This window comes from Acinonyx jubatus, chromosome A1 (assembly GCF_027475565.1).
Source record: "Acinonyx jubatus isolate Ajub_Pintada_27869175 chromosome A1, VMU_Ajub_asm_v1.0, whole genome shotgun sequence".
NCBI classification, from domain to species: Eukaryota; Metazoa; Chordata; class Mammalia; order Carnivora; family Felidae; genus Acinonyx; species Acinonyx jubatus.
In genome coordinates this window covers 222,475,302-222,740,368 of record NC_069380.1, presented here as the reverse complement: position 1 = coordinate 222,740,368, position 265,067 = coordinate 222,475,302, and the positions used below count along the sequence as shown (strand labels likewise).

General features: G+C 46.8%; 1 protein-coding gene across 6 annotated transcripts; it reads right to left on the bottom strand.

The window, feature by feature from the left end:
• Positions 1-25,336: 25,336 nt before the first annotated feature.
• MYO10 (myosin X) lies at positions 25,337-250,724 on the bottom strand. Of its 6 annotated transcripts, XM_053201948.1 has the most exons (40): positions 250,208-250,724; positions 201,821-201,919; positions 155,040-155,198; positions 136,875-137,062; positions 124,394-124,528; positions 121,661-121,799; positions 120,726-120,810; positions 120,029-120,132; positions 112,698-112,827; positions 111,207-111,325; positions 109,955-110,101; positions 109,675-109,775; positions 109,499-109,565; positions 108,689-108,781; positions 108,191-108,259; positions 107,901-107,983; positions 105,001-105,109; positions 102,124-102,204; positions 66,447-66,571; positions 66,239-66,353; positions 59,301-59,407; positions 58,222-58,455; positions 57,820-57,865; positions 56,048-56,914; positions 55,075-55,198; positions 49,759-50,002; positions 46,320-46,415; positions 43,215-43,308; positions 41,853-41,908; positions 40,024-40,166; positions 39,595-39,789; positions 38,529-38,686; positions 35,977-36,100; positions 35,205-35,502; positions 34,128-34,335; positions 33,133-33,269; positions 31,782-31,902; positions 30,953-31,405; positions 28,448-28,639; positions 25,337-26,815 (listed from the first exon to the last, which is right to left on the bottom strand). In XM_053201948.1, exons 1-40 carry the CDS (start codon positions 250,226-250,228, stop codon positions 26,714-26,716), a joined length of 6,168 nt encoding a protein of 2,055 aa, XP_053057923.1. In that variant the 5' UTR covers positions 250,229-250,724; the 3' UTR covers positions 25,337-26,713. The 6 variants fall into 6 exon arrangements, with proteins under 6 accessions (XP_053057923.1, XP_053057930.1, XP_053057926.1 ...); XM_053201955.1 differs by lacking the exon at positions 155,040-155,198; XM_053201951.1 differs by lacking the exon at positions 201,821-201,919.
• Positions 250,725-265,067: the final 14,343 nt, after the last annotated feature.

Below are 265,067 nucleotides of genomic sequence, written 5' to 3'. Positions count from 1 at the left end.
ACATGCTGGACTGAGAAAGGAAAAAAAAAAAAAGCAAAACACAAAAGCAAAAAAAAAAAAAACCCATTTGGGTCAATGACGGAGCGTCAGGCCGCAGCGACGGGGGAGGGGAGCGACTTAAGCAAAGTCCGCTGCCTCAAAAATGCACGTTGGTCTGTGGGAGGTGCAGGTGAGAAGCCAGAACCCAGGCGGAGAAGGGACCCCTTGCGCGTGTCACCTAAGGTTTGGCAAGCCTTGACTACGGTTACTTCTGAGTCACTCTGGTGTCCGTGTCTCAACAGCCATCAGAACCTGGGTAAGGCGGCTGTGAGGGGGTGACAGGCAACCCTGAGACCACCCACACCGGGCCTGGCCCTGGTATTAAAGGGTTGAGTTGGGGGGGAGGGGGGAGGCAAGCAATGTCATTGTTATGCTCGCTTTTCGCCGGTTGCATTTTTTTTTTAATGTTCCATTCTTCAATGCTCCTGTTCTCACTTTTCTCTAGAGTAAAAATTCCCCTTCCCTCTCCCGGGGCATTCTACCGGCAGGGAATTAGGGCTGCTTCTATCTTCTTGGGGTTCATACTGGCCACCATCCCGCTTTCACAAGATGCATGGGGCTCATTCCCAGAGCAATTAAAGCCTGTTGTTTCAAGGGAGCCTCTGGGGAATGCTCGATAATGCTCACCTGGGCCGTCATTATGTTTCTATCTCCATGGATACGTATGTGAAAATTCATTGATCTGTACATTACGGGTGTGTGTGCTTGGCCGTTTAGATGACATACCTCAAGAGGGTATATTCTTAGAGTTCGTGCAAGGGTTTCTTGAACCCCTACTATGTGCCCAAACGCTTTGCTAAGCTCGGTGGCCACGGGAAGCTCACGGGCCAAGGAGGGGCTAATTACAATGTGATAACCGCTGTGGTGGGAAATAATTGCTGGGTGCTGAGAGTCTTCATTTAAATCAAGCTACCCCAAATTAGGGAAAGAGCGGCAGAGTCAGGTTTTAGGAGCTCTTTGTAATAATGGCATCTGCCTGAGTTGTGAGGAGGAGGGAAACAAGGTGGTGGGCGGGGGGGGAATAATTTCTGTTGGGAGATCAACACGAGAAGGTGTGCCGTTACAGATAGGGGTGCACACTTCCTTGTGTGCACCTGCAGGGTGCACTGAGGCCTTGATGATCCGCCGGGGGTAGAAAGGTTGGGGTTTTCCAGAAGGCGGTGCAGGATCTCTGGCGCGTCTGACTTGCATTTGAAGAGAAGCTGACAACCGGATAGAAAGTGGCCAGGGAGGCAATGAAAAAGCACCGTGGAAACAATTCGGGTGTTTTTTCCGCGGAAGAAAGACTGCCTTTTCCCACGTGTTGGTTCGCTCACTTGGCCCTCTGCTGCAGAAGCTTCTGAAAGAGAAATGATGCTTTATTGTGTAATCTGGCCTTTGTTTAGGGCGGGGCACAGCCCCCTGGGGTATGATATTCTAGTTTTCACTAGACTCTACAGCTGGAGGGGAACGTGCAGGGCAGAGCAGAAGAGGAGCCAGGTCATCCCCATTGTCCAGACCAGTGGGGAGGTGCTCCCAGAAACACGAATGTGACTCTTCACATGCCTTCTTCTCCCCCTGAATTCTAACTATTGCTGCGAGGATCTGTGGAAGTAGTAAAAAATGTGGACACGGCACATCAAAGCTAAATGTCGGTTTCTCTATGCGGTTTGCAACACTTACTATATTTAAGACATATCGGGATGCTTGCGCTTCTCAGTCAGTGATTAAGTGTCTGATCTCGGCTCAGGTCACGATCCCTGGGTTCATGAGTTCCAGCTCCGTGTCGGGCTCCTTGCTGACAGTGCTAAGCCTGCTTCGGATTCTCCCTCTGTCCCTCTCTCTCTCTCTCTCTGCCCCTCCCCTGCTCACATTCTCTCTGTTCCTCTCAAAATTAAAAAAATAAAATAAGAGAGAGTATCTCTTATATCTTCTTATGCGTATCGCAGGCTATATGAAATCTTTTTTTCTCTCGCTTAAGATTGCTACACAAAAATGCTGCACAAAACTGTTTGCGAAAAAACCTGGCCTGATTGCCCTAATCTGCCTTTTTCACCTCTGACCTCTAATAATTGCTGACAATGTCACAGGAGGAGACACAGACACGTAAATAGGTGCTACTTGGGGGGTTTTTCTTTGTCTAATTGTCTTTGTGATGTTTCAGCAATTTATTCATTACTAGGATTGCATAAAAATAATACTTATGATTACACCAAGCCTTGTCCCCTAGTTTCAAGAACCTGTCATGTTTAAAACTCATTTGGGTAACCTCACTGTTCAGGATTCTCTTATGAATTTTGCATCTCTGTATATTGGGAACAGAATGATGACCACCAATGAGCAAGACAATTTGAAAATATGTATCCGAGGAAAATGAGTAAATTGGGAATGTATGGAGGGATGGTGGGGCGGGGCGTAGAAAGAGAGAAAATAGTTGAGGCCACTGAATCTAAGAGATTAGAAAATCACTTTTAGAAAATAACACAACCCCAGCAAAGAAAGCCAAAATACACATAGGAACTCTTAAAAGAGTCTGCTCACTTTTGTCTTCCAAAAGTAGCTGGAAAGCTTGTAATAGGAGAGAAAAATAAGGAATAATTAATTCTCACTTCAGGATCGACGTAGCATCAAGCTAAGCCTAAGAATGAGCTAGCAGTGCCCCAGTATTGCTTTTTTTTTTTTCCTTAAAATGTTTTCTGGTAGAATCCTACAGTGAGCCCGTGACCAGTCACATACAAGGAGCCGTGCATACATGTTGTATTGTTTATTCGTCCAGCAAAGAGATGCTTTTGTGTTGATAATGTTACTGAAGCAATTTTGCCTTCCTATTCTCACCATATCTAGTCCTTATTCCTAGTTTTCCCTAATTTCCTTGTCACTGAGCCAGGAGAAGTAAGCCCAGATAAATAGGAACCATATTCCAAAATGCAAACACATAGGAAATGGAAAGGAAAACTGTACCCAGTTTCCAAGGCACAGCTGATAGAAGGAATTGGTTATTTCTGCTTTGGGGTTGACTGTTGTGCTTATAAGAATTGGAATATCCAAACTAGAATAGTCTACACTTGACAAGTGTCTGTCAGGGACGTGCTTACCGGAGATGAACAACCTTACATCAAGATGGTGGCCGTCTATATACCAGCTGGGGCACCCAGTTTAGGTATCCCTCCCTGGTGCTACACAAAAGAGGTTTTCAAGACTTCAGAATGGTTAAAGAGAACTGAGGTCACACTACCGTAAGAGTGTATCCCGGAAAGGTACAATCTGTCTATGCAGGTGCACGTGCACGGGCAACAAGAATCACTCCAAGACATTAGTTTCCAAGCCCTTCCCACTGGGCTAGCAGTCACACCCAAATCAGCAGACGAGCCACTGCCCTGGCCCTATGCCGGAGACACCATCGAGGGGCCGTGACTGTCGGTTGACCCACAGACTGGACCTGGGCAACTGCAGGCTCCCCACCCCCTCCCCTGTCCTTGGGATGTATGTTTTATACATCGTCCCCACAGCGCAAGCCATTTCAAGGGTACAGTCTTGAGGGAGTCAGGTGTTGTTGCTTATCTGGACAGTATATGTGACTGAACCCAGTTAAGGCCTGTTTACAGACTTAAGATTCTGGCCAGTGGGTGTGGAGATCTTGCCCAAGACAAGCCCGGTCTGTAAGGTCCCTGCCTGTTTAACCCGCCACCCAGCCCTCTGCAGTGGTCTGCCTCCTCCTCCAGTCTCTCCCTGCCCTCCGTGGGTGTGTACAGAGGTGGGGTGTTCAGATTTCACCTGGGGAGCTCCCAAGGTTGTGAACCACCACCCCGGTCTACAACCTCTTGTGGGGTTTTTTTTCCCCTTAAGGTCCTGGATCTATCTCACTGCAATTCTACATCATTGATCCCGTCTTTCTTCTTTTAGTGATCACGAAACGTTCATTCAAGGCTGGTTGTGGGCTTCTAGTGAGAGAAACGAGGCTGCTTATGTCCATCCCGTCGCTTAGGTCACGGGCAAGGGAACCTGCAGAAGGTAGCCAGGTGAAACACAAATCCAGGAGGCAGAAGGGAGGCCATCCTGGCCCCGGGAGGAAACCCTGAGCAGTCCTGAGCTAGAGGACCAAGGGGGATGGGCCGGTGGTTGCTCAAAAGGGCCTCCTCCCATGTAGTGATAAGGAGTTTGAGCTTTGGGGTCATCGGGGGGCTTTCAGCAGGACAGTTGAAGGGCTTGGTTTGTGTTTTAGAAAGGTGTCTCTGGACAGTGGATGAAACAGAGCCTGGCAAAACCGCCGGAAGAAACTTCTTCCTTGTCACTAAGGTGGGAACACGTTCGGCCGTGTCAGGAGGGTGCTGGATACTGAGGTCTGTAGCTCCGAGGGCAGCAGGCTCCTGGCCAAGGGGTGGACCCAGGCAGAGGGGGTGGAAACTCATCTCCATGCGTTCAGAGGCACCGGCCACAGCGGATGGACTGCGTATGGGATAGAAAATATATTGAGGCTTTTGGGTACGCAGATCAGATGGAGGAGAGTTTTGAGTACTATTCTACAAGCTAAGTCCCTAGTCCCGCGAGCAATGGAGAGTTCCCGAAGTTTGTGGATGGATCTCTTTCTGTTGTTTTTACCAAGAACGTCGTAGACTCAAAACACCAGTCCCCTGGGGTCCCAGACACTCCAGCTTGACCTCCATTATCAAAGCAAAACTGTGATGTGTTCGTCTTCAAACCCAGGTCTGTAAATCAGGCCTCCAGCCTCCAGGGGTAGTCTCTAAGCCAGAATTAGATCCGTGGAAAGTAATGAAAATAGCTGTGAGAGTCACAGCCCACGGACATCCCTTCAAAATGTAACAGCTTGTTACCTGTTACTAATTTTAGCTCACTAGAAATTAGGCACAAAACCTGGTGACCCTTTAGGCTGTGATAGTGGCCCAGGGCGTGTTGAGAACACGCACGCAAGGCGTGTCGCCTGTATCCCTCAGGCCGTGTACGGCTGGGCACAGCTGGGTGTTTACAGCCAGGCGTGTTCATGGGGACCCCGAAGCTTTACAAGACTCAAGCGTCTTCTGAACCATCAAAGGAGTTTTAGGATTTAACACAGTTCAGAGTTGAGTATGTTTGCAGCTAATTCACTGAAACCGGATGGTTTCTCTGTACCCCATTTGCATTCTCCTGCACTTTCCCCCTGCCCTAAGCCAGAACTACCCCCAAAACCGGAGGCAGAGTCCGGGCTACCTGGACAAGAGTCTGGCTGGGACTGAAGGCCATTCTCCTTTCTCTAGGGAGAAGATACATGTGAACCCAGGGGTGGCCTCTGCTTCTAGGGCTGGCTTTCTGCAGCCCCCCACTTCCCCTGGTGTCGGGCAGCAGGATTTCTTACAGAAACTCTGCCAACAGCTAGCATCCAGCATACCTGTAGACAGTTTAAGACAGTTTATTCTCCTGTGGATGAAGTTGCTCTCGCTCTTGCCCTATCAGGAAGGGAGGTGGACAGAGTTGGAGCGGAGAGTCTCCTTCTGCAAGAATGTCCACCCCAGTGGGTTCCAGAGAGGACCCTGGCCACACACCTTGTAAATGAAGCCTGTTCCGCAGGACAAGGGGCCATCACACAGACATGCCCACCACCCCCAGCCCGAGAAGCAGCATTTACAACTGCCTTTTCAAGTACAGTAACCCACAGTCCCAAAGACAGGAAACGCTGGAGTAAGTTTTATTCTGGTCTCCCCTTTATTCTCTCCACCTGGAGTAACCATGTGTTAAGCCAGCCCAAAACAGTGCTACTTTATGTGTGCTGTCTGGCATGGTTATTTTTAATTTTTTTTTCAAGTTTTATTTGAGAGAGGGAGAGAGGGAGAGAATCTCAAGCAGGCTCTGTGCTGTCAGTGCAGAGCCTGATGTGGGGCTTGAGATCATGACCTGAGCCCAAATCAAGAGTCAGATGTTCAACCAACTGAGCCACCCAGGAGCCCCTCTGGCATGGTTATTAATGCCACTTTGCTTTCTTTCTCAGAAGTGTCTTGATTTGGTCGATAAATTATATGGACTCCCCATCTACCTCCAGGCTTTCGACAATCGCTGAGAGCCCTTCTTCTTTTTTTTTTTTTTTAAGTATATGAAATTTATTGTCACATTGGTTTCCATACAACACCCAGTGCTCATCCCAGCACGTGCCCTCCTCAATACCCATCACCCACCCTCCCCTCCCTCCCACCCTCCATCAGCCCTCAGTTTGTTCTCAGTTTTTAAGAGTCTCTTATCCTTTGAGCCCTTCTTCTTAAAGGCTCTCATGCCCATATCCCTCGTTCTCCAGTGTCAGGGCCTCCATGCCTGCTCAAGCTGCATCACCTGCTGCCAGTGTGCCCCCCTCCTCTTCCAAATCCAGATCTTCTCAGGCTGTGTTCCTCATTCTTGGAACTAATGAGGGTTTTCAGTGAAAGCCAAAGAATGTGGAATGGGGGGAAGAATTGAACTGGAGCTATCCATGAGTGTAAGATCATGATGTGATGTTCTAGCCATGCCCATAGAAAGAGCCTAGAATCAATGGCACCCCATGGCAGTGAGCTCACTTAGAGACCAGGTGTTGCTTTCTATTTCCTGCTAGAAAAGAACAGCGGCTCCTTAGAGAATTGGCTGATATTGGGTCTACGTTAGGAACATCTTGTGTGCCAGGAAGCAAGATATGTTCAAAGATTATTTAAAAATCTATGTCACAGGGACACAGAAGCCAGCTTTGAAAGGGAACCCACTTACCAAATCTGGGAAACTTTGAGGATCAAAATAATCATCTTGGTAAATGATGATATTGAGTTAAAAAAAATCTTGTGGCTCCATAATGATACTCAAAAGGGGTAGGAGGGAGGCTCTGCTTTAGAAAAGATTCTAAGTTAATAAGTATAGACTGTAGATTTAGAAAAGTACCATTTTGTTAACTCTCAACGTAATGAGTGATTCAGGCAATGATCATCAATGACCCACTGGGAAAAAGACTAAGGAAGATGTGTTTACATTTTTTTAAGTGTTTTGTTTTTTATGTTTGAGAGAGAGACAGAGCTCAAGCAGGGGAGGGGCACAGAGATGAAGACAGAATCTGAAGCAGGCTCCAAGCTCTGAGCCGTCAGCACAGAGCCTGACATGGGGCCCGAACTCACGAGCAGTGAGATCATGACCTGAGCAAGAGTCGGACACCCAACCCACTGAGCCACCCAGGCGCCCCGAGGAAGACATGTTTACATGGTCTCGCAGGTTACTTACTAATCACACAGTGTGTCTTTGCATTGGGGATACCTCCACCTTATCTGCACCTCATCACGCTGGGCATCTCCAGAAGTGGGACAATGTGACCTTGTGAGTCCCCTGACCTGATGTTACAGGAGGGACTCAACAAACCTTGCTGGAAGCATTTGACCTGAACCAAATCCTAACAGAGCAACGTCCTACGTTCTACAGGTCAATTGACCTGGATCTTCAGGTGTTTGATATCGACAGAGGAACAGTTTGAGGAGAAGAGATGTTAACAGCCAAATCAATGTGTGAGACTTGATTGGATTCTGGGTCCAAAAAAATGCCATCGAAGACATTTGGAGGGAAAATAAGGAAGATTTGAGTCCAGATTCTATGCTAGATGATTTTATGGAATTAATGTTGCTTTTCTTAGGTGTGATGATGGTGTTCTGGTGATGTAAGAGAAAGTCCTCCTTCTGAGTGGTACAACACACAGTATTTGGGGGTGAAATGCCGTGACGGCATTTCAGCATTAGGGAAGTATAGATAGAGAAACAGAGAGATGGGGGAAATGGGTGTGGTGAGATGTTGGTGAATCTATGTGAGGGGTATCCGGCTGTTCATTGTACTGTTCTTTCAACTTTCCTGTGGGTTTGAAATCTGTCAAAAGAAAAAAGAATGCTTTCTAGAAGACTGTGAGAAAATAGGAAATAAAGTTCTCATAGTTTTCATTTTTTTTTTTAAACAGACAGTCCCCTTCTCTTTCCTCTTCCTCAAGACTGTGACCTTCAGTGGTTTCTTCTTTGCACAAACTTTTGCTTGACTTAATATCATTGTGACAACCCCGAGCAAGGGAATCCAATGATGGCAGATGCATTGTAGCTACAGGAAATGAGATGTTTCTGTCTTCTCCAGAGAACTGAAGCTTTTCTTTAATTCACTCTTCTATTGAGCAAGAGCCTATGTACTAGGTACTTAATCTGTGTACTGTGTACATTGTTCTATGTACCCGATCCTTATACTTTGTACGAGATCCTATGAGAGGCACCATGAGTGATACAAAGATGAACATCAATATGGTTTCTGCCTTCAAAGGGCTTAAAATCTAATGCACAAAAATTGGCTCAGTGGACAGGTTTTGAATGGCTGTTATGAGCTAAACAGAAGACCAGGACTAGGGATCTAATTTCATCTATCTATCTATCTATCTATTTTTAATTTAGTCCAAGGTAGTTAACATATAGTGTAGTATTGATTTCAGAAGAAGAATTTAGTGGTTCATCACCTACATATAACACCCAGCACTCATCCCAACAAGTGCCCTCCTTAATACCCATCACCCATTTGGCCCATTCCCCCACCCCAAGCCCCCGGAAACCCTCAGTTGTCCTCTGTATTCTCTTATGGCTTGTCCCCCTTTCTGTTTTTACCTTATTTTTCCTTTAGGGATCTAATTACTGTTGTTACTATTAAAATCTGTTAGTATATATTATTATACACAGTCCCTGCCATCAAGGAGCCTCTTGTCTTTGAGAAACACAGACACATACATCAATTTCAAGACAATAAGACTAGCGAAAAGATCTTTATCATTGTCTAAACGCTATGACCAAGCATCCAGGGACAGCTTACGAACGAAGAGTACATCTGAGTTAAGGCTTGAGGAGTAGGTTGGAATGTTTTCAAAACAAGTTGGTAGGCATTCCAAGTAAATTGAATAAAATATGTAAAAGCGTGAAGGTATGAAATGACATGTTTGGGGATCCACAGGTGCTAAATATAGCTAGAATTTGGGGTTTTTAGAGAGGAGTCAGAGATACGGAGCTGGGAATAGAACTTGAACTTGTTGATAAAGAGCTTTCATGTTACATTGAGGGGTTTGAGCTGTATTCGTTAGACCGTGGGAGACTTTGGTGGTGTAAGTGTCACGATCAGATTCTTAGGTGACCCTGGTGGTGGAGTAGCTTGTGGATTGGCAGGAGATAAAGCAGAGAGACTGGTTAGGAGACTTTAAAATAGTCCAGGTGAGAGATGCTGAGAGTCGAAAGCAAGACAGGGGACAGGGAGGCAGAGAAAGGGTAGCAGCAGGAGGCATGTTATATACGGCACCAGTGGGGCTTTGGTGACTGAATGGATGTTGGAAAAAGAGGGAGAGAGGATTGTCAAAGATAACCCTGTGTTGGGATTCTCCAGAGAAACAGAACCAATGGAGTGTGTGTGTGTGGGTGTGCGTGTGGGTGTGTGTGTGTCGTAGAGCTGGGGAGGAGGGATTTAAGGAATTGGCACCTGCAGTTGTGTGCACAGGCAAGTCTGAAACCTGCTGGGTAGACTTGGAGACTGGAGATTCAGGCAGGAGTTAATGTTGTAGTCTTGAGTCTGAAGGCAATCTGGAGACAGAATTCCTTCCTACTCAAAGGATTTCAGTCTTTTCTGTTAAAGCCTTCAACTGATTGGATGAGGCCCACCCATACTATGGAGGGTATTGTGCTTTTCTCAGTCTACCAAGTTAAATGTTAATCACATCTAGGGGCACCTGGGTGACTCAGCTGGTTAAGCATCCAACTCTGGATTTCATCTCAGGTCCCAATCTCCAGTTGGTGAGTTTGAGCCCCACGTCAGGCACTGTGCTGGCAGCACGGAGCCTGCTTGGGATTCTCTCCCTCTCTCTCTGCCCCTCCCCTGCTCACTCTCTCTTAAAATAAATAAATAAACGTTAAAAAACAAAATAAATGTTAATCACATCTAAAAAATAACTTCACAGTGACATCTGGTGTTTGACCAAAAGGAAAAAAAAATGGGCACCATCACCTAGCCAAGTTGACACATAAAATTAAGTGTTGTCACACCTCATTGTGCCACTGCTAAAATATGACGTAGAGGAGAAAAGTTGAGAACAAACTTAGAAAAAAAAAAAACCCATCAATTTAGAAGGTGTTAAATTTCAGTTGGTCATGTCTAGTGGTCAATTAGAATATAGGAGACAGATCTTCCCTTCCTTTTTTTTTTTAAATAGATTTTATTTTTAGGTAATCTCTATACCCAATGTGGGGCTTGAATTTACAATCCTGAGATTAAGAGTCACATGCTGTACGGACTGAGACAGCCAGGTGCCCCGTTAGACAGAGCTCTCTAATGGGCCAAATTTAGAGATCTTAGTGGAAGCCATGGGACAAGGTGAGGCTGTTCCACAAAAGACTGTTCATTCGTTCAGCAACAAATGCCTCCTCTATGCCTCTGTGAGCCAGACGGCAGACCACGGTGTACTCAAGGTAATGTTCCTCTCCTCCTAGAGCGTAAATGTTAGAAGACTTGGCAGACCGTGAGCAAATATGCATACGGACATAAATCCTAGGCTGTGATGTATCATATATTCTGGTATCGTATACTGCTGTATACCAAACCGTCCCCAAAACCGGCGGCCTGAAACAACTTTTATTTGCTCACGATTCCGTGCACTGGCGTTGGGGAGAGATCAGCTGGAAGGGCGTGGCTCAGATCCACATGGTGATGCGGGGTTCACGTCTGCCTCCAGCCCAGTTAGCAGGTGCTGGATGGCAGGAGGCTGGGGCTGTCAGCAGATGTGTCTGAGTCATCCCCCGTGTGGCCTCTCCAGCAGGCTGGCTTGAGGCTTCCTCACCTGGCAGCTGGCGGTCGGTGAAGGCATCCCCCAAGGTGCCAGCATGTCGCAAGCTTCTGGTTGGGTCACATTTTCTAACGTCCCAGGGGCCAAGGCAAGTCACATGGCTAAGCCCCGAGTCCGTGTGAGAGGCGACAGCACAAGAGCACGGGGACCATGAACATGACGTAACACAGGTTAAGTGCTGTGCAGAAAAACAGGACAGACTGAAAAGGGGAAGTGCTTTGGAAGAGACGGGGGAGGGGGCGGGTGAGAGAAGTGACTTTTGAGCAGACTTACATGAGGGAAGACAGCCAGTCACATGGAGTTCTAGAGGCAAGAGCGAGTGAGGATCGTGAAGTGAGAACGAGTTTGTGCTCCAGGAACAAGAAGCTAAAATGAGAAGAGCAGTGTGACCGGGGACGAGGGGTGGCAGAGGGAGGGAAGATCAGTGAGTGAGGAGAGGAAGGCAGTGGGGCCTCACGAAGGGCACAGCAGACCATGCACAGTTTAGAGTTTGTTCTAAAAGACGGTAGAAAATTAATGAAGGGTGTTGTGCAAAACATGACTTCGTTCAATTTTCATCTCTTTTTAACAGTGTTTTATGTTTATTTTTGAGAGAGAGAGAGAGCGTGAGCAGGGGAGGGGGCAGAGAGAGAGGGAGATACAGAATCCGAAGCAGGCTCCAGGCTCCGAGCTGTCAGCACAGGGCCCGACATGGGCCTTGAACCCACAAACTGCGAGATCATGACCTGAGCCGAAGTCAGATGCTTAAGCGACTAAGCCACCCAGCCACCCCTCATCTTTCTTTTTAAAGTTTATTTATTTTGAGGGGCACCCTGGGTGGCTCAGTCGATTAGGCGTCTGACTTCGGCTCAGGTCATGATCTCACGGTTCATGGGTTCGAGCCCCACGTTGGGCCCTGTGCTGACAGCTCAGAGCCTGGAGCCTGCCTCAGATTCTGTGTAACTCCCTCTCTCTCTGTTCTTCCCCCACTCGTGCTCTGTCTCTCTCTGTATCTCAAAAATAAGTAAAAATATTAAAAAATTAAAAAAAAAAATAAAGTTTATTTATTTTGAGAAAGAGTATATGACCACATGCAAGCAGGTAAGGGACAGACAGAGAGTGAGTGAGAGAGAGAGAGAGAGAGAGAGAGAGAGAGAGAGAGAATCCCAAGGAGGCTCCACACTCAGCACTAAGCCCAAGGTGGGGCCCGATCTCAGGAACTGTGTGAGATCATGACCTGAGCTAAAATCAAGAGTGGGGCACTTGACCGACTGAGCCACCCAAGAGCCCCTCAATTTTCAGCTTGAAAAGATTGTCCTGGTCATTGATGAGGAGACAAGCAGGAAGCAAGATCAGTTAGCGATTACTGGACTAGTCAGAGAGATTGGTAGCAGTGGATATGGTGAGAAATGATTGGGTTTGGAACTCATCTGGGACACACAGCCAACAGGAATTGCTGATGCATCCAAAGTAAGATGTTAAGGACAGAGAGGAATTACAAATGACATCTAACACCTGTAGACATAGGGAAGATGGGGGAGAGGAAATTCTCTCTTGGGAGAGGAATTCTTTCTTGGACATACTATACTTCATATGCCTAATATGGGTCCAAGTGCAGACAAACAGGAAACTGGATATAAAAACTGTGAGCTCAGGGAAGAGAAAGTCAACATCTAAATGGCACAAAAGCCCCAGGAATCCATGGGATAAATTGGAAGATGTGGTAGAAGGTACAGTGTTTTCTGCTTCTTCAGTTTTCATAATTAAGTAAGAAGTTGGGGGATGGGAGGAATAGTGACATGAAGTTTAAAAAGAGAGGGATTTTGAGATAGTGGCCTTGGGACCCAGGAAACCATGGGAGTCCCTTCACTAGGGAAGGGTGGGAGGGTGGATGTGATGGGCGGCCTCTGAGAATCATGGTCATAAGCTCAAGGTGAGAGTGTGCTTGGGTGTTTCTCCAGCAACATTCAGCCGCTCACATACAGACTTAGAGAATTGGGTTTACCGTGGATGGGTTTTTTTTTTTTTTTAGGCTAAGTGGAGAAGAGGAAGGAATAAGAAAGGAGTTGAGGGTGAACACAATTGAATGATTATAGTGATGGACCAGAGATTCTAATCTGGGGCAGGAGGGAAGTGAAAGCGTTGAAGAAAATGGTGGCTTCATGGCTGGGAGGTCCTGATGAGGTAACATGGTTAAAAAGTATACCTAGCAGGGAGTATGCTAAAAAGCAGTGGAAAGGAGTCAGTGGAAGCTAGAATTTAGAGGGGGAGGAGGTCATGAGGTCGAAGGATCAAGAAGTCAGGGCACCGGGTGGATTGTTCATGTGAAAGAAGTCTGCAGAATCATGCTGCAGAGAAAGTCAGTGAGCCAGATACTTGGATGAGGAGGGAGTGTAGATGGTATGGTCTAATAGCATTGCTCTAAAGATCCTGAGGATTACATCGCGGAAATGAGAGAAATGGTCTGGAAGTACCAAGGGGACAGTTATGGCGTAATAGGCCCGGCGGTACAGGGCTGGGAACGAGAGTCCTCACCCAAGAGGGCTGCAGGGAACATGCCAAGTCTGAGTTAGAGCTAAAAGGTGGAACATTGGAGCACCTGGGTGGCTCAGTCGGTTGAGCAGCCGACTTCGGCTCAGGTCCTGATCTCACCGTTCATGAGTTCGAGCCCCGCGTCGGGCTCTGTGCCGACAGCTCAGAGCCTGGAGCCTGCTTCAGAGTCTGTCTCTCAGTCCCTCCCCCCACTCACACACTCTCTCTCTCTAAAATAAATAAACATTAAAAATATTTTAAAAAATAAAAGGCGGAACATGAAAGAGAGGAGGTGATTATGGGCAGTTTGCAGGTGACAGATCATGAGCTGCTGAGAACACAGGGTGCAGCATCGGGAGAGAGGGAGGCACCTGTCGCATGTGGCGAAAGGGAGGATAAGCTGTTCAGGCTCGCTCCAGGCAGAAGCAAAATCAGAGTCAGCAAAGCTCATGCGGACTTAGCAATTGTTACTCACATGAAGCCAAGTTTTGCTTCTTCGGCCATGTCCTGAACTACTGAAATTGCCAAATAAGCACTCTATGAATAATTTTCATCATAGGTAATGTTTACTAAGCTTTAATTACGTAGCTCTCTTTGAAGAAATCAATCTCATCCTATATATCTTGGGTATCTTCAAAGTTTTACGTTCTGACTTAAGTTTATTTGAAATTAATGGAAAAAACCAGGAATCTAAGGAAGAATGAATGTGAAATCATATATAACACGCAATGAGATGAAGCTGTTCTGACCTGGGAACAACACCACACTTGGCACAGTAGCTGCACTTGGGCCTACGACTTGGGCGACTTGGCCATAATCCACTGGATTTGTTTGGTTTTTGTAGGTTCCACATTTGTGCATTAAAAGGCAACAGGATGGGGGCCTCACCCTGAATCTTCTAGTTCTCTGGTGATGACAGTAATTCCTGCCATTCCCCCTGGGATACCATAGCACTTTTGAGTCACCATCTTTTCCATGGAGGGGAGTCGTTTCAGAGCATTCTCCTTGACGTCTGCACTGTGGTGGTAGTCTTACCCTAAGGCAAGGAACCAATGTGAGGCGAGGTTGTGCAACGACCAAGCATGTCTAGTTCCGTTATATGTTTGGGGTCTGGGAAAATGACCTCCAGATGGGGCCACGGACCCGCTGTAGCCATTGTAACTTGGATCTGGGGCTGGGATCCACTTATTACCTAGCCCCAATATTCCTGACTCTAACAGAGGCCTGTGAGGATGAGTAGAGACTCTAGGTGTTAATGTCTACCAATCCCCTGTCAAAGAGTCGTCAAAACGCTTGGGTATTCCTCAGCATTGTTACCCAAGTAGATCCCTTTGGTGAAGGACCGGGAGATCAGACTTGTGTGGTATGGCAGGGGGCTGGGGAGACAGTCTTGCCTTCAACCAATGGGCTTGGGTCCAAAAACTGGCTCAGGCTGGGAAACCAGGCAAGGACTTGAGACTTTTTATTGGGGTGGTGTCCCCTCAGCTTCCTGGTCATCCATCCTTGACTTTTTTTTTTTAATGCTTATTCATTTTGAAAGAGTGTGAGTGCATGTTTGAGCAGGGGTGGGCAACGAGAGAGGGAGAGAGAGAACCCTGCATGGAGCCCAGGGCTGGGCTCAATCACACAACCACATGATCATGACACGAGCAGAAATCAAGAGTCTGACGCTTAACCAGCTGAGCCACCCAGGTGCCCCATCTTTGACTTCTTTTAATCGTACAGATTGAGCAGTCTCTTGTTGGCTACCCATCTGTTTTGCCCTTAGGGATGCAGTAACTAATAGGGTTTGGAGTTAGTTCCCTTGGATGTTCCTTTCTGGCTGGGAGAAGAGTTTTTCATATTTGAGGGAAAGAGTCCTCACGAATATCTCTTGGCCAGAGGGACAGACCGTGGCAAGTGACAGCCGGTTGCCCACCGAAGCTTGTTAATGCAATCAGCACGTACACATTCTCCCCTTACGTGATGCAGAGTGTAACCAACTGGAAAGGTAGCTGCCCAGCCTGGAACTACATTTCCCAGCATCCCTTGCATAGAAGTAATGCCAGGTGATGTCACTTCTAGACTGAGGAGGTTAGAGGGCATATGTTCTTATCCAGTCCGTTGCTCTCTTTTTGCCGACTTTGTTTGTGGCTAGGGTAACCTCGGAAGATAAATGTTGAAGAAGGCAGAAGCCCTGTCAGCTGGGCCCCTGAATAGCTATAGGAGCAGAGCCAATACCCTCTTACCATTACACCCTTCTTGGTCAGTTATGCAAGCAAGAAATGGTCCTTAACAGCAGTGGGCACTTGAAATGTAGGTGTTCGCCAAAGCAGCTGGGGTTACCTAATACTTACTATGCTCTCTATACATTCTTTATCAAATCTACCTAGAAGAAAATCGTTTCTGTAAGGGTGGATTTTTACCAGACTTGAAGGCGTGTCTCTGATGGCCTGGCTAGAGCATAGGTTATGTGACATATGTAAACATCACCGGAGAGGCCCAGGGACGTTTTTCAGAGCTGGGCAGTTACTCACAAGTGAAAATGAAGTATAACCGGGGTGCCTGGGTGGCTCAGTCCGTTGAGCATCTGACTCTTGATTTTAGCTCAGATCATGATCTCAGGGTCGTAGGATCGAGCCCCGCACCGGGCTCTGCTCTGAGCACAGAGCCTGTCTTAAGATTTTCTCTCTCTCTCTCCCTCTGCCCCTCTCTCCCACTTGCACTCTCTCCTCCCCTCTCTAAAATTAAAAGAAAAAAATGAATTATAATAAAGGACAATGTTAATACAATCAACAAGCACACATTTTCTCTGTCCTAAGCTCCTTGATATAAGCAGTCACGTGGGTCCTTGTAGGCTGTACATCTTACGCACCTCCAGTTCTCTGGCCGTGCTTATCCGGGGCTCTCTGGATGCTCTTGCCATCGATTTAGAGGAAACACTCCCCTGGAGGCCGTGGGTATCGGTTTCCTATTGCTGCTGTAATAAGTTACCACCGACTCAGTAGTTTAAAGCAGTAGTTTATTTTCTCACAGTTCTGGAGGTCAGAAATCTGAAATGAGACCCACAGGGCCAAGACCACGGAGTCACCAGGGCTGGCTCCTCCCGAGGGTTCCAAGCAAGAATCCTTTGCATGCCTAAAAGTTGCCTGCGTGGCTCCACTGTGACCCCTTCTCTGCATCGCTACAGCCTGTGGCTGCTGTCACCACGTCTCCCACTACTGAGCCTGATCTCCTGCCTCCCTCTTACAAGGACACGTGATTGCACTGGCCCCATGAGGATAATCTCAAAACCCTCAGTGTGATCACATTTGCAAAGTGTCTTCTGCTATAGAAGGTAACCCTCACAGGTCCCGGGGATTAGGATGTGGACACCTTCCAGCCTGCCAGTGTGGCATGTGGCTTCCATGTGGCTTTGAAAGGCACCAGCTGACAAAGAAATGGGAGGGGACTGGCTCCCCACCTAGTGCAATTCAGCCAATGGGAAACAGGAGACAGGACCAACTCAGGAAATGTCTTTTCTTCCTTCTCCAGGACAGCTGCTCTGAGGCAGGAGTTTCCTATACAACCTGTGCAGAGACATCCCACATGGCCCCGGTCTTGCTGAGCAACTGTCGGGTCTCCTGGTGGCCCGCGGAGAAGCAGGTGCGAGCACGGCAGGGCAGTGCTTTGCATGGCTTCCCATCCTTCTCTGCCTCGCTCCCTTACCCTTGCTGCCCCGGCTGCACTTTCCAAAGCACTAGCACTTGACCTCTGTTCTCCGGGGGGGGGGGGGAGTCTCAGCCAGGGAGGCCCCCACATTGAAAGTTACCATTTCCTCTTTCGTTTAAGAACCAATTCCTGAGCATCTAGCGTGTTCAGACCTGGTCTGGTTAAGAGTGACGATAAGAAGTACAAGAAGATTTCTGCTCTTCTAGAGATGACCTTCTAATTGCAGAAGACTTACCATAAGCAATTAAGTAAGAAAATGCTATTTCGTGGCAAGTGCTCCTTACGGCACGGTGATACAGTAAAGGCTCTTCTATATTTGGTGGTGAGGAAAAGCCTTTCTGGAGAGGTGACATGTAAGCTGAGGCCTGAACCACAAAGAGTCACAGGTGCAGAATCAGGGGAAGGAGAAGTGGGCTGAATGGGCATGTGACATCACATGGGGACCCAGTCTTGCCTTCAACCAATTTGCAACCGATGTGCTTCTCACACGGATGGTTCTAGGTGGCACGGTCTGGTTGAACAGCAGCACAACTTTACTTTTAAAAAATTCATGATTCTACCGAGCAACGGAAGGCCAGACGGTTTAAAATGCAAAATAAACACTTGAAGCGGGAGCTTTCTGCTCGCCCGTAAATGGGACTTTCTCTTTGTCGTGAAGGGATGTGTTTTATTTTAGAAGTAAGATTTCCTCCTGCTGTGTTTTCAGCTCAACCTCATTTCAGAGGAAGGACTGTGAAACCAGAAGTTCTGAGTCTCTAGCTCCCTCACGTGTATCAGACAGAAATTGGGTTATAAGTCCATTTCCTTCTGTCTCCAGCGTGGTTTTGTTTTTATGATTAGCTGGTATTTGTGTCACAGTGCTTTCTGCTTTGCCTCATTTCAAATGCTTTTGCAAGATCAATTTACATCGTAACTCTGAGCATGGCCTAAAGGAGATGTGGGCTTCGTAACCAGAGGACACAACATCTCTTCAGATTTTCTCTTCGATAGTAAATGTGTTTAATAACACTGTAAAATGTATTATGAAAAAAAGAAAAGTTATAAATGGTTGCTGCTGCCGTATAGAAATGCAGTTGGGTTTTAAAGGAATTTCGATGTTTTATCTAGTGACCTTGCTACATTCATCAACTCTAATAGAAAATCCAGCACGATCGGTTGATAAACTAGGTGCTTCATCACGTTAGCTGTAAATAGTGACACTTTTAAATCTCACCCATTCCTCATACGTTTATTCCTCTTTTTGGCTTACTGGCATGGCCAGAACTTCCTCAGCGGGGTGGGGGAGGGGGGCGGCACTTATCTGTCCCCCCTGCGTCAGCTGAGCGGCCTTGCAGGCCGGGGGCTGGAGTCATCTGCAGGCCCAGCATTTGCATGTCTGGCGGTTGCTGTTGGGAAGATGTGCCCCTTTGGCTCCAAAAGCACATGCCCCGTGTCCCAAGAGCCTAGCAGATGCTGTAGTGCCCCCGCCCCCGCCCCCTCCCTGTTTGACCTTAGCTTTGGGTGTCATGTGGGAGCCCTCCTGTCACACTCTGTCGGGAGAGGAGAATTAGACCCCACCTTTTCATGGGAGGATCGTCAAAGAATTTGTGGATATGTCTAAAGACAGCACGGTGGGTTCTCCGGCCCAAATTATTTACATTTCTCCCTCACACGTTTCTGGGCACGTGATGCCAATCCCATGCCTGGGGCTCAGCTCCACTGGGAATCATTCTCCATGGGTTCTTGGATACACCCTGAGTCGTCATCCTTTTTTTTCCATCAGTGCCACAGACTTCTATGCCTCCCCGTTTCCCCTGTGGGAATGACGGTCTCCATGGCAGTTATGGCTGCCCCACGACTGTCCATGGGGGACAGAAAACTTGCCTCTGTAGCACACAGCTCTTCCAGTCCGTGTTAACCAGCTGCATTTGAGAAACTACACCCAACGAGCCTCGTTCACCCTGGAACTTGATTGACGTGACAAAATCTTGGGCTTGAGGCCCGAACCCTGGATGCCTTAATAAGCAAGGCTTTGATGGGTCTGGAGAGGGAGGGAGTGTATTTTGCATAGAGCTAGTGGCTGGAACAATCTGCAGACGCACCCGCGTGTTGAGGTTGAGAAGACAGACCAGTTGGGGGACAGTCCCTGTGGGGCTTGTCTGTCTCTCTGTGGCCTCCTTACATAGGCGTGTTTAGCACAGAATCTTCAGGTTGGTGAGATTTCTTTCATGTCTGCCTTGTCCTCCTCAGGTGTAGGTCGCCCTGGCCTCACAAGCTATACGGTATCTGTTCTACCACATTCTATCAGAAGTGGAGTGACTATGGCTGGCCAATATTCACGGGGATTAGAGTTCACCTTTTTTATGGGAGGGTTTATCAGGAAGTTGCAATTTTTTTTAATTTTTCTAATGTTTATTTTGAGACAGAAAGAGTGTGAGTGAGGGAGGGGCCGAGAGACGGAGAGAGGGAACCCCAAGCAGGCTCCGCACGGTCAGCCTGACGTGGGGCTGCATCTCATGAATCCATGACCTGAGCCAAAACCAAGAGTTAGATGCTCCACCGACTGAATCATGCAGGCGCCCCAAGAAGTTGCAAGGTGTATTATTTTGTTGTTGTTGTTGTTGTTTTAAGGTTATTTATTTTGAGAGGAGGGTGGGTGGAGAGAGAGGGAGAGAATCCCAAACAGGCTCCACACTGTCAGTGCAGAGCCCAGCGTGGGGCTTTATCCCACAAACCGGGAGATCGTGACCTGAACTGAAACCAAGAGCTGGACACTCATCTAAATGAGCCACCCAGGCGCCCCAAGAAGTTGCAACATTTTTTAAAACTACCACACACGCTAAATTGCAAGGGAGGCTGGGGAATGGATTCTGTAGCTTAGCGTTGACCGCAAGCTACGATTTAAGGAATTCTATTATAAAAGGTCAAAGAAGAAAAAGGACAAATGGTCAAAGGGCAGATCCCCAGGGGATGGTTCGCAGTCTCCGCCCCACAGCTTTGCAAGAGATTAAAATCAAAGCCAGGTTGTCACAGCCGAAGAGATTACGAGCAGGGCAGAAGGTCATTTCAGGCAAGAGAAGAATCTGTGTGGACGGATACCTGGAAAAAGGACTGAGGGGGTCACGTGTGTCTGTCTACATCAGGGGCAGCTGGTGATAGCACAGTGGTAAACGAGGGGCGTGTCCACATAAAGAAAAAAAGAAAGGATTTGGATTTTCGGGTAGCTTTGTGAGAGAAGCAAGCTTTCAGACAAATTTGGATATGAATGCTCTGTCCCCTGTAGTTTTGTCATTTTTCTGCCAAGTGTGCTTAGATTATAAAAGTGGCCGTAATTCTTCAATCTCGAGTGACTTTGCAGCAACTTCCATCGTGATACGGAGGGGCGGCCTGGGTGGCTCAGTTGGTTGGGAGTCCAACTTCGGCTCAGGTCATGATCTCGCAGTTCGCGAATTCGAGCCCCGCATCGGGCTCTGTGCTGACAGCTCAGAGCCTGGAGCCTGCTTCGGATTCTGTGTCTCCCTCTCTCTCTGCCCCTCCCCTGCTCATGCTCTGTCTCTATCTCAAAAATAAGTAAAACATTAAAAAAAAAAAAAAAAAAAAAGATACGGAGTCTGGTTCCCCACCTCTTGGCTCTGGTCTGGCATTGGGTCTGGCTTTGGCCAGTAGAATGTCGCAGACGTAACAGTGTGCCAGTTTTGAACGTAAGCCCCAAGAGGGTCTGCCTATACCTACTCGCTTTCACAAGACCTTGCCAAATGCCGAGAATCAGCCAAGGCCAGCTGACCGCGACCGAGACAGAGATCACATGGAACAGAGCTCAGCCCTCCCACTGAGGCCCCAGACACATGAGAACGCCGAGGCAGCATCCACAGAGTTGACCCGGATGCAACCGAACTAAGTCATGAATGAGCCCAGCTCCAACTGATGACCTATAGAATCGCGACCTGAATAAATTGTTTCAGCCACTGAATGCTGGAACGACTTGTTGCACAGCAAAGCTGTTAGAGCAAGTTAAAGAACCTGCTTTCTGGATCTCAGGATCCTCAGGGTAAACACGGGTTTGCTAGCACCTCCACAATGGCTACTGGGGGGCTACGATGGGAGGGAGGATGGTATGCGAAGCTTGAAACAGGATGTTCTGAGCAAATGGTACGCTAATGTCATGGATCACATCAGAGAAAGATGGTCCAGGGAAAGACACAATGAGAGTAAAAGGAGGCATTACTTAGAAATCCCCATTCTCATTTCTGTCACCCGGATTTTCCTCGGTCATGTGTTCTACTGGCTTGTGCTCACGTATCACAAATCTGCATTTTTCGGCTCCGCTGTCTTTGAAAACTCCCACCCTCACACTCTCACTTGCTGGGCCCCTTCGACACATTAGCAGGTGGTCCGATTAGAGTCAACTTGTTTCATCTATTTACACCTTTTACCCCCCAACTTGTCTCCAAGCAATTAAGACAATTTTTCTATTTCCTTTGCAAACCCCACTGAGATTGTGTGTGTGTGTGTGTGTTTTAACCCAAATAAGAATTTAGTAAATATTTAGTAAATTAAAGTCAACTAAATTATGTTGTGGTTGGTGTTGATCATTGGGGTTACCTTATTTCTAATTAGGAGGCCTGTTACATTTGCTCAATGTCAAGTCACTAAGTAAACTTACAGAGAACAGTTCCCCCAAGAGATCAGAGTTACCAGAATCCCTCATTTTTCTTTCTGGCATGTCTTGAGGGATTGATGAGAATTCTAATGCGGCAACTAGTTCCCACCAGCAATGTCTGGATGCCTAGGGGGAGTCAACCCTGTTTATGTCTCAAGCCACTCATCAACTGTAATCCTGTTCTTACTTGAAAGGGAAAAGAAGTCTCTGGGAAAACTAAAGATAGGAACAAATGATACACTTTGAAAACCTCTTTAATTTTCCCACAGAAACTTTGCCCCACACAAAGTGCTTAAAGCTTTCTAAGTATCTTTTTACTTGCTTTAGAGGTTTTCTTATGAAGAAGATGCAACTTTCTTATTGAAAAATTGTTGACTGATGTATCCTTTCTGTGGTGTGCAGGACCAAGCTTTCGGAGCCAACCACACATCCCATCCAGCTCCACATTGTGATGTCACCTTGGAGCCTGAAACGAGCCATGGTGGGAATGACAGACGCCATGAAAACCGGCCAACACTACAAAGTGGGACTGTTTTCCTCAGGGAGAGCCGGTGGCTAAACATTTGCCAGCACATCCCTGCCTAAGCTCCAGGTACCTGGGAATTACAGCTTTCCTCTTCTTCTTGAGCACAGACACAAAGCTTCACCAGGAAAACATCAGGCACCTTTCTCCCTGCTGGGCAGACTCCTCTTCAGTGGGGGAGCCCATAGAATGGGGACAAAATGAAATCATGACCGAGATCTGTGCTGAGTAGGGAAGAGAGTGGCGTGAGACAAGGCGAGAGGAAGGTGGGACGGAGAACACAGCCCTGGAGTAGAGATTCGTATGTTGGTGAGACAAACTTAGGAGAGCTTTTAGGAGAGGGATGCCTTTGGGTACTTTATAAGGATCCCTCCAGATGTCTGGTCTGTCAACAGCATATATAGGGGGGAAGGTTACTTAGAAATCCCCATTCTGCACCTGAGGTGGTAGAACACAGAGGCCAGTGAAGATGCTGTCTGGAGCTAGGATAAGGCAGTTAGAGCATGGCTCCTGACCTTTGCCCTAACAGCCGCCCCACACCATCTCCTCCCCCACACCTGCGCTTGGGCTGCTTCCAGGGCCTTCCGCCATCCTGCAAGGCCAGCTTAAGACCCAGCACTCCCTCACCTGCAGTCTTCCCTGGCCATCCCGGTCACGTCTCTACCTGCTCTGGACAGGCATGACGCTGGGTTTCTTGGGCCATGTGAAGGGAGGACAGTGCCGCTCTCCTGGAGAGGCTTTCGTCCGTATGCTGATGGCTCGAGTAGAAATGAGAGATGATGCTGAGCCAGTCTATGCTGATGAGGACGTGCAGGGAGAGAAGGGAAGCAGAGGGCTCGTTCAAAATAGCGGACAAGAAATGCTTGAAGCAAGAACCTCAAAACTGGGGGCTCTAGTCCTTGTATAAAACGTGGAAGCAAAATCCTAATTATAACGGACCATTGTGATCCCGTTCTGTGGTTCTGCAAAATGTTACTATTGGGGAAACCAGGCGAAGGGTATCTGGGTCTCCCTGTATGTGTTAATGCAGCTTCGTCTGCATCCGTACCGCTTCTAATAACACATTAAAACAAAGGAAGCCGCTGACGTGTAAAGGCCTATGTGTAGAGACCTGTGTTCTGGCTTTGGTGCTGCTGCAGTGCCTAAGTTGAGGCACTCTGCCTTCCTTTGCCCAGTTGCTTCATTTACAGCTGGGGAAGAGGCAGCCTTCTGCGATGCGGGAAGACACAGAGCGAGTCCCGAGTGGGGAGCAGGGCAGAAGGCCCTTCTGCCAATTTCCCTGTGGGCTGGAAATGAAAACACCACCACCCATGGAGTCTAGCTCATCTTCCTTCTCATCTCGAGGCCACAGGCGCTCAGCATCACCTGCCTTCAGGGGACTTCCCTGTCCCTGTGGAGTGGGAAGCCGCTCTGGACGCGAGCAGAGGTGAGATTCAGAGGTAAGAGAAAGGGACATCCGGGGGACTGGTGCCACTCATGCCCCACGTCTGGCCAGGGCAACCAGGTGAGATCCCGGGGTGAGCGCTGGTTCTTTGGGTAGATCAGTGGCCAGACAGGCTGCCTCTGTTTCTGCTCCACAGTGAGCAAGGCTGCAAGCAGGCCGAAGGGTCAGATTTCACCATCCGGCACATTATGGGGCTACGAGACCATTTGATATAAACACACATTTCAAGGCCTTAGACTTCTGGATTTCACTGAATCTTTACTTTCTCTGCCTTCTTGGAGTCCTGCCGCATGTCTAAAAGAGCAGTTGAGAGGTCTACACGTCCACTTAAAGATAACTAAGTTATGAGACGTGCAGCTTAGTGATGCCAAAAGCATGAAAACCAAACCAACAATCAACAGAACTAAAAGGCAACCAACAGAATGGGAGAAGATATTTGCCAATTATATATCGGATACAAGGTTAGTATCTGAGATCTACAAAGAACTTCTCAAACTCAACACCCATAAAACAAGTAATCCAGTGAGAAATGGGCAAAAGATGTGAACACTTTTCGAAAGACATCCAGATGGCTAACAGACACACGAAGAGATGCTCAACATCACTCATCATCAAGGAGATACAAATCAAAACCACAATGAGAAACCACCTCACACCTGTCAGAATGACTAAAATTAAAAACTCAGGAAACAGCAGATATTGGCAAGGATGCAGAGAGAGGGAACCCTTTTGCGCTGTTGGTGGAAACTCAAAGTGGTACAGCCACTCTGAGGTTTCTTAAAAAATTAGAAATAGAGCTGCCCTATGACCCAGCAATTGCCCATGTGTAGGTATTTATCCAAAGGATACAAAAACGCTGATCCAAAGGGGCACATGCACCCCAATGTTTATAGCGGCACTATCGACAAATTACGGAAAGAGCCTTAATGTCCATCGATTGACGAACGGATAAGGAAGTGGTGTGTGTGTGTGTGTGTGTGTGTGTGTATGTATGTATATATACACACACACACACACAATGGAATATTAATTAAAAGGAAATCTTGCTATTTGCAACAACACGGATAGAACTAGAGTGTATTATGCTAAGCAAAATAAGTCAGAAAAATAGGATTCATTCATGAAATTTAAGAAACAGATGAACATGGGGAAGGGAAGGAAAAATAAGATTAAAAACAGGGAGGCAAACCGTAAGAGATTCTTTTTAAAAAAATTTTTTTTTTTAACGTTTATTTTTGAGACAGAGGCAGAGCATGAGCGGGGGAGGGTCAGAGAGAGAGAGAGACACAGAATCGGAAGCAGGCTCCAGGCTCCGAGCCATCAGCCCACAGCCCGACGCGGGGCTCGAACTCACGGACCGCGAGATCATGACCTGAGCCGAAGTTGGACGCTTAACCGACTGCGCCACCCAGGTGCCCCAAGAGATTCTTAAAATGAGAGAACTGAGGGTTGCTGGAGGGGAGGTAGGTCGGGGATGGGCTAAATGGGTGATGGGCATTAAGGAGGGTGCTTGTTGGGATGAGCACTGGGTGATCTATGTAGGTGATAAATCGCTAAATTCTCCTAAAACCATTATTATACTATATGTTAACTAGCTTGGGTTTAAATGAAGAAAAAAAAGCAAACCCAAACCCCATAATGTCTTTCGAGTCACCCTGATAAAGAAAACACACTGCGTGATAGCTAATATCTTTTATTGTCAGACTTTCTTTGAGCCAACAGACCATGATTTCGCATAGCTGTCCTGGAGGGATAAGGCAATTTTTTTTTCTTTCTTTGTGGGTAGACTTAGTTGGCCTAAGTCTTTACAACTTTTCTATATAAAAATAAAAGTCCGAGACCAGATTATTTTTTTTTTCTGGCCATAAACACTGATTTATTTACAGGCACCTGGTCAGACTATAATTATAAACTTGGGAGAAGACGTATTATATTAAAGCCTTAGCATTTATACTGTCAGGGTCCTTTACAAGACTCGCTCATGCATTACACCCTTCGGGAACGCGGCATCTTGCCACCATATCCATCGTGGTATTTTTGGTGATCTACCCGGAGCGATCCAGACTAACCTTCAAAGAAAACTTTTTCTTAACTTAAATTTTTTTAGGAACTAAAGACTCAAAAAATGACTTCATATCGTTCTAAAAACAGCACTGGAGCCAGCTGTTGAAGAGTGGTTTATAAATACAATTATTTGTATAGGCTGCATATCTGTTTATAATACAGCAGATGCAGAGTGCAGACTTTTGCTACATGTAAAACAGAACAGAGTCAAAAATGTGGTTTTCAAAATACAGCAAAGACAGGAAAACCCAGGATTCTGGTGTGTTAATAAAACCACCTCATAAAGTAACGACTGAAGACTAGAACTCTGAACTATTAAAATATACAGACTGTTTACACCATTGCACATCCTTTTTCCCTTTGCTTTTAATGCTCATGAGACAGTGATTAAAGTGATGAGTTTATGAACACATGGGCGCACAGGCAGGCACACAGACTTAAAAGATGAAACAAAAAAAAGTTAATACATGTCCATGAGGAAGGCTGCCAGCAGCACTCCAACTAAAATATCCTGTCCCCTTGTGCTCCCTCTGTCCCCCCTCCCGACCCCCTCACCTTCCCTCCAAGTAGGGAAATCAGGCTGGGAGGTTAGTGCAGAATTGATAGATGAACACCCCCCACCAAGCTTTGTAAGTCTCCCCCCAAACAGGGGCTGGGGGGGCATTTCCCTTCAGTAGCACAGTTAAGGTCAATTAGTGTTGGTTCCACACGTTAAGGCACTTCTGGCTGCTTTGGTGGCAGCGTGGGGGCTTTTTTCCTCTCTGTCTTAAGGCATGTGTCATCTAAGAGTAGTAAAGCTTTCGAAACTGGGCGGACTGTTAAGGTTGACAGCTTAATACAGGATCGCGGACGTCGACGGGGCGAAAGGACCCTGGGAGACGCCTCCCTCCGACGAGGGGCTTCCAGAAGCGGGGGCAGCTCTGCCCTAGCCGGCCGAGGCCAGAGGGTGGCCCATGCGGACGCTGAAGACACGCGGACTCCCTCCCGCCTTCACCTGGAGCTGCCCTGGCTGCTCACGGAGCGCGACGCGCTGTAGCGTTTCTTCACGATCATGCTGATGTAGGCTTTCATGAGCTTGGCCACATCGACCACCTGCCCAGGGGAAGCAGAAGGGGCACACGGTCAGAGTCTCGGCCGGGATGATGGGCCCCCGCCCCCGTCCCCCAGGTTTGGAGGAGGCTGAGAGCTCAGCTGCTTTAACCTGTTCCTGGGCAGTGAGAAGGGAAGTCGTGGCTTCTCCGAATACGGTGTGCACCACCTGGTGGTTCTTGCACACAAAAATGACAATTCTGCGTGGTGTACAATTGTCAGATTTCACACGTTAGGGGAAAAAAAACAAACCCGCCTGAGGACACTAAAGTCTGTGGGTATCGTTCGGGCTGGGATCACTACCCCCACTTAAAATGATGGTAAATGAGGGGCCCCTGGGTGGCTCGGGTGGTTAAGCGTCCGACTTTTGGTTTCGACTCAGGCCATGATCTCGTGGTTCATGAGTTCGAGCCTCACATCAGGCTCTGCACTGACAGTGTAGAGCCTGCTTGGGAGTGTCTCTCTCTCTCTCTCTCTCTCTCTCTCCTCTCTGTCTGCCCCTCCCCTGCTCATCCTTGCTCTTTCTCAAAATAAATGTTAAAAAAAAAAAAAAGGCTGGTAAAGGCCTGAGCCCACAATCCCAGCTGGTGAACACTGTATCGTAGTCAACCCGTCATGCTGCGGCTGCAGAACAGAAAGAGGCTCGATGGGCCTGCGGACAAGTCACAGGTGCCGGCGGCAACCTCGTATTGGCTCCTTCCCGTGATGCAGTCACCGCCACCCCCTGGGGCCCGACCCTTCTCAGGCTGGCCTGCCTCCCTCTTCAGGCATCCTGACCTCCTTCCATTTCCCTCCTTCCCCCTCCCTTTTAATCCCGCCCAATCCCACCCACGGCAGTTGATAAAACCACGGTCATTGCATCAGGCACAATCAGACGCCCACAGTGGCTCCCTCTCCTTTCCTGGCGTCGACCAAACCTGGCAGCCGGGCGCCTTGGACCCTCCAGTCGGGGGCCCCGCCTCTTCCGTCTCACTGCAGGCCTCCCGTTGGCCTAGTCTGCCTCCTGCACCGCAGCCCTGGCGTCACTGCTACCTCCCGGCGCCCTGGGCGCCCTCCTGGCCTCCGGTCCGTCACTCCGCACCAGCGGCCAAACCAGAAGCCAGTCACTCATGTCTGTTTCCCACCTTTGCTCGCTAGGAGCCCCCTAAGCAGAGCCCTTCATAAAGGCTTCTGGATTTATCATGATGCTGATGACTGCATCTTAAGCTTCAGAGCAGATGGCACGCACATTTAAAGGCTCTTTCTTGCGATCCTGTGAGCCAGAATTAGCTCCGGCCAGGGTGGTCGTGCCCCTCACTCCCTCCAGCTGGCATTCACTGCCGTTATCATCAGCTGATTGGCACGAGGCTCTATTGCCCAACTATATATATTCTGGACATCTACATCATTCCCTTCCCCTTTCCTCTAGGGGTAAGACCCCACCGATAAAACGAAACCAAATTTCTCTGCTGCAAACATAGAAGAAACTGGAGATTCGATTTTGGCCCCCGAGGAACCTGAAGCTGGGGAGGGACCGCCACGCTGTAATTTCATATATCTTACAGCAAAACAAAATTACCCAAAGGCCCCAGGAAATGGGGTGTCATTTTTCTGTGTTGTCAAGGCCACAAACGATTTCCTTGGTTCGCCTCTTACCTCACTGGTTTCGAAGAGCAGTTCCCTCTCGTCAACCACGATCTTGTACGTGTTTGCCAGAGGCGCCCCAAACGAAAGGATGTGCTCGTACTGGAAGGCCTCTAAAGGTCTCCCCTCCCCACGCTTGTAGACAGAAACAGCGTCCGCGCTGACGCCCAACCAGAGGTCCTGGGGGAAGCCGCCTTCCTTGCACTGCAGGCAAGAGTCAGATCACAAAGCTATTAGGAGCAGGAGAGAGGGAGCCAAGCCCCGTATGCAGAACACCAGATGCACCCAAGGCGTGTTCACGCCTGGGAGAACCGAATGAGGAGATACGGCATCTCCTTGGCTGTCTTGGTTGATTTCGGACCGGTTGACCCATCCTGTGCATCGGGAAAACTTAATCGGTGAATGCCAACATCGCGCTTCGACTCCACCAATGGAGACCATCACTCTCCGCCTCACCGGATTAGCTCTCGGAGGTGGCCCGAGCTCGCCAGCAAACCCACCAGCTTGAGCCCATCTCCTGTATCTAGGTCTTCCTCTGACCCTTTTTCGGATAATTATTCTTCAAATACAAAATCGAAGATCAGGGGAAAAATTCTCCAAAACACTCTGTGCCTAGCAGTCCTGGCTCCTTTTGAAAAATAGGGTTCTTGACGAGAGGCAGCAGTGACCTCCTGTGAGCACAGCGGTAACAGGAATATCACTGGCTTCGTAACAGGCTTCCCTGCATGGATTGGTGTTGGAAAACAAGAGCCCTGATGTAGGGATGAGAACACAGGGCTGATGGGAACCAATACAAATGGGAGGGATGGGGGGGGAGGAGTGCTGGGTGGCTCAGACAGTTAAGCATATGACTTCGGCTCAGGTCATGCTCTCATGGTTCATGAGTTCGAGCCCCGTATCAGGCTCTGTGCTGACAGCTCGGAGCCTGGAGCCTGCTTCGGATTCTGTGTCTCCCTCTCTCCAGCCCTCCCCTGCTCATGCTGTCTCTCTCCCTCTCTCTCTCTCAAAAATAAAAAATTAAACGAAAAACAAATGGGAGGGATATACATTAGTGACACCAAGAAGAGGTGTTGTACAAATCATCTGATTTACACCTAAAAACAAACCTAACTGAACCAACCAAACCAAAGATAGAATCCAGTGAAAAGCCATGAAGATATCTTGGAAAAGATAATCAATATTTACATCTTTATAAAGCCTCATTTAAAAGTCATCAGATACCAAACATGCAGAAAGAAAAATGAAAGCTCATTTAGGCCAGGAGGCTGGTAAAGCTACCTGTTAAGGGACAGGGAGTAAATATTTTGGGTTTTGTGGGCCACGTGGTCTCTGTCATAGCTATTGAATACCACCATTTTGGTGTGAAAACAGCCAGAGAAGACAGAGAAAGGAAGGAATATTACTGTGTTCCAATAAAACATTATAAAAGGTGGCGGAAAGGATTTGGCCCATGGACTGCCAAGTCTTGATCTAGACCACTAGTAAGATTTCCTTTCAATAAATGGTCTTTAAAAAAAAAAAAAAAAAAAAAAAGAGGTATGAGTCAGTATGGGTTAATGCTAATAGCAAAATTCCAATTGTGACACAAATTCTTCCCTGCCAACAGATAGTCATGGGGGAAAAAAAACAAACGTAAAATCCTAGTTGACCCATGTTGTTCAACATGGGGTTCAACTGTGCGGGTCCGTCAATATGCGGATTTTTTTTTTTAACGGTATGTATTTTCTCTTATGATTTGCTCAGTAACATTTTTCTCTAGCTGCGTTGTAAGAATACAGTATGTAATACATATAACATGCAAAATATGTGTTAACTGTTCATGTTCTTGGTAAAGTTTTCGGTCAACAGCAGGACCATTAGCAGGTATGCTTTTAGGGAGTCAAAAATTATACGCGGATTTTCAACTGCCTGGGGGTCGGCGCCCCAACCCCAATGTCGTTCAAGGGCCGACTGTATCCAAAATTTATAATTCTATGTACACAATTCTAAAAAAAATTTAAAAAAATTTTTAAATACAGATTTTTACCAGCACTTTTTGATTGGATCTATCTAGAGCTTCCCTCATAAAGAAGAGAGGGGCTCCTGGGTGGCTCAGTTGGTTAAGCGTCTGACTCTTGATTTCGGCTCAGGTCACGATCTCATGGTTTGGGAGAGCGAGCCCAGCACTGGACTCTGCGCTGGCAGCACGGAGCCCGCCTGGGATTCTCTCTCCCTCTCTGCACCTCCCCCCCACGCACCAGTGCTCTCTCTCAAAACAAATAAAATAAATAGAAGTTACTTAAGAAGCGGTGACATCTTAATTTTCCATTCGTTCCTAATGTTGTGAAAGCATTTGCTACCAGACCGGTTGGTGGATGCGAGGGTGTGTTAATGGTAAAGCATGGTGGGGGGGCCTCTAACACAAGGGGGCCAGAGAACAAAGGCTCCATCTTGCCCCATCCCCAGCCAAAGTAGTCAGCCAAGGCCACACCGAAAGGCGCTCTTAGGCCAGTTGATCCCAGAAGCAACAGCCCTCACCTCCACATCAAAGAGCGTCGACCCATAGCCTGGCCACTCCTTGATCAAGGCCATGTACTTGGCCATGGCCTGCTCCTGGCCCATTCCCTGCAATTTCTTCCATTTGTCAATGATGCTGGCCCGAGCCGAGGAGACTTCCTCCTTGATCCACATGTCCAGCAACTGCTCTTCCTCGACCTTCTGTCGGACGACAGACCCCGTCCGGAAGCTCCGCCTCAGCGTCCCCTCCAGGAAGCTCGTCCGCCTCTTCTCCAGCCGCTCACACGGGGTGAAGCTTTTGGTCGACTGGCTGATGCGGGCCTTCAGCCTCTGCACGGAGTAGACGTCCTCGAGGGGCGGCACGGAGGCATGCAGGGAGTAATCCCCCTGCAGGTACTGGAGCCGCAGGGCAGCGAGAACCTGGAGGTTCTCTTCGGGGGCCGGGTAGTGGCCACGGATAACAGCTTCGTGTGCCTGAAAGGAGGCGGCGGGCAGCGGCAGCATTAGGGGCGCGTGAGCCTAAATCCGCCAGCTTTCCCCTCCCGTGTCACCTCCCCTGCAAACTATACCCTCACCCCCTTTGGCTGCTTTACATTTCTCCCTAGCCCAGACAGCATCGAACCCATATTTTACCCTTTAATGTCTCTCCCCCGCCAGCTAAAACAGTTCTTGGCACAGGAGTTCAAATACAACACGCAGTAGTTTCGTTCTAGAAAGGCGTCACAGAGCAGCTGTCCCTGTGCATGCTGGGAAACATACCGCTATGCCCAACCGCTAACCTAGCAGCGGAGTGAACAGGTTTTAGCCCTGTTCCCCAGCAGAGGAATCCATTTCTGCAGGTTCCTTCTACCTGTTCAAACATAAACGCGAATTCCACACTGTCTTCTGGCACGTTGTCTGTGTCCAAGAAGCAGTAGAGTTTGAAGTAGAATTTCCAGGGCCGGTCCCCCACCTCCGATGTGGCAGCCAGCCTACAGACAGAAGAGACGTTCAGAAAGCACTAGGAGCTGACTTGAGATGGCTCGTTCCAAGGACACAGACATTCTGTCCATGCTCAGGTAACACGGTGGGGATGGGGACGGAGGCAGAGAAAACAGAACAAGGGCGAGGCTGATTACCAGAGTCCCTTACGTTATTTAGCCAGAGGTGAAAAATGACACTTTCGTTCTCGTCTCACTTCAAGACCATAAACTTCAGTTAAACTGTGCTAACAAGTATTTTCTGAGTCACCCAGTCAAATCAGTACTGGCTAAGCCTTATGCTGAGTCCATAGAAAGAAAAGAAACAAAGGCTATATATATATCTTCATTCCCTTTACTAATCCTCGAGTAAACTACAGTATTTATAAAAATCAACATGAATAGCACGTGTTTAAACTGAACAGGAATTCTGGGGCGCCTGGGTGGTTCAGTCGGTTAAGCGTCCCACTCTTGATTTTGGCTCAGGGCATGATCTCACGGTTCACGGGATCGAGCCCCATGTCGGGCTCTGTGCTGACAGCACAGAGCCTGCTTCAGATTCTGTGTCTCTCTCTCTCTCTTTCTCTCTCTCTCTCTGCCCCTACCCCACTCAGACTCTGTCTCTCCTAAAAAAAACACACATTAAAAAAAATTGAACAGGAATATCTTTTGTGTTACTTAGGAGATAGGGAAGTCATAGATGAAATATTATACACCCAAGAGGTATAAAATGCATTTTGAACAATTTATGAGTTTGCTTGTGTCTGTTAGCCCAGTTTCAAAGCTAATGACAAGTGAAAAGCATAGACTCAAGAAATTCCAAGATAATGAGTATAGCAGGGACCTGAGAGAAAGAATGGGGTAAAGGAACAATCTTATTTGACACAGGCTTTATCTAGGAATCAAGAAAAACAGGAACACCAGGGTGGCTCAGTTAAACATCCGACTCTTGATTTCGGTTCAGGTCGTGATCTCTCAGTTTGTGGAACTGAGCTCCGTGCTCAGTGTCGAGCTCTGTGCTGACAGTGCGGAGCCTGCTTGGAATTCTCGCTCTCAAAATAAACATTTACAAAAAGAAAAACAGGCAGCAGAAAGGTACGGAAAATGAAACATGCTTTAGCACAAGTAAAAGAAAAGGCACTCAAATGCACACTGAAGGTGAAAATGGAATAGAAATTCAAATCCTCAACTCTCAATTTCCTTGACTTAACTCTGCTAGCACTTGAGGGAGAAGGCACTTACTTTTCAAACTTTGCTAACACGTCAGCTACGATGGTTCGGCTTTCAATGGCTTTATCCACATTTCCGTTGTACTCAAACAAGGCGAACATGTTCCTGCTGTCCTCCATGGCGAGGCCTCTGATCAGCTTCTCCACCACCTGCAAAATATACCCCGAGGGCTCCGGCTGCCAGCACGCGGTTCTAGAATGTGCCTTCCCCTGAACCCCAAGGGAGCTGCCGGCAAGCGAGGGTCCAAGCAGCCCCCTACAACTGTCCTGTGTGGTCACCCAGAATTTCAAAGGTGCCGTTTTTCCATTACTCTCTAGAAACCAGATTTGTCTTATCCTTGTAAAAAAAAGAACACGGGCTATGTATTTCACCCACTGGCAGAGATGGATGGCGGGCGGATTTCTTGCAGACCCATCCTGGTAGGAAAGTGCATGAAAACCGAAGCCCTTTCATCTGATGCATCCATCGCCTGCCAAGAAACAAGGGTTTCCACCGTGTTTCTTCCTTCCACGCCAGAAGCTTCTCTGGGTTTTACTGCCCTACTTCTTTTAGCCAACTGGTTTTACAATACTAAATTTTAAAAAAGAAAGAAAAAAAGAAAGAAAAGAAAATACGCTCTCATCTGACCCATCACGGTAGATTTCTGTTTGGCAAACGGACACCTGATGGCAGAGATGCTCCAAAAAATCCCACGTCAGGGCGGGCACACCCGAGTCAGGGAGGAAATCTCTCCTCGACCCTCAACTGCTTGGCACGTCAGCAGGACTGCGGCTCAGGTATTCTGGCACCAGCTTAATTTTTGCATTCCTACTCATCTTTGATGCGTATTTTTGTCTCGTCGTACGTGAGCTTCGTCGTCGGTTACGGTTACATACACCCCGCTTACTGAGCCGCTGTACCATGCCGGTCACGACCGCACGCTGGCCCACCTAACTGCACAACTTCCCTGACGTCTGCATGGGGGTGGTCAGGGATCGGAGTCCGCCGCGGGCGGGCTTCTCCCTCACCTCCCCGGCCGTGGTGTGGGAGTTGATGGTGATCTTGCAGGAGCCTCCGCCGTGGCAGTGCACCGTGGACGTCATCTCCTGCCTGTGGATCAGTGCTTCTATCTCATCTCGGGAAGGCACAAACTCTCTGCATTTGGTTTTCTTGAGAGATTCATAAATGAAGAGGGAGTATTTTTCCATCTCGGTTCCTGGAAACTGCTCCCGTATCCTAGGAGACAAACACTTCGCTGTTAATGTGCTAGACCGCGGCTGGCCGCCGTCTGGGCGCTGGGCTGCTTCAGCAGGCGGCACGTCAGCGGAGCCAGTGGCCCCCCCAGTGACGCGTGCGGCGGATGCCGGTCACTTCCCAGCTGGGGCCTCTACTGTCCTGTGTAGGTTCTGTTTAAAAGCAAAACAAAAAAACAAAAACAAAAAACAAAAAACAACCAAAAACAAATCCCAAAGCTTTTGCTGCCAGCTCACCTCCGTGATGCTGGTGACGGTCACGTCTCAGACCATTGTATGAAAACTGTTCTTACGTAGTTTGCATCAGAGTCTGCACGGGAATGTTTCTGTTTGATCTGGACCAAAAAATAGCTAAGGTTTCCCCCCCTCCATGTATACAGGCAGCGGTAATTAAATGTATCTGACGTCTGGGGTGCCTGGCGGGGCTCAGGGGGCTGAGCATCCGGCTTTGGCTTGGGGCGTGATCCCACGGTTCATGAGTTCGAGCCCCACATCAGGCTCTCTGCTGTCAGTGTGGAGCCTGCCTCAGATCCTCTGTCTCCCCTCTGTCTCCGCCCCGCCCCTGTTCATGCTCTCTCAAAAATAAATATTAAAAAAAAAAAATTAAACGTATTCAGCCTCTTCCACATGGGGACACTACACTGAAAGTGACCGCGTCTCCCTGAGACAGCCTTGTGTGGCTTGAGCTGGAGAGGAGGCCTGCACAGTGTCAGCCTGCTCAAGGGGACGCACGCGTCTGGCCTAGAGGTCCCTGACCACGCCAGGTGCCTTCTGTTTCGGGCTCTCCGCATCTGAGCTCCGCCCCGCCCCTGCGGTGTGCAACTCCCCCCCCCACCGCCATGCACCCCCCACCTTCTCAGATGGAACCGCAGGTACTTGAGGATGCCCCGGCTCGGCAAGAAGGTGCAGCTTAAGCACGTCAGGATCTGCCAGCTGCACAGGTTGCCCACGCTGCCTGGATGGGGCACCTTGTTGGTCTGTTTGATGAGCTGGCAGTACAGCTCGTCTCGCAGAGGTCGGAGGTCATGCCCAGTCTGCAGGATGCCCTGGATGATGGGAATGGGGTCGGACATGGACTCCAGTTGCTGGAGGGAATTGAAGATCTTGATGGCTTCGTCCTGAAGGGTGGTGTAGCCTTTGTCTTTGAGCACTAGGAGGAGGACACACACACACAAGTCACACGGAGGGTTTGGCCAAGGTCCAATCTGCGCATCGCACAGGGGGAAGGAACGGGGACAGACGTCGGCTTCACGACCCAGGGCTCGCCACGTTCCCTGAACATCTGAATCAGGCGAACACAGAGGTGAGAGCGTTATGCTCTTTTGTTACGCAATTCACCTATTTCACTCTACAAGACGCTGGCTTCAAAGTTGGTCTGTTGCCACACGTTCTCTATTTTTAGGATCTGGGACTAGACTTTTGATTCCCTGGCAAATTAAGGCAACCCTGAGTTCAGAGGCAGGGCTGGCATTTCCTGACTCCCTTGAAAATCGTTCTCTTAGTTCCGCAGTCCCCTTCTCACCACAAGCGACAGAGGCTGGCTGGACAGAGAGGCAGGGTCGGTGACCGGGGAGAACAGTTACGGTACCGAGAACAGCGGGGCACGGGCGGGGTGGGGACTCACGGTTCAGGTTGATGTCTCCGTAGGGCAGGGGCAGGAGCGGCGAGTGCAGGGGGTGGTGTGTGTGGCGGAGGATGGGGTTCCGTTTGTAGATCTGCTCCACCACGTCCGAGTTCAGGCAATTCTCCTGGAAAGCAGAGGACCCGGTAAAGCCAGCCGGCCGGCTCACGCGGGACACGTGTACGTAAATGAACACAAGCATCTGTGTTCTCCCACACGTGAACCTCTCCCAGAGTCTAAAGCGTCCGTGGGCCTCGGGACGTGGTGAGGGTCTAGCATTAATAATTCAAGCGCGAAGAGCCCAGCAATCTGTGTCTGAAGGCAAATCACAAATACACGCTTTTCGCACAGCCCAGTCCATGTGTATATATTTTCCCACGTTATTAAAAAAACCCAAAAATTTCCACTGGAGATGACATATGCGCTTCAAAAACACTGAAGTTCTCTTGCTATTTAGCCACCAATCATGTAGCCAAGCCATGTATTTTTATCCATAATTCTTTTAAAAAGAACTGGGTGGCTCCGCTGGGTAAGCGTCTGACTTCAGCTCAGGTCATGATCTCACCGTTCGTGAGGTCGAGCCCCGCGTCGGGCTCTGTGCTGACAGCTCGGGGCCTGGAGCCCGCTTCGGATTCTGTGTCTCCCTCTCTCTCTGCCCCTCCCCTGCTCACACTCTGTCTCTCTCTCAAAAATAAATAAACATTAAAAAAATTTTTTAAAAATACACTGTTTTCGTTCTTTAAATGATCTTCTGTATTTCTCTACACATAAAAGTTACACGTTAGGATGTTATTACTGAGACCGTTCAACATGCCTGCCGTCTCTTTCTTGAAATTTAAGAGATCTCATAGCAATTCATCATGCACTTATGCTCCTAAAATGTTAATGGGGGATTCAAAAAAGGCAAAGTTCCTTTTAGAACATTAAATAAACAGAAAAGTTGGAGAGGCAGTGAATCATTCTAGTGTGGTAATTTCCACTATGAAACTTTTTTGGTTAACACCCAGTTAGTTAAGAGCCAGAAAAAAAGAAAAAAAAAACAAACTATTTCAAAAATTTTGTATGGACTTAATTAGGGCAACCTAATTTAAAAAAAAAAAAACAACATTGCTTCATATTTGGAAAATTCAATTACTCTTTTAATGACAGATGTCAAATTCGAGAAGATAAGAATACAGCTGACATAGCTTTGAAGAGAAAGTTGAGCTGATGTGTTTTTTTCACTCCTTTCTCAAAAGGAAGCTTTAAAAACAGTTTTTTAAATGTGAAAAAGGAAGTTACTAGTATTCAGCACCCTGGGTTCCATGGAAAGCTTTACAGAGACCTGGAGAATAATTAGCTTGGTGGAATTGAGCTCCAAATACCCAGAAAATGCACCACTTTGGAATCAAGAGGCAGATTTGTGTTCGGTGGGAAATTGTGCACTACTGCATTATTAGACCCTCTTCCGCCTCTTCAAAGGCAGAGCTTGCCTCCTGGATCTGCTTAATTTTCCTTGATGTAGATCAGTAAATACCTATCTTGCTATCATTCTCAAATCTTTTCTGTCACTGCTCCAGCTCTTCCCTTTGTATTGGGAATCTATCCGAATGGGTAACTTGGAGGAACAGCAGTAAAAATAATCCCCTTGACCCGGTTCTACACTGGGGACTGACCAGCTACATGAACAGCGCAATCAGACTATTCTGTGTCTGTTTCCATTCCTGAAAAATGAGTGGAGTACCCTTTATGAATAATGCTGCCATTTCATTATTCACTCAATGTATACTCAACTGAGCAATTAATCTTTATAAAAAGGAAATGAAAATTTAACCAGGTTAGGGGCACCTGGGTGGCTCAGTCAGTTAAGCATCGGACTCTTGGTTTCGGCTCAGGTCACGATCTCATGGTCGTGAGATGGGAGACCCGAGTCAGGCTGACTCCAAGCTGGGCACGGAGGCTGCTTGAGATCTCTCTCTCCCCCTCTGCCCCTACCTTGCTCATGCACTCTCTTTCGCAAACAAACAAACAAACAAACAAACAAAAAGAAGGTCAGTGTAGGTCCAGAGATTGGGATGCTTCCTGTTGAGTTTGGGGGTGCCTACTAAAGGTTCCAAGTTTTCTAGACCAATCCTGGCTATTTGTGTACCCACCTGTGTGGTCCACTAACTGTATCGTAAGGATAGGATTGTCGTGTTACTCCTAGAAGGTCCCCAACCCAGGGCTGAAGGGCAACTTGTGGCACACGTCACCTCCACGCAGATCACAGCACGTCCCCGTCACGGGGAGTTCTGCACCCCAGACCACAGACCATCATTCCTCTGTCTACACAATACAAGCCCACATTTGCCTCAGCGGCAACACGACACCTCTCTGGAGACAAAGTATTTTTAGCGTAAGCTTTCGGCTCAGCTCTCGAATTCAGATTTCTAAAAGCAGTGACGTTCCAACAGAAAACCAACCAAAAGTTAGTTTTTGATTACAGAATAAAAATGGAGCTTGACCCACGTCTTGACGTTCCAAGGGTGAGAACCGGTGAGCTACCTCCCGTGAGCCACTCTGTCTTGAATCCTTACCTTGATGTCTTGAATCAGCTGCTGGGTGGGAGTGTCGATCGGGGCCTTGGCGTCTGTCACATTTTGAATGGCGCTGGACCACCTGGTGGCCTCGTTGAGCAGCTTGGTGTAGAGCCGGTAGCAGTGCTTGCGGCCGTACACGGTGACATTCCAGTAGCCTGTGACAGAGCACACACACAACGGGCGTCAGCCTCCGCAGGGATGGTCTGGCACCGGAGTCCCAGAAAGCCAGAAACTCAGCCCTGTTGTCAGAGCCGGGGTCCTCTCCACCTGAGCCCCTTTAATTAGCTAATTCAACAAATCCTCTCCCAATTCCTACACGCGCCTTGTCCTGTGCTAAGCACCCACATGCCCAAACGAGGAGCGTACAGCTGCCGAGAGGAAGACACATAAAGTAAGAAACCCCGGCGTAAAGACATAAAAGGGTCGCGTTTGCTCTGGAAAAAAAACAGGCACAAACTGGAAGTTCCTTTCCCGGCTCTGGACAAGAGTGAAAACGCTTTCCCCCCTTCCTGCTGTTCCTTCTCCCCTCCTGTTTCTTCACCTTTCCTTAGGCTCTCCCTTGAGAAGAAAACACTTCTGCTAAGCAAACAGTCTGTGTGTCCAGAAACAAGCTGTCGCAGGGGACAGAGGAGCTATGTTTGCAAAAGCGCAAAATCACAACTAGCAACAAAACCCAAACAATGTAGAAATATCTTCGTAATAGTGACAAGGGGAAAAAAAACAAAACTAAGCTAACATCAGTGCTCTCTATTCTACTAGGTGAAGCTCAGGGACAGTCAGGATTGATCTTTCTTAGGCTGCGTTAGGGCTCTCACAGCACAAAGATGAAAACGCGGCATACAGAAATAAAGCTCCATACAGGAGAATCCCTGTTTATATGTGACTGTCTTCAGAAGAACATTTCTGCAACTCAGTTAAGCGGGACCTCTTCACCGCGGTTTCAATACTAAGCGTGCATGCAGCTAACCAAACTCCTCCCTCTGGTCCGAGCAAACCCAGGCCTCCTCGGGCTCCGGGTGCGAGCTTTCGGGCCCGGCTCGTCACAGGCACACGGCACCGTTACCTGTGTCTTTGAAGATCTTCTCGTCCGGAGGCACCACCGAGCACAGGCTATTGAGGACCAACGTGCCCAATTTCAGAGCATTCTTCTCTGAGCTCTTGTAGTAATCCAAGGAATTGTGGGTAAGCACAAACCACCGTTTTTTTAGTTTTAACGAAGACATCTTTGGACTGTTCTTTACTTCTTTGTGCAGCCACCCTGGAAAGGAAGATCGGAGTGTAAATTAAAAACTAGGAAGACAAACACCAAACATCAGGTAATAATTTGCAGGATGCTTCCTAATGGGTCATATTTCTATATATTTGCTAGAAAGGGCCACGACCCTTTCTTGTGTTTTTGTTGTGTGTCTGCTTGTTGGTCTGTTAAGCAAGTTCAAGAGTCAAAATTACTCAGGAAAGCTGCTCAAAGGGGCAAGGCCGTGGTGGCAGTCACCTCTCACAATGAATTCCTGGCCCTCCACTCTTGTGTCCCCCTTGGACCTCTGCAGCAGCGTTATCCAATGATGCATCTCCTCCGGTGTATCAGCGTTGCAATGCAGCACCCGGTTGGCCGTGATGATCACAAACGAATTGGGTCTGGGCGACAGGGCAAGAAGGAAGCCAAGACTTAGCGCTCTACTGTCCGCATCACCTGCTCGAACCAAGACCAGCCGCCTCTTTCCTGGCTTATGGTCAGCGGGACGAAAAGCACGGTGCTATTTGTGGTTTGTGCTAAGGCAAATCTTGCTCATTTCTGCAGGATTTATTTTATGCATCATTAACCTTTAAACTTGGAGCAACACATTCAGGAGGCCCTGGAAGGGGAAAGATTCCTTCATGCAAAACTTTCCAAATGAAACTTGGTTCCGGGAAGGCTAAAATAAGGTGACGGTGGGGGAATTTTTTTTTTTTTTTTTCTGATGCCTCTCCAAAGTAAATTTCTCTCTGCCTCTGGGTACTGCCTTGGATAACATTTCTGTGGGTTGGTAATGAAACGTCAGACACCAGTAATAAAAGCAGATCAGTAAATAGGTGTAAATGGAACATCTTATACACTTGATTATGCTTGCTACAAAAAAGCCACCTGGGTCCATGTTTTCAAAGCAATCTAACAAAGGCTTATTTCCCAGTCAGGGATAACATAATAATGGAAATTTACTTTCTCCTTCACCTCTTTTTGTCTGGCAATGCCCTGAGTCTCTCCTAGGCCCTAGCTCATACTCATGCCTATATTGAACCACTTAAGCTGGTGGCTGTGAATTTCTTGCAGGCTTTCAAATGCTCGCGGCAATTAAGCGCTGCAAAAGTTCAAGAAAAAGCAAGATTAATGGGACTGTAGTAGACAGGGAAAGACAGGTGCTCTTTAAAAGACACTTCTCTTGTTGGGAAGGAGGTGGGCACTTGAGGAAGAGAGAAGGATGTGAGTAGGAATGGAAAGTTCTAAGCATGGACCCTCACATGGCCCAGCCTGCTGGAGCGAAAGGGTTTAGGAGACAGATGTAGATAGGGTAGGAACTTGGCCGTCAGAATAAAATCTGGGCTGAATATGGACAAAACACACGTGTTAAAGGTTCTGAAGACTCTAGATAATTCTACCTAGTAGGCACTATTTTTGTTGTCAGTTGGAATACATTTCTATCCACTTTCTAAAGCTACCTTACTGAAGGCAGGAGCCAATTTTGATTCTTAATGCAGAATTCAAAGAGCAGCAAAGAAACACAGAGAAGACAAAGGTCAACGGTACAGACTCCTGAGGGCATCCATGAAGATGGTTTGCCTTCAAAAAAACAAAACCAACACATGCTATTTTAAGGGCACAAATAAGGTTGAGATGTCAAGGGAAGAATGTGGTTTAATTTATTAACACTCCACATATACGTTACAACAAGATCCTTTTTAAATTCCTTATTAAGTTTAGGACGGGGAACAGCACCCTTCCCTATGGTGGAATACTATTTTCCTAAATAGGTATTTTCTTCCTCTTTGAATCCTGGGTTTACCCCTGTACCCAAATGAAGAATATTCCTCTTGTGTGTATGTTTTTAACTGACTGTCTAAATTAGGTTTCCACGGTCTCTCCCAGCAGCCCAAAGATACCCAGAGAGGATGACTTCTGGGTGATATACAACTGGGCACAAAGAAAGAAGACTGGAATTGACCAGGTGACAACATGCAGCCTAAAATCATTTCACAGCTCAGAAAAGAAGGGACCTAGAAGCAGAGAGAGCTGTGGGAGCACGCAGGTTACTAATCACTTTCGCCAAGAGTCACATCTGAACTTACCTCTCGGGGCTGTCAGAGGCACACACAGAGTCTATCATCCCCACATCCAAAGTGCCCTGGAAAGGAGCAAAAACAGAGGGAAGAGAGCCACTGAAATACAGCACACATCATCATAATATCCTTAGATCACGAAGCTCTAAATAGGCAAACAAACAAAAAAGCTCCTTCCTTTTGTGTTAAATGCAAAATAATCGTTATCTAAGAAAGGTCCCACCTTCAGTTGGTGAGTACAGCCTCTAGACAGGGGAGACAGTTCACTTATGAAAAAAAATATATATATAAGTTAATCTCCCCGTCTTGTTTTTAAAATACGTTCAGGGAAAAGTGTTTACAAACTTCTTTCAATAGTACAAATTTTTCTGATTTACACTATGATCTATTGTTAAATTTTACACGTACTCTAACAAACTTTTTTTATTTTCTTAAATGTTTATTTCTGACAGAGAGAGAGAGGCAGAGACAGAGACAGAGCATAAGTGGGGGAGGGGCAGAGAGAGAGGGAGACAGAATCCGAAGCAGGCTCCAGGCTCCGAGCTGTCAGCACAGAGCCTGACAGGACTTGAACTCACAGACTAAGAGATCATGACCTGAGCTGAAGTTGGATGCTCAACCGACTGAGCCAGCCAGGTGCCCCAGAAACTTTTTTTAAATAGAACTTTCTTTCCCCCTTTAAAAAAATGTTTATTTTGAGCACTGGGTGTTGTATGGAAACCAATTTGACAATAAATTTCATATATTGAGAAAAAAATGTTTATTTGGGTGGGGGGAGGGGGGAGAAAGAGAGAGTTCGTGCATGTGTGAACAGGGGAGGGGCAGAGAGAGAGGAAGAGAGAGAATCCCAAGCAAGCTCCATGCTGTCAGCACAGAGCCTGATGTGGGGCTCCCTCTCGTGAACCGTAAGATCATGAGCTGGGCCAAATTCAAGAGCGGGTCCCTCAACTGAGGAAGCCACCCAGATGCCCCTTACTCCGCTGAGAAACTCTGATGTTAAGTAGTTCTTATGAGAAAATAAAACTTGATTTGTAAAATATGATTTTATGGTTCTGTGTATGTATCTAGGATAGAACGAAGACTGAAAACACATAATTTAAAATTCATGAAGTCCTTTGAAGGAAAGTGTAATAAATATGCTTCCATGTCAGAAGACTTGGGATTTGTTGTCGTTCTTTTAATGGCTTAAAGTGGGAGAACTGGAATCTATTACTACTGATAATCTTCTTTAACTTATTCTATTTTTCTGCATGACTTCTAAACAAAATATTACTGGTTTTCTCTTTAATTATTACACTTCATACCGCCTAGAAACTCCCAAGCCCCCTGCCTCCCTCGGACGTTTCCCGCCACTCCAAAATGCTCACGCACCACGGCGTTTTGTGGGTTCGCCTGCTCATCGTGCATCTCCCGGATCTCCTGGTCCGTGGACGCGTGGACCTGACTCAGCACGCTGAACCACTGGCTGTGGGAAGGAGAGAGTGACCATCAAGGAGGGGCCAGCTGTCGCATCTGCAACACAGTGAATGATGCCCTTCCCCACGATCTCTGTGAAAATGACATGTCCTCTGAGCACCTTTGCTTCTCGTCTGCCTACTCCTCAGGGGTTAAATGTGGGTTTCATGCTACCAACGGGCAAGGGGGGAAGAAACAGCCAAACTGCCTTTGGGTATCACCTGTGGCAACGTGAGATCAATGAGAGACCCTCTCCTCCTCCAGCTCCCCCAGACCTTTAGACATTTAATGACGATGACAATGAAATCCTCAGTTCTACCCAAAACATTTATAATCAAGGATCTTTACTGAAGATATTATTTCTAACCTAGGGAATATTCAAGGACCTTTTCATTTGTTGAAAGTAAATTCCAAGGTTAAGAAGGCCACTGGTGTCTATTTTCCATTCTCACTCCCAGGATGGGGTTTTCCAACCACCTGATGGGATTTTCTACCAAAGTATGAACAAAACCATAGGAGAGCAGGAAACAGAACACAACTGTTTGAAGTAGAAAGTGATTTTGACTGGAGAATTCTTCCATCTCTTCAAATGAGTTTTCTCACTTTCAGACTCATTAGAATCAGACAATAAAGGAAAACATGTCAACCTCAGAAAAGTCAAGCTGAACAGAAGTCATGATGTAACTACAAACACAATACGTGCTTGAGGAAAATGACCGTGAATATTCATTCATCTATCTGTCCATCCATCCACCCATCCATCCATCTAACATTTATGAAGCAACTATAAAATGTGAGAGGTACCAAATGTGAGATGCTAGGACATCCTTCTCCTGCAGGGCCTCATTAAGACATATATACACACTCCTACTAAGTAAAGCAGAGGACCAAGTGCTTGGTATACAATGGGATATTTAAGCAAAAAAAAAAAAAAAAAAAAATTACACCTATATAGAAAGTTAAGTCACATAAGGTACTTATAGCAAAGCACTAAAACCTATCCCCTGTTAATTTTGAAGGAGAAAAATGTGGCCAAGAGTTTCTTTTTAATTTTTTTTTTAAAAAATGTGGCCAAGAGTTTCTTTTTTTTTAAATATTTTTTTAATGTTTATTTATTTTTGAGAGAGAGTGCACAAGCAGGGAAGGGGCAGAGAGAGAGGGAGACACAGAACCGGACGCAGGCTCCAGGCTCTGAGCTGTCAGCACAGAAGCCGACGCAGGGCCCAAACCCATGGATTGCGAGATCATGACAAAGTCGAACGCTTAACCGATGGAGCCACTCAGGTGCCCCAGTGACCAAGAGTTGCAAAACAGCATATACAGACTCTTAGGAAACAACCAAGGGAAATATTTAATATGAATTTGCTTCATCAGTTCTGGTGAACTCAAAGGCAAGACTTAAGACTTCACTTATTGCTTTATGAAGCTCAACAATTTCCCAGATCAGACGCTGAAAAACACATACATTCCAGATGTAGGCCACATGGGATCACACACACACACACACACACACACACACACACACACACACACACAAAATAAAATTTGCTATGCTTTCGATCTGTTCAGGTGATACTCTTAAATTTACAAATTTCTCCTCATGAATCAAGTTTATTTAACTCAATCCGAAAAGGAATTTTTAAAAAACACATTCTGCTGGTCAGGGGAACAAGTCCTCAGTTAACAGATCCCCAGTGTTAAATTTCGCAGGCTCGTTACGGCACAAAGCAGAGAGGATGGCTGCCAAACGTGGGGCCTGTAATTCAGCCGAGAACTGTGGGCCTTCCTGGGACTCCAAACAACCACAAGTGGTCTCTAGGAGTCCCAGATGGAACGAGGGGCTGTAATTCCAGGTTTGCTTGGTTTTTCCAGTTTGTGTCATAATTTATGGATCCAAGCAGGGTTTTTAGTGTGTTCCCATGGGAAGAATTATTTTCTTTGCCCTTGCTGTGGCTACCATGGCATTGTGTCAACTCAAACATTCAAAGGGCAAGGGGTAGCGAAAGGCAAGGAGAATTCATTAGAAGATCCTAATGATTTCTGAGGTGAAAAGTAAAGAACATAGGCGGAGGGTCCTCTCTGGCATTGCTCAGAGGAGCCAACAGATCCCTTCAACGTAACCTTGTGGCTCACAAAACACAAGTGGACAAACAGACGTCTGACCGTATCTCATCCACCGTAAGACCCTGTGATGCATCGCGCTGGGAGCACACAGCCCTTCTCCTTGACTTTTTCCACGTCTCTCCAGCACTAGGATGGAAACCTGAGGTCCAGAAAAGTTAGACCGCTTGACCCAGCCAACGGACGCCACACTGTCCTTGGAACTCAAACATTCAAGCTCCTTAAGAAACATAATGCCTCTGTTCAGTAGAATGAACTTCTGTTACTTCACAGATTATTCTGCCCTTTCTCTTACCTGAGTCTCCTACTCGGCAAAATGTGTTTAAGGGTAACGATGTGTAATAAGACACGTGAAACATGTCACCACATTGCCTGAAATATAGTAATTCTAAGTGTTGACTATCTCTTCTACCCTATTGAATTTTTCAACGTGAAGACCTTCAACACTCTCTCAATGCCACAGTGCTATCAATTATTTAAACACCCAGTGGTGAGTGCGCCTGCCTTCTCACTCCTTAGGCAAACACAAGCTGTTCCCTTTCGAAGCTCAGAAGCTTCCAAAGGGTGGGCTTTCGCCTCTGTGTAGGTGCATGGTTGACACACGCTGCCGGGGACAATAAAAGCCTGAGCCAAGATACCAAGGGCTCTAGTGGCATTTGAAGCTGGAAATCCTCGACTGTGTGTGGTAACTTGGACACCTTAGCCCAGTGAAAGATACCCCAGGGGACAAGAACGTCAATCTCATGACGTGGTTCTTCAACCGTCCTAACAGACAAGCCCCACTCGAAAATCCACTAAAAATCTTTTCAGAGCCGGCAGGGTAAACACTGAACTGTGTGGCGCCCAGGCCTGTAGGGGAGTAAAGATGTAGTTCACATGCGGTCAACAGCAGTGTCTCACCTGGCATCTTCGGGGGATTCCGCAATCAGGTGGAAGGTCCTATCGGCCATGATGATGTCAATCCCGTTCTCTTTGCTGGTGTTATCTATGATCTCTCTGAAAAGTAACACAAGCATCAGATGCAAATCAGGGCTACGGGATCCTTAAGAGGAAGCGAGCAAAGCAATTTCACCAAACAGATGGCTAAGTTAGAAACTGTAACCGAAAAATCAAACGCCTACTTCAGCCCGACCTTGTGGCCTCCGGGGGGGGCCAGGGCTCCTCTCTGCTCCTGAGAGGAAGGCTGAGGCCGGGGCCAGGGCTAGGCGCCTGCTGGACACTTCCAGGGAAGAGTGTCTCTCCTCACTCTGGCCTGCCCAAGACACGTCCCTGCCGAGACCCTAGAAAGCTTGGGGCAGGAGTCCCCTTCTTGGCCCGCACCTTCCCTTGGCCCCTCTCACTGCTCTACAAGGGAAGGACCCCCGACAAGGGGACTAGTCTTGAGCTCCTTCCTAATTCCTCATGGCTTCCTGCTGCGGTTTAAGGCCTTGGCCAACACGTGTGACCTGGTAAGGGCACATTATTTCCATTGGGGGCTCAGAAGATTTGGGTGTTTCTGGATCTCCGTGCCATCCCGATCTCATCCCAACATGCCCTGCACAGCATTAGAGGTTTAAAATCGAGGGAGCAGGTTAACAAGATCAGGATGAAATACAAGCAGGTGTTGAGATGGGACCAGAGATGGTAAAATATTTGATGAAGAAGGGTCTTGGGGATAAAGCCAGCTTGCTTTGCCAACCCAAGTAGTACCACTCTTCACAGTAAAACACGGATTCCACATCTACAAAACTCAACAGGCTTGCTAGTTAGAAAAAATAAAAACCTTACAGCTGGAATCACACAAGATAAAATATTTTTAAAAGTCAAGAGAGTGAGAATTCCTGCCCTTGCTGAGCAGGAGGCGAGAGGTGATAAGTGGGCAGCCACCAGCCAAGCGTCTGGTTAGAGGGGCCTCTCGAGTAGGGCTCCAGGGAAGTGTCCAGACCGTGTCATACTGGACCAGCCGCTTTGCCTCTTGGGAACTCAGCAATCTTGTATGTAAAATGAGAGGGGACACGGATCTAGTCGTAAGGCTGTGCGTCTGAACCACAGTGGCCTATCCGAATCCTGGGAAACTTTTCAGAAAACCCAGGTAGGTGCTCTCTGGCGGGGGCAGGGGGAGGGCAGGGACCCACACTCGTAAAAAGCTTCCCTGGAGATGAGTGAGTGATGATATTGTCAGGGTCACAGTACACATCATCCGGAAACTCCGTAGGATAAATGTGGTGGCATCATCAGTGACAGCGAGTGAGTGAAGAAAAAGATGGAGGGGAATGTTGTATAAACTGCCAAAGACTTGAGAGATGGGTCAATTAGTTAAAAATTACAGACCTTATTTGAATTCTGATTTGAAGAAATAAACCAGCCCGAACCAAGGAGAGCACTATCGCCTCTATTTACAAGACAACTGGATAAATTTGAACAATGACTGGAGTTTGGATGATTAAAGAGTTATTTTTTAACTGTTATAGTGTGATTATGTATTGAGAGTCTTAACCTTTAAGTGTCTACTCAACTATTTAGAGACAAAATTATATGATGTATGCTTTACAGAACAGTTAGTAAGGGAAGGAGTGCAGGGTGGGGTTATGGGTGAAACACTTCGCCTTGGGGCGGGGGTGGGTCTCTGCTGAAAGCTGGGGAATGACCACAGGCACTTCGTTATATTCTCCCACTTACTCCTGCATAGGATTGAAATCTTCTTTAATAAAATGAAACATTTTAATTAATCTCAACAAAAAATCTTAATGTGGCGAAACCCTAAGAATTTAATGTCCTTCCTCTACAGAATAGGACAGAAATGACCGCATGATAGCTAACATCTCCTTAACTCTGGAATTCTCACAAAGCACCTGGAAATGGGGCTTTATCAAGCAGCACAGAGTCAGGTGCATGAGGAATATACATCAATTTCCACCATTGAAATTCTCTCTCTGCCCTCCTCCTCTGAGCTTCCTGGCGTTTGTGGGTGAGCCTTCTGTGGGGTGAATCAGGAGGAAGAACAAATACACAGAGCTGAGAGGCAGAGGCACAGAGCTGTGTCGTGCTATGGAAATTTCTTGTAGGGTTTAGACTCCCGATCCTACACACTCACTCTTGTTCTGGAGCCTGGGCTCCTAACAAACCCCGAGGGGCAGCCTGGAAAGTAATATTCTGCTGTCTGCACTTCATTGTTTGCCCTTAAAATTAAATGCACAAAACGACTTCCCTGTTTAACCTCCCATTTCTCAATAAAAAAAGTTCAAGAGTTGCCAGTGCTGGTTGGAAACAAAATGCTAATTTCAGGTCTCGTGATTTCAGGAGTTAATCTCATCTCTCGAAGCTTATTTTACTTATTTTCTAAATATGTATCAAGCTACCCAGTTGCCGCTAAGTCCAGCTTCCTGAATTTTTAACTAAATAATAGTCCACTAGTCCAGTGATTTGGTTCTATACAAGGGGGCAGGGGCAGAAAAAGGGGGTTTGTTGGATTCAAAGCCTAGCTCTGTTCCTGTCATTGCTGGGAATGAAGATGGCTGGTATATCCCACGTAAGTAAAAGACAAAAAAATTCATTCCAAAAAACACCTCTATGAGTGAAAGGTAATCAAAGAGAGAAGGGGAGGGGAGGGGAGGGGAGGGGAGGGGAGGGGAGGGGAGGGGAGGAAGGAAGGGAGGGAGGGAGGGAGGGAGGGAAAAGGTATAATCTCCCGGCTATAAAATAAGTCCTGGGGATGTCACATACGGCTTGGTGACTAGTTGATAATACTGTGTTGCATATATGAAAGTTGTTGAGTAGATCTTAAAAGTACCCAACAGCAGAAAACAAAATTTGTAACTATGGATGGTGACGGTGATGGATGGTTTAGTCTCACCGTGGTAACTGTTTTGCAATAGACACAAACGTGGAGTCACTATGGTGTTCGTCTGAAACTAACATAGGTCAGTGATACCTCTAAAAATAAAGCACAAAACCCAAACACTCCAGATTGGCAGTCTGTCTCCAACTTAGCAATCTGCTTACATAAAAGGACTAGAAGTGGTCTGTGGACCAATAAAAAGATTCTTAACCAGTTGTTCAAGATTCCCAGGCTTCCTGCATACGACCAATCACATTTCCAACAGCCAGCTGCAGGCCCGGCTGGCATCTCATAAACGATGTAAGTAAGTAAGTAAGTAAAAGACAAAAAAATTCATTCCAAATGAATGAAAGCGAACTGTTCACGAAGTCACTTCCCCGGTTTCCTAACAATCCGGTCCACTGAAGTGGACTCAACCCCTGCTCCAGCCCGCGACCGGTGGCTTTGGAGGAAGCGACACCCACGGTCCAGCAGCCCCAGAGCGCCACCCACCGGGGCCACCTGCACAGTCCATCGACATACTTTGCCGTGCGGACTTCCAAGGTGCCCTTGAGCTTCTCCTCACTGTCGTTTTCAAAGTACATCAGCTTGGACTGGCGGAGGACAAACCAGCGCTTCTTCCAATTTCTCCTGGACAGTGTCGAGGAGCCGCCGCCTTTTTTGTGGAGCCAGCCTTGCTTGAGGGCCTCCTGCTTAGAGCGGAACCACAGGAAGGTTTCGTCCTTGAGCACGCACCAGCGACGTTTCCAGGAGTTCATTAAGCCACCTGTGGCCCCCAGATTGGGTGGGGAGGGGTGCAAGAAAAGTCGATCACATTGGATGACAAGTTCAGCAGGTTTCGAGGTTCTGCCTCCCCTTCACCTCACCCAACCGACCCACCCCCGGACGCCCCTCAACGAAGCCTCAGTGCCGCTGGCTTGCATTCAGGAGGCGGAGGGGGAGATGTTACACTAGCTTGGTTGGACCACACGGGAACGCTGTCCCTTCCTTATGTCCGGAGCACTTCCTACTCAGCTGGGAAATCCTGGTGAGGGGCTATCAGAAACGCAAATGACGAGTTGACACTCTAACCCCCAGCACGAGTCAAGGGCCATGGTGCGAGAACCATTTCTGTATGTATGGATCATGCGGATCTCAAATGCCCCAGAAGGGAGAAATTAACTTAAAATGATGTCAAAGAAGGGCGCCCGGGTGGCTCAGTCGGTTGAGCATCCCACTTCGGCTCAGGCCATGATCTCGCCGTTAGGGAGTTGGAGCCCCACGTCGGGCTCTGTGCCGACAGCTCAGATTGCTCAAATTCAATTGCTCAGATTACTCAGCTTGCTTCAAATTCTGTTGCCCTCTCTGCCCTTCCCCCGACTCGTGCTCTGTCTCTCTCTCAAAATAAATAAACATTAACAAAATTTTTAATTTTTAAAATGGTGTCATTTTTAAATGGTGTCAAAAGTTTACACATTCCTTATTTGGTCAATGTGGGGATCCAGACTGAAAACTTACACAGGAAAATAAAATAGGGCTTTTTCGGGTAAACATATTCTTTTCAAAGAAAAGCATCATCTGAAAACGGTTTATATGTAAAACGTAGAAGATTTAGAACATGAAACAGTTGTGACTAGGCCTTAAAAATGAGAATTCAGGGGCGCCTGGGTGGCTCAGTCGGTTAAGAGTCAGGCGAAGCTGACTCTTCAGGTCAGGTCATGATCTCACGGTTCATGAGATCAGCCCTGTGTCAGGCCCTGTACTGACAGCTCGGAGCCTGAAGCCTGCTTTGGATTCTGCGTCTCTGTCTCTCTTTGCCCCTCCCCCACTCACACTCCATCTCTCTCACTTACTGAAAAACAAACCTTAAAAATTTTTTTTAAAAGGAAAAAAGCAAAAACATGAGAACTTTGCTGTAACTTATTTACTAGAAATATTTTTGGTTAAGAGAAGGCAGACAGAATAAATTTATCTTTCACAAGATAAAAAGTATTTCTAAAGGGCGTCTGGGCTGGCTCAGTCGGTGAGGCATGCGACTCCTGATCTGAGTTCGAGCCCCCACACTGGCTGTAGCGATCACTTAAAAGTAAAATCTTAAAAAAAAGTTCGAATCTTTTTTCTAGCAGAATAATTTTATCTTAGTATTCCAGATTTCCCGGGTTGCCTGAGCAGCTCAGTCGGCGGGGCGGCTGACTCTTGGTTTAGGCTCAGGTCACAATCTTCTGGTTTGTGGGTTGGAGTCAGGCTTTGTGGGGAGCCTGCTTGGGATTCCCTCTCTCCGCCCCTCCCTTCTCATGCTATCAAAATAGACCTCAGTATTCTAGATTTCCCAAGGACACTCAAAGATGACATCTTAACCACCATTAATCAAAAATCTCTTAACAAATCCACCACCTAATCTACTTCATTTAATGTATTATAAAGTGACAGGTTTTTTATTTTTATTTTTTTGACCAGCCAGTAATAAAAATAAGGCACCCGTAAACATGGATACTGAAAGAATAAAGAAAATGCTTTCTTTTACAAATCGCATATAACTTGAAAACAGACCTTCTCAGATTAATTTCTTCAACGATTTGCTTCAATGACTACAGACCTAAACCTCACCCTGGAACAAATGAAGCCAGGACGACACTGGTCCGTGTTTGGTGTGCAAAGGGACCTGTTTTTGTCGCACACACCGATGCCTTCTTAAACCTAAAGCATTTCGTGCTCACCTAGCTGTGAAGTCTGTGACCACACCCTGCTCCAGAGCGGTTTCCTTCACAGACTACGAACTCGCAAAGGGCTACCGGACTTAGACTTTTGCTTTCTGATTTGTGGCTTTAATCTGGGTTTCTCAAAACAAGCCCGGAGGAAACCGTAGGACAAAGTTCTTCTATTATCTTATTGTCTGTGAGCCATAAAGGCGAATAACACTATATGATGACAGACAGGGCTATGACTTACTGTGATAAGCGTGGAGTAACGTACAGAACTGCTGGTGAATCATTTTGTCGTAGGCCAGAAACCAAGATTACATTGTATGTTAACCACACTAAAGTTAAACAAATGTTCTTAAATGATAAAGCTGGTTCAGTCATTATTATTTCCTCTGCTGCTCCTATGTTCTGAACGGGCCCCACTCCAACTCTGGGTGCTCTCTCCATACTTCATCATGGAGAGAATATGATCAATGCTATTCATCTCCTAACTGCAAACGCCTTTAGCAGACTATCGGGCTGGTGAAAACTCACTGATGCTCATGAAATATAACCTGACGGTCAGATTTTCTTCATAATTGGTTTCTCTGAAACTTTTGGTCGCAAATTTGTAAGTGCCTTATTAAAGATTAAATGATGATGTATCAAAGATTAAAAGGTGATGCATTTAGGGGCGCCTGGGTGGCTCAGTCGGTGGAGCGTCCGACTTCGGCTCAGGTCATGGTCTCACAGTTCTTGAGTTTGAGCCTCGCATTGGGCTCTGTGCTGACAGCTCAGAGCCTGGAGCCTGCTTCAGATTCTGTGTCTCCCTCTCTCTCTGCCCCTCCCTTACTAGTTTTCTGTCTCTGTCTCTCTCTCTCTCAAAAATAAATAAAAACATTAAAAAAAAATTTTTTTAAAGATGATTCATTTATATAATTTGTTTTATTAAGAGGACTTTGCCAAAAATTTATTTGCTTACCTTCTTGAGCTTTTAATGCTTTAATCTTTTTTAAAAAATGTTTATTTTTGAGAAATAGAGAGAGAGAGAGAGAGAGACAAAATGAACACAAGTGAAGGGCAGAGAGACAGAGACAACAGAATCTGAAGCAAGTCCTAGGCCCTGAGCTGTCAGCACAGAGCCTGATGTGGGACTCAAACCCATGAACCGTTGAGATCATGACCTGAGCTGAAGTTGGATGCTCAACCGACTGAGCCACCCAGGCACCCCTCATTGTTTAATCTTACAATTTTGATGCTTTGAATATAGCTTTACTTTTCCCTAATCTCATTTGCTTTAATCAGACAATCATGCAATAAGCCAATGTCATATATTCTAAGTAAGAGTGACTTATAGGGAATTTTAAAAGCTCATTTAGGGAACTAGATTAATTAGGGGCAGGGGAAATATATTAATAATAAAAAGCTTATATTTATTCTGAGAAATGCATGACAAAATCTTTTTTTTTTCCTTATACGAGAAAATCTCAGAAAGCTGATTCGATACTTATTAGATTAGGTTCTGATTTGCAATTAATTTTTTTCTTTCATCGATTATTCCAATGAACACTTGATTGCTTGGTTAGGATTTTTCAATCTTTTTCATTCAGCACAACCATAAAAATTTCCACTAACCAGTGACTCCAGGCAATAGGAAGATGGTCCCTAAACTAAACCTGGTGGGGTTTCCATGAGCGCCTTGGGGATCTGGGGCTGAGCACAGCAGAAATTTGAAAAGCGAATGACTGATGTTAGTAACTAGACTGATGTTGAAGACGGGGATGGAAGTAGCAAAAAAAAAAAAAAAAAAGAGAAATCAAATTAAAAGAAAAACGTCAGTGAAGAAAAGAAAAAATACAGAGGAGGACAAATGATATGAAAAAAGAAATATGTCAGCTGAAGAGGAGAGAAGCAAAGAACAGAAGGAACAGGGAAAGGGAAAACAGAAGAAAAAACTTTTGCATGGAGGAGAAAAGAAGGAAAGGCAAAGCAAATGAAGAAAGACAGCTGCAGAAAGAAAGTGAAGAGTCAGAGAAGACGCACTCGCTGACCACGAAACGGGGAAGGGAAAGAAAAGGCAGGGCGGAGTGAAGGGTGCCATCAGGCAGACAGTGGTTCTTATCCCTCCCTGCCTCCTCCCCAAGATCCAGACCCCTTCCCGCGTCCAGTCGAGGGGCATGTGGGAAACCAGGCAGTCCCTTCCTTCAGTGAGCCAAGTGAAACTCCTACCAAAACATGGTGATGACGGTGACTTCTCACACTCCCTGTCACCGATTGAGAAGTCAGAGTTGACAACAGGAATAAGGTAGGACTAGAAGGTTCTAATTAAGTTCTTTTCCAAAAGCAGAATGCTTCCAAGTCCTTAAGTATTTTATTTTTTTAAGTTTCTGTATTAATTTTCAGAGAGAGAGAGAGAGAGGATTCCAAGCAGGCTTTGCTCTGTCAGCACACAGCCTGATGCGGGGCTTGAACTCTAGGACCAAGAGATCGTGACCTGAGCCTAAATCAAGAGTCCCACACTTAACCCACTGCACCACCCAGGCGCCCCCGAAGTCCTTAAGTATGAAGGGTCAGCTCAGCGCATTCAAAATTTAATACTCAACACATACAACCAAAATCCTCATCATGAAGGATGGGGCAGACAGCAGGTGTCATAAGCAGTCAAGGCAAGGTGCACCATTCTCTCAAATCTTTACTGTTCCCCCATGGATATGCAGGAAACCCTTCTGGGTTCTTGGACACTGGTGTGGGAGGGAAAAGTGTAGTGTATCATTACAATGGGCTATACCAACTCCTGCAGAAGCACGTGTGTGTGTGTGGACACGCGTGTGTAAGAGAGAAAAATTGGGGGCAGGGGAGGGGAGATGTAGGAAGAAAGGAAAAGGGGACAAAAATGAGATGGGGAGGCAAGAGAGAGGAGCGAGGGATGGAATATGGTGGCAGGGGCTGCACCCTCTGTCCTAACACGGTGCACCAACTGTGGAGCGTCAAAGCAGCTCTCCATGGCATGATCACGTCACCCATGTCATGGCACCAGGGCACCCTTCACTCACCTAAGAGGACCTAACATCAGGTAAGGGGTAGGGGGAACGGAGACTGACGTTCCTGGTGCCCCTCGATCAGCCCAAGCGATAAGGCTCCACCCCCAACCCTGACACCCTGGTGACACAGGTCATACCTTTCATGTACAGAAAGCTGTGGAAGTAAGGCAGGGTGACACAGCTATACACAGAGTCCCGCCGGTAAGAAAGCTCATCGTCTGTATCAAACCGAGAATCAAAGTCCTCTTCGCTATCTTCAAACTGGACAAGGAGAAGAGAGAGAGAGCCAGTGGTGAGCAAAACAGAAAAAGCAACAAAAATGCCCAGCCATGGATTGACATTGAACAAAACAGAAACTGACAAAGAGGCAACACGTGGATTCATACCATTACACCACCGGTGGTCATCAAAAGAATCTCCAAATACTGACTTTTAAGGTCGAATGGCCCACCCAATGGATACATAAAATGCGAGACAGACTTGAACCCAAAGGCTGTTCTAAAAACACTGCTGTTCAAGGGTATAATTTTAATCAAACCATCCAAGAGTTAATTCCCTTTAAATTACTATGATAAAAATATCTTCAAGTCTTAGAAAATCAAGGGGGTATTTAATGCGCAGTCAATGGGAGAAAATTAGAGTAAACTATAAATAAACCCACAAGTTGGAAAGAGCACACATAAGCACTAAACGGTCCTCCCTTACAACCCGCACAGGGTAGAACATCCCGCGGGGTGGACCGTGAAGCTACCGTAAGGGCCGCTTTTCCAGGATGCCCTTGGCAGTTCTAGCTCTAATTCCGAGCGGGTCGTATTTCCCAACCTGCCGGGAAGCTAGGACAGACCCGGCTCAAGTTTCCACAGACAATGCCAGTTCCCTTAGGCTCGGGGCAAAACGCAAAATTGCAATTCCGGGCTCTGTTCAACCTACAACAGGCACCTCAAAGTTCCATTTGCTGATGCCACTGCTTTCGGCAAGAGAAGGGGGTTTGGGGAGCATCTTCAAGAGCCTGCCTTGGAAATCTTGGCTCGTCCTTCCAGGAGAGGGGGCACCCAGGGTGTGGACTGCAGACGCCCCCCCCCTTCCCCCCCAACCGTGGTCCGCACTCACCGAGGACTGCGCCCCTTCCGAGCTAAAGCGGTAGGCCCCGGAGCTGTTGTAGGTGCCCACGGAGCACCGGTAGTCCGGGGACCACTGGCTGCCGTACGAGTTGGAGAAGGTCACGCTGCTGCCCGAGGTGATGGCGCCGTCCTCGTAGTCGTCCTGATCGTAGTCGTAGTCGCCGTCCGGGGAGGGGAGGCCCCCGCCGTTCTGGGGCAAGCAGTAGGTGGGCTCCCCTCCGGACGAGCCGCGCTCCGACGGGGCGAGGAGCACCGTGCTGTCCGCGCTGGGGCTCGTGGGCACCACCGTGTCGTTCATGTAGGGGTCCTCCTCCGAGGACTCGTCGCTGGTGCGGATGCCGCTGGTCCGCTGGTCCGAGTGGCCGCGCTCGCTGGGGTTGGGCGAATCCTTGAAGGCGTCGTCGTCCGCCTCGAAGCCCTCGTCCACCTCCTCCTCCGGGTAGGGCTGGCTGAAGTTGAAGCTGGGCTTCTCTGCGCACGCGCTCTCCGCGGGCGCCGCCGGCTCGCCCGAGAACTCGCTGCCCACCGACAGGGAGCGCTCGATGTTGCGGACGCACTCGTCGATCTCGTCGAAGTTGAGCGACTCCAGGAACTCCTGCGCCGCCCGGCACGCCTCGTCCTCCAGCCTCTTGAGCTCCTGGTCCCGCAGCTGTTGCAGCTTCTGCAGGGAGGCCTCGGTCAAGGACAGCTCCTGCCGCTCCTTCATGCGCTGCAGATCCTCGATCTCCTTCTCCAGCCGGAGGATCTCCTCCACCTGCTTGTTCTCCTTCTGCTTCTCCAGGTCACGGCGCAGCTCGGCCTCCCTCTGACTCTTCTGCAAGGCTTCCAGTTCTTGCTGCTTCCTCGCGGCTTCCTCCTGGGCCGAAGAAGAGGGAAGAGGTCAGCCAGGGTCACTGCGAGGAGGGCAAGCATCGTTCCTCCTTTGCAGTCAAGAAGCGTGAGGAGACGTGGGTGTTAGGGGAAGACTGTGTGTGTGCCGCCCCCTCCAAGCTGAAGCCCTGAAACCTCATCTTCAGTACCTCAGAATGTGTATTTGGAGACAGGGCTTTTATTTCTAAAGTTTATTTTGAGAGAGAGAGAGAGAGAGAGAGTGAGAGAGCGCGTGAGGGCACGCACAGGGGAGGGACAAAGAGAGAGGGAGAGGGAATCCCAGGCAGGCTCCGTGCTCTCGCCCGGAGCCCCACGCAGGACTCGATCTCACCAACAGCAAGATCATGACCTGAGCAGAAATCAAGAGTCAGTCGCTTAACTCACTGAGGCCCCCGGCCACCCCCCGAGAAAGGGCTTTTAGAGAACTGATGGAGTTAGAACAAGGCCATGACGTGGTGACTGTCACCCAACGACTGGTGTCCTTATAGGAAGAGGAGACTGGGACACACCAAGACAGCAGGGATGCACGCACACGAACGTTTAAGACCTCAGGAGGACACAGGGAGAAGGTGGCCGTGTGCAAGCCAAGGAGAGAGGCCTCAGAAGAAACCCAGTCTGCTGATAACTTCCTCTTGGGTGTCTAGCCTTCACGATCGTGAGATAACCATTTCTGTTGTCGAATCCATGTAGGCTGTGGTATTTTGTTATGGCAGGACTAGCAAACTAATACAGTCTTTATACTCGGTTGTAATGGGTTGCATCATAAAGATCTCCTTTAAAATTCTTCTTGTAGCTTTATACTTTATTTTAGCTTCAAACCCTTGATTCAGCGTGTTTGACGCGGGAAGGAAACGGGTAGACGAGAGGCCGCGTGGTCGTGGCACTCTTTACCTGTTGGGCGCGGAGCTCAGCTTCTCTTCGAGCCCTCTCTCTTTCTCTAAAAACAGTAAAAAAAAAAAAAAAAGTGAAAATAAACCAAAGCAGAGAAAACATCCTAGAAGCACTTTTCAGAGAGAGCCAACTTTTAAAAAAAAATGCTTTGCTCAAGACAACTTAAAAAGAATGAAGGATGGGACCCTTATCCTTTGGTAAATTAATCACTCTGTGCATGAGTAAGAACGCACAGAAGTCAGCTGTCAATGCTACCAAGGAATTTTATCCCCAAGCCGCCAAGAGGTAATGTTTCAAATAGATGGTTCTGCAGCATCCATTGGGAATTCTTGCTGCAAGAATAGATATTGACTTTAAAACTCAAAAGGCGCCCTCCTCATCCGAGCAAGAAAGCCACCATACCTCTCCTCTTCCTCCCGTTTCCTCTGTTCCTCTTCCTCCCGTTTCCTCTTTTCTTCCTCCTCCCGTTTTTCCGCCAGCAGCTGTCTGTAAACTCTCCGAGCGATCTGACCTCGGAGTTGCTTCTGCAAAACTATGGCTGCTTTTTTCAGGTGCAAAAATCTCTTCCTCAGAAGGAACGCTCTGTAATTCTTCTGTATGGTCACCACGCAATAAAGGACCTTTCTGTATTGCTTCCTGAAAATGAACAGAGCAGCACAACAGAATTGTTGAGGTAACGAGGCTCCGAGCTCTCCAGAGGAGTTTACGTTAATGCTACAAGACAAAAGAACAGGGCCTATTTGGAAAGTCTCATTATAGAGACGGGAGTGAACAGGAGGCCCCTTTGGACAAAACAGAAGAAAAACAAAAGAATAATAACAAACAAAGCTAAAGTAAGAACCCTATCATTGTCTTGGCTAAATAAACCCATAACCCCTAATGCTGACTCTGAATGGTCTTGGCAGAAGTTGGGTTGTAAACAGGACCAAAAGAGATTTGATATGGTCTCCTGTTCCCGTGATGGGGGCAGGGGGAGTGGGTGGTGAAATGCCACAGCAGGATGGTTTTGTCCTTCAGAAAATGTCACGGCATGGGGTTTCATGTGGCGCTCAGGTCCGCAGAGATGGACAGAACCCAAGTGCACCAGACCAGAAGCTGCCTCACTGGGCAAACACTGGAGAGCGGGCCTCTGTGGACGTGATGAGATAATAGCAAAGTCCAAACAACCAGGCTGCCCGCAGCTTCCATACACGATACAGAGGAACTGGGTAAACGATTTAAATATCTCAGCACTGTCCTCTCCTGCCGTGGCTCTAATGGAGATACCAGAAGGCCCCTTTCCTACTTTCTGTCCAGGTCAAGCCAACTGGGCATCTGGCATCGCTAGTTACGAGCACTGACCCGAGACTCTCCATAGCCTGGTCCTAACCTCCATCCAGGTCTACTGTAAATGAAAGCAAATGACAGGGGCTGCCCCGCCCAGGGACACACAGTATGGAAGCCCTCCTCTTGGCGCTTGATGGCCTCTCCCCTCCCCTTACCGTGCTAAGTAGCCCAAGATGTGGGCCCGGATCACCATGGCTGCCCTCGTAACTTCCTCCTCCCGCTGCTTCTCCAGTTTCTGCTCCAGGGATTCTCGGAGGAAGACCTGCCCGAGGGAAAGTGACACATCAGAAGCAAAGAACATGGCTGGTAAAAGGAGATTCTTTCTGGGTCAGAGATCTCTAGGGGAGGTAAGGCTTTCTTCTCTCTCCAGAAGTTTGCTCCAAACACACAGCCGTGCATTCTAGAACTCAAACTCCAGTGCTTCTCAAACTCCCTTTGGGGAAGGGCTGCTTTGTTTTGTCAACTTTCCCTCTGTCATGTACTAAGACATTTGTAAAATAGAGTAAAAATATGTTATTAGAAAGAAAAAGCAAAAATATGGAAAAGTCCCATTTTGGGGGGTTATTATTAGATTCAATAGTCATAACGGACTATGAAGTTGCCATTAAAGTTTATAATCACTTATCTCACCATGGGACAAATAGTTCATGAACCAGCACCAGTCCTACACGAAGTGTAAGTCACAAGAAATCTAGAGAGACACCCTGTGTTAAAAAAAGGAAAGAGGGGCGCCTGGGTGGTTCAGTTGGCTAAGCATCCAACTTTGGCTCAGGTCCTGATCTCATGGTTCGTGGACTCGAGCCCTGCATTGGGCTCTATGCTGGCAGCACGGAGCCTGCTTGGGATTCTCTCTCCCCATCTCTCTGCCCCCCCCTCCGCTCGCACTAGCTGTCTCAAAAGAAAGAAACTTAACAAATAAATAAAGAGCTTTATTTAAAAAAATTGAAGACTGAGTTTGAAATTAGAATGGCACCATTTCCACCCCGTCTCAGTTTGGCCATCACAAGAATACCAGAATTGAGACTACAAAGATCGTAGCTATTGGCTGGCCTGTATCTGGGAACAGACACCTGAATCCCACACTCATGACATAAGGGAAGTGTATCTAATTACTGGCATTGTATCAGAATTCCCACGATTTGAAAAGATGTGAAAATATTAAGACCCTCCCTCAATCAAGGTAGCTTTTAATTGTGTAATTTCAGAATTACTGCATGCATAAGAAATTCTGAATCATTCCCTAGAAAAACTAGGTGCCACGTTTTTATGCTCCTCTATTAACAGCGTGGAAACATTTTGGTGGCAGTGGGCAGGGGGCTAAATGACACTCTCTCTCATGATGTTTTGATTTATGCTCCGGTGAGTCATTCTAGCCTATGATGATGCATTATGTTTTCTTAATAGCACATTTCCCCAGACTCTCTGTTCTGTCTCTTCTGACATGTGGGCAAAAAAGCAAATAAAGATTCCTACCACCACGTGACTCACAGAAGCTTTACTTACTCCCACTCTGGATTCCCGAGCACTTGGCAAAACTCTACCACAAACAATTCTCCTAGAAAAGTGTTTCACGGAACCCTCTTCCTATAATTGCAATGATACGCTCGGTTGATGCATGAAGAGACTACATCTTTGGCAAAAGAAAAAAAAAAAGGACAGAAGCTACAAGTATAAGGCTTATTTTTTTTAACATTTTTATTTTTGAGAAACAGAGCATGAGTTGGGGAGGGGCAGAGAGAGAGAGAGAGAGAGAGAGAGAGAGAATCTGAAGCAGGCTTCAGGCTCTGAGCTGTCAGCACCAAGCCCAACTCAGGGCTCGAACTCATGAACTGTGAGATCATGATCTGTGTCGAAGGCAGACACTTAACTAACTGAGCCACCCAGGCACCCCAGCTTATTTTAATAAGAAAAAGTTTTCAGAAATAGGAATCTGTTTATCAAAACCATGGATTAGAAGTAGTTTTCATCAAGACTGGACTTTAAATATTTTAACTTCTTTGAGACTATTTTTTCAATATGAAAGATCTTCCTCTAATGCTGTTGCTTTGATGAGCATTTAAAAGTAAGAAAGTTGGGGCGCCTGGCTCGTTCAGTCGGTTGAGCGTCCGGCTTCGGCTCAGGTCATGATCTCACGGTCTGTGAGTTCGAGCCCCGTGTCAGGCTGTGCTGACAGCTCAGGGCCTGGAGCCTGTTTCGGATTCTGTGTCTCCTCTCTCTGACCCTCCCCTGCTGGTGCTCTGTCTCTCTCTCTCTCTCTCTCTCTCAAAAATAAACAAACATTAAAAAAAATTTTTTTTTTAAAGTAAGAAAGTCAAATCTTGGGGAAGCATGGTAGTGGGGAAGCTATGATGAAACAAGTGTCAGTTCTAATGAGCAATATGTTTGTTCCATGAACAAATAGAAAGTTTTATGAAGGAAAGAGTGTGCCACACCTTAACGGAAGTCTACGGAATGCCTCGGCTTGAATTACAACCAGAGAAATACCTGCTTTCGTGTTAAGTTTCGCGCCCATCACAAAGAGCTCTCTGCTCTGCCTACTAAATTTACTTCCACATCTTTTTCTAAACTTTCTTTCACTAACCTCAAGGACAAACAAATAGAGCAAATTTCTTCTAGAGACGCAACTCAGCTTCATTAAGAACGTCCACCCCCGGGCGCCTGGGTGGCTCAATTGGTTAAGCGCCCTACTCAGGTCGCGATCTCACAGTTCGTGGGGTCAAGCCCTACGTCGGGCTCTGGGCCGACAGTGTAGCGCCTGCTTGAGATTCTCTCTCTGCTGCTCTCCCGCTCATGCTCACTTTCTCTCTCTCAAAATACATAAAGAAAAAAAAAATTAAAAAGAACACCCAGTCTGAATTTCTGCAACGACACACAGAAAGTCACATCACTTTTCCCGGCGCAGTGGTGACCTGCTGTCACGTCCCCGCCTTCCTGGGATGCGGCCGAGAGGGAGTCGGCACGACCCGGCTGCTGTGAACAGACGTGCTGTCCTCGCCAGGCCCTGTCAAGCGGCTTAGGAAAGGACAGTGCCCACTCCAGGGACTGCTCAGCTGAACTCGACTCATACACGAACAAGCTCCTGTGGCTTTTTTTTCTCATCCTTATCCTCATAGCTCGGGAGCCTAAGGATGATTCTAGTAAGATGTCTATAAAAATAACCTCTTGCGGGCTCTATTACCAAAGAATAAAGGGGAAAAGGTCTGGCAATGTAGTCCAAGTGGTCAGAGAACTGAAACGTGTCAGAATCACAAGGCAGCGAAATCCAAACCAGGTCACCCTCCCCTCAGCCTCTCGGTGGGGACACACCTGGGAATCCCCCGCACGGGCTGTTCACCGGGGGGTTCAGGCGGGACTCTCACCTTTAGTACGAACACTTCCCCAGCCGATATGAATCCTTGCCTTCCAAGAACTAAATGTGTTTTATGTAAGCCAACTAATTCAGACCTGGTGCCACATTTACTTTGCTGACTACAATACTGTCCCCCCCCCTTTCCCTCTGTCACGTACGGTGGAAATTTCTTTACCAGAAGACCCAGATGGTCATTAGTTTCAAGGCTTTCAATACAAAGACCTGGCAGCAACAACAACCAAAACACATACTGGTGTATAATTAAGTCAAGCACTGGTCGAGGTCAAAGCTATTTAGTGGACACAATCGCAACGCTCTAATGTTTACATTTACTTCCCAGTGTTTCTGTGAACGGTCACGCTTCCGTCCTACTTCTACTTCCAATGTGTCGCCAATTAAAATGTAACTTCCCTTTAAAGATCTCCTCCTCTGCAATGCTTCCCTGAGCACTTCAGTCCACGGGGAGCCCTCTCCTGAAGAAGCTGTGTCTTTATTCCTAGAGGCGATGATACCATATGGCTTATCGTTTGGACATGCATGTCTTCTCTCCCAGCAACGCAGTAACCTGGAGGGCAATGCCCCTGTCATTGTGTCTGTGCGTCCCCTGGGCTATGCCTGGCCCCAAGCCTTGCTTGGGCCTGATTTTCATAATGTAATTGTAGGTGACGCTGGACTGGTCCTTGAGAGCTCCAAGAGGTATTATGTGAGACATCACGACCTCTGCTGTTACTCCACTGTATAAGGCAGCAGCACAGGGGGAATACATCAGTTGATCGAGAATGCAGGATGTTTGTGATTGAAAAATGTCAGAGCAGATTCATATTGTGTTGCCAAGAATTCCACTTGAACCGTCTTATCTAGAAAGTTTCCCCCCGGGTGGCTAAATGGGGAATTTCCTCGTTCCATCCCTCACAGATTTTTAGCACTTGACAGATCACTGACTGAGCTCCTAGTAAGGGCACTGTGAAGAAAAACACACAATTAAGTCTACATTCTCTACTGGGGATTGTAGAGAAGGCAACAGGCGATGCCAAGATGGCACGAGAGCACGTCAAGGGTCACGGTGGGACTGAGGTAGAGAGGAGGGAGCTTGACTTGGTCTGGGGGGGTGTTTTTCATGCGGGGTTCAATGGAGAACGTCAAAGTCCATATCTAAGCTGAGACTGGAAGGATGGGTTAGCTAAATGGGTGGGATGGAGCGGGGAAGGAGTAAAATTCCAGGTAGAGAGACCTAGAAACCTGTGAGGACACATCCTAAGGTGACCCCCAGTGAGTTACACCCCTGTTTAATCCTGCAAATGTGGGTGAAACCTCCTGAGACTTCCTTCTAGCAAACAGAATATGGAAAAGGTGATGGGATGTCACTTCTGTGAATGTGTTAACTATGTAAGACTACCTCGGACGAGACTACAGCGAGATTCCCCTGCTGGCCTTGAAGAAATCAGCTGCCATGTTGCCAGAGGGCGCTGGAGGGATCACATGGTAACTGTTGGGGGCTTCTAGGAGGCGAGAGCAGCCCTAGGGGGCAGCCAGCAAGAACAGGGACCTTAGTCCTACAACCGCAAGTAACTAGACTGTGGCCCCACGTGAGCTGGGAAGAGGACCCGAGCTCCAGAAGGGAATGCAGCCCGGGAGACCCCGACCGGGGACCTAGCTGAGCCACACCTGGGCGTGGGACCCATGACACTGTGAGATAATAGACGTGTGTTGTTCAAGTGACGGGGTTAGTGGTAGTTTGTTCCACGGCAACAGATAATTAGCAGAATACCTCTGCCTGCCATCTCTGACCAGTTAGGTGTTTGGATCTTAAATCCCTGGCAAGGATGACGTTCCTCGAGAGTAGAAGAGTTAGGTCCATCCTACACTTTCCCTTGCTGAGGGTCCCCAGATGAAGCCTCCGTACTCGTCGTTGAGGTTATGGACTGAATGCCTGTGCCCTCTCCATCCCCCAACACGATGGGATTTGGAGGGAGGACGTCTAGGAAGTAAGTAGGTTTGGATGAGGTCAGGAGGGTGGGGCCCCATGATGGGATTGGTGCCCCAGTAAGAAGAGGGTGAGAAGCCAGAGCTCTCTCCATGTTAGGACACAGGAAGAGGGCCCTCACCAGAACCTGAATTCACTGGCACCCTGCTCTCAGACGTCCAGCCTCCAAAGTTGTGGTAAATAAATGTCTGTTCTTTAAGTCAGTGGTATTTTGTTACAACAGCCCAAATGGACCAGGACAATCAATCATTCTCCTTCCCCCACTCCCACCCTTTTTTTTTTAATGTTTATTTATTTTTGAGAGAGAGACAGCACAAATGGGGGAGGGGCAGAGAGAGAGAAGGGAACAGAGACTCTGAAGCGGGCTCTGTGCTGAGAGCAGAGAGCCCGACGCGGGGCTCAAACTCACAAACTGCGAGATCATGCCTGGAGCCCAAGCTCCACCTGAGCCACCCAGGTGCCCTCCCTTTTCTTAAATAAAGATTTTTTGGCTAAAAAGAATGTCACAGGGGGCACCTGGGTGGCTCAGTCAGTTTGGTGTCTGACTCTTGATTTTGGCTTGGTTAATGATCTTGTGGCTTGAGCCCTGCACAGGGCTCTGCGCTGTCCCACAGGGAGCCTGACTGAGATTCTCACCCTCCCTCTCTCTGCCCCTCCCTCGCTTGCGATCTCAAAAATAAACGGAACATTAAGAGGCGCCTGGGTGGCTCAGGGGGTTAAGCGTCCAACTCCAGTTCAGGTCAGGATCTCGCCGTTTGTGGGTTCGAGCCCTGCATCAGGCTCTGTGCTGACAGCTGGAGCCTGGAGCCTGCTTTGGGTTCTGCGTCTCCCTGTCTCTGTGTCCCACCCCTGCTCATGCTCTGTCTCTCCCTCTCCCAAAAATAAACATTAAAAAAAAATTAATGAACATAAAAAAAAAAAAAAACCCCAAAACAAACAACGTACAGGAGTAGAAACTTTAACATACTTTTCTGGTGCTACACAGCCTCTCGGGTCAGGTCGATCAGACAGGAGGACCACATCTTACCTTTGACGACATGCATATAGTCAAAGGTCGAACCCCCCAACAGCCTGCCTTTCTGCGTCCCGAGTCACATCTCTGTCTTCCCCGTGTGATGGGGCCCACGAGCAGAGTGAGGAAACAGGAGCAGAAGGGCAAATGAGGTTTCTGGCAGTTCCCGGATACAGGGAGAACAGGTGACACCGCTGATTTTGCGGCTAATTTTTGCCATCGGGGCCGAACTGCCTGCCGTTCGGCTCCTGTCTGGAATAAGGGGTCAAGGCCCCACGTCAGCCACACCAGCACGTTCAGAAAATGGACTTGTCTTGGTTTTCTGGACCGGATTTGTGTCAGCCCGATGGGATTTCAGACTGCCGGCTGGCCTCCCGCACGACGGCTCCTGGGGTGTCAGGACAGCATTCAGCAGCGGAATTATCAACAGTTACCAGGGTCTGGGGTCTCCGTTCCTGGAAGTCAGAGCCCAGCATCTCACGGCACTGAACCGCTCATCGGCCAAAACTGGCCGACTGACTGCCTGAATGAAAACACACGCCTACACACTCAGGAGCCGATGTTCCAGAAAACGGAGTTCCTAGAAAGCCAAGGACTTCAGATAAAAGATTAACCATCCGGGGGACAAGAGGATGGAAGTATGGCAGCGTATCTCCCCCGAGTCAAAACGTACTTGGTTATTAGCAGGGGCACAGAACAGGTGCTCAGGAGTTTGGGGGGCATGATCGTGCTTTCTCTGCGACCTCACCTTGGTCTTCCCCAGCTGCCACTCGCTGTTGGACGAATCGTAGAGCTGCAGCAGGGCCGTGCACTTCCCCCGGATGTCCTCGGGCACGGCCACGTTCCTCATCAGCACTTTATACCTGCAACAGAAACACGCCCGGCGTCACCTTCCTACGACGGCTCTCTTCCCGGCCCCTCGGAAAAGAAAGAGCATCTATTCGGCCCTGCCTTGCCTTTTGTAAAAATCCTGGAAGGGCCTTCGGACCGCATACCCGGCTTTCCGGATCCTCACCGTCTCCAGCATCCCCGAGTATCGCAGCTGGTTTAGCACAACCGCCTGGTCAAACTGGTCTGGCATCTGAAACATGCGAGACGGGGACGCGTTAACGAGGCCACCCCATCACCGTTTTGCACACGCAGATCCAGACACACACACACGGAACCGGCACAAAAATACAGACTAGAAACTGAACCCCACCCCCAGGTACCCATCACCTGGCTTCAAGGGCCACCACCTTGTCAATCCTGCCCGCTCCCTCCACGAGCCCTCACTCCCCGCCCTTGAATTCTCTGAAGTCCTAGACTTCACATCCTGTCATCGATAAATACGGTCAATACCATTTCTTAATATAACCACGACACCATTGTATCTTAACAGAGACCGATAACTTCCTGGTATTAATATCCACGTGCAAATCTCCGTCTTAACTATCATAAAACATACCACGTTTCATTTTCATACTGCTTTTCAAAGAACCTGAAGTGTCATCCAGATGTGACTTTATTTACGTTTTGAACTTCATTTTCAAGGCACTGAAAGGGATTTTTTTCGCCAGAGAATACAGTGACCCAGTGAGGGGCTGAGGGAGGGGTGGGCAAGGTTGGGGGTGGGGAGTGGGGAGAAAGAGAGGGCACCAGTGGACCAAAGAGACAAAAATGAAAAAGAATTGTAATTTTCTCGGTACCTAGTCAAATACTCCATTTATTCAGGGTTCTACACGATGCTCACTCGGTAAATTAATCCCAGAAAATGCAAACCAAACACAAAAATCAGACCAAGACTTAATGTTCTGAAATGTATTCTCCCTATCCACTCAAGTTACCAAACAAACTGGCAGTGAAGACAGGACAATAGTCTTTCAGAGTAAAGCCCGAAAGTAGGCCATTTCCCACTTGCGGCCTTTTGCGCAGTGATTTGGTTTTCAATCTAAACAGCCGTCCCCTTTCATTAATTTGTATTTTGTGATCCTACACAACTGTGAACAAAGTGACTGAAAACCAGGGCCAGAGAATGTAAGTATATTGTTACAAAGTGCAGAAAGAAGAAAAAAAAAGAGAAAGGAAAGTGACTTAAGTTTGCGATCCCCATAAAGGCAGTCATTAACACAAATTGAGGCTTCAAGCCATGTTATCCTGTACACTTCCCAAACTAGCTAAGAATATATGTGAAGAATGTTCTGGAAATCTCCCCTACGGCTTTTGATGGAACAGCCTGCCATCATCTCCGGCAGGCTGACTTCTCTTATATTTAATTTAGTTTCTTCTACAAACAATGTGGTCAACTTGTCTTTACTCAGCAGTATTCTGGCCGAGTACAGCCAATAAGTTAGGGCAAACATCCAAAAAGTTGTGGCTCACTAGTTTTTCGTCTTCGTTATTTAAACATTCTTAGAAAAGAAAAACATAAAAGTACAAAAACAAAATTAAATTACCCTTGGTTACTCTTACACCTATCGTTATGTTAAAAAAAAAAAACAAGAACGGAGAGAGGCAACAGTTCTGGAAGTATTTGGTTAAAATGCTTCTGTTATATATATTTGGGAATATAATCTGAACAGTTGCAATGCACGAAGATTGGCATAGAGCTAAAATTAAAAAGCACGGAATAATGCATCAGACTTAGTCAACTTTGTTAAATTCATAGTCAAAGACACCTACTAATTTAATATTTAATCACGCGACGCTCAAAGACTTTTCTCGATCCCTCTCTCAAGCTCTCCCCACTCCTGACCCATACTGTTTCTCCTCGCCTCCTGTCTTCCCATCCCCATTTAACAAAGTCCACACGATTCCTTAGCTCGGCACCAGTTCCTAGAACATCCTAAAAAAATATCACAAAAGTGACACCCCATCCAGAAAGTTCGGCCACACTCACCATCTTCAGCCTCTCCGAGGAACATTCCACCTTCAGCTTGGCTCTCGGGCCAAAATTCATATGGAAACCGACTGCCACACTGACCTTTCCGCCACAGCTAAAGACACTGAACAATAATGAACACCATTCCTGTGCTTTAAAAAGTGCTCGGTCGCCATGACAACCCCTTCCATTCTGGGGCTAATTAGTGTGGTGTGGTTGTAGGATTTCATACAGCCCAGGGAGGGAGGGAGCCACCAGGAGCGGCCACTCTTTCCAGGCTCCCAGCGCGATTGTGTTTCTGCCCCTTTCCTCGTAATTTAACCAGGGAAGGGGGGACCCACAGGCAGATTGTCGCCACGGGCAACCCACACAGCAATCTCGAGGAGGGGGTAAGCCTGCATTTCCACTGGTTCTCTTTTTAGTTTCAGCGTCCTTCCCCGGGGAATTTAATGCTCAAAGATGACACAGCTGGGGGCTGGACAAATCACAACTTAAAGGCATGTTCCTTTCAAAACTTCACCAGTGCACATTGGTCTTTGCTGGTAACTAATTTCCCAGAACCAGAGTCCTTGCTCACAGAGACTGCCTGCCTGCAAAGTACGAAACGGGGAAGTTTGGATGGCAACCCATAACATGGGCTTTGGAAGGAACAGCTATAAAGCAGGAAACCAGCTGGTCTTTAAACACCTGTTATGTGCATGGTTCCATGAATCACGCTCGAGGAAGATTAAAAAAAAAAAAAAAGTGGGGCTAGATGATTTATTTTTCCCTTTAATCAACATCCCCCACCACAGTGGTGCATTTGTTACGGCTGATGAATCCGCACTGACACCTCATCACCAGCTAGGGTCCCCAGTTTACATCACAGGGCTTAGTCTTGTGCATTCAAATGCACAAGTGCATTCTAATGCACCCACCATTAGAGGATGATGCAGAATAATAGTTTCTCTGCCCTGTAAGTCCTCTGTGCTTCACCTACTCATCTCTACCCCTCCCAAACCCCGGGCATACACTAATCTTCTCACTGTCTCCGTAACTGTTGTTAAACATTTAATTTTATTATTTTTTTCTTATTGTTTTTTAAATATAACTTACGTCAAGTCGGCTAACATACAACGTATACAGTGTGCTCTTGGTTTCGGGGGTAGATTCCCATGATTCATCACTTACATACAACACCCAGTGCTCATCCCAACAAATGCCCTCCACAATGCCCATCCCCCCTTCTCCTCTCTCTCCCGCTTCCCCCCCATGGACCGTCAGTTTGTTCTCTGTAGTTAAGAGTCTCTTATGGTTGGCCCCCCCTCTCTGTTCGAAAACTATCATTTGATTTTTAAAAAAGCAGTTCTAGGGGGTGCCTGGCTTGCTCTGTTGGTTGAGTGTCTGAGTTTGGCTCAGGTCATGATCTCACAGTTCGTGAGTTCAAGCCCCACACGGGGCTCACTGCTGTCAGCAGAGCCTGCTTCAGATCCTCTGTCTCCCTCTCTCTCTGCCCCTCACCAACGCTCTCTTTCAAAAATAAATGAATATTAAAAAAAAAAAAAAGAAGTAGTTTTAGGTTCATAGCAATTGAGAGGAAGTTACAGAGACTTCCCTTAGGCCCCTGTCCACACACACATAGCCTCACAGGGCCTGGATTCTGCTTCCCAGGACCCTTAAACTTGGAAGGGTGCTATGTATGCCAATCCTCAACTCCTCATAAAATAGAAAACTTAATATGAAACCATATCAAAAATTGAAATTAAGTTCCTTGGGAACACAGAAGAAAGAAAAGCATGAGGGGCTACAGGTGGCACATAATTGGAACCCAGGTCTGACCCGGAGTTTGGGCTCGGACAGCTTCTATTCACCACTGCAGGGGAAGGGGCGGTCCTCACACGAGGCAGAACCAGAGCTAAGAGGCAGAAAGAGAAGCCGGCATGGCCAGTAGACAGGCTGGGACAGAGGGGGGCGAAGTGGAGCCGGGCTGCGGTGCTTCCTGCGTCCAACGTCGATGGCAATGGTTTTTAAGATAAGGGGCCAGTGGAGGCTTAGAGCACGGGATGAATGCAGTCAGACCCAGGTGTAGAAGGATCCCTTCGCGGGCAGCGGCAAAACCGGAAACAAGACCAGACGGATTGCCAAGTATGTTTGGTGCACATCACGAAATATCATGCAGCCATTAGATACAAGACCCAATGACAGATGCACCAGTGGACTCTCTGTCCTTTTTGCAAGGTTGAGAAGCAATGCAGAGAAGTATGTATACGATGACCTCACCACCACAACAAAAAACAACCCAAAACCAAAAAAACCAAAACCCCTATTTATTAGGTGCCCATGATTACGCAGGCACACCTCACTTTATCCTGTTTCACAGGTACTGTGTTGTGTGTGTGTTTTTTTTTAAACAAATTGAAGGCTTGTGGCAAAGCTGTATCAAATCTGTCGGCACCCTTTTTCCAATAGTATTTGCTCACTTTGGCTCTGTGGCCCGTTTTGGGAATTCTTGCGATATTTCAAACTTTTTCGTTGTGATGATTATGACTTGCTCCGAGCTCAGATGATGCTTTGCATTTTTTTCTTTTTTAGCAATAAGGCATTTTTAAATTAAGATAAACACACCCCCCCCATTTGTCTATTTTCCTTTTCTTTATTGCACACTCAATAGATTACAGTATAGTATAAACCTAACTTTTCTATGCACTGGGACACCAAAAAATCCATTTGGTTCGGTTTTTGTGACGTTCACTTGACTGCGGTGGTCTGGAACCAAAACTGCAGTATCTCTGAGGTATTCCTGCCTAAGTCTAGATACCACACGTGCAGAGGAGCACAGGAAGACACATGCTAGCTCGTTACCTAGTAGGGGGCTTATGGGTGCTGGGGAGAAAGACTGCTAAGAAAAGAGAGAATGAAAAAGTTGGGCTGCGCTGAAAGAAGGAAATAGCCACATATATACAATATGACTATTTTTCTACGTGGCTATAGGTTTTTGAAGATATTTAATGAATAGTATATATATTTTTTTACAAGGTAAAAACCCAGATATCGAGTAGAATCTAGAAGTCCTGCATGGAATAGAGCAAAGAAGGGAAAGAGAAACAGGGAGACCCAAGTGCGAAGCTACTGGAAGGATACTTTAAAGTAGAAACAACCTAAATGTCCATCAACAAATGAATGGATAAGGGTGCTTGGCTGGCTCAGTTGGTATAGCATGCGACTCTTGATCTTGGGGTTGTGAATTTGAGCCCCACGTAGGGTGTAGCTTACTTTAAAAAATATTAAAACAAACCCCAAGTGAATGGATAAACACAATATAGTACATCTATTCACACAATGGCATATTATTTGGCCATAAAAAGGAATGAAGCCCCAATACGGGCTATGTGAAACATCAGAACTTTATACTAAGTGGAAGAAGCCAGTCACAAAAGACCATGTGCACATTATTGGATTCCATTCATGTGACATGTCCAGAAAGGTAACTCTGCAGAGACAGAATAGGGGGTGTTTAGGGCTGGTGGAAACGGTGGGGGTGGGGGGGGCAGGGGGAGCAGGGGGGGCGAGGGAGGGGATAGACAATAGTAGGAGGTTTCCTTGTGAGGTGATGGAAAAGTTCTAACACGGCGGTGATGGTTGCACTTACCCACGAATATACAAAAAAAACCGAGACAGGATCGAATGTATTTAGTTTCAGGTGGTTCAATTATTAGAAAAAAAAAAAAAAAAATCAGAAAAATTTTTGGCCCCTACAATCTTAAAAAATAAGATTTCAGAATTCCTAGACAAAACAAATGACTGATAGCAGAGCATGCTAAGTAAGACCTCCCCTAAATCCAATTACAAGGAAGCCTGACCTTCTGCAGCTTCAGATCGAAATAAAGGGCAAGCGAGGTGCTGATAAACAGGGACCCAGGGCAGGGGAGACGCTTCACAACTGGAGCCAGAAATAAATGCATTTGTAAGTTAATGCATCTAATTACCCTGAACATTACCTCGCCCTTCATAATTCTGTAAATATTGCATAAAGATCCTAAGAAGTATGAAAGCAGACTTGGAAATAGCTGCCTGTCTGTAGTTCAAGGACACTCAGTCTATGCTTACTGCAGAAAATACAGTGAGTTCATGATCGGTGCATCCTCAAAGGCCTAGTGTTTCTCTGCATTTGAGAGATCTCTCAGAAACCAGCAGAGGAGCCCTGAGAAGTCAGGCAGAGTGGGAACCCGGCCTGCCACCCACGGGCCCATGGGGTTTGGCGGGGGCCGGCTGGTACTTCAGGGAGAAGATACTTCTCTACTGGGGGGTCGGGGTGGTTAGAAGGGTAGAGGATTCTATTTTGTAGATGAGGAAACTACAGTGAGCAAGTCTCCATGACCTGGTCAAGCTCGTTTTAATACTTCCTTAAATCAAAGAGTTAGAAAATTAAGTCTCAAAGAGCTTAGCATTCCCAAAAACTAGTATATGAATCAAAATTGTACACAACAGGGACACCTGCCTGGTTTGGTCCATAGAGCTTACGATGCCTTTAAAAAAAAAAAAAAGTTTATTTATTATTGAGAGAGAGATAGAAGATGAGCATGGGAAGGGTAGAGAAAGAGGGAGACAGAATCGGAAGCAGGCTCCAGGCTCTGAGCTGTCAGCATGGAGCCCGAAGCAGGGCTTGAACCCACAAACTGTGAGATCATGACCTGAGCTGAAGCCAGACGCTTAACCGACTGAGCCACCCAGGCGCCCCGAGCTTGCGACTCTCGATCTCGGGGCTGGGAGTTCAAGCCCCACAATGGATACAGAGATTGCTTAAAAAGAAGATCTTAAAAACAACAACAAAAACCGTGTACACATCATTTTCCTACCGAAGTGTTATAAAATCGGGGGCATATTTTCATAGGGTACAATTCTCAAAGGAATAAGCTGCAAACTTCTTCAGGGAAAAGATGGGGATGGAGTCTAAGCAGAAAATGGGCCCTACATCCCAGGAGCATCCCATCTTCTGGGAATACAGAGACATCTGAGGATGTCAGCATTAGGAGAGGCCTCAGGGACCAACCTGCAGGTGCTGACTTGGTCTAAATACAGATGATGCAATCATCACAACTTCAAGGGGAACGTAGATCAGAAACTGGTTCACCACGCTGTGAGTTCAGCCACATATATCGACATGGCTAGTGAGGAGAGAAAATTTCGGAAAATGAAATAGCAAACTGTGAGCACATCCATCTTTGGTCACTGTGGTCCCATTAACACAGGTGGTGAGAGGCTGATGACATCCTTATGAGCCTCAGATGACGAACAGACCGTGCAGTGTTCTCTGACCCACTCACGGTTACACCTACACTTGCATTTCTTCTTCCCTGGGTACCTGCCATGGCCGGATGTTCCAGAAGAGTCGGTACACAACAGTGCACAGACACACTCGGAATGCACTGAGCTACACCCCATGGAACAGGCCCACCTGGGATAACGTACTTCATAATGATGACTTTTGCTTTAATAACAAATACCAAATACGACTAGGTAACTCGTGTGGATGCCTCTGAACACTGGCTACAATTTATTTCTAGAATGAGCCCTTCCCTCCCTATTTTGGAAACACTTAAATTACTCAAGGTATTAATAACTAACCACTTGACAGGGTCATAATGTCTTGAAGATTAGGTAAAAGCGGACATTATTTCTTAATCCGTCAAATGTATTTATTAAGGACCTTCCAGGGGCGTCTGGGTGGCTAAGTCGGTGAAGCATCGGACTTTGGCTCAGGTCATGATCTCACAGTTAGGGAGTCCAAGCCCTGTGATGACAGCCTGGAGCCTGGAGCCTGTTTCACATTCTCACTCTCTCTCTGCTCCTCTCCCCCACTCTCTCTCAAAAATAAACAAACATTAAAAAAACAAACAACTTTCCATAGACTGAGGGCAAGCATACAGGTAACATCATGCAATGCACCTGTCTCTCCCTGGACTCAACCAACACAGGCCTTGCTTTGGCTCCAATCTGCTTAGAATGCAACATGGCGGAGAGCCCTAGGCCCACCGATCTAGGTCCTCGGAGCACAGAAAAATCAGACAAGATCTAAGCGTCATACCAACAAGTGCCTTACTGCTCTTAGCAGCTTAATAGAAAAAAAATTTTTAGCTTTCTATCTTATCGGAGTTAATCTCCCACCCCTTCTGGTAGACTGTTTCTCCAAGTGAGTAGTATAATATTCTAAAATTAAAGAGTTCTACTTTTTCTCATATTTTTTTAATGGATCCTGACCTTGTCTTTGTTCACAAGTTTGAGCCCTGCATCCGGCTCTCTGCAGTCAACTCAGAGCCTGGAGCCTGCTTCAGATTCTGTGTCTCCCTCTCTCTCTGCCCCTCCCCTACTCAAGCTCAGTTTCTCTCTCTCTCTCTCTCTCAAAAATAAATAAAAACATTAAAAAAGATTTTTTTTTAATTAAAACAAACAAACAAATCCTGCCTCCAATAACCCTTCTTCAACTTTAGAAAATCAGAGATTGCAGAAAAGCTTGCTAGGTCGATTATGTTACACTAATAACACATCATTCCCACCCCTATAATGACTGAGAAAGTCTTACAATAGGGCTCCTGTCCACCTTACTCATTAACCAAAAAATAAATAAATAAAAATAATTTAAAAAGATGCCACGCCTCTCAATCTTTATTCGCTGTGTTAGCTACATCAGATTCCCAAAAGCAGTTAATAAATATTGAACAGAAGTTTATCGTGCTTTGAAGAGTTTTCAAAAGCATGGTTACTAAAGCAGCCTATATAATCTTCCTGACCTTGAACAGGCAATAAACAAAAGCCAATTAAACCAGCAACAAAACTTCTTTGTACGTAATTACCTCTGTCATTTCACCCTGGGCTGTGACACATTTTACACAGTTGTTGCCACTTGCTAATTTTCACATTTTGAGCCAAGAGGCAGAAACCAAATTCTCCCAGGAAAAGAGGCAGCCCCCCTCCCAGGTGAGGAACAGGAAGCAACTCGGTCACGTGACTGGCTAAGGCTGCGAGTCAGTCCTGGAGGTCAGAGTATAAAGCATGGAAAGTTCTCCCTCACCAAGCACAGCCTTCACATTACTGAAGCGCAGTCACCATCCTGAGCAGGAAAAGCCAAACTACGACAGCGGGAAGCTGCTGTGTTCACCTCAGATCCATGCAAACGCCAACTACTCAACAGAAGAGGAGCTAGAACAAGTAACACACACACACACACACACACACACACACAATCCTCCTAAGCCATAGCTTTAGCCAATACATACCAAACTGAGACAAACCTTCCATTTCACATTCAAGGGCCCACAATACGGCTCCAGTCTTCCATCCAGTCAGCTGGAGCCAGCCCCACCACCAGAATGTTCTGTTGTCTCCCACTGTTGAGTTTCATGGAGCTTTGAGGGGTCTCTCAAACACAGCCCCCTCAATAAAGAAATCTGTTCCTAATGCATCTGCCAACATCTGTCACCTCCCTTTCCTTGGTGGCACATGTGCAACTTGCCTTAGGATGTGACCTTGACCATGCACTTTTCCGCGTCATGCATTTCTGCACGTCCATTAGACATATCTGTGTGAAGTCCCCATTAGGTGATGCATTCTTTCAAGGGAAGAGCTGAATTTTATGAATTCATAACTAAATTGGACAGGACATAAGATATGTATACACTTATACTACTGTATTGCATAAGTTAAATTATGGGGGTGCCCGGGTGGCTCAAACAGTTAAGTGTCTGACTTCGGCTCAGGTCATGATCTTGTGGTTCCTGAGTTCAAGCCTCATATCGGACTCTCTGCTGTCAGTGCAGAGACTGGACCCTGTTTCGGATCCTCTGTCTCCCAGTCTCTCTGCCCGCACTCGCACTGTCTCTCTCTCTAACATAAACATACACACATACATACATAAAACTGTGGTTCTGTTTATAGCAGTTTCCAATGTACTTATTCAGCAAGGACATAGAAATATTATCAAAAGACAGTACATAAAAGGAAAAATGGACAGTTGGATTTCCTTAAAATTAACTTCTCTCTGAAAGACACTTGTTAAGATAATGGGAAGACAAGCAACACAGTGGGAAAATATTTTTGAAATACTTATTTGAAAGAATAATGTATCCAGCATATAGAAGGACACTTAGCAGTGAACAATATGAAAAAAAAAACAGTCCAAGTTAAAAATTAGGGAAAGACCTGGACACATCATCGAAGGAGACATAGACATGGCTAATAGGCATATGGAAAGATACTCAACAGCAGTTGTTTCGGGAAATTGCAAATTAAAATAACGAGATAGCACCACACACCTGTTAGAACGATTAAATCCAGAAAGCCGACCCAACGATGGTGAAGATGTGGAACAACAAGAATGCTAATTCGTAGCTGGTTGGATGCAAAATCATACAGCCAATTCGGAAGACAGTTTCTCACAAAGTTAAACACAGTCTTAAATGATCCGGCAATCATTCTCTCAAGGATTCAGCCAACGAACTGAACACACGAAAAGCTGCAAGTGACTGTTTGTAACAGCTTTATTCATAACGGTCAAAAAAAACCTAGAAGCAATCGAGATGTCCTTCAGTCGGTGAAGGGACAAATAAACTGTCCATTTATCCATACAATGGACATTATTCAGAGATTTACAAAAGGGAGCTATCAAGTTCCCCCCACGACACAGAGGAGCCTTAAATAGTCCGTGCTAGATGAAAGCAATCTGAAATGAGCATACGTATGTATGATTTGATTCCAATTATATGGCATTCTGAATAAGGCAAAGCTATACAGAGACAGTATAAACTCCAGGGGTCACCAGGGGCTCGGCAGGGAGGGATGAATAAAGCACAGGTGAAATTTTGGGTGGGTGAAACTATTCTGTATGATACTGTAATGGTAGATACACGACGTGATACACTTGCCCACATCCAGAGAATTGTAAGCACAGGAGTGAAGCTTGGAGGACCCCAGGAAATAATGCGTCCTGTCACAAAAGAATCTAGATGTATTATAAATCCATGACCCAAGCTCACTGAAGGACTGGGGGCGGGGCAGGCTTAAGTAAATGTGGAAACGGGCTCTGTAAGACTAGGGGCAAAGGGAGCTACACAGGTGAGCGTAGGTGGCTCAGCAGGTTGAGCTTCGACTTTGGCTCAGGTCGTGATCTCGCTGTTTGTGAGTTCGAGCCCCATGTCGGGCTCTGTGCTGCCAGCTCTGAGTCTGGAGCCTGCTTCGGATTCTGTGTCTCCCTCTCTCTGCCCCTCCCCTGATCGTACTCTGTCTCTCAAACAACACACAAACAAACAAAAAAGAAGCTACACATAAGCACCATAAGTAGTATAGCTGATGGAGTTTCTACCCTCGGAATACAGGTCACAATTCTCATACTCTACAATTAAATGGAGGGCAGATGGTTGGAGTCAGGTTTTTCACTGTTTGCAAGAGAGAATGTTTGCAAGCAAACCTTAATAAAACTAATTCCATCCAACTAGATTTATGAAAACAGCAGAAAAACTCCATTCTTTTTTTTAAGCTTTTAAGTTTATTTATTTTGAGAGAGAGGGAGAGTACAAGCAGGGGAGGGCCCGAGGGAGGGAGGGAGAGAGAGAATCCCAAGCAGGCTCCTCATGGACAGCATGGGGCCCAATGCGGGGCTGGAACTCACGAACCGTGAGATCATGACTTGAGCTGAAACCAAGAGTCAGACGCTTAACTGTCTGAGCCACCCAGGCACCCAGAAAAATCCGATCTGATATTGGCTTACTTGGCACTCTAAAAGCTGCCAGCCACGAGGTCCCAGCCGTCCTCAAAACGTGCTTCTATAGCACATGCCCAAAACACAGTTCGACATCCAGTTATGTTTTTTAACTACTTATGTGACATAACCAGAACGTGTTTCTATAGGAAATGGTTCAGTTCCAAAATATGAAGTAACTTTCCAATATAGTTTGAGGACAGACGTAAAATAAATTGGGAGATAAAGGCAGGTTCATTTTCTCCATTAAGTTGTTGTTAAATACCAGAATAGGGCATCAAGGTTTTTTTTTCTAGTTTATTTTCTAAAGAGAGAGACAGAGAGACAGAGAAAGCATGCGTGCACATATGTTCAGTTGGGGAGAGGCAGAGAGAGAGAATCCCAGGCAGGCTCCACGCTGTCAGCATAGAGCCTGACATGGAGCTCGAATCCATGAACTATGAGATTATAACCTGAGCCAAAATCAAGAGCCCAGCCCTTAACCAACTGAGCCACCCAGGCACCCCCAAAGTTTGTTTTTTTAAATCAGAAATATGGAGAAGGCATACAATGAAAATCCTGTGTCTGTGTGTCTGCGTATGTTCTATGCACGCATAAACATACAACTGTGTGTGCATTATATCCACACCTATGAGCACTTACGGGTAAACACCCACTTTGTTTAAAAAAAAAGAAGAAGAAGAAGAAAGGCATTTTGGTTTTCTCCCCTTCAGGAAGAAATCCCTGTTAGGACACACAGGTGTCCAACATTCTTTCCACAGTTATACAGCAACATCACCACCAGAAAGCATTTCATCAGCTCCCTAAGTGAGGACATTTAGGTGGTTTCTGATCTTTGCTGCGTTCTCTTCAGCTTTCACTGAATGAAAGGAAATAAGAAAGGGGAACAGCAGAGTCCCCACACGAGCGAGTCTCCTGGAAGTGTGGACGTCCATCCTGGCCCTCCAGAGTCCCTCTGTCTCATGGCGAACACACGCCTGTACTTCTGACGGCCGATGGCTAGGCGCTCGGAGACCTGGAAGGTGACCGCTCCCACGTGGAGCTTTAGAACCCCCCCCCCCTCCACCTCTAAGGAAACATGGTTACAGAGACAACATCACACTGCGGGACGCCCTCAGCTCCCATCTACATAAAGTGTCACTGTTGGTTTGACACTCTCATCAGTCAGAAGGTAATCACTGACCAGAAGACTCTGGTGACTTAATTCTGTCCATTTTCTACTACGTTCTAGTGTGTCAGACCATGGAAATTTGGGAGTTTATCTATCACACTATGTAATAGGGTCATTTTCATAGTATTTCTAGTCCAAAGGACGGAGAGAAGTCTTCAGGGATGGGTTGTGATAAAAGGCTGTGTCTTAAACCAATTTAGTAACAAAAATAGCACCTACTACTCACTGAACGGGGCCCTGGTTCCAACCATGAATTAAGTGTCCTACAGGCAACTCTCTCAGTCCAACAGCCCTATGAATTACACCAGCCCATGACATCAAATTAAATGTGCGATACAAGGCAAAGAGAGACAACTCTTCAGGAAATGGGACCAGCTAACATCTGCACGGCACTTTGCAACTTCCAAAGTCCTTCACATACACGGTAGCACGTGCTGTTCTCTGCCACCCGGTGAGGCAGGCAGTGCAGCTGCCAGTATTTTCATTGAACAGGTCCAAAGAATGGGGGACAGAGACACATCAACAGCAGTTACCGGGACAGGCACCACTTCTGATATCGGAATCTCTGCAGGTTCTGCGATCGAGTCCCCAGAGGGCAGGGCTCCTCCCCTCGTCAACAAGTCCGCGTCCAAAGGGACGCTGTGCCGGCAGCTGCTATGATCCCCTGCCAGTGGCCGATCAAGTTGACGTGTTCCTGTTCTGGTCTATATTGATGAATCCTTAACGGTGGTGGTGGTAACGATAGTGAGAATCCTACGTGTAGCAACAATGAAGGCTCATGTACCAGGAACTTATCATGTGCCAGACATTACACTAACTTTATAACGTTAGCTTGTTTTTTGTTTTTTGTTTTTTTTTAAGATTTAATTTTGCTTATTTATTGTTTTGAGAGAGAGGGCACAAGTGAGTGAGTGACCGAGAGAGAGGGAGAGAGAGAGAAGCGGGGCTTGAACTCACAAACCGCGAGATCATGACGTGAAATGAAGTCAGATGCTTAACCGACCGGGCCACCCAGGCACCCTTTAAGATTCTATTTAAAAATTTTTTAAGTAATCTCTCTACACCCAACGTGGGATTCGAACTCACAACCCGAAGATCAAGAGTTGCATGCTGTACCGACCGAGCCTGCCAGGCACCCGCTTTTAATTTTAGCAACTGTATTAAGGGACACACCTAAGGCACAGAGAGGGCAACTTACAAAGAGTCACAAAGCTCTTGTGAGACAGAACCAGTCTCGGGGGGGCCCAAGCCAGCACTACAAAGAGCTAGGCTGCACCGTCGGCCCTGCGAGGGCCAAGTTCAGGAGGCGGGGTGGGGAGTTCCGGTGGTTCTTCTAAAGTTTTTATTATTGAACAACAGCCTTTGTTTCCTGGCACGTTTTTCCTGAATATTCTTGAATGAAATTCATCACAATAGCTATATCTTGGTAGCAGACTTCATACCAAAACAGAAATGAACTTCTGAGGATTAAAAGTCCAAGGAGACAATACACTTAGTTAGGGCAGGGGTTGGCAAACCGCGTCCTGCGGGCCACATCCGGCTTGCCACCTGTTTTTGTAAATACGGTTTTCTTGGAACACAGCCATGCATTGTCCGGGACTACTTTCACGTGACAATAGCAGAGCCTAAAATATTCACTGTCTTGCCAGTTGCAGCAAGAGCACGCGGTCGACCACCGAGAGAATGAAAAAGCCCGGCAAATAAAGCACTCCCACGGTGCAAACCAAACTGCGGTCTGCACACAATTACATATCCAATTTCCCAAAAATCAGCATGAAAAACATTGGAGAAGCCCTCATTAATAATTTTGAAATGCATCCCACGTTGGAATAACATTTTGGCTGTGCTGGGCTAAAACAGATTATTGAAACTCATTTCACAAAAACCAACTTCTTTTAACATGACTCGCATTTTATTTCTACTGGACAGTGTGGCTGTAATAAATCAGGCTGAGCCTCTGACTCTATGAGGGCTTGGAGCAAAAGAGCAAGGCTTAACATTGTAGTTCTATTTGTACTGATACGTGGAGCATATTTTTATATAAATGAACCGTCAGACTATTTTAATGCAAGGCTTATACAGAGACCGAAATAAAATATATTACTTTGCACACAGTATTCGTGACTCAAAGGTGAAAAACACGCAAATACTGTGAAAGACACCCCATGAGTATTTCACACAAGGCTCATGATTCTAAAGAAATCAGACGTGAGGAATATCCATTAATTTCAAATAAAGTGCGAGCTGCCAACAGAATTCTCAGACAACAACAAAAAATGCACAGAGTTCTTTTTTTCCTAATATATTTAGTGTCTAAAGTCACTCCAGAAGATTCCTAGGCCCTTCAGTTGGTTTTATTTTTGACAAGCCATTGGACCCAGCATCTCCAGCACCTATGGTAACAATAAAAAAAGGGCACCACTGGGGGAATGTGTAATAAAGCTAGATGGGAACAGGCCAGAAGGAGGGCACTCCGATCTACTTTCTCCCTCAAACCTGGCCAGTAAATGCTTTAGAAAGGCTACAGCTCACGGCCAGTCCCCCTGGGTCCAGAACAAGCACTTTGCCTCTCGTTGTGTCTGTAGGACGTTTGCTCATTTGAATCGTAGCTACCATTGTGCCCACATCACATGCCTGCTTCCCAATCCCACAAATAGCCTGAAAGCCACTGGTATTTAACGTCTGGGCCAACGCTTCCTTGCGTTACAAGAATGCAAACCTGCCCCTGTCCACAGCTTCTTTCTTCCATTCTTATTCCTTTCCGGTTTCCTGCTTTTAACAACAGCGTGCACCTGCTGCTCTGACTTCTGTTCCTCTCCAGGGCCCTGGTGGAGAATACAGCACACTGTGGGGTTTCCTTCCCTCCTTTCCTGCACACGCCAGATGCAGACGCCGTCAACTCTGCCTCCCTCTGGGCCATGACTTCCCAGGAAAACCTGCAGGAAGTTCTCAGCCTTCAGGCCTGCACACCAGATCCCTCTTGGGGGACAAGGCACCTGGAGCTTCCCTGTGGCCACCCTCTGCCAGTCATGTGGGGAAGAGAGAAAGCAGCGTGTTTCTGCAAAAAGGGAACCCCTGTGATTGTTAAAAGGAGAGCTGGTATTTAATTATTATGGAAGAGAAAAGCTATGGCCTTCTCCTTGATTTAAAAGTGAAACAGCAAACAATGGTATTTAATATTTAAATGTGGGCTGCTCTGCACAGATTTTTCGTTACCTCAATCAAATCTCACACAACCCTTTTTTAATTTTTAAAAAAATGTTTATTTATTCTTGAGACAGAGTCAAGAGTGTGAACAGGGGAGGGGCAGAGAGAGAGGGAGACACAGAATCGGAAACAGGCTCCAGGCTCTGAGCTGTCAGCACAGAGCTCGACGCAGGGCTCGAACCCACGAACCGTGAGATCGTGACGTGAGCCGAAGTCGGCCGCTCAACTGACTGAGCCACCCAGGCGCCCCTCACACAACCCTATTAAGGCAAGGGGGGGTGCCAGGAATAGGATTTCCTTATGTACATGAAGGAAGTGAATCCATACAATTTGAGTGTCTTGTCCGAGGGGGTGTGGCTGGTAAGCATCAGGACCTGGAATGAGATTCTCTACTCTTTTTTCCTTTCGGAAAAACCAGAAGGGCATCACTCCGAGTGTGGCTGGTGACAGGTAGCAGTTCATGATGAGCGGGACCCCGAGAGTCAGCCCTCAGGAACTTACAGCAAGAGGGCACGGACACACCATTAAATTACCAGTCCACAACAAATTGGCAATCATAAAAAAAGAACTGCTCTTTTGCCACAGTGGGAAAAGTGCTGTTCTAGAACATTCCAGTGACAATGTTGGGTAATGTGTTCTAGAATATACCAGTGACAATGTTGGGTAGCGTGTTCTAAAATGTGACAGTGACAATGTTGGGTAGTGTGTTCTAGAATATTCCAGGGACAATGCTGGGTAATGCTTATGAGAAATTTCCTGATAACCAAGCATACACAAATCTGTTAGTACAACATCAATTTTGCACTAAGTACTAGATTCATTTCCCTTTCTCTTGTTTAGTATCAAATCAGGGTCAATAAATAAGGTGAGTGTATTTATCGAACTTCTTCCTCAAAACCGTTACAAGTGTAAAATGTTCAGAAAATCTGATCTCACATCCCTGCTAAAAGCTCTCTGCACTGTACACAAGAAACATCCCAAGTATTTTTGTATTTCCCTCTTTCCATCTTCATCCTCTCCACTCCTCACTTGTGGTTTTATTCTCTGATGGGGCCCATGAGCCCTCCCCTGCTAACGGAACTCCCTCTGTATTCAGGGCAGCCATCCTGGGAATGGGAGGTCATTCCATGCCCACCAGACAAACCCGTCCACTCTGCCAGATACGCACTCTCCCAAGCTTCTTGTGGGGTGTGGCTCAGCCACAGGCCCTGTCTGGTCCTCAAACCAAGTAGAGAAACCAGCACCAAGGAGATGGGAGGCAAACCCACGGAGGGGCTCCTGGGAGGATTTTTCCTTCCTAAGCCGATTCCTTTCACAGGTTAATATTTACTCTAAGAGAACAAAGTCTCTGTTTTCTTTATTCAGAGATGGATGGATCCCAAGGGGGCACACAGGGACTCAAAACATAGCTTTGTTAAAAGAACTGAATGAAGATATTCTGTGAAGATGGGATGGGTGCCCCTATGGCAGCCATTTTGCAACCTTGAAGAAGTACCAAGAGAATGGAAGACACATTGACGCGAAGCCCCAACACTGGACCCTCCAAACAAATGCTTATTAAGTGTGATACTTGTACGTATATATTGAGTCGGCTGAGTTGCTGTGTCTTGTTGCTTAAGAGTCAAGGTTTTTCCAAAGGGAGACTGAGGGGTGGCGAGTGTGTGTGACAAGCCTGTATGATCACTGGTTAGATGGAAGAGATCCTGTGAAGGAAGGAAGGATTACCCCTGGGAAGGAAGGGGCACCAGTGGGGAATGGGCTTAGGCTCCAGAAAGATCAAGATCCCTGGTAGAAATGCAAGGTTGCCGTATAGCTTAAAACGCTATTGTGGTGAACACGGTAAACTTCAAAAACATCCAGAAGGCACATCAGCAGCAGGGCAGAGGTCAGCACCGACAACACGAACTGGTACGCGATACCAAAGCCAGATGGCCATCACAGAGCTGTGGTGGAGTTCAAATCTAGGTCAGAGAAGTCAGAATCAAAGACAGAACACATGGACTGAGCGCCTGTGGCCAGAGTGAGAACCACGAGTTGGTGGCCTCATGGGAAGCAGCCAAATAGACAAGAGGCCTGGGACAGGGCAGTTCTAGGAACACAGCACTCAGAACGTCGTGAGAACCTCACGGAGGGAGGGAGAAATGGGGCACTGTGGAGGAGGGCGGCGAGTTGGCTAATGACAGATGTTCTCAGTCCTCTGCTGGATTAAAAGGTGAGGTCATGCGCTGGAGTGGGAAGGTTGACATCATGGTCACGAGCGTGGGAGGGCTTGGAGGGCAGGGAGGTCTCCTCCTCCAGGGCGGACACAAACATGTCTTAGAACCAACCAGAGCACATTTCTTGGTATCATCCAGCAACATGGCAGAATCAGAGAGGAGAATGTGGGTTAGTGAGCCAAGGGACCAAAGCAAAGCCACAAGTTCATAACCAAACCGCTCTCCTCCCTATGTGGGCCACTGTTTCGATCTCTGGGCTCATGCAGTGATCATTCAAAGCAGGCTACTTATGATCTGAGCACTTTTAAAATACGTATGCTGTGTTCCAATCAAAAAAAATGTAAGGCCCACCAGTGAATCCAACTGAGGCAAAAAAGGACTCCAGAATGAATCCATGGGGGAGACAAACAGAAACTAAGGGGCTGAGGTCCGGGCCACGCAAAGAAAATACATTCCCTCAAACAGAGTAAAAGCAATAGAAGGATGAGAGGGTGGGCTGGAGGGGCCAATTTAAATTCTGAATTGGTCATATATATTTAAAATTAGAGGTTTGGGAGTTCAAGATATACCTGGATGTATAAATTGATCCTGAGAATCAACTAATGTGTGTTGAAGGAGATGCAGAAAGAAAACAGAGAAATGGGGGGGGGGGGCTGGGGGTGGAGAGGGAGACTACAGGTTTGTTCTAAACCGACCACAGACCCCAGTAAAGACACCAGAAGGTCCAACCCTCAGCATAACTCCCATCTGGAAATCCTCATAAAGCAGCCTCCCTCTTGGGTATAATCTGTTGCCATTTAATCTAATGAATGTAATTAAACCCTTTATCTTGCTAAACTAAAACTCAATCTCACACAATTCATCACTGTTCTATTTCAACTTCTCCGTCCACCATATTGAATAGGTCATAGGCCCCTTTATTCACGCTCGCTCTGAAAAATCATGGCGAGAAATACAAATTAGGAGGGCAGCTGTCTCTCTTTGTAGATGTTGGCAAGGAGGCGCCGATCAGTCACTAAAATACTAGAATAGCCGTGGAACGTACTGAGTCACTCACACAATCACCAAGGTTCTGCCACTGCTATAAGGATGCCGAGTTCGAAAACAAAAAGCAGGGGATGGGGAAGAAAACAAGGGGAACAGGTGCCAGTCGCCCTACATCCTTCTGTGTCCATAGCCTGGAAAATCTGTCAAACTGGCATCTGTAAGGCTTGGCCAGAGCTATTATTTTTATAATGCTATTTCAATAGGTACTAAGATACACCACAATGGAAGCACGAATTAGTGCACAGATAATTATCAGGACAATATACTGTGTGGTTTCTTGCTTTAAGGTAATTGGACTTCAGAGACAAAAAAAACAAAAAAAACAAACCCACAACTTCTGAGCCACTGGAAGATGAAGATCATTTGCCATACTTAAGTTTAAAAGAAATTTTTATTTTTTAAGTTCGGACACAAGAGGAGAAAACTGGTTCTGAGAGACCACTGCTACAAAACCAAATTAGGAATGAAGAGTTTGAACAGTTATAAGAAGTACGGAAATGGGGCGCCTGGGTGGCTCATGGCTCAGTCAGTTGGGCATCCGACTTCGGCTCAGGTCACGATCTCGCGGTCCATATGAGTTCGAGCCCCGCATCGGGCTCTCTGCTGACAGCTCAGAGACTGGAGCCTGCTTCAAGTTCTGTGTCTGTCTGTCTGTCTCTCTCTCTCTCCCTCTCTGCCCCTCCCCACTCACTCTCTGTCTCTCAAAAATGAATGTTAAAAAAATTTTTTAAAAAAAGTATGGAAATAAAAATGGCAACTCAGAAAAATATGAGCACCAAACTGGAGATGTCAATTATTAGAAAGAGCAGGATTTCATCAGATTCATGTTAGCTGAGAGCCGGAAGCGGTGTGAGAATCACCCCATCCCATCACCTCATTTACCCAGGAAGAAGCAGAGACGAAGCAACCGCTCTACATTTGCTTAAAACAATACAGCTGAGGAAGGAGTTACTCTTCGGTAATGGATGTAGCGGACTTATAAACATCCATGAACCCTGGCTGGGGTATCAGAAAAAAATGTAACAATTTTACTTGAAAACAGTTCAGCGCAGCCTGTCCTGAGAGAAACGGTCACGGATTTGCAAGCCCTTCGTAAATTCTACTTATGTTCTAGAAGGAAAATGAAGGCTTCGTGACAAGGGGGTGCTGGTGAGCACAGCTTCCTAGGAGTCCTTTCTCTTGCTTATTCATGTATTAAAGTGGCTGTTTGCAAGTCATAATGGGAAATTAGCCAGCCTTAAACACAGCCAATATCTGTTAAGTATAAATTAGGAGCACCACAAAATATTCCACTGAGCAGTTGAGAGTTGCTAGGAAACAAGAGGTCAGGCAATGCTCAAAGGCCAGGTTATTCCCATCCCTGGGGCCCCGACAGAGTCCCAAACACTGCAGCAGCCAGACGGAGGGCCAGGCTTCTGAACTGTTTGGCTCAAGATGCTTAAATTTGATGCTCCTCCCCCACGGTCCCCCAAATGGGGAAAGAGCCTAATGTGTGATGGGCTGCACTAGCTCGTCCGTAGCCTGGCACTTTGCTTTAAGGCACTGATGCCTGAGAATCCATATGAAAGAGGGTTTTAAGTTGAACACTAGTCCACTAAGCAAAATGGTAAATAAATAAAAGGGATATATACAGAGAACAAACACGTTCCTAAATCCGAGGCCACAGGAAAACATGTATGACAATAAAATGCTCTTTTCTCTTCACCTCTCTCAGAAGAACACATCCATCCACTTCCTTTAGCGACCCCATTTACTTGAACAGCATTCCCCAGTTCTGGATTTAAAGAATAGTTTTCAGTGTTCTTTTCCCACAAATGTATCTTTTTCTACATTTGCTTTTAAACGAATGTACCTCCTTTATAAATTCTATCTGAGGGTGCGGTGCCAACTTCAGTAAGTGGTGAAGAGACACGACGGACAGACAGGTCAGGGAGCCTGGGTGGCTCAGGCGGTTAAGTGTCCAACTCTTGATTTCAGCTCAGGTCATGATCTCACAGTTCGTGAGATTGAGCCCCGCGTCAGGCTCTGTGCTGACAGTGTGGAGCCTGCTTGGGGTTCTCTCTCCCCCTCCTCTCTCTGCCCCTCCCCCTGATCATGCTTTCTCTCTCTCTTTCAAAATAAATAAATAAACAATAAAAATAAATACAAAGGACAGGTCATGAGAGGAAATGAACATCTCTATTTGCTGGGACAGCCACACAATTACCATTGGTGGTCTCTCCCAAGAGAGGTTCGTTACCTCTTTCCATGACAAACAGAATAATTATTATGTACTAGCCAGGAGAGACCATCCGTGGCCATTGTGTGTCATTGTGAGCTGGGAGTTTTACAGATATGATCAGTCAATCCTTGTAACCACCATCCTAAAAGGGGTAGACTTCTGTCCTTACTCCATCAAGAAGAACACAGACAACCTAAAAGATAGACCAGGGACATGTGGTGGGACAGCATTTCCTAGAAAACCTCGCTCAGTCTACCACAATATGTGGCCTCCTGATACATCCTCATAATTTTTTTTAAGTTTATTTATTTATTTTGAGAGAGGGAGAGAGGAAGAGAGAATGAATATGTGCAAGGGAGGGGCAGAGAGAGGGGGAGACAGAGGACCCGGAGCCACTTCGTACTGACAGAAGAGAACCCAATGTGGGGCTCAAACTCACAAACTGAGACCATAACCCAAGCCAAAGTCAGAAGCTTAACCAACTAAGCCACCCAGGTGCCCCACACCTTCATAAATTATTTTAATCCAAAAACGTTTCAGTAACCCGTTTTATCATCCGGTCACCGATTTATTGTCTAAAGGACACACTGCCTTATTCACTAGCAAGCAGCAACAAAATCAACTTGTTCTCTGAGAGTGATGAAAGTCTTATGACATTAGCCCCAGAATACGTAGAGAAACAGTTCCAGGTTAGTAGACTGCTACAGTCACTGGGCTGGGCAGGACAGGTGTTGAATTAGAGTTTAAGTTCTGTGATTTAGGCAAGAAAACTGCTGGGATTACAACCACGATGATGATCTATCATACTCTGGGGAGCACTCAACAAATGCTCCGGGGTCAGTCTCTGCATTTCCCCACGTCGGTGTTTCAGCATCTGAGGCCAGTCTGTGATTATGAGCAGAAACAGAAAGGATTCAGACATGATCCGTTCATGGCTTTGCTCCTTCCTCCATTTTGGCACCCGGTCCTCAACATAGTTAATATTCAACTGAAGAGCGTCCATTCCTTTGTGCCCATACACCAGGGCCCCCCTTGGCGGTTTTTACAGCTCCCACCGCACCTGCCAGAGGCGTGTTAGGCACGGTAACTAAAATGACCAGAACGGAGAACAGAAAAGCCTGGGCATCCAGGTCGGTTGCTAAAGGTGCTTCCCATAGTTCCAAACCACCTTCTCAATCATTTAAAAACGTCAACATGTTGTAACAAGGAGCGTGGATGTGCTGGGAGCAGGCAAGGTGAGTAATGGAGAACAAGCAGCTATTGTATTGTAGCTAATTTTTTCTAATCGAGCATGAGAAGGGAAAGGCTTTAACTCTGTGGACACTGGCCAAGCCCCAAGTGTGTGTAAACCAGGAAATGCCTCCAGCACAGCTCCAGAGAGCAGGAGCTCCCAAAATCTGCCGATGCAGCAGGGCTCCAGACAATGACCGGTCTAAGAGATGGTCACTTACAAGGAGCTTTGTGGTGTTTTGTATCTTTTTCACCTTTGTCGCCTGGCCCTGAGTGCCAGCAGGTGTGTTCGAATCCTGGGAATCCAAATCCAAATCCAAATGACGCCATTATCAGGTCAAAACTGCCCTTGCACCTCGGCGAAGGACCTCCTTTCCCTAATTTGCATGGGACCTGGGAGTAACAGCCCCCAGGACCTGCAAGTGAGGTCTGATATAAATCGAACTGTCAGAGTTTCAATGGAATTGATTGATGCAGTGACATCAGTGAATCAAATATATAGGGCCAATGTGTCAGAGTCAATACTAAAACAAACAAACCCCCCCAAAATAGAGAGAAGATAGAGAAGGAAATGAAAAGAAGCCAGGCTGATTTTCTTTCTGCAATTTCTCAAGCCACAATTAACATATTAAAGACGCCTTACATTTGGCCCTCATAATCTGTGGCATTTGACTCCACAAATTTGCTTTAGTGTTCTACTTATGTACTGTAATATCCCTAATGAAACTGTCCCAGTGGAAAAAATATCCAGGTACCCAAGAGTTCATCCCCGAACCCTTGTGCTTTCCCTGCGGGCTCAAAGGCAGAAATCTCATCCAACCTTATGATGCATATTCCTACTTCATTTTCTCGTGTCTCTGAAGGGACTTTTAAAAAAGCTTTACTTGACAGTTTCTGAACCATTCGTTTGGTAGCGAAATTTTCACCGTTGTAAACGTGGAGGGGATTGAGGCGGGAACGCAATATTTTTCACAAGGACACTGGTCTTGCATTTCATAAAGGCAAGCGGAGTATAGCCCAGCGTAACTCCAAAGCTAAACAGTATTCCTTTTTCAGTGCAACATTGACAAATGGGGCATCTGGCACACTTTAATGAGCCGTTTTAGCCTTTCAGGGCGGCTGAAACTAGGCCACCCATTCATCTGAGAAAGTGGGTAGCACAGAGCAATTACGTAATCCTGCCAGGCGCATCGATATTAAGGGCACCCCACCCCACCCCCACTTCACGCGTCCTAGTAGATTACGTACTAGGAAACAATACATGTTAGCAAATGACTCCATCAATACCTCTGGAAAAATGTTAAGCGATATGAAATTTTCTATTTTCACCACACAGCCAACAGCAAAACACGAGGTTCAAAGCCCTGACAACTGGTGCAAGTTCAATTGTACACAGATGCCATTTTTTTAACCGCGAGCAAAGGAAAAACAGGATAAAAACCAAGAAATAATCTGCATGGACACCATAACCCAGTGGCCGCCAACCAGGGCGATTTTGCCTCCTGGGGGGAGATTTGGGGATGCCTGGGGGCAACAGGGCTGTCGCTGGCATCTACTGGGTAGAAGAAAGCAGGGTTGCTGCCATATATTCTACACTGCCCAGGACAGGGCCCCACGGCAAAGGATCGCCCCGTCCGACGTGTCAACGGCACCGCGGTGGAGATCTCCTACTATAACCTGAGAAATCAGAAACACCCGATTAAACAAGGAGGGGGAAGGTAAAGAAGGGGAAATTTAATTATGAACGCATTCTAACCTGAAGTGTGCTGCAGGCGACAGGGCAGCCCAGAACTAGCCAACTTTAGGAAACTAGAAAAGAAGTCAGTTACAAAATGAGGCTAAGGGGCCAAAGCCTGAGGAGGAGGGCCCCGGGCTGGGAAAACACGGTGCTGAGGGACTCACCTAGCTGCGGGCCGGAGGAGAGAAGGGAGCATTTCTGCAGGAGCGGGCAGGTGAGGAGGAGGGCAGAGGGTGAGGCCAGGCCTACAGCTCGGGAACCAGTCAAGAGAAAGGGGGAGGGGAGAGGCCCAGTCAGACAGGTGCCAGGAAGGCGGGGTGGCTGGCGAGGTCACAGGCCTGGGGGCCTGGGGGGCGTGCGGGGAGGGGATTGGGAGGGCGGGGCAGCAAGAACCCAACCTGGAGGCTTCCGGCACCAGGGAGGCCGGGGCAGTTTAGAGAGCAGAGCGTTAGAAATAAGTAAACGGGCATGGCCTCTCTTTGCAAACAGCGGTGAGCGCTGCCCAGGGGAGCATTCCCCATACACTCCCACCTCCCCGCCCGCTTCAGTATAGATTTCTACATTAAATGTTTCAGACTGTTTAGAGACATTGGGTATAAAGAGAGTGTGACCAAGGAGAAGGAACCCTGAGCAAGGGAACGTTTGACAGCACAAGAGGGAAAAATGGATGGAAGGCTGTCCCAGAAGAGGCAAGGAAACGCTATCCAGAACACAGGATGAGACTGGTCTTGGGGAAGGCTGCCACAGTGGGAACTCCCCGGGTGCGTATAATGGTCGTCCCTGCCCCTACCACCTCCGGACGTGTTGTGAAAAAGCAACACGAAACCAAGACACTCATTCAGTCTACACACTGCCAAAATTATCTCCCTATTTTATTTCTTTGATCACACTATTGAAGTCGCAGGCCATTTTCCATTGGCGTATCACCTTTTGCGAATTTCGCATTCATGTGTTTCACTCACTTTTCTATCAGAACATTGGATTTCCTTACCGATTTCTAAGGGCTCTTTTTTAAGGCTATAAATCCCCTGTGAGACACGTTGCAAAATATTTTTCCTGTTTGTTGTTGGCTGGCCTTAAGTGAAGAACAATTTGGCCCTGGGTATGTATACGTCAAAGTCACGACAGTGCAGGCCATGATTTAGCAAATACGCTGACAAATTTTACCTTTAAAAAACAATCTTGAGCGTGCACCAGTATTCATACACATGAATAATGCAGAAACACTGTTGACGACGAGGAAATAATCCAGTAATAGAATCTATTTGAAAGCACAGCCCCTGACAATTCTTTAGTCATGGGGGAAAAAAAGGCACGGGAATGTTTTAAGATACAGTAAGCTAATAAAAAGTCAATTACAAAATGAAGAGTAGACTATAATTTACATAAAGGTTAAACCATTTAAATTTGTATTTCGCACGTTTTCCAAATAGTCTAGAATCAAGCAGTAGTGCCTTCATACCGAGGAGGGTTGAAGGCAAACCCCTGTGGTGGTGTTTGTATTATTGTTACTATTTACTGTAGTATTTCTGTGTATCAGGGAAAGAGCCAGCCTTGAGGAAGGACAAGAACACCCCAGGGTCAAAGGGCAACACAGCAAAATGCTGAACAAAGTATGGAGGTGCAGAGGGCCTCCTCTAAGGCTGTGAGAAGATGCAGGGAGGCTGACTCTGAGCCCGAGCACCAGGCCACAATTCATCCCCCTGTTCTACCCTCTGGTCTGGGCTCAAACCTGGGCCCTTTGCTCCGGAGTCATCGAGGGGAACCGACTGTTCCTAAAGTTGCTGGGCGGCAGTGGGGAGTTTTAGAACAAAGTCTCTAACAGCAATCACTCACACTCACGCTCACACACACACACACACACACACACACACGAAGGGGGCTGGTGAAAATGCCAATGCAAGGCCATTTAAGTTAGACGACCAAAAAACCCCACAAACAAACCCACCGCCCCACAGTCTGCATAAAAGGGACAGGAGGGTCTGGGATTTGCTCAAATGCTGGAGTGGGGCTGCTATTCTGATTGGTCACTATTTCCAGAAGTTCAGGAAGAAGAGCCAAAGTAAAGATGCACAGTGGGAGGGCTGAGGGCTATAACCATCTGATACGGTGGGCAGGAGGGGGGCGGGGAAAAAATGTTTACTCCATCGTGGCAGCTGTCACTTCCCAGGTAGGAAGCTCTCAGTGTAGATGGGCTGGTGTCTGTAATCAGTCTTCCCAAAAAGTATTCTTTAACAAGGTGGGGCACTCATCAGGGACAGCGAGTGAGCGAAACAGTGCTCAGCAGAGTGACGTGTATGGTGTCACTCTAGTCCTGGGGCCAAGCAATGGGATTCTGAAGCTGGGGATCTACATACTTAACCAGCACGGAAATATGGGTAAGGAAAGTCAGTACGAGCGAGGCAGAGATAAGTGGTAATTTCCCACTGGTGACTAACACTCTTCCGAGGGCATTTCATTTTACGTCAGATTAATTACTTGTAAGACTGTTAAACCAGATGGTAAAACACATTCTAACATTAGGTTTTCACCTAGCGCTGGAAATTTATTTCCATGAGAGTAGATTTAGCTAAGCAGCAGTCAGCCACATTATTATTCCTTTCTTTTAAATGTAGCTCGATTTAATATGAAAGACCACCTTCACATTTAAAACTTACTCCCTTAAAGGGCACTTTTAGCAAATGAATGGAAATCCACAGAACACATTCAAGTGTCCGTGGAGGCAGAGATTAGCATTTCAGACGCTCTTTATTATGTTCTTTCTTTGGGGACACCTACTTGGGGACTAAGAGAATCTCGGCCAAAAGTGCCTGATCTGGTTTCTCTGGGCAGATTGCAAACTTCTGGCATGGGTCTGCTTGTGTGAAATCAGCACATGATAGTCAACGGATGACCAAAGGACTCCCATAACTTCTCCATTTCCACATTTGTGTACAAACCAATTTATAACACAATTTAAAAACCAAAAATTCCGCTTGGGCAGATTTCCTTAAAAGGTTCACACCAAGTACAAGGAGAAGCTGCAAGCCTGTAACGTGTAAACTTTTAAACGCCTCGAGATAGCAAATTCAAACAAAAGAAACCACCGCGAGCAATCTCCCCTCCCAACCTCACATTAAAAAATGGTTTTTCCTGTAAAAGGTGAATTGCCTCTCAAAAGCATATCCCATTATCCACGCCTTACGCGACCATGTCCTTCATTCTTACAAAGCATTAGCAGTTCAAACTTGGAAATGCCATCAAGATCAGTACTTACCCACCTGTTGAGAAATTAAACAGGTCTGGTGCTCAGGGAGACGGAAAACCCGTCTCTCCCCGGTTTAAAGAATGTCTCCACAGAATTTCCCGCTACCATCATCGTTCCAAGGCACGTGAAACTTTGAAGCGGCTCAAATAAGAGAAGAGCTCCTACCTTGGGTTCCTTGTGCCCGTTCAGCTTTTGTCCCCTGTAAATGGCGGCATCTTTAGCAGTCCGGACTACAGGCATCTGAGGCAACGGACACAAAAACGGGCTTTCTTTGGCTCGCTGGTGTTCCCAGGCTTTTATGTGGTGTCTTGGGCTCTGCCTGCTTAATTCATTCCTGATTCTACTGAAAGGAAGTCCAGGCTGGCGGGGATTTGCAATTGCTGACGATACTTTTAACTGCAGGAGCTAACTAACCCGCCCCCCCCCGCCCCCCCACTGCACCAAGAAATGTGTAAAGACATGTGAAGGCCCCCGAGATCTTAAAAGATGGCCCAGGACTAAAAAAGCAAAAATAAAAATCAAAAGCCACGGGACAAAATCACGCAATTTAGTTGTGACCTTGCAAGGTCCGCCCAGAGAACAACTCTCTTCACTTGAGCGGGGCTTCATTTATGGCTATTTATCCTCGCCTTTGCAGAGCGGGACTGAATAGTTGCCATGACAACATGGTAAACAGGATTCAAGTGACCGCGGAGGGGTTTAATGGGATTGTTTTGTTTGGGGGAGAAGAATGGTGGCTTGAATGCTTCCTTCACCAAAATTTCCTGAAAAGGTAAAGCTGTCTTTTTAGAAGTCGTCCGTATGTGACGTTCTCAAAAGTTAAAAGACGCTGGCAGTGGGCACTCCAGTGACGGGAGAGCAGACAACATGAGTGGCAGTCAGAAAGACAGGAAGAATTATGGAAGGCCATTCAGGGCTAAGTGGGCATTTTCCAGTAAGTACGTGGAAGAAACGGAACCACCCCTACAGGCTGCAAACCTAACTGAACGGAGAGAGGAATCAAAGGGGCTGACAATCCAGGTGGTTCTAAAATGTCCTTAGCTCCCTGGGGCTCCAGATGCTTTTGCGCTCCCTGCTTTCTCGGGTAGTTTTTTTGTTTGTTTGTTTCTTCTGCAGAAAACCGTGTCACTCACATTTTATCCTGTGCAAGAGAAACCACATTCTCTGGGCCTCAAGTTTTGTCCCACTGGAAACAATCCCGTTCTTATAAAATATTACTTGAGAAAGATGTTCGTTGTACTGTGAGTAGATTGGGAACATTTGGCATTTTGACACTGGATGACAGTGTGCGTATGTCAAAGCTCAGAGAGCCTTACAACACAGCTAACCTTAAGCTGGGCTTTAGAGCTTTGGGCTTTAGAATACTGGTTCATGAATCATCATAAACGTGCCGCACTCGTGTACCATGTTAATAAGAGGGGAAATTGTGTGTGTGTGTGTGTGTGTGTGTGTGTTGAGGGGCATGGAGAATGACATGGAAACCCCATGCTATATGCTCAAGTTTTCTGTAAATGAAAGTCACCTTTAGGGGCACCTGGCTGGCTCAGTTAGTAGAACATCTCACTCTTGATCTCAAGGTCATGAGTTCAAGCCCCATATTGGGTATAGAGATTACTTAAAAAGAAAAAATAAAGTCAATTTTAAAACACCCGAAATAAGGGGCACCTGGGTGGCTGAGTCGGCTAAGCGTCTGACTTCAACCCAGGTCATGGTCTCACGGTTCGTGAGTTCAAGCCCCACGTCGGGCTCTGTGCTGACGGCTCAGAGCCTGGACCCTGCTTCGGATTCTGTGTCTCCCTCTCCCTCTGCCCCTCCCCACTCGTGCTTTCTCTCTCTCTCTCCAAAATAAAAACATTTTAAAACGTTTTAAAAACAACTGAAAGAAACGTTCATCCCATAACAACATCAAGGACTTAAAAGGAAAAGGTCTGGCAACAGCTTTAGGAAGCTTTCCCCGTGGTCCAGCATAAATTGGGGTTTGCATTCACGAGGATGGAGTGAGCTGTAAAACGCTGAGCATGGTCTCTAGCCCCAACCTATAGCGCGGGTGTGCAATCTTTCTCATGGTCCAATGCAGCTGTTTCGTGTCCCCCTTGGCTCATTTAATACCTACAGTTGCTTCCCTACACGGGCACTGTCCCCAGACACGCCTCAGGGAGGAGGAAGCAAACCCAAGGCCAGGGGACCATTCAGTGACAAGAGTGTGGGACAGAAGAGAGGGAGACAGAAGATTCCAAGCAGGCTCTGCACAGCAGTGAGCCCAACGCGGGACTCAAACTCACGAACCGTGAGATCATGACCTGAGCCAAAGTCAGATGCCCAATTAACCGAGCCACCCAGGCGCCCCTAATTTTTTTTCTTAAGTGGCAAGTTAGGTCTAGATCTTTGGCAAAGTTAAGCCCTCGTGTACCACGAGTGGGTGTACAATGTACTTGGATTAGCAATTCGATTCTGTGCTCACTTACTGAGCACATCCTGTGACCGCAACACTGAGCTATGCAGCAGGACGCAAAGACGGGCAAGGCAGGTCCTATGAAGCTGTATTTGGTTAAGATCCTCTGTACGCATGGAACACTTTATTCAGAAAAATAAGATTAGGGTAGAGAGATCAAAGACGAAAAAAAAGTTGCTTCCGTAAACTTCAGTAAGGCTGATGAGACAGAAGATGAACAAAATGAGATACAGGAGATACAGGAAGAACAGGACAAAAATTCAAGGTAGGAAATATGCCACATTATCATCAGCATTTTTAAAGAAATGTTTGGTCTTTAAAAAAAAAGGGGGGGGGAGGGCTGGCTCAGTGGGTAGAGCGGGTAACTCTTGATCTCAGGGCCAGGAATTTAAGCCCACATTGGGTGTAGAGCTTACTTAAAAACCCAAAAACCGGAAAAACAAAAACAAAAACAAAAAAAACCCATAAGAAAGCAAACGGCAGGCAGCATCTGGATGACACAAATATAACCGCCCAGGACTACAGGTGCTGAATTCATTAATTCATTCATCGAATCATTATGCCTCTGGAAGCAGAGGGTTAGGTTCTCGTAACGCCTGCACACTGTTCTCACTTCCTGTGCGGTCCCAGCCTGTCTCCGGTGTCGTCCAACTGGGGAATCTAGTCTGGTATCAATGGGGGCACCATGAAAGAGAGGGACACAGGTCATCGGGATTCATTGAAGTGCAAAGCACGGCGTCCTCTCCAGTCTTTGAAAGACGATTGTGTGAGAAGGCTGATAGGTCCATGTGTCTCAGGGTACACAGACAGTGCTTCCAGACAAGCCACCACGGTCAGGCTAACCCTGTGTCTCCCGCTCTGTACTCCCACCGGATATTCCAATGTCCAGCAAATATGACTGCAGTCCTCCCTCACAGACCCCATGGTTTCCCTTCCCTGGGGCCTGGTCTCCAGCCTTCCCTTGGCATGGACGTCCCTCTCCTCACTCCTCCCCTCTTCCCTTAGGAAAACCTCCCTCCAAGCAGCCAGCTTGGCTAGAAGCCTTCCTCCACCAGCCACCGGCCTTGGGGAGATTCAGGTGACCCAAGTCCTGCCTTTTTGGAGGAGACTCTGACAGAATCTTTAAGGACGCCGCTACGTTGGGTTAAAAGCTTGAAGAGGATGCTGCAGGAATCGAAGGCTTCCCCACCTTGGAAGGCGAGGGCTCCTCAGCTCACAACTGCAGAAGGAACGGTGAGGACGGCCGGCCAGCCACGTTCCTGACAAGTGACAGCCCACAGCGTCTGCAGGAAGTGGCCTCGCTTTCCTCCCATGGGAGCCTGGGAACTGCAGACAGCCAGTGCTCACACCCCCGAAGGTTTTCCTGATATTTATCAGTCCGTTCCCTTCTTTAATTCTGTCCTGCACCTCCTCAGGGTTTTTCTGAGGAATGTTAATGACAGACTTTTCTGACTAGAACTTATTTGCTAAAATACCAGGCGGGGAGAAAGGGGAGAGATCACAGGCCTTGGGACACCCTTGGGGAGAAATTCTGATGAAGCAAGGCAAGTTTCCTTTGTTACGGAAATCTGCTGTTGGTTTGGACCCTTTGAGCCAGAAACTACCACTGCCTCACAAGCCACAATAGACAAAAGCTAACAGGCTACATTGCCAACTAAAAACTGTCTCATGGAGAACTCTGCCCCTTGGAAACGCCACAATTCTAAGTCAAGGAGAAGATTACATCCTTCGGTGCTATGTGTAAGCCAGAGAACTGACTGCTCACTACCCCCTATGGGGAGGGGGGCTTACTTTGTAATTTTATTTTAAATTTTACTTCCAGTATAGTTAACACACAGCGTTCTGTCGGTTTCAATTCAACACTTCCATACTACACCCAGTGTTCACAACCATGAGCGCGCTCCTTAATCCCCATCATCTATTTCACCCATCCCCCACCCACCTCCCCTCTGGTAACCAACAGTTGGTTCTCTACAGGCAAGAGCTTCTTGGCTCGCCTGTCTTCTTCTCTTTGCTCCTTGGTTTCTTAAATCCCACATAGGAGTGAAATCACACGGTGTTTGTCTTTCTCAGGCGTATTTGGCTTAGCCTCAGACTCCAGCTCCATCCATGTCGTTAGCCAATGGCAGGATTTCATTCTTTGTTTACGGCTGAGTAATACTCCATCGTCTAAGAGGTAGGCTTTTTCAACTTCACCTTGTGACTCAGCCCCAGGATTCCTCAACGCGAGTGAAATGTCTTTTATACAACGTCTAAGATCAGCTTCATGTTGCGCATGACAAAAAGTCCACAATTATTACAGCTGAACTGACATAATGTCCTAGCATTTCAGTCCAATTCTCCCCATTTGCACTTGGCCTTCAAAGCAAAACACAAAAGTGCCAAGTAACAAAAACCCTGTAATATTTCCAGCAAAGGATTTCCCAATGCTTTAGGCCCAAGGACCCACTCAGAGCTTCATGCATTTGCCAAGGAGGGGAGGCAGCTTGCCCTGCAAGCTTGGGGCCCACTGGGCGTGTACTCACATTCACAAGGCCACCATGGTAACCTTGGATATGCTCCCAAAAGCACAAGGCCACATTTCTTTAGGTCACAGACTTGAAGGCCACTGCCTTTATCCCTCTGGTCATAGAGTTGTCAAAAATGAACCCTCTAGAATCTGCCCAAACCTATGACCCATGTTCCTTCATGAAGCACAAAATACTTCCATATACGTAAGTTCGAATACATCCTCTGAAGGTTCCCCCTAAGGAGCAAATGACCAGAAAAGGGTATGAAGTAAGAGACATGGTCTCATCCCTTCATGCCAGAAATATACACTCCTCTTCTATGGGGCAAAGGCTGGCAAGATTTTCCCCGTGAGATTTCTAGAAGCACTGATCTTAGGACAAAAGAAAGCTCACAATAAACTCCAAATGAGGGTTGTTTACATACATTTCATATAACATCATCAACAGGAGCACTCAGATATTTTCAGTGGAACCAAATGAATGCTAAGCAAGCCATAATTAACGATTTCCAGATTCTAATTAGCATCTTCGCACTTAAAATCACACCTACGTCTTGGGCCTCAGACCAGAAGGTTCACGTGTCTGTGCCTTCACTTTCTGGGTGCATCTGAAATGGTACCGAGATGTTTTTCCAAAGTCTCCTACGGTCCAACTCTTGGTGAGTATTAATTAGTTTCTGCCACAGAACAGGTGATGGGAAGACTGTGAGAAGTACTTATGAAACATGAGGTTGGATTGGCTCATTTCTTTAAATGCAAAAACCAAAGCAATTAGGGACAGTCACATCCCAGCAAGAAAAAAATAAACATCAGTCAAAGGTAATCTCTTCAATATTCTGCCTGCTGAAGACTGTTCAAGCAGGCCTAATTTCAAAAGCTATTACAATTTCAAGGAAAAACTCCATGTCACCCAAGAAAGAAAACAAATACATGTGGGACTATGTTTTTCAAATTCAAATTTCTCTCCTTATAACAGTGCTGACATATGGCAGGTCCCCATTTTACTGAATCTAAGACACCGACACCTACAAACCTGCATGATTATGTTACACATACCCCTGAGAAAGGAACAGCGCTCCCAATTAAACTATTGCTCGCCAGAAGTTGTAAAATGCACCTCCAGTACCCAAGTCCTTAAATTGGGAACAAACAGCCTCTTTGAACGATGAAATACGGTATTATTATCCCTGTTGTGTAAAGAGGAAAAGTAAGAGAGGTTACACAGCTCCTGGGAGTACGTATAGACCCAAATCACAGAGTCCATATATATCGTAAAAACTGCCTATTGAGGTTATAAAGTGAGATATAGGGGCACCTGGGTGACTCAGGCAGTTAAGCGTCCGACTTCTGCTCAGGTCACGATCTCGTGGTCTGTGAGTTTGAGCCCTGCGTCAGGCTCTGTGCTGACAGCTCAGAGCCTGGAACCTGCTTCCGATTCTGTGTCTCCCCCTCTCTCTGCCCTTCCCATGCTCATGCTCTGTCTCTCAATTATAAATAAACGTTAAAAAAAAAAAATTAAAGAGAAGTAGAAAACAGCTGGCGTGGCATCTTGCTAGGTTTTAACTAGTAATTTCCTACGTTATGGCCAAAAACTACATATTGTTTATGCTGCCATTTTCTGTGATAATCTAAAACATTTTAATATAAATTCGAGACATGGAAAGGTGAGCTGTTTTTTTAAACCACCAGATCAGAGGCACAGATCTTCCATGTAAGACCAGTCTCCGTCGGCTGCTTTATGCCACACAAATACCAAATTCTCACCATCATGGGCTCATAGTGAGATAGCAAACTTAACAGGTTACTCGTCCTTACAAGCAGCATCCATTTTTACCTTCCTAGAAGACAGAGAGTTCAGTATCGTGGTTCTTATGAACATCTTTTTTTAATTTTTTTAATGTTTATTTATTTTTGAGACAGAGAGAGACAGAGCATGAATGGGGGAGGGTCGGAGAGAGAGGGAGACACAGAATCGGAAGCAGGCTCCAGGCTCTGAGCTGTCAGCCCAGAGCCCGACGCGGGGCTCAAACTCACGGACCGTGAGATCATGACCTGAGCCGAAGTCTGACGCTCAACCGACTGAGCCACCCAGGCGCCCCATGAACATCTTTAAACTATAAATGAGGAACCACTAATAGTAAGTCAAGGGCAACTGGGAAACAAGGTAAACAATAAGATCTAGTATCAGCAAAATTACTAGAATATAACCTAAGTCTCAAGAGAAACAGTTTTAGGTCAGATTCCTTCTCTTACGCCTTATGAGAACAGCATTTAGTTTTTTAACAAGAGGGGCTGCTGACATTACTGTCCTGTGGAGGGTTTTCCTCTCTTCGGGGAGATTACGAAGAGCTGATGTTTCCCAAAGCAAGACAATTTCTATTTTTCAACATTTGACGGCTAGTTTCCCATTTAGTCTTGGATTCAGCAATGACATACATTGATTACTAAATTTTCTTCGTTCAGACAGCTTCCTGTAACACTCATATTGTTTCTGATCAGGCTATGGCATTAAAACACTAAATTCACAGAGTCTACCCATGAAAACACACGATGACGCTCTATCAGGAATTATCAAATTAGGCATGACTACCTGGTCAGAGACCTTAAAAAAGTCAGCACCACTGCTTAGAATACAGACCCTTCATCATGCTTAACAAGAAAGCAAAATGAAAAACTAAACCAACCACAAAACATACACCAACCATCTCTTCCATAAGAGACAGCTGCCCAAGATTTTCAAACCAAATCCTTAAAAAAAAAAAAAAAAAAATTGTGAAGGTTTCACAAGGTTTCCTTTTAAACTAGATTTCTCTAAAGCTTAATGGCATCATTCAGAAGCAGAGAAGTAGGCCCAGGAGACAAAGGGAATTTTTCTATTTAATGTTAGGTTATAATAATGTCATATATGCTCCCAACCCTCTATGATGAAAGGGCTTTACAGACAGTGCCCGGGAGGCGGTGTCCTTAAAGACACAGCCTCAGTCTAGCGCTGCTGTAAATCTTACCTTCTGCGTGTTTGGCTTGATACAGCGAACAAAGAAAGGATTAGAGCAGCTTAGCGTTGCCATTAAGGAATGCAGGGAGTCCTATTAGAAAGAAAAAAGTATATGTTGATTTAGTCTCTTATTATGTCATTCTTTAGATTTCTCAGCATCTCAGGCACTCCTCAGAAACAGGAAGAAACAATAGAAATCACAGGAATAATTTTTTTTATGATTAATGGAATATTAAGTTTTAATACTGTCATTCTCATATAAGATAAAGCCAAGATGTTACAATCTATAGTCACTGAAATTACTTCACAATATACAAAACTCATTTGTCACTTCATTGGAAGAGTATCATTGGGGGGGAAAAAAAACCAATATTCTGTTAACCACCAGAAAGCAACTCTGGGCTATTTCGATGTTTGGTACAGAAAATCTGGGCTGAATGCAGTGTCCCACTGCAGGTTTTTTCCTCCTAATTCATTATTTCCATTAAGATGACAGTCTGTACCAATAATTCACACTTTCTCACTCTTACCCTGAAGTCACCAGGCAGATCAAGCTTCCATAATACCGCTTTATTATTATTTTTTAAATTTTTTGTTGCTATTGTGATGAATTTTTAACATTTCCCAATGCAGACAGAGCACGTAATGAACACTCATCACCAGCTTCTGCTCATGGCTAATCTCGTTTCATCCAATCCCCATCTGAGGACACCCTACGCCCAGCCCTTGTAGAAAACGGCGTTTTTAGTTCATCCCTCAAGATTTCAGTATGTGTTATCAAAGGCCAAACATTTCCAAACCTGTATGTAACCACCACAGCATCATCCGAAAAAGCTTGAACAAGAATTCCTTAATTCCAATCTTAAAAGAAGCAGGTGTCTCAGATTTCATACAAAAATCCTCAAGTGTCTCAAATTTCATAATTTTTAACTGGTCTGTTCCTTGAAATCAGAATGCAAATGAGGTTCCTGTGCTGTACTTAGGGTCTTTCAGTCTTTTAATCCACTGGGTTTCCCTCCATTTCTTTTTTCTTCTTACAATTTTGTGGAAAAAACTGGGTCGTCTACAGCACTACATTGGTTAGTTACTTCTCGGGTTCGAAAGCTTTAGGATTTCTCACAGGTGACCAAATGGCCTGGCATGTGTGGCCCTTCATATATATATATATATATATATTCATATATATTCTGGTGCCAATTTAACTCCCTATGAGACATTCTGTCTGCTGGCCTCACCGAATCAGTCTTCCGGGAACAAGACCCAACGTTCCTGCCTCAGGACTCCTCCTGCTCAGTCTCTCTACCTGGAAGGCCTGACTGCTCTCTGCCATTTCCTTGATTCCTAGTGCAATTTAATCCCCAAATACCCACAAAGCCTTCCAAGGCAACTCCAGACAACACTGCTCTAGAAAAAGGTAATATAACAACTCCACTGGGGGATTAGAAACCTAGGTTTTAGAGTCAGACAGGTACAGTTCAAATCCTAGCTTTAGTCCTCAGAGGGCCTGAATGGTCTCCATTTCTCCAAACCTCAGTTTCCTCATCTATAAAATGGGGACAATAGTATGTACTTAAAGATGGGAGAAATGAACTCAGATCATATACGTGAAGTGATTAGTGACTGGCACATAATACATACACAATAAATGGTAACTATTTTTTTTTTAATTTATTTGAGACAGATACCGTGTGAGTGGGGGAGGGGCAGAGGAAGGGGCGGGGGAGGGAATCCCAAGCAGGCCCCGTTGTCAGCACAGAGCCCAACATGGGGCTCAAACTCACAAACCGTGAGATCATGACCTTGAGCCGAAACCAAGAGTTAGATGTTTAACTGACTGAGCCTCCCAGGTGCCCCCACATGGCAACTGTTTTTATTATATCCTACCTAGGTCAAGCCTGCCCATCATATGTCATGATCCAGCTTTGTTAGCAAGGTTGGTGCGTATCTGGCTCATTGCCAACTACGTTGTACAACAGGCCTCACACAGAACCCCACCGGATGCATCCAACTCCAAATAACTAAGTGAAAGACTCTTTGAAGGCAGATTTAATAAATGTCTATTGACTCATATGCCTCTCTTTCTCTTCCTGTTAGGATTTGTTACTTGGGGGTAAAACAGAACAATTAAGGTCAGAAAATGGTCAGGGGCGCCTGGGTGGCTCAGTCGGTTCAGCGTCCAACTTTGGCTCAGGTCACGACCTCGTGGTTCGTGGGTTTGAGTCCCGCGCGTCAGATTCTGTGCTGACAGCTCAGAGCCTGGAGCCTGTTTCAGATTCTGTGTCTCCTGTCTCTCTGCCCCTCCCCCACTTGTGCTCCAGTTTCTCTCTCTCAAAAATAGACATTAAATTTTTTTTTTTTTTTCAAAAACGGTCTTCACATGCTCTACCTCTAAACTTTCTAAAATGGCTACATATTTACAATGCAAGTAGGAATGGTCCCTATTTCCCTGAATTCTGGGTATCTGGACAAGGTAACTGACATGGATCTTATTTAAATGCGTGCTTGCTCAGTCGTTATTCCCAGTTATGATACTGTAAACGTACCCGGGAAAAATACAAAAACCAAACATGGGAAGAAATACACTCTATATTCATACGAGCCTCTAAATACACATCAAGGTGACCCCAAACGGCCAGTCCTTCGACTTAGAATAGGCAGCTATTTAACAAGACAAAAAAAAAAAAAAAAACCCAACAACAAAAAAACCAAAAACCTACATGTTTTCATCTCAGAAAAAGTAGATTTTATTTCGAAAGCCCTCTCTGGTGACATAAAAGAAAACATTAAAAATAAACGCTTTCCTGGACCTCACGTACGCCAATCCCTGTTTCCAATTCCTAAAATCACAGCACCCATAAATTCGTGAAAGACAGCAGGACAGACTAACCTTGAACTGTGAGCTCACTGTGGGCCGTCGATGTTTGCTTCCACATTTCAAGGTATCCTGGTTATTGCGGCTTGAAACGTGTTCAAACAGGTCATAGATGAAGTCGAATCTGTGTGAGCAGAGAGGAGCAGGGCCATGAGGGGCACGCACCCGGTTATCAGGGGCTGGATTACTATAATTACAACACACTTTCCCGATGAAAGTAACACATCGAGTCCAGGAAGAGCTAAGACAACTTCCAAAGATTTCAAAACAACCACTGCCCGAGGGCTTTAGGCATTGGGGGGAAAAATGGTGGCCGCCTTCTGAGCCCCAGTCTTGCAGAAGACAAACGGATTGGGATGAAAGTGACCCGGGGTGGCATGCCAGCAAGGAGCCCTGTGTTTCCAGAGTGCCACCTATGCTTCTGCACCCCGCTGTCTTTGCCCGTAGGAGGGAGATGTTTTCGCACATCTCACTGTATTTCGAAGATCCAACCAGTTCACAGAGGGAAAAGTGAGATCTGCAGTGAAACACAGTAGGGTTTCCATCCAGCCTCCACCCCTTCCAAGCTACAGGACCAGGGCAGATGTTTGACTTAGCCTCATTTTTCTCCTCTGCAAAAGGAGGGTAAGTTAAGAATTTGTCCCACTGTGCTGGCGGTGGGGTGGGGAATGAAATGAGAAAATGTATACAAAAGGCTGAGCACGGTGCCCGGCACAGCGTCAACACTCATGTTAGTTTGTTGCTGTTAACGCTGAAAAGCTCTATAAAATTGCCCCTACTAATAAAAAGTAAAAGGCTTCCAATAATTTTTTTTTTTGTTTACTTACTTTTGAGAGACAGAGAGACAGAGTGTGAAGAGGGGAGGGGCAGAGAGAGGGAGACACAGAATCTGAAACAGGCTCCAGACTCAGAGCTGTCAGCACAGAGCCCGACGCGGGGCTCGAACTCACGGACCGCGAGATTGTGATCGGAGCCGCAGTCGGATGCTTGACCAACTGAGCCACCCGGGTGCCCCTCCGATAACTTTTTATCTTTCTTGCATGGAAGACGCTACAGCTCTGGGCAGAGGAGTGGGGATGAGTGGCTTCACTGAGACCAGGAAAGGCAGGGACGATGTCTGAGGATCCACACCTCCTGAGGTGGCACCATCAAAGGCAGCCCTGTCACCTCTCACTTTGCCCCATCCCTTTTTCGTTTTTGTTCCAGGGTGCTATTACGTGCTCTTTGAAGTTCTCTAAGTGTGTTTTGAGCGCTTCGGAGGAAAGCTCTGTTTCCATGAAAGTGTCACAGATGTCAAAGGTCAAAGAGCACAGACCAAGCAACAGCCCAAGCCCCTCATTTTTGCAGAGACAAACCTGGACTAAGAAAGAAACTCTTTTACTCCAGTCACAAACCCACTTTACGTTTTGACCAAGGCGACCAGCCAAATGTCACCTTGCTGACCTCCACACCTGTGATCTTTTCACAGCAAAATGCTTTTATTTAACATGAAGGTCATTTTTAAATGTATCAATTAAAATCTAATAACTAAGAAATTGCTTTGACAGCGGATAGAAAAGTACCATTGCTATGGTATTTTGAAAATACCACCATTTTTATTATTGTGTGTGTGTGTATGTATGTGTGTATGTGTGTGTGTATATATATATATATATATATATATATATATATATATATATATATGTATTTTTTTTTTAAAGTAAACTCTATCCCCAATGTGGGGCTTAAACTCACAGCCCCAAGATCAAGAGTCACATGCTCTACTGATGAGCCAGCCAGGCATCCCTGAACATCTCCATTTTTAAAGAGCTGAAAACTCATCTAAAAATAAGAACAGCTGGGGAGCCTGGGTGGCTCAGTTGGTTGAGCGTCCGACTTCGGCTCAGGTCATGATCTCATGGTCTGTGAGTTTGAGCCCCGTGTCGGGCTGTGCTGACAGCTCAGAGCCTGCTTCAGATTCTGTGTCTCCCTCTCTCTCTGCCCCTCCCCTGCTTGTGCTCTGTCTCTCTCTCTCTCTCAAAATAAATAAACATTAAATTACAAAAAATTACAAAAAAAAAATAAAAGCAAAAATGGCTGCCAATGTTGTAAACAGGGAATCTTCACACAGGAGAGTTCAAACAAATCGAAATGCCTTCCATTTCTAAACTCCTATCTGATCCTGTGGGTGGGCTTCCTTCACCTCAATTCAGTCTATGTGACAGTGTAGCCACATGGGGTTGACATTCCTAAAAGTATTACAGATTTTTAAGTAATTGTGCTACTTTCCTAACCTAGATAATAAAAATGTTTCTGTCACAGATTCCCTCTGGATCTGAAACAAGTATCGAAAGCTTTCCCTAACCCTTTCTCTCTCACACAGCCTCCTACAAGCAGCTAAGCTAACCAACTACCGATTTAAGGGGGTGAATTTACGATTCGTGCACGAATCAATGCATGTGGAGGTCTGTAATTTTAGCTGGATGGATGTTTTTTCCTGACCTCCCTTCAGCTAGAGACACACGGGTCCTACGGACCAGACGATGAAAGCAATTGAACACGGAGCTCTCGGCCTGTTGAGGAGAAAGGTCATCCTGGGCAAGGCCTTCTGTTCTTGACCCAAGCAGAGCAAATCAAAACTAGCTGTGCATTCGTGGGCAAGGCCCTGAACCGCCCCCCAAACTACTGCCCTCATCTGCTTAACAGGACTGACAGTATCTACGCCATAGATACGCTCTTCTTATAGTACCTCATTAAATGGCGGTCAATGCGACTCATATTATTTTCTGTATCGAGGTCATTTTATTAATGAAATATTGCCCATGAAAGAACACAGTAAACCAAGCTGCTTCCATACCGATTTTTTTCTATGTTTGTAAATCTGCACAAGGGATACTTTGCTTGCTAATGACACATGGGGTTGGAGACCGACATACCGGCTTTCTCGGAGCAAGTTGAGAAGATCATCTCTGAAGGTATCTCTGTTCTTCTCCAAGATGCCCCGGACGTCATACTGCACCTGGGTTAAAAAAAAGAAAAAAAAGAAAAAGAAAAAGAAAAACCGTACAGTCGGTCAAAAGAATGATTTCAGGCCATAGGCATCCCCTTTAAACGCCGGACTCATGAAGGAAGTCATTTCAACATATTTATGTTGGCTTCTGAAATCAGCTATTTCTCTACGTACCAGACGGGCAAATACCCACAAGGATCTCAAGTAAGAAGTTACCTCTCCAGCGTAGTGCTTCACTCCAAAATTGTTCAGTGCGACTCTAGGCTTCACGTAAAAGTGGTTATTCTAATAAAAAAAAAAAAAAAAAAAATACAAGCGCCTAATTTCACTTACTGATTTGCACAGACCTCCAGAGAGAACTGACTACCAGAGATAGTGAAAACAATCGCAAAGCCCACCACAGAGCAGAGGTTGAGGACAGAGCATGTGACGCAATTTTATCGAAACCATGGAGCTCTTACCTGGCCTCACAGCAGTGATGTTAAATTCTAAACTCATAAACTGAATGTGGGCATATTCTGACAAGGAGCCCCAAATCTATCCCTTTAACGGATTTCAGTTTGGTTCCAGCAACTGGAGAAGAGCTTTGGTTTGAGAAGAAAATTACGTGTGGGGAGCAGAGGAGAGCCAACCACACTGAAATAGCTTGTGTGTAATCTTGACCCACAGATCTCCTACTCAGACATAATTAAGAATTGGCAGGTTTTGACATACAGCGTGTTGATTGTGTAACTTCTCCAATAAGGTGCTGTCTGTGGCTTGAGGAAAATGGCTTTCTTCATTGATAAGAGCCAGGAGACCGAGTTTCTGGAAGACAGAAGAAAGGTAAATTGAATTCAAAGCTGAACGTCTACCTCAAAATATTTCCTCTCTACTCTCTCAAGTAAGTGGTTAAAGGAAAAGTCATAGAAATTTCTTGGACTAAAAAAATTCAGGGGGTGCCTGGGCGGCTCAGGCGGTTAAGAGTCAGACTTCAGTTCAGGCCATGATCTCGAATAGGGCTCAGCCCCGACAGTGGGGAGCCTACTTGGGATTCTCTCTCTCCATCTTTCTGCCTCTCCCCCGCTTGTGTGTGTGCGCACACACAAGCACTCTTTCGCTCGCTCTCTCTCTCAAAATAAAGGTAAAAAAAAATACAGAATGATACTATAAAGACATCCAAAGAATTTAATTTCCACACACACATGGAAAAATGGAACCCACCATAATTTTGTGAACAAAACTTTTACACTGTCCAGTCTACTGGTGCTGGCGAAGCTTTTGATGCTGACTTAAAATCCAAGGGAAGCCAATTCACACACTGTTGATTCTAAAATACGTTGTTCAATGAGACAATAAGTTTGAAGCAGCCAACTATTAAAATTCAACCTTGCACATTTACATGTATGTTTCCAAATGGTCCATTGTGTTCTAAACATTCACATCTTTGATGTGCATGTTCGCACAAGCTATTCTGTTCCCATAAATATGAATCAGCCCAGCTGGACACCCTTGGGACTGGTAACAAGCCTTCAACAATGTTACCTTCTCAATCAGGTCCAGGCATTCTCCATTGTCTATCCAGTCAATATCTTCCCACACCAATCCTTCCCTGTGGAAAGATTTCAAAGGGCTAAGTTACAATAAAATAGAGTTTTAAAACTAATTTATGGCTTTTTATTTTTTTTTTTACCTTTAAATGGAATTCTACGAGCTCTTACCTGCTATATTCTAGTTGTTCCAGAGAAAAAATATGCTTGTTGAAATATTCCTGAAGTTTCTCATTTGCATAGTTTATATTGAACTGCTCAAAGTGATTAACCTAAGGGGGGGAACCATTCAACACGTATCTTTAGTGCCCTTCCCATTACACACAAAGGTGAAGAAAGGGCAAAGAAGAAACAAAAGTCTGCAGAGAAAAATACCAGTATTCACGTGAAGAGAGTTCAGTCAATAAGTGGATAGAAAAAAATTCGTGCATCCCACCCATGAGAAGCATACCTCGAAGTTTTCAAATCCAAAGATGTCAAGGATGCCAACAGATTTAAAGTCATCTTTGCCTTTGATCCTACTGTTAATCTTCTTAATCACCCACTCGAAGCAGCGCGCATAAAGTGCCATGGCCAAGGAGTCTCTGCTGTCTTCTGCCTGCAGGACAGGGGGACACGGTCACCGCCTCCCACTGACCACGGAAGCCCAGGCAGGTGAGTCCATCCCAGGCCCCTCGGGGGACACGCACACACACACTGAACAGGAAGAACACCCGCGCACCCGACACCCAGAAAGACGCGGCTGTCTCAAGAAAGAGTAAACTGGAGCTCACTCACTCGCTCTACACGCAGGAGTCACCAAGACTTCTTTCATTCGTATTATTTGTTTAAATCTAATTTATTGTCGAACTGGCTCCCATACAATACCCAGTGCTCATCCCAACAAATGCCCTCCTCGATGCCCATCACTAAGACTTCTTTGAAATATCAGGCTTTCAAACTCAAGTTTTTATGTTAATTGTAGGAAAGAATCTGAACCAATATGGGTAGCTACAAGTTTTTTCATGTTTAAAACATGGGGCACCTGGGTGGCTCAGTCGTTTGAGCGTCCGACTTGATTTCAGCTCAGGTCATGATCTCGCAGTTCGTGGGCTCGAACTCTGCGTGGGGCTCTGTGCTGACAGCGAGGAGCCTGCTGGGGGTTCTCTCTCCCCCTCTCTCTGCCCCTCCCCAACTCGCTCTCCCTCTCTCTTAAGATAAATAAACTTAAAAAATAAATCGATATTAGACGGGCTGGCACATGTAACTGTGGCTTCAGACAGTAACAGAAGCAGAAATACATAATACTACGTAATAACAACAAATAATCATGGTTAGTGTTTATTTAGTGCTTACGTATCTAGCACATTTATTACTATCCTTACAAGAATCCTACGGCTTAGGTATGACAATTACCCTTGCCTTACAGAGGAGCAAACAGACACAATGAATGCATTCTCCAAGGACAGAAAATAATATGTCAGGACTCGGACTCAGGAACCCTCCATCATGCCTGGTCGGTCCTCTGGAACACCCTGCTACGCTACCTCTAAGAAAACGAACAACTCTGGTCTATTCCCTTCGGCGTGGGTATCTTCTTTCTTTCGATCATGAACCAAACCCCTTTGAATGGTTTGCTGTAGTGCCTCATTTGAATCAAAGCCACGGATCTGAAAACCCGGGGGTATCTGTTAAGACGAGTTTTGGTGGCGAAGCGCGTGTACCTGTTGAACGGTGAGGGGCGTAAGGATCTCCTCCCCCCTGAGGAACATGGACCTCTGCGTCAGAGCATCCGTGAGCTGTGCTGAGTCCAACCCCAGTAACTCTGCAGACCTGCCCAAGGCTGGAAATGAAGGCAAACAAGGCAAAAGTGACTGACCCAAGAAGGAGCGGGCCACGGGACCCCAAAGGGAGCCCCACGCAGAGACATGGGTTCAGAGCCAACTCCACACTGCGACACGTGAGGCCAGAGAACATTCCTAAATCCCGCGGGTAGAATCTAGAGAACGCACATTTCGTCGCTCGGTTAATCACTCCCTTGATGAGTCTTAGGCTAGTGGCCTGACGCCCGGACCAAGTGTGGTCCTGAGACCCCGGGTCCAAGACCCCGCCATAAAGGTTTGCAAGGTCCTAACTCTTTTCAGTGATCCGAAGAGGTCGCTTGCTGTTTCTTTTAACTCTCATTCCATCACCGCAATACAGAGGAGTTTTCAGTGGCTACATGACATGAGGGAGCTCACCAAAGTGACTGCAGCAGGTAAGAGAACCCAGCTGTCCTCCCCGACCACTGATATTTTCAAAATGTGCAAAAAATGTAAGCCAATGCCGCTCTTCTCGTGGATTTTCTTCTGTTTGGGAAGATAGTCTTTTGAATAAAAACACACTATTTATTTCAATACGCAAGGGGCTTCTGATGGTGATTGCAAAATTAATTTTCAAAAACATCTCAGTTTTTATTTCTAATGCAATAACATGAACAGACATGACCCACATAAAGGAAAAAGCCCTGGGGAGTCCTCTATGGTTTGAAGATGATTGAGACGCTCTGCGACCAAACGCGTGAGACCTGCTGACCTACAGCTCTGGCCTCATCTAAGGCCACTTCAAACTTTAACTCATCTGCCCCCCTCCCCCAGCCCTTGTGCCCTCACACGTGGCTTCCATCAGGAAAGTCTCAAGAGTAAACACATCAACTACTTCTGGAAAGTGACTACTGACGTTGCGATGTGCATATTCGCTCGTTTAATCTTGACAACACGGCCGCACTTTATAGACCAGATGTCAGTGGTGTTGAGGGGACACGTTATAACCCAAGGAACCAGCTTATGGCAGAGCTGGACCCTGAGCCAAGCGGTCACGCTTGAAAACAGGGTTCACCATTACACTGCGTCACCACTCAAGAACTACGAAAAACTACAGCGACACTACGCCCCTGACCCGTAACATTTATCCTGGTTGCTCCCATTTCTTTACCGGGTCCATTTTCCTCTTTTCTTGGTAAGAATGAGAACGCAGCCACCATGCCACCCAGCAATCCCTTCTTAGATGCTTGGACCCTTTCTCGGCGGATCATTCGCATCAAATACAAAGTTCTCTCTGCCGGGCTCAGAAAGCCCTTTCTGCAAAAGGGCGGATAGTAAATACTTTAGGTCCAAGTTCCCTAGGAGGAAAAAGCCAAGGAAGGGAGGAAGGGAGGAAGGCAGGGGTCATCTTACCCGTTTTGAAGGACACCTGGGCCCCACCAGCCGTGATAAATTCTATGTTCCCAAGATGTAATACACCAGCAAGCAACCTCAAAATTTCCCGAACTTCTTCCTTGCTGAACTGCATGACTTCCATTGCCGTCTGAAAGACAGTAACTGTGTTCAACTTTTTTGCGGGTGTTTTCCCCACACTAAAGAAAAGGAAAACCTCCCCGCTCAATAGAAGTGTCAGGTATCGTTCTACAGGCAAGAAACCAGGAAACAGACTCACGGGCCCTCAATTTCAAGGGATGAAGACCTTGCAGAGCCACACAGAAAATAACGTGATGTTAGGGAAGAACTGCAGGGGCACCTGGGGTGGCTCAGTGGGTTGAGCGCGCGGCTCTTGATTTCGGCTCAGGACACGATCTCATAGTGCGAGCCCCGTGGCCCCGTGTCGGGCTCTGCGACGGCCACGCAGAGCCTGCCTGGGACTCTCCCTCTCTTCTCTCTCTCTCTGCCCCTCCCCTGCTCACACTTTCTAGCTAAATATTTAAACGTTAAACAAACATTGAAATTAAAAAAAAACAGGAAGAAAAAAGAACTGTAGAATGTGGAGCGCTCACCCCACCAATGGGGAAAAATGAGCTACTATACGTAGAGGCTTCCCAGTTATGTCACAGCAGAATCACCTCAGAGAGTCACAGTAATGACAGTGATAAGGAAATGCTTTTTCTGTACATACTGAAGCATAACGGAACATTTATTTTCTTCCACATGAACTGGTGGGGTGAGGGTGAGACTTCGTGGGGCTGCTCCAGCGTGAACTTTGGAGCCTTCCCTTGGCGGTTAAATGCAGCAGGGACCCAAATCGGGGGAATAACATTCTTTCTTAGGAACTCTGTAGACAGGAGAGTCTCTGCTCCTTTTATAATACATCCTCATGGAACAGATGAATGGAGAAAAACACACCAGCGACTACAGGAGACGAGGTCTGTCCCCAAATACAAGTATCCTGACAGCGGAAGCCAGGCGTCTTCTGAATCCCACCCAAGATGTGCTCATTTTCTAATGTGATGTAGAAGCCACATGCTTGTCAAGAAGAAACCACCCCTCGCCCCCAACTGAGGGCAGGACTGTTGGCCACACTGACGAAAATAACCCACCAGGGGTTACGTCAGACCCACAACGTAATAACTACCACAACGACCATCACTTTGGGAGACCAGGAAGGAAACCACGCGCCATTTTGAAGCAACAGAAATTAGACAAGGAAACAACCAGAGATTTAAAAACGTGAGAAGTGTAACTTCTTTTTAAGGAGACGACAATAAAGGGAAAACAAAGGGCAACAACAATAGGCAGGAAAATTTAAAAATTATAAGGGAAGGAGCCATCGCTTAAGCTGTAATAAAAGACACATGAGCAAAACAACGCAACAGGCATTTCTTATTGGAGCAAATGCAGGATAATAACTTCTATTAAATTAGCCAAAAACTTGTGGATGTTAAACCTAAAACTGGTGAAACTGGGACATTTATGCACTGAGCACCAGTACACAAGTTAGTATAATCTTTTGGGAAAACGAGACTCTATGGTAGCACTGCGTTGGCCACAAATGTGCATAACTGTTGAGTGTTCAGAGAGGTTAAGTAACTCTCACAGGGCTACCCAGCCAAGATTCGAAATCGGGCCCCACGAACACAGAGTCCACGAACTTATTATCCAGCTAGATGCTATTACTTTCTGAAGACATTAAAAAAGAAAACACAATCTCCTGCAATATCTTCCATAACTTCAATGCTAGAAATTTACTACAAAGAAAACCTCAACAGAAAAGAAGTTCTGTAAAATATCCCCCACGGTGTAATCTTAACACGTTAAGAGAAACTATTTACTCAGGGGTGAGAAGACTCATTTCATGGGTGCAAACAGAAATTGACACAAAGAATAAAAACAATTAGTCAAGTGCTTACCAATTAAAAAGAAATACATGGAAAATTATTCAAATTCACTTATCCTAAAAGTTAAAGGAATGACAGTTCGGGAATACAAATAATTTCTTATTCTCAAGCCTCTTGAAAAGGTGGGAAGAACCAAACTAAATAGCAAAATAATTATAAAGCACCTCCACTGTGCTAAAGTTAGTATTTTCCATCTCCATGGTTAAAGTTATCCTCCTATATTAATAAGACCTATTCAACACCAACTTATAAAAATTCTTAGATCATAGAACGATATGGAAATGTAAGTCTTCACTGTTTAAATCAACTACTTGGAGTCTATATAACACTAAGAGGAAGTAAGACTTTAAAAATACTAAGTTTGCAGTAGCACAAAATGTCAAGCTATCAAATGAAAAATATCGAGAGATGCCCCATGAAAAAATTCTCGAAGTTCTTAAAATACATACAGAAGTTATACATGGAGACATGAAAGCAAATGAATCAAATGTGCTTACAGTAGTAATAAATTTGACTACTTGCAATCTAACCCTAAGTGAGTCAGGAGCATGGTGATAAGGAATAATTATATTAATCATACTGTGGGGTAATTTAATGGGTGCGGCCAATTACCAGTAATGTGGACATGTATGCTAAAATTACTGGCAAGACCCTTTACTTGTGTCCTATTGTCTTGTTTAAAATCTTTTTAGTCACAATCTCCACCCCTTTGGCAAGAGGAGCCACTTTTTAAAAAAAAATTTTTAATGTTTATTTTTGAGAGAGAGGGAGAGAGAGAGAGAGACAGAGAGTGTGTGTGTGTGTGAGAGAGAGAGAGAGAGAGAGAGAGAGAGCGAGCGGGGAAGGGGCACAAAGAGACGGAGACACAGAGTCCAAAGCAGGCTGCAGGCTCTAAGTTGTCAGCCTGACGCGGGCCTCGAACCCACAAATTGCGACACCGTGACCTGAGCCGACGTCAGACGCTCCATCGACTGAGCCACCCAGGCGCCCCAAGAGTAGCCGCTTTAAAGCTTATTATAATGATCTTATTTTCTCAGCAGTAGGGCTCAAGACTCAAAAAACCATGCTGGGAAATTCTCAGGATAGTTCAGAAGCACTGAACAGCAATTTAGTTACGAAACTGACAAAAAAATTACACAGAATATTTTCAGTAACGTCCTTATTAGGCACACAGAAAAACAGGTGTTTGGGAAACTGGGGGTTGGGGGTGGGGGGGGATGACAAATATGTGATCTGGTCCCAACCATGAAGAGACAAAGGAAGCCAGGCTCATCACCCTGGAAATGAATAGAAAAGAGGGGCAAATTTCAGATGCCAAAAGGTATATCCACTCCGGGTCTCAGGCAGTTGGCTGTGAGGTGCAGAGATGCCATTCCGGAAGGCAAAGGGGCCACAGATGAATTTTGAACAAATGGTGCCACTGGAATGGTGGAAGTGGAGGCTATTCTGGCCATAGTAAGTTCCAAATAAGCAATCTGATAATAATTTATCATGGGGAGTCTGACTGGCTCAGTCAGTAGAGCATGTGACTCTTGATCTTGGGGTTGTAAGTTCAAGCCCCACGTTGGATGCAGAGATTACTTAAAAATGAAATCTTAAAAAAAATCATAACTTATCATGTAACGCTCTATGAGGCAATATTATGTTATTTTATAATATAAATTTCCTTATGCTCCCAAGTTCTCTACCACTGAAAGAGACTGAAGTTTTCATGTTTGGCAAAATTGAGGTATAAAGTCCGCCTTAATAAAATTGGACTCATGCGGAATGAATTCATGTATACATATACATGGGCTCAAAACAACCAAAAACCCATGGATATAGCCAGTAAGGCTGGGTCCAGTCCTGGTCCGCAGCCAAGCACTCTAAAAATATTCAACATTTGTGGCATAAGAGAATCTGAAAAGATTATCACCCAAAGACTCCTGTTATTTCTCACACATTTCATCCACCCCCATTCTGGTGGGTCAAATGCAAGCAATACAATAAATTAGTTGCTCTCATTGACTTGAAATAGCTTGCATCTAAGCAATTTCTAGGGCAACTTGAAAGGCTGCATAAACAAATGGTTATGAAACACAGAGTCTGCTCCAGGGGTGAAAAAAAAACAAACAGGTCCCCTATAGCTCCCATGATACTTTACAGGCACTCATTTATATTCATGCCAAGTGGTGGCAATGATAAACTCTAAAAATACATAAAGCAAATTCTCAGTAAAATAAAGAAAATTCTTAAAAGGTCCTATTGCCAGAGTATACGGACATTAAAGTTGATGGATCATTTTTTTTAGTAGCTAAGAATGAACACCAGAAATAACATTTTCATACAGAATTCACAGAAACAATTTCTCTCCATGAACATTTCAACATATTATGCAAACAAATGTCCTTCAGGCTTAACGGAATGTGGTTCCTTTCCTTCCTTTGGTCCAAAAACCTCTGGGAAAAAAGCTTCATGAAATTGAAATATGAAGATACCAATTTATTTTTTTATTTAAAAAAAAATTTGTTTCAGAGAGAGAGAGAGAGAGAGAGAGAGAGAGCATGCATGCCTGGGGGAGTTTTTAACCATTCCTGTGTCACTCCTGGTTACAGAGTGCTGCCTAAGGCAGAATAGTGGGCTGGCTGGCATTGATAGGATACTTCTGATTATATTCCCATATTACAGAAATGACGATTCTAGGAATGTAATCATAACTAGGTAATCATAAAAGGCAGCCTATTTACTGTAAAAATATAACACAGAATGATAAGATTGTAGAATTCTGCCTCACGAGAGAACATTTTTTGTCCATTTTTGTCTCAGCCTTCTTTCTGCACACGTAATTACTATATGAATTATCATATATCAAATTATACATAAAATGTTTTTTTAAATAAAAGGATTATCTAGTGTTGCAGCTTATCTTTCTCAGGTTTAAAATAAATTTTCCATGTAATTAAATATACTTGAACATGTTTTGCTTGCTGTAATGGATCTTATTTTACCAACATAACAAATTATTTAAGCCATTCCCCAATTTGCGATTCTTGCAGGTTTAGCTATAGAAAAGAGAATTTTTTCTCCTTTCTGAAAAGGTGCACATCGTTTTTCTTTTCTGACTGCATTGCTTAGAACTTCCAGAAGGTTAAATAATAGTAAAAATTACACGCTCCTGATTTTACTTACTAGCAGCTAAGTTTTCCTTTACATTTCTGGTAGGTTGACACTAAAAAGTAATCACAACGTAAATATATAAAATTGAATACTTGTAAATACATAAATGGAATACTTGTAAGCTTGTTGCGTACCTCTCTGTCAATTTCATGTACAAATTTTTCTTCCTTTCTAGATGATCTTTCCATTGTAAGATCAGATTTTAAAGGCCAAAACCTACTCTTTCAAATAAAGAATAGGAGCCAGCAATCACGGAAGGCAGGGCAAGCCTCAGAAGTTTACCAGTAGTTAACAAAAAGAACAAACGATTCTCAATCAGAAAACGAAGCCCCCAGAGCAAAGCAGAGGAAAGCCAAGGGAGTAACTTCTCAGGGGCACTTCCAGAACAAGGGGAGGACTGATCCCAGTGCACCCTAGTGGCCAGCGAGCTAATCAGTACAAGACCTGCCATTCTTGGATAATAATCTGTCTTCTGCCACAACGTCCTTCTATCACAAAGCATGGTTCTCCAGCTTTCAAGAAAGAAGAAGAAAACAGGAAAAAAAAATCCCAAGAGAAGTCTTTCTTCACCAAAAATAAGAATGAGTTTTTATATTTATTCGAACACACAGTAAAGACAATAATAAACGAACTGAAACGGGATGAAGTCTGAGTAGTGACAAATCCAGGGGCCAAATGAAACTGGGAAAGAAAACTTAAAATACTTAAAACACATTTTGGAAAATCCAATTCACAGGGCCAAATCCCCTGCTGTCCAGCCTACACAGCAAAAAGGCACCCTCAGCAGGGGGCTTTTTTTGTAAACAGGTTCAAGAGAGGAGATTGGGCAAAAGAAGTCCAAGCCCCCCGCCCCCTGCATTATAAATGACAGATAAAAGACCCACAGAGGGAAGATGATCCTGATATTTGAGCCAATCCTGTTTTTAATTTCATTTTCAACTTAAGACGTGAAAAAATGATGTTATGATACACATTCACTTAAAAAAAAATACCCTGGTTTAGGGGCGCCTGGCTGGCGCAGTCGGTTAAGCGTCCGACTTCAGCCAGGTCACGATCTCGCGGTCCATGAGTTCGAGCCCCGCGTCGGGCTCTGGGCTGATGGCTCAGAGCCTGGAGCCTGTTTCCGATTCTGTGTCTCCCTCTCTCTCTGCCCCTCGCCCGTTCATGCTCTGTCTCTCTCTGTCCCAAAAATAAATAAACGTTGAAAAAAATTAAAAAAAAAATACCCTGGTTTCATTCCACAAGGCATTTTTATGACGAATCTAGAAGAGCAAATGGGGATAGTGAAGAGAGAAGCGTTGACAGCTGTAAAGATAAGAACCTGACAGACAAAAGCAGGTACCACCGACCTGCCTTGTGGTTTAACGTCTTTGGAGTTAAACTTTCCACACCAGCTCTATTACGTACCGTGTGTGGTTAGGCTGGTCACCAACCTCCCCGGGTCGAAGGGTGCAGACAGCTGGGATTCCTACCCTCAGGGTTCAGAGCAATGAGAGAGATGGCCTGGGGAAGTCCCTATGGTAAGTGCTCGATGTCAGCTGCACTGACAATGGTGACTCCACCCTCGATCCGCTGTCTCCAGCTAGGACAGCAGTGACTCTGGCATTGCTGGAAGAACCACATCAGCAAAACCGACCGGCCACTCTCAATCAGGTGGGACTGTTAATAAAGCTCCACAACCAGGCTTCCTGAATGTTGTCACCGTATAACAAGTCCTTGTGATATCGGAAAACTACAAGACGCTCACTTATCCACACCTCAGAGTTGTAAGGTGACTATTCTTGCCGAGAAACAAACAAGATCCTAACAGTTACTTGGTCTAATGATTGAGATTTGTTTTTAGCCATGGAAATGGTTATTACAAAACTACACACACACATATAATATATACATATTTAATATGATATATTATATATATATTTGTAAGCTCAAAAAAGAAAGCTTGGCATGATCCAACGTCAAGCCTATGATTTTTTTATTTTTAGTGGACTGTTCCAAGTCAACCTCCCATCTGTCCTGAATGTCACAGACATTCATCCAACTTCTAAAGAAAGAGGACTCTCTTCCAGTCTGGAACAGTCTTTATCATGAGTGGGAACAAGAAGCAAGCACCTGTTCTCGCACAGCGGTGCAAATGTAATTACTTCATGAACAAAATATTGTTTGCAACAGAAAATGAAACGTGTCACTTATTTTTCTAGGGGGCTGTCGCCCTTAAGAAGGCAAAAGAACAACGTAACTTACAATCACTTCCCTAAAGGATTCCTGGTCACTGATTGTCTTGTCTTCTACACATCCAGACTGACTCAAGTAGTGGTAGTTTTCTGGCACAGATAAATAAAATTCTTCTGCAAAAAGACAACGAAAAATGGAGTATCAGTACTTGACTGGCCAGGATAAGACAGAGTCCAAGAGAGTTTTCACTTTGTAACTTCAAAAGATAAAATACATAAATAATTCTATGCTAACAGCCCCCTATTAAAATGCAGAGTTCTGAATCACCACCTAGAGAAAGCAAAATAATTTCATTAAATTAGATGGCGTGATAGAAAATGTTATTTAAAAAATAACTGATGAGGACCCTGTCTTGGCTGTTCTCTCTTAAAAACCAAATGTTTAGAAATCAGCTTTATTTGGGTGTGGTTTAAGAGTAAACCAGTTACGAGGCGTTATATAGTTTCTCATCAATACTGTACAAGTCAGAAAAGTCTCAAGATTCCAAAAACAAACAAGACATTTAAGACTTCCCTTTTGATGATTTCCCCCCTACGTTATTTGGCTCTAAAATGGACTCAGCATCTTTTGGCCTGTCTCTCCTACGTTTTGTTTCAATCGATGGAACACCAACAAAGCCCAAAGAGAGTTTTTGCATTTACCGACGGCTTTTCAAGGGAAGGCAAGTTGCTAGTCCGTGTTTCCCCGCCAGTCTCCCACCACTCACCTCTCTGTTCATGTTCTAGCCCTGCCAGCAGTGCATAGAATATGTGATAATTCCTTTCCCCGGGGTTTTGCCTTACTACTCGGTTCTGTGGAGAGAAATCAGATTCCGACTCAGAGAGGTTTCCTCTGTTGAGTGAGCACAAACCAGTAATTTCCAAAGATCATTACTACAGAAGAAAATGTGAATTAAACGTTTACTTACTTTTTCTAATAAATCTTCATGCGAAAAGCAATGGCAAGTCAAGGAACAAAACGAGGAGATCACATGCTCAATTACCCTTCAATTTTCTAGTCTTTGTGACCCAAATAATGACAAATCCTTGCTCTCTGGGCACCTAGGTGGCTCAGCTGGTCAAGCAGCCGACTTCGGCTCAGGTCATGGTCTCGCGCTTTGTCTGTTCGCGCCCCGCGTCAGGCTCTGTGCTGACGGCTCAGAGCCTGGAGCCTGCTTCAGATTCTGGGTCTCCCTCTCTCTCTGTCCCTCCCCGACTTGCACTCTGTCTCTCCCTCTCCCTCTCTCTCAAAAATAAACATTAAAAAAATAAAATAAAATAAAAACAAATCCCTGCTCTTTGACACAGAGACCTCCAGTGCCAACAGACAAGCCAACAAAGCATAGGCTATTTCACCTAAATCCAATTCGAACAGGACACATGACCTCCTCGGAGGTGCCACACTATTTGACAGAATTCATTCCAAACAAAAAAGCCTGACGCTTGATGAGGATTCCAATTTTCCTGATTACAGACAGTATCGAAGTTTCCGAAAGAAAGATGGTTCTCCTAGAATAATTAATAGGTCCAACAGAGTAATATTACAGCAAAACCTGGAATGTGTCACATTCTTTAACTGCCCTTGTGGTAACCAAGAACAGTTCGTCCGTAACCAAGAACAGTTCGTCCTTTTACAGTGTCAAATACTCAAAACAAGAACCACAAGAAACAGGATACAATCTACAATTCTCCCGCCCTGAATATTCCCCTTCTGGCAGATGTTCAGCTGAACAAACTTCCCAAAGCGACTGGAGTTGTTGTTGTACACGGTCTTCGCGTTGCCGAAAGCTTCCATGATGGGGCTGTGATAGAAGTGAGGACAGCTTCGTTATCAAATAAACAAGTCACGAGATGTCAATTTCGGCACACCGGCTCTATGTCGGTAGTATCGCAATACCTGCGCATGGTGACAGCCGGTAAGGACACTTACCGCGGGGATCATCTCATCACGCACAGAAAACCTAATCACTGTGATATACGCAACTAACGGGACATGGTACGTCATTATACTCCATAAAAAAAAAAAATTTTTTTTAAATTTTTTTTTTTTTAAATGTTTTATTTTCGAGACAGAGAGAGACAGAGCATGAACCGGGAAGGGGCAGAGAGAGAGGGAGACGCAGGATCCGAAGCAGGCTCCAGGCTCTGAGCTGTCAGCACAGAGCCCGATGCGGGGCTTGAACTCACGAACCGCGAGATCATAACCTGAGCCAAAGTCGGACACTTAACCAACTGAGCCACCCAGGAGCCCCCATAAAAAAAATTTAAAAAGAAGACGCGAGGACCGCAGCAAGTGTTAATTAGGGTAGGTCTAAAAACTGCAAGAGCATTCCTCACCAATTGTCTAAATATTCAACTGCGAGACAAATCTGAAAGCAACGGGACCCACAGTGACTAGGTTTATTTACAGAAGAGCCAGCTTTCCAAAGCCCCTGCTGAAATGGGTTTATGATCCTCATCATTTTGAACGAGAGATCTTACAGCTCGTGCAGGCGCAGGATACTGGAGCTCAGGGAGTCACTACGGTCCGGTCTCGCACAAATTAACTTGGGCTTATGTACATAAGCCAGGGATCGCACAGGAGAAGACCCCCACTTAAATTTTGGCAACTGAAAAAGTCCCAGTCCTGGGCATTTCACCCATCTGTTGTCTGTCCTGGAGCAACTCATTTATCAGTAACTTCTTTGCGTCTTCTCCACCTGTAAAATGGGGTCAGACCAGTCAGGAGGTGGAAAACTTTCTGTCAAGAACCAGGTAATAGATCTTTTAGGGGCCTGCGGTCTCTGTTGCAAGCACTCAGTTCTGCCACTGTAGCTTGAAAGCAGTTATCAGCAATAGAGAAACAAATGAGCGTGTCTGTGTTCCAATAAAACTTTATTTACAAAACAGGCTGCAGGAAGATGAAAACGTTCTGAAGATGGATGGTGGTGATGGTTGCACAACATGAATGCACTTAACACCACTAAGCTGCACGCTGAAAAAAAATGTTTAAAGTTATAAACGTTATGTATATTTTACGACACCGGAGAAAAGGGTATGAATGCTAAAACAAAAACAGGCCACAGGTTATGGGCATCTGGCTGTAGTGTGCTGACCCCGGGACTAAATTCTAAGTAATAGAATCTGCGAAGTCCTTATTGGTTCTAAAATCTTATAAGGCACAAATCAGGTGTTTGGCAAGTGCACATTTAAAATAAAAATGCAGGGGCGCCTGGGGGGCTCAGTAGGTTAAGCGTCCAACTTCAGCTCAGGTCACGATCTTGTAGTTTGTGGGTCTGAGCCCCGCCTGGGGCTCTGTGCTAACAGCTCAGAGCCTGGAGCCTGCTTTGGATTCTGTGTGTCCCTCTCACTCTGTCCCTCCCCCACTCACGCTCTTTCTCTCTCTCCCTCTCTCAATAATAAACATAAAAAAATAAAATAAAAATTCAGAGGATACCTCCCCACACAGCCCTCTTTCAAAGGCTCGCTGCCATCAAAGGTCTCAGTGACCTTCTGCCACGTGGGAGGCTACAAAAATGCCATCTTGGGGCACCTGGGTGGCTCAGTCGGTTGAGCGTCCGACTTCGGCTCAGGTCATGATCTCACGGTCTGTGAGTTCGAGCCCCGCGTCGGACCCTGTGCTGACAGCTCGGAGCCTGGAGCCTGCTTCGGATTCTGTGTCTCTCCCTTTCGTTTCCCCTCCCATGATCATGCTCTGTCTCTCAACAATAAATAAACATTAAACAGGGGCGCCTGGGTGGCGCAGTCGGTTAAGCGTCCGACTTCAGCAGGTCACGATCTCGCGGTCTGTGAGTTTGAGCCCCACGTCGGGCTCTGGGCTGATGGCTCAGAGCCTGGAGCCTGTTTCCGATTCTGTGTCTCCCTCTCTCTCTGCCCCTCCCCCCGCTCATGCTCTGTCTCTCTCTGTCCCAAAAATAAATAAACGTTGAAAAAAAAATGTATTAAAAAAATAAAAAAAAAATAAACATTAAACAAATTTGTAAAAAATGCCATCTTGCCAACATGGTGCCTCCACAGGGCTGGATGTTGAGCAGAGGCTCCCTTATCGCCGTGCTAAGTCCTCTGTCACACAGTGGCCAGAGGCTGAAATTTCTGCCCATCACAAGACCTCCACAAAAGTGAGTCGAGGGCTCGCTGTAAGAGGAGGCTACAGAACGTTCCTCCGAATCACTCAGTCACCACCTCCAACCTGGCCCAGGGGTGGGGACGGGGGGCAGCGGGGGAGACAGGTCAGGTTATTGGAAACTGCTATGTGCATGCTGGGACTTCTTGAGGAATTGTAAAAGAGAAGAAAAAGAGAAAACAGACCCACTGATTCTAACGCATCCTTAAATTTGCCAACAGGGAGGACGGTAAATCCTATTTATCTGAAAGAAGGAACATGATCCTGACATACCTGCTTTCGAGGATAGCTTGTTCGACACAGGATGACTTCTCTTTTAGGGATAGTTCCAAAGACTGTTGACTGATGACCGATAAAAACTTGAGGATCAATTTGGTGCTTTCGGTTTTCCCTGCCCCACTTTCGCCGCTGCAAAACAAAATGCACAAGCTTGGGCTTCTAATTACAAGGAGAAACAACCAACCAACCAAAAAAGAAACGAAACTCAGTTTGACCCACGTCCCTCCAGTTTGTCCACAGAACACCTGTTGGAAGGCGGGAAAACAGAGGTCGAAATGTCGGTCCCACGAGGCAAGCTGAAGGGCAGGGAAAGCTCTTGGCCACACCGTTTCTGGCACTTGCAAAGGCCTCTGTGGCGTCGGAAGTAAACGGAACCACCCCCACTAAGTTAAGGTAAGAGGCTGGAAGGCGCCTATCCTTCCAGAGAGGCCCTGAAATGAGCAAGGAACTCTGCTTTGGTCACTCGAGCGTCCCCAGCCATCTCCACAGCATCTCTGGTGCTGGTGACAGGCACTTGGTATTAAGTGCTCGTCACATGAACAGGCACACCAACAACGTCATTCTGGGGAACTGAAAGCAGGCAAATAAATATGCACACAAATGCAATTATTCATAAATATGATTGAAGGGGACAAGGGTACCCCACAGGTATTCGACCCACAGTGAATCATTGTATCATCGCTTTCGCAATAGTCCTACGAGGGAGGCAGCGGCTAAGGGTCCGAGCCAGGATGTAACGCCAGGTCTGGGTCCAACATCCTGCAGAGATCACGCTTTCGTGACAATTAAGGGCCAGGGAACGCAGCAGCACACGGGGAGGGGAGGCCGGTGAGAGAAGTAAACAAGGTTCAAGTTGCACCTTAAGGGACCGGCAAACGTGAGTCCCACGGAGAGGAAAGGGAAAGAGTTGGGCACCAGGGCCAGATGAGCTCGGGAAGACCCACGGAGGGGCAGGATTCTGGTTGGGTCAGCTGCACTGAGATCAGAGGCCGCAGAGAGAGAGAGAGAGAGAGCCCACAGGATCCAGTTTGATGGCTCAGAGCCAACCACCGGAGACAGGAGACAGACGGCGAAGACTAAGCTCATCGAGGTGGCCTGGAAGGAACACAGCTCTGGAGGTAATGCTCCAGAAGGAGCGCGAGGGCTCTCGGGAGATCAGCTGTTGCTGGTGGTCACGTCCCGGACAAGCTCAGCCCCGCCGGATATGGACAAGCAGGCATGGAGATCAGGGATTTAAAAGGAGAAACTCAATTTTGTGTAAGGCACCATGTCCGGTACTTTGGGGAGAACAGAAGTAGCCAAAGGCGGGGAACTTATAAGAAAAGTCAACTAAAGGTCTAAGCAACAGAAGAGCAACACCAACAATGTATCAAAGCAGCGCCTTCGTAACTGCTAAGTGGGCGAGATACACGGATGAGCTCCGCGTGGTCCTGAAAAAGCTGCCCTCGTTGAGTGCCACGATCTGGGAAGTTACGCAAGAGGAATTTTGCTGAAATGGGAAATGATTAACCACACGTAATAAAGGAAAGGGAGTGACTCAGAGATGACAACAGCCACGTCCGGCTGGGTCCCACAGACCCACGGGGAATCTACACTGGTCTAGGCAACTCTCAGTAACACAGTTCCCTCTGTAAGTGACAGGGTAGATCACGGGCAGGTGCGAGGACTCCAGCCAGAGAGACTTCATGTCGAGTGTGCTAAGGGCTCGTGGGGGGGCTTTGTGTACACACAAGAGACACCAGGCAGAGACCTCCCCCCTGCTGCAGACAGTACCTGGGAATCCACACCTATCTCGGGACAATAAAGCAAAAGCCAAGAAAATCAGAGAAGGCCCGGCGGGCGTGGCTGAATCCCCAGACCCGAAACTGCCCTGCCCGGTGTTATCTGAGTTGCGACAACTTCGGCTGGGTTTTCTGTTACCAACAACCAGAATCTTGCTAGTACGCACATCTTCACGTCACTGGCACCTGTCTAGACCAGGGTCTGGCACACAGAGGGCATTCAGCAGTCAAGCACTGAATGAATGACATAAACTAAGAGAGAAAAACTGCAAGAAGAGATTTAAGTAATTCTTGGCATTTGAAAAAATATATATATACATCTATCTAGTTGTTGACTCTATTACACACACACACACACACACACACACACACACACAGAACTTAAAAAACCAAGTTCTCTAGTTAAAACGTATGAGACAGAAATGATGTCACGTGTTCCCCAAATGCATTTCTTTGTCCTGCATTCTTTGCCCACCACCTGGGGTGCCCTCAGGGTTGACACATCTCTAAACAAAATGACACGCAGAATAAAGTCAAGTCTCTTACCTTCCCTTGTGGGGCTGCAAAATGAGCAAGAAGTAAAGCATTCCTGTGTAATGTTCCTGAGATTGGGGGGGCGGGGGGCGCTGTTTGTTACAGCCATTAGCTTACCCTGACAAATATAACACGTTAAAGATTCGATCACAGAGCAGATACGGTTCAAATTCAAGAGCGAGACTTGGTCAAAGAGAAGAAAACCCAAGACTCTCACTGCCATGAACCAGTCATGGATATCGATGTATAGCAATCTGCGGTCACATTTTTTCTCACTCTAGCATACTTTTTTCAAGCACCTTCTTTAAGTACATCTTTTTTGGCACAGAATTAAATCTTGAAACAAAATAAAACCCCGACTTGAACGGTGCTCTGTGACCACAGTTCTCAAACTTGGTTGCACATCAGAAACACCTAATACACCTCTAACCTGAACCGTAAGGCGTAGAACTCAACTGTCGGTATTTTTAAAAAATTTCCAGGGGCGCCTGGGTGGCTCAGTCGGTGACGCGCCCGACTCTTGGTTTCAGCTCAGGTCATGATCTCCCGGTCTCGTGGGTTTGAGCCCCGCATCGGGCTCTGCGCTGGCAGCGTGGAGCCGACTTGGGATTCTCTGTCTCCCTCTCTCCCTCCCCCTCCCCCACTTGCACTCTGTCTCTGTCAAAATAAATAAAGTTAAAAAAAAAAATTAAAATTAAAAAAAAAAAAATTTCCAGAGGATTCTACCATGAGGCCAGGTTTGGGAACTGCTACTCTTGAAAGCAGTTTCACAAAATTCAGAGAGGACCGGAGCAGGAGGGGACAGGCGGGGGCTACCATATACGGGGCCACGGAAGTGTCACCTGAACAAGGCAGAGGGCAAAGGTAACCTGATCACAAGGTGACAGGACTCTCTGCAGGTCATACACCTTTAAGGAACACTCCCCCCACCTCCACTTCTCCCTCCTCCTCCTCCCGCCCCTGCCTGTGAGGTGAAAAGTTTATTGAGGGTCAAACCAAGGTAATCTTCGAAGCAATGGAGGAAGAGCATCTCTGCAGGTAATTCCTTCCCTCCTTAAACATCTGCGCACCTGCTACGTGTCAGGCTGCACTCAGGGCTCAGAAAGCACGGATGCGCGAAATGGCACAGTCTGTCTGTGATCCAGCAGCACAAAGATACCGAGCAAGGAGTCACAAGTGTCCCAGAGGACAGGAAAGTTCAGATTTAGGTGGACGGTAAGGGCTCAGTAAAGACCTTTTTTGGGGGAGCAGGAGGGTCGGGCAGCACACTGATAGGGAGACCAAAAAATGAAAACATGCACAGGAGACAAGTGGGTGAAAATTGAAGGGACAGCGGGGAGACCCACGGGAGGACCCTGCTCAGTGCCCTGGAGGAAGGAAAAGCAGCCAGCAGGGCCAAAGTCCAGGGGACTGAAGGGAGGACAGTAGGGCCCCACTGAGAGGTCACTGCTGTCCGGTCAAGTAGTTCTTTTAATAGAGGGGCGCCTGGGTGGCTCCGCTGGGTAAGTGTCCGACTCTTGATTTCAGCTCCAGTCGTGATCTCACAGGTTTGTGAGTTCGAGCCTTGTGTCAGGCTCTGGGCTGACGGCAGGGAGCCTGCTTGGGATTCTCTCCCCCGCCCCCTCCTTATTCACTCTTTCTCTAAAGAAACAAACAAACACTAAAGAAGGGAGTAGGGTGGTGAGGAAGATCACCAATCATCCCCAATCCAGACATTTTCAAGTTAACCATCATTATTATCTATGCAGCATATAATATACATGCTAAATACGTGTGATAGTGTGATTATTTATTATAATATATATTGGGTCCTCATCCTCCTTTTTGACAGAGCTCCTAACACACTTGGAATTTCCTAAATGACGACAGCAATAAAGATGTCATTTGTTATGTTAATGAGGTGACTTTTGGAAAGCACCCAGGTAACCAAAGACTGGGCGGGGCTGGTTGTCAGGAGAGCCAATAACAGAATTAGAAGGTTGGGACTCTCAATTCCTCCCCCCACCACTGGCCTTCGGGGAGGGGAGAGGGGCAAGAGATTGAATTCAATACCCATAGTCAGTGATTTAATCATTCATGCCTAGGTGATGAAGCTGGCATAGAAATCCACGAAAATGGGGGTGGGAGATGCTCTTCCGGCAGCTTCCGGATTGGTGAACCCTTGGAGGGAAGCCGATGGCCTTTTCCCCAGATCTCATCCTACCCATCTCTTCCAGCTCTTTCTGAGTCATATCCTTTTATAATAAACCGGTCATCCAGTAAGGAAACTGGCTTCCTGAGTTCTGTGAGCCACTCTAGCAAATTAATCAAACAAAGGAGTGGATCCGTTGGAACCTCCAATCTATAGCCCGGCGAATCAGCAGCACAGGTGACAACTCGGAATTGTGACTGGTACCTGAAGTGGGGGGTGGGCAACACGGAGACGGCAGTCTTGGGGGACTGAACCCTTAACCTGTGGGATGAGACATCATCTCCAGGTAGGCCGTCTCAGAACTGAGTTACTGCTAGGTAATGTGGAGAATACGACAGAACACGTATATTACAGCACAGTGATACCCAGAACTAGGTATCCCCTTCCTTCCTTGCGAACCATAATCACAGAACTAGAAAGCCAAACTTAAGAATACAAGCAAAAGTAATACTTCTCCAAAGAAGACATCCAGACGGCCAACCGACACATGAAAAAATGCTCCACATCACTCATCATCAGGGAAATACAAATCAAAACCACCGTGAGATACCACCTTACACCTGTCAGAATGGCTCACATGAACAACTCAGGCAACAACAGATGTTGGAGAGGATGCGGAGAAAGAGGGTCTCTTTTGCGTTGTTGGTGGGAATGCAAGCTGGTGCAGCCACTCTGGAAAACAGGATGGAGGTTCCTCAAAAAACTAAAAATAGAACTACCCTACGACCCAGCAACTGCACTACTAGGCATTTATCCAAGGGATACAGGTGTGCTGTTTCGAAGGGGCATACGCACCCCAATGTTTATAGCCGCACTATCGAGAATAGCCAAAGTATGGAAAGAGCCCAAATGTCTATTGGTGGATGAATGGATAAAGAAAATGTGGTATATATATACAACAGAGTATTACTCGGCAATCAAAAAGAATGAAATCTTGCCATTTGCAACTACGTGGGTGGAACTAGAGGGTATTATGCTAAGCAAAATTAGTTAGAGAAAGACAAAAATCATATCACTTCACTCCTATGAGGACTTTAAGAGACAAAACAGACGGACGAAAGGGAAGGGAAACAAAAATAATATAAAAACAGGGAGGGGGACAAAACAGAAGAGACTCATAAATATGGAGAGCGAACTGAGGGTTGCTGGAGGGGTGGTGGCGGGGGGGATGGGCTAAACAGGTGAGGGGCATAAGGAATCTACTGAAATCATTGCTTCACTATATACTAACTAATTTGGATGTACATCTTAAGAAATAAAAAATAAAGTTAAATCAAAAAAAAAAAAAAAGAATAGAAGCAAAAGTAGAACGCCAAAAAAAAAAAAAAAATCCAAATGAACAGGACTAATTCTAACCTACTGGTTAGCGTCACTGCTTTGTAGTGTGACGGTCTCACTACCTGGGTGCGGAGCCTGGTGTCTTTCTTCCACCATGGGCGGCGTGGTGACTCGTTTCTTCCACCTTGTTCCTTTCTTCTAGCTGCCGTACAACAGTGACTCGTACAGCAATTACAATGTTATTCTACCTCCACGAAAAGCAAACACATCGCTTACACATCCAGTCCTACATTTTTCTCATCAGCCCATGGCAATTACGGTCCTAACCCCTGGTGCCAACATGACTGCTGACACAAACATGGGCTTCAGAGAACACGTGTTCTCCCAGAACCAACATGAGCTTAGCCTGCCGAAAGCGAAACAAAAAACTATGAAAACAACAAAAAAAAAAAAAAAAAGAAAGAAAGAAAGAAAAGAAAAATAACCCCAATCACTGATATGGGGGCCTCACAGGCCATATTAAAAGCTTTGAGAAGTTTTCATAGGCAGAATCAAAGTCACAAGACAGTTTTTTGAGCAGGAGGCGGTCATGACCAAGTTCATGGTTTTAAAGAATCGCTCTGTGCAGAGTATGGAGTGTGGTGAATGCATGGAGGGAGGCCAGAGAGGACACAGGGAGACAGACGTGAGGACAGAAGGGGAGATAAGAGAGGGGGCGGCGGAGACGAAAAGCGAGCGGCCCTGGGAAAGATGGTGGGGGGTGGGGGTGGAACAACATGGACAGCCCCGGTCAGGAGGGTGGTAAGGGACAGCGACATGCAGGGAAGGACTCCTGAGAGCCCGGGGAGCTTGCCAGGGGGATGATCCTAGTGTTGCCACACAGGCCTGCAGAGCTGGCAAAACCCAGGCAGCAGTCTCCGTGAGATCGGGGTGCTTTACTGTGTACGATTTTACCTTAATGGGGGGGCGGGAGGGGGCATGTGGAGAAGAACTTCTAGTTCCAAGAAGGACTTCTTGACCTCAGGCTTGTGACCTGGTGGCATGGAGTCCACCTGCTGAGCATGAGAACAGGAGAGGAGGGACACATGTCTGGGAGAAGCTTCGGATGAATGTAGGACGTGCTCTGAGATGCCCATGAGCCATCTCTGTGATGGGACCTCAGAGGCACTTGGACATACATCTGGAACTCAGAGGAGAAACTTGCGGGCGAGGGTGGAGGGGTCTGAGACCAGGGAGTCCTGCACACCCGGAGACGGAAAGGTTGACGGAAGAGGAGCTGGTGGAGGATGACTGGGGAGCCCCAGGGAACAAGGAAGCGACCCACAATGATGGCGCACCATGGAAGGAGTGGGGGAGGTGTGTGGCCTAAGGGCGATACGGAACCAAAGGTGAATATATTTTTTTTAAAGGATGGAACGTACTAGAAATGCCAAGGATCCAGTAGAAAAGGAGAAATCAGAGAATCGGGCAGGGAGGCCCAAAGACAGAGAGCAAAGCCCGCAAGAAAGCAGAGAGGAGGGATTCTGAACCCACATGAAGGCAAGGGCCCCTTGATGTGAACCACCCACACAGGCTAGTCTCCCAGATACCTGCCCTGGTGCCCACAAACTATGGCGCCAGATCCGCTCTGCTGCCTGTTTTTATAAATAAAGTTTTATTGGAACACAGACCAGCTTGTGAGTGTTCTCGTCCTCAAAGGGCAGAGTCGAATAGTTGTAACAAGACCGACTCACGACGCTTGAAGTATATACTCCTGGCTCCTCATAGAACACTTTGTGGACACCTGGCAAACATTCTCAGTCCTGTGTGAATCAAATTCTTAATTCACACGATGCTCTCGAGATCCTTGCTTGCCAGAGGTCTCAGGCAAGTGTCCACCTACATGGGATTCAGCGCACGGGTCTCCGCAAGCAGGACAAAGCCCTGAACACGTGTCCTGCACCAGCAAGGAGGAGTCCGTTCTAAAATGACATGGGGAGACTGGAGCTCAATCCTGGGTCTACTGCTCACAGCTGAGGCCTCTGGAAAGTCACTTAACAGCACAGAGCCTCAGTGTCCCCACGGAAAGCCTCTTGGGCTTGTCTGGCGATGACGCACACACGTGTCTTTCAATTCCCTTTCCTTGCCTTTCCAACCCCAGCCCTTCGTGTCCCTCAGCAAACCCGACGGCCTCATGGGCTACTTTCCACTTCCTAACTACCCTTGTTGGTCCAAACATCGATGCTTTTACAAGCGCTTCTGTGCCCTTCCTCTCCTTCATGCCGGCCATATTCCCACACATTCTCTGACTCATAACCATACACCCTTTTCTCCATGAAGTACTGACCGAGTTCCTTCCTGAGGACCTACCACCTCCTCTCTGAGCGACCATGGACACATTTCTAGTATAGCTTTTGGTAGCCTATATTGAAATTACTTAGTTCTATCAGTTTCTTCCCATCAGAGGAGAAGTTCCTGAAGGCAACGATTGGATTTTATTTCATTTTTTCTTAATCCCCAAACTCTAGCACAGCAACCTGCCATATTACATGAGCACGAGGCATGCATGCCTCATGCCTAATTCAGGTTGGTGCCTTTTAAGAAAATATTTTAATGTTATTTTTTTTTGAGAGAGAGAGAGCGTGCTCACAAGCATGCACAGGGGAAGGGGCCAAAGAGAGAGAGGGAGACACAGAATCTGAAGCTGACTCCAGGCTCTGAGCCATCAGCACAGAGCCCGACGCAGGGCTTGAACTCAGGGACCATGAGATCATGACCTGAGCGGAAGTCAGACACTTAACCGACTGAGCCACCCAGGTGCCCCAACTTGGTGCCCTTCTAATCCAGGACGCAAGTTTTGTTCACTGTTCCAACCCCATCATTTCTAAGTACATCATTAGAAACAGAAAAAGATGGAACACTTAATTATCATTCCAGAATGGAAAAGAAATCGCTCCAGTTTTGGAACACCAAACATGCAAAGCAAGCAAAGGTCCTAAACCCAGCCACTCTGGACACCCCGGTTGAATGCTGGCCCTCTTACCAGACACTCGGACAGTGAGCTTCATGGATGAATCAGGCACAGGCCTGACTTACATGACACACCTGAAAAGGTCACGTATCCTGATAGGCCCTGATAAACTAAACCCTGCCTGTCCAATCAAGGTGTGAGAAACTGAGGTCAACGTAGAATGTACCAGATCAAACAAAATCAAATGCTGATCTTGCCAGCTAGATGAAAAAAACAGAAAAATTCTCAAGTTTCAAACATAGATTGATATTTTAAAAACTATAATAGCATAAGCATTTGCTTAAATGTGCACAAAAAGGCAAAAATTAGAGCTTAGGAGAGGTAACAACCTTCTAAGTAAGACCAACATGAGAGGCTTGGGCTAGAAGCCTGGAGACTCAGCATGCCACCAAAGAGATGGGGACCTTGGCCAAGGGACCCAGGCTCGTGAAATGAGGGAATAATTGATGTCTGAAGTCCTAATTCCAAACAGGCCTACTTTCTGATTTTAAGGTATCGCATGAGAAAAGGTTTTCAAAGTAGTAAAACACATTGTATCCACCAGGGGGCAGATCACGCCTGAGGAAATCTACACAGGGCTACGTACAGTAACCTGCAATTTGTATTTTTATACTCAATTTTCTGTAAATTCCCACAGCCCCCATCCCCATAAAAAAAAAAAAAAAAAACAACTGGAGAGATTAAACAAGACACATTTTAATGAGAACTCTATTCTTAAAGACTCCATTTCCTGAGTTAATTTAGATAAATACAGTTACTCCGTTCACATCAGTATTTCAAAATGAGAGCTTTCTATCCGGGATCCACTCACCCTCTACCTCCCCCCTTATTTTAAATACCACAGTCTTGGGCGTGAAAATGCCAACCCCTTTCCGTTTTATTACACACACACACACACACACACACACACACACACACGCACACGCACAATGATCTCATTTGATTTTTCACTTTCTTCCTAAGCTGCTCTGTCGAGCAAGTAAGCGACAGACAAGGGATCCTCTCATTTTTTTCCAATGAAAGTGGGTAACACAGGCCATTATCAGTGGCAAATAGTTAGGTACCTGAGTATGGAAAACAATTCAATCTTCTTAAAATAGATGTTTTCTTCCTTTCTGTTCATCTTATTAAATTATTTTCTGCAGGCTGAAATGGTGATCTTAAAGTCTAAGTTCTGAGCCTTGCTGAAGTCATCTGGAAGAGGCTTCAAACAATGTGCTTGCAGTCACAGGGCAAGTTCCTTTACTGGCAATGGGACCCTTGAAAGCCCCCCTCCCTTTTTAAAAAAATACATTGAATAGTGTCATTCCTTTTTTTAAAAAAAAATTTTTTTAACATTTTATTTATTTTTGAGACAGGGAAAGACAGAGCATGAACAGGGGAGGATCAGAGAGAGGGTGACACAGAATCTGAAACAGGCTCCAGGCTCTGAGCTGTCAGCACAGAGCCCGACGCGGGGCTCGAACCCACGGACCGCGAGATCGTGACCTGAGCTGAAGTCAGCCGCTTAACAGACTGAGCCACCCAGGCACCCCGAATAGCGTCATTTCGATTAGCCTCAAGTCATAACGATTCATATTTGCTCCCCTAACTAAATGGGTAGCCCCTCTATCCAAGTTACTTGCACCGCCCAGGACGTGAGCACCATAAAAGTGATAAAGCCAAGACAGTGTATCTGCCCCGATGCTTCCCTGCCCCACAAGAGGCAGAGAGTGAGGTCGAACGAGGAAGAGGAAGGCAACGTTCTGCTGTTCTAGTGGTATAAATTCTGACCTGTTACAAAAAGCAAGGACCCGTGCACAAGGCCAACGGGTGAAAACGGTCAGAAGAATACAATCCCTCAAGCAGTTTTCTGCGTGTGGCGCCCGCAAATACCACAGGACAGCCACACGCACCAAAGGGCCGTCGGAAGGTTTCGGTGAGTTGATGCCTGAAAAGTTCCTGCCCGGCGTCCACCTCACAGCCAGCCTTCAAACCCCATGAGCACATTCATCCCCAAACACATACCGCGCGGGACACTGTGTCTCCCAAACGTCCTCGGCTGGGGGCCCCCCGGTTCCCTTCCCCGTGCCCCTACGCTCCCCCTTTCCTCCCTACAGGAGCAAGGACGGCTTCCCTGACAGGTGAGCCGGGGGCGGGGGAGAGGGGGGAGGGCTGGTCAGGGAACTGGCTTCCCGCAGTGATCGTGGCCACCGCTGACCTGCCCTGTATCCGGATCAGGGGGTTCCGTCTAATCTGGGGCTGCGGTGTTAGCCAACCCCACTGGCTGCAAGTCTAAAGTTAACATATGGCTCCCCATCGGTCTCACTCCCATGGAATCAGAAATCCGGAGGGGGAAAGGAGGGTCTCATTGAACATCTCCTCCAAATCCAAACAGCCTTGTCCTTCCCGCTTGAAATACCAGACTTCTTTAGCCACAAGTTGGGACTAGAAAGTCACCAAAAACAGAAGCCACTATCTTTCACACCAGCCGTTCTGGTACACCACAGGTTCCCAGTGACGGCCGTGCCCCGTGAATGCAGCCCTGGAAGCAGGAAAGAATCCAGGCTTCGGTAACTGCACGGAAACCTCACTGGCAGGGAGGCTCAGCACATCTGCTGCGAATATCGTCCCGGGGTCTTATAAGGAATAGAAAGATCCAATTGGATGTCCCTAGAGTTTAAGTGATGAGGCCAATCTGAATTAGTAAAAATTAAGAAATACCTGTCTTAATGTTTATTTTTGAGAGAGAGAGCGAGAGAGAGAGCGAGCGAGCGAGCACACACGCAGGGGAGGGTCAGAGAGACAGACGGAGACACAGAATCCGAAACAGGCTCCAGGCTCCGAGCTGTCGGCACAGAGCCCGACGCAGGGCTCGAACCCACGGACCGCGAGACCGTGACCTGAGCTGAGGCCGGACGCTTAACCGACTGCGCCACCCAGGCGCCCCAAGAAATATGTTTAAGGAAATGTACTCTACTGCTTTTCGAGACAGTTCCTAGTGATCGGTTGTGACAGTGGGTCTTTTGGTAGTTTAAGAAATGAGTACAACTTGGCTGAAACAGAGATGTCCAGACCCAATTCCGTTGCCACAAAAAGGGAAATAAACACGTCCTTCCATCATTCCCTCAGCACACACACGGCAAGCGCCTTTTCTGTCGCGAATTCAAAGGTACACTTCAGGAACACCCAGTGCAAAATCATTAAAGTTCTTCAGTTTGGGCAATGCTGTGCAACCTTATCAAATCAGACAAAGAAAGACCTCTTGCTCAAATATACATTCTCACTCTAGCATACCTGTCACTTTTTAAATTTGAAAGAATTACGCGTTTTCTTAAATGTATAAAAGGACCATGCCACAATGGAATAAACCAAAGAATAATTAAGGCAAGTAGTGAAAAAAAAAAAAAAAAAAAAGAACGAAAAAGAAAAAGAAGGGAGTAATTCTTCTGAGGCCCAGAGTGAACAACTTTGGTACATCTTGCTTTTTTTTTTTCTAAGCGAGCTTGGGTCTTTTGAAGGCCGTAGGGATCAAGCCACTCAAAAGAGAAAACTCTGCCGGAGAAACTGGGGCACCTAGTAGACCTGTTTCTCGTGAACGTTCTGAGCAGGTTTCGTGCTCCGGGGGCCGGCGGAGGCACCAGCTCTCCGGGGGGTCCCCTTTCCGTCCCTCCGCCACCGGCCTCACGGGGGACGGGTTACCTGATGAGGACACACTGGTTGTCGTGACGCTTCCACAGGCAGCGGTAGCACTCGTTGGCGATGGCGAAGACGTGGGGGGGCAGCTCCCCCAGGTGGCATTTACTGTAGCGCTCCATGGTGGCACGCTCATACAGGCCAGCAATGGTCTTGTAGGGGTTCACGGAGGCAATGATGGAGCCGATGTAGGTCTGCAAGCACACGGGAGGGGGAGACAGAGGAACGCCAGGTTATACGGGGCGCTGGGGGGCCGGGGGGTGCGCGCTGGGCAGAGACAGAAGAGTCTGGATGCGGCTCCGTGCTGGTCCACACTCGGAAGGGGAGGGCGGCCACAACTCCCCAAAGCCACCCGTCCTGGGCTTTCCCGGAAGCCACCTGAGGGTCCGTGAAGGGGAAAGACGGGGTTCCCCTCTGCACACGTTTCCTAGATGCCTCTGGGATAAAACCTTGGCATCCTGTACAGACAAAGGGAGCCATTTCAAAGAGGACTCACAGTGAAAGGCAAACCGGAGGCCCAAATCCCTGCTCCCCTGTCCCAGGCACAGAGGACTATCCACTCCCATCTTCTTTCTGGTTGGGTGTCTATCAGGAAACAGCGGGGTTAAAGAACTAGAGAGACGCCGAGGGGCTGGGGGAGAGGGGAATGGAGAGTTACTGTTTGAGAGAGTAAGAAGATTCTAGAGACAGACAGTGCTTATAGTCACACAGCATTGCAAATGCATTCAAAGTACTGAATTGTTCACTTAAAAACAGTCGACATGGGGGTGCCTGGGTGGCTCAGTCGGTTAAGCGTCCGACTTTGGCTCAGGTCATGATCTCACGGTTCATGGGTTCAAGCCCCGCGTCGGGCTCTGTGCTGACAGCTCGGAGCCTGGAGCCTGCTTCGGATTCTGTGTCTCCCTCTCTCTCTGCCCCTCCCCTGTTTGCACTCTGTCTCTCTGTCTCTCTCTCAAAAATAAACATTAAAAAAATTTTTTTTTAAAAAAGACTTTTTTTAAAAGTCAAAATGGTAAATTGTATGTCATCCATATCTAACCATACCTTTTTAAAATGTTTATTTAGAGAGAGAGAGAGCAAGCATACGCATGCATGAGTTGGGGGTACAGAGAGAGAGGGAGAGAGAGAATCCCAAGCAGGCTCTGTGCTGTCAGCACAGAGCCCGACGCGGAGCTCGATCACACGAACCGCGAGACCACGTCCTGGGCCAAAATCAAGGGTGGGTCACTTAACTGACCGAGCCACCCAGGGACCCCTTAACGGTAACTTTTAAAAACCAAGATTGTTTTGAAAATACTGGTGCTGAATAAGTGATCTGGGACTCAGATGCCGGACAATCTTAACCCTTCTGGAACAAAACCCGAGCTAGAAATGAATCAAGCTCTTCAGAGCAGCAAAGCCGAGGCCACGCTCATTAAAATGTGAGGCCTGCTGCCTCCTTCACGTGCACAAAACCGTCCGCTTGTACTCCCGCCAGAAACGCTAACGGACTGCGGTTATCGGGCTTCCCGGCACAGACACGGCTGAAGCAGCAGACAGAGGGGTAGAAGCAGACCCCAGTCACCACCACTACCTTTTACGGAGCACGGGCCCTGTGCCAAGTGCTTCGTGGAGCCTTCGGGGCTGCACGGGAGCCTCCAAAATTCCTGCGGTGAAGCCTTGACCCCTAACACCTCGGAAAGGGACCGCACTTGGAGCGAAGGCCTCTAAAGAGATGATGAAACTGAGACGAAGCTGTTAGGGCAGGTCCTATCCAACGGGACTGGCACCCTTTCAGGAGGAAAGCTGCGTGCTCAAAGAAACACCAGATGTGTGTGCACAGACAAAGACCATGTGAGGACACAGAAGGCAGCTGTCTGCAAGCCGAGGAAGGAGCCCTCGGGAGAAGCCAACCCTGCCAACACCTTGACCTAGGACCTCCAGCCCCCAGAACGGTGAGAAGATCAGTGTCCGTTTAAGCCGCCCCCTCAGTGATACTTTGTTGGGACCTCCGGAGCCGACCACCACACGGGGCCCCTGTAACACTCACCAGAGCCTAAAGAGCTCCACAGCATGACTACTCCCATTTTTCAGATGCGGAAACTGAGGCACGGGGAAACAATGGCACGTTCGCCTATTGCAGTCAGTATGCGGTGGAAAGCAAACCAATTTGCAGAAACGTCTTATATCCCTTGGCAGGGCACGGCAGCGCAGCAAGGAAAGGAAAAGCAAGCGACGCTAGGCAGAAGGTGCGACCCTCCCGAGAGCGTCTGTACCACACGCGACGCTGCAGCATTTAGCCATCATCCACTTTCAGAGCGCCTGCCTGCCACGAGCACGCAACACGGTATCATATGCTCCGCGGAACTGTTTCCAAACGTAAGGAGGTTTCCAATATGTTTTGGGAATGTTTTGAACCAAAAAAGGTTAAAAAACATAAAAGAATTATTACCGTATGACCAACTCCTAGATATAGAACCCAAAGAGTTAAAAACAGGCCCTCCGACAAATAACAGCATCTTTCGCACTTACCTAACAATGGAAACCACCCGAGTGCCAACGATCAGAGGGGCCAGTACACGAGAGAAGGTACGTCCATACAACGGACTATTATTCTGCCACACAAAGGAATAAAGTACTGACACGTGTTACAATGGAGAACATCGCAAATACCACACTAAGTTAAAGAAGTCAGACCTGAAAGTTCACGTATCCAGAAGAACAATGGGGAACACGGAAAACATTACACCAAGTTGGAGAAGTCAGACCTGAAAGTTCACGTATCCAGAAGAGGTAAATCCATAAAGACAGACGATTGGTGGTAGTTACTATGGGCAGGGGGAGGAGGCCAGAAGTAGGGGGTGACCGCTTAGTGGGTCTAGGGTTCCGTTCAGGGTGATGAAAATATTTTAGAACTAGACAGGGAGGCTGGCTGTACAAGAACTGTGGGTGTACGAAATACCACTGAATCGTATACTCTAAAGTGGTTCATTTTCAGTTATGACAATTTCACCTCAATTAACAGAAGAAGACATAGCACGTTAATGGGTAAATGTTCAGGTCTTTGGAAACCTCAACTCTCTAGAAAGCCCATCTTCCCCTGCCAGAGCACTGTGGGCAAGATTTGGCCATACAGACAGGACTGCTTTCTCCTCTGGGGAAGGAAAGTCTCATAAACATATATTTTATGCTTATTTTGAGAGACAGCGTGTGAGCATGCAAGCACGGGGTGGGGGGGAGAGGGGGAGAGAGAGAGAGAGAGAGAGAGAGACAGAAAGAGACAGAGAGAGAATACCAAGCAGGCTCTGAACTATCAGTGCAGAGCCCGACTCGGGGCTCGAACTCACAAACCATGAGATCATGACCTGAGCCAAAACCAAGAGACGGTCAACTGAGTGAGCCACCCGGGTGCCCAAGCCTCCTACTTCTAAAGGACAACAGAGAACGACTTGGTTCTCTGGAGGATGCCATATGTCTTCTGTCAATGCTCTGATCACAGGCACTGGTGCCTTCCTTCATGTCAACTGTTTGCAGAGGTAAAGCGGGCAGGCAGACGGTGTCGAGGCTCTGGGTGTCTTAGCCCCTTCCACTATGTTGTCTAAAATGTCAGAGCTGTTTCTACCTTTTGGTAGCGGAATGATTATTTTTAAGCATATTTTTTAAAGTTCGTTTATTTTTAAGTACTTTCTACACCCAATGTGGGGCTCAAACTCATGACCCCCAGATCAAGAGTCACATGCTCTTCCGACTGAGCCAGCCAGGTGCCCTGACTACTCTGCATCTGGAAATCTCAAAACTGTTCATTTTTCTGTGAGATACGTTCTTACTTTTTTCCTCCGTTGGCAGAAATCAAGACACTAATGGCTTCCCTCTTAAAACAGCTCGGCAGGCACACACTGCAATACTCTTTCTCAGTTACAAGTAAAATATAAAAGCCACACAGTGTCAAACTGCACATTAAATTAATATTAGGATATTAACCCGTTAACAACACACTTTTTAAAGAATGATCCGGGGGCGCCTGGGTGGCTCAGTTGGTTAAGCGGCCGACTTCGGCTCAGGTCGTGATCTCACGGTCCGTGAGTTCGAGCCCCACGTCGGGCTCTGTGCTGACAGCTCGGAGCCTGGAGCCTGTTTCAGATTCTGTGTCTCCCTCTCTCTGCCCCTTCCCCGTTCATGCCCTGTCTCTCTCTGTCTCAAAATCAATAAACGTTTAAAAAAAAAAAAAAAAAAAAGAATGATACGCCCTGGGGCGCCAGACTGTTACTCTTGAGCTCAGGATTCTGAGTTCAAGCCCCATGGTGGGTGTAGAGCCTACTTAAAAAGAAAAATAACACAAAAACAGATTGAAAAATGATATGCCCAGCCCACGTCTTGAAAATTTTGCACACCCTGCTCGTGTTTGAACAATTGTTAGACAATTTTAAGGTGAGTCTTTTCTTTTTACGTTTATTTACTTTGAGAGAGCAGGGTGGGGGAGAAGAGAGAAAGGGGAGAGAGAGAATCCCTCGGTCAGCACAGAGCCTGACGCAGGGCTCGAACTCACGAACTGTGTGTGAGATCTTGACCTGAGCCGAAATCAACAGTCGGAGGCTCAACTGACTGAGCTGCCCAGGTGTCCCTCCACGAGCCTTTCTTTAAGAAAGTATCGATTTACTCATTCAGGGTATCATAACCTTTTTACAAACGCTTTACTTTGAAAGTGATTCTCTTGGTCACAATCTCGTAGGCCCGCTGTCCCCTCCTGGTTGGGCCACCCCAATGGTCATGCAGTATCACTTAAGAGATCACTCATCCCGGAAGTGTGGATGACACAGTTTTTGTACGGGGGCAGGGAATCCAAGGGCATTAGAAGCTTGTTAGCGCAGATCAAGTTGGAACATTCCAAATGGTCTTAGGCCTGCTTTTACGTAACTCGCATTGCAGTCTGTAAAGTGTTTCAGAACAGTGTGGTTGGTAGCTAGGACATCCCCATCCCACAACCGCAGCGATTCTAGAGGGGAAGGGAAGCCAGGCACTCTGAACAAGCATTTGTGCAACAGAAAAGCGATCTGCAGAACTGGCAAATACTCCATCGCTGGTCACGCACGGCGGACCCACTAATGCATCATGACATCCTCCCCACCGAGCACGATCACTGCCACACAGCTGGAGCACACTTTTCCCGAAACAATATTGATCTCCGTGTCTGATTTTCACAGCAAGATGCGGAAACACGTCCCTCGTCTTTCAATCTAGTGAACTGCCATCGAGAAAACTGGTCCTGGGGCACCTGGGTGGCTCGGCTGGTTAAGTGTCCAATTCTTGGTTTCAGCTCGGGTCATGATCTCACGGTTCGTGGGTTCGAGCCTCGCATCGGGTTCCATGCTGGCAGCGTGGAGCCTGCTTGGGATTCTCTCTCTCTCTCTCTCTCTCTCTCTCTCTCTCTCTCTCTCTCTCTCTCTCCCCTCCCACCTCGCCCACTGCTTGCTCACTTTCTCAAAATAAATAAGTAAACTTTATTTAAAAAAAAGAAAGAAAAAGATAATGTGGTTCTTTATTACACATTCTTGAGAAATTAGAAGTTCCACATAAATATTACAAAAAATAGACTTTCATCCCTTTACACAAGAATGCCTGATTTTTCCCACGTTGATGGAATACTTCTGGAAGCCTATATAGCACGTGCCTTTGTGTTCCCAAGCCCAGGTAAGTGAACCTAATTTACTCTTTTGAGGATTTTTGGCTTTTTTCCGTCTCTCAGCCTATGAAAACGATGCCCGCACCGAATGAGGCAGACACAGTCTTACGTGCACTAACCCCGCCCCGGATCGGAGCTCCCGACTACTTCTCCCACCGCGGCCTCTCGACCTTGCCACGTGCCCCACGTAGCACCAGTTGAGGGTGGCCCCAAATCTCAAGGGCATCTCCTTCTGAAACTGCTGTTCCTCCGGTTCCTCCACGAGAGGAGCGGCTGAAGGTGCTAGGAGGGTCTGCGCTCTTTGCAGACAGATCGTTTTGCTGTACAGGCGATGGAAGCCACCAAGCCAGGCTTTTATTTTACTCTGCACGGCACACACCACATACTGCAGGAAATGAGACACACATTCAAAACGATGTGCATTTCGACCGCTGAAACCTTTCACCATCCAAGTAAGTGAGGAGCCCCTTGGCAGCTACGTGTCCTTAACTATGTGACAATGCTTCACACCCCATGCACACATCTGTATCATTAAACCAGATAAAGGGTTGAATTCCTCTGTCCCCACAATGTTCAGGACCCTTCTTGACGGGCGCAGAGAGAGCACTTAAGGCTAAAATTGCTGCATCCGATTTCAAAAGATCAAGCATCTGTTGGCATATGGCTATATTCCAACAGGACTCTAAGAATGCAGGCACTCCTGTTGGGCCCCTTCCACTTTGTGGTTGAGGCTTCCAGCATATAAAACACATAATCTACGAGGGAGGGGAGGGGAGGGGAGGGGAGGGGAGGGGAGGGGAGAAAGGAAGGAAGGAGGAGGAAGGAAGGAAGGAAGGAAGGAAGGAAGGAAGAAAGAAAGAAAGAAAGAAAGAAAGAAAGAAAGAAAGAAAGAAAGAAAGAAAGAAAATCCCTACAGTTTAGACCATGTTAAATAAGCAAAGAGAGCTAAGCTACACACATTTATAACAGGTCTTGAATCTGTTCCAGATTTTCCTTAAATGCATGTTCTCCAAGTACTTTCTTGTTCTCTTTGCTGTACTCCTGAGGGAAGAATGGGTTTTCAAACTTTGCATTCTACAGAGCATATAAAAAATACTACCCAGTAGCTAAAAGGTGTCAGCAATCCAAGCATCCACCAATGGATGAATGGATAAGCAAACTGTGATACACACATACACTGGAGTATTATGCAGCCTTAAAAAAGGAAGGAAATTTCTGACACACACAACACAGACGTTCCGCTAAGTGAAATAAATCAGTCACCAAAGGACGACTATCGTGGGATTCCACTGAAACGAGGTACCTAGAGTAGTCAACTTCATAGAAACAGAAAGGAGAGAGGCAGTTGCCGTGGGCTGACGAGTGGGGAATGTGGAAGTTAATGGGAACAGAGTTCCAGTTTTCGAAGTTGCAAGCATTCTAAAAGATTCAAAACGATGTGCACATACTTAACGCTACTGAAGTATACACTTTCAAATGGTCAGGATGACAAAGTTTATGTGTATTTGATCTCAACTAAACATTTTAAAAATTAAAAAGATACGAGAATTTTGGTGCTGATAGAATACGTTAATCTCTTTTTTGTAGTATCAGGGAGCGATCTGAAAACAAGCACAGAATTAAGGGTAGTAACAAGAGGCATATGCGCCTTCCAATTTCAACCCAAGTTGAGAAAAATATTCTGGTGACAAATTACAGACTGTTTAGTAAGGGAGAGAATGAAAGGCACGCAGGTTTCCAGGGGTGACATAATCTGATTCGAGTTCAGATATTAATAACTACACAGGTTGTGGCTGAAAGTACATTCAACAGATGGGAATCCCACATACCAACATTGATAGCAAACAGCCAGACTGAATTTGAGCCTAAACTCAATAATCTAACAGGGCACCTGGCTGGCTCAGTTGGTTAAGCATCGGACTCTTGATCTCAGCTCAGGTCTTGTTCTCAGAGTCTTGAGTTCAAGACCTACATTGGGCTCCACGCTGGGTGTGGAGACTACTTAAAACAAACCAACAAAAAATTCCATCTGAAATCTCTATTGCCCATCTCTCCCCATGTACTGTTTTGAAATCTCTTTACAAAAAACAAACAAACAAACAAACAAGGAAAGAATATGTAAAATGTGTCTGGTTGGTACAGACTGAGAACTCAATTTTTTAATTTTTTTTAAGACGACAGGAAATCTTACTTCATTTAGAGTTCAAAATGCCTCCCTAATATAAGTGCCTCCATTTGGCATCAGGGGTTAATCAGGCTCTTCCAACATGAATGCACAAGTTTTATATTTCACCTTCTCACTAATAGCCTAAGTCACTTCTTAAAAGGCTTGTCAACAGATTTTAAATGACAATTAAGCCCACATGTTTCCAACACAACTTTATCTGACATTTCGTAATTGTGGGGCAAAGACAATCCTACCCACAGAGACACATCTTCGCAGCCCTCATCTGCTCCAACGTAACCTCGAGATGTGGGCAGGCCAGCGGCCACTGTTCTGCCTCTTCTGACAGATGAGGGAAAGGTAAGTGCTGCCCCTGTAGTCACAGAGCCAGCGGATGAAATCGAGGACAGGACCCCGGGTTCCCGGCGTCCCACACTGTGGGCCTGCGGTGGCCCGCATCACCACTCACCCATGTCCAGATGGGAATTATCCCAGACTCTGTCCAGCTCATCACCCGTGACCAATGCCTCCACGTTTATATGCCCCACTTTCCGTGAACCCTAGAACCTATCTCCTTCCTTCCCTTCCATCCCCCGCCCTGGCCTCATTTGCTTACATGTCACAAATGTCCCATTCCTCACTGATTTCCCACCGTGGTCTGGCATGTCCAATCCAAGCTCCAAGCTTGACACGGGAATTGTTGAACAGGACAAGTCTCCTGCTTAGAAAACCCTTCTTCACCAAATCCCACCATCTCTGGGGGTCACCCGCTGGGATATTTAAGAAGACAGTCTGAGCTGCTCCCAAAAGGTGAGAGAACAGCTTGAGTCCTAACGAATTATTCTCATGACAGTTGTGGAATTTGGGGGGCGGGGGGGGGCTCCAGCTACTTAGTGAGTTTTCACCGTTCGCGCCCATGTTTGAACCTCCATAAAACAGAAGTACGAAACAACATGGGGACGACAGCAATAGTTCCTAACAGCTTATTGAAAGAAGGACGAGTCAGGTGGAATCTTAGAGGTCTATCAGCAAAAATAATTACTGCCCAAGACCTCTTATCTTTTCCCCACTTCCTTAAACATACCACTCTGCCTGGGTAATTTTATCCCTAGAACAAAGGCTGCGTGGATAAGAGATTCATCAGTATTAGTAAAAATGGTGACCGGCAAGCGAAGGGGTTCAAAGAAGAGCCTGGCTGTAAATTAAGTGCCAAGTGAAGCAAAGGTCACATGTGGTAAGAAATTCTAAAAGCTGTGACACACACTGGTTACGTGTCGTAGCGTTTATCACTCTATAAAAAGGTATCAGTACTGCTCTACAAATGGCCATGACCACCCCATGCAGTTTCAGACTGTGGACACATGAAACTCTCAAACATGAGGCAGGACCAGGACTACGACTGGTCTCCTCATACTGGATTCCAAATTCCACAAGAATAAATAGCTTGGTCATTTTCACAGCTTTTCAGAAACAGACCATTCTACTTTGAAGCACATGACATATTTTTCTAGTCACAAAAGTTCCACATAACTCCCCAAAGAATACATTTCCTTGCCCGTTTTAATAATCTGGAACGGCTGTTGCACATACTGCTTAAAAACGTTGGAAGAAACTCACTGCATCTCTTCAATCCAAAGTCCACCAACTCAAGATTTTCGAAAGGCCATCAGCGTGTCCTGCCTGGCATCCCATCTCCCTCCAAAAGGACCGGGGGTGACGAAGAAAACGAAAAGTGACCCAGGGGCCTCAGATGCTTTGAGATACGGAGAGATCCATGCTACCATTAAGAAGGCACTGTTCAAACACGGGAACAAATGGTCTATGCGACAAAGTTTGGTCATCAGAACCCAGAAGTCCTTAGCCCGGAGCACCTTGCCCCAGAACACTGCTTAACCCCTCTGGGCCTACGCTTCTGGTCAGTCTAACCACATATCCTCTGATGACCCCCACCTGACTGCTATGTGAGAGTACTACATAAGTCAGAGGTATTTATCGTTTTTGTTAATGAGGATAAAAACCACAACTTGCTTTTCCCCATGTTATCCTGAACATAGCTGGATACGGAACAGATCATCTGAAATGCATTAGAGAAATTGGCTAGTCGGGGCCCTGCCATACTCTGCTAAAGGGAAAACCGATTAAGAGGTGGGGATCGTCAGATTTATTTCCCATACACCCTTCTCCTCTTTCCTTCCCTTTTGGTCATCACAGCTCAATATGCCAATAATTTACTTCCTCAATCTTCACCTTCAATGCAGCTTCAGTTTTACATCACAGATCCACACACTCAGTGGCCCACTGGACATCTTCACTTGGATGACCCTTAGCTCCAACTCAGATGGACGAGGCTAAGCTCCCCCCAAACACCCATTTCTTCTCAGTGCCATCTTGACAAATGCACCACAGTCAACCCAATGGTTAATCCAGAAATCGAGGAGCCATCCTACAGAAATTCACTCTATCAGCCCCCTGCCCGCACCCTCTCAAACACTTGCATTCTTCCTCTCGGTATGCTTCATACTCAAACTCTCTCAGGATTGGTGTGGAACGCCATCGTTTCCCATCGAGTTGGCTGGTCAACTTTCTCCTCCTAGGCTGGATACGCCCCGCACTCATCCAACACCTCGCAGGCGGAGTGAGCTCCCCCAGAACTCCTGTTTAAAGTTGTCCCACGCGGCCTTCACAGATCTATTCAAACTCATTCATGTATACACGGAGCCCTTCCTCACCTGTTCCCGACCATCTTGCCGGACAGCTGCCCGCCACAGTGGTTTCAGCATCTTGGTTTCCCACAGTTGGACAAACGCACCCTACTGGCTCACGTGTTTGGCACGTGGCAATCTTCTGCTAGAAATGAGCCACTCTCTCTCTCGGCCAAACTAGTGCCTCTCCCGGGAATCATTTTCCTCTGACCCTTTCCTTCTTTTCTCCTTTGGGTGCCTGGTCTTGATGTTCCAAAGTACTTTTATCACACGCACCGCACCCTGAGCAGTGGTCAGTGGTGTGCCTGTGTCTGTCTTCACCAAGGAACCGTGAGGTCTTCGAGAGGCGGGATCTCTCATTTATCCAATCTTTCAAGAAGCAACTCCTGTGAACAAGAGTACTCTTGCGTCCTTGGAGGTTAGCGCTCAGCCCGGCCCACGGGTAGGGCGACATCGACGTAGCTATATTGGGGGCACATGATTTGACCACAAATAAATTCGAGTTTTAACCATGTTGCAGCGCTCTAAGGCCACTACCTTCTACATAAAAATACAAAAAACAAAAAACAAACACAACTGCTTTCTGTCATTATCCAATTAAACCATTGAAAACATTTTTACACAATTAAAAACAAACTGTGAAGCATTCAAGTTAGTTGAAAACCAGACGGCAAGTTAGTCGGAAACTTCAGTCGATGCTGAAGTCAAGCTCTGAAATTCAGAAGCGACACTTCCATTTAATGGGAGTAACCTTCGGGCCAACATTCCCTCCTTGGTCAAAGGAATCTGACCTTCGAAAGAGAGGCAGGAAAGGGAGAGAAAACATCATAAAAACAACGTTCCTAACCGCCACCCTCATGTGCTGATACGGAAGTGGCCACTCAAGCGTACCAATGTTCGGCAAAGTTTAAAAATACATACGGCCAAGGCAGATGGGTGATCATCATTTTCTGGCAACATCAGTTTTGATTTCATGTGAAAAAACGCCTCAGACAAACCACATTGGGTTCAGCCGTTCCTGGTATGAGGGAGGACTGGCCATCCTGTTTTAAGGCCATCCCTGCATCCCTGAGAGGCATGTGGGTACGTGACACTGGCTTTGGAAAGGGACAGAAATGAATCCCCCCCAGCCCCCCCCCCCAAAAAAGGCTACTTTGGGGAAACCCAATGCAAGGAAACGACACGCGGACTTGGATTTCCAACCCCATCCCACGCCCAGTCCCACCAGTACAGACGGCCCGGGGCTTCCCCACGGGTGAATGCCCTCCACCTGCCGGCTGCAGTCACCAAGTCCTCAGTCGGGTACTGACTGTGAACACGCTGCGCTGGGCGCAGAAGAAGCCGGCTTCCGAGCTCACTCGGGAACATGGTCAGGCCACACTTGCCGACTCGGTCTGGAACGCCGCCCAGCAGAGGGGAGGTATTTCTGAAACCCCCCCAAACACGTTAGCTTTTGTGCCTACAAACAATCTTCTGTGCCTACAGAAGCGTTCATCTTTGGGCCCGGCCCCAGCTTCTCCAAACGGGCTCGTCTGATCCTGATGTCTGTGCTGTGGGTTCGGCAAGCCCAACGAGGGGACAGGCGGGCTGGGTGTCCCCCCCCCCCCTTCCTCTGGAGCCATCCCCGAGGCCATAATTGCAGAGGAGCCCTGCCCTTCCCTGCGGCTCCCTCCCTGATGTGGTTTTGAGCCATTCCTTAGAGGCTGGGGGAAGAGCCTCCCCCGTGCAATTGACCCAGAGCGCGACAAACCCTGGCACGTCATTTGCTTCTCTTCCGTGTGGCTGCAGACCAACCTGCTGCACCACGGAGCCCGCCTGGCAGACCCCGGGCTGACGTGCAACACGACAGAAAAACCTCATCTGCCCTTGTTGACACCGTGTTTAGACACTGGGTACGTGACAATCCGAAACGAGCCAGGCTCCAGACGACACGCTAAGACAGGCGTCCGAAACCAACCCGTCCTCTCCCCACGCTCCTCCCCTGGAGGGGCTGCCGGGACCCTCAGCGCCAAGTTCTCACGGCCACGGGGGCTTCACGAGGCTGGGAGTCATTAAGACGCATCCCTCCTCCCCCACACTTCTATCTCCTTCTTCTCTGGCTCCCGACCCTCCCCGCCCCGCCCCGGGCGAGACCCCCTCCGTCTCTTTGTCCCGGCGTATTCACGACACTCTCTCTGCCAACCTGCCCTCCCTGGCCCATATCACAGCGCTTCACCATCAACGCGTCTGAGTTCTTCCTTGGGGAAACGCCCTCTTCAAAACCCTTTGGCAAGGACGGGGTGGTCTGGGTGCCACCAAGCCCAGATGCTCTGATGGACTGTCAGCCAATCAAGGCCTCTCAACCTCGGGAGGACCGACATCTCAGGCCAGACGACCTTTCGTGGTGGGATGTCAGCAGCACCCCTGACCTCTACCTGCTAGATACCGTTACATCCTCTGCCTTCGCTACGCAGCCAGAGATGCCCTCCAGATTGTGCCGAATGTCCCCTGGGGACAGGTCTCCCGGCTGAGGCTCAATGCTTTAAGGATATTCTGACCCCAGCCTGCCCCTCCCACCTGACTGCTCGACAGTCCCCAGCACACCGGATTCCATGAGCAAAGGGACTTGCCCCGACTGAGGCCATCGCACTGAATTCACTCTCGTCTCTCCATCTGCACGTGTGGCGTCCTCAAGCCTTTCCTTCTGACCCACTCTTATCCCTGCCTCTGAAGTGTCATTCCTGTCACCTCCTCTCGCCCTATAGGGCGTCTCATGACCAGTTCAGGCTTTCTCACCCACCTACAGGTTACCTCTCCCTACCTCTTCTTTGTCCCATAAACACATGCTCCTCTCTCCTCTGTCTTTCGGAACTTACAAGTGCGGGTATCTGTCCTCACCCAGTCTCATGAGTGGCAGGAAGAGACAGAGGAATGTGGGACCCTCGTCAGACCCTCTCCTGAGGAGAAGCAATCAGAGGACAGCCTCTGTGGCAGGAAGCCCACGGCAAAGAGGCCGAGGGGGGAGTCTGGGACGAGGTCCCAGGCTGGGAGCTGTAGTGTTAAGCAGGGCTCCTGTCTCAGAAGTTGCCAGAGGGTGGGAAAGATGGAGCGGAGCCTTAGGCACCAGAAACCTCAAGTTCCAGGAAAGCAATCCAGCATTAGGGCCGAAGGAAGGGGCCCGCGCAAGGCAATCATGCTGAGAGCAGAGCTGCCCTAACCAGGGGTCAGGTCCCAAAAGGACGAGTGGCGAGGCTAGGGTCATGCAGACCCACACAGTGACAGACAAGTCTGTTCCGTTTCCATCCTCAAGAGCCCAGGGCCAAGCTCCAAGCTCCAAGCTCCAGGCAGAAGCTTTATAAAGACCTGGTAGTACAGATAAGTAAGATGGGGGAAAGGTACAAAGTAACGACATTCCAGAAACTTTCCGCTTGTCACTTGATTTTAAAGGAGTCCCGTCAGATATGGGGGTTATGACATCTGACCTTTTAAAAAACATAAATTAAAAACCTGACACACGGGGGGCGCCTGGGTGGCTCAGTCGGTTAAGCGTCCGACTTCAGCTCAGGTCACGATCTCGCAGTCTGCGAGTTCGAGCCCTGCATCGGGTTCTGGGCTGATGGCTCGGAGCCTGGAGCCTGCTTCCGATTCTGTGTCTCCCTCTCTCTCTGCCCCTCCCCCGTTCATGCTGTGTCTCCCTCTGTCTCAAAAATAAATAAACGTTAAAAAAAAAAAATTAAAAAAAAAAAAAAAAAACCTGACACACGGGGCGCCCGGGTGGCTCAGTCAGTTCAGCATCCGTCTTCGGCTCAGGTCATGATCTCACGCTCTGTGAGTTCGAGCTCCGCGTCGGGCTCTGTGCTGACAGCTCAGAGCCTGAAGCCTGCTGCAGATTCTCTGTCTCCCTCTCTCTGCCCCTCCCCAGCTAGCTCGCTCTCTTTCTCTCTTTCAAAAATCAATAAACATTTAAAAAAAAACTGACACACAGATTAAATTATTAATGTAGAGCCCAAGAGAAGGTGGGTAGAGAAATGCATGCTCACCTGGGATTTGTCTGCTCTGAGCATTTATCCCTTTAGAGCTGTCTACCCCATTTTATTTTTTTAAGTTTATTTGTTTATTTTGAGAGAGAGAGAGAGAGAGAGAATGAATAACCCAGGCAGGCTCTGCACCATCAGCACAGAGCTCAATGTGGGGCTCGAACTCACAAACTGTGAGATCACGACCTGAGCGGAAATCAAGAGCTGGATGCTTAACCGACTGAGCCACCTAGGCATCCCTATCTACCCCATTTTAATGGAGGATGGTAACGGCGGGGAAAAATATCTTACTGGGGTCTGGTGAAGTCCTCAGGCAGTAAGGGTGGTCCCCAAGGAGGAAAAAAGCTAAGTCCTTTTTCACACAAGACAGTAGACCTTCCCACCTGGAGAGGAGTCTGCTCCCCGATGACCTGTGTCACCTGCCACTCGGAAGAGAAAGCCAACAAATAAAAATTATGCAAGATCCAGAGTGTCGGAGAAGACCCACGGGGGGTTCCTTCTCAACAACATGACTCACAGGAGGCCGCCTATGGTAGGCAGAAGAACGTGCCCCTCCCCCACCCCAGACGTCCACGCAGAGTCCCCAGGACCCGTGACTCTGCCGTATGCACAGGGCTGTGGGGATAGGATTCGGGCTGGAAACGCCGAGATAGGGAGAGGACCCAGGTGGCCCTAACTGCAGGAATCCTTGAAAACTAGACGTCTTGGCTGCAGAGAGAGAAATGAGAAGAAAGGAGGGGAGAGTAGAAACACGAGAGGGGCTGGGTCCACTGTTGCTGGCTCTGAAGGTGAAAGAAGGGGGCCCGCAGAGGCTAAGAGCAGCCCTGGCTGACAGCCAGCAAGACCACAGGGACCTCGGTCCTGGAACCGCATACAGGACCAGAAGGAGCAGGGGACAGATCGCCCCCTACAGCCTCCAGAAAGGATCACTGACCTTCCCACACCTGGGTTTTAGGCTGGCAAGACCCCAGCCGGACGACTGACCTACAGAACCATAGGGCAGCACCTGCTGTTTTAATGATGGCAATTTTTTATGCCAGCAATAGACAACAGATACAGCACCCGTGGCACAAGTGATTTTTTTTTTCCTCTTAAAGACACAGCCAGGCATCACTCAGAGCTGGGAGAAAAGGCAGGAAAGAGGTGGTTTTTCTGGCAGGTGGTGGTGGTGTTTTGACGGGGCAGAGCCTGGCTTGTGTGGTCTCCACCCCAAACAGCTTCAGCGATAAGAAAATCAAGGTGGCTGCTTCATGATAATACAATGATCCAAGTCTCACAAGGCAGGCTCAGGAGGGCAGTATTAACTGAAATGACCTGCAGATTGACGTACAAAAATCCTGTGTTTTTCCCTCGGAGCAAAGGACAAAGGGGCGCCTGGGTGGCTCAGCTGGTTAGGCGTCTCAGTTTGGTTTTGGCTCACGTCACGACTTCGTGGTTTGTGAGTTTGAGCCCCACGTCGGGCTCCCGGCTGACAGTGTGGAACCTGCTTTGGATTCTCTCTCTCCCTCTCTCTCTCTACCCCTCCCTTACGCTCTCTCGCTCTCTCAAGATAAATAAATAAGCTTTAAAAAAAGGCAGGGGGGAGGAAAAGTTGTTCATTGTAGGGAATAAAGCCAATATCCTATTCATAGGCTTTAGTGGGCAATTCAGCTATCAGGTTTAATATCCTCATCATCATGAAAAGAGGGGGAGGAAAACTTAAAAAAAATTTTTTTAATGTTTATTTAGTTTTGAGAGAGAGACAGAGAGCCAGAGTGCAAGCTGGGGAGGGGCAGAGAGAGAGGGAGACACAGAATCGGAAGCAGGTTCCAGGCTCTGAGCCGTCAGCACGGAGCCCGATGTGGGGCTCGAACCCACGAACTGTGAGATCATGACCCGAGCCGAAGGCAAACGCTTAACCGACTGAGCCACCCAGGCGCCCCTAGGAAAACTTTTTTAAAGACTCTGCCTTTTAAACCCCTTTGGTAGTTTTTTCACCCCTTCCAATTGGATTTTTCCTGACTATTGAATGTAGAGTAAGACCTCGTATCTAAAGACAGAAGAGTTTGAGTCCCGAAATACCTACAAGACGCACACACCGATAAAGAACTTTTAAATCTAGCCTCACACTTTCTCATCAACTAGAATGTTATTTCTAATACGTCTGGCATTTATTTTGCAAACATTGATTACATAGCTACCAGGTGCCTGGCAATGTCCTCGGCTCAAGAAAGACAAAATAAGTCCTTGACAAACCGAGCAAGGAAACTGCTATGACGGGACAGTGTCAAATACTTACTCCTAAAGGCACAGGGTTGGTGACCTGGACACATGTAGTGGCTACTCCCTGGGAAGAAGGGAGTTCGCTGGTCAGCTGGAGATTCTTTTTTTTTTTTTTTTTTACGTTTATTTATTTTTGAGACAGAGAGAGACAGAGCATGAACGGGGGAGGGTCAGAGAGAGAGAGAGAGAGAGAGAGAGAGAGAGAGAGAGGGAGACACAGAATCCGAAACAGGCTCCAGGCTCTGAGCGGTCAGCACAGAGCCCGACGCGGGGCTTGAACTCACGAACTGCAAGATCATGACCTGAGCCGAAGTTGGACGCTTAACCGACTGAGCCACCCAGGCGCCCCTGGAGATTCTTGACATGGGGACCGAACAGAGCTTTGCCGGCACGCACACAGCACAGAGCAGGCAGCCATTCACGTAAACACGTAGGAATGTTACCTTTCCTGAAGAACATACAGAAATTACTATAATCTAAAGACTGAGTGTAAGCAAGCTCAGCCAGTCAGAGGACGAGAACACCACGGCATTTCTCTAGATCAGGCTGTTTAAAACCACGTGGCGAACGTCAGGTCAATCTGGCAAGCATGAAACTCACTATGTAAAAAGCAGAGGAAAATTAAGCAGTAAACCTGCACATAACGGATTCCTCCTCCTTTCCCAGCCCTCCTCCCCCTGTCTAAGGGTAAATAAATAAATTGGAGGAACATGGATACCACGCAGGCCCGTCTTGAGTTTCTGTTAGCACCTGCTGGCTTGCTGTGAAGGCTGACGCTACTCATCAAAATCACAAATATATTGGCAAAATTAACCGTAACTGCTAAAGAACAAAACTTACTAAAAGATCGAGAGTTTTTACAATACTAAAACTTGAGGTTTTTAGGGACAAACCTGTATAAATTTGAACTTGACAAGAAGAAAAGAAAACCCACGTGTCAAGAGTGGCCCCCTTTATTATCAAGACTTGGAAACAGGCAGATGAAAAAAAAAGATAAAGTCTGCAGGCTCACCTGGACAGTTCAACTAATCTCTGTACTCTAATTTCAAAAAGTACGTATCACGGAAATGACTTTTTGAAAGGATTTCTAAATACTACTTTCATTAACACCGATCTGGACCGCGAACAGAATGCGCTCGTAAAAAGAGGTCAGATCACCTCTCTCTAATAGAAAGTAACGATCAAGGCAAGAAACGCGAGAACACGATTTCTCGAGCCACGTTTCCAGTTTGGCGAAACACCCGGAGACACAGTCTGACTTCGATTAACTGGAGGTTCTCAAAAGGCCAGAAAACACCCTCGGAAAACAAAAATTAACATTCACTCAAACCTGAGGGATTTTTACAGAGACTTAAAGTTGGAACTTACGTATATTTGATTTCTCTTATATCGCCGGTACAAGTTGTGCATGATGGAGCCCCCGTGGAGCTCCGTCAAGGTGGCCATGTCATCGACGCCCTCTTCGCTCACGGGGTGCATGGCGGTGACCTTCTGGTGGGTAATTGTGCTCTGCTTGTAAGTGAACACCTGGGAGCAGAATGAATTCAGTTGTTTAGTTATCGGCGGTGAATGCCGTCCGCAGACATCTCCCACCTTAAAATACGATCCCAGTACCAGTTTTAGCAACAAGAGCCTGAATTGGCCAAGAAAAAGTACACTGCAGAGAACTTTTTCATTTTCCCTGTGCGCCTATCTATTTTTAGAGGAAGCAATCATTTGACAATTGCTATTAGATATTCCTAAAAGACATTATTAGCTCAAGTACTAGCCATCCCTTGGAGGACACAGAAATCTTAAATTCACAGTTCGCTTCTCTGCAGATTTCTCCTGTTGCTATACATCAGTAAGGGTTAGGACCCTGGGTAGGGTAGGATCCCAGGGTTAGGACCCTGGCTAACCAAACTTTTAGAAAATAATTTGGCTTCCCTGCATAATGTTTCCCATGGGATCATACAGCATATCTCAAAACTTCATCACAAAAGCTCTTCAATTTAAGTGTTACATAAATTCACCCTGGCAGTCTCCACGTTTGTTCAAAGAGTGGAACGCACCTTCCCAGGAATGTTCAAAAAGATGTCCTTGGACTCTATCTCCTCTCCACCAGGATATGTAGCAAACAAATGCCTTCTCAGATTTAAAATAAAACTGGTGTGTTTGTCTATCTTGCTCAAAATTCCAAACACCATTGATGAGTGCCACATACACGCGGTAGGTAGCATGTACATGACAGAATTCTGATATTTTAAGACTTATTACTGAATTTCCATGCATTTCTGAAATGCTTTTGTGCCACTGATTTGATTAAGGACTTAACCATGTTGGGGCACCTGGCTGGCTGGCTGAGTTGGTAGAGGACGCGAGTCTTGATCTTGGGATTTTAAGTTCAAGCTCCATGTTGGGTGTAGAGATTACTTAAAAACAGAATCTTACAAAAAAAAAAAAAAAAAAAAAAAAAAAAGGACTAACCATATTAAGTCAGCTCCCGTCTGATGATCAAAGTTTGGCCAGCTTTACATATAAACTCACGTACATAACAAAATCATTTGATTATGGCGTCTACTCCATAATTATTCACTTTATACTTTTATAATACTCATCCTTTAAAGACATGAATATATAAAAAAAGGACCTAAATAACATGAAAAATGCACAGTCTTCACAGGCACACGTACTTCACATGTGCACATGCACAAAACGACTTTCTGGAAGAGTATCTGCAGAACTTCCTGACTGGGGAATTCTATTTTTAAATATCAACCAGATGCCTACATGGCAACAAATAGTATGTTATTGCAAAAGAGAATGACACACAAAGGAAAGCAAAAGTACCAATCCAATGGTTTCCAGCAGCCATGAAAAAGGGCAGGTTTTATTTTTCTAGAGAAAAAAATAAAACTTCAGCCGTGGCATTTCTGCCACATGAACCACAAAAGTTGGTCAAAACCAGTCCTGAGAAAGTGCTGGAGGCCAGGGCAGACACCAGAACCATCCTTTCTCAGGACGAGCCACTCTCCCCAGCTGCTTCCTGGCCGCACATCCACCAGGAGATGCTCCAGCCCCAGCGACCCCACCTCCTGGCAAGGAAGCCAACCCCCCACCTCACCCCCTGCCACGGAGGCACCCACAGGGCAGGCCAGGCCTGGGGCCCGAGTGGAGAGTGCAGGGTGGGGTATGCCACGGACAAGATAACAGGTATTAAAGAAAACGCACAGGGACATTCAAGAGCGTAGGCATGCTTCTAAGACACTGACTTTCCATCCTAACTCATGGAGGAACGTTGAAGGAACAGAGATTTAGGTCAAACGTAGAAGTCGTCTTGGGGCAATCTGGAAAATCCCAGAAGTGAACGGCTAAAAAAAAAAACCCTCTGCCCTTCCCCAGCTTTGCCTCATGCCAACGATGCTAATCCAGGCGGGTTTTCTGGAAACACTAACCATTGGGCTGGCACTGGGGTCTTCACCTGCAGTGGCTGTGACAGTGGGGGGAGGAAGCAGAACCTGTCTGGCCCCGTGAACTCCCAGCCAGTTGAGGAGGGCAGAAAAGAGTCCCCGTGTCCCCTCTCTGCTCCCAGAGCACACGGGAGGCGGCTCTTCTCACTCTGCTTGCTCAAAGCTCCTGCCACACAGCAGGCGGGGTGGCTGCCCCAGGTTCCCAGGAGAATGTGCCCACAGGAAAGACGACAAGGCACCAGAGTGGGCGCGACAGGCTCCCGCTCAAACTCCCCCAAGACTCGCCATCGGCAAGTCCCTCCCAAGGTGGAAACAGCCCTACCTGCTGCTTGAGTATGCTGAGAGTTCCAGAATTTGAGGACAGAAATGTTTTAGAATACGGACATGTCATCTGAATTTATATGGAGTCTGCCTTTTGGAAATAATCATATACAGCCCACAATACTTAGACACTAAGTGTTTATATATGTGTCTATATACATAAAACTAAATAGTCATGTCATCTGTAAACATTTCATTGTCTTTTTTAATGCCCTGGGAACAAGACAATGCGTGAGCCAAAATACAGTGGGGGGCACACGGGCACTGACAGAAATGGCTACACACTGTAGAGTTCCCACCTTCATACGTTTATTTGTCTTCAGGTTTTCAGGAGCATGCTGTGTGTAAAACGGGGACACGTGCAGTGGGAAAATCCAGAGAACTAGACCAATCCTTCCCATGGCCTCAAGAAGACAGAATCAAGAGGGCAGATAATAGTTACATAAATAAGAGGGGCGCCTGGGTGGCTCAGTCAGTTAAGCGTCCGATTTCGGCTCAGGTTGTGATCCCGTGGTTTGTGGGTTCAAGCCCCGCATTGGGCTCTGCGTCGACAGCTCAGAGCCTGGAGCCTGCTTCGGATTCTGTCTCCCTCTCTCTCTGCCCCTCCCCCACTCACATTTTCTCTCTCTCTCTCTCTCTCTCAAAAATAAATCAACATTAAAAAAAAACAGTTACATAAATGAGAGACGACGAGCAGAAAAAAAAAAAAAGACCAAAACATTATGCCAACTGCAGCTGCTCAAAACACTGATTACTCCCAGAAAAGTAGGATATGTAGAAAAAGTATTTGTGAAGGAAAGGCAAGGATAACCATCCCTTCAGAGATGGGCTAATATCTGTAAAGATTCTAAAATGGTGCGTGGGGCACTGTAGATGCTAAATAAGTGGCTGAGAAATTAAGGAAATGCATTCATTCGAGCAAATATTTACTGGTGCGGTCTAAGCCCTGGGAATATGGCTTACATTCCAACAAGGGGAAGAAAATAAAACCAAATATGCACGTAACTGTCACACATGGTCATGAATCTTTTTTTTTTTTTTTTAACATTTATTTATTTTTGAGACAGAGAGAGACAGAGCATGAAGCGGGGACGGTCAGAGAGAGAGGGAGACACAGAATCTGAGACAGGCTCCAGGCTCCGAGCTGTCAGCACAGAGCCCGACGCGCGGCTCGAACTCACGGACCGCGAGATCATGACCTGAGCCGAAGTTGGACGCTTAACCGACTGAGCCATCCAGGCGCCCCAAATCTTTATGAAGACATAAATCAGGGTATAGGGACCAAGTACCACCAAGGCTTACTTAATGCTAAATACGTGAGGACAGCCTCACTGACAGGGTCTCTACGTTGATGTTACCCTAAGGAGGTAAGGGATGGGATCCCCCCCCTGCACTCAGTGTGTTAATGTGCACTGGACGAATTAACACCTGATTTAATCTAGAAAGATTTCAAAGGATTCATGACAGCCACAGTCTTATTCAAGAATTTTTAAGGAGAGTCCCTTGAAGCATCAAAAGTCACGGCTACGTGCAAGAATTAAGAGGGTATTAGTTGCACAAAATTATTCCCAAATAGCAGGAGAACTCTAGCTTTACAGAACGGGATTATTTTTACAGGAATTTTTTGGGAACAAACAGCCAGAATATCAAAATGTATTCCTAAAAATCCAATTCAGAATAAACGGACTTCCTCCAACGGAGCATATACTAGGAGAAAGGTGGTAAGGTTAAGAAATGGAACAAAATATGGAAAGATTAATAGACAGGAAACCAATTTAGAGAAAATGCAGCCTCAGAACAAACAGCTCCTGTTATAGAAATCCAAGCCGCGGGTCACAAGACAGGCTGGATTAAGCATGGGAGAACAAAGGAAACCAATCAACATGATTGGAAAAACAACTCAGAAGGCTTGCCTAACGCTGGGTCCGCTTCTACACGAAGAATCACAAGGTCTGAAGTCAATTAAGTAAAACATAGCTGAGCTACTATCCACTTTTACCTTGAAAAGTTTTTAAAGTTTTATTTATTGAAGTCATCTCTGCACCCAGCGTGGGGCTCAAACTCACCACCCAGAGATCAGGAGTCGCACGCTCTTCCGACTGAGCCAGCCAGACATCCCGATCTACTTTTAACCTTAGCATAGCACTTACATTGCAAGGAAACTCGCACCACGTGAATGCAAGAGTCTCCGTAACACCAAGTTATGTATATGTGGGTATATGTATACATACACACACATACCTCTCTTATTGCAAGTCATTAGAAGCCCCAGTCATTACATTTAGCTTTTCTAATCAAAGAGAAAGGAAAAAGAAAGTAATCCTGTCATGTCCTCCCCTGATGGACAGATGGGGTAGAGGGTGTTCTCAATCTGGGGAACCTCATCTCACTACATCCTAGAATTTTGGCTAGAGTATTTTTTTTTAACGTTTATTTTTGAGAGAGAGAGAGAGAGAGAGAGAACATGAGCAGAGGAAGAGAGAGGGAGACAGAGGATCCGAAGCGAGCTCCACGCCGACAGCACAGAGCACAACGTGGGGCTCGAACTCACGAACCGCCAGATCGGGACCTGAGCCAAAGTCAGACGTTTTAACTGACTGAGCCACCCAGGCGCTCCCTCAGCTAGAGTGGTTCTGAATTCAGCACCCCTCCTCCACCCACGGAACACGCGGCCCTGTCTGCAAACAGTTTTGATGGCCAGAAATACCACAGGATTATTCAGGCCAAATGTCAAGAGGGCCAGGTGGAGACACCCTGGTCTAGAATGGCCAACCCATCAGGGGTCTACACAGATCCTAGGAAAAAAATGATGCGAACGAGCCAAGGCCTATGAACAAAACCTTTCATCAAATATAAAAACGTTTTGGAAGCAAAGACAGAAAAACACTGAATAGGGTTCATCAAAGGTCAGCATGACACTATTCTGCAATTTCGTTTTTGGTTCTTTCTTATTTGTCTTAAGTTAAGAAGGCTAGGGGTGAAAATAATGACAGTTTCTAGGCATTGGGGTTTGCTTATATTTGTGCTCCCTTGTTCTGTATGTGTTCGTACAGATATGATCTACCTGTACCTGTATCATGGTCAGATGCTCATGGGCCAGTTCTTTCTTGTTCCTACCCCGTCCAGGGCAGCCTTCCTGTGTGGGGGCCACGTACATCCCGCTACCTTCCTTGAGGCCTCAGCCCTAAGGTGATCCTCCCAGAAGACGCCGACGAGGTCAAGGGCACCACGTCGGATTCCTCTTTATTCTGCTGTGGGTACTCTCTTCCTAGCTCCCGGGACAACCTGTAATCGCTTATCTATTATCTCACGTGTTCAAAATCCCCCTGTGTGTCCCCCACTCTAGGACCTCAGGTCAGTCTCAATTTTAACTCATTTGACCGCAACCTACAGTTAAAAAGGTTTTATTCCATGAACTACCATACGCACAGTTTCATAAAACACTTGTCGCGATGTCCAACGCACCTCAATCCTTTCTACTCTGTTTCTTTCAAACGCCGGCTGTGACCCCGTAAACTGATTTCACGTCTGTTGTGGGTTGCGAACTATGGTTTGAAAGCTCCACGAAGGCAAGGAGCACGCCTACCTCGTTCCCCAGTGCCAGCCATGGCCCACTACACGGACTCAATAAACACAGCATAAACACAGAATAAGTGGTCCTCGCTTCCAAAACGATTATAACATGGGGCGCCTGCGTGGCTCAGTGGGTGGATCGTCCAACTTCGGCTCAGGTCACGATCTCGCGGTCTGTGAGTTCGAGCCCCGCGTCGGGCTCTGTGCTGACAGCTCGGAGCCCGGAGCCTGCTTTGGATTCTGTGTCTCCGTCTCTCTCTGCCCCTCCCCCACTCATGCTCTGTCTCTCTCTCTCTCTCTGTCAAAAATAAACATTAAAAAAAAAAATTCCAAATGATTATAACATGAAAGGAGAGGCAAGGTGGGGTAATGACCAAAACATGGCCTTAGACGCCTGGAGGCAGATCCAGCTGGATTCATTTCTGCTGGATCTGGGCTTCCGATCGTTCCAGGAAAGTGAGCAAGGTTCTTGGACCTGCTCTGGCCCATGATTTTTTTCCACCTGCAAAGTAAGAATGGTAATAGCAATACCCAACTCGGAATTATCACGAAAGCTAAGGAATGTAGGTAAAAGTCACAGTGACTGGCACAAACAAGGGCTCCACAAACGGCACCAATTCCCACGAGGGGGGCGTAACGCAAGGAAGAACAGGGAACGTTCTAAAAGGAAATGAATCAATTGTCCTTGCACAGAGGAGCCCAGACTCCTTATACTTGAGCCTGGAGACTAGCTGTGTGAACGAGGCAATGAGCAAAAGGGAGGGGTACACATTCAGTTCTACAAACTTCAGGACAATCTCAACTTGTACGTTATCTGATGAAAAACCAACATATACCTTCTTCTATTTCGATTCCCTTCGCCCAAATCCGGCTGGCCTTGTTTGGGTTTTCTCTGGATTCTTTCATTTATTGACTCATTAACTCGTGACTAAAAGGATGATCAATGATAGAGGTTAAGACTTCTGCCTCCTGACCTGTGGCTAAATTGAGCAATCGTGGCAACCAAAAACGAGCTTTCTCATGGCCAGCCCCTCTGACTCAAGGCTCTCGGTGGCTACGGATGCCCTTAGGCGCACTGTGGAGTCTAAGAGGAAGTGGCCTCCTGGTTTTGCTGCTGCCGTGGGAGCCTGCAGAAAGTAGACGGGGCACAAAAATGTAAAGTCCACTAGAAAGTTCCACAGAAATCTCATCAAAAGTAGAAGTACTCTCACAGAGTGCAGGGAGGAAATGGCCACGGTCCCTTGCGTTCAGCTCCCATTCGTCAGAGACTTAGCATTTTAGTGACATGGCACAGGGGGTGAAAATCATCTTTACGTAAGGGTTTGGTGACTAGAATCTGCCCTGGGTGAGCTTCCGGATACCTGACGACTAAATACAGATAAAAGAAAGATTGAGATTTTCTTCTTCAGAGATTCAAATAGTTTGTGAGATGAAGCCATGTTTTAAATGTTCAGGTGATTTATTTTGAGAGAGAAAGAGTGAGCGAGGGAGGGGCAGAGGGAGAAGGAGACAGAGAATCCCCAGCAGGCTCTGCACTGGTTAGATGCTGGGTGATGCAGGGCTTGAACCCATAAACCATGAGATCATGACCTGAGCCAAAATCGGGAGTCAGACACTAAATTGACTGAGCCACCCAGGCGCCACTGATTAAGCCATTTAAATTGTCATCAAGTTTTCAGTGCCTGACGCCACAGGGTGCATGGCATCTGGGTCAAAACCAGCGTAAGGGAAAAGGTTGGGCACAGGCACAGGGCACCCAGTGACAGCCGGCCGTGTGCACCAGGCACACTGAGGATATTCCCTCATGTGATCCGAGGCAGAGGAGGCCACACTGTTGCTCAGTCTTTTGGAGGATGAGTTCACAGAGGATCAGAGAAGCTAGGGAACTTGCCCAAAGGCACACAGCACAGCTAGCATTTGATTCCTTGGGACTGTGGAAAAGCACACACGGTGCAGTCAGACCTGGGGGGGTCACCAGTTCAGAGATAGCATTTTGCATTCCAGCTCTGCCACTAACTGGCTGTGAACCCTGGGCATTTATTCCGCTATGTTTCACTTCTTTACCATTTCTAGTTCCCTCGGTTGCCATCTGTGGCAGGCTGTGAGCTGGCCCCTGGGAAAACAAGGGTGACCCTGGGAATACAATAAATGGCCTGTCGTTCAAAGAGTCTCCCGATCACCAAGAAATGAGAAAAATTTCCACCATGTGGTGGGGGCCAGCGCAGAGGAAATTCCCGGGGTATGGTGGGGACCAGCCACGTGGGACAGACCGCGGCCGGGAAGAGCAGAGACAAAGGCAAGACAGTGCAGGGCACCCGCGGAGCGGGGCGTGATGGGGGCAGGGTGTGGGGGGCCTCCTGTGCCCTGCAGTGACGCTTGGCCTCTGACCTGAGGTGGGGGTTGACACGTCTCCACTTATTATTCATCATCACAGACAGCTGATGTCAAACACGACCCCGCGATCGCTCTTCTAGGGAAACAGAGAAGAGAGCTCACTACAAAATGTAATTCAATGAGTCCAACTTTCCAGAAACCCCGCAGGAAAGCGATGCCTAAATCACTTCAGGCGTAATCACTACAATCAGTGTTGTCCCCAGAGTGGAGGGTTTCTTCCTGGGGCGCCTGGGGGGCTCAGTTGGTTAAGCACCAGATTCTTGATTTTGGCTCAGGTCATGACCTCAGGGTTGTGAGATCAAGCCTCTGCTGCCAGTGGAGCCTGCTTAGGAGTGTCCTTCTCTCCCTCTCTGTCCCTCCTCCCCTCCTCAGGCGCATGCTCTCCCTCGCTAAAACAAAATTAAAAAAACACTTTTTTAATTGGAGAGTTTCCAGGCGCCTAGGTGGCTCAGTCGGTTAAGTGTCTTTTTTTTTTTTTTTTTTTTTAACGTTTATTCTTGAGAGAGAAAGACAGAGCATGAGTGGGGAAGGGGCAGAGAGAAAGGGAGACCCAGAATCCGAAGCAGGCTCCAGGCTCCGAGCTGTCAGCACAGAGCCGGATGCGGGGCTCGAACTCACAGACTGAGGGATCATGACCTGAGCTGAAGTCGGACGCTTAGCTGACTGAGCCACCCAGGTGTCCCAAGCATTTGACTCACCATCTAGGCTCAGCTCAGGATCTCACTGTTTGTGAGATCGAGCCCTCCGTGGGGCTCTGGGCTGACGGTATGGAGCCTGCTTGGGATTCTCTCCCCCTCCCCTCAAAATAAACAAACAAACTTAAATAAAAATTGGAGGTTTCTTCCTGCCTTCCTGTGCACAAATAACACACGACCAAAAGCATCAGCAATGATACACACAACGCAACAAGGACAGGAAGCTTTGGCGGGTCACTGAGCATGAGTCTTTCTGAGGATACTCGAGACTTCACAGGCAGACCAAGAAGATTATGAATCTGAGTAGTCTCATGGCATCTAGGTGGCTCAGTCAGGTGAGCGTCGGACTACAGCTCAGGTCATGATCTCACGGTTCACGAGCTCGAGCCCCACTTCAGGCTCTCTACTGTCAGTGCAGAGGCTCTGTCCTCCTCCTCTCTCTGTCCCTCCCCCGCTTGCTTGCACACACACACTCTCTCTCTCTCTCAAAAATAAAATAAATTTAAGCATCTGAGAAGTGTAAAACAGCAGGAAGCTAACCTGTGGACAGGACATCGGCCAGTGGAGAAGCAGAGCCCTACCACACGATGAGCGGTGCAAAATCAACTACCTCGTCCGCATGGGCAGCTGCCCCCAGCCTGGAAGGTCTAGGTGATGCCCTGGCCCTGATCTCTGCTGGTGAACTTGAGAGAAAAAAGTTAACTGTTATAGTGAGTTGGCAGAGTCGGGAGGAATGACTATCACGCTCACACACATTAAAGAACATACTAGTACTTGCTAGTTAAGGAAATTAAATGGAAAAGAAGAAATCGGAACTTATAGGCAACATTTAGGAATGGCGATTTTACAGAATTATGGACAGATTTCTTTTAAATGTGAAACTGTGTTGCTTTTTATTCATAAAAGAAATTTTAGGAAAATCTGCCTGAAAAAAAATTACACTTGGTCCTAAGCTGTGCTAGGAAGTGTCTTGAAAGCTCTCTTGTATATATCACAAGATGGTCATGCCCCTTAAGCCAGTCTTTCCATGTTTGAAGAATTTAGAAAGAAAAAGATGGCTTTATACAAATTTTTTTGATGTTTGATGTTATTTTTGAGACAGAGAGAAAGAGAGAGAGCGGGTGCACGCTAAAGCAGGGGAAGGGTGCGGGGGGGGGGGGGGCGGGGGCAGACAGAGGATCCATAGCAGGCTCTATGCTGACAGTAGAGAGCCCAATGCAGGGCTCGAACCCATGAACTATGAGATCATGACCTGAGCTGAAGTCAGCCACTGACCCAACTAGGCCACCCAGGCGCCCCAAATATTTTTTCATTACAATCATACTAACTTGATTTATGACAAAATTATACTAGGCACACACATAATATAATCCTATGTTTATTTTTTTAAATGCATGCACATAGATACACACACACACACACACACACACACACACACCAGCAACTCTGTGCCCACAGATACACACACACACAAGCAACTGTATTCTTGGGCATTCCTTCTATATAAGTGAAAACTTACATTTGCACAAAAACATGCACACAAGCATTCATAGCAGCTTTTTGTGTAAAAGGCAAAAGCTGAAAAAGCCAGTCCCAGAAGGTTACACCGGCTACGATCCCACTTACAGAATATTCTTGAAATGACAAAATTATAGAGAATGAAGGGCAAATTGGTGGTTGCCACAAGTTATGAAGGGAGTGGGGGCAAGAGGGTAATGGGTGTAGCTACAAAGGGGCCACATGCTGGGTCCCAGCGTTGATGGAAAGGTTCTGCATCTCGACTCTACGTCAAGACCCTGATTGCGCTATTGTGCTTGAGTTTTGCAAGATGCTATCATCGAGAAAGAGTAGGTAAAGGGTATATGGAATCATTCTGTATTATTGCTCACAAATGCATGTGGAGCTACGGTGATCTCAAAACAAAAAGTTTCATTACCAAAAAGTATAAAAATATGTCCAAAAAGGCTGAAAATATATCAGAACTCCAATAATGGATCACAAGCTTGTAGGGGTTTTTCACTTTGTTTTTTATACTTTTCTATCACTCTTTTCCTATTTGCTAAAAGTTTAAAACATTTCTAGCCTAAAAAAAAAACAAATCAGTCCAGGGGCACCCAGGTGGTTCAGTTGGTTAAGCATACAACTTCAGCCCAGGCCATGATCTCACGGTTCGTGAGTTCGAGCCCCGAGTTGGGCTCTGTGCTGACAGCTCAGAGCCTGGAGCCTGCTTCAGATTCTGTGTCTCCCTCTCTCTCGGCCCCTCCCCTGCTTGTGCTCTGTTTCTCTCTCTCTCTTTCAAAACTAAACATTTAAAAAAGTTTTTTCAAAAAATCAGCCCAATCAAAAATCACTATCAGTGAACATATCTGGATACATATAACTGATTCAATTAATTTAAACAGTGACTATTATAGAGCTATTTTCCCCAAATAACAAAAACGAAATGAAATAATACCCTCCCAAGAGTCACCAGCAATTAGAAGGAATATAGGGGCTTCTCCTCTAATCCACTTGTAATAAGCATAAGTTTCAGCCCAGAGAAACCACAAAGCAAGAGGCAGGTATGGGACAAAAGCCTACAGACCCCAGGTTCTTGGTCCCATGCTCCTGAGACAACTGGTCCACCAGCTTTTGCTTCTGAGGCTCCTTACTCCTGGTCCTAACGTCCTGATCCTTGTTCTAATTTTGTGTGTTCCTTTTGGTCCCTCTCTTGCAAGTCTGAAGCCCAGACACTGATAGCATGAACTTGAATTCTGGTATCGAAGCTCCATTCCTAGAATTCCAAACCATTTTGACGTTTCAAAAGCACCTCTACACACACACACACACACACACACACACACACACACACACAGACCTCCACAACTTACCCTCATCTCTTCCTCAAGAATGACACCTTTGGCACCTGCTGCCCAAGCTAGAAATTGGAGTCAACCTCAAAACCCCTCCCTACTGCTGACCATGTCTTCTCTGCAAGTCCTAGGTCAGATGATCAACACTGTCCAGAACCCATCTGCTCTCCTCTTCCTCTGCCTGCCTCACATTTTTCATCCAACCCCTACAACTACTTCCTAATAAGTTCCTCTGCCTCCGGTGTCTCATGGAGTGAATCCAATGGTCCTCAAATTAGAGTCCAAGAAACATTTTTTTAACGTTGAATTTTAATTTTAATGACTAAAAACGTTTTCTACTAGTTTTAAAGATAAGTTTTCTTGGCCGTGATAACTTTGAATTCAAAGAAATTTTCAGAGATAAAATTTTGGTTTCTTACACTGCTGTTTCCCAAACTGGGACCAACTAGGATCTTTTAGCGGATTCCATACAAGCCTGAACAGCACAGACCTAGAGGGCTTTGAACCCAGTCTGCTTCCCATCAGCTAAGCAATCTTAACCTTCTCCGGTTACGCCACATGCTAGCCCTCAGTTTCATCATCTATAAAATAAGGATGATAATACCTACACGTCAGAGTGGTAGTGAGATCAGAGTAAGATAATGCACATAAGGAATTTAGCACAGCTCTTGGTACTGAGCAAGCAACTCAAGTATTTCACCGTTAGCCGTGTTACTATTACCAGTGACATGCATTGATTGGAATTCTCACAATTTGTTCCCAGTCACTTCCAAGATGAAGAAAAATCTCCTTATGTGGGTGGATTCCCTACAATGCTTTCCTGAGGGGCCCCCGCTACTGCTCCTACCAAACTGACTCCAGGATTACAGACTGACTTAGAGTTTCCCGCCCTCTTTCCAACCCCTCACCATGTTCCATACTCCATGAACTGTCCTGGGATCCGTCCTGCATTCCTCCAGATGACCCGTCTTCCAAGCCTCCACCACCATGCCCAGCCTGGCTGGAGTGCCCTTCTTTCCCACAGCACCTTGGACAGAACCTCTCCTGTCACTTAACCACACTACGCTATCTTACCCTCTGTCTTATCTCTGCCGAGGGACCAGGACTGGCGGAACTTTCAGGCCTCGGTGTGGAAGCGGTGATTTCCTGGGGCCCCATGATGAAGATCTGCGGCTGTAGGTGGGCTGGTGGGGAGGAGGGCGAGACCAAATGGGGATGCCACAGTAGTCATGGATGCACTATCGTCCTCATACTGGACCAGTCCGTGAGGACCTGGGCTGTATCTCGCGAAGACGTCTGAGTCCTCCTTGCCTCGTCAAACATCTGGCACCAGTAGCTGCCTACCAACTGTCTGCCAAAGTGATGAGCACCAGCTTCCTTCCATGGTGCTGAGATCATATACTTAGCACCCTGCACTGGTCATCTAAAACCGAACTCCAAAGGCTGAGCTGTAAATCATCGTTTTCCATTCACTGGCTGCTTTGAAACAGCCTTAAGCTGAACGACAGTAATTCCTTGGCTGTTCTTAAGTGAAATGAGAAAAGACTTGGTCTTTGAGCCAAGTATGTGTCCATCTCAGAGTTCAAAAAGAGCCTAAATAATTTTTATAAATCTTAACTTTAAGCATTATGTGTTTTGCATGCCACTCATTTCCAAGTGTCAAATAAGAAGAGACTCAAGTTATTTATGAATGCAGTGAACAAACCCAGATTCAGAATGACTCCCGATTGAAGCCAGAAGTCAGTTTGGCTACATATGTACAAAGAAGTCTGCTGGACCCGAACCTACGGTCCAAGAAGTAGGAGAAAACACCACCCAGCTAATAGGAAAGGCCAGAAACACAGCACAACAGATCAGAACATGGAAGAGCTCCCCCACTTCCCCTGTGGGCCAACCCCTTACCCCCACCCCCCTGCCAAGAAAATCTCTAGAAATGGCAGAGAACTCTATTGGAACTACTGGACGGATGAAAAAGAGGCAGAAGGCCTGAAAGACAACAGACTGGAAAAAATAATAGGCTACTAAGTGAAGACAGAAAAGATCTCTTTACAAAATTATATTTAATGAAAAATGAAACACAAAGCACTAAGATATTCTTCCTAGGATACGGACCATGAGCAAAGTAAGGGGGCTAAAAAAAATACTGCTGGTCTTTCCCTAAAAAGGTGCCAGCAAGAAATTGTTTCTCCGCAAATGTCTATGAACGCAAAGGACATAAAAGCCCGCCATGCCTTCTGCTGGAAATCTGGCCCAGATACCTAAAAGCCAGAGTCACCAAGCTTTAGAAACTTATGGGAATCTGGTTGGAATCTTAATCTTGAGAGCCGAGGTCACGAGGAGAAACATGGCCATGTTTTTGTCAATATCATCCTCCTCCTGTTAGCTTTCCCAAAAAGGGAGTTAGGAGAGCCTTCTTTTCCGGTGATCGACATCCTTAGGATAAGCCTGCCTCCCTTCAAATTTCGACTTTAGAATGTGACAGAGTCAAAACGCAGTATAAAGACAAAGGGGCCCCTACAGCGTCTCTGCCACCACCACATGGTCCCTATTCCCACCAGAGAGCAGCTCCTCCTCCCGGGGTGTAGACCCAACACTATAAGCTTCACTCCCCACTTTCACGTCCAAACTCTCACACCCACACCTGCCCTCAGGCATCAGCTACCAATGTTGTTCCGCCTCCATCTGCTTTCCAGGGACAAAGATCAAAGATCCTGGAAAAGACGGAAACCAGCAACTGAGCGACCCCACGCACACGCCACGAGCAGACTGATAAAGAACGTGATGATGGAAATGTACCAGGGGACGGCCGCCCACCTTGCGGGTGTCCAAAAACCTAGAAGGCTGCATCAAACTCAGAGTAGTCCGCTCCCTCTCTCCGAAGATTTGCGTTAGAAACGAATTCATCCACATTCTTATCGCTCTCTCTATTTTTAAGTGATTTCTTAATGCTAGCTTACTCCCTCGATAGCTAGTAACACAGGCTACCATCGAGAGGACGGGAGTCAAAGAAATGCCCAACAGAATGGAAAATGATGCAGCTGCTTTGGGAAGCAGTCTGGCAGCTCCCTCCAAGGGGAAACCTAACGCTACCATACGTGCCGGCAATTCCACTCCTAGATGTACACCGAAGAGAGGTTAAATCAAGTCCAGGCAAAAGGCTGTACACGAATGCGGACAGCATTATTTCTATTTGTCCAAAAGTGCAAACAACCCAAATGCCCACTGACAGATGAACAGATGAAGGCCACGAGGCATGCCTGTACAATGGAAGATAATTCCGAAAAAGGAATATAGTACGCCACAACGCGGGTGGACCCTGAAAGCATTACGCCAAAGTCAGAACAGGGTCAGACAGAGAATACCACGTGTTGCAGGATTCCATTTATATCGCTGTCCGGAATAAGCAAATTTGGAGACAGAAAGTAGATGAGTGGTTGTCAGGGCTTGGGGGGTGGGTGGGGGGAGTTGGGGAGTGACCGCTCATGGGTTTGAGGCGATAAGATGTTCTAAAATGGACCGTGGTGATGACTGCACAACTCTGAATATACTAAAAATCCCTGAACTGTGCACTTTAAATGGGTGAATCCTATGGGGCGTGAATTATATCTTAATAAAGCTGTTTTGCGGAGGGTGGGGGGTGCCTGGGCGGCTCGGTCGGTTAAGTGTCCAACTCCTGATACAGGCTCAGGTCGTGATCTCACGGTCTTGAGATCGAGCCCTGTATGGGGCTCCACACTGAACATGAAGGCTAAGATTCTCTCCTCTTCTCCTCCTGTCCCTCCCCTGCAAGCACTCTCTCTTTCTGCCTCTCTCAAAACCAACAACAAAAAGTTGTTTTGCTTCGTCTTGAACAAATACTTGAATTGGGCACTTGGCCCAGAAGATGGCAGAGGAAGACACAGGAGCCTCCCCCTCGCTGTGTGCCGGGCCCACCTCCAATACTGAATGTCACCCGCTGGAACCCCCTCAGACATCCTGCCGACCACCACCCTGCTGATTAAAAGGCAGGCACCAAAGGGGTATGATGGAACCACAGGCAGAAATGGGGTGAAACGAGCATTTCTGGAACGAGGATGGTCAGCCTGCACACAAGTGGACCCACCCTGCAAAAACCAGGAGCCCTGGGCTGACCACAAGGCATTCTGGAGAAGAGAAGGCCAGGAGCAGGGGAGATGGCTGAGTGAGCGCTCAAAGGATTAGGCTGAGGATGCCCAAGTCTCCTTCGGCTCAGACCAGCCTGCTCACTGACCCTGTGCTCCCTACACTCTGGCTGTGCCTTCCCCTCACCCCCCTGTTCCCCTACTGCCCTGCTCCATGGATGTGTTTGCCATCTTGCCACCAGTCCAACCCTTCCTGGTTTTACGCTACTTGGGTAAAGAACTTCAACACTGGGGCGCCTGGGTGGCTCAGGCGGTTAAGCGTCCGACTTTGGCTCAGGTCATGATCTCGCCGTCCATGAGTTCGAGCCCCGCATCAGTTCTGTGCTGACAGCTCGGAGTCTGGAGCCTGCTTTGGATTCTGTGTCTCCTCTCTCTGCCCCTCCCCAACTTGTGTTCGGTCTCTCTCACTCTCTCGCAAAAATAAACAAAAAAACCTGCAACACTAACCCAGGGGTCTCACACGAGCGCCCGGTTCAAGGTAAAGCGCACTTGTGGCGTTCGGCCGGGAGAGTTCTTTATCATTCATGGGCAGGTATTTAGTGCCCAGACCCTGACCCTGAAATGTCTGGCCTCAGTTTCAGTGACCAGGGGACAGAACCCCGCACATCTCCAAATGCTATAATGCCCCCGGCTGGAAGACACTGGGATGCACAGAGCATGGGCATCTCCAGCGTAACGAAATCAGGCAAACACAGGCACGCAAAGCTACACCTGGGGTTTAGGTGGAAAACTCAGAAGTCTTGTGAAGTCACCAGCAATCATTCGCTAAGTCTGTCTTAGAGGCCTGTGCTTGAAATCACTTTATTAGGCATTATTTCAGATGACTGGGATATCTCGAAACACCACATTCTGTTTCATTAACAATAAGCGAAAAATAGAATCCTTTTGGCAGAGTAAAGGGGTCCTGAGCACCGGGCTGCATAATAAGTCAGGCTGGCATCTCCTACAAGGGCAAATCTGTGCACGTGGCTGCCGTCCTGGCATTGCCTGGGCACAAAGTCATGGCAGTCAGCTACCATTTCCTGTTCTAAGTGCAATGTCCCGTGACATCGAGAGACAGGTGCAGAGAACGGTGGGTATTCATAATGCCAGGTGGATGCCCATTGCTATAGGCTTCCTTTCTATCTCCCCAGCGGTCTTGTCACTTTCCACAACTTTGCCGGCACGTTTACGTGAAGTCCGGCAAAAAGGTGCCAGGCAAGAGATCCAATTTCTTCGCTTGCAAGGGACCTGAGAATAAGATATATATTTTTTTAAGTCTGTGGGAGTATTTTCTGTAAGATGGAAAAGGATCTGTCTGCAATTACTAGGTACGCTATTAACACTTACTAAAGCCCTCAAAAGTCATTAAATCGAGTTTACCGAGAATTTAAGAGCTACGTTAACAGATCTCTCCGTACAACTTTCTACGACAAGGTGTTTTCCATCTCTCCACCAGGACTGTGAATGTTAAGGAATCAACTGGTGCATTTGGCTCCATTTTTCTCTCAAATACAGTACTGACTCAGGCAGAAATGAGGCAAAACCAGAACTCCCAGGAACTTTGATAGTCTGCAGAGAATTCTACAATTTCGGATTAACTCTCAAACTAAGAACCCCTGTTTGGGATTCATCCTTGTTTTAAAAAATTCGCTGCTTCAAAACCAGTAAGTGTGAGAGCATCTAGCAACAGCCATGTGATCAATGGGTTTTTACAAGAAACATCCTTCCCCCAGAACGTACAGACCGGTAAGCAACCCAGACTGAAAGTCACATGGTAAATTTCCTACATCGGCACTGTGACTACCTCGGTGGGTGGCAGTGTGTCCCGGGAAAGCTGAGAAGTGACATTTAATTCTCCCATAAGGCGTTTTAGTGTGACGGTCATTGTGACTTAGAATCAGCACTGTTATTCTGCTTTTCCGTTTTTTCATTCTTTCATAAACATTTTTATTTGTAAGTACTCTCTACACCCAAGGTGGGGCTTGAACTCACAGCCCCAAGATCGGGGGGCACACGTTCTGTCAAATGAGCCAGGCTGGCACCCCATCGCCTTGCTTTCTGAACTGGGTTCTGCCATTTCCCTGAATACCTAGTTAGAAATGCAGAGCGCTGTGCACGGCCCCAGAAGAAGGAGCCTGGGTCGGTGTGTAAGACCTAGAACAAAGGCCAGGCTGAAGCTAGACCTGGGGGGTCATCCTCATCCTCCAGCTGTGTGGAGGATGTGAAGAATTACCAGAAGACGCTGTCACCTGGGCCCCCACCTCCAGTGGTTCTGATGGGTAGAGGTCCAGGGTGGGGCCAGTGAACTGGGTCTTGGCAAATCAGCTCAGATGACAGTGGGGTTGGTGACAACCAGGAACCACTAGACAGCATCTGAGATCATAGTCTCCCCTCCGGAGGACAATCTGAGAGCCCTTGCTACAGCCCCTGCCTGAGACAACACTAGGTAATTTGAGCAGAAGCCTCATAGGACAATGAGACCATGGTTAGAAAGAGCGTGGTGTGGTACCCCAGCCATGCTTAACAGATGCCGTTATTACTCCCAATACTATACTTATGTACCTACCCCTGTGTGACCGGGTGGGGAAAGCGAATGCAGGCAATGGGTCCCATGAAACAGCCAGCATGAACAGATGTGGATCTGAATTCAAGGACTATCAGCGCACAAGGAAGAATCTATAGAATATTTAAAAAAATTTTTTTTCAATGTTTATTTATTTTTGACAGAGAGAGACAGAGCACGAATGGGGGAGGGTCTGAGAGAGAGGGAGACACAGAATCCGAAGCAGGCTCCATGCTCCAAGCTGTCAGCACAGAGCCTGACGTGGGGCTTGAACTCACAGACTGTGAGATCATGACCTGAGCCGAAGTTGGACGCTCAACCGACTGAGCCCCCAGGCGCCCCTGAAAATACCTTTTAAATCACGCACAGGCAAGCAGGAGACAGCGGGGCCGGAAGTTAACTTTCATTTGAACGATGCTAATTTTTCAACTTTCTCCCAGGTAGAAAGGATAGCTGTGTCTCATGAGCTCCACGGACCGTCAAACTGGAGGAGGTTTTGTGGTCTGAGACACTAATAACGAATTCAGGCTGCCCTTCAACAAAGCCACGTTCTATTTGAACTCTTAACAATGGAAGCTGACTTCTACGCCAACTCTTCCTGCAAACTGTTTCTCATTAATAAGCTTTTTTGAAAGTGTGTCTAAGAATAAAGTCGATGATCTCTTTGTCCTGGCCTCCTTATTCCAGGCTCGGGGCCTTGGGAGTTTTGTTGTTTTTTGTTTTTCCCTAAACATGAGGCACACATGAGGCCACAACTAGGCACAGCCATGAGACTTCCTGCTGAGATTAGCACAGTATCTGATAACTACACAAACAGGCCTCAATCACAGAAGCTGGGAGACAAATCTTTCGGGAGTATCGTTAGCAGTAGGGGTAGGATTACATAACAAACAGAAAGTCAGGCGGCAAGTATATTCTTGGTTTCACAGTATACGGTCAGCCCTCGGCCAGAGACCCTCATAGGAAACCCTTCACACGTACGTGCACACTTTAGAAAACGTGTCCCCATACCTGTCGGAGTTTAAATGCATGTACTTTCTGATGTGTGCGCTGACCGAGCTGGGGGGGTTTAAGTCGGCCTGCCTGCCTCTTGCCAAGAGCTCTTTTGTTCAAAACGTACTGACGCCAGGCCTGGGCACTGTGCAAGAGGCTGAGAAGATACAGTCAAGAGAGGGAGCGGAGATCCAGGGAAGGGAAGAGGCAGAAATGGATCCTGAAAGTACCTTTAAAAGGTGCCGCACTAAAGGTGCAGGGGCAGACCAAGTTCACCAGGGAAATCACCTCCTCACGATGGTCCTGACACTTTAGTGATGCGACCGGACGCGGACAGGTCCACTTTTTGGAACCTTCCTAATCTATCCCAAGGCTGCACAAACACCTCCCACTCCCGGTCACAGGGCTGTTGGAGCATCAGAGAGGGTGGTTACGATGCACAGGTGCAGGGGACCGAGAAGCACAGGCCAAGAGAAGCAAGCACGGCTTGATGTGATTTAGCCCACTGGCTCAATCGTGAAACTGTCAAAGGCTTGTCTCCTTGAACAAGCCTGCTGTGGCTTCTGGTTCTGCTCGCCCTGCTTCCTCCCATGACCTCTGTGCTCTCAGCCCCGAGCCCATGGCCACACAGCCACAAGGCCCTTCCCTGCCGCCTTGGCAGCCAGCTGACACCACGCCCAGCTGGCCTGGTTCAGCACCCACCTTCCCGTGTCCCAAAACCTTCCACGTGCTCCAGTTAGAAACGTGCCCCACACCTACCCTCACCTTGGAAAGTGCTCCGCCAGGGGCGCCTCGGGGGCTCAGATGGTTAAGCGTCTGACTCTTGATTTCGGCTCAGGTCATGACGTCACGGTTCGTGGGTTCGAGCCCCGCGTCGGGCTCTGTGCTGACAGCTCAGAGCTTGGAGCCTGCTTCGGATTCTGTGTCTCCCCTCCTCTCTGCCCCTCCCCCCCCCCCCCCCCCCCCGTGCTCTGTCTCTCAAAAATAAACAAATGTAAAAAAAATAATAAAGTGCTATGGCAATGACCCACTCACAATATTCTTATAACCTGTACGTGCACATCTACATACACATATACGCAAATATCTCTATACACATATGCATATACATATGTATATATAATTATTGCCAATTCTCATCTGTATAACCTGGCAGATGCCCATGTTCCATCTGGCAATCAGCCCTCTGGGCAGGTGCTACTCTAATCCCGAATTTGTGAACAAGAAAACTAGGACCCAGAATGTCCTTATCGAAGGTCCTGTGGTTAGTACGTAGCAGGCAGGGCTGGGAGTCCAAAATGCCCCTCAGAGCATGCCAGGCTGCTGCCGGAAGTATAGGCCTGCGGACAAATCAGTGTGTGCGATACTTTCCGGGTTCAAAATACTTGTGTCATTTGTTTCCACAGGTCCTAAGACTCCCTTATCTAATGTTTTAAATACATTTTTTAGTTTTTTAAATATTTTTTTAATGTTTATTTTTTGAGAAAGCACGTGTGTGTGTAAGCAGGAGAGAGAAGGGGAGGGAGGCAGGAGGAGAGAGAGAGGGGGAGAGAGAGAAAGAGAGAGAGAGAGAGAGAGAGAGAGAAAATATATATCCCAAGCAGACTCTAGGCTGTCAGCATGGAGATTGACGCAGGGCTCGATCTCACAAATCACGAGATCATGACGTGAGCCAAAATCAAGAGTCAGACGTTTAATGGACTGAGCCACCCAGGCGCCCCTGAATATTTTTAAAAGTCACTCTTGTCCACCCATTGCTAAAAATCAAAATTAAAATGGAACAGCATTTTAAAACCGCATCCATGCTACGGATAATACATCAAATATACAGCGACGGGTAAAATTACAGATTTTCTTTTGTAAAGAAAGTAAAACATCCCAGACAACGACAACTGGACATTCACACTCAGCCAGAAAGCCTGCTGGTCTTCTGAACTCACTAACAGCTTCAAAACTGGTTTGCACAGGTTAGGCTGGGAAGGCTCAGCGAGGACACCGATAAATAATAATTACAAGGTTGCACCAGAACTTCAAATACTGAACCCATAGAGCTTTATTATACTTCATCCCAACAGACCAAAAAGACTGACCCACGAGAGGGAAAAAGTGGGCACGACAGGAAAAGTGGGTTTGCCCAAGTCTCCAGTCGAATCGGCCTCTGAACTAGTCACAATCCACAGTCCACGCTCTTATTCTCTGTTGCCTACTCCCCTCTTTAAACCTGGGGAGCTGTTTCTGTTTCCACCTTCTTTCCCCTGGGCATCCTTACAACGATTCCTTCAAATCATACTATCAGAAAACGATTTTCTTCCAAACAATTTTATCTACTTCTTTTTCTCTGAAGGATCGATTCCTTTTCCAGCTCAAGGCTGATCCATCGGGCTCCGAATTCTTTACGAAAATCACAGAAGAAACACGTTGCCCTGCGATCAGGCCCACAGCACACATTCACGCAGACCTTTCACTTCCACATAATTTGTTTTGTTTTCCTTCTCAAAGCACCCCTTGATGAGGTAGGTGGAACAGAGAACAAAGATTTCTGAAAATCGAGAGTATATCCAACGACCCACTACACTTTCTCCAGCAACTTGACTAACTGGCTCTTTGCTTTCTCCATATTCACAATCAAAAGGGGCAAATGCATAGTTATGAAAGCATGGCAAGGGGGATATTAAAAAACAAACAAGAAATCTTACTCAGTTGATCTTTTCGCTAATAAATTAACCTACCAGAACCAAATGGCTGGTTGGTTTTTTGTTTGTTTTTTGAAAAGCAAGAGAACCTGTATTCCACCACTAATTCTCAGTTTCACCCTGTATTCTAATTTTTGTCCTTAAAAGTAGGCCAACCCAACTATGAAATAAGGTGAAAGTCATAGCAACATTAAGAATCAGCGTGATACTGATTAGATCATTCTCGGCGGTTTTTAAGTCAAGGTCTGCAAAACTCAAAATGTCACAAAAACCCCAGTTAAGACACGAAGGGGCTTATGCAGTCTGGACAACGTGTAAGCTTTCCAGTAAGATTTTATCTGAAGCAGAGGGATTCCAGATACGTATTTCTTTTTTTGAATATAACCGTCTTAATTATCTTACCAAAACATGTAACTGAAGCCTTAACGAGCTGTATAAAAATAATCAAACCTTGTCCTTAAACGAAAGGAATGAGGGACCTCTGGATGGCTCAGTCAGCTGAGCATCTGACTTCAGCTCAGGTCATGATCTCACAGCTCACAGGTTCAAGCCCTGCATCGGGCTCTGTGCTAACAGTTCAGAGCCTGGAGCCTGCTTCGACTCTCTCCCTCTCTCTCTCTCTCTCTCTCTCTGCCCCTTCCCCACTCGCACTCTCTCTCTCAAAAATAAACATTAAAAAAAATAATTAAAAAAAAAGACAATGGAACTAGTTTTTCATAAAGCTTAATTTCCTCCCTTTAAAAAGTTATCCTTTATTCCGAGATCACGTCTTCCCCACTTTCCGAATGTTGACACTGTCTTTTAAAATTAAAATGATGGCAAGAGTTATTCAATGCCCTTACCTGACAATGTAAGAGACAGGATAACTATGTCGGTCTAGAATCTCTGGAGGCAGGAATCAGAAGGCCTGGGGACCACCGAGCTGCAGCACCCAGGTGAGGAGGGACATCAGATGCACCGATTGTAGCCAACTGTGTGCTTGGGTTGTATCGTTGCTTTTATTGTCAACGTGAAATGAGGCCAAACAAAAACACAAGCTCCTGGAGAATTAATTATAACATTACTACATTTAAGTGTCATAAGACTAAAGAGGATTTGGATGAAGGCTGGCTCGCACCAAGCTTTTTCGCAACACTGAAAACCACCTTGAAACCACTGAAGGGTGGCAGTCATTTCTGGGTGTGAGACAGTATGTTCTAGAACGAATCTGCCAGATCCCTTTTCTTCCTTCTCTCCCACACCCAAGCATAAAGGCTAACACCTGGCTCCCGACAGTCCACGACCATAAAAAAATTCTTTTAGATGTTGGTCATCACGGAACAGCCCAAGTGTCACTCACCAGCTCCCAATGCTGACATACTCTCAGTTCTTTTTGTCAAAGCAACTAAAACGGGATGGAGAGAAGCTGGGTGGGCACAACAGGTTTGTAATGAGCCAGCTGGCACTGAAAGGCGGGGAATCATTAAAGGACAGGGCGTGCCTTTGGGACGACACTTTCTTTTTTAAAAAAAAATTTTTTTAACGTTTATTTATTTTTGAGACAGAGAGAGACAGAGCATGAATGGGGGAGGGTCAGAGAGAGGGAGACACAGAATCCGAAACGGGCTCCAGGCTCCGAGCTGTCAGCACAGAGCCCGACGCGGGGCTCGAACTCACAGACCGTGAGATCATGACCTGAGCCGAAGTCGGCCGCTTAACCGACTGAGCCACCCAGGTGCCCCTGGACGACACTTTCTAATACGTGACAGGTGCTAAGCATACACAATGCCGACTCATCCCTAAGCACCCTCATATACCCCCCCTTTCCTCAAACCAACCCTGAAAGGTAGAACTGTCACCGTGTCACAGGTGAGAAAACAGACGATTAATGTTATGTAACTGTCCTGAGTTCCTCAGTCAGTGGCAGTCAAGCTGGGACCCTGTTGTCTTTATCACCAAAATCATATTTCATTGCGGAGATACGTCTCTTCAGACTACTTAAGATAAACCACTGCCCTCAACACAGGTTGCAGGGTGACAGAACTTGAAATGTATACAGTCTAGAACACAGCTCGTCTTCATTCCTTCATCCACTCACTATTTATTGAACACTTGTTAAGTGGCAGTGTCCTGGGAGGTGCCAAGGTGATGTAGAACAAAATAAACCCGGCCTCCGCCCTCATGGAGCTCAGAGCCCAAGAAGAGGGACACACAATAATCAAACACACTCCTTAATGGTTTTTTAAAATAGGAAGGCATCCAAATGGTACTTCCACAGGACTCATCTCCTAAAGACAATGTTGCTATTAGCTGATTAATGCTGATGAGAACCCAAATGAAAGTAGCGATCACAAAAAAGGAACCAACATCTGGGTCAGCATTTCTCAAAGTGAAGTCCTGTTAATGGGCATTAATTTTACCAATAGCTTCTTCTGGTGTTTGGGACTAAAGAGAGAACAGGAGAGGGGAGGGGAGGGGAGGGGAGGGGAGGAGAAGACAGGAGAAGACAAGAAGGAAAAGAGGAAGCAGGAAGGGAGGGAGGGAAGGAAGGAAGGAAACAAACATTACTGTAGAAAGTAAGATTAAATGTGCTTTTGAAACTTCTGAAAAATAACGTAGCCTTTCCCAAACTTGGGTTAGCCAACCCCCCCACCTACTTCTCCTGACACCATTTAGGACTAGTCAAGTCTTTGAGAAACACTAGTAGCTGATATCTATCGGCTACGAAGAGAAGGACCAGTCTCACCAGCAGACAACTCAAGAGGCTGGTGTCTATCTCAGGATCATCACCACCATTACTGGAACCAGTTGCCATGGCTGGTTACGTTGTTTAAATACAAGTCCTGGACGGTACAGATCAAGGCTCCTCTTGAGCTGTGCCTAAGGCACCGGCATCCCTCGTGGGCATGTAAGTTTTTTCAAATACATTTGGAAATAGGAGTATCACTTAGGAAGATTAAAATAATAGCAACTAGAGAAGCAGCACTTTCAGTCTTTATTTGAATGAATTATTTTTAAAGCATTGTTCTCCTCCCATTTTGATAACTGAAAGTAGCATCACTCCATAATCCGCACGTTACATGCATCTACAGATTGCCACGGCCCAAGCTGCAAACTGCTGGTCAACAGTGATTTTATCCCCGGCCCCACCCACCTTTTGAACAAAATGGCTTTTCCAAAGGTACCTAAAAATACACTCACAAGACCGCTTCTGGCATAATCTTAAGAGCAACAAACTCACACAGAAGCCAGTTATGACCAAATTTGTATTAACGACACAGTCTTCATGCCCCTAGAATAAAGTACAACTACACGAGCACAAGGTGGCAAAGAAAAAGGTCAAATCAGGACGATACATTTAGAGACCGATGCAGATTTTTGTGGTTGGGAAGAGGGACTTTCCCATAATACATTAACACCAAAATATTTCACGTTCTGACATTCTCTGATATACGCTGAAACCAAATCATCGCTGCGGGATCCAGACAGAAGTTAAACATCTGGCAAAAACAAAACAAAACAAAAAAAACCCCAGGGGCGCCTGGGTGGCTCAGTCGGTTGGGCGTCCGACTTCGGCTCAGGTCATGATCTCGCGGTCCGTGAGTTCGAGCCCCGCGTCGGGCTCTGTGCTGACAGCTCGGAGCCTGGAGCCAGTTTCTGATTCTGTGTCTCCCTCTCTCTCTGACCCTCCCCCGTTCATGCTCTGTCTCTCTCTGTCTCAAAAATGAATAAACGTTAAAAAAAAATTTTTTTTTAAATAAAAAAATAAAAACAAAAAAACCCCCAAACCCTAAGATTAACAACAAATTTAGAGAAACATCCAAATGGTGTTAAATAAATGTACTTATTCCAGAGGACACTTGTTCATGCAATATTTGCATTAGTAGACTTCGATGGAAAGAAAAAAAAAAAAAAACAACCCACCAATTTATGTTGTTCTTCCCCAGCTTGGTTTGAAATCTTCTCAACATCTCAAAGCAGCTAAGATCCATGCCACCCACACCAAAGAAATCAACATGGTAGACTTGTCCATCTGCCTTGACCTCAAAACAAAAGCCGAGTTGGCTCTTTCAGAGCCAGCGAGATAAAAGCACAGAGGGGCCCAGATGGCTCACACTTTATTCACACAAAGTAACTGAGAAGACGAACATATAAACTATTTATTCAGCAAGTCTGATCCCAACGGCAATTTGAGGCCTGGAATTTCTGTCAGACAAAGAGGGATGCTTTTAGGCGAGTAAAAAACTAATTGGTCTACACAGAGAGCCCTTGGAGTATTAGCCCTTCTGCCTAGCCCGACAATCACAGGAAAGGGACTTTCATCAAAGAACACCACCAATTCACCCAGCTATTTCTTATTTATATTGACCTGACATTAAACCCAACACTCCAACTCCCAGCTGCTCACTTTTTTTTTTTTTTTTTTTTTTTAAGAATTTTAGAGGGGTGAAGGCTGGCTCAGTCAGAGCGTGTAACTCTTGATCTCGGGGTTGTGAGTTCGAGCCCCACACTGGGTATAGGCATTACTTAGAACCATAAAAAGTAAATACATCGGCAAGGACAAAGAGGAGGAAAAGGTTGTGCATTTATAGGAAAGCACAACCTAACAGTAACACTGATACCTTAAAACAAGCTCTAAAAAAAGCTGGGGTTAGGGGACAAAGTAAAACAAACAAACAAACAAAACAACTCACCCTGGATTTTTCCTGCCATGTAAAATGACTTTTAATTAAAACAGCAGACAGCATAAAAACTTTATTTCTACCCTGGGACTGAACCTGAAGTCTTGCAGGGACAGAATGAAAAAGTATCTGTTAGGTTCTGGGACCTTTTTCTTACCCCTGCATGGTTTCACACTTTTTAAGGAAAAGTCATCCTTAAACCCAGAGGAGATGGTCCCTTAGGAATGAATCTCACCCCCAGCCACCTAGCTTTTATACCAGGAAGTCAGGTCCCAGACACTGATGGACCCCAAAATCGCTTCTGTCTATGCAACAGAGAAGTGGTAATAAAGATCCTCTTACATGACATTTTAAAAATCAGAGATTTGGGTGACACGTTTGTTATAAGGATCAAAAGAAGATCAATCCAATGAAAATACTTTACAAACCACACAGAGTGATATAAATGTCAGGCTTGTCCAGCACCTCCACACCACATTTGGGGGCTCACAGGGACCATGGGAGGTAGTGACCTTTTTGAGACTATTCAGATTTGCAGAACAGTGATGGTGATTTTTATTTCCTGAACTGGGTGCACCAGGAAGATCCAACCAAATAATGTCAACTTAGAAAACAAACTTTTAAGTATCAATATACAAACATGTGATATTGCATATAAACATATTACTTCTATGCTATTCTTCAATTTGGTTGAGGAAATCAGAAAAGATGTGCTCATCATTGGTCAGGATGGATGGACGGAGACGGAGATATAGACACAGTGAACAAACCTTGTAAGAACAGAGTCTTAAATAATTTCAACCACATTAAAAAAGCCACACACTCGAGGGCATCGGTTTAAAAAAAAAGTCACAAAGTAACGAGAAGTACAGTCTAGGTCACACCTGTGCTGTCACTGAGCAATTACCTACAGTGGCTTCACACTGGATGTAAAGAAACAGCTCTCTTCTCCTTCGCACGGGGAAAATCAACTCATTCACTGGGTCTTATTTTCAGTTTTATCCTAAGTGCATTCACTCACAATGGTTTACTGGGCAGCAGGTGCCAAAAATTTATTTATTTTTTTTTCTTTTTGCCTCTGGCTTCCAGACATTAATTCAATTTCTGAACGGGTTTGTGAAACCCAGCCATGAATCCGACAGATGGCGGCTGGTTAGCCCCTTGCCTCTTCCGGTTCATCTGGGTTACTCTCCAGGCCGGGACTGGCCGGCCCTCATTACCCTCAAGCAGAAGACAGCACACAGAGGGAAATGAGGCCTGAGCCATACAAGGGAAGCCCTCTGTGCCCACCGTGCTTGTTTTCACGCTCAGATGACTTGGACAAAGCATCCGGGGCCACGTCCACTCAACACACGAAATGACCCAGCAGAACGACGTGATCCGCTCCGCCCTTTCTTCCCCCAAATTACTCAATAAATGCTTGGCGTAAAATGACCTGTGGGAACCCTGGCATCCCTTCCAGGAATTCCTCCAAAGCCTCTGCCAGGCAGTCCTAGAGAGTAGCTGAGGGACAACAGTAAACTGTCCCTGGGGGGACCGGCAGGGGGCAGGACTACAAACAAAGTGGGGATGGTTTGAGACACCACTGAGAGAATCTCAAAATTCCATTGCAAACAGAATTCAGTATCACAGGTCACTTTTTAAAGTTACATCTTCTCTCTTTAAAAATTGTTCCATTTCTACGACATCGTCAAATGTCAAGGCGACCTACAGGGATTCTCAGCTGTGCTCCTGAGTCGGGACGACGATACAGTCTCACCTGTGCAAGGAAATATTCGTGACCGTCTGTCACCTGCTTAGAAGAGGCTGGAGGAAACGATCCCTGGAAATCCTCGGTTCTAAGATCCCTACATTCTTCCTTTTCCAGACAGATGAGAGGCCAACTATCTATTCTCAAAGGCGAAGGAAGCCAGCCATCCCTTCTGCTGTCCTTCCGTGCTGTCCTTGACATCCTCCGGGTCAGGATGTCCCTCCCCACCAGCTTTCCTAGCTGGGCTGACATCCATTTTCCCCAGTGGGAGAGAGGAGCTGGTCTGCACTATCAATGTAAGTATCCCATCCACTTACACTAACCTACTGGCCTCCTTCATGCCGTATAACCCACGTCCTGGGCTGCTTCTGTAGAACCCATTTCTCTAAACCTTAATGATCTTGCGGTCTTCCCAGAACTTTGAAAAAAAAGTACCCACTTTCAGATGTGAGAGCATAATTAGAAATAGTATCTAAGAAGGACACCTGGGCGACTCTTAAGCATCAGCTCTTGGTTTCAGCTCAGGTCATGACCGCATGGTTTGTGCGATGGAGCCCACATTGGGCTCTGTGCTGACAGCATGGGGCGTGGGATTCTCTCTCTCCCCGCCTCTCTCTCTGCCCCGCCCACACACGTTCTCACACTTCCTCTCTCTCTCAAAAAGAAATAAAAATTGTATCTAAGAGAAAATCTAAAGTGTTTTTTACAGTAAAATATCATCCTTACTTTTGGAAATATTACCTGTGTGACCCCTTATGAACCATATAAAAAGCGGGCTTATACAGCTGGCCATTCATTTTCTTTTATACTTTTCTGTTCTACCAAGTTTAAAATTTTTTTAACGTTTATTTATTTTTGAAGAAGAGAGAGTGTGTGAGCAGGGGAGGGGCAGAGAGAAAGGGAGACACAGAATCTGAAGCAGGCTCCAGGCTCTGAGCTATCAGCACAGAGCCCAATGCAGGGCTCGAACTCACAAGCCACGAGACCACGACCTGAGCCGAAGTCGGCCGCTCAACCGACTGAGCCACCCAGGCGCCCCTGTTCTACCAAGCCTCAGAAGACTATTCCTTTTAAATCAAATGTGGCATAACCATACGATGGAAAATTACCCAGCAATAAAAAGGAATGAAGTGCACACGTCGCAACACGGATGAACCTTGAAAACATCATGCTACGTGGAAAAAGTCAGTCACGGAAGATTATTTGCAGGATTTCACTTACATCCAGAACAGGCAGATCCATCGGAACAGAAAATCACTGCCTGGGGTTGGGGGTTGGGATGGGAGTGTTTAGGGGTGACAGCTAAGGGGTACAAGGTTTCTTTTTGGGGTAACCAAGTTTCCCAAACAGACTCTGGTGGTGGCAGTTACAGAAATCTGTGAATATATTAAAAGCCACTCAAATGTACACTCTTAACGGGTGAACTGTTGGGGATGCGAATCACACCGCAGTACAGCTGTTAAAAGAAAAACCATTCCTTTTCATTTCAGACCACGGCTCAAACTTGCGAGAGTTATTAACGAATCATATCATATCCTAGGTGCTCAAATGTGGCTACAGTCTCTTTTCCTCTTTTAGCTAAAAGTAACATCTGCAAACTATTTTAAAGTCTCCATCAAAGATAGCAACGAGCCAATAATGGATACTTCTGAGTCTGACTTTCCTCAAAAGGCGAGAATTATTTTCTCTATGGTATTTACATCATCCTACCATCGCGGACAACGACCCAAACGGAAACATCCAAAATAAGTATGCGGATCTGGATGCTGACGTCTCTGCTCACTAGTGCTAACCTCCAGTGAATGTTTACGAGGCCCATGTACTGTTTGCTGAGGCAAGTCCTCTTCGATGTAAGGAGGAAAAACAAAGAATATATTTTTTTAAGTGAATGATCTTCAAACTTTAATTACGAACGTTGTTTAAGTCAGAAAAAAAAAAATGCTAACATGGAAAAATCTGCTATTTTAATGTCCCTGGTTGATCACTGCTCGGGGAAGGAAATTAGGTTAATCGGACAGATTTGCCCTTCACAAAGGCATGCTTGCTGGCAATATGCCCCAGTGGCCTGATCTCTTTTGAGTCCTTCGTTACAAAAGCTTCCTGAAACTGAGGACAGCATATGTTCCAGGCCACGGTCACGGGAGCGAATGTTTCTCAGAATCACCCCGTAAACATCTGTCATTAGCTCCCTCTGCAAGAATAAAAGCAGATGCTTGGAGCAAGCCACTGTGAACTCCGACACGGCAGGAAGGTGGATCCATTTCAGAACAGAAGATCATTCCAGAAGACAAAAATACTTGAATTCTCAAGGGCTGGCTACTCAGTTACCCTTAGTGGAAGACTTAAAAATACCATTACGTTATTTAAAAATTATTACAAAAATGATTTGGAACGCCCCCACCGCAGCTAGATCGAAGACCAACTTGAACCTCTGAAACGAAGGCACTTGGAACTTCTAATACGGTCCACGTGCTGCATTTGTAAATGCAATGTTGCAGTTTTATAAGGGATTGCACAAGCCTGCTCTGAAGTCTTCATCTAGGAAACCCTTGGGGGATATCTGTCCCCTCAAAACTTCCTATGAATATTCCAAACCATCATGACACCCTGCAGTGCGCACTGCAGTCATTTAATCCTAAACAAGTTCCCTAAAATGTACTGACACAGATATTTGAAAACTATCAAAGGACCGTTGGAAATGAGGCATGTCAATGAATCACTGCAGCAAAGCAAAGGGAAGGGGGAGGTTCAAGTCTACAGCTGGCCTCTTGTCCTAGAGAGCCTTGCTTAAGCTCCCAGATTCTTTTTTTTTTTTAATTTTTTTTTTAACGTTTATTTATTTTTGAGACAGAGAGAGAGCATGAACGGGGGAGGGTCAGAGAGAGGGAGACACAGAATCTGAAACAAGCTCCAGGCTCTGAGCTGTCAGCACAGAGCCCGACGCGGGCCTCGAACTCACGGACCGCGAGATCGTGACCTGAGCCGAAGTTGGCCACCTAACCAACTGAGCCACCCAGGCGCCCCATGCTCCCAGATTCTGATCAGGGCCAGGACTAGGGGGAGGCAGGTGGCCAGGGTGTCCAATTTAAGGAGCAATCAACTGGGGGGGGGGGGGGAGGGGGAAGGGAGGAGCATGCAAATTCGTCCTGACCCTGACTGAGTGCTTCTTTATATTTTGCACTGAGCACCAGGCTTACCTTACCTTAGTCCCGGTCCCCTTCCTGGTCACCAGCCCAATGTTCTCTGTACCCGGGTGGCACGGAAAATGGCAAAAGGTAGTATATCAAACCAAAACGAACCGTCAAAAGCTTGGGGGGTCCTACCCACAGCTTCTAAATACAGAATCGCTCTCCTTCCTCTCTGCTTCTGGCATTTCCCTTAGAAAATGAGGGCTATGTATTTGCCCGGAATGACAACTGGTTAACCATTTAATTGCTCTTCAATATTAGAAAAGGCATCGGGGAGGCACCCGGACGGCTCAGTCAGTTTAAGTCTCCGACTCTTGTTATCGGCTCAGGTCGTGATCTCACAGTCATGGGACTGAGACCCACGCTGGGTTTGCACTGAGCATGGAGCCTACTTGGGATTCCCTCCCTCCCTCCCCCTCCCCCTCCCTCCCTCCCCCACTAGCTCTCGTTCCCTCTCAAAAATAAACTTATATATAAAAAAAATAATAGGCATTAGGTGTCCAAATCTGCACAGTAACTTCTGAAGGTTGTGTAAAGGCACCATCAAGTCATTTTTGCAAAACTTTTTGGAAATGTGCTGGGATATAATTAACACACAGCACATTGGCTTTCTTATTTTTGCTCTGCCTGGGAGTGGCTCTCCATTGACCACCACCACCCCCCAAATAGCCGCTTACAGACTAAACCATTAACAGGTGTTAGTATTTAAAACTAAGATGGCCAGACGACGTGTCGTTTTTGACAAGACACCTTTCAAGAATGCTTCCTTTATGGCTATAGCAGTCAAGGACAGTACCTGGACTGTGTGAGTGACCATCCGTGTTTTTAAAGAACATGTTCTGGGGAGAAGACTGTGTATGAGATGCATTTAGAACACGGATTAAAAAAACCCAGCAATCCATACATACAACCTAACAAGCCCTACAAACCAGTTCTCAAAGTGTGGTTCCCAAACCAGCAGCATCAGCAGCATCCGGGAGCCTGTCAGAAATGCACATTTTCAGGCTCCACTCGAGACCTGCCAAATCAAACTGTGAGTAGAGACGCAGGATCCCGTGGTTTAATAAACCCTCCTTGGGGAGGGGTCAGGGGGAGTCTGATGTTCAGAGGCCTGTTCACTTCTGAGAGCCGCTGCCCTACAGGGTAGCAGGAAACCTGGGTTTTGTCACTGATGACCTTTATCCTCGTGGGCAAGACATTTCCACCTCACAAGGAAAACAAAATGATGGGGCTTAACCACGAATCGATCTGCTAGTCGGGGTTCACAGCACAGAGTCCTGCCGGCTGGTTGCCACTCCGGATTCCTGGGCCCCCCCTCCAGAGAGGCTATACCACTGGGCCTCAGTAGGGGCCCAGGAATCTCCATGAGCAGCCCCTCAAGGGATTCCGATTTATAGCCAGGACTAGAAGCCACTAGAAGGCCCTGGCACCAAATATCACATCAGAAGTAATTGGGGAAAATGATCCTTTAGATCAGGGTCAGCAAACTTCTTCCGCAAAGGACCAGAGGGCAAAAAAGCCTTTCCACCCCTCTAGGGTGCCGCTGGAGTCTGAAGGCAATCTCACACGACCAGTCAATGAATGGGGATGGCTGTGTTCCAACACCTCCTCATTAAATGTGAATTTCAGGTCACTTTCACGTGTCATGAAATACTATTCTTTTGATGTTTCCAAACAGTAAAAAATGTTAAAACCATTAACTTGTAGGCTCGTGGGCTATACAAAAACAGACAGCAGGCATCGGCCAGGGTTTGCTGCAGCCGCTTCACTGAACACTGGAGTAATTACACAAGCTTGGAGGTCAGCCGCGTGTTGGTGCACACACTTCAGTGCAAACAGCTGCCTTCAGGAAAGCTAGATGGTGTTTTTAAAAACTGGAGTTTACTTTGCACACAGCAAAATACACAGCTTGAGGAACCACACAGAACACACTGAGCATTTCCATTACCTTAGAAAGTTCACGGTGTCCCTTCCCAGCCAAAATTCCTAACTAGCCACTTAGTTCGATTCCCTACCTTTAACAGGGCAATGCAATTGGTTTGAAATAAAAACTGGAAGCTCGTGCTTTCACTGCTGCTTTTAGAAACCGACACTCCTTAGATGGAAGTTACTAGAATAGTTATCCGCCGGGCAGAAGCGCCCTTTCCTCCTGAATGTGGGGCAGCTGCTTGGGATTTACCCATCCCTTCTTTATGATGCCTCTCATCCAGCCCCGTGGGCTCTTTCCGGGCAGGATGGCAGGTGCACCACTCGAGGAATGAGGAAACAAGCCCCCTCTAGGGGAGACCGCCTTCACCCATCCCCACCCAGGGCTGCTCTGAACGCCGGGGCCCTTGCCCTTCCTTCACACCCCAAGACCCTCCCTCTCTTGAAAGAGAAACAGGTCCAGTTTTCCTCAGAAACAAATGTAATTCAATTGAGTTGTTTAACCTCAAGCCCATCACTGATGGCCTCCGTGCTCAAACTTGAGGAAGGGATTTCAGGGGGCGCCTGGGCGGCTCAGTCGGTTAAGCGTCCGACTTCGGCTCAGGTCATGATCTCACGGTTCATGAGTTCAAGCCCCGCGTTGGGCTCAGAGCCTGGAGCCTGCTTCGGATTCTGTGTCTCCCCCTCTCTGTCCCTCCCCTTCTCACACACTCTCTCTCATGAATAAACCTTTAAACAACAACAAAAACAACAGGAGGGGGGATTTCAGGAAGCTGCTTTACCAGTGGAATGTCTCCACTGACAAATTAGAAACACCTTCATTGTATCTTCAGCTGGAAGGAAAAGTCCCCCAAACACTGGGTTCTGTTCCAGACACAGAAGGAAAAGGGGGTGGGATTGTGGGTGAGGGAGATGGGGAGAATGAGAGAACCCAACCTGAGGGTCACGCCATCAGGGGCACAGCTCCTCCCCCTGGTCCCCTACCCCACAGGGCAGGGATCAGCCCCCTTGGAAGCAAACAGCAAATCAGACAGGGAGACAAAGGTGAGGAGAACGGCTCTCCAATTCATCTCGGATCAAAACACCCACGGAGTCAGCGGTTCCCTAACTTCAGGGCCAACAGAAACAGGTGGGAACCTTGTTAAAACACAGGTCCCAGGGCCATCTTGACAGAAGTGGATCCAGGGAGGGGCCAAGGAACCTGCATCGGCGACAAGGGCCAGTAAGTGATTAGGAAGCAGCTAGTCAGGGAGGCGCACGTGTGGAGAAAACACTGCACTCGAGTTTGGGGCATTTGATTATTTTTTTGTTTGTTTTGAGACAGAGAGAGAGAGAGAGAGAAGGTGAGAGAGAGAATCCCAAGCAGGCTCCACACTCACCATGGAGCCTGACACAGGGCTCAATCCCACAACCTGGATCACGACCTGAGCCAAATTCAACGGACACTCAACCAACTGAGCCACCCCGATGCTCCCCGAGTTTGCGACACTTAAACCCCAAAGTCCCACTCAAAAGGAGTGTCCAATGCGAGACGGTGGGAGGAGAAAAGAGATGAAAAGCTCAAGAGCAGGTACTCCCTGAAGGGAGAGGAAGACGGACAGACGGACAGACAGAAGGGGCTGTAGTCAAAGACTGTGGGCAGAAGAGACCTTTCGCAGAACCACCAACGATGTCCAGGAAGCAGCCGTGCGGCGGGAGAAGCCAGGCCTAGCAATGACGGGTTACGAGAGCATTTTCTAAGCCCAGTTTGCAAAAGGCTTTTTCAACAACTTTTGCCATAATATTCTGAGACGATGCTCATTCAGTCTGTGAAATAGTTCTGCACCTGGCTGCATATTAAACGAGGCACCCAAGAAGCTTTTAAAAAGTGTACTACGGCCTGAGTCCCAGCTGAGAGGCTGAATTCATCGTCTGGGGCCAGGGCTGAGAAGGACTCTTGTCAGAAGCAGCAGCACGGAAGCAAGATTGTGCACACAAGATGATGAAACATCAAAACAAAACGTGTGGGTTTTTTCCAGACCTTTCTATTTCCCTAGAGCAATAAAACAAAACAAAAGCCACCCCAAAGGAGGGGTGGGGGAGGGGGCGGGAGAACCCGCCAATCTTGAAAAGTGACTTTGGCAGAAAGCTTCAGAAGTCATGACGAGGAGGAAGACCGCGGGTGCACCCCATCCCTGGGGCCCACAGAGAGATGCTCCGCCAGCACAGCGGCCAGGACGGGAAGCGGCAGGTGGGAACACAGCCCCCTCACTTCAGTCTCCTCCTCAAGAAGTAACATACGGGGAAGATGGTCGACTCTGGACCCAAGCCCCAGCTGCACCCCTCGTCACCGGCCAAGTGTGGACGTCTGGACAGGTCACTCCACCTACGTTCAGCCTCCAAAGCACTACCACGCAGCTGAGGATGCCTTCCCCACAGGGGAGCTGGGAGGACCAAGAAGCACAAGTGGCTGGAATGCACCAGCGTGGTTCCTGGTAGGGAGAGGTCACCAGGCACCCCCCCTTACCTATCCTCCATGCCAACTCTGCTACGGAGAAAGTGGCTTAGAAAGGAGGTACCTCCAGAGGCGCCTGGGTGGCTCAACCGGTTAAGCATCCAACTCGTGATTTCGGCTCAAGTCGTGATCTCGGATTTCATGAGATCGAGCCCCACGTTGGGCTCTGCAGAGTGCGGAGCCTGCTTCGGATTCTCTCTCTCTCTCCCTCTCTCTTTCTCTCTGCCCCTCCTTCACTTGCATACCCTCATGCACTCTCTCAAAATAAACATTTTAAAAAAAAAGGGAAAGAAAAGAAGCACCTGGGTGGCTCAGTCAGTTAAGCATCCACATCAGCTCAGGTCATGATCTCCCAGTTCGTGGGTTTGAGCCCCGTGTCGGGCTCTGTGCTGACAGCTCAGGGCCTGGAGCCTGCTTCGGATTCTGCGTCTCCCTCTCTCTCTGCCCCCACCTGTGCTCTCTCTCTCTCTCTCAAAGATAAATAAAAACATTAAAAAAATTTTTTTTAAAAAAAGAAACGTGGTGCCTCCTTTTTCCCACCACTTGCCAGGGAGGTGATCACGGGAAGAATGTGATCCCCTAATCCCACCACAACGGCATCCTGGGGTGGACCTCTGAAACTGCGTTTAAAATTGGAATCAGGCAACAGGGGGCTTCTGCACCGCCCCAGTGCACTGCGGGTACCCGGGCTTTGTACACGGACTGGACAATCAACTCCCCACGTACAGCACAGAGTCTCTGGGAAAACTGGTTCCAAATTACAGGCCTATAAATGAATTTTTGGAATGGAATGCAACTTCGTCAGTCACACAGACAACCACCTGGATTTGTTTTAACAAACGGCCTCTGCTTTTTCTGCTGAAATTACAGCCAGTACTATCGGGTGCCATGTCTGATTCCTGCAGATAATCTGTAAACCGTCTTGTTTCCAAACAGGATCTTCACATGTATTTTTCACAAAATGATACTCATTGTAAGCAAATGGTATTTAAGTCTCCAAAATAAAAAAAAGTTCAAAAAAATTTTTTTTAACATTTATTCTTTTTTTTTTTTTTTTTTGAGAGATGGAGAGAGAGCAAGCAGGGTAGGGGCAGAGAGGGAGAGACACACACACAGAATCCGAAGGAGGCTCCAGGCTCTGAGCTGTCAGCACAGAGCCCGACGCGGGGCTTGAACTCAGAGACCGTGAGATCGTGACCTGAGCCAAGGTTGGCCGCTTAACCGACGGAGCCACCCAGGCGCCACCCCCCCCTTCCCCAACCAAAAATCAAGTTTTGATGTACTATTTTCTATTCACCTCTTCCAGTCATAAAATGCAACCTGGTCTGAGCTGAGCACATGGGATTAGTTAGTTATGTTCAGTTCATGGGTACCAGGAATGCAAGAGAGCATCCTGCTAACCTTTAAGTAGGAGCGACTTAATTTGCCAAGCTAACCACAAAATTGAAAGTAACAACGGGACTGATGGCACAAGATGTCAACCCTTCTCTGCGTGCCCGCACATTAGTGCTGCTGGAAAAGTCTGGACGTACCGCAGGCTCACAGAGGCACAAGGAGAGTGTGCCACCCAGAAGCAGAGCCTGGAATCCCAAAGTCAACTGAAGATGAGAGGCACAGGCAGGTCAGAGGCAGGCTCGGCTACAAATAGACCAAGCCTAAAGGATGGGAAGAAGAGGCTCATTCCAGAGGAACAGAGCGGCCCAAGTCAAGAGAGATCCACAAAGGAGAAAAGGAAAAAGGCACCAATTTGACCCAGCGAAGGAGGACAGGAAGCCAACGAAGGTCATGACCCATGGCAAAGGCTATACACATTCTCTGGGACAGAGGGAGAGAGACAGAGAGGGAGGGAGGGAGAGACAGAGAGAGAGAGAGAGAGAGAGAGCGCACGCGCGCGCACGTATTCAGCTAGAACCTCACTGGGGCCAATGAATACTGCTAACAGCATCCAAGTCCCTAGCCACCTGTCTATCTAGCCAGTGGTGGGGCCATGCAGGGTGGGGCCCAGCTGTCCAGTCCAAAGGGGATAGGGAAAACACCACGGTCTCAAAGAGAAATACCCTGGATTCTAAATCCACTTAAGCTGGATTCACATCAAGGTGCAAGGAGGCAGGCCCCCGAGACTGGATTCTTCTTAGGTCTTACTAAGGCATTTTTCACTAGTACTGGGAATATGGCGGGTAACAACCCAGAGATGGTGTGCCCTCTTAGCAAGCTCAGGTTGGCAACGCTTGACACAGCCCGCGTGCCTCAGAATACCGGCACATCCTGTCGTGTTTATTACTGCACGTGGTTTCCCGTTCCAATGTAGATGTTGTTCAGGGCAGACCTGGACGTACATGGGATTAACAACCTCAGGTTTCAAAATGCTGAAATTTACAATAGTGAGTTCAATTTGCAACACACAGAGCCATGCAGATCAGCAAACATGCACATGTTTTCTTTCTGGAGCTAGGTTCCCTAATAAACAAGCAGATCCTTTTTTTTTTTTTTTTTTGCTGTAGTCCCAGAGTGAAAATGAATGGAAACATTGGACTTTCCCTCTTTGAGCCACAAGATGCCAAACCAAATTCTTGGAAGAGTTCTAGAGAGGAAGACTCACGTGGCCTTCAGAGCGTAAAAACATTTTCTCACTGAAAATCAAGCACTTTGGACAAAGTGCATTTTGCTTGGGCCTCAAAGCAGGACTGAAATTCCCAGCGGTGTTCAGTCTCTGGAGTGCAGATTTCTAAGAAACTCCCCAGACTGGCGTTTAATATCCAGCTCAGAGACGGGTATTTCCAGGACGAAGTAGCAAAATGTGGGAAACACACACAGAATTTAAGAGTTTCCCAGCTCAATGCTGTATTTTTAATGCAGCTGCACTGTTTTGATTAAAATGACTTCCAAGAATAACAGATGGACCCATTCTAAAGTTTCAACAAAAGAAGCCAACACATCTGATTTTTAAAAAATTATCTGTTACTTGTCACCAGTGTGCCCCTTTCTCCCCCTTTTTTTAAAAATTTATTTATTTATTTTGAAAGAGAGAGTGAGGGAAGGGCAAAGAAAGAGGGAGAGAGAGAATCCCAAGCAGGCTCTACACTGTCAGCACAGAGCCTCAGGGCTCGAACTCACAAACTGTGAGATTACGACCTGAGTTGAAATCAAAAGTGGATGCTTGCTTAACTGACGGAGCCACCCAGGTGCCCCTCCCCTTACTTTTAGATGGCTATGCGGACACTTCCCTTTTGAGAAGGGAAGAGTTGGGGCAGCACCATCCATCTACACGGGCACATCACGTGGCTAGTGCGGATATTCAGCAGTGGTCAGCATCTCCCCTAGGAACCTGGAGGCTACAGCAAGTTTTTCTTGACATGGTCTATTAAGAAAGATACAAACCAGAATTTCTAACGTGCTCTTGTTTTCTGAAAGCAGCACAAGCAAGGGCACCCGGACAGTAGTTTAAAAATAAATTACACAGGGAGTTGGTGCTTGATGGGTACAGACTTTCTATTTGGGGTGACAGAAAAGTCTTGGAAATAGTGGCGAGGCTTTCACATATAATGTAATTAATGCCACCAAATTCTACACTTAAATATAGTTACGATGGTCGATTTTATGTTATGTATATTTACCACGATAAACACACCCTCAACAGGAGAGGAAAACCCAAACTCCGTTTCCAAAAAAAGCGTACCCACATTCATTTTTCTTTCCACTCAAATCTGGATGTTCACGGCAGAAACGGATCGTAGCAAATCATTTACACACCTGGAGAAAATGGAAACCCCAAAAGGGAATACAAATCTCGCAGCTCGTCACAGCTGTTAACAAACACACATACCCAAGAGCAACAGAATTTAAGAAGGCAGTCATACTCCAAAAGCCAGGGCTCTATACTGTGTTAGGGATACGCTGTGCCTCTTGACTGGACTGCGGAAACACCATCTTGTTCAACTTTGCTGGAAGCCACCAGGAAAACTCAATCTTTTATTCCACCTTCAAGTCATAAGCATCTCAATAAGCTACGGCACAAAACTGAAATAGCGGGTCACAAACACGTTCTTGGGCTGAACCACACGGAACCACCGACATTCAATCCTCTCGGCCAAGAGAAATGGCGATTTCACATGGTTCAACTGGACCCACAGGTTAATTCGGTTGGAAGCAGCCACTACGATACAAGGGACACTCGAGCCTTGAGAGGCCACAAGGGGCAAAAATGTAAGTAATCTAGGTTTTTTTTCCTTTTGAAAACAAAAGAAGTAACTTTTCCCTCAAACTCTGTGCATTCATGCGAATCTTCCTCTCCACAAAAAAGGAAATAAGAAGGTTGAGAAGGTGATAGAATATACTCACACGACAATAACAACAACAATATGAAAGCAAGGGAATTCTGTCCAGTCGGCGGACTGGAAAACATCTGTACTGTCGTCTCAGAGCTTGGCCCTGAGACTCAAGGCGCCCTAGTGACACTGCTTGTGCATCACGAATGCTGTCCCCAAATTCCTTTTCCTCCATCTTCCTAACTGTCTCCCAGCTGGTCTCCCCCTTCCCCTACCAGTCATCTGAGTGGTCCTGGGGCGGGGAAAGGGGTGGGGGTGCCGGGCCACCCCACCTGGGGGGCCGCACCAACTGCCATGCACACAAAAGGAGTTGGCGGGGAGGCCTCTTTCCGCAGGCAGCTGCCTCGACCCACAGCTGGCTTTGCACGTGAAGCCTTGTGGCATGCTGAAATCCAGGGCGTGCCCGAGCTCTTGGGGGCCAGCTGGGCCGCGGGCTTCCTTGCAGACAAGATGTCTAACTCAGTTAAAATATCTAGAATCCACTACTTCCCGTTAGCAGTCAGATCCAACCTGCTGCCCCTGGAAATGAAATCACAGAGTTTTAGCCATCTACCTGACAGTGTGTGGGACCAGGGTCCTGTTTAGTGCTGTGCCACAGGAGACGTGCTGGGTCGCCCCACCGTCCATTCTCCAGCACTCAGCAGGCTTGGGGGAGATCTCCCCAGGACTGCGGAGAGGACACATGGAGTGCACGCAGGGAGAGGGTGTGCAGCACATGACATTCGAGGAGCACACAAAGACACCCAGGGGGGCAAAGTGAAGGGAAAACAGCAAAGAAAAGCAGCTGGACAGGGTAGAAAGTGTGTGAAAAGGACCAAAAATGTATCCAAAAAAAAATCACTACACTAATCCATTAGCAAGTTTCACAAAACTGGGCCCAAAGTATTAATTCCAACCAGTCAAAACCAGAAGATCAAACCAAAAAGGTTAGAGACGGCTTTAAACGGGAGGTGTGATTATAAATATTTAGTAGTGTTGTCTCCTGCAGGGCCGGAGGAGGTCTGAATTTCCTGAGGGGCTGAGGACCGACTTGAGAGCACCAGGCAATCTAATGGCCTTTTTGTGAATTAATAAAATGAGAAGAGTAACTTTTAGACCCAAATCTAATCATACTTACTGCAAGCAAATAAAAAGAGAAGGGCGAGGAGGAGGGCATTCATTTGTAGACTGGGGCCATTAAATCCCCAGCCAGGAAAATATTTCTGAAGACCCCATAGAGAGACAATGCAAACAAAAAACCCAACAGAATCACTGCAAAGAGTAATCGTCTTGATTAAGTTTACTGGGGTAAGTTAAATAACTACCCCTTAAAACACAATTAGGTAAATTATATCACTGTAAGCTTTTTCCCGAGCAATCAAATTAGGTGCTTTTCAGAAGAGATAATAGAGCTTACTCTCAAAGTGAAAAATCTAATTTAGAACTTATCACTCAATTTACAACGCTCCTAGAGGGTGCTATACTGATTGCCTGTGCACCTCGTGGATGTTCCAGAAGTGTTCAAGGCTGTTCAAGGCTGCCTTCCATCCTATGCTTTTCCTAAGAGTTGATCTTTTAGGCATACTTGTACCCTGCTAAGCCAGGGTGTTCTTCTGAGACTCTGTCCGCAGCTTAGCATCCAAGAAGTACAGGTGTACCTCGGAGAGATCGCAGGTTCGGTTCCAGACCACCACAGCACATCGAACATCTCAAAAAAAGTGACTCAAATGAATTTTTTGGTTTCCCGATGCACACAAAAGTTAAGTTTACACTACACTGTGGTAGCCACCAGGCCAAGAAGTGACTGCACTACCACAATCTATGAAGGCGAAAGGCCTAAAAGATAACATACATACCTGAATGTACAAATACTTGCTAAAAGAATGCTAACCATCATCTGAGCTTTCAATGAGTCAGAATCACGGATCACCATAACAAACAGGAAAATGAAGAAGTCTGAAAACTCGCAAGAATTACCAAAATGTGACAGAGACACAAAGCAAACAAATGCTGTTGGAAAAATGTCACCAACAGCCTTGCTGACGCTGGGTTGTCACAAACCTCCAATCTGAAAACAAACAACGAAAAACAAAAGAAGACACTAAAAAAGAAAAACAAACCCCAAAAAACAACCCACAGCACTGCAAAGCTCAGCAAAACAAAGTGCAATAAAACAGCGTATGCTTGTAAGTAACTTTCAGGGCAAGTGCTAACCTGCCCATGCGCGCTGCGTCCTCCACAGGCCACAACTATGCGTATGTTTCAACAAAGCCTGTTAGCATGTCTCTTGCACATTTCTTTTTCCATCTGCAAATACTTCCCGGCGAGGAGAGCAGAAGTTATAAATCAAATGGGAACATTCTGGTCCTCTCTATTCCCTGGACCAACCTACAGTAGTTTAAATTTTAGTGTGGAATGGAATTTTAAGTTAACAGTAAAACTATCTCCCTGGCAAAAAAAAAAAAAAAAAAAAAGGCTGAGCACGCGCACACAATTCTCAGCGACTCAATGAAATCAGAGAATGTGCCCTTCGGTGCTCTCACCAAAAACAACACACTATTATCATCCCCTAGCCAGGGTCCCTGAGGTCCCACTTGAGGATTTTAGTCACACATGGCTCTGAAGGGCTTCCCACACCAAACAGGACTCAGAAACTGCTTTGCGGTCCACTCGAGCATCATTTTGTGGCAGTTGGCCCAACCCGGCCATGCTCGGGGTGAAAAGATCCTAGGAAGGGAGGGCACAGAGCAAAGGGAAGGGAAGAGCTTTGGAAGCCAAAGGAAAGTTCTCCAGCTTTTTGTTTTTTGGTTTTTTTTAACGTTCATTTATTTTTGAGAGAGACACAGAGTGTGAGCGGAGGAGGGGCAGAGAGAGGGAGACACAGAATCCAAAGCAGGCTCCAGGCTCTGAGCTGTCAGCACAGAGCCCGACGCGGGGCTCGAACCGGGGAGATCATGAGCCACGTCAGATGCTTAACTGACTGAGCCACACAGGCACCCCTCTCCACCTTTACCTAAAGCCCTCCGTCAGACCCCACCCCAGACCTGTCAATCCGAATGTGCATCTGAAGAAGACCTCCAAGGTGATTCCCGTGAAGTATGAGAGGGCGAACTAGTAGTTTCCTAGGCTGTTGGGAGAGTTCACGTTTTAGTAACAAAAATGTCACTAGAATTGTTTTTAAAAATGCAGAAAAAACTGGGGCACCTGGGCGGCTCAGTCGGTTAAGCCTCCGACTTCAGCTCAGGTCATGATCTCACCATTCGGTTGGTGAGTCTGAGCCCCGCATTTGGCTCTCTGCTGTCCGTGTAGAGCCTGCTTTGGATCCTGTCTCTCTTCTCTCTCTCTCTCTCTCTCTCAGCCAATACCTTCCAAAGTTACCATAGTCAGGCTTGACCAGGACAAGGCCACGCTCTGTGTCTTTGACCCTGATTCCTTCCAGAATCTGTCCCTGCCCAGTTAAGGAGTAGCTGTTCCTGTCCTGGGGACCAGAACCAGTTCATGAACTTGCCCTAATCCCTGGTGAACACACCCATATGTCCCACCGCAAACTTGGGATGTGGGGAGAGGAAGAAGTCGGTCAGGAAGGAAAAATACTAGAGTCCTCCGCCACTCTCAATTCTTGATCCTGGTATGAACCCAGTTCTTTCCATCTCATGTCACTCTTCTTGTATCTTAAACCCTGTAATTCCTACACAAATCTCCAAGCTAATTATACTTGGGAATGACAGAGTGGACAATCCAAGACCAAGTATTTGATGCCCGATGGAAGGAAGATTAGAAGTCAAAGTTGAGAGCTGCTTTCATGTTTAAGTGCATGTTATTCTGGTTTAGTTCTTTCTAAGCCCACAATCCCTAAATACTGTCAACAGTGACCAGAACTACTGGCCTGACCAGCCCATGCCACCTCTGCTCACGGAGTGCTATGCAACACTGCTGAAGTCTACGCTTAACGGGTTTTTGCTGCAATTTTGTTAAAAAGAGGTGGGCGAAGAGTTAAAAAGAAAACACGAATCGGGGCGCCTGGGTGGCTCAGTCGGTTAAGTGTCCACCTTTGGCGCAGGTCATGATCTCACAGTTCAAGAGCTGGAGCCCCACATCTGGCTCTGTGCCATCAGCCGGAAGCCTGGAGCCTGCTTTGGATTCTGTGCCTTCCCCTCCCCCGCTCGCACTCTGTCGATCGGTCTCTCTCAAAAATAAAATAAACGTAAAAAAAAAAGAAAAAAAAAAGAATTCTCTTTGGGATCAAAAAATAAGTCCATAAAAAAAGAAAATTCTACTAAAAATCTATTTCACGACACTTTCACGAACCGAGTTACATCAAGTCAGGTGCACTGTTTAAACACTGTTCTCCTTTTCCACATCATCTTAAGAAGTAGGCACAGAAGCTACAAGGAAGGGAATTCTCATCTGGAGGAAGTAGGAAGGGAAGAGGGACAGGATAATGGCAAGACAGACAGAGGCAGGCCAGCTCTGTGTGGGATTGGAAACACTGAAGCAGTGCGTGACCCAAAGCTGGGCAAAAGTCACTTAGCCTGTCCTTAGTTTACAGATCATACTGTACAACCCGAGAATGTGATGAGAAAGCAACCAGCCCGAGGAGCAGCACGGCATCCATGCTGGCCGTGACCGTCAGACACGGGATCCATCGGCCGTCTCTGCCCGTTCCCCGCAATCCACACCTACGAAACACAGCTAGGTCTTTACCACCGAATGCTGAGCAACTATTCAAGAGTCTCAGATGAGAAAGAAACTGAGGAACCGCAAAACAGCCCAGGAACATCGCTGTTTATCAAGCCAAGAAATGAGAAACGTACCAAGTGGACGATCTCTGAGAAGTTTCAATACGCGAGCAGCCTCCTGGCCTTAATCAACTCAACACTGACACCGAAGCTTTTGTTCTCAACAACCTTGCAGACCAGATTCAGAACCTGTGAGCTTTAAATACTGGGCATTATGACCCCCTTCTCTCTTCAGGTCTTAAATCTTTTTTTTTTTTTTTTTTTGAGTCCTTTGGTCGTACTGATATACTTAGAATATAGTAGTAAAACAAGTAGGTTGTTTTTGGACAAAGACCGTATTCAAGACCTGACAGAGGCAGATAAAACAGGAGTGCATTTCCATTTTGATTTAAGTAACCATATGCTTTTCCAAGTTTTTCTTTTGAAGTTTACCACTGGGTAAAACCTAGTTTTATCCAAGTCATCGACTTGGGATACAAACACTATGACACCTCTCCTACTTTACAATTAAACTAACAGCGATTTTTACTGTCACTTACCAAATAACTGCTTGCTATTTTACAATCGTTTGCTGAATAGTTGCCCTCTGCCCTGATTTTCAGGATATTCAGTGTAGCCTTCTTAAGACTACATCAACCTCTATTCCTTTTTTTTTTTTTTAAAGTCCAAGGTAATGAATATATAGTGTGATAATGGTTTCAGGAGTAAAATTTAGTGATTTGTCGCTTACACATCACACCCAATGCTCATCCCAAACAAGTGTCCCCCCTGAATGACCATCACCCATCTAGCCCATCCCCCCAGCCAACACCCCTCCAGCAGAGGTCTTAAAGGGCTCCCTCTGTAGCATTCAAAATTAGTTTCCTTTATAAAATAGAGACACCAGCCTCCTTTCGCAACTGCCCAAATGTAATATTCGGTTTCTGAATTCACCTGTCTGTTTTCAGTGATACTACAGCCTTCATGTTACACTAAAGAACGAGGAACCAAAAGCAGCCCACATTCTCACTGGCAGACGGGTTATTTCCAACCCTCTCAGGAATCTCAGAATTTTAAGGGAAAGTGGAAATGAAACCAAGATGCACATATCAATAATTGGGCAACTTTTCTCAAATGCTTGCACCTCTGTCCTTCTGGATCCTTTGGCGGGATTCCCGGGGGAGAGAATCAGCCAAGTCTAGCGCTTTTCTGCCCTGCACTGGCTAGAACACCGTGTGTGTTCCATTTGGAGAATTGGGATTGCATCTCACACGCGACGGTGTATGTTACACATTCTTTCCGGGATTTGGTGTTCCCACTTAGAAACAACTCTTTAAGGTATGGAGGGTGGGGGCAGCGAACACGCATGCTCTAGTGGAAGACAACCCCGGAGGCAGAGCATGGGCACCCTGAAGGCTGCAGGTCAAGCTCACCTGACCATAGTCTGTCCGGAAGACGACGACGCCCTCTGCGCAGGAATTGACAGTACTCGGAAAATGCTGGCCATTTTCTCTCAGCCAGACCCGTGTCCCCTGTAAACAAAACACACAGGATTGAACTAGGAGTTTGGACTGTGTTTCGTGGCAAATCACCACTCTCGAAATTATTGACTACGACATTCCTTTGCGGGGGGGGGAAAAAAAGGTTTTAAGAAGGAAATGTTTTTCTCAGACAAGAATGGCTCCCCGGGAAGCATCGTCCCCAGCCTTCACTAGACCCCAAGTGTGACCCGGTGTCCCACTAGAGAATGCGGAGGAGGGAAGGAGAAAACGGTTCGCCCCGTGCTTCCGAGACACAAGTGCTTTACGTGGACGATCTCGGTTTCCCTCACGAACGCCCCCCGAGGCAGCCACTGTTGGCAAAGTCAAGTCGGAGAAGTGAAGGCCTGAAGGCATAGTAGCAATTAGCCCAGCATCACAAGATAGAGAGCACTTGACCCGGGCAGTCGGGTTCCAGAAACAAGTTTAACCAGGTCGTGACAATGCTGCACCTCATGATGAAGACTCTTAGGGACCTGCTGGCTCCTATCTTCCCAGGGACATGCCCCACACACGTGCGCACATGGAGGGCATCAGAACACCCCACTGACTTCCGGCTGCTACCAGATCTAAGTGTCAGATGAACTCTCCAAGGGAGGGACTAAAGTTTTAGTAAAGATCAGAACCCAATCCACAGGTGACAAGTTTGCTAGGAACTCCAGCGTTCAAGACAGCAACTTCCAGATCCCAGTGTTAACCCCGGGGTGCTTTTTTTTTTGGTGTTGATTTTATTTCCATCTTTTGTTTCCCCATTGGACAAATGAAACAAGCATAGTATTTACCATTCCAATGATGAATTTCCTCTTCCTTTGATTTCACAACATGAGAACCACTTGTTTCTAAGAACCAGTGATAAAAGTCTGAAGGAATCACTGGGGGGGTTACCGGTCAATTTGTAAAGAATTATCGCTATGCTGTACGCCCACGTGATGGAATGAAACACTGACCTTTAATACCGCATGAAGTTATTTCAACTAAGTTCAGTGTCCTCAATCCCAACAAAATTGACAGTAAACAAGCATACCCTTAGGACACAATGTGTTAACGTGGAAATGCTATACCTAAGTTATCACTCGAAACGGCACATACAAGGGCACCCGGGTGGCTCAGTCGATTAAGCATCTGACTTTGGTTCAGGTCATGATCTCACACTTCAGGAGTCGGAGCCCCACCTCGGGCTCTTTCCTGTCAGCTTGGAGCCCACTTCGGATCCTTTGCCCCTGCCCCCCTTTGGCCCCTACCCAACTGGTGCACACAAGCTCATGCTCCCTCACTCTCTCTCTCTCTCAAAAATGCATAAACGTTAAAAAAAAACTTTGTGTAATAAAAAAAATGGTACTTACATCGAACAGCTTTTTCTAGAACTTTTAACCTCATTTTATTGGTCTACTTAATTTGTTTTGATTTCAAATGTTAAGTGAAATATTTAAAATATGTTACTTATAATTTATTCAGCTTGCAGTTTAAGGGACTACAACTGGCTTCTTGATAGAGCTGGTAGGGGATAAATCATATAGAATTAAATTCATCATGGGGCGCCTGGGTGGCTCAGTAGGTTAAGCGGCCAACTCTGGCTCAGGTTATGATCTCGCGGTTTGTGAGTTCGAGCCCCACGTCAGGCTCTGTGCTGACCGCTCAGGGCCTGGAGCCCGCTTCGGATTCTGTGTCTCCCTCTTTCTCTGCCCCTCCCCCGCTCATGCTCTGTCTCACTCTCTCAAAAGTGAATGTTAAAATAAATAAATAAACTTAAAAAAAAAATAACACACACAACATCAAGTGGGAGAAGTTGCCATCCGCATGCCACTCCGCATGCGTCAGTCACATACCTCTGATTGGCGGTTCGGGCTGAGACACAGGGAACGCCAAGAATGACACTTACAACTGCCTGTCCCTCCCGATTTATTAGCAGGCAGCTGCTTCGAAAAGGAATATTTACTCCCGGCATGCTCTAAGACTGTCCTGTCAAATATCACTCCATACCGAAACCACACCATCTGTAATGACCTAGAAAAAGACTCCCAAGCGCCTGAACTATTGTTTTCATCTTTTTTTGTTAAGATTTATTTACCTAAGTAATCGCTACACCTAACATGGGGCTTGAACTGACGACCCTGAGATCAAGAGTTGCACTCTCTACTGACTGAGCCGACCAGATGCCCCATTTTATGTATATATATATACATATATATATATATATATATATATATATATATATATATATATGTAGAGAGAAAGAGCATGCGTGGGGAGAGGAGCAGAGAGAGAATCAAGTAAGCGTCACACCGCCAAAGGGCCTGATCCCAGGACCCTGAGATCACTACCTGAGACAAAACCGAGAGCCAGACATGCAACCAACTGGGCCACCCAAGTCCCCCCCCACCCCCCGCCTTTTTTTTAAAGTAGGCTTCATGCTCAGCATGGGGCTTGAACTCACAACCCTGAGATGAAGACCTGAGCTGAGATCATGAGTCAGACGGTTAACTGACTGAGCACCCAGGCGCACCATCTTTATCCCATTTAATTTACACATCAGAGACTGCAACATTTTAAAGCTCTGAGATACCTACACACACACACACACACACACACACACACACACACACACGCATTCAAATGGAAACTTTCAAAGTTCTATAAATAAAGTGAGAACTTTTACTCATTAGGTACAATCACGAAATCATAAACCACAGTCGTTCCTCCACCCTCCAAGTCCTAAGTCCAAAAGCATTGCTTGCTAGAACCGTCACCTGCACTATTTTTTTTTCTTATATCAAAATGGATTTCATGTGCTGCCCGATTATTAAAATTGTCTGTCAGGGGCGGCTGGCTCAGTTGTTCAAGCATCCGACTTCGGCTCAGGTCATGATCTCACAGTTAGTGAGTTCGAGCCCCGTGTCAGGCTCTGTGCTGACAGCTCAGAGCCTGGAGCCTGCTTCTGATTTTGTGTGTGTGTGTGTGTGTGTGTGTGTGTCTCTCTCTCTCTCTCTCTCTCTGTTCCTCCCCTTCTCACCCTCTGTCCCTCTCAAAAATAAAGATTAAAAACAATTATTTTTAAAAATTGTCTGGCTGGTACGAATCAGATATTTCGTCACGAGACATTGCCGAACTCATATAAATTGACACAAGAATAAACACAAACCTCCCGACTTCCAGAGGCTATACGGCATGCAGACTCTTTCACTGGCTGCGGTGGTCCCTCCTACCTTCTCAGGTGAAGGTACCATAAAGCGCTCTGTTGACACAGTCCTACATGATCAAACACACAGTTCACCTTCCTTAGTCCAAAGGTCTTTTTCAACAGGTGTGAAGAGCTGCTCATAAGCAAGTTCTAGGAAATCCGCCCAGACTGCCAATCGGAAGCTCACGGCCAGTTCTACTAGACCTACAGACAGCAGCTGTCTGCCACAGGTAGGAAGGGAAATGCATGTAAAACGTTCCCTTTGTTCCTTGGAAAAGCTTAAACCGGCCATGTTCATGAAATCAGACTTGCAAAGTAAAACCAAAGTAGGTATTTTTCCATAGATTGTTCTTGGTGGTTTCTCTGAGCCCCCGAATGTTCTGCTTCCATTCTATTCGAATAGAACACATATGCCCAGGTCTAGTAAAGAGGCCACCCACAGGCATTTAAAAATGAAGTCACAAGCAGACATTTACCAGACCATCCAAGTTGGGAGTGGGGAAGAAAAGTTTGCCCACCATATGCAAGTCATTATATTCTGTCATTGTTAAATAAGGCTGATAATGTACAATATGGCAACCTAGCATATGGAGAAAGCTCACAATTGGAGTTTAAAACTGTCTTTAAAAGTTTGATCATAACATACACATTTTATTAAAACTTGGACAAGTTTCCATCCTGATCTCTGAGACGGATATGTGTCAAGTTTAATAGCTAAAAATTTTCCTGCGCATAATCAATCACCGGTAACATTTTTTTACCATACAAAGCACTTGCTCAAAAGTTCCCATCTCCTTTGATCTAGAGCAATCCTGTAAGATAAGGAGGCAAGTAATACCATCCCTTCTTCAAAAGTGAGGTTCCTAGGGGTTCCATTTTCCATCACCAACAAACGATTTCCTGGATAGGATTAAAAAAAATACTATCGGTGTTAGTGAGGATGTGGAGAAACTAGGGGGGATGTAAAATGGTACCCCCATTTAGGGGCGCCTGGGTGGCGCAGTCGGTTAAGCGTCCGACTTCAGCCAGGTCACGATCTCGCGGTCCGTGAGTTCGAGCCCCGCGTCAGGCTCTGGGCTGATGGCTTGGAGCCTGGAGCCTGCTTCTGATTCTGTGTCTCCCTCTCTCTCTGCCCCTCCCCCGTTCATGCTCTGTCTCTCTCTGTCCCAAAAATAAATAAAAAACGTTGAAAAAAAAATTTAAAAAAAAAAATGGTACCCCCATTTAGAAAACGGTTTGGAAGTTTCTTAAAAAGCTAAACACGATCTTGGGGCACACCTGGGTGGCTCAGTCAGTTAAGCGTCTGACATTGGGTCAGGTCACGATCTCGCAGTTTCTGAGCGTGAGACCCGCATCAGGCTCTATACTGACGGTGTGGAGCCTGCTTCAGATTCTCACCTGCGCCTCTCTCTCTCAAAAATAAATAAAACTTAAAAAAAAAAAAAAAAACTAACCACAGTCTTACCCCAGGTTTCAACAATTCACCCTGGAGATCTACCTCCTTGAAAGAAATGTTAAAAGTCGTGGGTGCAAATATTTGTAGCAGCATTTTTAATGGCCAAATACTAGAAATCATTCAAATGACTGGTATAGAGACAAATAAAATGTAATAAATCCATGCAATGGAACTCTTCAGTAATAAAAAAAACAAAACAGCAAGCCACTGACAGAATAATCAATAAGGACGGATCTCAGAAACATTATGCTAAGTGAAAAAAGCCACACACAAAACAGTTCATAGTGTAGGGTTTCATTTATATGGCATTTCTGGAAAAGGCAAATCCATGGACACAGAAAGCAAAGGAAAAGCTGCCCGGAGCGAAGTGTGGAAAAAGGGAGCCCGGGGGTGATGGAACAATTAGAAAGCTGGATCGTGTGGATAACCTTGCAGCTGTACAGATACACCACAGCCCCTTCAAATGTGGACATGTCATTGGTGAATTTTATTGTCTGCAATTAAATCTTGGTGATTTCAAATCATTAGGAAAAGTTAATTTCCAAACCTATATACTTCCCAATTGTACACGCACATTCTTAAGCATTCTATAATGGGAAAAACCCAATCGCGTCTCTGTAACTGGGCAATGAGAGACCAAGAAACATACACACACATGCACACACATGCGCACACACACACACACACCCATAAAGATTCAGGGTAAGGGCTGAGTGAAAACTCCGAAGATTTGTGTTGAATTCCAGCCCCTGCTCTCTACTAATGTCAACAAGGGGGCTAAGTGGCCACGCTGGAGACTTGCCCAAATCAAAGAGAAGACTGGGGTAGAGTGTATCGTTGTCTCATGGTGCTCAGGTATTAGCCCCTCACCCTGGAAGATAATTCTTAATCTCCCGCCTATTGCCGACCTGGAGTGCCTCCTCCCTGGGCAAGGAATTTTATCCGGCTTTTCCCCCTGACCGTGGCCACGCGAAGTCGCCCGGAATTGTTACCTCCTGGCCCTTGACGCACACACAGTTTGCTGAACCCTACTTTAAGCTAACGAAGATAAAATCTCCAGCACAGATTTCAACCTACTGTCACCCTTTTCAAAACTACCGCATTTCTCTTCTGGTTTTGAAAATGATTTTCTCTTCTGAACTCTGAAAACACTTAAGTTTAAAAATAAGGTAGGGAAACAACCCTAAAAAGAGATAATGATGATGGGCTTTAAATACCATGCTGTGTGGCATGTTCTAATTACAGATTCACAGAAAAGAGAACATTCTTTACCCAAACACACAACTGAGCCTTAGACCCAGAACACAGCACCACACCCACTTTTCTCTTGTAAGTGCTTACTTGGACTGTGTCAAGTGCTACACTTCAGGATTCTCTAAGAACCTACACCATAAAATCACAATGTGTTTGGAAATTTGGTATTTTTTTGAAGACAAAGGGGACAAATAATTTTGTAACGGCTACATTAATATGGCTATTTAAATCTGTAGTAAATGCAGCAGCCAAAGGAAAGTTCTGTTATTTTGCCTGCAATGATTTTTTTCTTTTGAATGAGAGGAACACGAGTAGGGGAGGGGCGGGGGGGGGTGGGGGAGAGAGAATCTTAAGCAGGCTCCACACCCAGCACAGTCCCTGACGAGGGGCTTGATCCCACAACCCCGGGATCATGACCTGAGCCAAAAACCAAGAGTCGGATGCTTGACCGACTGAGCCACCTGGGTGCCCCTCTAACCTGGCATCTTCTAAGGTGTCTAATGTCGAAGTCGGGGGCAGGGCAGGGGCCAGGGGACCCTGCTCCTGACGATACTGAATTCCAGAAACTGGATGTAGATAACATATCATAGTATCAAGGACTTAAATGGCACTTTTTCTCCATTTTTTTTTAAATTTTTTTTAATGTTTATTTATTTTTGAGACAGAGAGAGACAGAGCATGAGCAGGGAAGGGGCAGAGAGAGAGGGAGACACAGAATGTGAAGCAGGCTCCAGGCTCTGAGCTGTCAGCACAGAGCCCGACGCGGGGCTCGAACTCACAGACTGTGAGATCATGACCTGAGCTAAAGTCGGACGCTCAACCGACTGAGCCACCCAGGCGCCCCTTCTCCATTTTTTTAAATGGAGATATATTTGACACGTGACATTAGCGTCAGGTGTATGGGATTCAATATTTGCATATATTATGAAATGATAAACACAGTAAGTCTAGTTAATGTCCGTCGGCATACATGGTTGCAATTTTTTTGTGTGATGAGAACTTGGAAAATCTCCTTTCTTAGGAACTTTCAAATATACAATACAGTATTATTAACTATGGTCGCCATGCTGTACGTTACATTCCTAGGACTTAACTCTAACTAGAAGTTTGTACCTTTTGACCTCCTTTACCTACTTCTCCCATATCCCTCCACTGCCCCCCACAAACCATTGAACTGCCCTCTGTATCTATGTTGTTTTTAGGGGGCGTGGGGTAGGGGTTAGATTCCACATATGAATGAAATCCCTCCTGTTTTACAGTCAATGGTTTTTCCACTGGAAGTAGAAACAACTCTTCAACATATTTTTTTTTTTAATCCTTCTATTCCAATCCACCTTAAAAGACACATGGCTTTTATAACAGACCAAATGCTAATGCGAGCTCCTCAACTCGGCACTCGCGACATTTTGGTCGAGGTAATTACTTCTAGGGGGTGAGGGGACTGTCTTAGCTGGAAACCACCAAGCCAGAGTCATACAAAGTTCTGGAGCCACAGCCAAATTAGAGTTTTTAAAAACCACTCATCGTCCGTGACCTAATTGAAAGCAGACTCCATTGTCTACATTCTAAGAATTTCCACCACCTCGCAGAGTAGGATCAGCCCCAGATACAGCAGACCTGGGATAGATCTAATTTCTGGTGACATTAGAGCAGGTGCGTACAGAAGGGAGGGGACGGTGAGAGCCTGCCAAGTGCCGGACAGACATAAGGAAAGAGGTCCAGGAGGCAGACGGCTTGATGATGGGGTTAGAGGGACGCTCTCCTTTTCCTCCCTCCGTCCAGTCTGTTTTGTTTTTCATGTGAATTACAGCTGACTTTTGACGCTTGTACACAGATGCTTGAACTGTACAGACAAAAACCTGTCCTCTGTGCTCACAAACCCCAACACAAAACTTGCCAGAAAGCTTGGAGACGGTGCAGACAGGAATGGAGAGAGGAGCAAAAGCCCATGTACAAAACGAGTGTGGGAAACGCGGCATGGACACAGCAGAGGGGGCAGAGCCCGCAGATTAGAAACACACGGGGAAGGTGAAGTCTACGCCGCCTCCCCTCCAGAGGTGGCTCAGGAGGGGGCCTGGAAATGCGGTGGAGAGGCCAGGGAGACCACGGTGTCCTAGCACCCCCGCAGCGGCGGGCGGTCTCCCCACACCCTGGCCACACAGCACGCACAGTGTGGGGCCCACGGGGCTGAGTGATCTCGGGCTCATTGCCTCCCCTCGTGACTGCAGGGGCTCGGACCTGAGGCTGGCAATCATTTCTGAACAATCGTACCAGATTCCGGAGAGGCTCGCCGCAACCAGGCTCTAAGCGGAACCCGGGTGGCATTAGGCTCATGTCCCAAAGGACGCAGAATTCAACCGGGGCCGAGGCCAGTGCTCCACCCTGCACCGGCTGCTGAGGAGGGCCAGGGAATCAAGGGGGGGCTCAAGAGAGAAACGGTGAGCATACAGCCCGTGATGATGGAAACGTGTGGACCATCATGATGGAGACGTGAGGACCCCAAGTCTCTCCTGCTTTACCGCTGGCTGTGGAATGGCGACGCCTTTCGTTTTCCATACGGGCAACCCCGACGACCATCGTATGCCCACCAGAGCTGATGGGCCACTGGATTCCAGAGGAAAACGTGTTGCTGACGTTCTGCTTCAGACTCAGAGACACAATCCACCCCCAATCCCCCCGAACCCTAAGATTTTGCCACAAGGGTTAAGTAACTCCACAGACAGGCCGACCCAACTCCTTGAGGATATTGCTGAAGTACTGTATATTTTTATAAGAAATGTATGCCAGCTATGTGTATGTACATTATATTTGTAACTTTCAGCTACATCATCCACGTCCTTATTAACATCACTTCCTGGCCTCACCTATGGGCCTAAGACCCATAGGTAGACATGTAGTGTCTCAAACAACTCAAGCACATCTTTAACAGTATGGCTGCAAAGAGAGGAACGTGTGCATTCATGATGCAAAGTTCACAGACAATCCGTCCCATGTCTTTAGATAGGATCCCATGCCCCACCTGCCAAGAATCATGAGGGACTCCCATTTTTTCCTGTTGTCCTGCCCAGAGGGTCAAACTCTGTTACCACCATCGGCTACCTGGAAGGCAGCTTCCTTGCAGAGGATCACATGAAAAGTACACAAATGACAGGAGGTAAAAAGCAAGGAAAAGAAGAAAACCGTCCAGGAAAAAACTAACCTTTGCTCACTCTTCCCCAGATACAGGCACAAAGGCTCATTGGTATCCCCCACTCTCGATTCAAAGTCAAAACCGAACAAATGGTGCTGAAGAGCAAGATGCCTCAATTATGAACATGTGATGCTATCAAGAGTTTATTCCACGGTTACAGGGTTCCGACCTTGCCAACCGATTCAGCCCTGATTTTATATTCTATTTTTGTCTACCTTCTTTACAATTCCTTAAGATGGCTTTTTTTAAAAATTAAATTTAATTTTTTTAATGTTTTTATTTATTTTTGAGACAGAGCATGAGCAGGGGAGGGGCAGAGACAGAGGGAGACACAGAATCTAAAGCAGGCTCCAGGCTCCGAGCTGTCAGCACAGAGCTCAACGCAGGGCTCGAATTCACGGACTGTGAGATCATGACCTGAGCTGAAGTCAGACACCCAACCGACTGAGCCACCCAGGCGCCCAGATTTAATAAAAAAAATTTAATATTTTTGAGAGAGAGAGAGAGAGAGAGAGAGAGAGAGAGAGAGAGAGAGTGAAGGAGGGGCAGAGAGAGACAGGGAGACACAGAATCCCAAGCAGGCTCCAGGATCCGAGCTGTCAGCACAGAGCCTGACACGGGGCTCGAACTCACGAACAGTGAGATCATGAACTGAGCCGAAGTCGGACGCTTACCCAACTGAGCCACCCAGGTGCCCCAAGATTTTATTTTTTAAGCAATCTTTCATACGCAACATGTGGACAGAATTCATGACCCTGAGGATTAAGAGTTGCACGCTCTAGTGACCGAGCCAGCCAGGCACCCCCTTAAAATGGCTTTTCGGTTGCTCTTTTAGACTACAGTGACTCGAAATTATCTCAGAAACAATTTAAATCTGAGGGCAATGAGACATCTCCCAAGTTGCTGAGCTAATCTCAAACACTGAGAATCCAAGGAACAAAAATCAAACTAGCCCATCTGTTAGTTAATCGTTTATCACACAGCCAACACACGGTTAAAAGAAAACAAACCAGCGCTAAGCAGTTAATACACCTGAAATTTATTCATCTATCTATAAGTCACTTAATCCATAAGGCCATCCATCCATCCACCCACCCACAAGTCCATTCATCCTATAAACATCTTTTGAGGCCCCTATTATGTACCAGGCACTATGAAAGGTTCAGCAGAAACAAAATCGCTGCTGCCCCCGAGAGCTTACAACGTATCCAAGAGAAAGTTTTCCTTTTCTAATACCTTCCCCATCGACTCTCTTCCAAAGGAAATAATAATTACAAGGAGACCAAGACAAGACAGACAAAGGAGCCAATGGAAGAAAGGACGCGTAGATTTTATAAAATGCAGAAAACTGTTCTGGTGCTAAGAACTCTCAAACACTACTGAGAAATCCTCCCTAAGGGACTTAAAACTGAATTCCATTCTTCCTTCCAGTGGAAACAGGAGGAGATACAGAACAGAAGGGGTAATAAGAGACCATCACAAGACGCTTGTACCCTTCATGGAATAGAATACCAGACATCCTTTACCACTTATTCCCTAGAGTTTATGGCCCTTTCCTAATCTTGACCAGAATAATTAAAAAAAACAAAAAAACAAAAAACCTACAGATAAAAACTGATAGGATCATCTTAATGAAATCCTGTCCTGGCTGCTATCTATTTTTAGGGGGAAGAAAACCCCTCCAACTTACTTGGAACAGGACTTTGTCAGCATTTCCTAAAAACAAATAAACCAAGAACACAGTAGGAAATAAATAAACTTAAAACAGCTATCTCTCACTTCTGTGGCACACACAGTGATTCCTTTGCAGAATTTTATTAAATTTCAAAAAAGTTATTTTTCATACAATCATACTTCCTGAATTAAGAGGTGCTTAAAAAAAGAATCCAATCAGGGTGCCTGGGTGGCTCGGTCGGTTAAGCGTCCGACTTCAGCTCAGGTCATGATCTCGCGGTTCATGGGTTCGAGCCCCACATCGGGCTCTGTGCTCACAGTTCAGAGCCTGGAGCCTGCTTCGGATTCTGTGTCTCCCTCTCTCTCTGCCCCTCCCCCACTTATGCTCGGCGCTGGTTTACAAGCATGCGCGCTCTCACTCTCTCTCTCTCAAAAATAAACATTAAAATTTTTTTTTAATGTTTATTTATTTTTGAGACAGAGAGAGACAGAGCATGAATGGGAGAGAGTCAGGGAAAGGGAGACACAGAATTGGAAGCAGGCTCCAGGCTCTGAACGGTCAGCACAGAGCCCGACACGGGGCTCGAACTCACAGACTGTGAAATACTGACCTGAGCCGAAGTCGGATGCTTAACCGACTGAGCTTCCCCAGGCACCCCCCCCAATTTTTTAAAAATAATCTCAATCAATCAAAAAGGCAGATTATATATTGGCAAGAATTCAGAGAAACTAGAACCCACATACACTGTTGGTCAAAAGGCATAATGGCACAATTGCTCTGGAAAACAGACTGGCAGTTCCTCCAAAGGGTAAACATAATGCTTCCGTATGACCCCCAAGAATCCCACTCTGAGGCATATAACCAAGCGAAATGAAAATATACATGCACACATCAAAACCTGTATACGAGTGTCCACAGCGGCCTTATTCACGACAGCCCCAAAGTGGAAATAACCCTCATAGCCCATCAACTGATGAATAGATTTTTCGATGTGTGCCCCACCCATTCAATGGAAGATCGTTCAGTGATGCAAAGGATCACATTACAACGTGGATGAGGCCCGAAAACATCGTGGCAAGGGGAAGAAGCCACAAGGGACCACACGTTGCCTGATTCCATTTCCGTGAAATGTCCCGAAGATAAATCCATGGACGTCGAAAGCAGGCAGCTGGCTGCCTAAGGCTGGGTGAAGGTAGCGCCTGGGATTGGGGAGGGATAGTAATACACGTGGGGGTTTGGGGGTTTGTTTTATTTTTGTGGGTGGTGAAAACCTTCTGGAATCAGCAGTGACGGTTGTGCAAATATTCATATATGCTAGTATTAATATATACTAACATACTTGTACGAGTAATTAGTGAACATGCTAAAAAACACTGAATTGTGTACTTCAGAAGGTGGATTTTAGGAAATGGGAATTACGCTGCAAACCAAAGAGGAGAGGAAGAAAGGCCAACCAGAAATCCAGGCGGAATCACTTCTGACTTCATTCCCTCCCTGGATCCAACTACCCCGCGGCCATCTACACCCCCAGCCTCCCTTACCCCATACATACGTCAAGAAAGCCTTTTCGGTTTACAACTGCTTTTCATTGAGTAGCTTTCACAGAGAGGTATCAGTTGCCATCTTTGTAAATGCATGAATGTCATGACTTTCGGGAGACATCCAGAAGGCAATTCACTCAACAAGAAACTTACGCAGATGACCACAACCGGTTTTTATATGCTTTCCCCAGAACATCAAAACCATAGTTATTTCAGTGCTTTGACTGTTTGATGTAGGACAGGATTTAGGTCATGAGTATGAACAGGAGGCAGGAATGGGTTGGTTTTACTTGCTGTTGAATCTCCAGCACCTGGAACAGGGTGGACATCCTCAGGGAGGATGAAGAATTAATTAATTCACTCTCAATCGAAAACCCTACCCGAGTGCTCTGCTCAGTGCCCAGCAAATGCACGCGCCATCTGCTAGAACAGTGCTGTTCACAGAGATGATGGACCACAGAGGGTTTCAGTACAAAGTCTGAGAAACCCTACTGGACGCTCCCTAGAAGGTGTGGACTCAGACGTGAATTAGCTGAGGGACCATCCAGCTTGTCTGTTACACAGGGCATGAGAGGACACGAGATGGCGTTGACATGGCTTACGGAAACGCTCCAAAGCCATGGGGCTCTTTGACCCATCGTGGCAGCACCTACATCTGGGGCCTTGCAGGTACCTTCGGGTCACATCTAGGATGGCTTTCAGTCATCATATTGCTTTCACAACTGGCTTTGGAAAGCCTTGCTAGAGAATCTAAGAACGTGCAGGCCTAGTTTAACCATGTAAACCAACCTTTTCTCCAAAATTACAACTTTGGATGCTTTTCGGTTGCAAAAGACTTAAAAATAACTTATCAAGGGGTGCCTGGGTGACTCAGCTGGTTAAGCGTCCAGCTTCGGTCTAGGTCATGACCTCACCGTTCCTGAATTCAAGCCCCGCATCGGGCTCTGTGCTGACAGCTCAGAGCCTGGAGCCTGCTTCAGATTCTGTGTCTCCCTCTCTCTCTCTGCCCCTCCCTCATGTGTGTTCTCTCTCTCTTAAAAATAAACATTAATTTTTTTTTTAATTAGAAGAGAATAAAAATAACTTAGCAACACAAACTACACCCACCAGGAGAGTGATGGGGGTGGGGGCTGAAGAGGACAGAAACATTTTTAAATCACGTAAGTGCCTGTATTTGTTCTACTTGCTATATACTGAGACTTTCTCTAAATAAAATTATTTCTCTCCTATACCAAAGGCATTTTCATTTCTCTCCATATTCAATATCTTCTTGGGTTCCACAGAGATCTGGGAAACAGAATGACACTTATTAAGAAAGGTAGCATGGGGTGCCTAGGTGGCTCAGTCGGTTAAGAATCTGACTCTTGATTTCAGCTCAGGTCATGATCTCAGGGTTGTGAGATTGAGCCCTGGTTCAGGCTCTGCTCTGGGTGGGAAGCATGCTTGAGATTCTCTCTCTCTCTCTCTCTCTCTCTCTCTCTCTCTCTCTCTCTCAACAACAACAAGGCAGCATGTCTAACAACCCAACGGCAATGCCACTGGTAATTCAGGACAAGTTGAAGGAGATGCTCTTCCAAGGACGTGGGCCTGTGCACCTGACCGTGAGGACCAGTGAGGCATGAGGACACCAGGGCACCTACAGTGTGACAAGCCAGACAAGTTGTGGAATGGAATGGGATGCGTGGTTTTAACTGTTGTTTTAAATCAATTTCTGGGGCACCTCAGTGACTCAGTTGGTTGAGCGTCCAACTTCAGCTCAGGTCATGATCCCGTGGTCCGTGGGTTCGGGCCCCGCCTCGGGCTCTGTGCTGACAGCTCAGAGCCTGGAGCCTGCTTCGGAATCCGAGTCTGCCTCTCTGCCCCTCCGCTGCTCGCGTTCTATCCCCCGTTTAATGGCCTTGACGGTTTTGGGGAGTGCATGTCAGGTATTTTGTAGAATATTCCTTGGTTGGGGGTTTTTCTTGTGGTTGGGCTGGAGTTTGGTGGTTTCCAACAATGGTTCAATCCAGGGGGTCCAACTGCTTCAATGGGAATCCTGGCTTTCCTGCATCTTGGCCACGTGGCTTGCAACAAATTAAACCTCTGTGGCTTTCCATTTCCTCCTCGATAGAAGAGGAACCCAGCGCCCAGGTCACTGTGGGGATTAAACCGGCTAACCTGACAATGAAGGTGAGCGCATAACCAGAAATTCCCCATGAAGAGAAGGGGCCACCCTCTGAGTGAGCAACAATGATGGGGGGCCAGAGTCACAGTCCTAAGATTACTTCCAGAAGCTTGCAGTCCAAGGGGGACAAAGTTTAAATAGAAACCTTAAGCTTGATGCCATAAGGACTCATCCGGGGATGTATACACGGAACCTGCACTTGGGGTAGGGGAGTGTTGACAAAGGAAGCAGGCCTCCCGTGGGCGATGAACTGGACGGACTCCCCTAAGGCAGGTGCAAACCAAGGTGAAAGGGCAATTTTCCACAAATCAGCCAAGCGCCAGTGTAGGCTAAGACAATGCAAAGTGGCTTACCCGCTCTAGTTAATCTCCGTCCAGAAACTATTAACAGCCCCACACAACTGAACAAAGAAGGCATTCACCTTTGTCCGGCCCAAGTAAAAATAAAATCTCAGACTCTCCCGAGCAAAGCTCTAGAAACCGCAAAGGACTAAAACTACCTCCCCACTTACCAATAAAATGTAGGCCAAGTAACATTGTTTCACAAATGCAACAGACTTTCTTCCAACTATGTTCTTACAAAAACAAGAAACAAAACAATACAGCAGCCAAGTCATTTTGAGGTATTGACTTTTAATCCTCCCCCCCCCCCCCCCCCCCCCCCCGCCACGTTCAAAAGACTCTCCAAAACTTGGAAATTCTCAAGACATCCTTGAGCAGAATCAACAGGCCGACAGAAGTGGGGGGCGGGGCATGCCCTGCAGTTAAGACCCCCCACTGGGGTAGATGAGACTAAGCCAGGCCAGGGTGGGCTGAAGTTTGAGGCTGGCCGGACAAATCTGGCCCGATCCCATCGGGGCAGGTAACACAAAGCCCTGGGTCCTGGAGCTAAAGGAACGTTCCTCTCTGTTTCTCCTGGCTTCTCGTCAGCTTTATCCCTGACTCCTGGATGCCAGGCCCTGTCTGGTCTAGAATGAAGGCCCTATGCCCCCCTTTCCACACCCAGGCAGCCACAACCGACCAACGGGAAGAAGAGGCTCATCCCAGCAAAGGAGAGGTTTCCCAGCAAGAGACCAGAAGACATCTCCTAGGAATGGAGTCCAGCAGCCCCCCCACCCCCGCTCCAGCCTTCTAGAACCACTCCAGCCGCAATCCAGGCACTCCTCCCCCAACCACCTCACCCAGTAAAAAGCCTGACTCATGGCCGGAAGCAAGGTCATGCATGCAATAAAACCCCTCAATGGTGAACCCCAGGCACAGGGGCTCCTCTTATAAAACAGAGCAGGACGGGAAGGAGGTTTAAGCAGGGCCGGCAGGAGGTCAGCTGAGGCAGGATGCTGCTCCCAAGCCCAACTGCGGACCACCCCCCGGCCCCCAGTCCCCCTGGCCTGGCTGCCCTTCTTGGAAGAATGGAGCCCATCCTCCACTCCACTGGCTCACGAAGGAAGGGAACCACAGGCAGAGAGAAAGCCCACGAATCAGGTGCCACAAACACCAGTGGCCAAGCCAACTTCCAGGAAACCCTCGTGAGACAGAAAACCGTGCAGAAGGGAGGCTCTCACCTCTGACTTTACAGCAGAATCAAACACCCGTGGAACTTGTAAACCTGGACAGTGCCCAGGGACCAGCTCCAGATGTGCACAGCTGGCGTCTTCGGAGGCCCCACCATTGGGGCTTCTGGGCCCAGGGGGGGTGAGGAAGCGCTCCTTTGCCGGGCTAGTCCTCAGCAGGACAGGTGGTCACCCAAAGGAACGAGGGCTCCTTCCCTTCCCTCCCCCCTCCCAAATTCACCACTTCGGTGACTCTCAAACCTGGTCTGGCTCCGAGGGAACGCTTGGGGCTCTCTTTGGAACCCCACGCAAAGCAAAACATCAGCTTAAGAGCACTGGGTTCAAAACCACCAATCCAAGATAGCTACTCCTAGCAGGGAAAACATTAGGTCTAAGCAAAACCAGGAAGGAAGAGCGGGAGAGAGAGAGAGAGGAAGGAAATAAGGAGGTTAGTTAACATACATACCCTGTCCACACATGGAATGCATCGCTCCTGAATAATTTACTACACGATGCTGGCATGCACCCCCCGCCCCCCACCCCGCCGCCCCCTGGCCCCGCAGTACTCATTTACTCAATAATTAACGTCCGCTGCGATCCAAGTGTTTGTTTTGAAATTAGCTGAAAGTCATTTTTCAAAACATGTCATTTAAGAGCTATTTTAGAAGTCCCCACAAAACTGCACCTATAACACAGCCGGCTGGCTAAACATCACCCAAAAAAAAAGTCCTCTATTAGCATTTACTTAGGGACTCTGCGATACCGCCACAAATACTCCTCTATCATCATACCCAAGACATAATGCAAAACGCCTCCCCCGGGGCATGAAACCAGCTTCCCTGGATAAATCCCATTAAATCAGTGTTTAAGCCCACAGCTCAGCTTTTCAAGTGGCAACGGGTCCCCCCTACAGGCTTCCACAGAATGCCCACGCGCTGTCCTCCCCTGCTAATGACACCAGGCAAACTGGAAGGCATCTTAAATGGTACCATCCAAACTCCCTTGTTCCCCATACAGATGCCACAGAGGTTGGTCCACAGACTCTGGAAATCTAGAGAAGCGACCACTTACCTCCAAGGCCCCAAATTACAGGCAATACAGAGTGCCAGCTGTTGCTGGGGCAACCCTGCCATGGGCTACGAGCTCTAGCAATTTGGAAGGGCAAACACAAATAGGTTCAAACCTCTTCCCTCGACAGAAAAAGCTCCCGAGGAGGTTTGTTGAAAAATCCCAGCCGGAGGGGCGCCCGGGTGGCTCAGTCAGTTAAACATCTGACTCTGGATTTGGGCTCAGGTCACGGTCTCACAGTTCATGACGTCGAGCCCCACGTCGGGCTCTGCGCTGACCGCAAGGAGCCCGCCTGGGATTCTCTCTCCCTCTTTCTCTGCCCCTCCCCTGCGCACACGGTCTTTGTCGAAACTAACAAACAGAAAAAATTAAGAAAAAAAAAAAACAAAAAAAAACAAATCCCAGCAGATCACAAAAAAGTAGCCCGGACAAAACCGCCTAGGTGGCTGACACAGTAGTCAGAACCATCTCACAGGCATCCCCCAAATGCTATCCGATATCTCAAGAGGGTCACTAAAACTCTGCAGACCCCACTAATCTCAAGAACTCCTTGAGCTCTCTTTGTGCCAAAGAGATGACCTCCCAGTATGCGTGTCCTGTGGCTGTCATCGATTACAGGCTGGGAGAGAAACAGGCAAGGGACCCCTGGAGCTGCTGAGCAAAGTCACAAAGGAAGCGGCGGGGCCCTCCCTGGGGGGACAGTACCAGCAGTCATCACAAGCAGCTGAAAGGGCTCCAGGGAGAAAACTTTGAGGAGGTCCGGCTGCTCGGTGGGTCTCTAGGAGCCTGTCTTGCGTCCTGGTAAGCGCATCTTCAGACCAATGTCCCCACCACAAAAGATGCAAGCCACGTGTGCAAGTTTACATTTTCTAGCAACCCCGTTGTTGTTTTTTTTTCATTAAAAACAGACACATAAGATTGCCTTTCACAGTGTTCTTTAACCCCATAGATACAAATAGTGTCACCTCAACTTGTAATCCGTACAAACAATGTATTAAGAAGATAGTTTACATTCTTTTTTCCATACTAATTCTCAAACTCTAGTGGGTATTTTTTTTTTTTTAGTGTTTATTTTTTGAGAGAGAGAGACAGACAGACAGACAGAATCCGAAGCAGGCTTCAGGCTCTGACCTGTCAGCACAGAGCCCAACTTGAGGCTCAGACTCATGAACGGAGAGATCACGACCTGAGCTGAAGTTGGATGCTTAACTGATTGAGCCACCCAGGCGCCCCACAAACTCTAGTGGGTATTTTATCTAAAAATTGTCTTTTAATGTTTATTTTTGAGAGAGAGAGTGTGTGAGTGGGTGAGGGGCAGAAAGGGAGGGAGAAAGAGAACCCGAAGCGGACTCCGGGTGAGGCGGGGCCTGAACCCGTGAACCGGGAGATCATGACCTGAGCCAAAGTCGGATGCTCAATGGCCTGAGCCACCCAGGCACCCGTCTAGCGGGTATTTTACACTCACTGCGCATCTCAGTTCGGAACAGCCACACTCCCACTGCCCACTGGCCGACTGTACCCAGAAGCTAAGGAACTGGACGATGCAGTTCTAGACTCTAGACCTGTCATTTTGTGAGCCAAGATAGCGGCATATGTACAAAGACATGAATGCAAGGTCTTCTGTTTGTTTGCTTCCTCCCGTTTTAGGGAGCATACGGACACACGTTCCCCAGCGACAACCAGCAAGGGTATGTATGAATCATTCGTCATATCGCCTGCCCACCCCCCCCCCCCCCCGCCCCGAACCTACCTTAGCACAACACTACCTGGAGACATGGGCGGAACAGTCTTTTTCTCTCTACTTCTGAAATAAGGAGGGAATACGATCGCTCTAAGAATGTAGTCTATATGCCCAGTGTATAAGATGATTTATTTATTTTTTTTTTAATTTTTTTCAACGTTTTTTATTTATTTTTGGGACAGAGAGAGATAGAGCATGAACGGGGGAGGGGCAGAGAGAGAGGGAGACACAGAATCGGAAACAGGCTCCAGGCTCCGAGCCATCAGCCCAGAGCCCGACGCGGGGCTCGAACTCACGGACCGCGAGATCGTGACCTGGCTGAAGTCGGACGCTTAACCGACTGCGCCACCCAGGCACCCCGATGATTTAATGGTTTTAGAGAACTTGGTACACAAATTGCCCTGTGACTTTTTTCTTTTTTTTTTTAACCAAAGGGAAGAAGAAAAACATATCTGTTTACCCAAATCCAAAACTCACAGCGATTTCAACAGCAACGCTTTCTAAATTCTTGAAGTCTTAAATGCACATGTCAGCTCATTATCAGAGTTACTATGGGGCTTAGAGTTAAAACAAATAAAGCTAGACAATTAATTACGCATCAAGCAGTAGGAAGTATGTGCTTTCACGCAAAACTGCCCTCGCCTCCTTCCACGACCAGATTTTTTAAACAGGAGAGCAAAAAGACGACAGAGTCTTGCCAGTGTAATGAGGGCAGGGTAAGGCAAATGCGCGAATTGGGGTTTCCAGGAGCTATAGGTTAGCAACCGTAAAAACGACCCTGGAGCCTGGCGTGTAGGGATGTGAAGACAGACAGACTGCAGAAAAACTTGTAAATTCGCCCCAACACCCAGCAGGGAGGTGAGCAGCTCCGAGAGGCAAGTTAGCCTTTCCAAACGTGGGGACAAGGCCCAGCAGGCCATCTGTTCTCACCGCCCCCCCACCCCAGGCCCCCACGCCAGGCCCCACACCCAGCCCTGACACTTTACAATCTATGTGCCACCAGGAAGACAGAGTGACCCTTTTAAACACACATCCCTTCCCTGCTGAAATGCCTTTTTCATTTGGACACAATCCCTCCTGAGGGGCCCCTGCCTCCCCCTCCGGCCTCCTCTGGACTCTTCTCAGATCTCAACCAGGCTGAGCTCACTCACGCCCAGCCTGTCCCGAGTGCCTCCTGCCTGCTCCCTGCTTCACCACCAATACCGAGGCACCTTGTGGCCTGCCATCGACACTGCCCACTCCGGAAGGGCCTGGCCCACCTCTCCAGCCCAGCCACATCTGCTGCCTGTGCTTCTGTCCAGTACAGGCACAGCCCAGAGGGAGATGCTGTGGGTTCGGTTCCAGACCACCGCAATAAAGCAAGCCAAGTGAATTTTTTTGGTTTCCCAGTGCATATAAAAGTTTACACTATAGTGTATGTACTCTATTAAGTGTGGAACACCATTATGTCTAAAACAAAAAAGCGATGTATGTAACTTGACTTAAAAATACTTTATTGCTGGGGCGCCTGGCTGGCTCAGTCCGTAAAGCATGCGACTCTTGATCTCAGGGTCATGAAAAGCCCCACACTGGGCATGGAGCCTAAGAAAGAAAGAAAGAAAGACAGAAAGGAAGGAAGGAAGAAAAAAGAAAAAGAAAGAAAGATGGAGGAAGGAAGAAAGAAAGGAAGGAAGGAAGGAAGAAATAAAGAAAAACGAAAAAGAAAGAAAGAAAGAAAAGAAGGAAGAAAGAAAGAAAAGAAAAACACTTGATTGCTAAAAAAAAAAAAAAAAAAACAAAACCCAAAACCAAAAACAAAAAACAAACACTAATCATCATCTGAAATTACAGCCCAGTCATAATCACCGGTCACCAATCACTATAACGAATGCAGTAGTATTGAAAAAGTTTGGAATACTTGGAGAATTACCAAAACGTGACCCAGAGACAGAGAATGAGCAAATACTGTTAGAAAAAATGGTGCCAACAGATTTGCTCGACACGAGGTTGCCAAAGACCTCCAACTGGTAAAAAATGAAGTGCCTGCAAAGTGCAATAAAGCGAGGTATGCTCATATGTAAGTAAGAAACTTGCACGATGCCAGGCCTCCCTGTTCCCTGGGGGGCCACAATCCCCTGTGCTAGGAAGGGCCAAGGACAGAAGGAAGGGCTTCTGACAAAGATCCAAGGACACGGTAGACTTCAACGTGAACGGAGTTGATGCTTTGCCAGAGAGTGTATACCTTTTCCCAGCCCTGCCCCATCAACAATGACCTTGACCTTTTTGTGTCCAACTCCCTTCCCTAAGATTACCTCTATAGCATGTAAATAGGTAGGAAGACTCCTATTTCAGATTTTGGGGTTCACATTGTGGAACACAATATTACAAGTGATAGCTCTACTCTAAAAACACTTATCCTGGATTATACACGGAAACCTCCTGTCTTCTAGAATCTCTAACAAGGAGCATTTAGGGGCTACTTATCTCGGAACCCACATACCCGATCATGCCCCCTGTCCAGCCCTCCCATGCCACTCTGCCCACCCCGCCCCCAAGGCTGGCCAGACTCATTCTCTAGACAGAGGGAAGGACACCAGAAATTCCCACCACCGTCCCAACCCCCAGCACTTTGGCTCCTTGGCAGCTTCTAGAGCCAAACCATCATGAAGCCATATTTCCCACCTTTAAAACGACTGATCTGAGAAGCTGTTTGCTTTTTCAGCCCTGGCTAAGGAACGCGAGAGAATTTTCCACATTTGTGACCCGCTGTTCTATTTCTCTCATGAACCTGAGGCACATTCTCATCTTTTAGCAAACTCACTTCACCCGAAGAACGAGCAGCACCCAGAATTCCAAATGCATGGATTCATTCTACACACACTGACTCAGCCCCGTTGGCTGACAAGGCACTGTGCGAGGGCCAAGAAGAACACAGAACTCCATGGCGAGGCATCCTCAGAATCCAGCAGACCGGACTCCAGTACCCCACGTGGCCACATCAGCCCGGAGAATGACAGCAACAGCAGACACACGGACCATGGGCAGGTGCCAAACATTTCGCACACGCTCGCTTATTTCTAACGCCCCAGCAACTAACACTGCCCCCATCTAACAGAAGTGAGGAAGCAGGCGCAGAGCAAAGAACTTGCCCAAAGCTCCAGAGCTAACAGGTGGCGCAACAGGTGGGGTTTTTCTCTCCTCCTTTTAAAAAAGAGGGCTATTAATGTATAATTTATATACCATAAAGTCACTGACTCTCAGGCAAGTGCATCCTCTTAACTCCACCTAATTCTGCCTTGCCTGGCACGTTTATTCTCTGCTCTACAGTTCCCTACGTCACAAAACGCAAATGATAAATTCAGATCCGCAGGAGAGCTAAGAGATTAAATAAGGGAACGGATATTAGGAAAATAGCCCAGTCCAGTGCCCCTGGCTTCCAGAATGGTTCAACAGCCTGAAAACGAACAAGAGCTAGTCTCCTCTCAAAGACTTTAATCAGAGACCAGACCAGTAGCTACAGAAAACAGGCGTCACAAAAGGCAGAGGGACAAAGGACACGAGAGGTGCTGATGAAAATACAAAAGGGAACGGTGTGTTTAAACGGGAGGGAAGATCTGTGAGTCTGGAGCTGAAGCATTTGCAACCCAGAGCCTGGGATGAGAACACGGAGTTGAGTGTCGCACTGAATCACGAACTACGTGAGAACAGACCAGAACCTCCAGTAGCGGAGTCCTACGTTTCTGACCCCGACAGAATCACGTCGGCAGCGGAGTGTGGCCTGATTCCCTCTTTCCAGGGATGGGTAGGGCCGTCTTTAAGCAAACCGCACACAGCTTGGCTTCCCAACCTTCTGAAGGAAACGCTTCCAGGAATGAACGTAGGATACGCAACGTAACCCACATCTGTCTGGTCTCATTCTGCGAAGCTTACCTTTGTCTTCGGAGGATAAATCCTCTTCCCACTGACCTTGAAACCCTCTTCTCCCAAACCGCGGCTGCCCTTGGAGCCGGAGTCTCCCTGCTCTCAACAGGAGACAGGAAAGGAGGGCAACAGAGGAATGTTCTCCCGCCCTGAGGCCAGCAGCTCTGGGCAGTAAGAGCCCAGAGCTGCCTCCTTGACAGCCAATCTTCCTGGGCTGTGGGAATGACCCGAATGCCAGGGCAAACAGGCCCATTCCAGATCCGCTGACGGACAAGCGTCGCAAAGCGAGAAAGTTCTGCTTCTAGGGTCTGCCAAAGCAGAAGACAGTGTCACTTCAGAAGGAACCCACTTTCAGCTCTATTTTACGGCTCCCAGGACACCACCTGACGATCTCTCATTTGCTTTAAAGAATGAGCTCCCTGGGGCGCCTGGGTGGCTTGGTCGGTTAAGCGTCCGACTTCGGCTCAGGTCATGATCTCACGGTCCGTGAGTTCGAGCCCCGCGTCGGGCTCTGGGCTGACCGCTCAGAGCCTGGAGCCTGCTTCGGATTCTGTGTCTCCCTCTCTCTCTGCTCCTCCCCTGTTCACACTCTGTCTCTCTCTGTCTCAAAAATAAATAAACGTTAAAAAAAATTTTTTTTTAAGTAAAAATAAAAATAAAAAAAGAATGAGCTCCCTGCTGCAGGTGGAACTAAGAAATTTAATTCCTGACTTCCAAGATGCCAATTGGCCACAAACCGTCCTGTGTGTTGACCCACACGCAGACAACGCGTGGGTCCAGGGCAAGAGCTGTGGGGAGAGTCGGGAACAGCTTGCGAGGAAAGGGATATCCGAGGAGGGAGAACGATCCCACAGTTGTGGAGTCCGATTTCCTGTTCCAAGTGAAGACAGAAAGTGCCCAGAGATCAGGACGGACACACCCTCGATCTCCGTCCCTGTCAGAAGCAACAGAAATCCCCCGTATTTGGCATTTGCACAGAAGCAACAAAGTGTCTCACGCACCGGGGCTGGATCCCGTATCCGTTACAGGCCCCAAAGGCACCTGTTCCCTGACACTCCAGCTGCTGCCTGTCGTTAAGGCCACTAACAGGCTTCTAGTGCCCCGCGGGGCACTAGGGGAAGAGTCTGGAGCGGTCCTTCCCCAAGCCCCTCGGCGCTACAAACTAGAAGGAGACGCTAGCAGGTCACTCCTGGGACTAAAGGAATGTGCATCCTTTACTTCCGGAATGGTCCAACATCAGCAGCATCGCCATCTGGGGCCAGGTCATTCTTTGTTGTGGAGGCTTGTCCCTGCGCATGGCAGGACGCTCAGCGGCATCCCTGGCCTCTACTCACTGCGGAACCCCAGCCACGGGGTTATAGTTGGGATAAGCCAAAAAAATCTGCAAACCACCAAATGTCCCCTGCAGAATGAAGACACCTACAGTGAGAGCCACTGGTCTAAAGAGAGTGTTAATGGCCCACTGACATCCCACCTAGAGGAAGTTTTAAATCGTGAACCACCAAGGCCTGGAAGACACAAGCCAGCCTGGCCAAAACCTTATCATCATCTCTCCACCCTTCCTCCTCCCCGACCCCCGTCCTGAAGGGTCTCTGCCACCACTGGATGGAAAGCTGACGTTGGGCAACCTCATCACCCGTACCCAAGAGGTGCCAGAATGCTGTGGATCCTGTCGGTCTCTTCACAGGGACGCCTCCTGACCGCCCCCCTTCCTGTCGATCCCCCTGGCCACTGGGCAGAAGCAGAGAAATCCCATAGACCTTCAAGAACCCGGGATTTCGGATTGTCCCTCGACAAAAGTGACTTCCTCCGTTTCCGTTTGCTTGCCTCTTTGTAACTTAACTTAGGAAGTGGTGGAGCCCGGACTGGAAACAGAGGTCAGGGCCAGAGCACATGCTCTTGTAGTTAGACTCTGCTGCCTCTCAAGTGCGAGACAGAGAACAAGGCTGCAAAGGACACAGAAGAGTAGAGCTCCCAGGAAGCACAGCAAGGACTGGAAAAACCAAGGACAAAGTATCAATTGCCAGAGCGAGGACCAAACCAACCAGCACTGATCCCTCGATCGGTTGACAGATCGCCGGTGAGAGCATTTTCATCTACAGTGCTCTATTGAAAAAAGAAAGACCACAGGACAATTTCAGCCATCCCTAAACAAGGTCCAAGGGCTCCCACCACATCCCAAAGGATTACACAGGTAATATCGAAAGGCTTTTCATGTAACAACATTTACAGAAGGAGATAGCTTCTCCCTCTTTAAAAACAAAAAACAAAAAAACCCACTATCCATAGAATAGAAAACTTCAGTGTGGGTAAAGGCAAAGTATACTTAAGTTTTGGGGCTTTTCTTTTCTTCTTCTTCTTTTTTTTTTTTTATTGTTTATTTTTGAGAGAGGAGAGCACGGGGGAGGGGCGGAGAGAGAGGGAAACAGAGGATCTGAAGCAGGTTCCAGGCTCTGAGCTGTCAGCACGGAGCCCGACATGGGGCTTGAACCCATGAACTGTGAGATCATGACCTGAGCCAAAGTCAGATGCTTAACCAACTGAGCCATCCAGGCTCCCCTACGGCTTGTTTTTTTGTTTTTGTTTGTTTGTTTGTTTTAATGTTTATTTCTTACTGAGAGACAGAAACAGCACATGAGCAGAGGAGGGGCAGAGAGAGAGAGAGACAGGGAGACACAGAATCTGAAACAGGCTCCAGGCTCCAAGGGGTCAGCAGAGAGCCCGACATGGGGCTTGAACTCACAAACTGAGATCATGATCTGAGCCAAAGTCAGACGCTCAACCGACTGAGCCACCCAGGCGCCCCAAGGCATGGTTTTTAAACACTACTATGGTAAAATTATGGGAGATAATGCTTTGGTATTTCCATGTGTGAGTTGCCGAGAGGGAAGGGAATGCGTACAGCATGTCCATGTGACTTCCTTTTTCTGAGCTTTATTCCTTAAAAAATGTCATATAAAAACTCATCTTTACCCTGGTTATAAAAAGAGCAAAAAACTGGTGAATCACTTAAAACTAAAGCAAAAAAGTCACTTCTGAATGTTCTCTTACGTGGCTGTAAGCGGAAAATCTGAATCTTCCTATCTCTTGGCACACATTTAAGACAAAGGATGAAATCAATATAAAACCGGGTATTCGTGCGTGTTAAATCACACACACGAGCAATCCAAATCGACCACTGGGAGAGGAGCCTCAGGCTCCTGTGAATTAAACTACAATTAGGTTTTCTGAACATGCTTTGGCCTCTGGCTTGTGAGCTATGGATAAAGCATTTAAAATAAAAACTTATTTTTTAGTTAAGGGGCACCTGGATGGCTCAGTCGGTTAAGCGTCTGACTGTGGCTCAGGACACAATCTCGCAGTCCATGGGTTCGAGCCCTGCCTCGGGCTCTGTGCTGACAGCTCAGAGCCTGGAGCCTGCTTCAGATTCTGTGTCTCCCTCTCCCTCTGCCCCTCCCCCACTCACGCTCTGTCTCAGTCTCAAAATACACATAAAAAATAAAATAGACATTAAAATAAAATACATGAACATTAAAAAAAAATAAGGTTATTAAACAACTGAAAATAGAGGCCCAAAGTAGGAACCGTGTTAAAGCCACCAGGATACTGTACTTAAGAACACAATACATCCATTCCGGTCTCTGTGAATGGATCCTCTTGATGGATGGAAATCAACATATAGAAATATATACATTATGTACATGAGATGTATCATTGGAGACAGTTTTATACCATATTTTTATACACTTCTATATAAAGTCCGAGCCAACACTGGAGTATTATTCAGCCATAAAATGGAATTAAGCACTCATCTATGTTATCAAGCGGATGAAACTAAAAAACATACCAAGTGAAAGAAGTCAGACACAAAACGTCACATACTGTACAATTTCATGTACAGGAAATATCCAGAATGGGTAACTCCATGGATCATCGGTGGTTGCCAGGGGCTGGGGGAGGGGGTGAATGGGGAGTAACCGTTCGGGTGTTATTTGGGAGTTTAATTGGGTCATACGGGTGAAACTCTGATCCTTCTATGTAGAGACACCGGAGCGTTTTCTCTTCCCTCCATGTGAGGATACAATCAGAAGATAGCCCCCTCTGCAAGACAGGGAAGGAGTCCTCGCCAGAAACTGAATCTGCCAGCACCTTGATCTTGGACTTCTGGCCTCCAGGACTGTGAGAAATAAATGCCTCTTAAGTCCCACCCCCCAACCAAGTCTGGGGGGTTCTATTATGGTAGCCCAAGCTAAAACTATGGAGTTTTTTTTAGCTTTATTGAGAGAGAGAGAGAGAGAGAGAGAGAGAGAGAGAGAATGAATTCCAAGCAGGCTCTGCACTGTCAGCATGGAGCCTGACACGGAGCTCAAACTCACAAACTAGGAGATCATGACCTGAGCTGAAACCAAGAGCCAGAAGTTCAACCAACTGAGCCATCCAGGTGCCCCTAAGACTACAGAGTTATGATCAAACCCATTTTATAAATGGGAGGCATGAGGCACTGAAGAGGAACGCAGGTCGCCAAGGCCATCCACCTGGCCAGCAGGAGGACGGCATTCAAAGCCTGCTTCCACAACCTTCCCCTCTAAGGGACACTCCATTCTTGCTGAATGAACACCAAGTGACCAAGAGAAGTAGGACAGGACCCTCGAACGGCATCCAACCTTCCATACCTCACATCCTTGCCAAAAAAAAAAAAAAAGAGTAAAGTTTTAAAATTGTATAATAAAACTTTTTCCCCTTTAAAAGACAAGATTATCCAGCCTCCCTGGATTAGCCAAGTAAAACATAAAGAAGGAGCCAACAACACTGAATAAAATGGGGATCCATTCTAGAAATGCAGAAATTTAACCTACATACCACCCTTGCAAAAACGGTTTTACAACACAGTAAATAGATTTTTGGAAGCCAGCTAACACTAACCCAAAGGCAAAGAGTCATTCCATTCCTTCCTTCTGCTCCAAAGTTAAGCCACGTCACCTCTTCACCGTGTAGTATGAGCCCCAGTCAAGTTTCGTTTGGCTCACGCAGTAAAAACCAACCTGCATTCATTACTTGTCAACGTTTTACAAATTGGGACAATTCACAGAAATCTATATATCTGGTCTCTTTCAAAACTAGAAAGAAGGCCTGGGGGCGCCTGGGTGGCTCAGTCAGTTGAGCAACTAATTCTTGGTTTTGGCTCAGATCATGATCCCCGGCTCGTGGGATCCAGCCCTGCGTCAGCCTCCATGCTGAGTGTGAGCCTGCTTGGAAAGGTCTGACAACACCGAGTCTTTTTATTTTTTTTATTATTATTTTTTTAATGTTTACTTATTTTTGAGAAAGGGGGAGCGACAGGGTGCAAGTGGGGGAGGGGCAGGGAGAGAGGGAGACACCATCCAAAGCAGGCTCCGGGCTCTGAGCTATCAGTACAGAGCCCGACGCGGGGCTGGAACTCACAAGAGCTGTGAGATCATGACCTGAGCTGAAGTCAGACGCTTTAACCGACGGAGCCACCCACGCGCCCCTATGGATTATTTTTGAGAGCTCGCAAGCAGGGGAGGGGCAGAGAGAGAGAGAGAACAGAGGATCGTGGGCTCTGTGCTGACAGCAAAGAGCCCGATGTGGGGTTCGAACTCCCGAACCTCGAGACCGTGACCTAAGCCAAAGTCAGACGCTCAACCAACTGACCACCCAGGTGTCCCAACACCGAGTCTTAAATTCTCCCAGGCTCACGAGCACCGGTTAACCACAATCCTCGCCACTCCCCACGAGCACAACCTGGCTCGTTTCACTCATCTCCTCACCTGCTGATCCCTACAGGCCAGTGTCTGCAACTCTTTCAGCCAGCCAGCCACACAGTCTGGGCCTCAAAACGGGCTGTTTAACAAATGCATTATTTTGTGTCGAATGCCTCCATTCAAAGGAAGCTTGTGAAGGGAAGTGTCTCAACTATTTAATGGGTTTGTGCAGCAGTGCTCTTGAATTAAAGCTGGCTCAAATCAGCACGGAAAACGTGTGTTTTTAGGCCAGTCTTGGACGTAACCTATTGAATCATATCTTAATTCTGACCAAATGACACAATAAAGCCCTTTTTTAAAAGCACAAATGTTAGCCACCCAAGTAAGTGCTCTATTTATAGCTGCCAGGGATTAAGGCTTCCAACGTCTTTTACCGCCATCCTGCCCCAGCATCGGCACACACACACACACACCCACACACACACACACCCGTGTCGCTGCCTCAATATTGAATTTCAGCCGCCAGCAAGTCAGACTTTTTCCATTAGTTGGTTTGGGATGATTCCTGAGCTATAGGCACGCTTCCTGGCCAGCTGCCCACAGAACGCCTGAACGCAAAATTCTGTTTATTTCTCAAAAAAAAAAAAAAAACCCCAAAAAAACCCTGATCCTATCTTCTCTCTGGTTTTCATCAAGTTCAAGCAAAACGGAGCCTACATTTCTCACCGTGCTTCCACCAGAACTCGTTGCTTTTCCCCCAGTTATAAAACTATTTTCATACTCAGAATTGAAAGGTGTTAAAAACTCAAAAAAGGTACACGGTGCTATCGATATAATAGGCTCTTAAAACTCTGGCTAATTTAAAACGCCCGAACCCTGAGTGACCATCGAGTCTTCTTTGACTGTAGCAATAAAGCAGGGAGGTGTACATTTGGTAACTCTGGAAGGAATCCAGGCCTTTGTGCCATGAACCGCTTGGGAACATTTCAAACTGTGATTTTCACTCCTCCTTGCACGGCCACTTGGAACTCAAGACGGAACGATTAACTGCAAGTTTCAGCCCTGGTATCAGAGTGTCTTCTCCACAGGTCTGTGAAGGAAGTTATTTTTTAAGGAACTGCACGTGCAGGGTGAATACTCCAGCTGAAGGAGGAAAAGGAGACCGGTCATCCCTGAGACCCCAGGACAGCAACAGGTCAGAGACCGGGGAGGAGGGGTGGGAGAGGGGAAGGCAGGGGTTACGCACAGAAGCAAGAGCAGCCCTGGGCAGTCGTCAGTGGCCGAAGCAGGTGTGTGATGTGGGGGTTGGGCGTGGCCGCGGGGACCACAAGATCTGGAATCAGAACGAGAGAGACAAATCAGAAGGATGACACCTGTATTTAAGTTCAAAAATGAGGCTGGCAAAAAGAAAAAAAAAAATCAGAGCTCCAAGTTCAACAGGCAAAGCAAAGCCTTGACCTACGTTGGGGGAGGTGGGGGAGGCCGCGGGGACACAGCTGCTGAGGAGGCGTGAGAACTGAGGAGAGGCAAGAGACACGGCAGAAGGAATAACCTCCATAATGCGGGTTACTCGCTGTAGTTCAACGTTGAAGGCTCTTTTATCATTCCGGTTAAGGCGAGAAACGATATACCACACTCCACGCTCCTGGGCTCCTCCCAGGAAGCAGGCACCTGGGAACATGGACTTGGGCAATAAAGAAGGTCAGAAAAGACAAGGGCGCATGAACAACTTCTGTGTGCTCCTGACAGAGTGACCAAGACCTTGACATTCCAGCGTGAACGTGGCCAGGCTGAGAAAGCTCACCCTGAGACAGTCCCCTCCAGTGATCCCACCCGCTGGCCACACGGCCTCTCGGAAGGATTCTAACCTGAGACAACCTTCCCAAGGAAGCTTCGTGAGCTGCTGGAGTTCCCAATGAGGCCCGCAGTGCCCGCTCACGAGGGAACCTAAGATCCGTCGTCAGTAGATCGATGGTACCAGAGAGTGGCCAGCAAAACCACCACAACATCTCGGGACTCTCTCCTCACTGGGACCGGCGATATCTGAAGAAGTCTACGTGGCCCGTGTTAACCCTGCAGACCCGTTATTTCTGCCAAGTCACTGCTTTCATCTTTTTTGTGAACACTGACTTTGTAGCTTAGATAGGTCCTGTATTTGAGAGAGTCCCAGACAAAACACATCCTCAAGTAGATCCCCGAACCATGAAAATAACCTTGAGATATAGTTGCTGCCTAGTGGGGGATCATACGGCAGCAGGAGAAGTAGAAACATTTGATAAACCCACAGCCAGTCTTCCGGACCGGTGATCCACCTGGGCTGGAGAGCAGTGCTAAACTCCTGAGACGCGAACTTGGAAGCAATGAACAGAGTCTCTGCAGCTGGACAAGACGACGCAGAATCCCACGCACCAGCTGCGTGCCCTGACTGATTGCTTAACCTCTCGAAGCAACAGGTTGTCCAACCCTAGACGGGATCAACAATAGTTCCTAACAAGGGAAAGACTCAATGAGATGATGCGTATGAAGGGATGAGCACAGCAAATGGCACCAAATAGGCATCTCATAAATGTCCTATTATGGTTATTGTTAGTTTTAGAGGTTCACAGCTTCTGGATAAACCCAAGGGACCTTTTAAAAATAAATTTGTTTTAACCACTGATAAAAATAAACAAATGTTTAAAAAAATTTGAGAGAGAGAGAGAGAGAGAGAGAGAGAGAGAGAGACAGTATGAGTGGGGGAGGGGTAGAGACAGAGGATGACACAGAATCCGAAGCAGGCTCCAGGCTCTGAGCCGTCAGCCCGACACGGGGCTCGAGTTCGTGAACCACGAGACTGTGACCTGAGTTGAAGTCGGACATTTAACTGACTGAGCCACCCAGGCACCCCAACCCAAGGTACCTGCATCAGTTAATCAGCTGTACTTCCCAGGGATACTCTGGTGAACACTCCTCCCCGCTGGTCTCATGGTCTCAGTGAGTCAGGGGTAGGAATCCCACTTACAGCCAGATGCCAACTTGAGCTATCTCAGCCTCACAGCAGGCCAGGTCCATCAGTACAACTGAATCATACTGAATTCCATCAACATGGATCTTTAACAAGCAGTGATCTCTAAGACAATCCCTCATCGTACTCCAGTTTCTTATCAGTAATCTGAACTAACCGAGCGGGTGAGTCAGTACTTGGCACAGATCCCTTATCAGCTGAATGGCTTAGTCCCCTGAGTAGTAGGTCGAAGGCTTGGCAAGGAGGTCATCGCTGAAGCCTCGTTACCAACCTACCCAGCCCAGATTCCCATCATGAACCAGGTCCAGAGTCGTTAATCCCAATCAGGCTCAGCTCGCGCCCAACAAATGATCCACTTAGTAAATGAACTCTGTGCCAAAAGATAGTGGTACGGACTCTTGCTGTGACAATTTAACTCTCCTATTCCTTTCCCAATCGACAGACAGAAACCTGCAGGACCCTAACGTTCATGTACAAAGAGGTCTCGTTTATGGCACCTTCCACGTTAAAAAGCAACAAAGTCAACAGCAAATCAGATTATTTCCCTGTTTGGTCTTCCCGCTAGTGGGGGAGAAAAGGTGAGGAAGAACATGGGAAGAACTCCTACCACTTTAAATGTTTTACAATTTTGGGGCACCTGGGTGGCTCGGTCGGTTAAGCGGCCGACTTCGGCTCAGGTCATGATCTCACAGTCCGTGAGTTCAAGCCCCGCGTCGGGCTCTGTGCTGACAGCTCAGAGCCTGGAGCCTGCTTCCGATTCTGTGTCTCCCTCTCTCTCTGACCCTCCCCCATTCATGCTCTGTCTCTCTCTGTCTCAAAAATAAAGAAAGTTAAAAAAAATAAATTAATTAATTAAAAAATAATAAAAATAAATAAATATTTTACAATTTTATATGCCACATCATACCTCAGTAGAACTGAAATAAAAGAATAAAATAAAAGAATAAAATAAAATTTTTAAAAAGCCTTCACTTCTAAAGCACAGATTAAATCCAGGAACTTTAAAGATGAACCCAACTTACTTTTCCTCCTGCCCAAAGGTTTGGTGAGAACAAGAAGGGTGTGAACTTAGTATTCTTCCATTTATTTTGCAGTTTGGTCTGCTGTTTCTACCGCCCTCCCCAAGCATTCAGTGATTCATTGCTGTGGCTTGTGAGGCAACGACGTGCTAGATGAAAATTAAGCCGAAAGAAAAATCATACACTTACTCATCAGCATAGGGAGAAGCGGAAAAGGAAGGAGAGCGTGGAGTTTGTCGGTAAAGGTTCGCTCACCCCTTACAAGACGCTGCCTCAAGCACGATCAGGGTCTGTGACCCAAGTGCTCAGAAATGAATGAAAATAATCACATGGTGGCAGAGAGAGGACCGGAGGGCAGAGCTCTAGTTCTGGCCCCTTCCAGCCTTCTTCCGTGTCAAATCTACACATCAGTCTCCTGGTGCTTGGTGATGGAATTGGTCGTACTGTCTGTTCCTTTGCCTTTGAGGGCAAACGGAAGCCCATAGCTAAAAAGGCCTGGGAAAAAATAACTTTACAGCCCACTGTATAAATACACAGACATACAATATATTTTTCATGGATGCCACAGAAATTAATTTCAGAATGAACAGAATTTTAAATCTAGATATATAATGTAACTAAGCCATAATAAACAGAATTTGGATATTATAATTAAAAAATCAGATGACGGCAACACGGATACTCATTCACACATACTCCTAAAACATGTTACAGAAAATTATGTTAGCGGTCATCATTTTCCTTAAAAAACAGAAAACTAAAATACAAAAGGTACAATCTTACAGAATCAAGTCAGTCTTCTGTATCAGGGTGTCTCAGCCTTGATACTATGGACATTGGAACTGAATCAGTCTGCGTTGTGGGGGGCTGTACTGTGCATCCCAGGAAGTTCAGCGGTAACCCTCACCTCCACCCACTAAATGCCAATAGTGCCCGCCCAACGTCAGCGGTAACGACCCACAATGTCTGCAGACGTTGCTAAGTGTCCCCAGAGAGGCAAAATTGTCCAGTTGAGAACCACCATTCTATATAAAATTCAAATCCCATCCATTACAATCTACCAAACCCCGAGCAACATTCCGACTACACGCTTTAGGACAAAGAATATATCTGCTGATATATAACCACGCCAGCACTTTTTTTCTTCATGCTAACACTTTTCTCTTTAAACTATAAAATCTGTATTCATTAGGAATGGCAAACACTAGCAGCCGACGTAGCGCCACGTTCACCGAATTACAGCTTTGCAAGGTTCACTTAAATGTAAACCATTCATTAATCATCAAGTAAAACTCTCAGATCAGTAGAAGGGTCAGTTTCCAAAATGGTTTCTTAAAATCTCATCACTTGCTGTGAACCTAAAACTGCTCTAAAAAGAAAAGTCTTTATAAAAAAAGATTTATCCCTAAACTTAAATGAAATGGCCCTTTCATCCATCCCTGCTGAGGGAGATGTGAAAGGTCCAGATGCCGAAGTATGGCCAGAGAGCTGAGGGCCACTCACAGCAGCGAGGCAGACAGAAGCCATCAGCAATGCAGATGACAAGCAAGATTCCCAAACTGCGTGCTGCCTCCAAAGCAAACATGCCTTCTCACAACATCACTTCATGGGAATCTGGACTTGATCGCAAACACACAAAAGCCAAGAAAAATGGTTTAGGAAATTCAACGCGACCTTGTTCTTCAGTAGAAATTCTCCCCAGAAATCTACAAATTTTATAGAAACTAGTCTTTGAGGGGCGCCTGGGTGGCTCCGTCGGTTAAGCGTCTGACTTCGGCTCAGGTCATGATCTCACGGTTCGTGAGTTCGAGCCCCACGTTGGGCTCTGTGCTGATGGCTCAGAGCCCGGAGCCTGCTTCGGATTCTGTGTCTCCCTCTCTCTCTGCCCCTCCCCCATTCATGCTCTGTCTCTCTCAAGAATAAACATTAAAAAAATTTTTTTCAATAAAAACAAAGAAACTAGTCTCTGAATCTTCTCCCCAACAGAACGCCCTGCAATAGCTCTCGCTCAGGATGAGCGTTCGGTGGCCCATCACAGAAACAATCAGGGTTATGTTTTTATTGTTTGATTATAGGAAAACTTCAATTCCTTGTTCCAGTCACTGGCAAAAAACAGGTAATTCTTCTTGGGCTTGTGTCACCTGACTGGTCTGCTCTCTACGGAGATACGAATATACATTCCTAATGATTTCAACACAGATCCGATCTTCCCCTCCTACACAAACTACTGACATCACCTCCGAATGAATTTGAGTTCCCTAGAGCTAGAGATCTTGGATCCTAATTCCAATTCTACCACTGCCCAGCTCTGCGAACTTGGGCAAATTACTTACCGTCTTCGAGACTCTATCCTTATACATAAGAGAGAGGAGAACGGTACCAACCGCCTAAGATTATTGGGCAGATTAAATGCATTAGTCCATGTAAAGAATTTAATACAGTGCCAGCCAAGTGATCAAGACAGTTTCACTAGTTCAACTGGATAAAAGAAAACGCAGAAGGCGCAGAGGTTGAAAATACTGCCTCGTGGCTTAGCCATGATGCTGAGTTCCATTTAGTCAAATCGTTACCCAAATCTCACATTATACCAAATCCTAAGTATGTATCGTATTTGGTCTTGGGCAACTATTGACCTGAATTAGAGAACACTGCTAAAACATTTTTTAAGACATTTTTGTCCTAAACTGGGTTGTGATAAAGTCAGGCTGTATCATCTTTTAAAAGGCTTAGTCGGTTAAATGCCCGACTCTTCATTCCAGCTCAGGTCACGATCTCACGGTCTGTGAGTTTGAGCCCCGCTTGGGGCTCCATGCTAACAGCACAGAGCCCGCTTGGGATTCTCTCTCTCTGCCCCTCTCCAACTTGATCCCAGCTCTCTCTCTCTCTCTCTCAAAAATAAACAAACTTTAAAAATAAATAAGTTCCCAAAATTCTGCTTTCCTTGAGGAAATAGCTACTCAACTTCATCAAACCACCAAAGAAAACCCTCACGGGGCCTCTTGTTCTGAAGATACCCTGTTTCTTTGTTTCAAATGCACGTGCCAACCACAGAGATTCACATTTAGGCATCCGGTGGAGGTTTGACAGCCCACGACGACCTTAAGACACTCAAGTGACACAACCTAAGTTAGATTTCTGACCCTATCATTTGGTGTAGCTCTTGGGTAAAGCAACCGTTCTCTGTGACTCATGGTAAAAGGAATCTACTTGATATCACCAAGATAACAGGCAAATAAGCATAAAGTTACATTCCCATCAAGAGCCCTCTGAACTCCAGAGATTTTGCAACGTCAGAAGCACATTTTCTTAACATTGCACACAGTCCGTGAAAGGCGGGCCACCCTAGAATGGTTTTCGCCCCCCATTGTCACTTTCGGAACTGCTGGCTCGTGTTTTCATTTTTTTTATGATGGTAAAATACAGACAATAAAAACTATGTGGTGAAAAGACAGACGCACAAATTACCCTCCACGGTAAATGCCAAGAGGCCCTGACCTGCTTGCTTCGTCTCCAGAATAAGGTATGGCAGAATCTTGTCCTGATTATACAGCCAAGAGCTCACTGTAGCAGATGCTTTTCTTCTGACGTAGGCTTTGAAAAAAACAGGAGATTCCAACTTTACTCATATTTTGTTATTTATATTCCATCAATAGTTACAGAAAAGATGCGCTGGCCTTCTCAAAGAGAATCTTAAGTGACCACGGTTTTAGAGCGTAAAATACAGTAGCCCAACAGATCTGTCCAAGGGCAGGAAGGAAACCATTATAGCCGAAAGGCGAGGTCACCAAGAGAAACATCCCAAAGGTCAGTGGTTCTCAAGACCTAAAACGTTTAATGCTAGAATTTATAGTATGCCCAGACTTCATATCTTTGAACTTGGCACTGACTTTCGAGAGAACCCCCAAAGAATGAAAATCTTAAGGAAATGCAAGGTCCATGATCAACAAGGTGGTATTTTGAGGACCCTATCCTACCAAGGCAAGTCACGCCTGAAAAGGTGGGGAGGCGGCTTATAACTTTTTATCTTCTCAGAAAACCATAAGCGGTTCAGAAATACTGCCTACTGGAGACTACTTCTGGACAGCAAACAATTCATCTACTACATGTGGACAAAAACCCCATGCAGCACGGCTTTGGTAAGAGACTTCATTTCCCACATCAGCAGCTGTGACTGCCTCGGTCTAGAACCAAGAGGCTAAATCTAACACACACGTGTGTGCATATATGTATACACGTGGAACGCGTGTCCACGTACATGTGTTACATATATGTGCGTGCATGGGACCTCACATGCACACGGGTGCACACACACATAGATTTCCTACCTATATGCTAAGCAAAAAAAAAAAAATCTCTTAGGCTTGTAAGTACAGCTTACCTGCTTGTTGGTGAAACACTAGTCCTACGCTATGCACATTCTTGGTGGGAAAAAAGCAAGGGCAAGTGGATATTTTTCATAAAAAAACAGGAGCTGTAAAGAAAATCTGCGTATGGAGAAATTCTTTGCTCTCCAGCTGGGTGGTGAGAATACAGGGCATCTCCCTAAGACTCAGGAAGTACTCTCAGCTCCTATTTTAATTACAAAAGAGGTAGCAAGATCTGGGATTGGGGTGAGGCAGGCAGGGCAAAGGGGGTGGGGGGGGCTGGCTGGCAGGGGACTGGCAGGAAGTGAAGACAGTTCAGGCAGACAGTTCAGGGAGCTGGGGACAACCTAGTGCCTGGCGAGCAGGTGGCCCCTCATCTGGGGGGCAGGTTAACAAAGTTAAAGAGAGTTCCTTTCCATAGGATGGCTCTTTTTCTTTCCCCTTGTGCCCGAGAAACTCTCTCTGTTTGCAAAGCACAGGACCGGGAGGAAGAAGCAGCAGGAAGAGCCCCTGCCCAAGAAATAACTGGGGAAAACACTCCCCTTGCTTCCATACTGCGCTCATCTTCACAGAGCATTCTGTCTGCCCAAACAGGCAGGACCCAGGAACAGATGAGGGCAAGAATCTGAGGGATGCTTTTCCATCTCTCTGGGCTCTGACGTTCCCGGTGGCATGCATGGCCTCAGGACCTGGGCACACGGCTCCTCACAGAGTGACAAGCCCGCAGGTGGAAACTGCCAGCTGCCCGCCCTAGCCTCTCATCACACCCTTCACCTGGAAGATTCCCTCACTGCCGCCACTCTTGCGTCAGACTCAACTCAGGACTCGCAAGGACACTTCCACTGGCCCCAGATGTCTTAGCTTGCATCAAAGAAATCCCCTTTCCATCCAGTCGTGCTGAGATACTGAGGGATGGCAGGAATATCTTGCTGCATTTTTTAACATCCCAAGACGGCTTAGCTCACAACATCAGAAGAACAAAATACGCGTGGGAATGAGCAGATGCAAACCTATACTAAGTCTTTTTTAGTGTTTATTTTTGAGAGAGAGAGAAAGAGACAGAGGGTGATCAGGGGAGGGTCAGAAAGAGAGGGAGACAGAATCTGAAGCAGACGCCAGGCTCTGAGCTGTCAGCGCAGAGCCCGAGGTGGGGCTGGAACTCACGAACTGGACTGAGCCCCCCAGGCGCCCTGATGCAAACCCGTATTAAATGACAATGGCATGCACTATAAAGGTATAGTGTTACTGTCACCTAGCACTCAACACTTAGTTCAAAGTCCATGGAAAGATTTCGTGGAGGCAATAAGAATAAGCTTTAATGCAACACACACACATACTATTGTAGGCTACCTAAATTCCTCTAGTTAGAACAACCAACTGGTAACTTGGGTCAAGGTTAACACACGAGGATACTTACAATACAAAAGGATTGAGAATTAAAAGAAAAATCCATAAACAATTCCCCAAACCAACGGCCAACGGCTCTCCAGGCAATGTAAAGCCAGGTCCCTTGTGTGCACTTTGACCTTCAGTGAACATCAGCACCCACACAGGGATTTTCTGAGGGCCTGATGTGAATCGGCAGCCCAGCTTGTAATTCACTGAAAACATCTCTCCTCCACTGCAGCTCAGAGGAGAGCCTGACAGCGGGCCCAGTAATCTAGTATGTGATAACCTCCTTTATGAAAAACGCACGTCATGAAGATTCTAATTAGAAGCCACAAAATCCCTATCATGAATACATCATGACAGGGTATCTCTGCAGAGCTTGCCGTATGGAAGATGCACTGACACCTCTCATGAAACTTTTGCTGCCAAAGAATCTAAGTAAAGACGTGCAACCTCTTTGATCACATATCTCCATTCCCTGGAAATATTATCCTTAAGAAATAGACAAGGGTACATGATCTAGGTATAAGAACATTCATGTGCGGTTTTCTAGAAAAGCATGAACCTAAAATAGTGATATAAATGATGATACATGCCCAGGAGGAACAGGCAGGGTCATTCTTAGACCTGTAAACGTAGGTAGGACTCCTACCCTGGGCTGTAGGCTCCTCAGCGTGCCCTGCACATCACAAAGACCAAAAAAAAAAAAAAAAAAGTAGCAAATAAACAGAAGTTCCTCAAAGAATGAATCATGGTTGTTGGTGGAAAATATTATTTTGTATGTACAGTTATGACAGTTATTCGATGTGAACAACTGTTTACCATTAAGAACAGCAAAAGCTTCCGAAAACTCCGAACAGAATTTGGCCGTTTCACTTTAAAAAACTGTGCTCTTAAAATTTTAGAGAAAAATTTCATCAAACAGAAACGATACGTGACGCATACATACAAAACTAAAATTTCAAGAAAATATGTAAAACAGAACATTATGGAAATAAAAACATTTACAAGACCAAGAAGGAAAATATGCACGCACACATAATCCCCAAACACATTTTTATGCAGATAATTTTGTGGCCAAGATGCATTAAGGTTTAGTTTCATCTGAAAACAGATTTTTTAGGGGCGCCTGGGTAGCTCAGTCGGTTAAGTGTCTGACTTCAGCTCAGGTCAGGATCTCGTGGTCCGTGAGTTCAAGCCCCGTGTTGAGCTCTGTGCTGGCAGCTTGGAGCCTGGAGCCTGCTTTGGATTCTGTGTCTCCCACCCTCTCTGCCCCTCCCCTGCTCACACTCTGTCTTTCTCAAAAACAAACAAACATTGAAAACAGATTTTTAATGAATTAACATGGTGTCTCTATAATATACAAAGCATTGGAAAGTTTAAGGAATAGTGAAAATTCACAGTACTAAAGATAGGATTTATAGGATTTATATAATGAAAATATTTAGTGCTTTCTGCAATACCAGTGATCACACGTAACCCTATTATTTTTCTAATCTAAATATCGCTGTATGAGTGAAATAGATAAAAGGGATTAAGAGTATACTGATCTTGATGAGTAGTGAGCAAGGTAGAGTTGGTGATTTATTACACTGCACACCTGAAACTAATAACACTACGTTAATTATACTTCAATTAAAAAAAGAAAAACAAATAGTGCTGTATGAGCTTTGTTGACAATGACAATTACTACTGTCCTGCCTTACAATGCAGGCCTTTTCCAAACTCAATTAAAAATCTAACAACCACTGTGACTCAAGGAAGGTCTTTTACTTTGGCGTTAATGCCAATAAAACATAAATTGTAAACATCTTGACAATAACCATATAGTGATTTTGCTGAAAGACGGACAAGAAAAATAGATTTATGGAAAATATATTACGGACAACATGGTGTATTACTCATGCGAGTATCACTGGCCTATCAACAGAATGGCCAGGCATTTGCAACTGTAATTATTCTCTTCTACCCTTGATATTCTGCTTTCAGCAATAAAAAACACAGCTTTACACAAATTGTTTGATTGTGCCCTCGTGACACATGACCTCATGTCGAGGTAGGCAAAGACATTTTATTTACCGGTTGGCAAGCTTGATTTAGAACTTTTAAATACTTAGATATGTGACAGAGGTCTGCATTTGTACTCTTGCCCCCGGCCCCGAAAAGGACATGTGCAAGTTTTGCGACAATTAAAACTTTTCTCAACTCTTAAACGAAAAACATTATAGATGTGCTTTTATAGAAACATATATAGACAAGCATGGAAAACAAACATTCCAAAACACTGACAGTAGGACCTGGGGGGGGTGGGCACCTGGGTGGCTCAGTTAAGCATCGGACTTTGGCTCAGGTCATGATCTCATGGTTTGTGAGTTCAAGCCCTGCATCGGGCTCGCTGCTTTCAGCGCAGAGCCCGCTTCAGGGCCTCTGTGCCCCCCAATCCCCTGCTCCTCCTCGCCCCCTCTCAAAAATTAAACAAACATTAAAATTAAAAAAATTAAACAAACATTAAAAAAAAGCAGGACTCAGGGAGTTTCTGTCTCTTGCTTATAGCATTTTCTAAATTTAGTACGTATCTTTGCTAGATTAAGGAAAGAAGAAATTAACAATGATGTGGCAAATTGTACATTACTTTCGACATGGTGATGTCAATTACTGATGATGTAGTAAATCCGTGTTCAGGAAAGTTGTTTAAAGCCTGAACATTCCTAATTCTAAATATAGTCCCTTAAACGTAATTTAAATATGTATGAAGTTAGTAACACCAAGAATTTATTAACAGTAGCTACACACAAGCATGTGGTATATGGACAGACAAACTTCCTTTAAAGTGAACTTTAACACACAAGTGGACTTCACGAACACGTGCTTTTGGAGAGAAGTCCACTTATCTCCATCATGTATACCATGGTCAGTGGGTACTACTCAAATGTTATTAGTGGACAAAAAAAAAAAAAAAAGGCATTTAAAAGAATTACAGATTTCTTTTCGGGCCCAATGTTGGGTAGGAAGCCACGTAAAAAAGTTTACAGTCTATTCCAACATCTCCCAAGTCTTTTACCTTCATGACTCTAAACGACCAACCAGTAGTAAAAATAAGCCTATCCCAAAGTGCAAACATTCAACCTTGCCTACCTTTTCTTTGTAATAACTCACTTAAAAAAAAAAAAATCCACACATAAAATCCTTTTATACAGAGACGATTTTAATCCTGCAGAACGATACTGCAGTGTGGGTGAAGGTATTAAATTTACAGTCCCCCATGTGTCACTCCCTCGCTGTGGCTGGATTTCAACAGACAAGAACTCCAACACCTTTCCCCGTAACTGGCAGAGTCAGGTGACAGGAGGTCATGTGACGGGAGACGCCAGATTTAAATTGGGGACTCAAGTTGCATACTTTAGACCTGGTGGACACATTTTCCGAAAAGCTTTAGGCAAGGCTGAGATTCCTGTTTTAATCAAGGAATGCTCTCTAGAAATGTCCGGCCGTGTGGTCAGTGATCACGCCATGGGCGTTAATAAGCTGAAGTAATACACAACCGATATGCAGAAACGCTGGGAAAGTTGCCAGAACCCTGAATTGAAAGAGAAGATTCCATCAGAAAACCTCAAAGGCAAACACGGGGATAATGGATAGCTAGAACTGGGGAAACAAATGAGTCCTACCCTTTCTTGTAATAAACACATCTCACAAAGCTAGTTTTCAAAGTGTCTCGTTACATAAATCTTCCTACCATCCTCATGGGGTCAGGGCCGGCCGCTTTAGAAACCACATTTTACAAGGAAACAAGAGTGTATGTCTTCTTTAAGTAAAAAGAAAACCAGATAAAAATTAATGGCATGATGTAACATTTTCCTACTGGGTTTCAAGGTTTCTGGAGTGTGGATTACCTGTTAACCCAAACCCCCATGCAATTTAACTCAAAAATCATTTACGAACCGCCTATTGCCCTTCAAAGAGCCCAGAAACAACGGTACAAGCAGAAGGCAAATGACACCAACAGGACAGAAAAGAGTGACAGTGAAGAGTACAGAGGTTCTGGAGACAAAGGTCTGTGTTCAAATCCTAACGATCACTTTCTAACTGTGTGACACTCGGCCACTTACTTAACCTCTCTGGTGTCTCACTTTCTTCATCTATGGGGACTCCCTCCTTGAGCTGGCAAATCGATTACATGAGTTGCTGAATGCCCAGTACTCAGGAACATGCCTGGCACACAGTAAGCCCTCGATAAACATCAGCCATATTTATTATTGTCCTCAAAGAATTGTAAAATGCTTCACAATCAAGGAAAAAATGTTAGAAGCATCACCCCTCTCACCATAAAAGGATCAGTACTTGGGGGAAAAATAAAGGCGATACGAGGAGAGAATCCTATCCATAAGGACCTCTCAGTGCAAACAAGGTGATAAAACTTATGAGTGCGATATTTAAACTCTTGAGGCTCAGTTTACTCATTTGAAAGGGAGAAAAAGATAGGTAAACCCTCTAGCAAACCAGGGTAAATTCCTAACAAGACCAGGACAGAAAGAGGCAGAGCCAAGTTCAGAGGAAAGAAAGAGAGGTAGGAGGTCACCGTGAACTAGACCAGTCAGGGATGGTTTCAAAAAGGCGCTAGCCAGGCAGGACATCTGATCAGCAGAGAGAGCACAGCACACACAAAGGTGTGGAGAAGGACCTGTAAGAGATCCTCGAGGGTAGAATTCACGTGGGGAAAATAATACAGAGTTGCAAGATCAGAAGGCCTGGAAAACCAGACTAAGGAATGTGAGCTTGATTTTATAAGCAATATGGACACGCTTGAGACAGAATTCTGGAAAGGCAAAATCTGCCAGAAGTGTACAGATTGAAAGGGAGGAAATTAATAAATGCAATCTAGCACAAGAAACGATCCTGGGGAATAGCGTTAAGGCCAAGATCTCCCTGCCCCGCTGCATTCTGGAATTTCATTCACCATCAAGAGCCCCTGACTCTTACTTTCTAAGTTACTGTAACTAATCTCTTCTTGTGCACCTGCCATGTGCCAAGTCTCAAATTCTAATCATCATGCAAGGTTGACACTATTATGCCCACAGAAATAAAGCCCAGGAAGGTCAGAAAACCCAAGATCCCACAGGGGTGAGGGGTGCAGCTGGGCTCCCCAAAGCTACATCTGTTCTACTTTTAAGGATGAAGTGCTTTTCATTTGGCCCAGAGGGACATTGAGGTGTGGGGAACTATTGCTAAGCTTAATGTAGACTCAGTGTTTGCTCATTCTTGAACGTTCAGTTCCCTGCAGATGATATGAAAATGTTACGTAGCAGTTACTCTGCAAAATTTTGAAACTCATCAAGAAGGCATCCTCACAGAAAGAGAGAGGAATAAGAGTGCACTTACGGTGATGAGCGCGGAGTAGTAACACATAGGATTGTTGAATCCTTCTATTGTACCCCTGACACTAATATAACACTGCATATTAATTACACTTCAATAAAAACTAAATTTAAAAAATAGCAAAAAACAGGGGTTCCTGGGTGGCTCTTCAAATTGAGTGTCCAACTTCGGCTCCGGTCATGATCTCACAGTAACGGAGTTCAAGCCCCGCGTGAGGCTCTGTGCTGACAGCTCAGAGCCTGGAGCCTGCTTCAGATTCTGTGTCTCCTCCTCTCTCTGCCCCTCCCTGACTTGTGCTCGTTCTCAAAAATAAAGAAACGTTAAAAAAAATTTTTTTTAACTAAAAAAATAAAGTCTCCTATTTCTTAATCAATTTCAATGGAAGGGCACATTCAAGGCGAGTGTCCTTAGAGGTGACCCCACTTAAAGCCAGCAGAGCTAAAAAAGCAAACACCGCCCTCCCTTGCCACCACTCTGATTAAACAGTGGAGGCCCCGCCCATGCTGGTTCCTGCCTGATTTGAGAGGTGAGAACAGCAAGCCACACGATATGGGGAGAACAGCCCCTCCCTGCCAGGCCAGGGCGATCAGGGCTCCCTGCTGGTAACAACTGTCCAGCTTACAGCTGCTCTCAGGGCTCTGCTGTCCCCAACATGGCAGGGGCCAAAAAACGAGTATCTGACAACAGAAACCTTGACTGAGTGTGCAGAAAAGGCAAGGCGCTATAACTCCATTGTGAAAAAGGAGGACCCCAGCAAACGGCCCGACTCTATTTTATGGTTGTCAGAGGAGTCGGCTTCAGGATCTGCCGGAACAAGGAGCCCCCAAAAATAAGTCTTGATTTTTTTTTTTTTTGCTCGAGGCAATAAATATCACTGAGACCTAAAACAAAATAAAAATACTATAGAAGGGGGGAGAGAAATAGGCTCAAGAATGACTTCCAGCTTAAAAAGCTATTTGAACTCTAGGTTAACAATCAAAACCAAGACACCTTCCCAAATTAAGTGGAGACAAGGAAGGTGATTCCACCTGAGAGTAAGAAATGGGTGTAGCAGGGACATTTTCACCAACAATGTATCTCAAGACGTTTATAACCTGCCTTCTATGCTTGTATTCATGACACGGACATTTTACATATTTATTCTGAAAATCAAAGCAGTCCTATACCTTCCATCAATAATCCTCAAAAGATCTTTTGTTTACATGGCTAGGGGGCCATACCTTTTCCTCAAATACAGAAGTCCAGCTCCTGTATGTGTTCAGCTGGTACATACCCGCCCCTCCACTACCCTAGCTGCCTACGTGGCCCCAGGGACATGGAAACACCATCCACTTCAAAATATCAACAACATGTTTGCAAAATAATCTTGCCACTTGGTTGAGCCTTTTCTCTTTGCTTAAAAAAAAAAAAAAAAAAAGGGCTTCTGGTTACAGACATACCCCAACTTAGTTTCTGCCAACACCAAACTTTTTAACAGCTTAACTCCAAACGCTGAAAAAATGAGTTTTCCCAGAAGTGCACACACAATTTAATTGAGAGAAGCCATGAAAATGTAAGGTCACGAAGGAACTGCATGGGGAGTGTGGGGCCCTCGGCCTCTCCAATCCCGAGGAACATTCTGAAGTCGGTAGCCATCAGCAGACGGCACAAACCTCACGGGCATCTCCCTGGCCTGCAGTAAAAGCCCTGATGGCTTTTTAAAGCAGGCAAGCGCAGGCCAGAAGGCTGTGCTTGCAACATGCACAGGAATCAATTCCACGAGGCAACGCTCCACGGGCTGGCTCCGTGGTTCTCAATTAGGAGTGATTTCACTCCCAGTGGCTCATGAAGCAACGTCTGGGAACATTTCGGGTGTCACAACTTGGGGGTTCTGCTAGCACCTACTGGGTAGAGACCGGTGATGTTCAACATCCTACAATGCACAGGGCCGGCTCCCGACAGCAAAGAGTGAACGGAGCCACAATGTCAATGGCACCCAGTTTGAGAAATCCTGGTCCCGCTCTAAACAGCAGCTGCTAGTCACAAGAAGCTCCCATTCTGCTATTGTCTGGCCATGCTCACATAAAGCTAATACATGCAACATCTTGTTCCCCCCCCCTTTTTTTTTTCTCAATTGCTAGTGTCAGTTAGCCTCAAACTGCTGTCCAACAAGCAACAAGTCATTATGCCTAAATCACAATGGAAAAAGTTAGCAAAGACACCAGTTACCAGGGCACTACTTAGCGATGAGTCGGTACGGTTTTGCTGTCCTTGGAAACATATCACTTCCACAGTTACTGTTTCTCCTGTGACAGGACATCCCATGATTTTCTTCACTGGAGACTTTCACGAAATTTAACAAAAGGATGGCCTGTTAGAAGACACTACCGGAGACAGACAGGATCTATATCAGGAGTTTGTCTCTAATACCGCACCGTGTTGCCTCCCTGACTGGCCTTGATGGCCTCCCAAGGTCACTACAATTATGGGTGGAACTTTGAATGTTGATTAGAATATTGTACTACAAATACATCACAAGCTTAAAAGCATAACTCTTTTTTTAGTTTTTTTTAATTTTTTTATTTTTGAGAGAGAGCGAGCAAGCGCGAGCATGAGCAGGGGAGAGACACACACACACACACACACACACACACACAGAATCCGAAGCAGGCTCCAGGCTCTGAGCTGTCAGCACAGAGTCTGACACAGGGCTTGAACTCACAGACCACGAGATCATGACCTGAGCTGAAGTCGGACACTTAACCTACTGAGCCACCCAGGCGCCCCAAAAGCATAACTTTAAATAAATGAAAATTTCCCCCAAATACGTGAGTCACCAGCAACAGAGAAAAAAGGCTCTGGATTCTGTAATAAGCTCTTCAACCTTGGGCTTGTGACTTGACATCTGTAGGCTAAGATCCATCATCCAGAAAACTGAAGGGGATGGACTTCAGTCCATCGCCAAAGGGGATCGCCAAAGGCCAGCTTCATATTAATCACTGAAATAAAATCCAACAACCAGGTCTCCTTACACTTAACCAAGGTATGGTGTAAGGAAAAAGTATTTCAGAGAAAGTGCCGGCAGGTCACAGCTGTCCCATGTTATCCTGCAGTTCCCCCCCACTTGCACTAGGGGGCAGAGTTCTGCCCAGGGGGAGGTCACAAGCCCCCTCCCCTCCTTGGTCCAAAAACAGGCTTCAACGGGACTGAAACCCCCAACAAAACCGAATACAAATCCTACGGCTCACAAGCTTTCCCAAGGGACCCAGAACACACAAAAAAAATAAAAAAAGTTACGAATTAGTGTCCTGCAGGCGGAGCCCAGGTTTTCTTACAGATGAAAGCAATTAAACACAGCCCACTGGTCTATCTTTGGTTAACCTGCAACTCCAGTAAAAAGTTCTGGTGTTTTCTTACAGTCATGAAAACAAAACTCTGTGGGTTAAAAAAAAATGCTATAGTCTCAACCACAGATTTCCTTAAAAGAAAAAAAATATATATATATGAATGGATAATTCCTTTCCAGTCTGCTTTTCACGACAAATGTGGGTATCACATATGAGATGCCACCTTGAAAAAAGTGGATATTGCTGTTAGGCAAGAATGTATTTATTACTTTGGCCATTAAATACAGTTGTCTAAGAATAAGGTAAGCATCCATCAGGGGGAAGGACTTGAAATATTATATCCAATTAAATAGGATAAAGCAAGTTAGCGAACAGAGGCAAGCCCTCACCAACCTAATTTGCTGGAAGATTCCAAAACTGTCCTGGATTCACGAAACGTCCCCTGGCTTCCAATGAAAGTCACATCAGACTCCCTTAAGTCAACTCAGTTTACTTTGAGCCACTTCAAACCTCAAACTTAAAACAGAATTTATTAAATAAACACAACCAAGAAAGGAGAGGGAGCCAAGAAACCACAGTAACTCTCCATCCCAGGGAGGGGGGAAGAAAAAAGAAAAAAAAGGTTCTCAAGTCAAGGGTTTCAAGTAACCGTGGTGTCCCGCCCTCAATGGCCCTAAAAGGGGCATCAGCTTAAACGTTAAAAATAATCATTGTTTGCCCCAAACGATTTTCTTTAAATTTGAATTCAGAATCTGCCAAGGACCGTCAGCACAAGCACATGATCTTTTGATCTCTGCCTCTGGAGTGATCTCAAACCCTGAATGAGCACATCTTGGGGAGCGCTACCACCTAGACTCCAAAGGTCCCATAGGCAGAGAACACAGTGAATGATTAAACCCTCGCCTCGCTTCTCGCACTTCATTAAGCCGTCTCCTCTGGAAGGGTTTGTGCCCCTCTCACAGGAAGGCGGCACGTTTTGCAAAGGAAATACCAGACCAGAACTTTCTTGGAGAAAGGCACGTCCCGGTAGAACATTCGATTGGGCTTCCCGCACCCTGGCAGCCGCGGCCCGGCGCCCGCCGCCTCACCTGGCGCGGGGAGCCGCAGGGACACCCGGTGAGCCAGCCACCCACGCGGAAGGAGGCTCACCTTCGCTACGTCCCGGAGCGCGGGACAAAACAAAACCTGCCTCGGCTTACTCATCCGGAGACTCCCCGGGGGTGATTTCAGGCGACTCCCGGAAAGTTTTGCCCTCCCGGGCTTAGTTAGGACAGGGTCCCAAGCGTGCGCGCGGCGCGGTGGGTAGATCCCTCCCGGGGCGCGGGGGCCAGGTCCCGGCAGGGTCGCCGGCGCGAGCGCACTCACCTCGGGGAAGAAGTTGTCCATTGTTCCAGGGCGCTCCCCAACTTGCCCGAGTCCCGCGTCCGGCTCGCGGAAGTCAGCCCAGCAGACGGTCCGGGGAAACCATGCGTGTCACGGCGCGATTCCCAGGAACCCGAGCCCGCGGGGCTCTCCGGCTGCCATCGCCTTACCCCCTTCTCGTCTTTCGCACCTTTTGTTTGCCCAAACCCAAGTCTCTAACTCATCCGTCCCAACTGCAGCCTTTGTCTCCCTGCCTCCAAGTTCCTTACTTCTGCGCGCAGCGCTCGCGAGCGGAGAACAGCTGGTGACACATTCTTCCCCCGGGCTGGGGGAGGGCGGCGGGGGTCTTGGGAGCGCGCCCCCTCCTCCTGCGCCCCAGCCGGAGGCGCTCGCCGCGACAGGGGGACAGCGGCCACAAAGCGTGCCCGGAGTAGCTACCCCAGAGCGAGCGCCGCCGCGGTGAGGGTTCGGGCGCCTGGACTCAGCCGGCTCACCGCAGCGCGGAGATTTGCAGACAGGAGCACTCACCCCGCCCACCAGCCCCGCCCCGCCCCGCCCCTCCAGGAGCTGGGCCCCGCCCACTCGCCCGCCCCTCCAGGAGCCCAACTCTCAGCCAACCCCGCCCCGCGCTGCGGCAGGGTCCGGCCCCGCCCACCCCGCCTGGGGCGGACGCCGGCTCGGCGGCGAGAGGAGAAGACAGGGGAGGGGACGGGAGGGCCGGGCTGCACCCTCTGGTGTCTCCGCCTCCCCATCCAGGCGTGGGCGGAGGAGTCGACTCTACCCTCTGGTGATAGAGACCAAATAGTCACCGGGGAGGAGGGGTTGGGGGATTCTTTTGTGCCTTTGATCTTCAGCGGACCCTGGAACCCGCTCAACACGGATCTCATTAATGCAGCTCGGCAGATGAGCGACCCCGGGGAAGGAAGCGCGGTCGGCCGAGCTGCCCCGGCTGTTGGGCCAGATCAAAGCGGAGAACGGAGGCTGTTCAGAATTTCTAGAAGCTGCCCTCTAGTAGAGTTTCTGTCCTGCAGTCGGGTTCACAGACGTTTTCCTAGCAGCCGGGGAATGTAGTTTTGTAACCTGGAAGAGGACATGGCCAGTTGCACCAGAAAAAAATGTAACCCTTTTCCTAGACCTGAAGGAAACCGGCAAAGGGAAGTGAGGTGAAGGATCAAACCACCTGATAGGAGTTGTTTCCTGTAAGGCAGGTCCTTAAACCTGAGCGTGCACAGGAACCACCTGGGAATCTTATTAAAATACAGGTTGGAATTCAGTGGGGCATTTCTAATAAGCTTCCAGGTGCCCTCAAACGGAGGCACCAGGCCCTGTGCTGGTCTGCAAACGGAAGCCCGTCCGTGTCAGGTAGAAAAATTGAGAGCAAAGGTTTAGGAACTTTTGTAGCCGTTTAAAAATGCCTCGAGAGCCAAACAAATGACCGGAGGACTCTCTCAACCGAGTGTAAACCAGCTTTGGTATTGGCGGATTCGTGGTGAGTCATGCCTGGCACAGCAGAGTTCTCCTATTGGTACCTGGCAAATTGGAAACAAAAACGACTGGTTCTTCGCCACAAGTGGTTTGCGAAGTTCTCTCCAGGGGATCTGCCAACTGCTACTCATCCTTTAAAACTCAAGTCAGAAAGTCACATCTTCCAGGGGCAGTCTTCCCAGAAATGCCAGGCCACTTACCCAGCCACACACCACGGGGTGTGCCTTATTCCTAAAACTGTTGAGGACACTGTATGGCTTAAGGTTTTTTTGTTTTTTGCTTTTTTTGGGTTTTTTTTGGGTTTTTTTTTGGTTTGTTTGGGGTTTTGTTTTGTTTTGTTTTGTTTTTCTGGTGTCCTGTCTTTCTTCAGTTGGGAGAATTGGAGCTCGTTAACAGAGGGAACTGTGCTTTAAAATTTGTATCCCCAGCCTGTCTCAGAGAATGAATGGATGTAGCATCCTTCTGTAATCCTTAGGTGAAAATCCAAGTGTGTCTGTAACCTGAATCTCAGAGCAGCGCTTCAGCACAAATCTCCTCATACCCACCCCGCTTCCCTTTGGAAAGAGTCAATTTGTAAATTAATTGGTGACAGCGTGCTATGCTAGTGCCCTGATTCATGTGTTTCCACACCTAAGCCATGGAAACTTGTGTCCCAGGCTGCCAGCAAAATTAAGATGGGGCCAGGATAAATACCAACAATCCCAGGCACCAGCCAAAGTGCTCAAAGGAGTCCTGGGGCCACCTGTGCCGATACTGGCGTAAAACAATTAACAGTCATTTTGGTGTTAATCTGTATAGAACATCTCTCCAGAGAAATTACCAGGCAGCTTGTTCAAGCCAGTGTGTGGGTGTGGCTGGGTTCCCGGCATCAACCCAGCCACCAATGTCCTGCGCGGCCTTGGCCATGTCCTTTCAAAGTCACTTTCCAGTACTGGCTTCTCAATTGTAACAAATGTACCACGCCAATACAGCACGTTAATTACAGAGACTGGGGGGAGGGGGGCGGTGAGGGGACACCTCCCTTTCAATTGTTCTGTAATCCTAAAACTGCTCAAAAACATAAAGTCTATTAATTTTTTAAAGGTCACTTCCCTGTTGATTAAGAAGATATAGTTAATAATTACCCCCACTGTGACTCATATAAAGAGTTGTGAGCCAGATCCAATACATAAGGGTTGAATTTTACTGAATTATTATATTTATTTAAAAAGTTTACACCAGGGACGCCTGGGTGGCTCAGTCATTAAGCATCCGACTTCGGCTCAGGTCACGATCTCGCGGTCCATGAGTTCGAGCCCTGCATCGGGCTCTGGGCTGATGGCTCGGAGCCTGGAGCCTGCTTCCGATTCTGTGTCTCCCTCTCTCTCTGCCCCTCCCCCGTTCATGCTCTGTCTCTGTCTCAAAAATAAATAAACGTTAAAAAAAAATTTAAAAAAAAGTTTACACCACTTTATCAAAATCTCCTGAAACAGTTGTTACAAAAGAAAAAATATATATATATATACGTATATATGTATGTATATATATACGCATATATATACATACATATATGCGTGTGTGTGTATATATATATATATATATATATATATGTAACTGTGAATTTCAGGGGTGGACTGAGTGCCTAAAAATCAGCATTTTAGTAAGCACCCAAGTAGGCAATTCTGAGTTTGAGAATCACTCCTCGTGGTTATTAGAATTCATCAGATTTTCTGTATAAACGTACATTCTCCAAAAGGCATAAAGATGAACTGCAACAGTAAGACTGTTGAACAAACAGCAAAGTGCATGTTATTTTAAGCATTCGGAATCCATTGTTGAAAAGGACCATGTTAAATTTACAAGGGCCTAGACAAAATTGGACAGAGAAGGGGAAGCAATTTAAATCGATAGATCTCTAAGAATATCTATTCTTCTTACCAGTTTTTTAAAGTTATGTGCTTCCTTTTAAGAAGCTGTCTTACCCATTGGTCAAAGCTGATTAGGCTAAAACAGTTAAACCTTGCCCTCTAACAAGTGACAGGCTCAAGAATGTGTGTGTGTATGTGGTTTTTTTAATGTTTATTTTTCAGAGAGAGACAGGACATGAGCAAGGGAAGCCCAGAGAGAGACACAAAATCTGAAGCAGACCCCAGGCTCTGAGCTGTCAGCACAGAGCCCGATGCAGGACTCGAACTCGCGGACCTGGAGATTATGACCTGAGCTGAAGTCGGACGCTTAACCAACTGAGCCACCCAGGCGCCCCAAGAATGTTAATGACAGAATGGGCACATTTCCAGAGACAAAATTCCTTCTCAATTATCCTTATTTCTCAAAGACTCCATGCTGTCATTTTCAAAACAAAACACCAAAGAAGCTCAGGCTACATTCTCTTATTTAGCTGCAAAAATTAACCCACACTGCTGAAAGATTTATTTTAATACAATTGGGGCCATTTCCCCACACAAAGGGAGAATCATGTAGGGTATATAATGAATGAAGTAATATGATCTCCCTCTGTTTTTGTTTTCCACCGTGTGTTTGTTTGATTTTATTTGAAGTGTGTTGTCTTAACTTCCTTGGTGATTTCAAATCGAGTTCTTTGTTGTTGTTCTGTGGCTGCTACCAGTTCCTAACCTGGTTGTGTCTTCGTGTGTAGAACCTTTTCCATTACTTTTGTTTTTATTAAATACTTACCTGTAATTGCTCCCGTCAGAGTAATGGTTTAATTACTAGGTATGGAAAGGGAAAGTGCAGGAAGGTTCTTTCACACAAATTAGAAGTTAATAACTGACACAACTCTAAAATCCTGTTTTTCATGCTCCACTAAACAGCAGGTGTTCTTTGGCTTCACCTATAATCTTGGATATTTTAAGAATTAAATGTATTTGCTTTTCTGAACAAAAATGAAGGGCATTTTTACATGTTCTTGAAACTTGTAGACAAATGTTTGTGTGTGTGTGTTTATTTCTCATAACTTGCAATTCAAAAGCCCTGAAGGGATTTTTCTTTTCATGTGAAACTGAGAATGATTGGGAAAGATTTGCCGAGAAAGAATAAAATTGGTGGTGAAATGATGTGAAGTGTTTTACCCTGTAATAGAACTAAACAAGTGCAAAAGAATCAACAGAAATTAAGCAGGGATAAGACACTCAAAAAAAAAAAAAAAAAAAAAAGAATCTGCTACTCTTCCTTGTTTTCTAAACACGATGGACTTGGGCTAAGATGTAATTGACCTCATCAGAAGCAGGCCACTCAGTGGAGAGCAGATTCTAACTAAATTCCCATGGCTCCAGACTACAGAGGGAATGCTTTCTAAACTGACGGCCCACAGAAGCACAGAGGATGGTTTTCACAAATGAATCTGTTTCCTTTTAAAGTGCGAGGTCCTGGATCTGTTGAATGTGATAAACAAATGGAATCCAACTCGTTGAAACCCTCCAGGGTGATATACTCTGCCTGCTTAGAGACTGTGACGGCCCCCTTTCTCCTTGATTTCTTTGTATCTTCCTGCTCTTTCATTGTTCCAGAGCGGCTCTGAAGCGGACTTTCCGTGAATCACAACATGTGTACCACTTCCCAACCTCGTGTCTTCGCTTACTCTCCTTTCTTGATTTTTCAGTTTTTCCTGGTTGTGTTATTCAAGCCAATAAATGTGTTTGTGTCTGTTCCACTTGCAAATGGCTGTTTCTGGGGCCCCTGGGTGGCTCAGTCGGTCGAGTTGGGCTCCTGTCACGATCTCACAGTTCATGAGTTCGAGCCCCTCCTCAGGCTCTCCGCTATCAGCACAGAGCCCTCTGTGGATCCTCTGTCCCCCTCTCTCTCTGCCCCTCCCCGCCTCAAAAATAAATAAATATTAAAATAAATTAAACAAAATTTTTAATGTTTATTTATTTTTGAGAGAGACAGAGATAGAATGCGAGTGGGTTAGGGGCAGAGAGGGAAGGAGACACAGAATCCGAAGCAGGCTCCAGGCTCCGAGCCGTCAGCACAGAGCCCGACGTGGGGCTCGAACTCACGAGCTGTGAGATCATGACCTGAGCCCAAGTCGGACGCTCAACCGACTGAGCCACCCAGGCGCCCCTAAAATAAAATTTAAATACATGGCTGTTTCCTAACCCACTTGCTCTCTGAACTACTGGGCCATCTCTTCAAGCCCCGGCCTTGTCACTTTCTACACCTTCCTCTCTGAGCCATCAGCCCTCCAACCCCTTACAATCAGATATTTGCCCGCAATTCCACTCTCGCGAAGATCACCGTGACCTTGAAATAATAAAATTCAACAGCCCGTTCTCAAATGTCATCTCCCTTGACGTCGCCCCTCCTCTGGAACTCTCGAACTTCTCAGCTTCCGGGCCAGCTTCCAGAGCGGGCAGCCTGGAGAGGGAGCCGCACAGGACCCGGCGCTCAGAAGAGGCCCTGGGCTTGGGTTAATACTCTGTTGTGATGTCTCAAACTCCTTACCGACTTCTGAACAAGGGGCCCCATTCTTCCGTTTTGCACTGGGCCCTGAAAATTACGTAGCCGGTCCTCCCTAGCTTTGAGAGCGCTGCATTTGTCCGGCTTCCCCGTCTCTTGGAGCACTTTCGCTGCCACTTTTACGGGCCCCTGCTCTCCTTCCGCCTCTGAAATACGCTCAACCCTAAGCACACTTCCTCTTCCCCACGCTTACGTGGCTGCCGCACGCGGTCCGTCACTTCCGGTCTCCTCGGAAATTGATCCCACGTCCGTAACTCAAGCTCTGAGAAGTCCCAGCCACGTATTCCCACACCCCTGTTGATTGTTTCCTCCCCGAGTTCCTTCTCCCCCTTCACGTGCCCAAACTAAATCTTCACTGTCTTCATCACCTTATACCAACCGGCCTATATTGATTCGTGGAACGATAGCATTCGGCCACCTTGATGAGCAGGGCTCTGTCACCTAGAGCTGCCCCGGGTCTTCTGATGATCCTATCACGTGCTGAGAGGGGCCTTCAGGATGTGAATCCCTCTAGCCCAACGGAGAATATTCAAGCTTCTTTTGCTCCAAACATGTGACTTCAGGTCTACCAGTCCCACGCACCCACTGGAGGTTTCCCCTCCTCGGGGGAAATGGGGGCTTGGAGTGCAAATGGGGGTGACCCTGTTTGTGACAGAGTTGAGTGGATCTGTGGTCAGCCGTGAGGGCAGCGACTACCTGGCCAGCAGGAGCGGCAGCAGGTTCCTTAGGTGGGGTAGGCGGGGAGGCCCCCGACTCACCAGGCCCATTCCGGGCTGTGGTTCTCAGAATTGTTTCTGGAGACCTAAAAACCCACTCCTCCAGCCCTTCCAATGATACAGCAAGCCCTGTAATACCCTTTGTAGTACCTCTTAATTCAATTTGTGGTCTGCAGCCTGCCAATACCTTAGAAGAGCATCACCTTAAGGGCCAGGCAAGTGCCACCTTTAGACACCTTTAGACGTGGGCTGCTTTTCTCAAAGTGGTCTCAGTGCTCCTTTGGTGCCTGCAACTGTCTGGGGCCAGCTGGGCCATCCACGGGAGCCACCCTGGACCCAGATCAGTCCCATGTGGATTCAGTCTTCATTTCTCCTCTTCGGGGCTCTCTCCGACCCTCTCCCCCACACAAGGTGTCATCCAGAAGTCCAGGGCTGGCATGTCTCGGGGACCCTCTGGAGCCCGTGGCTGGACCTCAGTCCCAGGAGGACAGCCATCTGGCTTCTCCTGCTGGCCAGTGCAGTGTGTTTTTCACAGGATTGTGAGGGATGGGGCCACCTGAATGAGGCTAACGAGCCATGCTTGAGTGACTTTCACTCACCGAGGACGCAGGATGACGACAGTAGTCCCGGCTACCAACAGGAGAGCCGGCACCCGGACCCTAAGAAGACTCTTCACGTACGTTCGCCGGAACAAACAAATACCGAAGGGCTCTTATTCTAAATCTCCGTGGAGGGGTCACTCTACCTCCCATGGGCCCATGAATTTTGTAATAAATATTTAAATCAAAGTATTTGTATATATACAGGGGTTTTATATACCTTCAGGGCAGCCTTGAACACCAGCACAGAAAACAGCTCAAGGCTGGCACGCAAGAGAGAAACTTGGCGGGGGGGGGGGGGGGGGGGGGGGGGGGGGGGGTAAGACTCAGGAGCTACGTCGCAGGGCCAATCCTCTGCAAACTCTTTTTGGCGATTTGGCAAGGCTTTGTTTTCCCCCACCTGAAGTGGCTATTGCTTTTGCTTCTTAAATGAGTTGAGAATATGTTCGGAATGTTGTTGTTGTTGTTGTTGTTGTTGTCCTAAAGTTTCCAGAAGGCAAGTGATGCTGAGAGTGTTAGGGAAAAAAAATCAGATAAGGGCAGAAAGTTGTTTGTATAAGAATGTCTAGGATAGAGTTGTTTACAGTAGTTAGGAACCTGGACACCACCTTAGCGCCTCTCGGCAGGAGCCCGGCTGAGTAAATTGTGACAAATGTGCATAGCAGTCACCCTCGGGGTTAGAGATCTGGTTCTGTGTAACAAGCTACCTAAAACTCAGTGGCTTCAGACAACAATGACTTATTATTTCCCACAACGCCGTGGCTTGACTTGGCTTGACTGGGCTTCATGACTTCAAGGTCAACTGGGTTCTCTCCGGCAGCTGCAGGCAGACAGGTGCTCCGCTGTGGCTGGTCCTCAAACACGCCGTCCACATACGGCAGGGACCTGGTGGGGGGAGGCAGCCGGGACAGCTGGGCCACTCTCTCCACGCGGTCTGTCTTCGCACCGTGACAGGGAGAGGGCAGAATTCGCAAGACCTTTTGAGAACTTGCGCAGAAGTTACACGACATTGTGTGGGCCGCATTTTATTGGTCAAAACCTGACCTAAGGCCAGCCCAGATTCCAGCCTCTCTTGATGGAAAAAGCTGCAAAGAATGCATGACCTCGTTGTTTGTTTTTTGGTTTGTTCGGCATTTTAAAGTGCACTGTAGCGTTTCATGTGCACAGTGCGTTTGGTAGCATTTAATATATTCACGGTACCTGCACCTCCCTAGTCCAGAATATTTTCACCCCCAAAGGAAACCTCATACCTATTAACCAGCCACTCAGATTCCTGTCTCCCCCCAGCCCCCAGCAACGAATTTGCTCTCTGTCTCCATGGATTTGCCTATCCTGAATATTTCACATAAAGGGGAACCACACAGAGCTCTTGTGACTGGCTTCTGTCACTCAACACAGTGTTTTCAAGGCTCATCCATGCTGCCACGTGTTCTAGTACTTTATTCACCTTTCTGATTGAATAATATTCCATTGTATGGACAGACCACATTCGGTTGATCCATTTGTCAGTTGACGGGTCTTTTCATCGTTTCTACCTTCTTGTTAAGGCGAATGGTGCTGCCGTGAATACTCAGGTACCTGTTTTCAATTCCTTTGCAGAATCCAATTCAACGAGAAGTGGAATTGCCGGGTCGTATGGTAATTCTACGTTTAACCTTTGGAGGAGCCACCAGAGTGGACTCGTCTGTGGCCATTTTAACCCGTCATACTACCCATATTTATTGACGTGGAAATATGACTAGGCAAAGAAACGACATGTTATATCTGCACGTTATAAACATTTAAAACTGGCCATGGCTTAAGGCAGACGAGTTTATTTTTCTCTCATAAACCAAGCCAGGAGGCCTGGGATGTTGCACAGTCTTTAGGGACACTGACTCCTTCCAGCTGTCTCTGCAGTACGCCTCCGTGGCTCATGGCAGTTAGAGAGCCCCGGCTTTCGAGGCAGCAGGAAGCAGTGAGTGATGAGGACTGACAGAGCGGACACACATCCCCGGGACGGTCGCACAGGGTACCTATTCGTATGCGGTTGACTAGAACTTAGCCATCAGCTGCGAGGAATACTGGGAAATATAATATAATATTTATTCTGGGTTTCTATTTACCCAGCCAAGAACTAGAAACTGGGAGGAGAAAAGGGCTAGATACTAGGGAACAGCCACCTGGCTCTTCCCAGCTGGTAAAATGAATTGTGTAGAGAGCTTTGAAAGAAACAAACCCAGGGGCGCCTGGGTGGCTTAGCCGGTTCAGTGTCCGACTCCTGATTTTGACTCAGGTTATAATCTCACAGTTCGTGAGGCCAAGCCCCGCATCAGGGTCTGGACTGACAGTGCAGAGCCTGCTTCGGACTTTCCTCTCTCCCTCTCTCTCTGCCTCTTTCTCTCTCTCTGTCTCAAAATAAGTAAATAATCATTTTAAAATGTGTTAAAAAGAAAAGACAAAAGCAGATATGTTTAACAGATGTTATTCCTAGATAACAAGGACAAAGACCATTAGAAATTATTCTTTGACCCTATTCTAGATTTTCTGATTTTTTGGTGACACCTATGGGATCAGAAAGCGATTCCTGTTTTGAAAAATAAAATACACATTTTTTTTTTTGTAAGAGCAGCATTTCATTTCTTCTTCTTCTTTTTTTTTTTTTATTATTCAAACAATGTTATCGTGCATCTGTGATGTCAGGTATCAGGAGATATAAAGAGGAGCAAGACAGGATCTCTAAAGAAATCAATAGACCAGCTGCAGAGAGATACTGAAAGATAATTTTGAAATGACTCTGGAAATTTCTATCATAAGAAGCATACACAAAATTTTAAGGGCAACGTTAAGATACGAAGTAAAGCTTGGGGAGCGTTATGGGCTGAATTGTGACCCCCCCCCCCATTCATAACTAGTAGTCCTAGCTCCTAATACTCTAGAATAGGACTGTATTTAGAGGTAGGGCCTTTCAAAAGGTGATTAAGTTAAAATGAGGTTGTTAAGGTGGGCCCTAATCCAGTAGGTCTGGTGTCCTTATAAGAAGAAGAAAGGAGCACCTGGGTGGCCCAGTCCGTTGGATGTCTGACTTTGGCTCAGGTCATGATCTCACAGTCCGTGAGTTCAAACCCCACGTTGGGCTCTGTGCTGACAGCTCAGAGCCTGGAGCCTGCTTCAGATTCTGTGTGTCCCTCTCTCTCTGCCCCTCCTCCACTCATGCAGTCTCTCTCTCTCTCTCTCTCTCTCTCCCTCTCTCTCTCAAAAATAAACATTAAAAAAAATTTTTTTTTAATTCTTGACAACATGGCAATCTGTTGTCACGAGTCACTGTGAGTGCACCCCTGTTTACATCGACTATTTCATAAATTATTGCACTTGCCCTTGAGGGGGGCGGGGATCAGGACTCAATAAGGAAAACCTTGCAAATTGTGTCATCTGACTGAGGAGGTGAACCTGAGGAAAGTGCTGAGAAGGTAGAGACTTGTGGGAAGCAGGAGGAATAATGTTCACGCTGTCGTAGTAGTTATGTCATCACACAGGAGTTGTGATTGACTGAAGCCCTCCAGAAGAGGGGTAAGGGCATTTTGGGAACGCAGGAGGAAGACAATGGAAGATGGCAGGGAGAGAGGAAATCCGGGGGTGGGGGTGGGGGGCAGGTTCAAATTTGATGCCCCCTGCAGGCTCAGCTCCTTAGTAACCAGATTAGGCCCCACGCACCCTTGCTCTGCTAACTACTCAGTTGACTCGGGTGACTCACTGTTGTCTCAAAAGCCAGAGCATCGCAGCCTCGAGAGATGGAGGGATTCTGGCAACTACAAACCTCCAGGTGTGGTGGTGGGGGGGGGGGGGGTTGGGGCGGTGAAGAAAGGCCGCACATCCGTGGTGATGCAGGTCTCGGTTGGGTACCAGAGGGAGGGCATCAACAGAAGATGCAGGAAAACCAGCCCGGGGGCCCTCCGCTCCCTGAGATCGCAGACACATCCAAACGGGGACTCCTCCGTCGTCTCTCTCTTGAAGCCACCATCCCACCTGCAGCTTTACGGCCTGCAGCCACCAGACCAGGGCACCGCCTCGTTCTCTCTGGGCTCCTTCTTTCCCTTCCCTCATCATCCTGCCCCACCAGAACCATCTTCTTCCCTCCCAGACTCTCCTGGCCGGCAGACAGCTGCTCCAGGAGCCCCACCTTTCAATCTGTCATTTAAGGCACCTCATCCTTCAGTGGCTGCCCTGTGGTCTTCCCAAAAAAGCATACCCAAGGGATTCTGTGTCCTGGGGTGTCCACGCCTTATCGACACTTCCTCCTCAGCTCCCCTCCCCCCTCCACTGTCCATGTCACCAATGATTGCCCTGCTCCACAGCATCTAGAATGATACGTTTTTTTAATGTTTATTTTTGAAAGAGAGAGAGAGAGAGAGAGATGCAGAGGAAGTGGGGGAGGGGCAGAAAGGGAGGGAGACACAGAATCGGAAGCAGGCTCCAGGCTCCGAGCTGTCAGTACAGAGCCCCATGCGGGGCTCGAACCCACGAACCATGAGATCATGACCTGAGCCAAAGTTGGATGCGTAACTGACTGAGCCACCCAGGCGCCCCTAGAGTGATATCTTAAAGTGTAAATCAATACTCTGCTGTTGCACCAAAACTCTGCAAGGGACCTCTTTATTTATATTTTATCTACTTTTTAATTTTCTTTTGAAATTCCAGTGTGGTTAACACACAGTGTTACCTTAGTTTCAGGTGGACAAAATAGTGATTCAACACTTCCATAATTCGTGGGGCCCCTGGGTGGCTCAGTCGGTTAAGCATTGGTTTCTCGGTTTGGGCTCAAGTCGCGATCTTGCGGTTGGTGAGTTCGAGCCCCGCGTCCGGCTCCACGCTGGCAGTGCAGAGCCTGCTTGGAATTCGCTCTCTTCTCTCTGCCTCTCCCTCACTCGCGTGTTCTCTCTCTCTCTCTCTCTCTCAAAAATAAGATAAACTTAAAAAAAAAAAGAAGGTAGTGTGCTCTTAATCCCCTTCACCTCTTTCACCCATCCCCCTACCCACAAGGGACTCCTTTACAGTTATCATCAAATACCGGCCCCTTTCGGGCTGACAAAGCCCTGTGGGACGGCCTTCCTGCCTCTCCCCTGCCCAGCACCACGCTGGCCACCCGGAGCACATCGAACACAGAGCTTGATCCTGCCCCTGGCCTTTGCACGTGTGTCTCCGTTACCCGCGATGTTCCCTCACCTTCCACTCAGCCTATTCACTCTGCAAGGCTGCCCCCTCCACTCAGGGCTCAGCTCGAGGCAGCCTCGAACCTGCCCGTCTCATTCTGTGTGCCACACCTGTCATGTTGTGTGATACTGCCCCACCTAGTTTTTCAGGGCGTCTGTCACTCTTTGAAATGATCCGATAGACTCTTTGTGTTCCTGGGGCGGGGGGTCAGCAAACTGCAGCCCCGGAGCCTAAAATATTTGCTCTCTGTCCCTTTCAGAGAAGATTTGCTGATCCCTGGTTAACTTGTTTACTGTCTGCCTTTCTCTCCGAAAATGCCAGCTCCCTGACAGCAGGGGATTCGTCTGTTTCCCCACTGTATCTCAAGCCCTCGGAAGGATGTCTCTCACTGTTGCCTAAAGGAGAGGGTGATAACGAAGGAGCAGCGATAGAATTGTTAGCTAAAACTTGTGTGTTAACGGGCTAAGCCTAATAAGCGTTACAATACCCCTGGGACTGCTACCAAGAATAAGGGCTAAGGCATATTAGCAAGAGCTAGCGTGTCGGGAGATGCTCTAAATGCATTGCTGGCAATTTGGTTAATGCTCGCATCAACCCTGCAAGGGAGGACTCATTCTACCAGTTTTGAGTGCATTCTAGCAGGGAAAACTACTCATTCCCCCAGGGAAACAGAGGCTCTCAGAAGGCAAGCAGTCGCCCATTTTCCCGGTGTTGATCTGTGGCACCCGGTAACGTGACATCTCTTGAGCTTACGCTCTTTCTTCTGTCCCAACCTAGAAAGACCGTGAACTTCAGAGAAAGACAGACCTTGGCTCACAATCGGACTTTGCAAGCTCTACAACTTTCTCCTTGGCAATTTGACTGGTGTGAGGCTGGGAAGTTACCACCTGGTCTTCAGGAATGTAAGGATTGAATAAGATAAGAAACATGTAATGTAGCACCTGATACATAGTGAGTACTCAAAAATGTTATTAGCTTCCTTCTATTGTTTTTATTTTAAGTTTATTTATTTATTTTGAGAGAGAGAGCATGAGTCGGGGAGGGGCAGAGAGAGAGAGAGAGAGAAAGAATCCCAAGCAGGCTCCCGTCAGCACAGAGCTCGATGCGGGGCTTGAACTCACAAACTGTGACATCATGACCTCAGCTGAAACCGACTGATCTCAGTTGGATATTCAACCAACGGAGCCACCCAGGTGTCCCAGCTCCCTTCCGTTTTTGTAGGCAACGACGGGCAAGTTTCCTTCAGTCTGCAGTATCACTCGCACCCGGCAGTGAGTTACCCTGGGCAGATTGTGTGGGGCCAGCTCTCCCGCTCTGCTAGGCATTTGTGCCTGTGTTTCCACAGCAGGGATGGCCCTCACCTGGGTTGGGACGCTGACAAGCACACTTGCCCCACAATTTCCTCCTGCTTAACCCTGGCCACTCCCTTTGGTTGGAAACAGGCCCACCCCTTCTTCAACTGCCTTCCCTTTGGGACCTAGAGTTCTGTTGGGACTCCTGTTTCTGCCTTCTCACATCCAGCCCCCCGTTCTGGTCACTGCCCCAGAACAAAGAGAAATGGAGACAGAAAGCGATACCCAGCAAGGAGTAAAATTATCTGTGTTTGCGGCACTGGTGCCTGATTAAGCTCAGGGAATGGTGCAAGCGGGGAAGGTCGTGAAGAGTCTTGCAGGAATCTCAATATGTTAAGAACAGGATCAATTTAATGTTGTCAAGAGCATGTTGGGGGTGGGTTGGGAAAAATGATGGGGAAATATATTTATACCATGGGTTGTGAATTATGGGCCTCTCTGAATTAAACAAGAGAAACCAAACCGGGGCAAACTTAAGTGGAAAACATTTAATTTGCAGTGGACCGGGCAGCCTGTGGAACCAGAGAGTAGACGCTTCCTCTTCCGGCACCATGTTGAATAGCAGCACGGATCACCGTGAACATTTTGACCCCACTGGGCGTGGTACAATGAGCATCCTTCGGAGTTCATGTAGATTCAAGGTGAGGGACGTTCTCCAAAGATACGTGACTAGTACTCCTCCAAGTGCCACAGTCATCGAAAATGAAAGATTGAGAAGTTGTCACAAACCAAGGAGGCTCAATGTACGGTGGGATCCTGGAACAGCCAAGGGGACATTGGTGGCAGAACCAGTGAAGTCTGAAGAAAGTCTGACGTTTGGTTAATAGCAATGTACCAACGTGGGTTTCTTCATTTTGACCAATGTACCAAGGTGAGATGTCAACAAAAGAAAAGGAATTCTCTGTATGACTTTTGCAACTTTTTTGTAAACTGAAAATTATTCCTCCCCAAAGTGTGTTGTTTGAAAAGTTCATACATCTGCCCACAAGAAAGTAAGGGATATCCGCAAAGGCCCAAAGGAAGACAAGGCCAAAAGGCACCAGAAAGTGATTCCTGGTGCCAAAGA

What these genes read in the sequence shown, in the direction of transcription:
- MYO10 (XM_053201948.1), bottom strand. Translation starts at nt 250,228, where the DNA reads ATGGACAACTTCTTCCCCGAG. An exon ending in GCTAGAACATGAACAGAGAG is followed by an intron (nt 120,133 to 120,725) that starts GTGAGTGGTGGG and finishes GTCTTTTTGCAG; the next exon opens with AAGAATTTTATTTATCTGTG. An exon ending in CTGAGCTCCGCGCCCAACAG is followed by an intron (nt 56,915 to 57,819) that starts GTAAAGAGTGCC and finishes TCTTCGGCCCAG; the next exon opens with GAGGAAGCCGCGAGGAAGCA.